General features: G+C 49.2%; 3 protein-coding genes across 16 annotated transcripts; 2 read left to right on the top strand and 1 right to left on the bottom strand.

The window, feature by feature from the left end:
• Nucleotides 1–1,988: 1,988 nt before the first annotated feature.
• Nucleotides 1,989–164,883, top strand: CACNA1G (calcium voltage-gated channel subunit alpha1 G). 13 transcript variants are annotated; one of them, XM_068913526.1, is made up of 39 exons: nt 1,990–2,300; nt 51,374–51,485; nt 52,066–52,199; nt 64,090–64,187; nt 66,476–66,635; nt 68,439–68,730; nt 69,252–69,344; nt 71,443–72,247; nt 72,342–72,386; nt 74,021–74,385; nt 91,742–91,893; nt 92,487–92,672; nt 93,873–93,987; nt 94,833–94,988; nt 99,485–99,553; nt 102,405–102,498; nt 103,351–103,535; nt 103,734–104,180; nt 110,658–110,758; nt 111,993–112,116; nt 115,734–115,802; nt 116,658–116,842; nt 123,412–123,538; nt 126,941–127,066; nt 127,663–127,752; nt 128,328–128,520; nt 131,057–131,107; nt 137,235–137,386; nt 139,654–139,763; nt 140,886–141,019; nt 142,482–142,552; nt 142,830–142,908; nt 143,016–143,137; nt 144,098–144,409; nt 146,788–146,928; nt 150,034–150,168; nt 153,179–153,368; nt 155,897–156,066; nt 160,231–164,883. In XM_068913526.1, exons 1-39 carry the CDS (start codon nt 2,065–2,067, stop codon nt 161,083–161,085), a joined length of 7,281 nt encoding a protein of 2,426 aa, XP_068769627.1. In that variant the 5' UTR covers nt 1,990–2,064; the 3' UTR covers nt 161,086–164,883. The 13 variants fall into 13 exon arrangements, with proteins under 13 accessions (XP_068769620.1, XP_068769621.1, XP_068769627.1 ...); XM_068913522.1 differs by having other exon boundaries at nt 144,098–144,442; XM_068913523.1 differs by having other exon boundaries at nt 128,328–128,541.
• Nucleotides 164,884–173,321: 8,438 nt separating this feature from the next.
• On the top strand, nt 173,322–221,118 carry ABCC3 (ATP binding cassette subfamily C member 3). Of its 2 annotated transcripts, XM_068913235.1 has the most exons (31): nt 173,322–173,448; nt 187,311–187,487; nt 189,234–189,359; nt 190,101–190,238; nt 191,958–192,083; nt 192,899–192,960; nt 194,129–194,260; nt 198,392–198,610; nt 199,802–199,979; nt 200,526–200,687; nt 201,812–201,904; nt 203,335–203,538; nt 204,780–204,926; nt 205,342–205,429; nt 206,508–206,574; nt 207,502–207,628; nt 207,971–208,147; nt 208,974–209,141; nt 209,918–210,101; nt 211,134–211,236; nt 211,946–212,099; nt 212,762–212,969; nt 213,539–213,849; nt 214,587–214,786; nt 214,897–215,023; nt 215,822–215,923; nt 216,941–217,087; nt 218,037–218,195; nt 218,583–218,749; nt 219,895–220,089; nt 220,703–221,118. In XM_068913235.1, the coding sequence occupies exons 1-31, from the start codon at nt 173,419–173,421 to the stop codon at nt 220,809–220,811; spliced, it is 4,587 nt and encodes a 1,528-aa protein (XP_068769336.1). In that variant the 5' UTR covers nt 173,322–173,418; the 3' UTR covers nt 220,812–221,118. The 2 variants fall into 2 exon arrangements, with proteins under 2 accessions (XP_068769336.1, XP_068769337.1); XM_068913236.1 differs by lacking the exon at nt 204,780–204,926.
• A 723-nt stretch (nt 221,119–221,841) lies between these two features.
• ANKRD40 (ankyrin repeat domain 40) lies at nt 221,842–232,393 on the bottom strand. The gene is made up of 5 exons (XM_068913237.1): nt 231,922–232,393; nt 228,587–228,735; nt 227,067–227,540; nt 225,963–226,144; nt 221,842–224,330 (listed from the first exon to the last, which is right to left on the bottom strand). Exons 1-5 carry the CDS (start codon nt 232,053–232,055, stop codon nt 224,190–224,192), a joined length of 1,080 nt encoding a protein of 359 aa, XP_068769338.1. The 5' UTR covers nt 232,056–232,393; the 3' UTR covers nt 221,842–224,189.
• Nucleotides 232,394–234,207: the final 1,814 nt, after the last annotated feature.

Here is a 234,207-nt window from a genome sequence, read left to right as displayed (position 1 = left end):
GTTTTGGGTCAGCCAGAGCATCTCCCTGTTGCTCTCTGGGGTGGTTTCTTGAAGTTAAAGAGGGGTCTTGTGTGTGTATGTGCGCTTCTATAAATATGACGTGGGAGAAGTGGCCATGGGAAGAGAGAGAAGGCTGCTTCTAAAGTTGCAAGAAGTCCTAAACAATAAGAAATGAGGCCTTGACTCGGGCTGCGGGGATGTTTGCGCTTGGAATTAGCGGTGCTTGCAGAAAATCCTTTACTCCGGCCCTCCTGAAAGAACAGTGCATCTCCAGATAGGACTGCTCCTAGAGGTGTCCTGGGGGAGCCCCACAGTGGTTTTGGGGATCCTTCTAGGGCTCTGTTGCGCCAGAAGCACCCAGCACGGCTGGGTTGCCCCTGGGGCTGCAGGGTGCCGGGGGAGGGCGTGTTTCTGCGCTCTGCTTTTGGGTGCGCCGGTCCTGGGGCAGGAGGCGGCAGGGATCTGCCCCGTCGCTGGCCGTGTGTCCCCGGAGCCCGTCCCGGCCGCTGGCCGTGTCCCCCCGCGTCGGCCGCCGGCGCGCAGCCCCCGGGGGCGCTCGCTGCCGTCGGGGCCGGCTGCCGCGGCGGCGGGACTCGCGCCGGCAGAGGGAGCTCCGGCCGCGTCCTGCGAGCAGGGGGGAGCGGGGCCGCGCCGGGGTGGTCGGGTCCCCGGCTCCGGGGCCGGTGGGCTGCGGGCTGTCGCGGGGCATGTGTGGCCCCTGGGGCTGGGGTGCAGGGGGACGGCCTGCCTGTGCGGAGCCCAGCAGCACCGGCCCTGCTTGGGGAGCCGGGGGGAGGTGAACGATGGGGGGAGCTGCTGGAAGCCCAGCCTGGGGCTTTGCAGCAGGGAGAGGGTCTTAGGCAGGACTCGCTGGGGCCTTCAGAGCAGGAAAGGAGCTGAGCGGAGGCACTAGGGAGTGCGGTGGGCCCTCAGCTAAGCGCGGCTGGAGTTTCGCCTATGCCTTGCACCCGGGGCAAAGAGCAGCTCCCAGCCCCCTTCGGCAGTTTGGTCTCTGCAGGCCTCGGTCCCTCGGGGCTCCTGCCCTCCTGCACGGAGGGGCTAACCCCGTAGGGTGCCCCCCCACCTGCACTGGGGCTTGGCCCCATCTCCTCCCCTTGCAGCTTACCGGCTTCCCCCCCACCGCCCCGGCTTGCTGTATCTGCTGCAGCGGGCCTGCCTTCATCTAACAAATCTCGGGGCTCTGCCCCCCTCTTCCTCCTCCTGCGCTCGGCGCTGCAGGTTCCTCCCTCCCTCCAAAATGCAGGGGTGCGGGGAGCGGCGCGGTGCCGGGCCCGGCCCCGGAGAGCCGGGGAGGGGCGGCGGGCCGGGGTCGCATCCCCGCGCCGGGCCGGCTCCCGCGGGGTGCGCCCCGTCCAGCCCCGCCGCGCCGCGCCGGGGGACCCGGCCCCCCCTTCCAGCTGTGCTCCCCCCCCCCGCCTGACTGACACCCGCTGCGGCCAATGGGCAGGCGCGGAGGGGCCGGGGACGAGCCCCCATTGGCGGCTGGGGGAGGGAGGAGCCGGGACTTGAAGTTGGAGTGAGGGATCCAGCTGTGCGGTGCGCTCGGCGCGGCGCGGCTCGGCGCGGCTCGCCCGCCCCGGAGCATCCTCCGCCGCCTCCCGCCGCGCTCCCGGGCAGCCCCCTCCCGGGGGGCCGGCAGCCCCCTTCCTCCCTCCCCCCCCCCAACCTCCGTGGGCAGATGTTGGGGCGCGGAGGGGGTAGGCAGAGCCTCTAGGGCGGCCCTTGCCCGACGGGAGCGGGGGCCGCTCCGCGGCTCGCCGGGCTCGGGCCCCCGGAGGCACGGCGAGGAGGAGCTACGGAGCCCGGAGCCGGGCGGCAGGGAGGGGGCGGCAGGAGCAGCCCCGGGGCGGCCGGCTGGCGGCTCGGCTCCGCATGCCGGCGGGGGGCTAGGCGGCGGCTCGCCCGCCCGGCGCGGCCCCATGCAGCCCCGGCGCTGAAGCCGCCGCAGCCGCCTGCCGCCCCCCGGCATGGCCGTGCCCCTCTAGTCGCCCCCCGGCTCGCCCCGCCTTGCCCCGGTTCGCCCCCGGGGCTGCCGGCCGGAGGATGGACGAGGATGGACCGCGAGCGGCCGAGGAGGAGCCGGGCAGAGCCAAGACTTTCATCCGCCTTAATGACCTGTCCGGGGCCGGGGGCCGCCCGGGGCCGGGGGACCGGGACGTGGGCAGCGGCGACTCGGAGGCGGAGGCGCTCCCCTACCCGGCGCTGGCCCCCGTCGTCTTCTTCTACCTGAGCCAGGAGAGCCGGCCGCGGAGCTGGTGCCTGCGGCTGGTGTGTAACCCATATCCTTTGCAGGTGCCGGCGGCCAGGTAAGCCCCTCGGGCCCCTTGTCCCCCCCCCCCCAAAGTCCTGGGGCCCGGCGGGGGGCACCTCCGGCGCCTGGCTGCTCCGCTGTTGGGGCCTGCCCGGGGCTGCGGTGGGGGGAAGGAGCCGGGATTTGGGGGGTTCCCCCCCCACCGACGGTGGGGGGGCCAGGGCTGTGCTCGCCCCCTCCCCACTGCCCCGGTGGCTCCAGCCGGGAAGTTTTCTGGGCTGCTGCGAGGGGTCTGTCGAGGAGGGGGGCAAAACGCCCCGACCGGCGAGGTGTGGGGTGATACCCCCCGCGGGCCCTTCCTTGCTCCCCCGGGGGCACCCCAGGTTTCCCTCCTCCCTTGGACACGCCGAGGGACCCCAACCCTTCCTCGCGGCCCTATTTCTCACCCATTCTGGTTTTTCAGGCTGCCCAGTCCCTCCCTGGGGGTTTTAAGGAGGGCACAGTTTGGGGGGGGGGGAGGCAGCAGCATGGCGGGGGGGTTGCTATGCTGCCTGGCTCCAGGATCCCTAAATAACACACAGCGGGCGAGGGTGGGGGAAGGCCCCGCTCCCCGCTGCGGCCCGGGGATGCTCTGTGCTGAGGGGTCTGGGCAATGCATGGGGATCGCGCGAGGCTGAGGGTCCTCGGTGGTCACTGCGCCCACGGGCTGCGGCTTGACCGGTCCCCCCCCCCAGGTGTCGGGGTGCGTGGGTCTCCTCCCGGACTGCTCTCTGCGCCGGCACGGGGGCTGCCTCTGAGCTGCCTTAGTCAAGTTTAAGCTCCCCAAAAGAAGACAATAGAAAATCACTTCTTGCCGCGGTCTCGGTGCCTTTAAAGCCTCCCCTGGAGTTGAGTTACCACCAGCGCTCGGTTCGCGGCACCGCAAGCGTTTTGCCGTGCCCAAACTCCGCTTACATTCGCGATTGGCAAAAACAAATACCTAAATGAAATCAAACGAAGCTCGGTGGCTTCCAGCAGGGGATGGTGCGCGAAAGGCCGCCTCCGCCGGGATGCATAGGAAGTTATCGGATCCATGCGGCTCTGCTTGTGCAAAAGCCAGTCGACTACATATGGGCAGAAACCCCACATCTGGAGCGGCAGAGGCTCGGTGGGAACGGGGAGGACATGTTACGTGGTGCAGAGGGCCAGAAGAGACTGTGCATCCTCCTCCTGCTCCTGGGTTGGGTGGGCAGTTAAGAACTGCGCCTGGGCTGAGGCTGGTGTGTCAGAGAAGAGCGGCAAGGGTCTGCTGGAGTTGTGAACGTTGTTTTACTTTAGCTTCAGCAATAATTTATCAGATAAGCAGTCTGCCTTCTTTCCTAAAATGTCCCCTAGGAGGGAAAAACAAGATTTCGCTTCCCAGGCCTGAATGCTGCCAGCAGTTTCCCCACCTCTCTTGCACACTAGCTCAGCAGTTCAAAGCTGCATTTATTTAAGCATCTTAGGAAACCTTGAAACTTTCTGAAGCGTTCTGTTCTGGGAAGAAATATTAATGACAGGCTGCAAGTCAGTGTGTTCTTATTACCTGCTATGACTAATATTATATATGATTGCTGATTTAAATGTTTTCAAGTCTTTTTTTCCTCCTAATGACGATGTTTCGAAGCAGGTGTTAACACCTGCACCTTCTTAGCTGTTTTCAGTAGACTCCCCCCCCCCCCCCCCAAATAATGGCTTGAAATGCATCTTTTTTGTGGCTGCCGATACCAGCAGGTTAACTTCTGTCCTTGGAAAATTAGTGTTATTTTAGAAGTGTCTCCTGGGCACCTGCGACACGGCTTCAAATAGGGAACAAGCATTAGGGTGCAGCCCTGGAAGCTCGAATTTTCCTTGTCACTACTTTTCGACTTACTTCCGATGGAGAAATGAGATTGCGAAGAGCCATAAGCCCTGGCGGGGCCCCGGGGGATGCTGCTGTGGGCCTCCGGGCTGCGTGTCTGTGCACGACTGCTTGTTTTCAGGGTCACTGACCCAGAATCGGGAGAGCTTATTTAATGATAATTAAAAAAAAAAAAAGAAGTGATTCAGCCTGCAGATGAGAAAGGAGTACGCTGGCCGGCTTGGCATCCGCGCTGCCTGCCGTCGCTCGCTGAGCGCTCGCGGTGCCGTTGAGCGCCCTGCCGCCCGCGCGCCGGAGCCGAGCCGCCGGCTCGTCTGCCCTTTCCCGTGGTGTTAGGGCGGTGGGCCGGCAAAGCGACTCTTAGCACGCGGTAATCTCCTGGGCGTCGTGACCCCGCGCCAGAAAACCCCTGTGTAATCGCGTTGTTGGAAAGGCTTTGTTGCCGCCGGCCGCTTTGGGTAGGAGGGATGAGGGTGCCGGTCACGCTCCTGCTCCGCGGGTTCCCGGCGCCCTGCGCGGTCGCTCGGCGCCGCTGGAGCTCTGCCTCTCGGCCGGGGACGGACGCGTTCCTGCCCGGCCGGGCACCGGCGCGCTGCGGGTTTGGCTGCGTGCTGCCCGCGCGCTTTGCCGGTGCCCAGGGCGCCGCAGCGTTGTGCCCGCGCCGGTCCCGCTCCGGGGCATCCTTGCGCCCGCGGGCCGCTGCGCTCGGTCCCTCTCCGGGCAGCTCGTGCGACCTTGGTAGCAGAGGCCGTGAGGAAGATTTGGGGGACAGCAGGAGACGCGCAGTGTCCAGCAAGGATGCAAAGCTCCCATCAAAGTGATTTGTCAGGCTTTTCTGTGACATTTGAATTCAGAGCATCTCCTGGCAGGGCCGCGGAGGTTCCTCTCCCGCCGTTTGGAGCGGAGATGGACAGGGAAAGTCGCTGAACCCTCGTTCCTCTGCTCCCTCAGCGCTAAAAAAAAGCCATGAACTTTGTCCTGATCCAGCAACTGAATGCTCCAGCGCCTGAGATCTTGGTTTTTTAACCCTAAAACTATATCCATCCTGCAAAACTGTCTCTGCTGTCTACACCATACGGGTCTTTCTAGTGAAAGCGTGGCCGGGGCCGGGCGCTGCGCGACGCCGTGCTCCTCGGCGAGCGCCGCCAGCCCCGCGAGGACCCCCGGGCCGATCCCGGTGGGATGCGCTTCCCAGCCCGCCTCTTCCCGATGGCTCGGCTCCGTGCAGGCGCGAGGGGTCCGCGTTGCCCGCGGCCCCGGCACAGCTCCGCGGCGGGCACGCGCCCGCAGGGCCGGGCGGCTGCGGCGGGGGAAGACAAGGGAGGCTGGTTGCTTGACTTTCGCTTATAAAATAAAAGGCTTGGGGGATGAAAGGCTCTCACAGGGTCTGTGCCAGACTGCCCCTCTGATCAGAGACCAAAAACAAGGCTCTTTTTCTGCGAGTTGTGGAGTGATTGAAGAGCAGGGATGGAGAAAGTACCAAGGATGCTACGGCGTGGTGTTAAGAGCTCCAAATAGGGAAATAACAGTGTAGCTGCAAGGGACCTGTGATCTCTATTGTAGTACTAAAATCTCTGCCTCTTCCCCCCGCGCGGATGCTGCCTGTCTGCAGAGAGCTGCAGCCTGGAGAGCAGCAGGCGGGAAGGGGGATTTGTTGCCAAGAGGTGGCGAAAAGCGGCATCCTGGGGAGAGGGCCCAGACTCGTTAAAACTCCCTCTTTTCTACCCCCGTGCGGAGGGGCAAAGCCAGGGCGTTCGGGGAAGGGCAAGGTTGGGCCTGTCGCTGGGAGGAGCGTTCCCTTCTCGTGTGAACCCCAGCAGCTTGGGTGGGGGATGCGGATGGTCCCTGGCTTCTCAATTGTATTTAAATATTTATTTATTGAGGCTGGATTGACCCAGGGCCCAGGCGTGGCATTCGTGCGCGGCCTTTGGGTCGCAGTAAACCCGGGTGGCCCGCGAGCGAGCGGTGCGCGGTGCAGCCTCGTCCCGGCGAGCGCCGGGGCTCGCGGGAAGCCGGCGCGGCTGCACCCGGCCGGCCTCTTGCCGCCGCGGGGCTGCGCTGCCGCAGCCGTCCGGCCATCAGCGTGGGCCTGCGGACCCGCGCCGAGCGCGCCCGCCTCCGAAGTGCCCCGTGCCGCTGCTCCCTGCTCGCCCCGTCCCCGCTGCCGGTTCACGGCAGGAGCTGGGCTCTGCTCCCTTTGTTCAAGAGCTAAAAATAGGGTTTTTCCATCAAAAAGGTGTTTTAAGGGAAGAGCTTTATGTGCTGGTGTTGGATGCTCAGATACATCTGTTTCCGCATTGCTTTTTGGGTTTGAAAACCGGAATGCTTCATTTTGAGAGGCTGGGACCGAAATGGATCAAGTTGATTTAAAAACAAACAAACAAACAAAAAAAAACCCTAAAAGAACCCCAGACCCCGAAAGGAGTAGGAATTGCTCTGTTTCCCGGGGCGGGCACGCGCGCGCGGTTCCAGGACCCCTCAACCTGCCTCGTTTCGGGGAGCGAGCCGCTCGCCTGGGAGCGTCCCGGCCGCCTCGTAGCTGCGGCGCGCGGAGCGAGAGCCGCGCGCGCCGATCGCCCTCTCCCTTGAGCCCGCGTAGGAAACTAGGACCGAGGTTTCGTGCCGCTGCCGCTCGTGCACGCGGCGCCGGGCCGGGATGCTCGGGGCGCCGCGGCGCTCCCTTCCCGCGGCAGGTGCCGACGGTCCCTTTGGCTGGCGCGGGCGTCAAGGCGGCGATGCCGGGGAGCAGAGACTGCGTCGCCTTTTCTTTTTTTTTTTTTTTTAAATTCTTTCCCTCCTTTCTTTTTTTTAAGCCAGTGTAACTGCCAAGCGCCTTGCCCGCTCTTAGGAAATCCTTAGGGCAAAAGCGAGGGCAGGAGGGGGCTGGTGTTTGCCCCCGGGAGCCAGCTGAGCCCTAATTACTCCTTTCCCGAGCAAAGGCAGGAGTGGGTCGATGCTAATCTAAGCAGCGCGCCGCACATCAGCAGGGATCTCTGGATGCATCCGCCGCCCGTCCGTGCCGCGCGGGCGAGCGCGCTTTGTTTGCTCCGTGTGCGTGTTTTTTTTCTTTTTCTTTTTTTAAGGAGATTCTTCTGTGAATTCCCTCTTCCAGGCGGTTGTGTCACATCTGGAAGTTTGTGTAGGAGTTTATCCAAGCGCTGGAGTACAGTACAGCTTTTTCTCATTTAAAAATCACAGGCTGGCATTTTGAATCGGGCGCGGGGGGAGGAGGGAAGGGGAGCGGGGAGCTGTCTGCCAAGAAGGAGGCTGGAGCAGAGGAACCGTAATGACTTCCAGAAGTTTTTCTTTCTTTCTTTCTTCCTCTCTTTCTCTCTCTCTCCCTCGCTCTCGGCACGCGGACAAAAGGCTCGGCTCCGTGCCGTTAATGGTTATGTCATCCCGACTCGTCCCCGGCTGCTGATCAAGGCGCTGCCGGCGGCGCGGGAGCCCCCGGCTCGGCACAGGGGCGCGGGGCGGCCCGGTCCTGCCCGGGACGGGTCTGCTCGGCTTGCTCGCCTCCGTGTAGGAAATCCGGAACAAGGATTCCTACAAGACGCCACCGAGGCCATCTCCGGAGGCCTGCTTTTAATTTCGGGGAGGAATTGTTGGATGGGGATCGCTCGCCTGTTCCTCGCTTCCCCCCCCCCCCCCGCTGCTGCCGCCCCGGCTGGGTCTTCCTGGCCCTGCCGCCCTGGCATCGGTGGAGGCGGGTCTCCTCGGGGTGGGGGCAATTCCCGCTTCCCTTCGGACCTGGGATAAGGGGTCCGGCTGCCTCTTCCCGCCTTGCTCCGGCGGTCTGGAGCCGTCCTCGCGGCCGGCGCCTGGCGACCTGCTCGAGGACCGGTCGGCTCTGTTTTCTCCCCGCTTCGGCAGCACCGGCCGTTGGAGCGGCTCTAGAAATGCCTGGGATTTTATGATGCTTAGAAAATTTTCTTCTTTGTTTCTGCCCCCACCCCCTGCAGATGTTTTGGCGTTACGCTGGAAAACAGCGCTCTCCCGTTTTTGCTTTAAATGCAGGTCCGCTCTCTTGCTGCTCTCCTGGAACAGACGGAGTTGGCGGTTGCGCCGAGCTCCCTGCCCCAGACTCTCGCAGCTCCCCGCCGTTTTGCTGCAAGGGAGAGAAACCCTTGGCCAAAACCAGAAGGTGTCTTGATGGCTTGTTTGTTTGGATAGTAAAATCGTTCTCCTCGGAGCAGAAGCGTTCGCCCAGCCCAGGGCTCGGGAGCGCGCCGGGCGCTGCAGCCGACCTGGCGGCTGGAGCTCGGGACCCCGGCAGCCCCCCGAGCCCCCGCTGCCTCCAAAGTCGCCCGTTTGGTTACCAACACCTGGGAGAGGCCGTGTCCCGGCTCGCCGCCTGAGCGGGGGTCCCGTGCTGTAGCGGGGAGACCCGTTTCAGCTGTGGTGGTTTTTTTCCTTAGCGGGTCAAGAATAACCGACAGCAGCGAAGAGCGGCGAGCTGGAGGCAGGTCGGGGAGGCTTTGAAGCTTCGCTGTGGTTTGGAGGGGGTTGAATATCCCGGTTAATTAGGAGCCCGAAGTGTTTGTCGGTTTGCTCCGAGGCCAGACCGTGGCTTTCCCTGCCTTGGCCGGGGCCGCGGAGCGCCTCGGCTCGCCGCCGAGAGCCCTAGATGTGAAATTTTCCCTTTAGCGGCAGCGATGCGCCCGGAGGTTTCCCCAACCTGGGTTCGCTTGGCTCTTGCGAGCAGCAGCCTTGGCCTCGCACCCGCGGAGCTGGCCTCGCGCTGGCGGCGGCGAAGAGGAAATTCTCATGGTTTTATATAACCGAGTGACTAACAATTGATCATGCTTTGGGACGCGTTCACATCTGCTTCCTACCAAAGCTCGCGCAAACAGTCTTTGAGCAGATGGAAAAAGCACATTTTTTCGGCTTGGGTGTTTGCTGAGGGAAAGTTGCAGGCCTGAGCTTTGCTTGTAACGCTTGATGACTTACCCAGCGCTGCTTAGCGCCTTACCGTAAATCGGCCAGCGGGGAGCCAGGAGCAGCCTCGCGCGCCCGAGCGGAGGCAGCGACGTGGCGCGGGACTTTGCAGCCCGGCAGCTCCCGGTGGGAACGCCCGGGCCGTGGCACACGCGCCCCCGCGCGGGGGGGGGGGGACGGAGCCGGCCAGCGCCTGTGCCTAAACCTTCACGGTTTAGTCACGAGTGGATGGCAGTTGTCTCTTGGCTCGGCTCCGGCGTTGGAAACGCGCTTTGGGTCTGAGCGTGCAGCGTGCCTCCTCGGCGCCGGGTGGTTGGGGCTTTCTGCTGTGGTCCTGGTCCTCTCCGCTTTGCGCTCCTCGGCCGGGGCGCGGAGGGGAGGCTGCAGGACGTGGGGCAGGTGATGGCAGATGGGGGCAGCGGAGGTTAGACTGGTACCAAGCGTCTAAAGAAAAGAAGACTTATTTACTGTAATCCAAATGCCAGCCCTTGCAAGGCTCGTGTAGCAAAGCACCCTTGCGTCCACCTCCAGTTTGGGTCTGTTCCAAGCAGTTTCCCCTGCTGCCTCCGCCGAACAAGAGGCTCCCAAGGCTGGTGGCTGGGAGCCAGGGCTCGGGCAAGGCCTTCGCCAGCCCTGGCCGCCCCTGGAGAGGAGCTCGGGGAGGGGGTTTCGCCCACCTCTGCACCCCAACAGTCCCTGGGCTTTGGTGCCTTTAGGATTTCCTGCGATTGAGAACTGAATCAGGTCAGGTTTAACACTCCTCCTCCAGAGTTACCGACTGCCTCTGCTCGCTTCGGAGGTGCCGGTGGCCGCATCAGCCCTCGAGCGCGGCGAAGCAGACCCGGCCCCTGGCCAGATGGTGAGCGGGACTTGTTTAATGACTTGTTAATTTAATTAGGAACCAATCATTAACCCATTCTGAGGATGAGGCTCCCTTCTGGAGGGCAGGGCTCACCCTCTGCCTCTAACTCTATGTGCCAAAACATTTATTTTGTGTTAAGCTGACAGCCACGCTATGCAAATATAGATGTTAATCATGAATAAGGTTCATTTTTAGCTCTTGATTGAGACTAGACTCGGGAGGAGCTGGGCTACTTCGGGCTGGCGGTGGGCGAGCTCAGCCTGCGGGGCGCACGCGGCCGCCTCCGAGGATGCGCCCGACCCCTTGCTCCGCGCCTGCAGCTGGGGCAGCCCGGCTCGTGCTCTAAAGGACGCTAAATCCTGGGGCAGGATCCGGCAGCGTGGCTGCCCCGCCAGCCCCCAGCTCTGTAGGAAGCTTGAGAACGTTTCCTTTGCTGAGGGTCGACCGCGGCTTTCAAATGCATTTGATGCGCTGCGCTTTAGCCAGCCTCCGCTTCAATGTTAGCCGCTAATAACATGAAAAAAAATTCCCGTCTAGGTTGTAGCTACCCATGCTTGCGTTAGGTGCGTGGTGTTTTTCATTCAGCCACCTTCCTGTCTAGATAGCTGCGATGCAGTAATTCTACCTTAACCGGAGAAAATGGAAACCCCGGTAAGAATGATAAATAATCGGGCCCCAGTGCTCCAGTGAATTAATGCTTATTTGGGCAGATAGGGAGGGGAGGAATTAAATTAATATCTGACTTGTAACTGCTACTGTATGTGGTTATTGACTTATCTTTCTTTGGAGGAACGTAAATATGTCCCGGGATATACCCCTGAGACCATGTGCTGCGCGGGGTCACAGTGCAGGTCTGTCTCGGATGCTCCTTTGGAGAGTCATCACGAATTCTGGGGTCAAAACCTTAATTCCTTTGACAGACGATCCAGCCATGTGCAGATGTGACTGTGTTTGCACTCCACCGCGAGCGTACGGCATAAATCCTGAAGGCTGCTCCCTCACATAAATCGCTTTACCGTTTGTAATCCCGCGGACGGCTCGTTCCTGAAGGAAGCGGAGACGGTTAGACTGCAGGGATGGGTGCACGGTGGACGGGTGAAGCTCCTTGACTCGGGCTCCGCTGGAGCTGCAGTGGATCACAGCTGGAGCCTGTTACTGCTCACCGGACGCTTCCTGGTTGTTGCCTTTTCCCTGTGCCTGGGTTTTTCCCTATTAGACTGCCGCTTGTGCAGTCTAGGTGAGGGTTGTAGGTAGCTCGATAGCCCTAGTGGAGGGACCGTGCACCAGCAGACCCAGGGTGAAGACCTCCGTCTTCCCTTGAAGCCGATGCTGGGTTGATGCTCTGGGTTGTGCGCTTGGTGTGCGCGGAGCAAGGATGTCCAAAAAGAGACCTGTGACACCTCTATGGCCGGGTTAGCTGGAGCCTGGGATGTGCTGGCTGAGAACGGTATCGGCGCCCGCGCGGGACCCAGGGGCTGCTCTCCCCTGGGTGGGGGGGGACCGTTTTCCTGGGGCTGCCCAGGCTTTTGTGGGGCGCGGGGGGCTGCGGCCAGGCCCTTGCGCCCGGCGCAGCCCGCCGGCTCTCTTCTCCTCTTTGCAGAGCTGCTGCCTAGCAGCGGGGGGAGCCCAAGCCAAGGGACCTCGGGGCCCGTCTGCAGGGTCTCGCTGCAGCCGCTCCGTCCGCAGGGGCACGGCCAGGCTCTCGGTCCCCTCCATGCGTTTCAGGAGCTGGACGTTTCTATTCTGCTCGGTGTGTTCGGTCTGAAACGGTGCCGGCTGCTAAATAAAACGCAAGCTGAGTGTGCATCGCCAGGAGGTGGTGAGCCCCGAGCCCGCCTTTCCCGGGGGATGGATGCTGCATGGTGGCCGGGCGTCCATCCTCCCTGCGCTCTCCCTCCCCCTGCCAGCGCGCCGCTGTGCTCGCGGAGGCCCTTCCTCCGGGAAATCCCCGGCCGCTGGCGTCCCTGCCTTTCCCAGGATTTGCCATCTGCTAACATCTGTCTCCCTGCCCGGCGCTTTCTACCCCCTGCAGCGCTCCCGCGCCTCGCTGGCTCCCGGCCCGTCCCGTCCCGTCCCCTCTGCGGGAAGGCCCCACGGCGGCTGGCGCGGGGAGGGTTCGCCTGGTTTTGCTCCGCGTCCTGCTGACGACGCCGCGGGAGCTGCGGATGGTCCCCGGCCATGGGGCGGGCAGGGCGGCCGCGCTCTCGCCTTTGCCTGGGAGAAAACGCAGTTTCTCGAAATAAAAGACGGGGAAAGAGGCGAAGGGAAGGTGTTTCCTCTTCTGATCGCTTCCTGGCCGATGGGCTCGCTCTCTCGCCCTGCAGTAAGCCGTCCCGTGGGAAATCACCGTGCGTGTCCCCTGCCCTTTGAGTCTCATCCTGCTTGGAGCTGAGCGCCCAGCCTTGCCCGTCGGGGAGCGGGAGCTCTTCCTCAGAGCTGTTCCCAGCTCGGCGTCGGGCGCGAGGTGCTCGCCCCTCCGGCAGCGGCTCCTTTGGGTGCAGGTCAGCCGCGGTCCAGGCGTCGCCGGGTTCCCGCGCGAGCCCCGGGGGCTCCTTGAGCTTGACGCCAGCCTTTCGGTCGACGTCGAACGCGGGACGGGAGCTGCCGTTGGCTGGACGTGCCTTGGGCTCAGCCCCTCTGGCTGCATCTGCTGCTGAAAGCCGGGCGCGAGCCGGCGTCCTTGTCCCAGCCCCGTCCTGCCCAAGCAGGGAGATGCCCGGGAGGTGGCTCCAGCCCGGCTCGCCGTGCCGGCTGGGACAAGGCGCTGGGCTCTGACGCGTGCGCGGAGGGACGCTTCCCGCTGGGACCAGCAGGTTTTGCAAAGCTGCTGATTTGAGGACAGCGCGGCAAGCGAGGAGCCTGCATGCGGCCTCCTGCCCGGCGAGGCCGGTGCCGGTGCCGGGCCGTGCCCAGGTGCGCGAGCCCGTCTCCAGCTGAGCTGGGTGTTTTTGCTGCGCTCTGAGGCGCCGTTTGGTGCGGGACGGCGCTCCTCGCATGCGTGCCTCTCCCTACGGCAGCCCGCAAAGTCCCCCGGCGCCCGCTCGGGCCACCTGCCCGCCTCTCATCCGCCTGTCCCGTTAACCCAGCGCGCGCGGTACCCGCGGTACCCTCGCTAGGCGTTGCTATGGCGACAGCGCTTGCGAGGATGCTTTTGTTTCATGCTGCCTCCTCTTCCCCGAGGGCGGAACGTGCCTCGTCCCCCCGGCCCGGGGTCGGCCCGGCGCCTCCCGCCATCGAAGCCCCTTCTGCTGCAGCGACGGCTCTTGGCAGCTGTAGCGGGGAAGCCCATCTTCTTCCAGCCTGGAAAGGCGCAGCGGCGCGCGGAGCCTGCCCGGCGGCGAGCCGGGAGCCGCCGTCTCCTGCAGCTCCGTGCCCGGGCTTGGTGTCGCCCCGCCGCGGGTGCCCCCGTCTCGCGCTCGGCTCGTCGCCGTGCTGCGCTTTCTCGTAGCCCCGCGGCGCGGGGCCGTCTCCTCGCTGCGACCGCAAGGTCGCGCTTGCCAAGGGCCGGGCAAACCGTGGCCGAGCCGCAAACCCCGCGGGGAGCCGCAGACCCCTTTGCTGCAAAAGGAGGGTGCATTGAGCGCCCTTTTCTGTTCCCCACCCTGATTCAGCCCCTTCTACCTTTCGGATACCTTGGGTTCGGCACCCCTGTGTTGTACCCTCGCCTCGGGCTTGCACCGGGGGCAGCACGGAGGTTGGGGCGCGCGAGGAAGCTATTCGAGGCGCTGCGGTCTCTGCGTTTCCTTCTGCAGGTCGGCTGGAAAGCTCTCACTTCCCGTCGCCCCCCTGCACGGGCGCAGCGCGGGAGCAGGAGAGAGATGGTGGTGGTGGAGGTGGTGGTGGAGATGCTCCGGGGGGGACGGGGCGGGAAGGCAGGGACGGCAGAGGGGTGCGCGCGCGGGCCTCCGAGCGAGCAGGGCGATTCGGAGGCCGAGCACCGAGGCGGGGTTTGCCCGACCCTTCCCCGGCGGGCGAGGGCTCGGCCAGCGGGGTGCCGGCAAGGAGCACCCTTCAAAATCCCGTCTGTTTAGCAGAAGGGTTGTTGGTAGGGTTTCGTTTGCAGCCGTCCCTAGCTGTTATTTGGGGACAGGAGGAGGGCACCCTGTAAACGGCTGCGCGCCCGCCGTCTCTCTCCGACGCCTCCCCTGCCGCCTCCCCATCCCCGTTCAGAGAGGACCTGGCGGTGGGGACGTCCTGCCCTGGCGCCCGGGCTGCAGCCAGCTCGCCCTGAGAGCGGGGAGCTCGGAGGGCTGCCCAGGGCGCCGGGGCTGCCGTCCTGCTCCGGCACTGGGCGGGAGGATGAGCCCCGTGTCCCCCGTGCCGCGGCCGGGGCGTACAACGATGTTCCCTAGGCCGATCCTTCCCCTCGCTGAAGCTCCTCGTTTTGCTCTTCTTCTATATCCCCGGGCGTGAAACACGACCCGGGGCCCTGGGACGGAAAACTGTCCCGTAACCGAGCGGCTCTGGCTCTTCCCTCGCCCCGAGCCCCCCAGCCCTTGGCGGACGTGGCAGCACCCCGGCTCGCCGCGGCAGACGAGTCCATCCCGCCTTGTTTTGAGCTGCGGTCAAAGCGGGAGCCGGGGCACGTGGTTTTTTCCCCGTCCTCCCCGCTGCTGGCTGAGAGGTGAAGTTTACGGGCGAAGCAGCGGAGGTTCCGGGAAATATTTTGCCTAGCTCGCGTTGTTGAGTTTTGTTTTATTTTTTTGGCAGCGGATAAAGGAAGCGGGAGCACGAGCAGCTTGGCTGGTAGGTGGTTGCTGCAGCGAGGCGGGGAAGGCCAGCGCGAGAAAGCGGATGGCGAGCGCGGCGGAGAAGCCGCTGCGAAAAGCTTCGACGTCCGCGCGGCGGGAGCGGCCGGGGCCTCGGTCCGCGGCGGCGGCGGCGGGGGGACGTCCCGTTGGCCGGGTTGCAGCGAGGCCTGGGCAGCCGAGGATCGCGGCGGCAGGTCCCGCGGCTTCGGGACGTCGGTCCCAGCGTGGACCCGTGCGTCCCGCAAAAGCGCCTGGGTGGCTCTTCAGCACCGCGTGCCGCAGCCGGTTTCTCCCGTTGCCTCATCTTCCTCCTCCTCCTTCTCCAAAAAAAGGGGGAAAAAAAAAATCCCTCTTTTGGCCTCTCGAAAAAGCGCTGATTTCTTTTACGCCCACCCTTGTCACTTCTTCATCTTTGGTTCCCTTCCGGGCACCTCTTCGCCGCCCCGACGGGCTTGGGAGGTTCCCCGCTGCCCCCCCCTCCTCTTTTTTTCCCCCCTTTTCCCCAAAATCTGCAGAGCGGGACGTTGAAAGGTGGGGGAGAGCCCCCACGGCCCGCGTTGCCTCGGCCGCTCTCTCTGCGTCCCCCGCCGGCCGGGCGCCGGGGCGCGAGCGCGTCCCGCGGCGGCGGCCCGGACCGGAGCGGAGGCCCCCGCCTCGCCTGCGCTCTGCCCCGCTGCAGTCTTACGTCCTTCCTTTTCGACGAGATTTGGGTTTTCTGTGCCGAGTCTCTATGGCAACAGCTGAAGGCAACTTTTTGACTAACCCCCCCCCCCTTTTTTTTTTTTTTTTAAGTTTTTTGCGGAGGGGGAAGAGGCCGGGGGCGGGCGGGCGGGCGCCGCGAGCTGTGGCGTGCCCGCGAGCTGCCCCCGGCCTCGCGGTAGCGAGCGCTGCGAGAGCGGGAGACGAGCGGGACCCCTTTGCCCTGGCGTCTGCGAGCCCCCGTTGGTCCGGCTCTCGCCTGCCTCGCTCGTCGCCCCGCTCTTTTCCGAGCGCAGCGAGGTGTTAGCGCGGCCGCGGCGTGCCTGCGCCTCCACCCTTAGAAAAAGAAATCAAAACTGGCATTTGGGCTATGGAGCCGAGGGAAGGGAGCCGGCTTGCCCTTGGCTGGTCGGCCTTCCCGTTCCGCCGATAAAGGTATTTTTTTGGACCGCGGGAAAGAGCAAGGTTGGGTCCGTCCCTGTCCTGGGGAGGCCGGTGGCGTTTTCCGTCGGCTCGGAGGAGCCCCCGCGTCCTCCCGTCTGTCCTGCGCCCGGAGGAGCCGCCCTTGCCTGGAAGGGTGGGAAACGGGACGTTTCCAGCCAAAGCACCCGGATCGCGGCTGCCGGCAGCCTCCGAGCCGCTCGGCCGCAGCGGGAGCGGGAGCGAGGTTGCGGCAGTGTTTGGAGATGCAATTAAAACTCTAACCTTTCAGGAAAGAGTCTCACATAATTTAATAGAAAGGAAACCAGCTGAGCTATATTGAAACATAATAGGTTTTCAGAGTAATTTTTAGAATCCTACAGTGTAGGTCTTTCAAGAAAGATACTATACAATTTAATAATGTGTTATATTCCTATATATTATATTTGTCATCCTATAGTATTGTGTAGGAGGAATCTAATTTTTTCCTAGGGGATAATATAACTTTCTATAGGTTTTCAGTTGTGGTTTTATTTTATTTTATTTAGGTCCACTGGAGTTAAGTGAAAAATTATATCCTTCCTGGAAAATCTATCAAAATGAGTAGAAAATACTACCTTTACCTTATGTTTTAAAGTGCATAGGTGTTTTACGCGTGGGTCTACGTGGCCTGCGTGAAGCGGCGCCCGCTGCTCGCGCCGCCAGCCGAGGCCGAGGGTCCGCGTGGGAAGCAGCTGCCCAGCCCCGCGTGGAGCCGGATCCCCCGGAAAACCCTCGGGAACCAGCACAGGCGAAAGAGGCGCTGGCCTCGGCTCCAGCGATGTTGCCTTGCCGCCAGGAGGGCCGTTCTGGCGTAGCTCGTCCCGGAAAGCGAAGTTTTCATGGACTCGTGAGTGCTGCGGGCTCTCGCTGGCGTGCAGGCAAGTCTCAGGCCCGTGAAACTCGTGACGTGCGCTTTGCTGGGAAGCTCGCGCTGGGGCTGGAGTTCGGCCGCAGCGTGAGGACGGGAGCGTGGGGACCCGAGGGGCGGCCGATGCCGGAGAGGAGCTTTGGGAGAGGGGTGCGACGGTCCTGGAGGCGCTGCAGCCGGCGCCGCTCCGTTATTGCCGAGTTTAGGCCTGGCTTTTTTTTTTTTCAATTCTGCAAAGGCAGAGCGGTGGTGATTTTCTGCCTGGCAACGCGCGGTTTTGGCTGTTGGGTCATCTTCAGAGCGGTACAAAGATTTATCTCCCGTGCTGGGGCGATGGATGCTGTAACGCAGCTCGGCAGATGAATTGCAGCCGTGCCCTCCCGTTTACGCACCTCGCTTTCGGGTCTCTCTGTAAACTAACTTCATAAATACCCGCCCGTGGCTGGGATGCCCTGCTCAGACGGGGAGGAAGCGGCCGACGCTTCCCCTCGCCTCCCGGCGCAGAGGCGTGCTGGCGGGCGCCTTCGTGCTGAGCCGAGCGCTAAGCGGATGGTACGTGCACCCATAAAGCCGATTCGGAGTTTAACGACTTGCGAGTTGTACGAGGGGACCTGCCCCGTGCCCGGCGGCGGAGGCTGGGAGGGCGATGCCACCCCGTCCCGCGGCCGTCCCTCCAGGGAGACCGCGGGTTGGAGCTCCCTCTCGATGTAGCGGTGCCCATCGCCAGGGATGTCACCCCGAAACCCACTAGGCCTCTTGCGCCCAGCTGCCACGGGCTCGGAGCCAACGCTGCGGGGACATCCGGTGGCCCTTGCTGTCCCTTGAGGTCCCTGGAGGATGGGAGCCTTTTAATAGCCATGGCAACTAATAAGCCCTGCGTGGTGACATACCTACGGTATCCGTGGCAACCTGGAGACCATCGCGTAGCAACGTGTGCCTCCCGTACCCATGGCAACTGCCTGGTTAGTGTTTGAGTATCGTCGCCGCGTTAAATCTTCCTTGCCGGCGGTGGTGGCTGTCCTGAGGTGACCCTGCAGATGTGGCAGCAGGGAAGGGGCTCGTGGCACCTCCGGCTGGACCGACCCCACGGGACGGGGCCTCGGGAGTGCCGGCAGGAGCCTCCCGTAGGGGCTCCGCCAGGATGGGGCTGATGCCGGAGCCGCTTGCTGCGGGGAGGTGGTGCGGGAAAGCAGCAATTTTCCACTTTCCCGCGCCCCGGCCCCCGTGGGCAGGACGGCGGTGCCCCCGGGAGGCTTGTTGCAAGGGTGTCCCGGGAAAAATCTGCTTCGATTAATGCTCAGAAACATCTGCTTGCTGGACAGGAGACGGGATAGAGGTGCTGAGGGGTGGAGGGCTGGACACCACCCCACTGCAGGCAAAGCAGCTTCCTCAGAGGGTACTTGCCGGCGCCCCTGTCGCCTGCGTCCCTTCCCGCAGCCGGGCTCACCCGGCTCCCCAAACCAGGCCCACGTGTTGGTGAATTCGGATTTGTAGCCGTCGGGTGTAGCCTCTGCAGGCAGGTTGGCCAGGACAGGTCTGGGCCGGCTTTGTGCACGCTGGGCTGGGCTGTCAAGCAGGGGACAGAGCCGCGGGGCGCTGTTCAGTGCAGAGCACCGTCACCCTCAAGCGGTGCCCACGCGTGCACCGGGTGCGCTGCTAGCGCTGGATGATTCCAGCAAATCTAGCGGCTTTTCTTTTCCCAAGCTTGCCCGCCAACAGGCTGCAAATTTTAAGATTTCATTCATTTGTAGCTATTGAAGCATTTCTTGCAAATGCATTTCAGCGTTTCTTTCCTGTTGTTGCAAACCTACCATTAAAAACACATTGCGCAGATACTTAGGAGTATCTCTGGTTCCTGTACACATTCCTGCAAATCATTTCTTCAAATATGTGTAATTGCTTTGGGAAGGTTTGCAGTGGTTTTTTTTTTTTTTTTTTTAAGGCTGAGAACTGAATTGGTTAACATATGCATGTATTTGTCAGCTTTCAGGCTAACCTTTTTTTCTTTTTCTCCGGGTGGTGTTCAGTCTGCTCTGGGTTAGGGGCTCCAGTTAGGTAACGCTTTCAAAACTCTCCAAGTCTCCCTGGCTTCATATAGGACTTAAGCTCTGACTTCACTCAAGAGCTTGTAAAACAGGACTGTAAGGCTTCAAAATGTTAGATGCTTTTAAAAGTTTTGCTGGTGGCTTATCCGTTTCCTGGTAGGAGCCGGCGTCTGCAGCCCAGAGCGGGGCTCGCATTGTGCGAGGCCCCAAGCGTGCACCGGAAAGATGGTTCCTGCCCAGACAGTTGGGGCTGTCAGAGCAAATTCATGGGTCCTTCCCAGTCAAATCTGAAATTGGTGCAGTGGTTGGTAGTGCTTTAAATATGCTGGAAATCTGCGTGCCCAGAGCTCCTCTGGCTCGTGCCTGAGTTCTGCCCGGTTCTGCGGCGAAGCCGGGTGCGCAGCAGGAGACCCGGACAAGTTGTGTGCACTGGCCCCTATTTTTGTCTTTGCTGGGCCCTCGCCTGGGGTTCACGTGTCGCTCCTGGAGGTCCCGCACTGGCGCCCCGGGCTCCTGGCGCCGACGATGCTGTTGAGGCTGGCAGCAAGGAGCCGCCTCTGCGGGACGTTTGAGATGCACCCGTTTTCTCCGTGGCCCAGCTGGTTGCGGCATGGGAGCTTTTGGGACAGCCCCCTGCCTGCTAGGCCGGGGCTGGCGAGTTTTTGCCCCTTTTGGAGGCCGTTTGTGGCTCCTCGGTCCCACGCCGTGGGTGGGTGCCCGTCGCTCTCGGCAGCGAGCTTCCAAGCTTTCCTCCCGCAGCAGGAGCTCGCGGAGGTTTTACAGGAAAGCTGAGGCTGGGCGGGCGGGCTGCCTGGCCACGGCCACCGAGGGCGTTTCGGGGCAGAGCTGTGCCTTTCCCCTGGGGAAGGCTGCAGTTTTCGTATTGCTCCTCTACCCAGCAGGCAATTTTTGCGCGGGCTGTAGGGATTTCATTCGGAGACCTTTTTTTTTCCACTCGTCTTTGAAGGCAAAGCGCAAGCGACTCGCTTTCGTGGCGGGATTAAAGGACTCGTGCTTGCTTTTCTGCACCCTGCTTGCAAAGGGGAGAGGGGGGGAAATGCCCACCACGACGCCGCGGCTGTCACGCCTGCCTCCCCGCTCGGCCCCCCGAGGCAGGACGGAGGCCACGGCCTCGCTGCCTGGCAAGCTGCAGCCCGTCCAAGCCGCGGCTCCGCTGCGCCCGCTTCACGAGGAAGGCCCGATGCCTTTCCCAAGGTCCCGGTGGGGTTCCCTCTGATCAGAGGAAGGGACAACCGGCCTGTCTTCCGACGGCTGCGGGGGCCAGGAGTCTGTCCCCCTCTTCCCTCTGGCCTGGGTGCCAGTGCGGGTCCGGGGGGCAGCGATAGGAGCGGCGGTGCCTCCGGGCTGCCTAAGCTGCAGCTCTTCCCTCCGGGCAGCCCTGGCTCGGAGTTGGTCCCCGCTGGCCCCGAGCTGGACCCCCCCGGCGGCAAGGGGGGTCTTTTTTTCTCTTTTTTTCTTTTTTCTTTTTTTGAGGCACGTTCATTAAGGCTATAAAGAGCCTCGCTATAACCTGGATGCAAACGTGCAGTTAACGCCGAGTGCCCAAGGGCAGTGTCGGTATTCCGGGATTTAAACTAACGGAGCCGAGGGCGAGGACCCAGCAGCAAGGAGGGCGGGGGCGGGGGGGGGGAAATAAAGAGCGGCTCTAACTGAGGTCGGTAGTTGAACAACAAAGACTAATTAGCGCTCCCTAATGACTAGGGCTGCCGGCGGGGGCCGTTGCTCGCCGTCTCCGCCTCCCGGCCGGCGGTTTCGGCTGCGCCAGCCGCGCTCGGCCGCTGCCGTCGCACACGGCCCGCTCCAGCCCTCTCCGGCTTTTGGCTTTTCTCGTCGGTCGCTGCGCCCGGCGGGCGCGGGGCGAGAGGCGGTGGCCGCGCTAGCGTTAGCCACCCCCGGGGAGGACGGTGGGGGCCGGGCGGCGGCTGCCCCGAGGGGTCGGCAGCCTAAGCGGACGGCAGAGGCGAAGCCCTTCTCGTCTCTCCGCCCTTTAGGAAGGGGGGGGGGGGACGAGGCTGCTTCTGTTCGCACCGTCTCGGTGCGTTTCCAGGTTAGAAATCCAGGGCGCTCCCGAACTTGCGGAAGGAGGCGGCGGCGGGGGGAGCAGGGCTGCCAAACCTGAGCGCGCTCCGGGGATTATTTATGGACCGGTTTCATCCCGCGTTTGATACCTTCCGCCGCCTAGTTCCCACCCTCCCACGGCCTGGCGTCGCAGCTGGCGCGGAGGAGCGGCGGCGATGGGGGCGAAGGAGAAGGCGCTGCCGGCGGCTCCCGGGGCGCTGGGCGCCGCCTGGGCGCTGGGGACCCCGACGTGCCGGGCGGCCCGGCGAGACGGGGAGGATGAATGGACGGCGCTTTCGGAGGTGTCAGCGGCACGCGTTAACGAGCGTGGCTTTAGATATCTCGCTGCTGCTGAAGACCCGTGTTTTGTTTTGTTGGAAAAAGCGGGGGGGGGGGGGGAAGCTCGTTAGCTGGCCAGGAGCGTCCCTGGTAGCTTCCTCCTCCTTCGCCTCTGTCTGGCTAGTCCCTGTTTCAGCGCTCGCTGCAAAAGCCTCCGTGTTGGTACATCTCAAACTGCTCTCGCCTTCCCTGGTTGAAACGGCCCTGGTGTGCGTGGCGGTGTGCACACGGGGTGCAGCGCGATGTGCACGCGGGATGCAGCATGGCATGCACTCGGTGCAAGGCGGTATGTGCAGGGGTGCGGCGTGCAAGGCGGTGTGCGCGGGGGTATGGTGCAGCGCGTATGCGGTGTGTGCACGTGGTGCAGCGTGCATACAGTGCAACGCAGCACACGTGCGATTCAGTAGGGCCCATGGCCGCGTTGCATCTGATCGCTGTGGCCGGCTGTGGTCCTGCAGCGTGCTGGCTGTCGGGGTGCACGTCCGTAGTGCTCACAGCCTTGCCACTCAGGGTCTCACCTTGCACCGGTCGAAGAAAGGAGAGTCGCTTCTGTAGAGCATGCAGTGCACAGGGGAGGCCAGAGGCTTTTTGCAGGCCGGTGCTGGCGCTGCTGCGGGTGGTTTGCAGAGGGGGTACAGCGTTAGGATGAGCGCTTGGAGGAGGTTTCCTTTTCAAAAGCCCTTGGAGGTAGTCCAGGTATGAATGTGGTGCAGGAATAAAGCCCTGCCCAGGCAGCGCTGGCCTCGGAGGAAGGGCGGCGGGAGGTCCCAGTGCTGTCGCAGGGAGCGTGGACCGCTGCTGTGCCCTTGAGCAATCCCAGGGGATGCCGGCACGCGGAGACGTTTGAAGACCCCGTTCCTGCCACTGTCCCCAGGGATGGGCAGCTCCGGGCTCACAGTGGCATCCTGCGTTCTTTGAGCTTTTCGCGGGACTTCTGGTGCGTTCCCGTGACTCCGGCTGCCGGGACAGGCTGGGGAGCAGCTGGCTTTTAAGCCGAGCTGGTGGTGCTCAGCTTCCTTGCCCAGCCCCGGCGAAGGATGTAGCTCGTGGGCGCCCACCGGAGGTGCGCGGGGTGCTTTAGCAAACCAGCCTTTTCTAAGATGAGCAAGGCCGATTGCCCGCAGGAGGCGTGGGTGCTCCCATCGAGCCGGCTGGGGTTGGCCGCATCGTGCAGCCCCGTCCTCTTTGCTGCCGGGAAGCGAGAGCAGCCCCCACGCAGAGGGGCTCGGCACAGCCCGGCCGGCCCTCGGGCGACCCTGCGGCGTCACGGGTTTGCGGAGAGGAAACGTTGTCACTTTGCATCGCGCCCCGGGCGCTGGCAGGTGCGAGGCTGCATCTGCCCCCCGAGCCCGGTGGCCGCGACGGCAGGGTGGCGAGCGTCACCCCTCTTGCTGCCGTGCAGGGGCTGGCGGTGCCCTCGGGGACCCGCTGAAGAGGACCCCCCCGAGTGTCTCTGTCACAGCCTGTGATCTCCGATCCCCACCGAGACGGTCCCGGGCCTCCAAAAGATGTGCAGAGTTAGCGAGAACGGCTGCCTGGGAGGAAGCAAAAGCCAAAATATTTCTCTTGGAGGGACGAGCAAGGCGAGGAAGGGGGAGCCCGGGTGGGGAAGGATCGCGGCCGCACGAGGCGACGGCTCGTTTTTCTTTTCTCTGAAACGCGGTAACCCAAAAAGACAGGCAGGTTCCCTTTGGCCCAGACCCCCTCTCATTAACGTATAGCGCTTGGCCGGGCTGGCTCGGCTGCGGCGCGGAGGAGCTGCCGGGAAACCGGAGAGGCTTTGGCCGCGTTCGAGGTGAAACCGGAGAGGGAGCGAGCCCTCGCCTCTCCCCAGCCCGGGGGCTTTTTTTTTTTTTTTTGGTCTCCAGCAAGGAGGGTACGCGGCAGCTCCGGCTTCGCGTGCGTTCGAGAGAGCGATCCCGCTGCCGGTCCATCCGTCAGCCCTGCCTCAGTCTCCCAGTCCGCGACGCGGGGATCGCGGGAGAGCGGGTCAGCCCCGAGCGGTGATGTGAAATGAGTCTCAGTAACTTTCTGTCTTCTTTCCCACCGGTCGTGACCTTCCTGTTGCTCACACGGACAATTTTTGTAGTTTATTTCTTAAAATACATATATGCATATAAATATTATATCTTGGCAGTCGCTGTTCCTCAACACCTGCTGTTTACCCAGGCGGCCAGGGATTTAGTAGCGTAACAGCCACTCCGGTCTCCGGGGCCTCGTAAATCCGTGCGGAGTTTATGGAAATATGCAAAAATGTTCCCGGGCTGCCCTAGCTCTCAGGCTCTTTTCCGCCGCAGAGGAGGGGGTTCGGGCGCATGTCTCTGCAGACCCGAGCTGCCGGGGGACGGGGCTCCTCTGCAAGCCTCTGCCCCTAAAACCAGCATTGCAGCAGAGCCGCCGGCAGGCGGGATGCAGCAGGTGTCTGATGCGGATCGGTCGCCCTTAGCTCTCGCGTGCTGCTAGGGGCCTGGCCGAGGCCTTGCGCCCACGGCCGTGCCGGCGGAGGGGAGGGCGCCGGGGGTCTCGGTGCGAGCGGCCGCCTCCCGCCAGCCTGGCACCGGCTGGCCGTGCCCCACTGGCGTGTCCCGCTGCCTCCTGGGGTGCTTCCCCAAGCACGGTGCCACCGTTTTGGTTTCTTCTTTTAACATCTCACTCGCTTCTAATAATAACCGGGGGAGTGGGTTTGTGTCCTGCCAGGGTGCCGGGAAAGGGCACGGCTCCATTTGCTACGTAATGGCCAAGGTCGAAGACTGCGGGGCCGTGAAGCCGGCTTGTGCCCGCTCGCCGTGGCCCCAGGTACCGCCAGGGTCTTGCTGGGATGGGACGGGACGGTCCGGCTCGCCGCTGCCCTCCAAAAATTGCTTCACTTTCCACTCGCCGCGGTCAAGCCGAGGAGCGGAGTGATGTAGTGCCTGGATTGATTTCCCCTGAACGATGGGGAGCTTTTAATTGAGGGCCGGACACTAGCCTGGGTTATTTGGATCTCCCTCTCTGGCCTCCCCATCCTAAACTCGTGTGTGCACCAAGCCTGCCCCAGCGCCCGGGTCTGGACGGGGCTGCACCGGCGCTTGCCGGGTCCGTAGAGCTGCCTTTCCCCGAGGAATGGCAAAAGCGTAATACGAGCAAAGGGCACGTTGTGCCTGTCCCCATCGGGGTCTCTCGTGCCGGCGGTGCCTGGCACGGGGAGCTCTTCGCCTCCTTCCTCTTCCTCTTGGCCACTGACGCAGTGAAAAGCCGGAGGCAGCCGACGAATCCCAGATCAGGGAGCTGCTGCCCTTGGTCCCGGAGAAGGAAAACGCTCGGTTGCAGCAGGCCACTGGGTTTTATAACCCTGAGAATGAATCACGGAGATATCCGTCCCTCCCGGGGGAGGCGAGGTGGCGCCGATGCAAGGGAAACCTCTGCGACAGGGAAGGGAACAGCAACTGCTGTTTGCAATGGGAAAGCAAGCCTAGCGCGCCGCGTTGGCGTTGGGCGCGGAGCGGAGCCGGGGCTCGGCGCCCGCGGGGATCGGGGCGAGAGGCCCCGCCGGAGCGGCCCGGGCAGCGGAGCCGAAGAGCTTCTGCGTGAGGCCGAAGGCTCGACGAGCAGGCGAGCTGCTGCCCGCACCCATAGTGCCTTCCCGGCCGGTCCCCTTCGCCTGCCGGCCTCTCGGCGCCAGCCGGGCTTCGCTGGGACTTTGCGCTCGGCTGCGGGCCGACCCCCTCGCTGGCCGCCTCTGTGTCACATCTGCCCAACGCGCGCGTGAGCTTTTTGTTTGTCTTCCTCTCTCGCAAGCTCAGACGCAGCGTTTTGCTGGAGGTTTTATTGCAAGCGGAGTTGCCTGGGAAACAAAAATCCCGCTTTTGGGGTGGCGCGGTGCCAGGCTCGTGGCTCCCGCGTGGAGCCCCCCGGTTTTGGTGAGGGAAGCAGAGAGCCCTGGAGAGACGGGCGGCTCGGGGCTGCCCTCGGCACGCTGCAGACCCGGCAGGACGGAGGGGCCATCCCTGGGCACGGGCTCCTGCAAACCTCACTGCCGTTCTTTCAAACGTTGGTGATTCGGCGTTTGCTGATGAAAGAGGAGAAATACAGCTTTAGCGGGGTGGTGGGTGGCCCCCGTTTAGCTCCCGTGGCAGGTTTTGCTCGGGGAGCGGAGAGAGGAATCGTTTGTGTTTTTTCCTTCAGATCCTGAACTCCGTATGAGATTTTTCTGCTTCATTTTGACTTCTTCCTTCTTCACTTCCAGCCCCTGGAGTTGCAAAGGAAAGCTTGAAAACGTGAAGCTGATAGGCTTGACCCAAGGGTTGACTCCTATTTGAAGACTCATTCTCTTAAGCCAGCTCTGTGAAACGCAGAGGTGCGGGGCAGCCCCGACGCGGCGCTGGGCAGTGCACCTTGCCTGCGGCGTTATCCTCCTACCCTGGCTGTGGGGAGCCGGGGCCGGAGGAGCAGCTCTGCTGCCCCTGTCCCAGGGCCAGGGTCTTGCATGGTTTTGCGAGTCTGATAGCTTCTACCAGAGCCACTTGTTTTGTTCCCTAGAAATGCTCCTTCCGGACGCGTGGGATCAGCCAGCTTTGGGGCTGTGCAGGAAGGTTAGCGTCGCGTCCGCGGGGTTTAGTGTTTGCTTTTCGCTGAGATTGCCGAGAGCTGCGAGCCGGCGCGTCCTGCTTGCTCCATGCCCGCCTGTCATCTGGCACCTTGCTAACTGGGGAATCGGCAGACTGCGGCGCAACGGTAGCGAGGTGCTGGCAGTCCCGCGAGCCAGAGGCTCATCGCCCAGCTGGCTTGGTGTGGCGAAGAGGAAGCTGCAAAGTGAGAAATTCGTGGGGATCCCAGGGCCCAATGTTCGAGGTGAACGTCAGGACTGCATGGGAGAAAGGGGGTAAGGGAGACCCTGAAGACCTCCTCTCCTCCACATGAACAAGAAGGGATGGAGATGCCACCACTGCACCTCCTGAGGCCGGGGAGCTGCCGCACGTGTGGCAGTCGGCGGTGCCAGAGCCGTGGGAGAGCCCCTTGCTGCAGGAAGGAAGGGTGTGCGTGCCTGTGCGCGAGCCCGTGCTCAGCGTAACAGGATCCGAGCGGCGGGCCGGGAGCCAGGACCTCCCGCGGGCTGATGCTGGCAGAGGAGCTCGCTCCAGCTGAGACTGGGAGCAGATCCTCTGACCCCTTTTTGCTCCCGTTCCGCTCTCAGTGAAGCGTCTCCTCCAACGGGCTGGGATTGGTGTTTGCAAAGCGCTCGGGGAAGGAAGGCCGCAGTGCGTCGCCGGCGTGTCGCGCAGGTGGCCTCCAGGAGATGTCCTCTCCTGCCACCAGGCTGTGGGACACACGTCCGTCTCTGCATTTTGGAGTGAAAATGAGCATGAGATGGCAAGCGAGATCCCCCCTGGGCTGGGGAGAACAGAAGCAGGATGTGTCCCTGGCTCTGGGAAGCCTCGGGTCTGATGATAAAACGAGGGTGAGGCAAACGAGCTCTGCTTTCTGCGAAGCTCAGCAAGGGGTGGGAAAACCATCGCCTATCGTGGGAACACGTGTGTGGGCTCCAGTACTTAGCACGTTTCCCTGCAAGGCGTCCTCAGCCTCCATTGTTCCTCTGGTTGCTCCAGCTCCGGGATTAAAAGTGACCAAACCCATAATTACTGTGACAAACTGAACTCTTCTTGGAACCATCTAAATCAAATGCTTCATCGGTTTCTGGTTCCCCAGCTGCTAGCCAGGCCCTTGCTCGGCTCCTGCAGGAGTTCTTGGTATGCTTTGCTGCTTTCTCAATTTCTCTCATGGATGTGGAGCCGGGTGAAAAATTCATCATGAATAATTTATCTCGCTAATTTATTAGCTTGACAAACGTCACTGCATTCTTTCCTCAGACTGCCCACAAGCAGATCACAACCTTCTTAAACCTAAGAGAATTCCTTCCCCAGATCACTTCCGCTGGTGATACTTGGCTTGCTCTGTTTATTTGCAAATAGGCTGTTTGCATGTATTATTTGGATAGCTCTGATTGTGACTGCCTTTGATTCGGACACGTAGCTCACTCAGCGGGTCCCTGACCCCCGGAGGGGTGAGACGTCACTCTGAGAACCAGGTTTCTGCCATGAGCAGCTGCGGTTTTTAATTCGTAACTTGTTGTCTGCGGCTATTTCTTGATTTTCTAGCCCCTGCCATTCCTGCAGCAAAGAGGACCCCAGGGGGGAAGCAAATGGAGAGTAGGTGGATAGGGACAAAGGGAACCTGGCTGACAAAAACTTGCTTTAAAAAGTGATAGGAATTTTGGCAAGTCCTTTTAGGCTGCCGTTTGCCCAGCTCAGCAGGAGTGGCCGTGTCCGGCTGAGCCGCGCTAGTCGGCCGGCGTGCTGGCGTGGGAACGTGCTCGGGCAGCGATGGGGACTTGACAAAACGACTGGCCCGGAGAGGAGAGGAGCAACCCCGTTTTCCAGGGATATTTTCCTCCGTTTCTGAGGAGGAGGCTGGGAGGGTTTGGTTCTTAATTCAGTGGGTATGCGATTCCTTTAGCTCCTTTTGAACACGCTGGTGTCTCCTCCCTCCCTTCCTTCCAGAGGGCCTTGGTTGCTTTCGTGGCCCGGACCACGCGCCCCTCGTGGCCGCCCTGCCCTCCCCTCCTGCGGGCCGCTTTGTGCGCTGCCGTGGTGCATGCCCCTCACGGGGCTGCCTCTTGCTCCGGGGCGTCCGCGGGAGTGACGGTGGTGGGGAAACCACCCTGGCGTAGCGGGGAGGAGCAGTGGGTCCGTGCGTGTCTCCCAGAGTGATTTCGCTGGGGATTCCCCCGTCCCCAGCGCAGTGGGACATGGTGGACATCAGAAGGGCGATGTCAGTTTGATCTGGAGCTGCTCCCCTCTGGATGAACGTCTCCAGGCGAGGCCCTGGCAGCAGCGAGCGCTCCATGAACTTGCTACGAGGCCTCTCGGTTCAACTCTGCAAACCGCCCCCGAGCCCCCTGCGCTTGATGCCTTTCCTAGTGCTGGGCTTGGGTCTGGGTCCCTCCTCCCCAGTGCCTGCGGGATTTCTTTGCTCATGCACCTTCCTGGAGCAAGGACTGAGGCTAATGACCCTGCTTGACCCTGCTTGAGCAGGGAGGTTGGACTAGATGATCTCCAGAGGTCCCTTCCAACCTAACCAACCTAAACCATTCTGTGATTAGGGCCTGTTTCGACGTGGTCCAGCTCGGTGCCAGCCGGTGGGGTGTGAAGTCAGGGCAGCGCAGGAGGTCTCGCTCCTTCAGGAGGTACTTCAGGCTGCGTTACGGGGCAGCGTCCCCTCTGCAAGGCTGGAGGCTGCCAGGGGCCTGCGCACTGGACAGGGATCCGGCAGGACCACAAAACTCTTAAAAGAGGATGTTGCCTTGTGAGCCTTGGTCTGTGGTTTGCCCTTTAAAATACATGCCGAAAATGCAGGTTTCCATGGAGAAGAACAGTCGCTTCAGTCCTGCCGGCAGCACCGAGTTGTCCCCTCTGAAGCCTTGCCCGGGCTGGGGAGGCAGGAGGGGAGGGGAAAAGCCCTGCGCAAGGGGGTGGCAGAGAGACGGCTGGTCTATCTGCCGATTTGTTTGCCCTGAAGTGAGGGGCTCGCTGCGTTTTGCACCCAGCTTCGTCGCAGGGTAATTAAATATTAAGGTTTTTGCCCCCTCCTTTCTTCCGATCTGTTTCCACTTATTCTTTAGAGACGGTTAATCGGAGACAGGGGCGCTCGGGGCTGACGGCCTTCAAAGACGTGTCTGAGCGCTTTGCGGGCCCGCGATGGAGGCGGGACGGGCTGGGGAGAATGGGTGTTTGTCGCTATTGTTCGAGAGCAGTTTTTATGGGCCAAATCTTCCCGCCGTGAGGAAGGGCACAGAGGGCGAGGATATTGCTCCTTGTGCACCGTCCGCGCCGCCGGCTCCGGAGAACCGTGTCTCCTGGCGTCGCGGCCGGGAGCCCTGCGGCGCGATGCTGCGGAGCGCAGGTGGGGAGCCCTTCTCCCCGCTCCGATCCTTCCTTTCCTAGGTTTGTCTCTGCCCGGGTGTTTTGGCAGGTGGTTCCCGCGGGCCGGGGTCCGGAAGCAGGCCCCGGCGTATCCGTGCTGCCGGCGCGTGGCTCCGGTGGGGTGAGTGGTGGCGGCTATAATTGTGTCCGGATTGCACCGCACCGCAAGTGAAATCTGCAGAAATATGGAGGGTAAACAGCTCGGGGCAGAAATCCCCTGCGCTTTGGGGACCCTTCCACTAGGAAGAGTTTCCCAGCTGCTACTGAAAAGTGCTTTGTCTCTCGTTGCTGTGCCCCGCGCGCAGGCGCTGGCAGGAGAGCGCTCGGAGCTGCCGGATGCGGATGGGGAAGCTCCTCGGTGGGAGAGCTGGAGGGATCAGGCCTCAGTTCACACCTTGGAGCATCTGCCATTAAAGATCTTCTTGGGGCTTTTTTCTGCAGCTCCCATCTGCAAAACTGGCAGGTTTTAATCTCTTTTGCACAGGTGGAGGGAACAATTGCACTGGACGGTGCAGTGACCTGCACAAATAAATGACGGGAAAGCAGCGGCAGGACCCCGGGGCTCTGATCGCGCCGTGCCCTGCTGCAGCCCGGCGGGACGCGGGTCTGCCCTCTCGCCGCTCTGCTGGCGAAGGCAAGGCAGAGCAGGGCAGGAGAGCGTCTGCGCCCCAGCCTGCGGCGTGGAGGGCGGCAGAGGCCGTTGCAAAGGGCCGAGCGTGCCCCCGCTGCCCGTCTCCTCCGCGCTCCCCCGGCCGTGGGTGCCAGGGATGATGCTGTCTCCTGGTGCGTCTGCGACTGTCCCCAGCGCCTGTCCCCTGTGTTTTCGCCCATGCTGCGCTAACCTCCAGGTGCGCTGCGTTAGAAACCGTTGGAGTAAAATGCAAGGGAGCTAGAGGAGATGCCGACTACCCTTTTTTCTCCTTTGCCTTCCACCGGCTCCGCGGGCCTCTGGTGCGGCTGGTGCCCTGCGGGCGTTGCAGCCCCAGGTCTCCTTGCTGCCCAGCCCCTGGCCCTCCAGCAGCGGGGTCTGGATGGTGCCCCTTATAATTAAGAAGAGTTGAGCTGCATCAAAGCGGCTCCTGGGGTGGCAGCTGGAGCTCGTGTGGGCTGCAGCGGGATACGGGCTGGTGGTTAATGCCTTCCCGGGGCCCCCATGAAACGGGCTGGGGATGCTGAGCTGCACCGCGGGTCCCTGCACGTGCTGCAGGGTGGGAAGGGTCCGTGTTTTGTCCCCAGGGCGTTTTTTGGATGCAAACGCAAGGAGAAGCTGGGCTTTCTTGGGAAACATCCTGCCACTGCTCTGCCCTTACCCAGTCCCACCCACTCGCGGCTGAGTTCCCAGCAAACCCTTTTCCTCTTGCTGCAGACGATCCTGTCGCCTCCTGGCCCTGTGAACGGTCCCGGAGCCATGTGGTACGTATTTAATTCTCTCGGCCTTTCCTCGCGGGTCAGGCCTTTCTCTGGATCCTCTCCAAGTTTTCCGATTGTCTCTTGGAAAAGTAAAGCAACAAAGTTTGCCCCGGATGGAGCGTGAACCCGTAAGGGCTGGCTTGAGAGGCAAGCATCTTACCCGGTAGATATTTATAATGCAGCAGGAACATTAAAAATAACAGTAACTTATGTGCAGGAAGTTGCTTCTGAGGATAAGAAACAGCGAGAGCGCCTGGCGCGGGGGTCCCCCAGTCCGCGGCTCCGGCTCGCCCGCCGGCGGAGCGGGCTGCGGGAAGGGAGGAGCGCTCCCTCGCAGCTCCCTTCCATCCCACCCAGCTGCTTTTATTGTTGCCGTGGCCCTTTGTTCCGCTGCCAGGGGTTAGCGGGATTCCCACAACCCCCCCGCTCCAGCCGGCCCGGCCCGGCTACCCCGGCCGCGCACGTCCCCGCCGCCGCGCTGCTGCCGAGAGGCAACGGCTGGAGCCGCTCGCCGCGGCGCTCCCGGCGCGCTCGGCCCCTGCCAAGCGGTGCAGGGGGGAGCTGCTCCCGCGCAGGGCGCCCCGCGCCGCGCGCGGGAACCGGCCCGGCGGGAAAGCTGGGAAGCACGGAGGTGTCCGCACGTGCGCGGGGCCACGAGCGTCCCCAGGCGTCTCCCTGCGCTGTCAGGGCCGGGGAGGTTTGCGGGTCTATAGGGAGGAGGGCGGACGTGCCCCCTCGGTCCTGGCGGGGCCAAGCTGGTGCAAATCACTGCCAATTTTGCTTCCTTTGAAGTCCTCCTCTTGCAAAGCTGCCAACGGCACGGCCGACCCTCGCCGCGCTCCTCCTGCCCGAGCCTCCCTGGCACCCGCTGCCCCATTGATCAGGCACGCGGCTCGCCTATAGGGCCCTATGGGGAGCCTGCTGGGGCCCCTCTGAGCGCTTGCTCCCGTCGTGCCGGGGACCGTGTTGTGCTGGCACGCGCGCGTGACCATCGGTCCTCCAGGGATGGCTGGAGGGGTTTGCTTTACCGTCTGAAAGCTCTCAGCTGCCTGGAGACTTGCTAACCTGAATGACCTCCTGCTCCAGCCCGATGTGGTCGTGGCATGAAACCTTCACAAAGGCTTGCGCGGACACGTTTTCCAGCGTCTACGTCTTATTTTGGTTCAGCTTGAACCTTTTCCCTGTTGACACAGCGCTGGCTTTGCTTTAGCTTTCTGGACCTGAACGCCGGTGACCTTTTCGGTGTTTGCTGTGTGCTCGCGATGCCGCTGCGGGCCGCGGTCGTGCAGCTCGCCGCTGCATACCAAAGGCACCAGCCCGGACCTTGGCGATGGTGAGCTGCAGCATGTGCGATTCTCGCCCCCGGGAAAAACGCTTCCCTCTTCACCCTTCCGCGCTTGAACCGTCTCTGTTGAAACCTGGCGCCTTGCAGGTCTGGTGATGGCTCCCACTTTTTCTTTCCTCCTGGCTGCTTTGGCCCATTTCCTAGGACCCAACTGGAATTTATTTCCCTCGTGGGGCCCTCAACCCCGGAGCCTGCTGGCACGTGGTTCAGCAGAGGGCAAGCGAGCGGCGCGGGCAGAGGAGGAGGAGGGAGGCCTTTCTCCCAGGACCTTGCGGCGTGATCCTGGTTGTCTGGGCTATCCATAGCGCTTAACCTAGATGTGCGGCTGTTTCCTCCTGCCTCGGGGCAGCGTGTTGTGTTTTCCAGGGAGGCGGGAGAGAGGCTGGTGATTGCGCAGCTACTTTGGCAGGGTTTCTAGCCTGGCAAAATCGAGAAAGAACGGAAATCAGAGACTCCATCTCTGACTCTCTCATGGAGAATCCATCTATGACACTGGTTCCTATGGGGATTTATGTGGACACTGCCTTGTCTGGAGAGCCGAATGGTGTATAAACCCTCTGGGGACTATCCCAGAGTGTCCCACGTCCTTTTTGTTTCCAACAAGTCCAACTACAGCATGAGCCCAAACTTTGCCCTATATTAGCCACAGTGAAGTGAACTTGCTGATGTTACTTTTTGGCTAAGTCTTCCTCGGAAGAACTCGAGGGCGAAATGAAACGGGGTCACGGAAGGGTTTAATTCAGTACAGTGTCCTTCAAGGGAAAGAAAAGTCAGACGAGAAGTTTTAAACATTTTATAAAAATATCCACATGTGCTCAGTGCAAAACTCACCGTCTTTACCTAATTTAGAAAATGACTTTATATGGAGAAATATTTAACACTGCTGTATGGAGGGGAAGAATAATGAATACGTCTGTACCAAATCGTGCTGTCATCTGAAGATCTCCAAGTGCTTTTGAAAGGGTTGGAGAGAAATAATTGTTCTTCCTTTCACTGGTTTTAGAAACTGAGGCATGGGATGAGAAAGCCATAAGAGTGCAACTTTCATGGCTAATTTTAGCCATTTGAAATCCATATCCAAGCACCTAAATAAATGGCCCAATTTTAATAGACTCCTGGTCAAGTCTCTGGGGTAAAACCTGGATTAAGTCTGGCTCCATCGGTTTGCAAAGGTGGCCTGGGTCTCCAGAGGGAACTAGCTCCCTTGCCTTAATTTGGACCACTACTGTAAGTCTTGATAGGACCTAAGAACAGAGACACCAGAAGATGAAGCTATTGAGAAGGAATTTACTTGAATTGCTTTGAACTGAAGGTGTGGAAACCAGAAGTTGAGCCAGGCTTTTAAGCACTGTTATCGCTCCCCAACCCTGGAAATGCATTTAGCAATTAAAGAGGCAGATGGTAAAACAGAAGAGGAAAAATAGGTAACTAAGGTACCTGCGTTCATCTGAATAGCTCCCCTCGTGCCCGTCCGCTGGCTAAACAGCAGCTGGATGGTTTTAGCAGCATGTGGCCAGTCTTCTTCAATCTTAAGGGCTCTGCGGAGGCTTAAGGTGCTGCTCTTTGCTCCCTATCTAGCTGGTGCCACAGGCTGCGTGCGCTGCCGATATGTAAAGCAAAATCTCTTTAAAGGGAAACTGCATCCCGCTCGCTCAGCTGAGCGGTCCAAAAGGCCCCCAGGGTCAATCTTGCCAGGAATAAACTGTGAAATGCGTGCAAAAGTCAAGCTTTGAGTGAGTTGGTCTGAGCTGGAGTCCCAAAACTGAACAATTTTGGCCTTGGGACCGAGCCTGGCTAGGCCGGCCGGCTGAGCCCGGAGGTGGGAACCGGTTTCCAAAACGCCCGCGGAGGTGGGAAGCTGCTTTGCTTCTCTGGGTCTCGGCGCCGCTGGTCTGCGCGGCAGGAGCACGGAGACCCCTCCCATGGGGCACAACAAGCATCTCCGTGTTTTGCAAGCCTTGGACTTGCAAATTATAGCCCTAACGATCTGGATGTGACACGGGTTCCTCCTTTACGGTTAGGGCCCGCTCGGCTTCTGCTGCCCACGGTCTTCTCGCCCCCAGCGCGACTTTGCTGCCGCCTTCCCGGGCCGGGAGGCCAGCGGCGGCCGCTTGCTGCAGCAGCGCCAGTTTGGCGGCCTCCTAGGAGCCGGTTTACCGAGGCCGCGTTTCGCCGTGACTTAAGTTAGAGCCTTTGCGTCGAGGGGGGTCTCCTTGCCCTTGGTTGCAGCGGCCGTCGCAGGGGCGGGGGAGCCGCGTCCGAGGCCCTGGCCGGCCGCTGAGCGCAGTCCAGAGCGGACGAGGCCCGCCAGGCTCGGTGGTCCCGAGTCCGCGGCTCTGACTTGGCAGCGCGCGCCGCCCCCGGAGCTCCTCCGGCCCCGTCTCCCCGCCAGCCCTGCCGCCGCCGCCCGTCCCGGCCTCCGCCTCGCCCGTCCCCCCGCCGCGGACGGCGCCGGCGGCCATTTCGGGAAGACGCTGCCCGCCAGAGGCGGCATCGGGGGAAAATCCGTTAGGCCGGACAGAAGTACCCTGGATCGGGGCAGGAACCTTTAATCCGGCTCCGGCCTCTTTATTTACAGTCGCAGAGGACGAGCAGCAGCCTGGCGGGACGCGTAAAGCCGCTCTCCTTCCGCTCCAGCGGCGACGCGCTCGCCGACGCCATTGCTGGCGGCGCTCGCGCTCCCCGGCCGAAGGCAGGAGCGGGGAAGGAGGCGCGCGGCCGGCCGCGGCAGGAGGCGAGGTGGGGAACGAGGTGCTTCTCCCTTCCCCGGCGGCGAGCCGCGCGGCCCAAGATAAGCCTGTTGTCCTTTATAGGCTGAGCCCGGGGGGCCCCGAGCGGGGCTTGCCGCGAAAGCAAGCGGGCTCGGGCGCCCGCCTCGCTCTGCCCTGAGCCCCTGGGCGCAGAGGCCGAGAGAGGGAGCCCGCGTCGCCGCTCGACGCTCCCCCCGTCGCGCGGCTGCCCCGGGGAGGCCGCGCCGGTCCCCGCGGCGCGCTGGGCCTTTGGCGCGAGGTGTTTCGGTCCCTCGCGGTAGCCGCCCTGTCCCCGCTGCTGAGGCCGAGCCGTGAGGAGCTCGCGGCGACTTGGGTCGCCTCCTGCCTGCAGCCGGCGGGGAGGAGGTCCATCCCGCACCCCAAAAGCTCCCTTTGGACTGGTTGCGTAAAGCCGGGCGCGTTAGGCGTCCGCAAGCGAGCGCCCGTCGCGTCCGGGACGCGCCGGCACCGGGCAGCGGCGTTTGAGCCTGTCGCTGCAGAATATTGTAATATTTTTAATAAGGGTCGGTGCGGTCACTGCACTTGTTCCAGGTGAAAGCAATGAGTATTTTACGAGGTGTAAATGGATGGTGAGTGCTTTAAAAGGGCTGCGTCTCCCCCGCCGCTCCGTGCGCGCGCACCCGTCCTTGCCCCTCCGCTCCTTGGCCGAAGCGTGCTGCCTCCTTGCAGGCTTTGCGAAAAGATAAATATTAGCGCTGTGAGATGCTCCAATCCTAGTTTCTGTCTGAGTTGCTGTTGTTGCGGTTAAAAAACATTCTTCTGGCTGCCGGATTCATTAGGGCCCGGTCTCCGGGGTTCGGAGGGAAACCGGAGCAGCTGTTAATGACGGCGCAGTAATATCGAGACCTCATTTCAAAGCAGTAATGGAATTAGGGAGAAGACAAACACAGATCAGTCCCGTGCCTGATGGCTTTATTTTCTGCTTCCTTCTTGCTTTTCACTTTATTAGTTAGACCTAGAACATACATTGTGCATTAGAGGGCGGATGATTAAATCACGCGGGACTGGGGAGCGTTACCCACGATGGACTGAAAAAGGGAAGTTTGCGCTTTCTCGGCCGTTTCTAAGAGCTTCAGCCGCAGGTAGCGGCGAAGTGAGAAGCGCATGGGGAGCAGGAGGGAAAGGGGAGGTTGTGACGGAGAGCGAAGGGCAGGAGCTGGAGCCTGCAGCCTTTTCAGCAAGGCTTGTACTATGCTATTAATGGAAAAGAAACGGCAATTTTTATTTTGTGGAAATTCTTTTGTTCCACGTTAATTTTTAAGGCACGCTTTGCTCCCGCTACAGCCTCCTGCTGGAGCCGCGGCGCTCGGAGGCTCCTGGCTAGAAGCTGCCCTTCGCACGGCTTTGCGGGGCTCAGGTTTCTCCTTCCTATCTTGGCATCAAGGTGGAGGAGGGAGGCGCTTTCCTGGGAAGGGGTTTTGCATTCCCGCTTCTGCCTTCGTTTCTGCCAGACGTCGTCCGGGCCCTTTTTGGGGGATTGCGGTGGGGGACTGGGAAGGGGCCGGGGTGCAGGGGGAGCGCGGGATGCGAGCCGCTATTAGGTGGTGTGGCTTTATTAGGACTTGTCTACACATGGAGCCCCTCCTAATGAACTCCATGTGCGGAGACGCTTGTATCCTGGAACAGGAACAAGGCACCCTTATTCCACCATCCGCCTGTCCGCACATGGAGTAAATCAATAGCAGTTCATCAGGAGCAGCTCCGTGTTGCGAGCCGCGCTCGGGATGGAGATGTCATTTCAGGATGAGTCACATCCAGGGAGTGAGGTCAAAAAAGGGGAGGGAGGGGGAAATCTGAAATTTGAGTCCTGAGCTGGATCTTACCAGTGCATTTCTAATGCCCCAAACCAAAGGCCTGGGTTTGTACAATGTGCTCTCCCCTGCCTGTTGAACCTTGCAGACGGTTGGACCTGAATTTTGCAGCTTGAACCCAGGATTAAGTGCCAGGGGGAGTGACTTAATGCCAGGACTCTCTGCACCTCTTAAACTGGTTATGGGTTTTGTGCATGTGCGCTGAGCTCTGCAGCAAGCGCCGTGCGGCCGGCGAGCGCTCGCCCCGAGCTTATCTTTCATCCCGACGCCTTGCGCCCCAGCGCTGCGGTCCTCGGCCGCGGCAGCTCTCTGCTCTCCGGCTTGCCGTTGCTCACCGGCAAGCGCTGCGGGATTTTCACCGTACCCCTTGGGCTTTCCTGCGAGGAGGCGATGGAGTAGGCTGGCGCCGAGCAACTGCCATGGGATTTTTCGCTTGCCCCAGGTTGTTGTTTTTTTCCGACGCAAAGCAAGCGAGGGTTGGGGGACGTGCAGCGGAGCTGAAGGCTGTGCGGGCCGTTGAGATGCTGCAGAGGTCGGCGCTGAGGGCTGAGCAGGGTGGACTGGCCAGAGGGCAGAGGCTGCTGGAGGTGGGGGGGGAAGGAAGGAGGGTCTGCTTGCTGTTAGGTGGACCCTGGTATAATCTGCTGTCTGCCTGTCCTGCAAGGCTCCTCCTGTGCTTTTCTTGGTGCTAACTGACTACGGGGAGGTGCGAGCATTGCAGGGAGAGGAGGACAAAGCGAATCCCTTCCCCGGTCTCCTGCCTCTCCTCTGGCAGGAACGAACCTGCTTTCCTCCTCCTTTATATTTCCCTTGCACTATTTGCTCTGTGTTTCGCCATCTCCTCGTTCCCGTGTTGCTCCCTGCTGCCCCGCAGCAGGACGCTGCGGCAGGGAGAGCTCAGTCGCACATGGCGCAGCTCAGCCAGGCTTTATGACCCTTGTCACTAAACCCGATCAAGTCCTTTGGTTTCAAACTGGTCCAAAGCTTGGCTCCATCAACAGCCTGTTCACTTCAGCCATAAACTTCGACCCAGGTGGTCCACAGCCAAATTCTCCTTGGTTCAGGGTTTATTTGAACGCTGTCCTCAAAGCCATCAGGATGCCCAGACCTTCCATGCAAAAACCGGGGAGAGCATTGCCCTGTGACCTGTCACAGCAGGTCCAGCTGGAGAGGGATCCCAGAGCTGAAACCTCCAAGCGGAGAGGCCGGGGATGGCAAAGCCTGCTCGGGTATGTAGGTCAGCTTGCCGACAGGCCGAGCTGCATCCCTGAACATACAGCTGGGGAGCCGGTGTGCAGCATCTTCAGCTGCCATCCGGCGCCTCGCCTGCTGCTACACGCTTTTGCAAAATTAAGAAACCTGGGGGCTTTGGTGCATTTTTCATGAAGCTTTTGGGGAGATCAGAAGCATTATAAATTAGTTGATTTAAGCCTCTAAATGTGGTAGCCAAATACTCCGAGTTGGGAGTTTTTCTATGCGCTTCATGCTCTGGGGCTGTGGTCAGGATGCCCCAGCGCGCTCTCTGGGTGCCGTGGGGCTGAAGCAGCCCTGTTTGCTGGCGGGTTCGTATTTGCGCACGTGGGATTGAAGCTCCACAGGCCAACGAAGGCTCTTCCATCTATGCAAGTAGTTGTCCGTATAGTGCGGATGCAGCTGCTGCGTCTGCTTGAAAACGTGGCGCCTCTGACTTTTGCCTAATAAACGTTTCCGAAAGGGAAGAGATGGGGCGCTGGATTACTCGGGGATTAGCGATGGACTGCGGAGTATATCGCGTATTAGTCCCAAGCCAGAGGAGGTCAGCAAGAGCTGCCAGTTGTCAGTGAGTCGGGTTATCTGTATGAACCGTGTGCAATCAGTTTGCAGAGGTCACTGCATGCGGCAGATCCCGAAAGCTATAATTTCCACCCAAATTGGCTCGAGCTGACCTCGCTGCCAGCAATCTCGGCGAACTCACGGAGATTTGGAAGGGCTGTGAAAAACGAAGCCTTCCCAGGCTGCTCGGAGGCGTCGGGCCGGCTCCCAGGGAAAGGCAGGGATCTGGGGTAACCTCCGGGGATTATTCTGGAGGAACGAATGGACAGAATAAATCCATTTTCGATGCTGGGTTGTGACACGTGGGGGTCGGGAGGCAGCCGCTGCCGGCGCTCTGTGCGTTGGCGTTTTGCTGCGGCCGGCGCAGCGCTGCCGACCTGGCTGGTGTCTCCAGGGGGGCCCGGCCGCTGCTCCGCCGTCTCCCTGCGAGGCGTTAAGGATGGCGTGCCATCCGCTCTTTGAATTTCCTGGCTTTTATCAGCCGCTGTCAGAGCCGGACGTTAATTAAACGGGCTGGTTTGTGCTTAACAGGTTCCCACTCGAGTCCCGTGCCGGGGAGGCGCCTGCCGGCCTCTGCCTGCCTGGGTCCCCCGCGCGCCCGTCGCCGTCAGCGCCCTGGCTAGCTTTCCCGCCCGGTCGTTGAGAAGAGAAAAGCACCACCGCGGGCTGAGCCGCGCTTCGTCCCCGCGGGCTCCGCGGACGGGGCGGCACGCGGGGTGCTGGCGCTCGCCGCCCGGCGGTGCAGCAGGTGCCGCGTCCCACCCCGTCGCCTTCGCTGCCGCCCTGACGCGCGCGCCTCTGCTCTGCTGCTGCTCTCCGTGGCGGTAAGGAAAGGCTAACGCGCTGTCGCTTGAGTTTAGAGCAACGAAGCGATCTGACGCGTCTGCTCCCCGCGGGCCGGGAAGGCAGGGCGGCCGCCCGCGCCGCCCCTCGCCTCCTCCCTCTGCTCCCCGGCTTCCCTCTCCCCCGGGGGAGGCAGGACCCCCGCGCGCAGGCAGGTTTTTTCCCCCCGGAAACAATGGGAATGCAGAAAACGCAAACGTGTCCGGCAGCCACTTATATAACAGGCCGTAATTTAGCTGTAAGCAAGAAGGGAAGAGGGGGAAAAAAAAGAAGAAGAAGAAGAAAAAAAATCCCCTGGTTATGTAATGCCTTTGGAGGGCTTGCGCAGGCAGACAGCAGCACAAAAGCTAATAACGCGGCGCTAACGAGCGCTCTCGGCGCGGCGGCTGGCACGGGCTCTGGGCACGTCCGCCTCCCGCACCTTTTGCAACGGACCGAGTTAATCTGACAGCTGCCACCGTGGAGAGAGGCCCTTTGCGCAGCGGGCGTTGGATTAGCGCTGCCAGCGCTGGGGACGCGGCGGGGCCGGGGTGGTGGGGCTGGCAGCGGGGTGAGCCGGGGGGCCGCGCGCCCGGTGGGGAGCAGCAGGGTGCCCGGAGGGTTGTGCTGTGGGTGTTTTGTCTGAGCCCGTGTAGGTTGGCTGTCCTGGTTTTGGGCTCTTCTTGCTCCCTGTTTTAGGCTGTGCTCTGGCTGCAAGGAGGTGAGGGGCTAGGAGGTGTTTTGGGGGAGGTTCACCCAACGTGGTTGTGTCCGTGCCTTGATAGCATCCTGGTCTGCGAGCAGGGTGCTGAGCTGCTCTCACGGTGCAAATAATAAAGTGGCTTTTTTAGAAAGGGCCTGCTGAGCGTCATCCCTGCCATCTCCTCTGCTCCTCACCGTCGTCATCTTGTTTCGTCCTCTCTCTGTCATTGCCATCTCTCCTCCCCGTTGCCCTTCCTTGTCCTCTGGTCATCGCAACAGACCTGCTTGCAAGGGCCGTGCTCTGGGTGGTCCGGAAACGGCTGCGTGCCTGCACAAGTTATGGATATAGCCTGGGAAATCCCATACCTGCATCGGGCTGCCCCTTCATTGAGGTTGCTCCCCAGATTTGGGTGCGCTCTGAGCTCCTTGCTCGCTCTGCAGGCTAGATGAGAATTAATGAATTCCTTGCCACGCATTTGTGCGGAGAGCGATTCAATGCCCGACCAAGAGCATGGAAAGGAGCTGGAGAGCAAGCCTTGCCCGAGACCGCCAGCCAGCTCTTGTTTAGATGTTGCCAGCGCTGCGCACGTTTTGCCCTCGGGACGTAGGCTTTCTGTGCCAAGTCGTTCCACAGAAGCCACGAGACCGTAAAGGCTTTTAGTCACGTTTAGTCACTGTCGTATTTTGACGTGGCATCAAGATGTTTCAGTTCATGCACATGAATGTCACTTGTAGACACCTGACGAAGTGACTCAGGCCGACGAAGGCAGCCCCAGCTGGTTGCGCAGCTCCTGGAGAGACGCGTGCAGCTAAGCCGAGTTCTCCTGCCCGAGCGGCCCAAGGGCGTCTGCCAGGCCGTCTGCAAGAGCGCTGTCATCCACGCGCGGGCATCCAGTGGGTCTGCCCTGGACAGCAAATGACTTACGGGAGATGTCCGCCTTGCCTGCGGCCCCTTGAAAACGCAACGCTTGAGTTTCTGTCTCTGCTGCCTCTCTGGGTGCTGGGGGGCCGGAGGAAGCACGTCAGGCTGAGCTGGTCTTGCAGCCTCTTGCGTAAAGGGAGAGCAGCAGGTTGCAGCCTCTGGCAGGACGGACGGACTTGTCCATCTGGGCCTGGTGGGTGTTAGGTGCCACTGCTCTTTCCTCTGATCCTTCTGGCAGACGCTTTGCAGCCTGGGACGTACCCTGTTCGGTGGCATTATAAATGCAATGAGGAGCCTGCAGCTGCGAGGAGCTGCAGGCTTAAATAGAGATAAGGAAGTGTTTTTAAATAAATACAACAGTGGAAAACGAAAGTGGAGAAGGGCTATTTTGACTTGTGGTCTGAGAGCTAGAAATCTGGTGCGGATCTCTTTGGGTGCAAGTTGTTATGAATGACTAACGTCATGTGTTGCAAACTCATTATCCAGGAGATTTGTGCTGGGAGTGGTGGCTCAGGAACCAGCAGCTGGGGAATTCGTGTGCTGGGTTTGACACTGATCCCAGCCTCTCCGCGTGTCATAGTCACTCCTGGTGGTTGAGGTGACCTCAGCCTCCATTTCCCTGCTTGCAGAATGAGGTTTTTAACATTCTTCCCATTTCGGAAAGCTCTACGTTGCTTATACTGAAAAATACTAACTTTTCTTTTTGGTCTTAGACTTTAAAATCTGAAGCATGTGAGATAGTTTCAGTCAATTTAAGTACTTACCTTGTAACAAAACATTGCATTTTATGCATTGCGTGTTTATGTTATGTTCAGGAGCTCTGCTTTTTTTCTTTTTTTTTTTTTCAGAAAGGAGAAGTTGGCTCCATTTCTAAGAGAAACACTGAAGCAGTCCTTTTGGAAAATCATCATCATTTTCAGACTTTGTAAACACCATTTTTTTTTTCTTTTTCCTAACTGAAGCCAGGTCAGAAAACATAGCCAAAAATTTGTGGGTAGTTTGAGTTGACCCAAAGCTATATTTCTTCAGCAAACCTTTGCGTGGAAAGTTATACCCAGCATTAATTAAATGTAAACCATTAAGAGGAAAGGGCTTGAGCCTCTGGTGGTTTGGTACCGTTCCCATTGATGCTTGTAGAAGTGTTTATCCCAAAGGAGAATATCACCTTGGATATCGTTTTTGTTTTAGCAGTTCCCGTGAGCCTCGGGGCTCGCTCCTGGGGAAGCAGCCCTGTCCCGCCGGGTCGCTGGTCCGAGGAGGGTGCCCGAGGCCGCGTGGCGAAGGGAGGGAGCTGCGGGGACGGCGTCCGTGTGCCCCGGCTGCTATGAGCCTTTTGCTTCCCTCGGCAGCAGCGTTGCAGTTTCCCACCGCCCTTCTGCCCTGTCTTGGTCCGCGGGGTTAAAACGATGCCAGGTTTGTGCATGGATTTGTGCTGAGCTTTTTGCAAAACTTGGCTGGCTTTCCTTAGGGGCTTTGAGCTCGTACCTTTCTGTGGTTAAAATACCAAGATGGGAAGAAAGGAGAACGTTACACTGGGGTGCCTGGGAAGCTGGGCTCTTTCAGAGCATCCTGCACCCGCTTATCAGTGGGTGAAATAGGGAATTGTTCTGCATCTGCCCTGCCGCCATCTCATCCCTTAGTAATGCTTTTCCTCAGTGGATTCACAGGTTGCTTTTTTCCCCCCAATTTGTGGAGTAGAAATGGACAAAACCCAAGGTCTGAGCTTCATCCTTTCTGCAAAGGAAAGTGTGCTGCATGGAGTGCGTGTCTTTTAAAGGCACCAGGAGAGGGTGCTTTCCTCAGCGATGCGGGTGCGTTTCTCTGGTTTGGTGGAGGGCAGGTGGCAGAGCGAGAGGCAGGTCTGAGGAGCACCATCGCTTTGTGGAAGGGGTGAAAAGAAATGCCCCCCAGCTCGCTTGTATTTCTGCAGATCTTGCTCATGACTTTGGACACCTGGCCCTGATGTCCCTAATGTCCCCAGTGTCCCCATTACCTACAGGTCTGGTATCCAATGAGTCCACTGGAGGAGTGGAAAGGTCTTTCGCACGTAGCGGCACAGGGACGGCCTTGGCTTCCCGGCTGTGCCGCTGCAGAAGGTTTAGCCCTGGCACGTCCCATGCGCCCAGTGCCTTGACTTCCCCGTTTCCCCAGTACCACCCGAAGCATCCTTGGCTCGGAGATCTGCACAGGGATGATGCCTCGGGAATAAGCTGCGGGAGCGGCAGGGTAGAAGCTGGTCATGCGTCTCTGATGGAAATGGAGATGATTTGTTTAGTTTCGTTGAATACGAGCTCCCTTCCTAACAGCTTTTCTCTGCGCGGTTTTTCTCTGGCCCTCAGTCAGGCGCAGGAATTCCCTCTCCCCTGCCCGAGCCGCCTTCCCCGCTCCAGCTGCGGCGAGCCTTGTGAGTGGCCACAATTGCAACTTCTTCCTGGGTTTCCTCTCCTCCGGTCAGGCGTTGTGGTCCTCACTCGGTTACCGTGTCTTATTGACTTCCTGCCACCCACTTGTTATGGCGATTAGGGAATGGCCAAATTAATCGGCGGCCGCTGTTGACCCTGCAGAGCCGTAACTTCTCGCGCGCTGCCGGCTGCAGCTGCTGACGTTCCCTGCCCCGGATGAATCTTCCACGGACCTGCCTCACGTGTTTCTCGTAGCCTGGGATGCGGTTAGCGCTCGTGCCGGCAGGGCTCGAGAGGCGCCGGGGGAAGCGTGGGATCATAACCTGCCGCGGGAGGGTCTGGGGGAGCGCGGAGCGGCGGGACGCGGCGGCGAAGGGGGCAGAAAGCGGGACGCGTCCCTGACCCGTGCCGTGCCTGGCTGCCGCGCTCTCAGGAAACGTTCCCAGCGCGGCTCCCTGGGGCGCAGCGGGGCTGTAATCGGCCTGGCGCTTCCCCGGCTTTATGAATTCATTGATTTTCTTTTTTTGGGGAGGGGGGTTGTGGCTCACTGCGCGCATCCTCTGCAGGCAGCAGGGGTGTTTTCTAGGTGGCACGGCAACGGCTCGGTTTAGAAGCGGCTCGGGCTCCTTCCTCGAGGGACCGAGGGAGGCGGAGGAGAGACGTCCCCTCCGTCTGCGCGCTGCCCCGCGAAGGCGTTGAAAGCGCAGGCTTGCAAAAAAAGGGCAACGTGCCTGCCTTTCCCAGGCTCGGGAGCCTCCGGGGGCCCCCTGGCCGCCCGGAGCCGCTCTCCCGGCCCGCTTCCCGCTCTGGGAAGGTGCCGAAGGGAGACGGGCCGGGGGGATGCGCTGTCCGCGGCGCCGCTCCGGGCGTGAGCCTGCCTGGCGCCCGCGCGGAGCCCTCGCTTGAATTCCTTCGTTGCACACACTGTTACATAAATCCGCTTTTGCGCCGAACTTGTGGACGTCACAGGAGCTCTGTCTGTACCCATAAACCTCCCCGTTCCCATGGAAACCAGCGTACTTCCAAGGGGAGGGGGGGGGGAAGTAGAAGGAGACTAAAAAAAGGATGAAGAAGGAACAAAATAAGACAAATATGTGACATATCCCCACTACGTGTCGGTGTAGGAAGCTAGAAAGATTTCAGTGCGGCTTGGTTAGGGAGCCTTGCATAACGCTTTCGCCTCGCGCCGCGGCGAAGGGCGCCCGCTCGCTGGGCCGGCCGGGGCGTCCCGCGGGCCGTGCCCTGCTGCGGGCCGCGTCCCTCGCGCCGCTCGAACGCCCGGGGGCTTTTAAGGGGCAGCCCGCAATTTAGCAATGTGTATTTGGGTTTAAGCGCCTCTCCGTGACGCGCTCTAGAAGGGCTGGTGGGGGAACAGGCCTTCAGCGTGTTATGGGGCCGAGGCAGCGGCTCGGGCACCCGTAGCGTGGTCACGGGCGGTGCCTCCTGCGGCGGAGGTGCCGGGGAGAGCTCGCGGTTCGGCTCTCCGGCGTGGGATGGATGGCGAGGTTTCGGGGCTGCCCCGCCGCCGCCCGGGCTTTTCCTTTCGCTCTGGGACGGCTCGAACCGCGACGGCGGACGGCAGGGTCAAACCCGGGAAGGCTGCGGCGGGAGGGGTCGGGGCGGGAGGGCAGAGCGGCGGCGGCCGGGCGCCCGGGACCCGCGCTGTAGCCGTGATTTTCCCCAACTTGGCAAAGAAGCCTGCGCTGCACCGCGGGGGCAGGTGCCAGAAGGGCTGAGAGGCAGGAAGGAGAAGCCGGGATAAATTCGGGTGCTTGGGCTTGCGAGTTTTTAGGGAGTCGGCCATCTGCGCGGGTGCCGCTCTCGAGGCCGTGGGAGCCCTCTCGGGTCCCCCCTCGCGAGCTAAGTGCCAGCGATACGTCGGGTTTTTCTCAGAAGCTCCAGCTCCTGAAGCTTGGGGATCATGCAAGATGCTCAGCTTTCAGGATTTTTATTTATTTATTTATTTTTTGCTTTTTAAGCAATAAGATTTTAAACCTGCTTGGTTGCTGGAGAAAGCTCGAAGCGTCAATCTAGGTGGCAAAGCAGCAGCAATTCCAAACGCTACGGCGAGCAACGACCTTGTCAGGATTTTTTTTTTTTTTTGGACAAAACCCTCTTTTTCCCCAAGCTTCACCCCCTCTAAATGCAGCGCCGCTCTTTGCCGCCTCACCTGAACGGCTCCCCGGCGCCGCGCGGCGAGCCCTGCGGCAGCCTGGCGGGGGGACTGCCTTCCCGAACCCGAGGAAAGCGTCCCCCCGGGGTACTTGGCAGCACAGGTTTTAAATCTTCGGGAGAAAACGAAAAGATGATTAAGGTGATTACACTCCAAAATGCCCGTTTTCTTCTATTTAAAAAAAAAAAAAAAACAACATCCAACACTGCTTTGGTGTTCAAAAGGGATGAAAGCCCCGCGGGCCGCCGGGGGCCGACCTCGCGGCGCCTCCCGGGACTGCCGCGTGCTCGGGGACGGCCGCGGCGGCCGCCGAGGACCCGTCGCCCTGAGCGTCTGCAAGCAAATCGGAGGTGACGTTTCGGGAAGGCTGGCGCGCCGAGTCGCCCCTCTTTCGGTTTCCCAGGTCTTTCCGGGAGCAGCGCGGCGTGCTCCGGCGGCCCGAAGGCAGCGGGTTCAGCCGGGCGAGGATGCCGCTTCGCGGCAGCCTCCGATGGGGCAGGTGGCTCGGCGAGACGGCCGCGGCAGAACCGTGCCTGGTTTTGCTTTTCAAGGAACGCCATTTAAAAAACAAAAAAACACCAAAAAAGCCCACACTTAAACGGGCGGGATTCGGATGGGAATCGCCGCGCCTGTCCCCCGGGCGCGCGGCGAAGAGCCTTTCCCGGCGGGCGACCGGTGCGGCCAGAAGCAAGGCTGGCGAGGCGGTTGTTATTTCCATCCATGAGGCAGATTAATTCTGAAGGACTTTTAACTTTCCGTGCAAACGGCCTGAATTAATGTTTTAGGATTTTAGTCATTCCTCTCCCCCAAAGGCCAAACCCTGGAAGTCCCATTATGCTCTTGTCAAAGGGGCTATTTCTGGAATTGATGATATGAATGAAGCCTCAAACTCCGTTCTCATTAGCGTCTGTGGCTTATCCTAGCGTCGCTCCTAAGCTGGGGGGACTTGGTGGCACTGCAGGGGAAGGCTGTCGCTTCAACCCAATTTGCGCTTCGTGTTTGCACAAAAAAAAAATCCCGGGGCTTCAGCAGTGCTTTCTGCGCCGTTGTCGGTCCCGGGGAGCGGGAGAGCGGCTCGGAGTGCCGGGCACGGCCAACGTCGCGAGAAGAGCCGGCTCGACCCGGGAGCCCCGTCCTCCGGGGGCGGCCGCGGGCCCGAGCGGGGCTGTGGGATGCGTTTCTGGGGCCCCGGGAGCCGCAGGCGGCTGTTGCAGACTCGGCTTTCGTGCCAGAACAAGAGCGAGGGTGCCCGCTGGCTCGCGCCGCGTCGGGCGGCCTCGCTGAGCCTGCAGGAAGGCGCGCGTGCACGCGGCCCTTGGCTCGCTCTGCCGTTTCGGTGGCCCCTTAACTACCTCCGTCTCCTGTCCTCCGGTGGGCTCGGCGCTGCTCGGCGCCTGGCCGTTACGGAGCCGGCGGTGGTGCCCCCCTCGGCTCTGTCGCTGTTGCCCCAGAGCAGGAGCTCGCCATTTAATTCAGCCGGCGGGTGAATTTGATCCAAACTTCTGCAACCGAATCAGAGTAAACATAATGCAATATCTTTCTCTTTTGATTCTATTAAGCCGGGGAGCGCTGGCTAATTGAATCTCGGGCTCTTGCCTCTTAATTACGAAAGGTCAGGCTGTGCCGTCGACGGGCACGTAGCGCCCCGGCTCCGAGCCGGGGCCGGCTGGGATTTCTCCTGGTGAGAAAGGTGGGTTTTGAGGGCTTTTCTTCTGCGTAAAGACTCATTTTGCTCGTGAGCGATTGACTTTTGGATGTTTTCATTTTTCATGATTTATGTCTTATAACGTTACAGAAAAAAATGTAATGGCCAGGTTATATCAGAAGTCTTACTGGATGTTTCCGTGCAGCAGAACAGGAGTTTTTTCCAATGGAAAAGCATCTGTAAACGTTTCAGTTATCTGTCTTGGCGAAGTTGATGGTAAAACTGTGGATTATTGAAAGTAACTTGGGGTAAACGGCCCTGAAAAACAGGGACTCTGTTTTAGCACCCTGCGGCATGGAGCGGACTTTGATTTTTCTTGTCGTGCGTGTGTAAATCGATTATTCATTTTCTTTAAAAAATCAATTCCACGCTTCTGGCTTGCACCGCGCCGGGGGGAGAGAGTCGCACCCGGCGTCCGCATAGCTCAGCGCTCGCAGGGCCAGCTCGCCGTGAGCGGGCCATTAGGGGAAGCTCAAATCTCCGCGAACGTTTATTTCGCGCGGCGTGAACTGCGGGCTTAGCGCTGCCTAAAGCGCGCCCGCCGTCCCAGCCCGCTTCCCGCGGGAGACCGCGGCGCCGGGGCCGCCGGGGGACGCTCGCCGGGCCCCTCGGAGGTGCGACGCTGCCGTAACCAGCCTGCTGAAGCCGGTCTGCGGCTGCTTTGCAGCACCGGGGCAGGACGGAGGAGCGGGCAGACGATACCGATGCGTCTGGCCCGAAGGGCTTACCTCCTCCGTGCTTTAGCTGCTGGCTGAGGACCAGCGCGGTCTTTCCCGTGCACCTTCAGCTTTTGCTAATTGAAGGGTTTTCCTTTGTCAGCCGCTCGGCTCCGCCGACGGTGGGTACAAAGCAGTAGCCATCAGCGCTTTGTGCCTCTCTGAAAATCCCGTTAGCAGAAGAAAGAGCCTGAAGTTTCATTGTGCTGGGGTGGGGGGGGGCCACAAAAAATAAAGTAACATCCCCCCAACCGTCTGATCCATCAGCGGCACGTTAACATCTCACGCTGAGCACCGCCAGGGTCCTTGGCTGGCCCCCCGCCGCAGGAATATTTAACCAGCGTGAGGTGTTATATCCCACTGCAATGTATTCGCCCGAGGGAGCGACACGCCGGTAAGCGGGTCTGCAGTTAAAGCCCAGGCTTTTTTTTTCCAGGATGGAAAAAAAAAAGCCGTCGGTAAATAAAATCCCATCCCGCTCTCTGGGTGCCCCCCAGCCCGTCTGCTTTTCTGCCCGAGGGATGTTAGTTCCCACGAAATGGGGCAGGACGCAGCGCGGTGGCCGGCAGGCTCCTGGGCACGCGCTCACCTGCGCGGGCTTCCCAGGAGCTGGCCAGGCGCCGAGGAGCTTGCCAGGATAAGGGCGTTTCGTCGCCAGAGCTCAGCGATGCGCGAGTGCGTTTGGGCTTGCTCCGGGGGAGGCTGCAGCTCCTCTGGCCGGTCGTCTTGCAGGAGGATGCTCAAGCTTCGGGCTGGATCCTGCAAACTCAGATGGCTGCGTGCGGCCTGGGGATTCAGCTGTCATAGGGTGCAGGAGTGTTTTCGGCTCGGGCCTCGGTAGCTCTGCTTTCCCTTTGGACTTTCCCTCTCTAATTTCTTTAATGCACTTCTCCAGCTTAAGTCTGATTTTTACTTTTTAACTGGAGCTGCACGTCATCCGGCCCTCCGTCTCCAGCTGTGCCTCGGCGATGCTGGCGGGGGGAGCGCGGCTGGGTGAGGGGCGCCGCGGCTGCGCCCGGGGGCGTCTGTCCAGGGCCCCCGCGTGTCCCGGTAGGGAGGCCGGGAGCTGCTGCGCGCCGTGCTCCGTTGGGTTTGCGGTGGGGGGTCTTAGGAGAAGACGAAACCCCACAGCCTGGGCGCAACTGCACCCAGTGCCGCTGCGCGTGAAGTCAATACCGAAGGGACAGCAGGGACTGCCTGCCCGGGTCGCCCCGCCGCCACGGAGGAGCCCGCACGCAGCGCTGGCCGTCCGTCTGTCTCAGCTTCCATCTGCCCCTCTGTCTCGTCAGGCTTCTCCCCGGCGAGGCGGGCTCCTCCGAAGCGTTCCCGCTTCCGCCTTGAACGTTTTACGCAGCCCTTGCCAGACACGGCGCTTGTCCTGTCACCGATTTGTGATCTTGCCGTTTTGTTTTGGCTTTTTTTTTTTTTTTGCATTCTTTATTTTCTTAAGGGCTTTGCAGCTCCTCACTGGCAGAGCTGTGGATGCTGCTGGCTCCGCAGATGGACACTTTCCAACCCCGTGAAACGCCGGCGGCACCCGGCTGCTGCTGGGAGCGTCCTGCCCCCTCCTTGAGCGTGCCCTCCGCGCGTGCCCCGCAGGACTATATTTGGGATAAACATTCCCGGCCGTAGCCACAACCTGACAGTCGGAATTTCTGCTCTGATATCGTGTAAACACTGCTCCAGATTAAACGGTCCGCATTGCCAGCTACCAGTGACTCAGCCCCGTGTGATTTCGCAGGAATTTCTGCGGGAACGTCCTCAGGAGCCGCGTGCTCCGGCACCCCGCTCCGCCGCCCGCGAGGCACCTCCTGGTTCATCCTCACCTTTCGCTTGTCCGAGCACGTAACGCTCCAGCGCGGGCTCCAGCGCAGCACCTGGCTCTGCGTCGTGCTGAACGCTTTGGCGTTCCCCCACTTATTTCCTGTACCCCAGAAGAGCTGGAAGGCGCTGGCCGCTCCCAGGCAGGAGCGCGGTCCAGACTGACCACACGCCCCAGCAGCCGATGGGCTCTTTTCCCCTTGTTGGAGGGGAGATCATGCGTGCTGGGACCTGCAGCCTCCGCGCAAGCAGCTCCAGCATCCCCAACGTGCTGCAGAGCTGCGTCTGCACCCCAGGGTGAGGCCCCCCTGGGCCACAGCATCCTCGCTGTCCAGCCCCAAGAGGGACTGGAAGCCTGTAAGTAATTAAAAGAGCTGCTAGGTGACGCATCGGAAAGTTGCGTCTGGTGATGGCTGAGCTCCATCCGGAGCCCCGTCCCTGGAAAAGACCTGGCAGAGCAGAGGTGGCGCCAGCCCCGCCAGCAAGGTGGGTTTGTTGTTTGGGGCGGTAGCCTTGCGCTCGCGAGCGGACGCACTTGCACGCCGTGGGAGTGTGCTCAAGTTGGACAAAACCCATCCCAGCTGCCAGAGTGCAGCAAAAAAACCCCAGCAAAATCCCCAAATCCCTTTAGCGTCTTGCTCGAGATGCTCTGCGCTATCCCTTGCTGCTGGAGGTCAAGGCTTAGAAGACCTTTGCACGCGCCCAAACCCCAGGCCGCTTGCTGCGAAGCTGGGAAAGCCTTGTGCGAGGCCGGCGCGTAACCCCGGGGCCACGTCGAAATGGCTCCTTGTTTTCGTACCCTTGTGCCCCGGCAGTCGTGAGCTCGTGGAAGCACCCGCTAGAGGGACGCACAAAATCCTGGTGTTCGGCACCGGGTTGGAAACTTCCCCGGGAGGATTTGCTGCAGCAGCGCGGTTTATTCTGTCTGAGAAAGTAACAGGAGTCAAAGCCTGTCCCAGCAGCTCGGCTCCTCCAAACTGCTCGGAGAGGGAACGATCCGGGTAGGGGACATGCTCTGCGGGGCCTCGCAGAGTCTTGAGCCTTTTAGGCAGTTGGTTAATGGTTTTGACAGTCTTGATGTGGACTGGGAATGAAAAGTTCAATCCCCGACTTCGGGGAAACGCCCTTGGGATAAGCTGTGGCATGGCTAATAGAGAGCTGTAATGTTGTTGAAGTGCTTTTCCGTAAAATGCCAGGAAAGGAAATTAACTTTTTTTTCCCCCTTAAAAGTTTGTGTCGTCGTTTTAATTTAATTTTTTAATCCATCATATCAGCACTCAGCAGTCCTGCCATGCAACTTTAATTTTATAGCTTTTTTTTCACATTAGCTGTAGCTACTGATGTCACCGTGGGGAAAATATGCCATCGGTTTGCCGTTCAGGTATCTAAACAGCGCACAGGATTTCCGCAAGGAACCAGATAGCATCTAACCTCCAGGGCAGCAAATCTTGCCATGGGCCTGGCTTTAAAGGCAGGAGTAATCTTTTGGATCCACTGGGGATTGCTTGCATCCGTTCCTCTGGGCTCTTTTTTAGGCACGACACCAAACGAGCGCCAGGGAAGAAGGTTTAAAACAGGTGTATTTAAGGGGCTCTGTTTCAGAGGTCCCACTTGCAGCCGGGTTGCGAAGCAACCTCGCAAAGCATTGCGAGGTGAGAAGTCCTGGGCGAGAACTTGGGTTATTAGTCCTGCTTTGTTGCTCTGCTCCTCGGCTTTTCATCTGTACGATGGCGGGGAGCCAGCGCCGGTCCCGCTCCCTGCCCCGCTCCCGTTTTCCTGGGACTGTTGGGTTCCTTGACCGAGCTGCACGTGGTTCGAGCGGGTGAGCATGCTGGTGATCCTCCTCAACTGCGTCACGCTGGGCATGTTCCACCCCTGCGAAGACATCGCCTGCGACTCGCCACGCTGCAGGATCCTCCAGGTACGCCCGCGTGCTCGGCTCTGGCCCTCCCCGAAACGGCGGAGGGAGGAGATGGGGTGAACGAGCTGTGGCAGGATTCGTTCCCGGCCACGGTCGGAGATGCCCTAGTGCCTGTGGGATGTTGGGGTCTTGCCTTCGCTCCGGCCGTCAGAGTAAAAGCCCTAATTTAAGTACTCTGATGCAACCACGTAGTATCAACCCTGCCAGCCACAGCGGCCCCGTCGCAGCCAAGCTCCGCTTGAAGTGCTTGGGGGTTTTAGCCATCTAGCTGATAGTGAGAGCAGAACCCCAAATGCACTCTTCTGTTCTGTTCCCCCCAAGAGCTGTTCCCTTCGTTGGGAACAGCTGGGTTCGCTGCTCTCAGCGTTGAATCTGCTCAATGATTTTAGCCCTCGGTACTGCAAAATGAGGCCTTGTGCAATGGTTTTTGACTTGGGTCTTTAATTCCTTACCCCGGTGTGAGAATGGACCCGATGCCAGCGATGCCTCCCAGCAGAGCGAGGGTGCTGGGGCGCTCCCCGGCTCCACGCAGCCGGAGGAGTGCTTTTCCCTGACCTTCTTCTGTCCCTCTCTTTTCCAGAGCTTTGACGATTTCATCTTTGCCTTCTTTGCTGTGGAAATGATAGTCAAGATGATTGCACTGGGGATATTTGGAAAGAAATGCTACCTGGGAGACACGTGGAACCGCCTGGATTTCTTCATCGTCATAGCAGGGTAAGCCTGGCGTGCCGGGGGCTGCGGGTTTTCCCATCTCCCTTTGCCTCTCCTAGCTCGTGGCACCGTATGGGAAGCATCGGTTTTGGAGGAGAGGATGACCCGTGATGGGGAGCACTAAGGTCCTGCTGGCTCTAGCTGTGCACCAGGGTCATCAGCATTATCCATCCTCTCCCTGCAGAGACGATGACAGCCCAGGCTGCAGCTACAAGGCAGACCCTTAGGGTAGCATCTGTAGCTCATGGTATAGGCGTGCTATATCCCCCCCAGATTTCTCAATGCTTGGTAGCACAGATAATCATGTCTTCCTGCAGCGGCGCTAGTATTAAGTTTACAGGCACCAGCAACAAAAGGGAGAGCGGGGGACACTGCATAAATGGTTTGCCGTTGCTCTCCGCCAGCCCGTGTGCGTCCTATACCATCGGATCTCGCGCGGCAGCTCGGGGCCGGCTCGCCTGGCACGCAGCTAAATGCTTTTTCTGGCTCCAGCAGCTTTGGTAGTTTCAGTTTCATGCAGACTGCCCAATGGATGAGGTTTCAGCAGATCGTTTAGAGCAAGGAGCTGGGTTCCAAGAGGAATATTTCAGTGAAATGTGCGTGATTGCCCGCTTTATTTTTTTTTGAGGGAAACCGACCAAGTTTGCCTTTTTGAGTGTTTTCCTTTCAGAGGCACCTGGTTTGAATTAAAGGCTCTTCTAGCACCCGAGAATCTCCTGGCTGTGGCTGGAAATCCACATGAAAAGTTCCTGGCTGCTGGCCAAAGAGCCGAGTTTCTTTGACACATTAAGCGCTCACCGGCCCTTGCTTCCCCTCCCTACTCAGAGAGCCCAAGGACCTTTGGGAAAATGGTGCTTTTTCCCCTTTCGATACAGATACAGATCAGATTAACTGGATTTTCCTGGAATGGACCAGAGGACCCTCCCAGCTGGGCCATTTCCCAGGCGAGACTGTCAGCAGGATGTGTGATGTCTACCAAGATGGGGTGATACGTTTGCGTGCTTTGCTGGTAGTCGGCCCCTGGCCTTGTAGGGCAGTGGCGCACAACTTGCAGGTGAGCCAGGAGGCCAGTAAAAACAGCAAAGTGGCCAGATAAGAACGAGCAAGGAAATGCCAGGTCTTCCAGTCCACCATAAGACTGAGAAACTTGCTACCACAGGATGCTGCAGAGGCCAAAAGATTTAGTGAGGCTCAAAAACCATTGGCCGCAGAGATGGAGAACAGAAAGGCCAGGAGCTGTAACAGTAGATATAAACCAACCTTCTGCAGAAGGCACAAAATGTCACGCTTTATGGTTGAGCCAGCCTCTAACTGCTCGGGTTAGGAGAGGGCTTACGTTTCCTCTTGAAGCATCTGGACAATGTTACTGGCCACAGTGACAGGATGTTGGATGAGATGGGACCACAGGTCTGAGCCACTCTGGCAGGACTGTAAACACGGGGCTGGGCTGACAGCGCTTCCCTAGGCCAGGGGATTTTATGGCCTTTCTGTGCATGCCTTCTTGCCTGCACAGCGCTGCTGTAGCCCTCTTCCTGCAAGGGGAGATGGCTGCCAACAGAAATTGCTCTACAAAAGCAGAATACTGGCTTTAGGGGCTACCGAAGGGGGCTTTAGGGGTAGTACCATGTTGGCGAATACCTGCCGTGATGCACGGAGCTGCAGGTGAGCATGTTCTGCAGTAGCTGCTTACCAGAAGGAACAGGAACACCTTGACGTGTGTGGTAGGGAGCAATGCAGCCGCCCATGTCCTGCAGAGAAGCCGGGCACGGCGCTATGCCGAGGAGCTTTCCTGCTGGGAGACACCACTTGGAGATGCGGTGTAAGCCCTCATATTAGGTTTCAGTCATGGTTAGGCTTCCATAGGGAAAGGTCAGGTCTTTGTGCTACCCTGGGCTGGTTTCTGGCATCGTTCGCTGCCTGCAGACTCCACAGGGGAGCCTGTGGGAGCGAGAGAGAGGCAGAAGCTCCCCAAGCCCCTCCTGCCTCTTTGCTTTATCACGTCACATACTGTTTACTGGGAAAAGTAAAGGTGAAGTGCAAAATGTCCTTTTGTCTTTGCACACAATGAATCTCCTCAAAGCATCTTATTATTTGTGTTACCTTTCCTAATTCTGTGAAAGCATTACAAGATCAGGGCTTGATCTAGATCCCGTTGCCGTCGTTAGCAGTCTTCCCACAGTTGCAGCAGACTCGGGCTCATGTTGGTCTGTGCCACTGGAGGGGGCGTTTCCCCAAGGATGAGGGGCCTGGAAGGAGTAAAGCAGAGTGTTAAAACCGCCCTCTCTTTTCCAAGTTCTTCTTTATTTCTTTTTATTTGTTATTTCTCATACTAGAATTAAGTGCAATAAGCAACCAAACCAGAAGCATGGCTTGGAGCCCCAGCTGGGGAGGTTCAGCAAGGCTCAGTGCTGGGCAGATGGCAGGATGGGCTTGGGGGCAGCGCGGTGGCAGGGCTGCGCACTGAGACACGTGAGTGCAGGGCTGCTTCCAGCTCCGTCGCGTGGCAAGTAACCACACCGGGGTGTTGCTGCGTCCTGCTTCCCAACCCTTTCCTTGCCTTGGCTGTTTGGACTGCAAATACTTTGGAGCTGGAGTTATCTTTGATGCACTTCTGCAGAGACCCTGTCGTGGTGAGACCTTGGTCTCCACTGATGGCCCTCTTGCGTGACTGTCACTCCTACTCCTGTCCTAATTCCTACTGCTAAAGCATAATGCCACTTTGCTTAAGCACCCAAATCATCTGCCCACCTACTGCACTTGGGCACCTGTATGGGCATTTTGGTGTGTCGGAGCCTCCTCCGTGTTCGTGCCCGCCGAGTGCCATGCCCGGAGCTGTGCCGGCTGCCCCACCGCGCGGCCCCTGCCCCGCGCCCACAGCTGAACCACGGCATTTGCTCCGGAGGCTTTGCAGCCTCACGGCTTGGCCGGCTTTCGTTGCTCCTGCCAGGTCAGCTTTGTCTCTCGCTAAATGATCACTCTTTTCTTTGTGTGCATGAACTGCTCCCATCTGGGCCCTGTCAAAACCAATTCAGCTGACAAAGGATCGAACTGGCTTTAAATCCAAAGCAGGCTCTCTCCTTCCCCGGTGTGTTTGGTTTCTCTGCTGCTCGTTATCCGGGCGCTCTCCTTCACGCCCTTACCGCTCTCCCCCAGAATTTGTCCATCTGTTCCTGGCAGCAATCGCCGTCTCGATAAAATACCAACCCTTTCCTCTGAGGTCCTTTGGCTCTGCAGTATCTGTGGTTAAGGAAAACTGAAGGTGCTGCAGGAACATGTCACTACCATAACAGAGGAAAACGAAGGGACCATAGCAAAACCTCTCTGTTACTCAAATCAAGACATAGGTGAAGAACAGATTAAGAATAGGACAAAAAAAGCACTCTGGGGTCAAATTCCTCCAGTTCCCCTTGCGTGCAGCAAGACAGCTCTGCAGTTCCCACATAGGATGAATTACTTGGATGAGCATCCAGGCCGCAGCACTGGCGGCAAAGCCTGGGAGCGAGGAAGGAGCCGAGCTTGATGCGGAGACATCTTGCTGCTTCGGCTTCTCTCCCTTCTGCAGCCCAGCAGCTGCTTTTGAGGAACCGCAAACCTGAACTGTCACCAAGTGCTCCAGAGGATGTTACGTGGAGGCGGCCTTGCAAATGATGTCCTTAAAATGTCCTGGGGTGCTCAGAGCAGGGAGGCTTTGAGAAAAATTGGAGAACGGACTTGAGCTGAGCTGCTCCAAGGCAGGCCTTGGAAAAATCCCGTCAGCGGTCAGAGAGGAGCTGAGCAAAAGGCCTTTTGGAAAATCCCAGGGCTTCCTTCAGCAGTGGTACAAATGCAGCCTTGTTGGTAGGGCACAATATGTGCAAAGGGGCTTTGCTGATGCAGCCTGTAGATAAAGCCGCCCAATAAAACCAGCCAGATGCTTTTATTTAGGTTTTACTTGAAGGCTTCAGCCAGGTTCCCTGCTCTCACTCAAACCAGAACCCTTTTGTTGCAAGCCAGCATAATAAGCCCTCCACTTGGCCCTTTCCACCAAACATTTTCTTCGCCGGAGCCCACTGCTGTCCGAACCTCCCCTGCCTGCCCCGGTTTCAGGTTGTCCCTGGGCTTGGAGAGAGGCGATGGGGAAGCAGTGGGGGGAGCGTGACCGGGGCAGATGGGTTGCGCTCGGAGCCTTAATCACAGCCAGGCGCAGCAGGACCAGCCTTCCCGAAGCTGCCGGGTCCGGGGACCCTTGTGCAGGCAGGCAGAGGCAGGCGCTTCCCATCTCTGCCCCGACGGCAGTGACAAACCCTGTCCCTGCTGCTCCTTTCCTCCTTCCTCCTCTCCTCCGTGTTTGCAAGGAAGGCTTGCAAAAAGAGGGGAGAAAGCAAAGCGTGTGCGCGCCGACGGGCTGGCGGAAACCCCGTGCTGCCTTTCTCGTGTTTTCCCTGTTGTTTCGCCCACGGCGCCTGCTGAAAATGTTACAGCTGATGGTTTGGGGTGAGGACAACCTGCAAGCGGGATCTGCGGTGCGTTGGGTTGTCGGCTCTGCCACCGAGGAGGGGTCGTGTTGGCGACGGCACATGGCACATGCAGTAATTTAAGGCCGGGCTTGGGAGCATCCTCTGTGTTTTGCTGCAGTCAAACCTTCGAAACTGTTAATAATCAGGGCTGGTCTAGGAGAGGCTCGCTTTAAAAAAAAATAAAATGTGTGTTGCACTTCATCCTCCTGGTTCCTTGAGAAGCTGCTGGACTGGCCAGGGGTTGCTGTTGCAGGGAAGCCTCTTGTTTTTGCTTGTTTGCTCAAAATCCTCAAAATCCAGACGCTGCGAGCACCGTGCTGCTAGCAGCACCTGCAAGCTGCTGCTGGGGCTGGCTCAGGTGCTGAGAGCGCTCCCCGCCGCGTTGCAGCCCCGTGCTGTTGGCCACTGTTGCGGCATGCCGTTAAGTGCTTTTTGGCTCTATTAAACTGCCCGGACCAATCTCATGAGCTCGTGGAGAATAAATGAGTTCTTTGTGACAATGTAATGCAATTAGCACTAATTGTAGAGAGTGTAATGTCTGCAACACATCTCTGTAATTACAGTAAAACTTGCTGGAGATGAGAACGGCACTATATTATCAAAACTCGGCTTACTGAAACATGGCTTTGGCTGTAGGTTACAGAGTTACATGGGCAAAAGAAAAAAAACATGATGAATCCCATAATTATGTTCCATTATTTTAAAGGAGAGGATTTGGGGAGCAAGCTTTTGGAAGGACACTTGAAGGTTAACAGGCATTACAAGCAAGCTCGCACCCTCTAAAGATGATTTAGTATGATTTCCACCTCTCCCAGGGTAAGACACCGAAGCACTGGGGATGAGAGTGTGTTTACACCCAAAAATATGCAGCATCATTTACAGTTTGGTTCTCTCTGAGGCTGGGGCTGGTGAACCACGGCCGTGGGAGGAAGATGTGCTCTGACGTGCTGTCTCGTTGGACGCCCCAGCTGGCTCTGAGGGATCCTGCAGCAGCGCTCAGCCTCCCTGGCCGTCCGTCCTCGGCTCACCATGCTCAGCATGTCTTGCTGCACCGCTCTCCTACAGCGCAGAGCAGCAGAAGCTTTACTCAGATTAGTTTGTGAAAAGAAAATATCCACCAGCGGAGAACTGGCTGGATTGTTGCCATCACCGACTGCGTTGCTGGGGTCTCACAAGCTTCCAGGACACCAGCTTGCTTTGATTTTGGTCAGATAAGAACTTTCCTGAACCTCTGAACCTCTGTACGATGATGCTTTAAACCATCCTCCTCTTAAAAAACCCCCAGGATATGATGGTTAATCGATGTAGATCCACTGAGATCCCAGTAGAGAGGCTTTATATAATAATTTGGTGCTGTTAGGGCCTGCAGGCACCCTCTTTACCTTCTCTAGACACAGGATGGAGCAGGGCTCCTTACGGCTCTGGATCAGCCTCTGCGTTTCTACTCTGCTTTCAGTCAGGTTGTGCATCATCCTGTGTTTGAATTTTGCAGGTCTGCTCTTAATCTGGGCTCAGTCATTTCTTTGGCCAAGTATTTGGAGGCCTGTTTGTGCTTTGCTCATCATAATGGTAACGGCCTCTTAAAAGACTTCATGTGAAAGTTAAACACTTCTGCAATATTTTGCTTATGGTTCAAAAGGAGCTGGAGTTGGAGGTGGTTTGCAATCAGCTTTCTTCAGAAACACACAATTTTTTTTTCTCTTTGCCTCCTGAATGCTTTTTCTAATGTTATTTGTCTGTCCCTGTGCTGATGACTGTAGTCAAGAGTTAGCTCTGTTGAAGTTGTCATAAACAACCCTTAAGGAAGCCTTGCTCCCTCCTGTTTTTGTCTTGAGTGCTGAATTTCAGGGATGAAATATGTTGCAGGAAGCCTTGGTGTGTTCATAGGTGTCTGGGAGAGAAAGGGATGTTATAACCCCTGCACTACCCCAGCTTCATCTCAAACAAAAGCACCTGATGGTTTCTGAAAAGCTCTTTAGCTTAGAAGATGGGTATAAGGGCAATTCTGCCACATCAGTCAGTATGGAGAGCAATGCTCATATAGGTGCAATAGCCAAAACAGCGTTCCTGCTGGGTGCTTTGGGTAAAGTTGCCAATGCCTGGCCTTCATTTTGCAGTGCTGGTTCACTTCGGAAAGAGGCAGGGCTCCTTCGAACTGCACTTTCAGGTGTGCAAAGCTGATGGAGGAGCTGTTTCAGCTCCCCGGTTCAGAGGCAGAGAAGAAAGTGCTGGCGTGGGGTGGGCTGGAGCTTCTGCAGGACTCCCTGCCGGGGGCTCCTAGTGCGACTCTGAGCAAAGCCGCCTTCTCTCTCTGGTTATGAGCTCCTTCATCCCTTAAAAGAGACAGACAGACAGTGAGGAGTGTTGCTTTCTCCTCCCCTTTGCTCCTACAGCTTGCAATGCCCTGGGGCGGGCGCCAGGTCCCGCTCACACCTACGAATAGCACCTTGAAGACGTTGACATCTGCAGCGGCTGAGCGCGGCTGGAGCAATTGGGTAATCGGCCATGGAAGTGGCCATTCTGCACACGCAATTACCCAATGTGCAGTCAGAGCAGCAGCCCCTTGGCGTGGGCGCCGGCCGCTCCGGCAGAGCAGCTCGCGTCGTGGTGTACGGCAGTGGGGCCGGCGGGACGTCCCGGCCCCAAGCGCCCAGGCGCAGCCTCAGCAGCAGTGTCATGCTTCCAGACATCCCGATTCACCTCCCACGGGATGTGCACGGGGCACCCCATCCCTTGCCGGGGCCTTTCCCATGCTCTCATTTCTGGAAGCTGAGATTTGTGCCTGCGAGAAGCCACAACTTTTCAGCTTGAGCCAACACCTCATCTGAATCCCTTTACAAGGGTAAAGAGTGGCTGATCCCCAGGAATGGGGAAGCCCCTGGTGCCTCCCGCTGCGGACACACTCCCTGCTTCGTGCCAGCCTTGCCACAGAGTTTGCAGCCTCTGAGATGGAGCAACTCAAGCAGACAGCATTCTTGACTCAGAGGAACCTGCTGTTTAAGAGAGACCTCTCAGTAGCCTCCCTCGCAGCCAAGCTCTGACTCAAACCCACCTGTGAAAAGAAATTTTTAGAAGTTTTTGGATTTTTTTTTCAAGAGAAACCTTCAGTTTCTCTCAGTGCTTCAGCTGAACTTGCTGTTGCTTCAAAAGCCTCATTTGTCAAGCGTCCCAGCTGGGACACATGGTGCCTCTAAGCGGCTTGGATCCAGCAGGCAGCAGGGTGCTGGGTTCACTCTCCCGCCAGTGCTATTATTTTTATTCCATGCAACTTGATTAAAATGAGTATTTTTTAAATTAAACAACACCCACAAATGCAGTGAGACCTGCGAGGCTGGAAAAGCAGCGCTAGAGCAAAAGCAGAGCACAGCAAAGTCTGCGAGGGCTAGGAGGAAATTTCATTCCAGCTTTCTGAAGATATGACACAATCTAAATAATTTCCCCTTGTCTTTTCAAACACTAATGGCTTAATATTATCCCCTGATTGCTGCACTTTGTAGATAAAGGGTGCCTATATGCCCAGATTTGGAAACCTTTTAACGTTGAATAAATCTAAGTCTATCTCTTTCTCGCAGCGAGTGGTGGCTCTGTATCGCTGCAGGCAGAAGGGCGGTCAGCTCCCTGCGACGCTGGCCATGCGTTCCAGGGACTGGTTTGCTTTTGCTGCTTTGCTACAGATTCGTTAGTGATTCCAGTCAAATCCCACCGGTTTCGATGGGCCGGCTGTGCCGTGCACCCGCGGAGCTGCTGCAGCAAGAGGCGCCGACCGCAGCACGGCTGCCCAGGCGCTGGCCTGGCAGAGACCTGTTTGGAGCAAAGCTCAGCCTGCGAAAAGCCAGAGGCTTTATTTCGGCAGTGACCAAAAGCCCCCCAGCACACGAGGTTGTTGCTCGCCTTGCCGCAGATGGGACGAGAGCCGGGAGGGTGCTGGTGCCAGCACCTTGTCTGCCGAGGGCGCAGCGCAGGGCTCCCAAGGGAGCACCCACCTTCTTGGTAAACTGCTCGGTTAACAATTTTGTGCACGTGGCTTTCCTCGCTGCTGCTTTTCATCTCTTCCCCTGCAGCGGTAATGCATATGCACGAGTTTTTCTCGGAAACTGCAGTCAGCACAAACTCTGATGTGTTTTTTTTAACGGGCACGTTTAATATTTTAGAACAGGGCATGTGACTTAGTTGGTCGCCTCCCAGTTTTATTTTGTGCTCTTTTGAAGTCATTTGTGCTAGCTTTCTGCTTTCGGAGCAGTAGCGACGCGGAGAATAGGAACAGAGCCAGGACTAAGAGCAGGATGGGTAAGAAAGGAGATCATGAACAGTTGTGGAGAGGAGGTTTGCTGGCGTTTCTGTATCTTGCCTAGAGGCTAATGGGGTGAGGAGAGTCCTTTTTATTCCTCCAGAGCTTGTGCTCCTTATTCAAGTCTTTTGTAAAGATTTTGCTTAAGGCTTGCTCTCCTGTTGGACAATGCACTTACAAGATCCTTCCTGACGTTTTGGTGGTTACATGAAAGAAACTCCACCATGATGGGCCTCTCCGTGTCTGTCTCCAGGCAGAACATGAATGGATTTCGTCTGCCCCGTCTATCCCAAACCACCTGGTCTACCTGGTCCCAGGTTTCCCTCCCTGAAGAGCCTTTGCCACAGGTTTGCATCAGCCCTTTTTTTGTGTCCCACCAGCAGCGTGTTGTACCTCTGGCTTTTTAGATCTTATTCTTAGAAAATCCTAAATGCTTTCTTGCTGAATACCTCCAGCGATCAGGAGTTGCCGGTGACTCTGAGGAATCTCAACATTTGTTATGAATCCGTTCTGTTTAATGCCTAGTATTTTTCTAAACCTTTAACTTCACTATGCAGTTGGGTCCATGGCAGAGCCTTTGACAGGCATCATGCTTTTGCATTTGAATAGAAATGACATCTGAGTTGAAGCTTCAAAGTGAATTTTTTACACTGCAGATTTTCAAGGCGGAAATCTTATATATGCTGGTAAATGCACCTGTCACATCGCCAGTTCATGACATCCTGACACTAGCTCTCTCTGGGTATCTTTGCTTGCCAGGGACGTGGTCTGAGCCCTCCCATGCGTCCCTTTGCGTTGGTAAACGGTCTTTGAACGGGGAGTTGTTGGGATTCTCATTAGAGCTGTTCTTTAGTGACTGATTTTTACCCACTTTTTTTTTCCCCCAATACTGCTCTCAAGGCTCTTGCAGGTTGCTTGAGCTGTTAGGTCTCCAAGCGACGTCTGGATGTTGCAGTCGAGCTCTGCAGCTGAGCTGTGCAGTGCGGTCACGTCCGCGCCGCTGGCCATGTCCGGCAGCAGAGGTGGGAGAACGCCTGCGAGGCTTCAGTCTTCACGTTGAAGTTTGCTCAAGCTAGTTTTTTTTGGTTTAACTTGGCATTATAATTGTTCTTTCATACGTGGAATCAAAACGCATTTTGAAGACAGCCCTTTGCAGATTACAAGCACGAGCATCTCTAGAAGCGAGCCTAGATCTGTCGTTAACCAGAAAATGGTTTATGTTGGTGAAAATAATGACATGCTGTTCTGAATTTTGCTGTTAGCCTCTGCTTTAATAATGGGTCAAGGAAAAGCTGTATGTTTGACACAGGCTGTTTACCTGAGTCCTGCAAACCATGTGAAAGTCTTAACTTCCCACAGTGAGTGAAATTTTAGACCCATTGAAATCCAAGGAAATTTTTGCCGCTGTCCCTATCGTACCAATATGGTTAGTCCTGCAAACAGAGAGTGAGGCCTGCTTCTGTCTTGGAGGCCAGACATGCTTTCGATGACACGCTGCATTTCCCTCAGGTCAGAGGATGAAAACAAACCCCCAGAGTCAACACCAGGCTGTTGGACACTTGCGTTCTGGAACTGTCCGTAGGACTGTAAATATTGCTCCCTGGCTGAATGAAAAAGAATGTGTTGAGATTATTCTGATCTTAGGTACCGTTTGATAATAACCATCATCAGAACCTATTAAGAGAAATGGGATAAAATATATCTGTCACAAGTGTGGCTTCATGTGTTTAAGGGCTACAAACCAGAAAGTCTTCTCCAGACGGGATGCTCATCCCCTGGAGACAGCAGAGAGGAAGGAGATTGTGTTTGGTTGATCACAGAGTGAGCAGAAGTCATTGGTGTGATGCAGCCGTGAAAACGGCTAACATGGTCTTGACGAATCCAGCAAGATTTCCAGCAGGGAGAGAGGGGGCAGCATTAACGCTGTGACACAAGGCACTGGCAGAGCCTCCTCCAGTTCGATGTCTATTCAAGGGTGATGGTGATTAATTCAGGCTGGAGCAGGTGTGGAGAAAGGCTGTGGAGATAATTGGGAAAGCAGAGCGCCTGTCTTGCAAGAGGAGACTGGAAGAGCTTGGTTTGTTTAGCTGTGCAGAAGCAAGGCTGAGAGGGGATGTGGTTTGTCCTCTGTAAACATACCAGGTAGGTAAATACCAGGGACAAAGAATAGCTATATAAGCTACTTAAAAGACAATGTTGGCGTAAGAACAAATGGATATAAGCTTATCCTGAATAAATTTAGGCTGGAAATTAGGTTTTGAACCGTCAAAGTTGGAGGGAGGGAACCACCCAACTGGCTTTAAGATGGAACTTGGTAATTTTCGGAAGAGATTAATATCCTGTGGTTGTCCGTGGCAGCAGGAGCCTAGCTGTGCGGAGAGCCTCCTAGTCCTGCTCACTGTGTTTGCCTGACTCTGTCTCTTCAAAAGTACTTGTGGGCAGAGCCCTTCCATGTTTTCCCACACCTAGGGAGCGAAGTCCTGGTAGTGCCGTGAAGGATGGTCCTGCTGTGCTTGAGCAAAGCTACTGTGAGCAGGGGGAGATGGAGGTTCCTTGGTCCACGTTTGCCCCAAATATCTACAGGTGTCACCTGTTGTGATTTGTGTGCTTGCCTGTCCACCTAACGTCCACCTGTGAGTGATCTCCTGCTCTCGGCTGGGTAGAGCTGGAATAGCTCAGCTGGCTCCTGGCCCTTGCTGCCCTCCCCCAGCTCAGGGAAGAGAGGGGCTGCAGTGGGGTGCTCCTCCTTGCTCTGTGGTGTCACAGTGGCGTCCTGTTAAACCAAGGCTGTCTCTGGAAATTCTCTTCCTGGACTGTGCAATGATTTTCAGGAAGCTTCTGCCCTGGACCCTCTGCAAGAACAGTAACCAAAGCAGGTGAGAGGAACTATGGGCGTCTGAGCTGCTGTATGAGGTTCTGTCTCGTGGACTTTATTCTGATATGCAAATAACCCTTAATTAATTCTTCTGGCAAACTTTCCTGACGGGAGAGAGGCAGTTAAAAGGTTTCTCTGTGGGCACTTGGTGTATAATGTTTATAAAGTTTGATAACCTTACCTGAATCTCTCCTGAAGATCTTTGACAATCCTTTGTGTTTGTGTTTTTTGCAGCATGCTGGAATACTCCCTGGACCTGCAGAACGTCAGCTTCTCAGCAGTGCGCACTGTCCGGGTCCTTCGGCCACTCAGAGCCATTAACAGAGTTCCCAGTAAGTTGGATCCTAATTCCTTGATACCAGTTCTTTATATCTGTGCTCCATAGATGGGAGAGCAAATTCAGACACTTCCCATCTTACTTTACAGCTCAGATGTTCACCCATCGCACCCTAGTAGTGCGATGTCCTACCACTGCTCTTTGGTTTCTAGGGCCTGACACTCTCCTACTCTAAATAATATTCCTTCTGACGCCTTTGGGATCAGAGATAAGCAACCAGTCAAAAAGATATCTAGGGCTGTAGTCAGGCTCCTTTTTTGTCACCTGAAGAAGGTCTTAGGGGGCCACTTAAGTTGAAGAGATGCAGGTGACAGAGATGCCTGAGTCGACAGCGTTCACCAGGCAGCACGGGCGGTGGGTCTGAGCCCCATCACTCCCGCTGTCCTGCACTGCCATCCCCTCCCAGAGGACAAAGTTCTCCCTGCCGAAGGAGTGGTGACCCAAGATGTCATGCCTGATGCTGCATGCGATGGGGTGGAAGAAATGGGGGTGAGGAAAGCTTGTCATGCCTTACCTGTGCTAAGGATCCAGGTTCTGTTGTTTTTAATGTAACACATCGTCCAAGCTGTTTCCTTCCTGGGAAGTCAAGATGTGTGTCCTGCCAGCCTCGTGTGACCTCATGTCCGTCACTGAGTGCAGTGATGCTCTGAAATTCATGGAGTACCTTAAGGGGTGTTAGGAAGCATTGCAAGGTCTTCCTCTTTGCGAGAGTTTTTTCATGAGTAAATGCTTCTTGTGAGTAAAGCTACTTATTTCCCAAACCTCAGTGGGACAAACATGCCTACCTTACCCCAAAACCTCCGAAACAAGTCTGGATGGGATGAGAGGTGGTCATTCAGTGCTGGTTTAGTGGGTTATGCTTGAGGATAGCAGACCCAGCTTTAACACTGGCCAGTGGTGTGGCCTGCTCCTGCATCTGGGCAGGCAGCAGTGGCCCAGCCCGTTGCTCAGAAAGGTGCCGATGCCATTGCAAACCCTCCCAAACTTCCCGGGGAGCCACTTGTATTGTACAGTGCTGAGTGAAGCACAAAGATCTAGGAGCGAGAGACAATAAACTCAATCTCCTTAAGGACTGAGTGTGTTAAGTGTAAGGACAGCTGCGTTAGAAATGTGTGCCTGGACCTACAGTGCTGGGTATCGAATTCAGCATTGTTATTAGCCAAATTAAATCCAAGTCTGAACACCTACTTGTCTGAACTAGCTGATGCCCTGATGAGAACTAATCAGCTTCTATTCTGTCTGTCAGTGCTGGGGGTGCCTGGGCTCTATTTATTTTTCTGATCCTCACTGTTAAACTTAATCTGGTTTGCTGCTGATGCTGTTGTTTCAATCATTACGGTAGTGTCAGAATCCTGTTTGCAACTTTTTTTTTTCTGCTGCTAAACTGATGGATGGCTGAATTTATCTGCCACTGTCTAACTGGGGATGTAATTCACTTAATGTATTTTCAAATCCTGGGTAATTTATCTTGGCTCCTGCGCAACGTAGTTACAATAGGAAAGATATGTAACGTGGTGGTGGTGGGGGGGAGTGGACAGAGTTTTGTATGATGATAAATGCAGTAACCACAGAAAGTCATTTCAGTTAATTAGGAGTTGATGCATGGTGGTTATTCCCTGGTAGAGGAGTAGGAAAAAGGCCTGATGGAGGAGGTGACAGCATCAGGTAACAGAGAAAAACAGTCATCTTGAAGTGTCAGAGTAAAGGGTGCAACAGGGAAGGTTTATTTAAATGAAAATCAATGTAAGCAAGCAAGAGAATGCAGAAGATGGGTAAAGAAGGAGAGAGAGAGAGACAGATGAGCAGAATATTACAGAGACGTCAGATGAAATCAGGGGGTTTTTTGTGTGTGTGTAAATGTCAAGTTGAAGTCGCCATCAATTTGTCTTTGTTACAGAACTGGCTGTTCCTGAACTTGTGAGAATTAACTGCTAGAGAAAGTCCTGTATTCTAAGGCAGAAAGGGGATTTAGGGTAGATGGGAGGAATTAGGAATGGAAGGGGATTTTAATATATTGGGAGTGGGGAAAGGAATATGACAGCAAGGGCAGTGGCAGAGGTCAGTCTCTGGGAAGACAGGAGCAGCTGGAGAGGTATAGCTGGAGAAGACTTTGGGAGGAAAAGAAGAATTGAGTTGGGGAGTGAAGGAAGGGATATTGGATGAGAGGGCAGCTAGATGTCAGGGAATGGAAAAGTATGAAGCGTGGATGGAAAGGAAAGGGGTAGGAGGACATAGCTGGAATGTGAAAAATTCTCTTTAATGATTGCTTCTTCTTTGCCTCAGGTATGCGCATCCTGGTGACACTTCTTTTGGACACGCTGCCCATGCTGGGGAACGTCCTTCTCCTCTGTTTCTTTGTCTTCTTCATCTTTGGCATTGTAGGAGTCCAGCTGTGGGCGGGTTTGCTCAGGAACCGCTGCTTCCTACCTGAGAACTTCAGCATGTGAGTCTGCAGCAGGGTCCCCCATGCAGGGTGGGCAGCACAAATGTCTCCAGGTCGGGCAAATCCACATCCTGACAGTGCTGGAGGAAACCTTGCCAGGGTTTCACCAGGCTGTGAGCTCAGCACGAGGGAAGTGACAGCGGCTCCAGTACTGAATTACGTGGAGTTTTGTGCGAGGAGCGCAGCAGACTTGGGGACGGGCTGTCTGCAGGACAGTGGTCCTGTGCCCATGGGACAGCTGCCAACGACAGGCACTCCACTTGGGAAGTTGCCTGCTGTGGCTTACTGTGACTGTGTGCCCGTCAGGAGGCAAACAGCTCTGGGAACCGGGTTCAAGGGAGAAGAGGTCACACCAACACATGGCAGAGCAGCGTCCAGCCCCAAGCTGATGCTCTGTTATCTAGCAGTAGTCACACACGGCAACAGCACTGCAAATAGTGTGGTGAACCTGGAAAAGCCATAAGGACAATAACAACCTACCAGGCCTCTTGGTTGTTATTAGAGGTGCTAGTCCTGCTTGCAAAAAAAATAAGCTCCAAAACTCTGTCTCCTCTTAGTGGATCACTTCCAGATGCAGACTCCCAAGCATTGATCCAGTTAGATGCACACGAGGATGCGATAGTCCTGCAACCCTGACGTCTCTCTGTCTTGCACACGCGCAGGATCATGGAGAGGTCGCTGTAGCCAGACGCCTCTCAGGCCTGGAGCTCGCTCACTGGAGCGATGCAGCTTTTATCCTCTCCCACGCATCTCCTAATCAACTGCCACCCCTCTCGTAGGTTGTGTCCTCAGAGGGGAGTAGGAGACTCATTAACAGGGCAAGGTCCTTTTAAGTAAGATGGCAACAGAGCAAAGGGACTGATTGACTACTGAGGGAAGCCAGTAGAGCTACAGGTTTGGGTGCTCTTTAATTGAACCAGAATTCCAGGGGCTTAGATAAGCTTTGAAGGGTATTAAAGGCAATTCTGCAGGAATTAACTGGGCTGAACTAGGCTTAAAAATATCTTTGCAAGCTTTAGTGGGAGTCCTGGCAGCATTAAGGGGATAGCTGTTTGCTGAGCAAGGAGCCAGTCTCTTACTTGCCATAGGTTGTTTCATCTCCCCGAAGATGTTTTTGCCTGGCTCGCTGTTGTCAGGCCACCCTCAGAGGGAATTTATAGCCTATCTAGTGCTGAACAGTCACCGTGAAACGCAGAGGGAAGGCCCTGACTCTGGTTCAACAAGCTTGGGAGATCCCTGTACGTAGAGTCTCCTCAGGCAGCTCTTAGATATCCAGGACAGGAGATACATGAGCATAAATTGACTGATTTCCATCTTATTGCAGCAAAGGCACTTCACAGAAGCCCTGCTGGGTGAAATCCTACTCTTAGTCCCCTAAAGTCAAAGCTGGAGCAGTTCTTGAAGTGGCTCTTACTAATGTTATCGGAGCGATTGCTCCAAAATCACAACGTTGGACATAGCAGCACTTTGACGTTGTCTAACCAACCTCATTCACTTTTTTCTTCCTCATATTTCTTTTTCTATTCCTCTGTTTCATTCTCGTTCCTTTCCTTCCAGTAGCAAAGAGTTTACATGTGGCAGGAGTGAGGGGTCCCAGCTCTGGGTGGCCGAGGGCAGTGCCTCAGTTTCCCGAAACCCAGTTAGGGACGTGATCTCCCCTGAAGGAGCTGCAGAAGGGCTGAGGGGATCCCTTTTAAAAGAGCTTTAGCATCCAGAATGAAAGATGTCAGACTTCCTTGCTGTTACAGTTGGTGGATTGTCTGTAATCATGTGCAAGACACAGCTGTGTCTGCCCTCTTTCAGCCCCTACACGGTCGATTTGGAGCGATACTACCAGACAGAGAATGAAGATGAGAATCCCTTCATCTGCTCCCAGCCCCGTGAGAACGGGATGCGTTACTGCCGAAGCATCCCAACGCGGAGGGAAGAAGGCCTCGAGTGCACCCTGGATTATTATTCCTACAACGACACCACCAACACGTCCTGTGTCAATTGGAACCAGTATTACACAAACTGTTCTGCCGGTGAGCACAACCCCTTCAAAGGAGCCATCAACTTCGATAACATCGGTTACGCCTGGATTGCGATATTTCAGGTGAGCCCTGTGGGCAAACTGTGACCGGGGAAGGAAACAGCTGGGTGGGTCTACCCATGTGTTCCCAGGGGTGGTATAATCAAATTCCCAGAGGCTATTCTGCACCCAGAACGCACCTGTATAGTAGTGCAAGAGCACTCAAAATGCCAGGGAAGCAATTTGATATCTGCTTTGAAGATGTCTCCATCTCACATCCACAGACAGATCCCTGGTGTCCAAATGCTTTGTGTACGTAGGAAGAGTATCCTGGTGTGGAGCAGAGCCTAGAGCCTGCTGCTCCCTCCACAAAACGCAGCCATGGGCCTTAGATCCAACTGGGAAGGAAGGAAGGGCCGGAATGGGCCCGCATTGTGGGCAGTGTGGCTCTTGGCCTTAATAGGAGTAGGATTTGGCTCCTTAGGGTCTTGCGCTGCATCGAGACAAGGTGTTAGACATGACCCAGCCATGAGAAGTGTGGCCTATGTACTCGGTGTTACCACCGAGCCTTGATGAGTCTGTATTCCCTCCCTTGTCTCTGCCAGGTCATCACGCTGGAGGGCTGGGTGGACATCATGTACTTCGTCATGGATGCGCACTCCTTCTACAACTTCATCTACTTCATCCTCCTGATCATTGTGAGTTGCCTGATCCTGTGAATGTGTGTTTTCTCCTACCCTATTGGAAAGGGCAGAGTGGTGTGACCCAGCACAGCAGGGCAGATAATACATTGAATATCTCTACCTAGGAGATGCAGAGACTGCCTGCTGGAAGACACACAGCTTTAATACAGCATTGCTCCCACCTGGCTGCTGTATTTACTCATACAGCTGCATTTTGCTGCAAACGTGAAGGAAGGCTGTGGCAGATATACTCCTATTGCTGCTGCTTCTATTGCTTCTCTCCTTGTCCTCCAACTTCCCCTCCTTTAGTTGCCTCCTTGAATTTGAGCTTAAAAAATAGGCAGGTTTTCTGATCAGCTTCTGAACTCTGGAGGGGGAGGAGGCTGCTCTGAAACTCCCCCTTATCAAGGAGCCCAGCTGGCTGGAGTCCTTGGTGGAGAATGGGCATTTCAGGAAAACAGTCCCACATGTCAGAGAGCACATTAAGAAAGGAGGGAGCAGATCAGTCCCTGCAGCCCACCCACACTTCGCAGCCTCATCTGAGACCACCCACAAAGGAGCCAGCAAAGTGTTTCTGTGGGGTGGACCCCACGATGAGGTTCATCTTTGCAAGCAGAAAGGTCTACAAGTGACTAGCTGGCCTCGTTGTCTAGACTGTCTTTGTTGTCAAGGGAGAAAAATAGGTGCTTTAAGGGGTGATTCATCTCATCCTAAGGTAGATATCTAAAATAAATTAGATGCATTGCAGACTTGATGTGCCTATTTCTTCTCTCTTGACTCCAAAGGATCATTAGGTGCCTCACTCAGATGTAGCTGAGATAAGTGAGATGAGTCCCATTCTTCCTGTCTAACTGGACTAAGTCCAGCAAAATAGCTGCACATCATCCATTAGATCGTTGCAGGGATTTCTGATCCTCAGCAAATCAGGACTCGAACCCTGATGAGAAGGTAGGAATCTGTTTAGTCCATGTTGCTTTTTCTGGTTCATCTATTAGCTGCCGAAAAAAGAAACAGTCCCTTGTTCTCTGCATCTCTGGAACAGCAGAGAGGAAGGGCAAACAGTGCTTTCCCGGATGCCATGCAAGTACCGTTAGCAGTTTGTGATAGCCGGTTAGCAGGGGCTGGGGACATTAGTTATTCTTTGTGATCCAAGCTGGAATCTACAGGAAGCAGAACCTCGTGAAACTCTGGTTTGAAATAAAATCTCAAAGCTGTGGATACAGATTGTTGATGCCCTTGCGTAACAGTTACCCGCAAATCCCGTTAGCAGAGGAAAGGGGATCTGCTCACAAGCTACCCACACACTGCCAGAAAAAAACACTCCTATCAGTAAGGCTCAGTGCATTCATCGTAATGCCACTAATTGTGATAATTACAACTGCTGTCTGCAGAGACAGAAAAACATCTTAAAAGAGCAAAAGCTTTTTGTCAAAATAATCTCCTCTCGTCTTTGATCTCTGACGTCCTCAGCAGAGCCCTGGCGTGGGAGTCCCCGGGGCGGGGGCTCGGGAAGGCTGTATCCGGGGATGAGTCAGCCGCTCTGTGTGCCCCCCGCTGCCGTGCTCTCATCTCCGCGTGTGTGCGCTCCCGCTGCTGTTTGCGCCCTTGCTGGCTTTGCACTGTCCTCCTTCCTCTCCAGCTCAAACCGGTGCTTTTTTTTCTTCCCCTCCTGGTCCTGTGTTACTGTCCAAGGGCGACTTCTCCCATGACTTCTTGTGGCCGTCTTGCTAAGCCCAGGCACCTGCTCACACGCTTTCCCACAGCACGCTCGCGCTGTCCGGGTTCAGAAAGTCACATCCGAGTCCTCTCTCAGCTCTGCTCTTACGACCTCCCCCTTCTGCAAAACCTGCTAGCTCCTACCGTCCAGTGGGCTAAGCCCAGGGCACTTTTTCAAGAAAGTCACATGCACATGGGGGAGCCCCTCGTTTGTTCCCAGCAGGGCAGAGGAGGGAACCGGGGCTCACCGGTGCTTGTTCGCTTGCCCCCCCCCCCCGGTCAGGCCATGGGAAGGGAATACCCCGGAGCAGGGAAGGGGCTATGGGAGGGGAATACCTGGCAGCAGGGGTGCCCAGCCTGCCCTCTCCCCCGATGGCTGATGCCTTCCCTCCCTTAGGTGGGCTCCTTCTTCATGATCAACCTCTGCCTAGTGGTTATAGCGACGCAGTTCTCTGAGACGAAGCAGCGCGAGAGCCAGCTGATGAAGGAGCAGCGGGTGCGGTACCTGTCCAACGCCAGCACCCTTGCCAGCTTTTCAGAGCCGGGCAGCTGCTATGACGAACTCCTCAAGTATCTGGTGTACGTTGCCCGTAAAGGCAGCAAACAGCTCATCGAGGTGTACCGGGTGGCAGTGGTGAGGATGGGCTTCCTCCCCAGTCCTGCGAGCAAGGCAGCAGCTGACAGGCAGGCTGGGAAGCAGCGGAGCAGGAAAAGATCCTCCGTGCACCACCTCATTCACCACCACCACCACCACCATCACCACTACCACCTGGGCAATGGGAACCTGCGGGCACCCCGTGCCAGTCCCGAGATCAGCGATGTGGAAACCAGCTCACTTCACAACGGGACCAACCGGCTCATGCTCCCGCCCTCGGCACCAAACCCCCACGCTGCCCCTGGTGCTGCTCCCAGCAACACAGAGTCTGTCCACAGCATCTACCATGCTGACTGCCATTTTGAGCCAGTCCTCTGCAGGTCATCCCTCGCCCAGCCGGGTCTAAGCTTGCCAAGCCCAGAAGGGATCCCCAAGAACATAGTTGGCAGCAAGGTCTATCCTACTGTGCACCCAAGTACCTCCCACGAGAGAGAGAAAAGCCTAGGAGAGGCTGCAGTCAACGCTGGGGCCAGCACCCTAACAAACCTTAACATACCTCCTGGGCCGTACAGCACCATGCACAAGCTACTGGAGACACAGAGTACGGGTGAGTGCTGGGGCTGGAGATCAGCCTCTGCTTGCATTTCAGAAATGAGAGAGAGAGATCCTAATTTCTTTTTCTTTCCACTGAATCTTTCCAGGGTTCTTTTCAGTCCACGTTACAGATAAAGGCGATGGCTTTCCAGGTAAGGCCAACAGGAATCTTCCAACCCACGAAATGCCTCTTACAGTCAAAGCCAGGAAAGTTTTCAACCTCCCAGGCTTCATACTTGCAAAAATCCAAGGGAAATTAATGTGTCTAATGAACTGATTTTCTTTTTCTCCCTTCCCCCCCACCCTCACAGTTTATTCTGCAATTACAGGGAGCACTTCCAGAAATGGCTGCACTCACAAAATAGGCTGGAATGGGCTCAGTGATGCAGACCAGACCTGGAGCTAAGCTTAGCCCATTCAGAATGTCCAGATCCCTTCCTAGAAAAAACGTGGGGGTTGGCAATGTCTGCGTTGCCTGCTGCTTGCTGCTGAGTTCGGATGTGGATGCTTTCCAGATCTAAATGACCCGAGTCTCTCAGCACACCCTTGAGTACTGCTTAGCTCCACTCTCCAAGGGACCTAAGGCTCAGAGAGATCAAATGTCTGCTCTTCAGAAGTTCTCAATGGCAATTGCAGATGCTGAGTATTAAAAATCTACCCTAAGTGATTTGTTCAGGAAGTCTGTAACAGAGCCAGAAACTGAACACAGCTTTCCTAAATTGGGGGTTTCATACCTTCACCACAAGATGCTCTTTTCCCCTCCACATCCTGAGGTTTGGAAGCTGGGGCCAGTCTAGTGCAAACACTCTCAGCCTCCAAGAGGCATTTCTAGGCCAAGCTTTCCGATGTTATGTCCACCCGCTGTCCCTGCGGCCTTTTTCACCGCAGGTTTTAACCTTTCCAGCCAAGATGTGTGCAGAGAAGAGACGAAGTTCTCCAGCCGTTCCAGAGCCTCACTAGAGAATAACTAAAAGAGCTGGGCTCTGAGATGATTTTGTGCTGGGTTTTTACTCAAACCAAGTTTACTGCTGTGAATGTGTCAGGAATGCACTTGGTCAATAGCCTCTCCCTTCCCTTGTAGCCAGCCAGTGTTTTTAAGAGAATATCCCGCTTTTATTGTCAACTGGGGGAGCCATCTGGCAGCTGGGAGCTGCCATTGTGCGGAGCAAGCTGCAAGTTGCATGTTTAAGGGGAAGCTGGCAATTTTGAAGTATCAGCAAACAGTGGGAGGAGGAGAGCAGACTGCTGGCTGCGACGCTCCCGCTAATTGCAACGCGGAGCACACCGGGTGCCAACGGAGCCCATTGATTGCTTCCCTTTAGCCTCAGTGGCCAAATGAGATGGGCTAGAGCCCCTCGGCTGGTGGCAGCACACAGCAAGGAGGGCTTTGTCGTTGGGAGAAGGCACTTGGGGAGTGAAGATTTTGTCTAGGCCCCTCTAACCCTTTGGAGAGGGCAGCACAAGGTGGGAGGAGGCAGAGGGCTGGACCTGGAGGGAGTCAGTGTCTGCTGTGCATTGACCCCGCTGGTGGGACGTCCTCCAGCCAGGCTGGTCTCCATGATCTGCTCTGCATGCAAGTCTTTCTGACAGCAGCAGAGCTGCTGCTGCTGCTTCACCTGGCCCAGCAACAGCAGAGCCAGCAGGCTCCCTCCTCCCCTTAGGAAATATCTGTCAGGCCACGAGCAACAATTTGGCACTAGAAGGGCCAGGAGATTCTTCCCATTGAGGCTTGAGCTCCCCAGGCTGGCTGATGGGCTCCCCTGAACATGCCTTGCTGGTGTTTCAGGTACCTGCCAAAGCACCTGCAAGCTTTCCAGCCCCTGTGCCAAGCTGGATGGCAGCTCTGGCAACGCTGACAGCTGTCCCTACTGCCTCAAGACGCTGGCCAATGATGCGGAGCTCACGGACAACGAGACGGCAGACTCGGACAGCGACGGAGTGTACGAGTTCACACAGGACGCCCACTACAGCGACCAGAGGGACCCTCAGCGAGGGAAAGCCCGGGTGAAGAGAGTGAGCCGAGTCATGGCCTTCTGGCACGTGGTGTGTGAAACCTTCAGGAAGATCGTGGACAGCAAATACTTTGGCCGTGGGATCATGGTGGCCATTCTCATCAACACACTCAGCATGGGCATCGAGTACCACGAGCAGGTAAGCACAGCCGTGTGGCACTGCGCCGCTGTAGCTCGGCTCTCAGGAGTTGCTTCATTGCGGGAATGCGGCCTGTCTTGGTGCCGGAGCCTCAGTTTGACCAGGCAGCCCTGGCACCTTCAGCTTCCCTGCGATGGAGGTGATAGCTACTGGGGTCTGATATGAAGGGACCTGATGGCCCAGGGTCTGGCACGTCATGAGCAGGAGGAGAACAGGGCTGGCTTTTCTCGTCTGAGCATATTTCTAGCTTGTAAATAGCGTCAGACAGTGCTTGGCCTCGTTACAGCCTCACGTTCTGGCCCTGCCAAGGATGCTCTGCTCCGTGAGGAGACCACTGTCATGCAGAAAGCACATGTATTTTTGGTCCCTCTAGTGAGGAGGCCAACCAGAGGAGCCAACGATTTGCCACAGCTTTTGTTTCTGCCCGGTGATCCTAGCAGAGCTGCTTGTGGCAGCGGACTCTGGGGTCAGTGCAGCTGCAGGCATGAAAGTCTATTGAATTTCCAGTCCCTGGAGAGGACGTAACAAATGCCTTTGCCTCCCCAATGAACGCTTCAGCAACAGTGTGCTGAATCCAAAATAGACTCATTGCAGGCTAGTCCTCTGCTGTGTTATCAGAGTCCTTGCAGGCACGAGGCTGCTCTGCTCCAGGCTCTCATGCGCTTGTCACCCAGCAGATCCTTCCCCTATATATAGCTATTAAGAAAAGAAGTTGCCATGTTCCTCTTGAAATGTCTCTCTAAGAGCTGCAGAAGCTTTGCTTTTCAAGAGGCCTTCGTGCAGCCTAATCCTTCACCTAATGTTTCATGGCTGCAGACAGCGATGTGCCTGACGTGGGTGCGCTCAGTCTGGCTGCCTGTTGGTGGTCCTCCGAAACCCACACCCGCACGTGGAGGGGATGGATCTCTTCCTGATGGCATGCGCTTTATTTGGATTTTGTGGGGGGGAAGAGTTTATTTGCCTGGATGCTTAGATCTTGCAAAACCCCCTTATGCAGCTCTCCCAAGCGCAATGCTCGAGGCCACCGAGGGGGATCTGGGAGGGGATGCGTTCCCTGCGCCGGGCGTCTCCACTTGGTGCTTTGTGTGACACCTCTCAGGAAGCTCCTGAACACGGCAGCTCTTCCTCCCCTTGATCCCTGCCCCACCGCCAGCATCTTCTGGGAACTCCCTTGTGTTTGAAGACGTTTACTTTTTGCCCTTTCTGGCACGTTTCGTGTTTGTGCAGTCATTCCCAATTGCATGCAGAGGCATTTCTTGCGCTGTGTATAGCTCCTGTAGTCGGCAGGGTGGCTGCAGACAGAGCCATGCCGAAATGGCAACAAATCCCCACGTCCTCCTGTGGCATTAACGCATCAATGCCTAAACACTCAGGAGGCTCCGACCTCCTCAGTGTGCTAAATGTGTCCCTTCAGGCCAGCACATTCCCCCTGACGTCCTAATACGGTCTGGCTGGCTAACCTTTGTTTTCAGTACACATTAAACAGAGATGCATGCTGAAGTCCTGCAGGTAGGATCAGTCGATGCTGTTTCACCTTCACACGGCGACCTTTCTGGGAAACGCTTGCCTGTGCGCGAGAGGAAGCTTTAGTGATTCCTCATTTGTTTAATAATATCAGGGAGATCATCTCTTAAGAACCTGAGGCGAGGTGGATCACAGAAACAGATCAAAATTTCTATTCCTCCTTTGGCTAGATGAAAGGTGAGCTTGGATATGCTGTATTTGGAGCTGTGCTATCTCTGCCGTGTTTCACTGGATTTGTCCAAGGGGCACATCTTCAGGGGTTGGTGTTCATTGCAAGAAGCCCCTGGAGGATCTGCCTGTCCATGCATGGACCCAGGGAGGCGGCGCGCAGCTGGCATCACTCACCTGTCAGGGACCAAAGGGCCAGATGGTAGCTCTGGGCTCCTGAGAAAAGGCGGCTTGGGAAAGCCCTTGCTGGCAGATCCATGCACGTTGAGCTCGTGCGAGGTCTGTCCTCGCTCAAATAGTGTTGGCTTAGAAACAGCACGGGGATGGCAGGTGCCTTCATGCTGTATCAGCATGAGGCCGTCACGGGCCCTACCTATTTTAAGTGGAGGTGTCAGATTCATCCAGGGCATTGGTTTCTCAGCCTTCTCCCACTGCCAGGCGCTGCTGTCATCAAGATTTTAAGTAAAAAACACCCTAAAGACAACACAGTGCTCTCGATCCTGTGCTTTGGCTCAGAGGAAATGCGGCAGGAGGCTCCTGGCCTCTGCCTTGGCCAGCAGTGAAAACCCGACAGGCAGGTAGATGGGAACAGGCAGATTTCTGTGGTGGCTTTTGGGTAACAAGGTGAAGGGAGCTGATAAGCGTGTGGGGGGATTCCAGACACTGTGGGTGGTTGCTTTCTTTGACGGCATTTTGAAACTACTACTCCTCCAGATTCCTTTCTTCCAGGCATTTGGAGTGAATAGCGGAGCTTGTTTTTATTAGTTCATCCGCTTAAAGTGGCAGCAGAGAGCAGAGAGGTGTTTTTCTGTAAACTCGAGAGGCTTATAGTCTGCAGTTTCCTAATCTGACAGTTATGAGAGCAGGAATTAGAGTGGAGAAATGCTGGACCAGGCCTTTCTGCAGAGATTATAAATGCTGAAACATGTGATTTTTATTTTACGAGAGCCCTTCCTGAAAGTGCAAGCGATCAACCTCACCAAATTTATCTTCATTCGCTGATTGTTTGTGAAGAAGTGAGGGGGCTTGCGGAGTATTTGACTCCATGAATTTCTGTATTGAGCTCTCTGCTTATTTAATGAATATTTACCTCTTGGGCTTTTCACACCAGGCTGCCCTGGGCACACGGAGCTATATTAGGATAAATACCTTCAGGATACATTTTATGGTGGTGTGTCAAAAGCTTTGCATTGGTTACCAGCATCTTGCAAGAGGGGAGAGGACACACTAGCAGCTAGTGTGGGTGAGGGATGATGGGAGGAGGAGGAGGAGGAAGAGGAAAGCTGGTGCCCACCCATGGTTCCTCGGTAGTGTTGAGGGGGATTCACCTGCTCTGAGACCTCCAGAGCATCCTGGACTTCAAAGTGTGAGCTAGGCAGCTGAGCTCCCCTTCACAGCCCGATGGAAGTGTGCTCCTCCAAAGACTGCGTCTTGCCTAGGGGCAGGTGTCCTGGAGGGACCTGTTCTTCTCCATGGAGGATGCCTAGAAGATTAAAAAGTGTACACAGTCAGTTGCTTAACAGACTCATTAACCAGTGAAGGCCAGGTCTGGGATATTTAGGAAGAGTGTGGCGATCTGAAGGCATATTGAAATGAGTGGAAATTGGAAGTGCGTTGGAACACTACCCATCCACCTTTGGCTGTTCATTTGCATTCACCCATGAGTATTTCTGGCTGCGCTGAGCACCCATCACTTTGAGTGCTGAATTGGACATAGCAAAAGGCAGCTTTGTCCTCAGGAGCCTCTCTACTTACCTCAGGACCTCATCTCACACCTCCTATCTGCAGAGCACGCTCCCCAATAAAGTCATTGACAGCAAATATTTTGCCATTAGATGGCTTGGAGCTTGGGACCTGGGGTTTCTCTAAGCTCCTTCTGAAATGACCAACCAAAGTATTTTTTGACTTTCTCACTCAGCATCGGGTTGCTTCCATGTGGTTCATGCCTTTGCATGAGGGGTAGGTACACCTGAATGTGTTGAACTGTGCATTTTCTCCTTTCAGAAGGCTCTGCATCCTCCCCACCATAGCTGTGATTCTTGCTTTTCTCATGGCAGCTGGACTGAGTAGGAGGAAATCAGAGCAGCTTTAGGTGCATGTAACACTCACCATGTCACTGCTGCTGGGCAGCAGTGTGAAATTTTCCATCAGGGAAATGACAACTAGATTGCTGTGGATTATTAATGTGAATGTGACTGCTGAATAGCTTGTTTTTCTACAGAGATGAAGCAAAACGCAGGTAGAAACTATTAGCTTTGGAGAGAGAAATATAAAGGTGATTTAAAGGTAGACTCCGGGGGATTTTAAATACACCGTTGAACCAATTGACTGATTTTGCCTTAGGGAAGCTGGGACTCTGCAGTGATATGGGTTCAAATGGCTAGGGCTTTGCAGAAGCAGAGCAGGAGTAAAACGTGCTGCTAAACCAGAGGGTTTCTCTGTTGCTTTTCCCCCCAGTCCTGGCTGTAGGCCAGACTATGTTCCGTAACGTGCTGCTTTTTTTAAAGTCCTTCCTTGGAGGGGATGCGGAGGCTTAGTGCAAGGCGTGATGTTGGACTTCTCCATAGGGGCAGGAATTCAGCAAGAGCTTCCTTAAGGAAGGGCTTGGGGTTTTGTTTTTGTTTTTAAAATCTGGTTTGCATTGAGCTGCCTGGCTGTTCCGATTTTCCTTGTCTGAACTCGCATTGTATGAACTATACCCTACATATTCATTTGTTTAAATAGTGCTTGAATTTCAGCCGCCGTCCCTGCAGTGTTTCACCACTGTTAACATAACAAGAGAGAGGCACGATCCAGACTCAGGGGTCCTGCACTGGCCTCTCTGCAGCTGCACGGCTGAAGCTTATGGATCTAGGCTTGGATCTAGATTGGTCGGTGCCTTTAAAGGAGGGAGGAGGAAATTGCTTTAGACCTGTAAAAAAAAAAAAAAAAAAAAAAAAAAAAAAACTTTTGTTAGTTTTTTAAAAGCAAATTGGACTGATTACAGGGGTAAATGACTCTGGGACAGCACCCAAGGAGAAAGCACATAATCTGTGGGAGGCAATTCTTCAAAGAAGTGAGAAGAGGAAATATCTGACATCAACCTAACAGGAAAATCACAAGTGGGGATCACCAGCTAAAGCAATGCAACGTATGAATCCACAAAGCAGCAGTGGCACGAACATGAGCGGATGCACAAACTCCCTCTGCAGAAGGCAGGAGTAACCTTTTCAAGAACAGCCTAAACTCACATTAGTATCTAAAGCTTAATTTGTAGTGCATGAAGCTGCAGGGGCCCAGAGTGCATAGCTGTACAAATGATGTAAAGTTGTCCCTGGTAACATTACGATCTAATAACCACTGCAGCATGAAAATATCAACCATCTGTGCCAAAGCATCTAAGGAAAGCTATCTGGCAAAATGGATTAAAGTGCCTGTTTATGTAAGCAGTAGAGACTGGAGAGCATGGAAGCCTCCCTAATCGGAATTAGAGGGTGTCAAATTTTCAGGTATCCAGGGTGATGGAGAGAGGTTAAGGGTCGGTAACTGCAGCAATATTACAAAACTTACTGGCTTGGAGGAGCCCAGGCTACGGGTTCAAGCATTTACACCAGGGACCCAAATAGTATTTACATACTTCTGCTTCTGCCATGAAGATAGTGTGCAGGGAAGAAGGCAGGTGAAAGTTATTTGAGTCCTAAGCCAAATTCTCAGTTAAAAGAACGTATAAAGTGTGTGTAGGTGGGAAGAGAGAGGAGAGGGTGCGCAGAGGGTGGCCGTGCTGGGACATGCTCAGCCCTGCAGCACAGGGCACATCTCCAACCTCCCCCTGCAACGGGACAACCTAAGCGAGACTCCAGCCTGGATGGCTTTAAATATCGGCGCGTGCAGGTGCAGCCAGTGTGGAGTGTGGATCGCGCAGCAGCTGCGCGTGTCCCGGCTGCGGTGCTGCACTACCTGGGCTTAGCCCCTACCTGCGACTGATTTACTGCTGTGCCAGATAATGAGGCCGAGGCCAGGGATCAGTCAGGCCGAGTGACTTGCTGGGTAGATTTAGCTATCTTGACACTTGCTGATTGATTTCTCCGTCTGATAGAAAAATTTGATTGCTCAGTGGGTAAGTGGCGTAACGGAGCAGGGCAGCGTGTTGAGTGGGTAGGGCTGGGCAGACTGGCGTGCTCGTGCTCGAGGATGCCCCAAAGGAGCTGCTGGCTTAAATGAGTCCACGTTAGCGTCCGCAGCCTGGGCAGGTTGGAGGGGACGGAGCAGCAGGTCTGGGATCCAGCTGGGAGTGCTGCCTCGAGAAACCACTGAACCACTTTAGTTGTAGCCCTTTGAAGTCAAGATCATCATTGCCTCTACCAATTTGGAGCCAAGAGGAATACTTTGCTGCTGGGCACATGTGTGATGAAAGTCCTCTGCAGGTTTGTGGGGCATATCGAAGCTGGTCCTTTAACATCCATGCGTGCCAAAATGAGACCTTTTGAACAGATTTTTAGCCTCCCAAAGGGAAGGTTGCTTCGCAGCTCTCATGGGACGCAGCTGGCCCGGTCTTCCTCACGCTGATTAGCATCGAGTCCTCTCTGACCACGGTGGCACCATGTCAGGTCCGTCGGGGAAGCCTGAACAGCAGTTTCTCCTGTGTGCATGGATCTGTGTCAGGCCAATGGATTGCGAAGGTCAGGGATCCATTTTATAGGTATTTTTGATCTCTCTTGCACCTCTCTCTGGCTCTTCTCCCGTGAGCACAGGGGAATCGAACCTGGGTGCCAGCCACGCTCCTGGGAGGGCAATGCCTGCTCCTGCAACTGGAGCTCCCTGTTTATCCCGTGCTGGTGTGAGCTGGCGCTGCACCTCAGGCCCTGCTGCTTCATGCCAACCGTGGGCTTGATAGGAGAGCCCTGCTTCCCTCTGTGGCAGAGTTTCTAATGTGATGAATCTAATTCATATGAATCTAATTCATTAGGCCTGGATCCAGGAACGTGCTTAAGCATGTGCATAAATCCACATAAATCAGCAAGACTGCCTTTCCAGGGGTGACCTCTGCCAGCTCCAGGGCTCTTCCCGCGAGCCTGCAGGGACACGCACCTGGGAGGTCCTGCATCCGAGCACCGCCTTTGCTTCCTAGAGGTATCTACACTTCTACTTTGGTGCATATCCCTTTTCTCTATTTAACTTCATTACACATCTCCTCAGCCCGGTGCCAGCTCCTCTTAGCCAAGTGATCAGTGCTTTGGCAGCACTGCAAGGCTTTCCCTCCCTCGGAGGCTGTTGTCTTTGCCCAATGCAGTGCTTGTATCTAGCTGCAACTTAATTTCTCAGCGCTGCAGCTGCATAGGGTGCTCAGGCTGTAGGACGAGAAGGTGCCCTATAGATTTGCACATGCTATATTCAATTAGCTCCTGCTTAACCAGAAACTACTCTTATTAACAGTTTGTTGTTAGAGACTAAGGGAGTCAAATCGATGCTAATAGAGCCTAGCAGAGCTGTTAATCACTGGGATCACTGACTTCAAAACTTGTTCTCTGACTGTTATTGGGGGTAATTCTGTTTATTGACCCCAGGGGTTATTCAGCCTTCCTAGTGTTTTGAAGATCTATGACATTTTGTAAGAATGTGTGTGTTTTAATTGACTAGATCACAAAGCTCTTCTAGAATAACATGCAAAAATACAGCGGTGCCAGGGCCCTCATGTGTATTAAAAAATAGGCCCTAACCGTAAAGTAGACTTTATCCTCGATATGGAGATTAAATCCTGTGAAATTTAAGGGAGATTTCACACAACAGGAAAATGTACGGGGTTTCTATCAGATAATTCAGTTCTCTGGATGCTTTAGGAGTGAACCTATGTGGATTTCTTGACGTGTGTCTTCTACTAAAGTTTTCTTCAGTTCCCTGGATGGGAAGCTGTAAGTGTCAATCCTTTCCTGTTAATTTGGTTCAGAGCCTAGAAATACTCAGGCTGCCTTAGATCATATCGTCGCAGTGGATGTTTCAACTGCCATCAGCACCCTCATGTTATCTCTGCTCAGACAGCCCTGAGAAGAGAATGAGGCTCAGTGAAATGGCAAAATGATGTGCACTCTCCAAACTTGCTTCATCCTGGTGAGGATGAGAAATCACCGTTCTCTGCAGATATAGGCGCTTCTCGGTGTTACTACTTTGATTATTGCAGGTGTTCTCCCCAAGGTGTGAGCTGGCAAACATAGCTAAAGCTTGTGTAGCTTCCCCAATTTACACCAGCAAATGCTTTTATCTGCAAGCGTTTTGTGTGTGATTTGCCAGTGATCAGTCCTCTCTGCCTTTTCCAGCTCCTCTGCTGGAGCTTGGTCCCAGCACTGAGGCTCCCCAGCTGCCGCTCTGTCCTGGCAGAGCCTCCTTCTCACCCTGCTCAGTCCCAAAGCAAGGCAGGATCTGACCTAACCACTGAGCGCTCCTGCTGTCAGGTTGCTTCGGTGTCTGCCAGTTTTCTAGCTCTTTGTTATAATTGTTCTTTTGCTGATGTCGGGAAACTAGCAGCTTTTTCCCCGTGGAAGTCAGTCAGCATTAGAGATAGTGTTACCAGTATAAGAAAACCAGTTTCAGCAGAACTGTGCAGGAGCAGCACAGGGACAGCCTTATTCTTTCCTTTTTTTTTTTTTTTTCCCTCCTCCTTCCCCTTGGTACCTTCTCAAGTACTAATGGGGAGATAAGTGTGAAACTTGGTTTAGATTAACTAGAAATAGAGGGCTTTAAATCTCAAGTACTTACAAGGTGTGACCAAGTGGAAATGCAGCTTTTGTTCGGCTTAAGCTCCTTCAAAACCTGGGCAGAGAGATGAGCCAGTTCATGTTTTTCTTACATTTTCTGGGATAATATTCATCCTGAAATCTCAAGCTGAGAGAGATAAGGATAGGCAAGGCAAGAATATCTGCGGTGCCTCCTGAGAGCAGTAAAGAAAGCACAGCCCAAGGGCTTGGAGGAGAGCATGGTTTACTGGTGATATTTATGGCTCCTGGACAAGGATAATTCATGGTGGATCCCTTCAGGCCTGGCCAGGGGCCGGTCGGCCACTGCAGGTCCCTGGAGTGCTCCTCGCTGCAATTTTCCCTGGATCTGCACCCCGTCTTAGGCCTTTTGGGTGGAAGGGAGGCAGGAGGAGCTGGAGCGTGAGCACCCTATGACACCGCAGCATGGGCAAGCTTGGCCATCAGCCACGGTCCCACAGCAAGTGTGCGGTGGAGAAGAAAGTCTTGGTCCCCTGCAGCCAGAATAGCACCACGTCCATGGGCTCAGACCCCTTCCCCACAAAGGGGCGAGATCAGAAAGAAAAGTATGTTAATTATAACAGGGAGGAATAAGGGGAAGTTGGAAGAGATTAGAGGACAGGGTGGAAGGGGAGTTCCTCTTGAGTAGATAGCTCCAATTTCTGTGAAATGAAAGCTACTTTCCACTCTTTCTTACAGTATTACTTGCTGTGGCATCAAACATTCAGACTCTATTCAGTCTGTAACAAAATCTTCCTTTCCCATGCCGTGCTGGGATGAAACCGGACTTGTTCAGTTGTCTGTCAAAGTCATTTTCTTTGTATAAATGGCTATAAATCCTGAACTTCACAGCAGTGCTTTTTATCCAGCCTTCAGAGCAATGAACATGCTGCCCTTTCTGTCTATAACCACGCTGGGATGGGGAGGTGGAGCCAGCAGGAATGTGGGATTAATGAGAGATGCAGTCCAGACTCCTCTGGAAGTGCGTGCTTGAGGTCTATGCGGTGATATCCTTCACCCTGGTGTCAGGATGGGTGAAGAGCACAAGGACTGAGGCAATTCAGGAAGAGAAGAACAAGAGCTGCTGCAATCCTGCGACTTTCTGAATTGTTTTCCAGCGGGAGAACTTTTTCCTTTTAACCAATTTGGCAAAGGATCAGTAGAGAAAGCCTATCACTGTATCAGGCTCTGATTAAGTGGAGCTCAGGTTAGAGCTGCCAGACCCAAGACAATAGCTAAAGCTCAGTTCCTTTTAAGGAGCCTCAAAGACAATGAATGTCATTGCTGAAAATATGTGTGGATTGAATTTCTATTTATAAAAGAGCAAGTGGTTCTGTAGCTAAGAGGAGTTATATTTACTGAAGGGGATTGAAGTGGTTTTTTGGATAGCCATAGCTCAACGGAGCTTCTGAAGTCTACCTAATCTTGCCGGGCCCAGCAGGAGCTCTGCAGAGCAGAGCCTGCAAGCTGCAGTCAACCTCCTGAAGCTGCTCAGGAGCTCAGCGGACACCCAGGCCCAGGGGAAATAACGAACTGTGTGTCTGCAGCAAGGGAAAGGCATTTAGAAGACTTGTTGGCCAACTGGAGGACAAAGCAATGAAATTGAAAGCAAAGCTTGGCAGGTCCAGGTGGTTTCTGGTGCAAAAAGCCCCATTGGTGGCCAAAGGGTAGAGGGTTGTGGTCTGCCTGGAGTAGGTAGGGCTGGCTCCTGGGCCAGGCGGGTCAGGAGAGGAATAGGAGGGTGCAGGTGATGATTCCCTGCCCTTGAAAGCTGGTGAACAGGCTCTGAAGCTGCAACTAGCTTTAATGAGATGTTTGCTTAGCATGAGCACGTGGCAGGAGGACTACTTAGCTGTAACCCAATGCTGGCCGTGTCTCCTCATCTCTGTTTCACGGAGTGATTGAGTTGGGAGAACTGTTGATTAAACACTCGGAGCAGACCAAGAGGCACGTCAGTTTGAGGAGCAAGGCAAATCTCGTGTTTGTGGGTCTTATTTGATTTCTCTTATATATGTATATTTAAAAAAAATCTACAAGTGATGAGTCAGTAAAATGTTGTTGGTGTTTCCTGGGAAATAGCTGAGGTGGTTATTTTCCTCCTGTGGTATTTTTCCTTAGTTGCCATGGTAATGATTTCAGAAGGTTTTCTTCTGCCGTTGTCTGAAGGGGTGAGAAGTTTTCATGGTCTTCTGGATGTGCTCTCAGAAGTGGAGCCCTTGGGATCAGAGGGGATCTGCCTTCTGGCCAGTTGCCCCCTCCAGACTTTTGCACTATGGCAAGACAGAAGGCTTTTAATGTTATATTTTGTTGTTAGCAAGATAGAGAGGAGATCTTTACGGCACCTCTGTGCTTTTGTTCAGCTGTCCTGGGGCAAAGGGCAAGGCAGGACCAGAATTCACCATGGCCTGAAGCTCATTCTCAGGGGCAAGAAGAGAGAAGGGATCCTTGCTGGACATGCCTGCCTGCACAGGGCTGGATGAAGATCTGAGGAAGATGAAGTGTCTGTGCTGTAGCATAGTCTTTTTCCTTTTATGGGTCATGGCTGGAATGAGGCAGGAATAGAGGCCAGCAAGGTCCCATCTCATCATACGCCCCCAAAACTCCCTTGATGTTAACCAGTGCGCTTTCACGCCAGCAAACAAAAGTACTTGGATATTTAATATGTCCTTAAAGTTCCTCTCCAAGTTTTCTTCTCTCTGCCACCTTCAATGTGCCGTCAGCCATGACGGACTAGGGATAGCAGCTGATCTCGGGCTAATGGGGTGAAGGCACTGGAGCTGTTCTTTCTGTTCCAGGAGCCCTCACCAGTTTGTCACCCTTCATCAGTGCTCCTGGGCGGAGGCTGTGGCTGGCCCACCCTGGGAGTGAACAGGGAGCGAAGCAGCTCCCTGAGATGTGTGCCAGGATGTTAGGCTATGTTTCGTCATCCAGCAGGGCTTACCTTTCACCTGTGATCTACCTCACCTTGTGCTTTTAATGATTTTGGCCTCAGTCTTCCTCTCTTTGAGTTACGATTTCCCCACTCCTTGCCTTCAGCCTTGCCTGCTCAGAAGCCACTTTGGAGCCCCATACACACACACCTGAGAGAAGGGAGTATCACACTCCACCATCTCATACCTGCATGTAAATACAGCACCTCACTTCTGCCAGCTGCGACCTCGCTCAAGAACTTCTCCTAAGTTTAAAATAAATAAATGAAATGCCCTACAGCATATTTCTGAATGCTGAAAAAGGGCAAGGTGCTGGTCTAGCTCTACAGAACAACTTGAGGCAACATTTAGCAGTTGAAGGCATTCTTCCCTTGCCCGCTCTTTGCTCAGAGGTGTGTCCCTGGACCATACTGGTGACAAGAGCCTGGGCTCCCAGGGGGGCTGCCTAAGGTGACCCAGGTGGGACTAGTCTCCTCCTGGACCCCCAGTGTTTCTAGAGCTCTTTCCAGAAAATGAGAGAGAAAGAAATGACCTCATACAGCACCCTGTGGTCCAGCGAGGGACACCCTGCTGCCACAGTGTACAAGTGCTGTCAGGCTTGACTCTGCCCAAAAGAAACAAGAGAAGAATTTAGAAAAGAATCAGATGCCATTTTGACATACGTGCAGAATAGAAATGCAGTTGGCTCTGAGCAGTGGTGGTGAGTTGTTAAAGGCTCCCAACTCCTGGAGCACAGGAGAGCCTCGCTCGAGGGGGAGAGCCACTGCTGCTGCCACTTCACGTGTGAGCGCGTGGCAAGAAGGGGCCAAGAAAGGATTTCTGGGTGCTCTCGACTGGCCCTTCCAGAGAAACGCTTAGTTTCGTGCAGTGTAGACCTCCAGGTCGTCCTTTACCGGCTCTGAGCTCTCGCAGTTTGGGACCTCCTTCTGCTGCCGTCCGTGCTGGGCAGCCCCATCTGAGTTCCCCCGGCAAAGTGCAGGAGGCAGCAGCGCTTCGCATCCTGCCGCGCAGGACTGCCTCCCGGGGAGCCCGCCGGGTCCGCTTGCCGCGCAGTGTTTGTGAGCAGTGCCGCGCTATCTTTTCATATTTTATGTGCTGCCAGCGCTTGTCAACGTACTGTTTGGTACGTCAACAAATGGACACTACCCAAATGCAGAGCTAACAGGGAATGATTTGTCCAGGACACTACATCTGCGTGTCCAGATATCCTGGAAACAAAATTCAGTGTTTACCAAAGACTCGCTGGAAGAGCTGGTATTTCATGCTGCAGCTGAATCATGCTTTTATCTCGCTTGTTCTGGGTGTTACTCGTTTAATCATAGCAAGCTTTCCTTTTAATTAGTTGCTGCTGCTGAGAGAATTAGCAGAAGCTCCTGTTAATGGAGAATCGTAATCTATGGCAGATGCCCTCAAATCAAACTGATGGGCAGGGAGCGTTGTGCTGCAAATAAACCCTCTGTTTTGCACCTTGTTCCTGCCTGTGGACCTGCATAAAGAGTGTCCTTCCTGCAGCTCATGGGTCCTAGCAGAGCTTCTTTACCGGGTACATAAGCAAAACCAAAGCTGATTTGCTTTTCTAGCTATATCACTTGGCCAAAAGAAGGATATTACTTCCCCTGAGTGCCTGGTTGTGGCACTTGGTGGGGAAAGTGCTTGCTCATGTGCGTGCTGCTTCCCCCCGCGCTTGGCAGCAGAGCCGTGGAGCTGGGGCTGGGCCAGGAATCTTTGACTCTCCCAGGTACGTTCTGTTGAGAGTTGGTCAATGGTGTTTTGATTAGGTTGTTATTGTCAGAAAAAAGCAATTTATCAAACCTGAAGCCATTCCTAGGAGGAGAATGGTTTCAGTGAACTCCATGCGTCCAAAAAAAAAAAAAATCCACCAAACCAAAACACTATTGAAATACACTATCTGAAATATTTGAAACATCCATTTGAACATTTTGGGAACAGAAAGTTCCATGTTCTTCTTCAAGCTGACTTTTATTTATATTTTTTAATTTTGGTTGATTTATAGAAAAGAACAAACGGATAAGGGAATACAGGCTGAAGTGGAGAGGAGGGCTTTCAAGATTTCAGAGACAAAGTGCTTCAGTTAAATGCGTCTGAAACTTTTCATTCTTGTTGGGGATGGGATGACAATTTGAATTCCCACGGGACGGAAAACCCACGTTCCTGCTGTATTTTAATGATATATAAGGAGAGATGTCTCAGAGACGTTTGTGATCTCTCTAAGGCAGAAGTATCTTCTAAACAGTCTTTTTTATATATATATATATGTCTAAAAATCTTGGAAATCTTGTAGCTGAGATTATCAGAGCTGCCTCTGGGTATTTGAACCCCCATTTCCCAGCTGGGGATGCCTGTCCCCTTAGGCAGGTTTGCAATCTCAGCCCACCTCAATTTTTATAAATAATTTCCGAGCGTGTGAATGCGGCGCTCCTGGAAGGGAGGCTCAGCTGAGAGCTCTGCCAGCCGAACGTGGGCATCATTCCTTGAAAGGGCTCTGGAGCCGTCCCCGGGGAGCTTGCAGCTTGGAGGAGAGCGTGCCGCACTGCCGACCGCAGGGATCCTCTGAGTAATTCGCATCACGCCGTCCCAGTTGTTTAGAGCTGCGTTGCTCCCAGAGCAAAATAAATCCTCAGTTTCAGCTGGGTCTGGTTGCAGCGTGCTCTGACCTGGTGTGACATCGAGCAGCTGGGCTCTCCTTCCCCTGCTAAAGCCACCTGGGCTGCGGGTGCCATTTTTGTTCTTCGTGGTGGAGGCAGCAGGTTATTTTTCTAGTATCCCCACTTCTAATGGCTGCCAGGGCTCTGTGAGAGCTGCTGCCTTCCCAGCTTGTCTTGCTGGCACTTCTGCAGCCTTGAGGCTGTGCCAGAGCCCTGACACCGATTACAGCTGGTGGCTACCACGGGACCTGGCTTCTCTGAGATGATTTACAGCAGTATCTGTCAGGTGAAGCCCTTTGGAGATAGGGGTGATCATTAACAGTGCACTCCAGCCCCGGCTGGCACGAAGTGACGAGCCAAGCTGATTCCCACCGACGAGTTCCCTGAATTTGTCTCTTCTTACCAGGGTTAGACCTAAAGAAAGGCCAGTGTCGCGAGTGCAGTGGGATTAGGTCCTGCCTGAATAGGTGCCCTTAATGGCTTGCTCCATGTACTTCTTTAGCGTGGATTGGGAGCTCTCTGTGCTTTTCCTTTGTGCAAAGCAGTTGTCAGTAATAAGGAGGTTGGTTGTGAGCCCAAAATGCCCCCGGGAGGCAGTCTCAGCCCACTGCTGGTTTCCAGCCAGGCGTGCTTTGGGGAATCGCAGGTACAAGTCCTGTTCTGTGCGGAGCTTCCCTGACCCAGGGCCCATCTATGCCATGACAACCGTTTCCATCCAAATTTACAAGGCCCAATGAAATCTTCAAGCAGAAGGTGCTTAGTAAGTGCAAAGTTCCATTAATCCAGTTTGTTAATGCAAAATCATCACCTTGACTGGTGGTTTATCCCGCTGGGACGGGCTGCTCTGGATGCAGAGAGCAAGCCGCGCTGTTTTGCTGGTGCATCGAGAGCTGCAAGCGCGTTGTGCCTTCTGAGCTGGGTATGCTTGGCCCCGTTGGCCGGCAGACTGGGGCTGTCGCAGGGCACCGCCATCACCGAGGTACAGCAGAGCGGGAATCAGCCTCTGCGCCCCATTTATCTGTGGTGATGGATGAGGAGGAAAGCTTCCAAGAACGCATGTCTTTTCCTGACTATACTGTCGTAACGATAACAGCTCTACTCTACCTTGGTGCTTTTGCAGTTACAAATGAGTTGGCGTTTTTGGTGACTAATGTAGACTTTTAGCTATTTGAAATTGGCCTGAGGTGCAACTTGACTTGTTCATGGCCTATTTGTTGCTTTGTCTCTGAGTGCTCCCGTACATATATAATTTTAAGCCAGGGCTATGTTTAACATCCTGAGCTAGAGCATTTGTACTTTAACTCTAGATGGGCAAGGAAGCAACGTGGACTGTATGTCAAGTGTGTGTCTGTCAACCTCTAGCCAAGGGATCTGCTCCTTGGTGGGAGTTATGGGTGTAAACCCCCACGTGCTGAGGCATGAATCGATATAACCTTTTATTTTCTTCCCCTCTGGTTTGTCTATCTCTCCTCCTTTCCCTTCATTTGTAAAACTCACTGGTTTTTGCGAGCTAGCCTCTTTCATGGTTTCAGCTCCCTTATTTTGCCAGGAAGGGAAAAAACATCGGAAACGTTTGAGACGTAGGAAGTGTTTGAACCACTTTCTGTCTGTAGCTTTTTCTTTTCGGTGCTGCCATTTTCCCCTTTGCTAGCTTAGGACTGTCATTTTGTCACACCAAAACCCCACCAATATCAGTGCCAGTCCCCAGGGGTCACTCTACAGCGTCAAGATAACATCAAAAGAGTTTGGGTCCCTGTCTGTGGAGTAACCCTTACACGAGGCTGGAGGAACTTGAGCTAGCAGGGCCTGGAAGGCTCTGCCTGGAGGCTTTGACGCTAAGAAACAAAGAAAAAGAATTAAATGCCCGTGTGGATTTCTCTATTTGTCCAGCGTATATTTGTGAAGCCTTTGGTTACTATGGTTTCTTGGTGCTCTGCAACGCAATCGATGAGGCACTGAGCGAGGTGGTGATGATATCTTTGCATCGCCCTTCTCCCTGGGTAGTGGGTTGGAATTGGGACGCCTCACATCACACAAGCTGTAGTTTCCGCTACAGCGGAACTAGGTTGTCATGTCAGGTCCTGACAGGTTTTAGGAAGTTCTTGTTCCTGCTGTTGGCCAGCCATAAAGTCATTTTAGTACTCTTAGTTGGTGGGAGCAGTCAGGAGCTAGCCTGTGAGCGTCCCGTGTTGGCTTGGGTTTGTTGCTTAGCTGCCACGTATGCACTTGTAAATCGGGCCGTAAGCCACCGTAGTGTCCAGGCATCTAAAGATGCAGTTGGTTACCTGTGGGAATTTAGAAAAGTATGTACACGAACTAAGAACCAAGCTACCGCTAAAAAGAATACTCAAGTACCTGATGTGTTTCAGGTGTTTTGCAGAGTATGCTAGCCCACAGCATCTTGGGGCGCTTCAATATTGCCAGTTTGACTCCGTGGCCATCTCTCAGCAGGATGTTCTTGATTTTAATGAAACTTTTGAGTAGGCACGTGAAGTTGCATATACGTTTGGGGTTTAAATTGGGAGAGTGACTCTGGTATTACAAATTCTGTTCCTATCTTTACCACTGACTGAGAGTATGATCCTAAACAGGCTATGCCACCGTTTTTTGTCTTCTGCCATATGTTTTCCAATAATGCACGCCCACCCGCCGTGGAAAGCGCAGCGCTCGATGTCTGTAGGCATTGTTGGGAATCCTCTGTGAAATATGCTAGAAAAACATGAAAGGTATTAATTTAGGTCTAAGATTACTGGAAGTCTGTTTGTGCTTCTTTCATTCCTCTATTTTTAGTTTGCTAGTCTGAAATACTAGGATGGGGTCCTTTTCTCAGTAGCAGTGTTCAGGGCTTCCTGATTATCAGGTTTTCTGAGGCATTTCAGTCAAAGTACCTAAAATCACTAACTGCTTTTGAAAATCTCATCTGAAGTCTTTTGATAAGAGACTAAATAAAAAAAGCAGGCTCAAATTGTCAGAGAAAACATTTCAACTTTCCCTTGTGTATAAGGAACATTGGTACGGAGGCTATGAAAACGTTAAGACTCTGCACATGACACTTCTACATAAGCCTCCTGTGGTGGTGCTAAAGCTATGATTAACACGAAGTCCATGTCTGGATTTCCCTCATCAATTTGTAATGGGTATATAAACCTTAGGCAGTCTTTTTCTTCCTTCTCTCTCCTGGGGTTGAAGTTTGCTATTGCCACTTTCCTGTTACACCATTTGCATCAATGTTTCTGCACTTATATTGTTTGGTCTTGCTCTGATTCTGGGTGTACGTTTGCATGTGCCTAACAAGTAGAGCTATTTTGCTTACGTTGTCCCTTTCCTCTCGTTCTTTCCCCAGCCGGAGGAGCTTACCAATGCCCTGGAGATCAGCAACATAGTCTTTACAAGTCTCTTTGCCCTGGAGATGCTGTTGAAAGTCCTCGTTTATGGTCCTTTTGGCTACATTAAGAATCCATACAACATCTTTGATGGGATCATTGTGGTGATTAGGTACAGACTCAGAGCTTTCTTTACGTGTGTTTCCCCTCATTTGACTGTTTAATTAAAATGCACAGTATTGGAGAGTGGGCATAAATATCTTCTTATGACACTTTATACTTACCTGCTGTAAATTAGTCCATGTAGACACACACACAAACTCTAAAATATATCCTTGGGGTAGTTTTGTGGTCGTTTTAGAGAGCAGAAAGCTACCGGTTCAAATGAACTGGGGAAGTCTAGGATCTGAAATGCAGGGAAAAGGATAAGTCTAGGAAAAGCCTGGGAAAGTCTAGGATCCAAAACAATCAGTGTCCAATTAAGTAGCTGTCTGGTTTCTTGGCATGGGTAAAGACTGTAACTGCACCTGCAGCTGCCGTCACTGATTTGCAGTGTGTTTTTGACACTCTAGTGGGACTCTGCTCTTGGCAGATCTGGAAGCTTGTTCAGCTTCCAGGAGGCGCTGGCAGCATGTCTCTGCCCGGACCGCTTCCTGCTTTCCAGCCTCTTCTCTCTGAATTTCACCTTCTCCTTGGCTTCCTCTCTCCTGCGGCTTTGCGTTAGGCACTGCCTTCTCATTCTGCAATGCCCTTTTTTCCCCTCAGCGTCTGGGAGATAGTGGGCCAGCAAGGTGGAGGGCTCTCGGTCCTGCGGACATTTCGGCTCATGCGGGTTTTGAAGCTGGTCCGCTTCATGCCAGCTCTCCAGCGCCAACTCGTCGTCCTCATGAAGACCATGGACAACGTAGCCACGTTCTGCATGTTGTTGATGCTCTTCATCTTCATCTTCAGGTGAGTGCTTGGGGGTGCTTCTCCAATCCTGAAGAAGGACTGAGCAGCAGGCAAGAGGGACATATCTGAGCTGAACTGTCCCAGAAATGGCCTTGCTGGCCAGCACTGCTGATGGACTTGCTGCCCTAACTAAGTTCTTTTAACTCTGGCCAAATGAGACATTGGTGAGGAAACTCTGAGACTATTTGCCAGTGGAAATTGCAAGGAAATCTTTGCAGTGGAATTTGCAAGGAAAATCTTTCAGCTGGATGATTCCTTGATATTACCCCAAGACAGCAGTTCCAATACTTATGGACTAGCAGAAAGTCTTGTGATAAAAATACGGCCAGGGAGAGGGTAATGTTCCTAAAAATGAAGTCGGCTTTTCTCTGTCCCCTGTTCTATGCTGATGGTTCTGCTCTTACATGGCCTCTTCTTTTGATAAGAGTAGTTCTGCAGTGGAAATATTAGAAATAGGCTTGGGCTAGCCCCAAATGTTTGGATTTTGGTCTAGATATTGAAAAGAGCCTATCTCTTTATAATAGCCAACTCTGTTGCTGTTCCAACCATTGAGACGATGAGTAGGCTGAAGAAAGCCAGTCTCTTTGGTGGAATAATGTTCGTTTCCCCAGTGAGACTTTTCACTCCAAAACACTGTTTGCTGCCGTGATGCTGAGTGGAGCTGTGAATAATTTGATTATTCAGGTTACTGGCCAAAAGCAAAGGAAAACAAATTATTCTTTTAGCATCAGTCTAAAATGAAAGGTATTCTGTTTTCTTGTCAAAATGGAAAGAGTTATTTCAGGTCACCTGATGTGTTTCGTTCAGGCATTTCACAGAACCCCTTTTTGTCTTTCTAATTCAATTTAGACATATTTTGCTGAAAATGTGTCATTGCAAAACAGAAAGTCAAAACATTTTGTTTAGAAAATATTGAAACAAAATGTTTTGACTTAAAAAACAAAGAAGAAGAAGAAGGAGGAACAGGCATACTTTTTGGCTGAAACCATTTGACAGATTTGACCCAAATTCACAACTGGTTTGCGTGATCTCGTCGTGCATTTTTCAGCAAACAAATGATTCATCTTAAAAAACAAAGCAAAAAAAAAAAAAGCCTAGCTGAAATCCGGAGACATATTCAGCTCTGCTGTATGATTTTTGTTTTGTTTGTTTTTGTTTACTGTCATCTTCTGTTCAGCCCTTGCTTTTTCTCATATGCAGCATCCTGGGGATGCACCTCTTTGGCTGTAAGTTTGCTTCGGAGAGAGACGGCGACACTCTGCCGGACAGAAAGAACTTTGATTCCTTGCTGTGGGCTATCGTCACCGTTTTCCAGGTACAAAATGGAAAACACCGCTACCAACATGCATTTGGAGGTGGCAAGGGTGTGGGGTTGCTTTCCAAAGCATCATGAAGAGCTTAGTGAAACTCCTTGCATGGAAAGGGAAGGAATCAAAGCAGCAGGAAAGGGAACACAAGGGGTTTTAGATAATATTAGAAAATAAAACAGAAAGCAGATGAGGGGGGAGCTGCAGAGGTACGAGGCTTTGCATTTGCAGGGAGCTCTGGAGAGGTTACAGGCTGGCTGGGAGGAGGTGCAGAGGATGGAGGCTCAGTGGAGGAGAGCAAGACCACTTGCAGTGATATTTCAGCAGTGAACAAAACCTGTTTTCAGCCCATAACTTATATGTGTAGTTTTTGCTCTAGCAACTCTGAGCTCTGTATTTGCTGAGTCTTTGGAGGATTTTTATCTGTTCTGGCCAACCATAGGAAATGTCAGATCCATGTGACGTTGCAGCCACCTACGGTGTCCCTTGGTGCTGGTTGGTGTCGGGACGCTTTGGGCAGGGTCGGTACCCTGAGCCAGCGTGGAAGGTGGTTGCTTTGGTCACTGCCCCAACTCCCCTCTGACTTAGGTGATGACCTGGGCCAGATTTGCCCTCCAGAGCCTCTTTCTGACCTATTTTTTAGGTGAGCAGGAGGGTGAACCCTTTCTGATGAGGTACCATGCCGCATTCAAGTGCTTAGTTATAGTGGATACCCTGTGATGGATACCCTGAAGGAAGGGCGCTTGTCTGTGTGCAGCTGCTGACCGGCACCTCTACCTGTCCAGAGCCCAGATACCTGGCTGAGCCCGCTTTCCTCAGATATCTTTATTTTCCTGATGCCCTCTCTCTGCAGATTTTGACCCAGGAAGACTGGAACAAGGTCCTCTACAACGGCATGGCGTCCACCTCTTCCTGGGCTGCTCTCTACTTCATTGCTCTCATGACGTTTGGCAATTACGTTCTCTTTAACCTGCTGGTGGCCATCCTGGTAGAGGGTTTCCAAACTGAGGTAAAGTCCTGATACTCATGCCTTTGTTTTCTTCTAAAGTTTCAGGGCCTCCATATCCTGGAATATGATGTATGAAACGTTTATAAAAGTGGCACATGAAAAGAGCTGGGGAAAAATATTAGGTCTTCTCTTCTTTTTATTTTTTTTATTTTTTTCCTTCTTCTTAGCCAAGGCACAATTTAATGCACCAAGCCTTTTAGCTGAGCTTAAATGAAAAGCATTGTGAGCATTAATACAGCACTGAAATTCAGCGGTGAGTCAGTCCCTGCTGATGGAATAACTGCCATGACAGTGTCTTTGAAACAGCTTTTGCTGTGTTTGTGAGCCAGATTAAAAGCCCCTCCTGAAAAGTTATGCAGGCTGCTAAGAGATTAGTGCCGTGATTATCTTTTTGATGGTACGCATTCATGGAGCTCTTCCCCTTTCCAGCACTGCAATGCTCTGCACATTTTAAACTACTTTATTTCTAGTCTCTGCCTGCTGCTTCTTCAGGCTGGGAACCTCCATGAAACAGCCGGGACTCCCGTAAGCTTTCTTGGGGTGACTTTGGTCTGACCCCAACCTTTCTTTTCATCATGCTGTTGTCCTAAGGGAATTAATAAGCCTGTCACTGAGTGCCCAAAGTGGGTGCCTGTGATGGCTACCGCTCAGTTCTCTGCAAAAATTGTCCAGCTGAGCAAAACAGTCAGTGAGGTGGGAAGGGGGGGACCTTTATACCCTGCCCAGGGGTTTAGAGAGGTAAAGATAACCTAACACTGCTCACGGGCATCTGGGTAGGTAGGCTGTGTTTTTACACAGTATGTCTGATTCTTTTTGTTTTGTTTTGTTTTAAGTGTGCTGGGGTGACTGAATATTATTTAAGATTTGTCACTTGTCTATCATAATATTCTACCACCCTGTGAATCATTATGCATGAAACCTTTCTTAAGATTAATGTTTCTGAGTGCAGCTCAGGGTTGAATCTTATGGAGCTGTACCAGGAGATGGCAAGAAGGAATTCTTTTTGTATCGTTTCTCTCCATGTTGGTGCTTTTATTTTCAATTGTTCCTGTTGTGGCTGTTTCTCTCTGTAAATCACCTCCCCTGTCCTCTTGGCAGAAGAGAAAGGTCACTGTCAGGCTCGCCTGAATAGCACAATGTTCCCTTGCCTGAGTGAGAAGAGCTAAAAAGCTCCTTGTCTGCTTGCGATGACCAAGCCCGTTGATGCAGCAGCTCCCTGTGCTCGCTGCCGAGCAGCACCTCCTGGCCAGCGTTCACCAGGGAAGGCCATTGCTGCCCGTCCTCGTCCTCAGCCCGGCTGTACGGCCCCGGCCCTGGGCTGGCGCATCCCAGCGTTTGCCCTCCCGCAGGTGCCGCCGTTTCACTGGGCTGTGACTCTTCTCTCACTCGCTTTGCAGCCAGCAAAAATGCCAGTATTGCGGCATTACTCACTATAAACTCATATCTTGGCTTAGCACGCAAGCAGTTTTATTCAAATAACCGTGTCCTTCAGGGTGCCATCCTCCCTGGCCTCAGGGAGGACTTGTGTCAACCCAAATTTGCTTTCAGCTTGGTCTTGCAGCTGGGCAGGGGGGCTGGCACAGCGGTCGGGGTGGGCAGCCCCCAGCGGCTGACCCCGCTCCCGGAGCAGGATTGGCACCTTGTATCACGATCTGGGCTACCCCAGCTGCTCTTTCGCCGAAATATTGCTTAGGTGGCTTAAGCCAGCTCCAGTATTTCCATGTAAGCTGCAATCGTGTTTTAACTGCAGCATAAACAGACGTTAACAGTGTAAATCGCGGAGTCACTTCTGATTCAGGAAAGCACTGATACAGCATGCTCAACGTGAAGTCAGCGGCACTTACGCCTGTATTTAAAGGCAGGCGCGGGTCACCGAGACCAGAATCCCGGGCAGTTTTCAAGGTCCAAATTCCTCTCTGGTTGTGGGGGCGTACTTCTGCCTAACCACGGCAATTTCAGTGAACTTGCACCAGATGTATGTAAGTTGTGACCCTGATTACAGCGTGATTGCAGTGCTATTTTATATCGCAGGCTTTTATAATGGCATTTTAATAATATTCTTCCCACCGTGCCCTTGTTATTCTGAGTTCTCAACGCTCCTCCAGTAAAGTGAAATATGATGAAGAGATACCTGGGCTCGACCCAAGTTTTCCGCAGCAGACGGAGAGCAAACGTCTGTTGGAGGTCACGAGCCCGATCTCCGCGAGGTGTAAGTCAGCAATACTGCCCTGCCTTCAGCAGAGACAGACTTTCACCCGCCAGACCCGGCCTCACTCTTTTATGTTTATTCAGCTTTGCTGGTGTGTAGCTTTTTAAACATACCTCATCTTCATTTCTGCTAACAGGCGTGCAAAGAATCCTCTCCTAAGCAAAATTAATAGAGAGATCATCTCTCGTTGTAAACAAACCCCAGCTTCCCTCTCCAGCGATTGCACTTGACCCTTTCTGCACTAGGTTTTTTCGTTCTCCTTCAGGTTTCTGGGCTGAAACACAATCTCAGGGCTGCTGTCTTTATCTCCCCGCTCCTTGACTGCCGTTCCTCAATCTGCAAGCACCTCGTTAATTTTAGTGCACAGCTTTGCAGGCCTGCAGTTGCTAGGCAGCAGATGTATATAAGCAGTTAAGAAACAAAAAGAACCTGTTCCAAACTTTAAATCCAGAGCAATATATTTTGCAGGGTTTTATGTGACGTGGTTATTTTTGAATGTGCATTCTTTGAATTAGCTCGGGTTTGGCATTTGTGCACGAATCCCCGGTAGCTGGACGGCGGGGAAGGTGAGCAGAGCGCCTCCATTTGATAGAGCTGCGAATTCGAAATTGCTGCTTGCGCTATCAGGTCCCTGCCCTGGGGATTTAACTCCGAAGCGAACACTGACTCCTGGTAAGAGAGCTTTTTGTTAGACATAAAGCTCCTCTCCTGGGGGACTCCTGGATAATGTTATCTCCAAAGCATATTCTTCCATTGGTAATCCTCCCGGTTTCATGTTCCCTTGTCCCTGGCAGCCCTCGCTCATGGGTTTGTTTCTTTTCCTTCCTTGTGCCCCTCTCGCAGCCTGAGGCCGGATGGGTTGGCGTTCCTTGAGCCCTTCCACGCTTTCTGTAGGAAAGGCATAACCCACTCCCGGGATGTAGCATCAGACCGTGGCTACGTAGTCAGGGAAAACAGAACTTGGACTTCTTCTGGGCTCCTTCTGCAGAGGGAACAGGCCATTTTCCCTTGTTAGAGCCTTTGGATTGCATTTATGTTGCATCCCTTACCTTTTACATTCCTATCAATTTCATTGGGATTATCCTTGGGAAGGAAATGTGTTTCCGTGTTTTCTCTTTTGATGGCTTTTCCGTGTCTCGCTCTCTCTGTTACAACCAAAGACTTTAAATTAAGTGTCCTTTACATGGCTAGCAAGACGCCATTGTCCTGTTTAGGTTCAAAAGTTAATCGGTTTTTCTTAACCTTTTCATCCCAGTCTACTGCGGGATGAGTTTTGCATCCCACACAGCAACTGGAGGAAAAAATCTAATGCCATATAGACAAGAAATTAGGTTAGCTGGACACCCTGCACCTTGCTGCTGTTGTACATAACCCTCACGTAGGTCCCGGACCCAAGAGAGGGGCCCACACACTGGTCCCATGCGCAATCTGCAGACCCTTCCTGCTGGCCCTCAGCAAGCAGCTGGGTAGAAAATCCTGCTCTTGGACCTGCCCGTGTGTTCCCCGATGTGTTCGGAGAACCCCTGAACCCCATGAGGGAAGGGAAGGCCCAAAGAGGAGCTTAAAAACATGTGCTTTCCAACTGCGTAGGGAAAAACAGATTTCTGGTGCTGTGAGCGGACACTGGAACCACGCTTTAAACAAACCCGGCAGTGGGATCGTGGACCCGCTGTCTGCAGCCTCTGACTGATTTCGGGGAGATCCGAATTGCATCCCCAAATGAATGTTTCCCCCAAAGAGGTCCTAGGTAGGGCAAGGAAGGAGCTGAACTGGCACAGTTTATGATGGCTTTTCTTAAATGAGGTATTTCACCTGGCTGTAAGAGGACTGATATTGTGTTAATCAAACATTCATTAAAAGCCTGCATTGCTGCTTAATGACAGCATAATAAATAAAGATCCCATTATGCAGCTGCCAAAAAAAAAAAGAAATCATGTTTTCAATAATTAGCTGGTGTTTCATTAGCACAATTATCACTTAGGAGCTGAATCTCCTTTTGAAACACTTAATTTAAAGGTAAGGCTGGTCCCTTCAAAGGGCTTTGCTCCATCTCAAATCTTGCTCCCCGTGCCCTGAGCGGTTGGCAGCTCCCGTGGGCTGTGCGACCCCATCCTCACCGTACCGTTGCCCTGACGGCTGCGCGCTGCCCCCTTCTCTGCCCCTATCCTGCTCCATCTTTCCTTTTCTCTCTCTCGGTTTTGACCTGCGCTCAGATCTCATGTTGAAACTGTGAAACTTGAACCCCCTCCCCTTCCCCTCCCTTCCCCCCTCCCCGTTTTCACTTCAGGAAATCACCAAGCGAGAAGACGCGAGTGGGCAGTTAAGCTGTATTCAGCTGCCTGTCGACTCGTCGGTGGTACGTACGCGCTGAGCATGAGCACACCCCAACACCGTCCCATAGTTGTCTCTGTAGTGACTGGTTGCACACCGTGATGCTGTTCTCATTGTAGTAGCTGTTGTTCCTTTTGGGGTTTTTTTTTGGTTTTTCTTTCTTTCTTTCCTTTTTGTCACCATTATTGAGTCAGCCTTGATTTCAAGTCCTCCCCTTCTTTGGGGGAGCCAGATAAATTAAGGCCGGCACTTCGATGCTGCCTGGAGCAGCTCCAGCCTCCTGGTCCTATAAGTCTTGGACTCTTCCAGCCGGGAAAGCGCGCCAGTGGTGCTTTCAGCAGCTTGTCCCGAACGGCATGTTTTCATCCTGCCAAACGCCTCCACTTGGCCGTGCCTAGCAGAGCACAGAAAACCACCAAAGACGGCAGGGACCTGGAATCAAGGCTGTTTGTGGACACATGTGTGTGCGAGCCCCGTGCTCTGGAGGTGGTGGTAGGCACAGGTGGAAGGAACGCTGTAGCGCAACCCGACAGGCTCGCCTCAATGCTGAGATCGCGGGGAGAAAGCCGGTCGCCAGGATGGTGGAGCAGGTCAGGATAAGAGATCAGGAAAAGGTCCATTCTGGTCTGAAAACCCTAGGGATTTCTGAAGTACAGCACCCCCTCCCCCCACCTTATTCTTCTCCCTACCTCATGTATCTTCTCCTTATTACTCCCTTTTCTGTCCTTTCCTAGAAGTTTGGCTTTTGCTTCAGTGCAAAGGCCCTTTCATATTGTACTTGAGTATATTCTCTCACCTTCTGTACATGCCAGTTAATCCGCTGTACCGGATGGTCCATCTTGACCTACTCTAATTTTCCCACGAGGATTTTAACTCCATCTTCTCTCATAACCCCTTTTTCTATCCAGAAAGGCAAACTGGGAGTGCAAAAACAGGTAACGGCCCCCAGCCCCTGCCACAAGATGCTTGCCTGCACCCGCACTTAGCTCTGCTATATTAGAGGGGATGCTTTCCATCCTAAAGATGTGGGGTTTGGTGCTGTGGGGAGGGGGCGCGAGAAACCCCCCATGGTCCTGCTTTCCCACATCCACGCCCATCTCGTAGCATGCCCGGGAACTTCCCTCTGGGCAGTGGAAGAGCATTCCAGGAATACAAATTAAGTAAATCTGCCTGTTATTTATTCATTTTTAATAGCCCCTTAGGGAGAGGTGAGTAATTTCTGGCAAGCCTACTGATCTGCTGAGCTGGGGGCCTGTGGAGGGAGGCTACCTGAAGCCAGCTGGAGCCCGTGTTCACAGAAGAGACAAAATTTTTGAATCCCGCAAAGTTCAAGCCAGTCTGACTTCGCTATTCCCTCTTCAAAGGTGCATTCCTGACCTTTCCCGGTCTGTGCATCCTGCAGAACGAACTTCCCTGAGTAACACAGAGGTCCTGAATAGCCAGGAAGGGAAGTTAAGAGTCAGGACTTTACATCACGCTCTCTTTTGCCTTAAAAATACATATCTGAGAGCATCCAGTCTTTCTGGAACAGACCCCCTATCTGTTCTTTGAACTCAGGAGGGGAGAATTCGGGCTTGTTCCTCTGGGGCTTTGCCTGAAAACGTGTGCAGTGCTTGCGTTGTATTGATGGGCCTTGCGTTGTGCGCCATCTACTCCTCCAGCCCACTGCTGCAGTGCATCCCTTCAAATTGGGGCCCATTTGGGTTTTTTTTAACCAAACAGGTACCACCAAGCACCAAACTTCATCAGCCTCAGCCAGGGCTTCTGGGGGTGCAGCTTGGCCTTGGTGCAGGTGTCGGATTTGCCAGGACACCTTGGTTGCCCCAGCTGGAGCGAGGTCCTGCTTGGCTTCTCCCATCTCGGCATCCTCTCTTCCTTCCCACCTCCCTTCCCTCCCTGACATATGTCCTGACGGGGCTTGATGCTCTTTGCCGGAATAGCGCTTTCAGCAGCAAATCATCCTCTCTTGGATGGGTGCAAATCTGGCAAGCGCCGTTCCCCGTGTTGGGTGTATGCTGGATATACCACACCCTAAGTGCCTTTCTGCAGTGCCAATGGACAGAATCAGTGGGGCGTGCAGGGAAGTCGCTCACCAGGGCTGTGCCGCAAGACTGAGCGAGTGCCCGGGTACCACACTGGGAGCAATGGTAAATCTCTTCACCCTCCTTCTCAAGGGCGCATGGACGCAGTCCCGAGGATGGGCCCGTGTCAAAACGGGCAGTTCTCATGCAAACCCAGGTGTCTGAAATAGCACAGTGGAGCTTCTGTAATTTCCCTAAACTTAAACTCGTTGTGTGTTGCAGCTCTAAGGTAAATGGCCACCCAGGGGCCGTTGTTATCAGGTTCTGCCACTTGGATCTTCCCTACTCTGGTTGGGCTTTCACTGACGTGTGCCCATCAGCTGAACGGGAAAGTCAGGGGTTTACGTCCCTTGCTGAACCCTGGATGTTTCATGGAAGCATCACTAGAAAGAGCCACGTGAGTGCCTGGAAACACTGTTTTTTAGATCACAGTGTGTAAATTAAAAGACATGAATAGGGTCAGTTTTTGTCCCAGTACTGCTCATCAGATATATATCTTTCCCGAATGTTTGCCCAGTGTGCAAATCCAGCAGCAAAAGTTAAGCAGTGTTTCTCCTGATCCCTTTCTGGGACTACGTTCAGATTCAGAGGCAGTCTGTCTTCCTGGTAGGAGGTTAATTAGTCTGTGGTATAAATATGTGCATGCGTCATTTTGTGAAAGGTGATGTTGCATCGTGGTACAAATTTCCGTGGATCCGTAGGTGTGGTGTTGGCAATGGGAATCCGTTTTTCAGAGAGGTATCCATGCAACGCAGCCATTCACCCTCATTACTAAAGTACTCTGCTTTGCTCTAGGGTGATGCTTCGAAATCTGATTCTGAGGGAGATCTTTTCCCTCACAGCCTGGAAGAAGAGGGTGGACTTAAGAAAAACTTGTCGAATCCAGCCTGTAAGTAACAACCCTGGGACAGTCCCTGCTGCAGAAACCTCGCTTTGCTGCGAAAACAATGTGTCCCAGATGGGAAGCACCCTCCTAGAGGGAATATCTTAGTCCAAGCCGCTGCGAGCATTGCCGAAGCCAGCAGACTTGCTGTGTGGGTTTGGGCCGGGAATGCAGACAAAAAGAGCCCAGATGGTATTAGGGCCCATCGTCTTGCAATCAAGGCTGAAGACGCTTCGAGATAGCGTCTCTGCAGAGTGTTGGGATGAGGGAGTGCTGGCTATGTGGCACCCTCCCTCTGCCTGCAGCTGGCAGAGGAGATGCTGCAAGTGACTCTGGTGGGCATGGGGGCGATGGTGCCCGGGGAGGAGACTCTGGGACAGACAGGAGGGGAAAGCCAGTGATGGAGCTGGAGCACATGGGAAAGAGGGAGCCTGGGGGGCAGAGACAGCCCTTGGGCAGAAAGGGATTGGAAGTGAAAGCTCAGAGGGAGGCGTGCTGCAAAGCAGCAAACTGGTGAACAGAAAACAGAGAGGAGGGAAGAGGCAAAAATTCCTAGAGGAAGGAGCTGGAGAGTACTTGTTGGACAGTTGAGGGGCAGCAGATGGCAACCTGTGTCTTTTCTCCTTTCTCGTTGGTGCCTGATCCATTCCTGGTTTACACCCCCCTGCACGCCCCTGTGCCTCTGCTATATTGAAGGAGGAGCACTTTCCTCTCTAAAATGACCTCCTAGTCCCCATCCTCATGATGTTTGGAGAATAACCATCTCCTTGAGAGCTGCTACCTGCTTTACCTCCCCAAGTGCAGGTTGTGTGTGTGCTCCTTGAGTGGTGACTTCTAAAAGCCACTTGTACTTTCCAGTGCTGGCCCTGAGTGACCACCTGGAGCTGAAGAAGAGCCTCACCCCACCACTCATCATCCACACTGCTGCCACGCCAATGCCCATGCCCAAGAGCGCCATGTTCGGAGACGCTGCTCAGGGCTATGAGTCCCGCCGGGCTAGCGGTGTCTCCGTGGACCCCAACACTTATGAGCTCAAGTCACCGGTACGTGCCTCGCCTTCCTCTCTTGATGCTCGCTGTGCTCCCCTTGGGTTCACAGGACCACTTTGTGCCATGTCTGTCTGTCCGTCCGTCCGCGCTGCGCTCGCTCGTCCCTCAGTCATGTTGGTGCTGCCTGGTGAGACCTGGATGGGGGCGGCAGCAACTGGGGCTGACGCTCGCTTCTTGGTGTCCTTTCCACAGTCCAGCGTACGGAGCTCTCCCCACAGCCCCTGGAGCGCCAGCAGCAGCTGGAACAGCCGCCGCTCAAGCTGGAACAGCATTGGCCGTGCGCCCAGCCTCAAGCGCCGGGGCCAGAGCGGAGAGCGCAAGTCCCTCCTTTCCGGAGAGGAGAAGGAGAGCTCGGAAGAAGGGGACAGCTCAGATGAGGAGCGCTCCAGTCGGGCCGGCAGTTTCAATGGCTCTTTACCTCATCGCATGGAGTCTCTGGAAACAAAAGGTTCCTTCGACCTCCAGGATACCTTGCAGGTGCCTTCGCTCTACCGAAGCGGCAGCGTGCACAGCAGCCGCACCTCCACCTCGGAGCATCATGACTGCAATGGGAAAACCGCCCCGGACCTCCTGCTCCATCAGCTCCACTTAAATGACCCCCAGCAGGACTGTGACGACTGCGATGACGAAGGCAACATGGTAAGGAAAGGTCAAGCACTTGTTCTGACTTTTCTGCTCACCAGAGCGATGCCTACGCCTCTGTCTGGACAGCACTGGGGAGTGCAAAGTGACAGTCCACAGCAGGGGCTGGGTTGCACCTTCATGTGCTAGCCCATACTGTAAATCGCTCAGCAGAGTGTCTGGAGGGCTCCCGGCTGTGGAAGCCCCCCAGGGTCGGTTATGTATTTCAGTGCTGTATCAGGCAGTTTACGATGGAGAAATCAGGGCAAAACTCCACAGGTAGCAGGAGAAGGTGCAGAGCAAAGGCTTGCCGTGCTTTGGTTATCTTGGCAATATGTGTTGTTTTAACAAGTAACTTTCCCTGATCTCCAGCTATTACTCGGAGTTCTTCCCCCCACGCACAGCGGCAGGCAATTTCTGTTGACATCAACAGGCAATGAAAGGGCAAGGTTTGGCCCGCAAGGCCTCTGGAGGCATTAGTCCCATGGAGACAGTGGTAATTTCAAAGGCTTTGCATTAATTTCAATATGAAGAGGCATTAGTCCAATAAGTATCTCCCTTTCACAGGCCTGAAAAGTGCCATTTAGAAATTGTTAGCTAAAAGCATGGCAGCAGGAGGAGAAGAATCAGCTGTAATTTTGAGCTGATTAGGGCACAAGACAGCAAAGAGGCATCTCCAGTTTGCATGTTCCCTGGATTTGCTCTTTCAAATCAATGCATGTAATTTGCTAGGTGCTGCCGCTGCCCAAATTATGTAAATGCTGCAGGGACTTAGGAGTTGAAGAAACTTCAGCAGGGTGAGGGATGCATCGAAACACAAAACCGCGTTTTGAGCTGGTACGTGCCTTGCCTGGCCCCAACCAAGCGCAAAATGTTGCGAATGGGGCCAGCAGTCAGTAAAGGGGTGTTCAGCACTGCGTAGCAAATGGCAGGCTGCTTGCCTGCGGTGGCCACAGCTAGGGATGGGTGCGCTCAAGGGCTTTTAGCAATCCATTTCTTGGTGTAATGCTAAACGTACATATGACACGAACATCTCATTTTACCAAATGTTCTCTCTGTGCTTGTCCCTGAGCTTTTCTGTTAGGTTAGCAGCAGCTGGGGGGGCATTGCAAAGGCTGAGGGCACCTTGAGAGGCTCCTCCTGCAGCTGGCTAGGGCAGGAGGAGTCCTCTGCCTCTCTGGAGGCTGCAAGCAGCGCAGGAGGATGACAGAGAGAGGTTTCCAAGCACCCTGCCTAATGTGGCGTTGCTGGGGATGGCCGGTTCTGCCAACTTTGGTTGCTTTTCTATTTTAGTTTGCCTTTTTCTTAGGCTTAAGAAGGCCAGTGGCCTGATACACCATCCCCAGGCACTAACTCTGTCAGTCTTGCAAAGGTGATGTTTTTTCAGTAGAGCCACGCGGTTACTACTTCAGAGGTAACTGGGGCAGTACTGAGAACATGAAAGCTGTAGCTTGTGGACGTGATTTTACTGTATTCTGCTGAGTTTGTTGAATGAAAATGGGACGTGGAGGATGTGCAGGGATGCAAAAGGCCACAGTAAGTGAATGCACAGGAGGAGAAAGAGTTTCCGCTGGCAGAATAGAGTCACTCAGCCATGAGCTGCCTTGAAAAAGCCATTATCCCATTGCCTCTCCAGCACTGCTCCTCAGCCTGGGATTTTACTGATTGTCTTAACCTGGTTCTTAGCCTCCATAAAATAAATTGAGTTTTAAAGAAAGGGAGCAGTAATTATTTTTGGAAAAAGCACTATTAAAATGATCAAGAGGCCGTGCTCTCTATAGCTAGCTGGGGATTTTTTTTTTTTTTTTATTCTGCTTGTGCTGCATTTTCCAGCTTGCCTGACCCGAACATGCTGGTGGGCCCAGAGCATCTGCAGGTTTCTTTCTTTGCCTTGTCCAGATAATAAGCTTGCTGGCAGCCCCCCCCCCCCTTCACATTAGACGTGTTGCGACGTGGTACATGGAGGCTGCATGGTCCCTTCTCTCCCTTCCCGTCCACCCTTGCAGTTCCAGCCAGCTCTGACTACATACTCTTGAATAAGATGCATGTTTTAAATCTTTACTATGATGCTGCTTGTAGTGTAAATGATGAGTCTTCTCCCTTTTCCGCATGCTGAGGCCTGGCCAAGCAGGGCTGGACCAAAGGTCCCTGAATCCTCTCTCCCACAGAGCACTCGGTTGCAAATGCTTAGGCAAAGAATGGACAAAGCAGGATTAAAAAGAAGCATGCCTGTGCCTGGGGTGCTTGCCACAGCAAGCAGCTGGGACATCCTCAGCTGGCAGTTGCCTTTCCCCTCGCTCTGAAATATGTATTTGCTGCAAATCACTAAAGCAGAGGGATTGGAATATATTGCTTAGATTAGTGGAATCAGTCTCTCGGGTTGCTGAGCTTCCTTTTGTGATTTCCTCCTGACATTTTGGGGAGATTCTTTGCCCCTAAATTAACCTTGACAAAGTCAGAAAAAAGTCATTATTTTTTTAAATTGAAAAAAAAAAAATCCCAAACTCCCCCACCAACAAAAAAAGAAAAGAACTCAACTGTTATTCAGATCAAAGTAATCCTAAATATGCCCTTCCGCAACAAAGCTTAACAAGCTCTCCTTGCTGGATGGTTTTGATTGCCTCTGCACAGAAATAAAAGAAAGTGTGAGGATTTCATTTGGATCTCACAGACTCCGGTATATTAGTGCCACTCCACTGCCCTCAATGAGTTTATGCTCAGAGGGGCCTGAATCAGGCCCCTAATATCTCTTCTCCCCAAAAATATAAAATCAAGGGACCAAACTCTGCTGTTCATTGCATGAATGTAGAGGAGGAGGAGCTTCCCTGAAACAGCAGTCTGCTGCATATCTGGGTTCACATGGGTGTAACCAAGCCCAGGGATCTGCATGGCATCTTTGGTGTTCGGTTCTGCTGCTCCAGGTTTTGTTACAGGTCACTGCATGCACCAGATGCAAAATTTGTGTACTCTGGAAAAGGGAAAAAAAGCCACTGCCATGTAAAACCCGACTACTGAGTGCTCAGAGTGGAAAATGAGGGAACTACTTAATCTGACGCCAAAGGTGTCTTCAAATGTACCCCCTCCTCTCCAGTCCCCCTCAAAGTGAACTGGGCAGAATTTGAGTTGCAAGTGAATGTTGCATGTCTTAATTGCAGCTCCTTTCATCTCTGGCCATTTCACTTTATTCTGTGCTGTGAAGTCCAAACATGCCCTGAACCATCTCATCCTGCCCCACTGAACATCTAGAATTAAGTAATGAGGTTCTAAGCGCTTCTAGGCAGGTTCTAGCTTGCCTGGAGGTCAATTGTGGCTCATGGAGAATTTTTCAGCCGTTTCCCCTCAATCCTTATAATAAATCTTTTATAGATTTAACTCTCACTCTTACTCCAAGAAGTGCATCAGTCATCCTTTAATGCAAGCTGCCTTTCATCCTGCCACACTATTTATCGGTAGCACTCCTTAATGTGGGATTCAAGGGTGCTATTCGCACTGTGGCGGATGAAGGCAGCACCACCGCTTATTAGCGAGAGCCGTGCATGCGCTTTGTCCCCACAGGCCCCTCCGGGTCTGTGTCGGCTGGGAGGGGGGACAATTTGGGTGAGATCACGCCAGGACGTTATGTCTAAGTCACTAGCAACTGAATTAAAGAATAGTTCTCTCTCCTCCGCCCCCATCTCTATTCATCATGTCCAGGTGTGTTTTATGAACAAATAGATATGATTTAAACAACATAATTGATATATCACTTTGAGCATAATACAGGCTTAAGCAGCAATCAGCCTGATTGTAAGCAGTTGATGGGTGTCTGGACCTTGCAGAGAAAGCGTTTGATGGGACTGAAGCTGGCAATGCTCACTTTTATTTTGTAAATATCTTACATTTGGCTCAAATTACTGAACTGTGCTGTTCCACTGGTGGAAAGCTGGAGTAATTCCCTTGACTTTCGAGTGCTGCGGCTCTATTGGAGGGCAGTGCTCAGCCCCACATAAAGCGCCAAGCTGTTCCCGCCCCAGCTGAGCTGCGGTCCCTGCCCTTACTATACCGCACTGAATAGAGAGACATGATGGAAGATCACTTTTTGCTTTTGTTATCTGATTTAGACTGTGAACTGCAAGCTGCAACAATTAAACAAACCCCCAAATATCTTTGGCATTAAAATTGGACAAAAGGAATATAAAGAAGCATTCTGTGCTGCTGACGCATTACCATTCACTACAAATCCCCATGATAAATACCAGAACTGCTTTGAATGTGAGCTTTTGGAATCCTTCCAGCTCACAAAACGAACCGGACCAAGTCACAGCTACTGCTCTGTGTCCAGAGGCTGGGGTAGCAATCACTGTTCTCACTGTAACTTTGAGTAGACACCTAATTTTATCCGTTTATTTATCTTTGTTAAATCTAAGGATAACTAAGCTAACTAGGATGCTAGAAGGGATAACGCAACCCCAAGGATGCATGCTCTATTAAGTACAGTTTAGAGAGATGGGAACACTTCTGGCTCCTTGCCTGGAGTTGGAAAACGAACATGAAAACAGCCAAGATGTGACCAAAACCTATGGGTGTGCAGTGGTATGGTATGTGTTTGCACAGGAGGGGAAAGAAGGATGGACAACCGAAGGATGGACAACCTTTTTCGTTATTCAGACTTTTCTTATTATTTTCACAAGGTGGTTTTCATTTTGTAAAGGGTTCAGGTTGTCACCAGGTGCTTTCATTAAAGTGGACACTGTACTAGCTATTACCCATCGCTAATGAGACCCCTGGCTGAGTGCATATAGCAACACAAAGCATTTCCTGCATTTGACTCAATTACCCTAACAAATCCTATTTTTACAGTCCAGAATACCTCGAGTTGCTCATAGTTTGCCTCCCAAGGAACACAGAATCCCTCCTCCCTGTTTCTAAGCTTAAATAAATAAAAGCACCTCAGCCCCGCGTGCTCCTCGGGCAAGAACAGTGGTTCCTTTCTGTGCTCCACGCACCTCCGCTCCTTTGTGGATCTGTTTCTGAAAACCTGCAAAACAAAAAAAATTTCAAAGAGCCCATGCAGCCACGTTCACAGGTGTGCGCACATCCAAGCCAGCGGGATGGAGGGAAATAAGAGTAACGGAGGAGCATGAATTCATTCTTATTTATCTGTAAATGCAAAGAGTTGCGGTGACGTTGCATAAACTGGTCTGTGGATTTATCTTCTGGTGCTTCAATTTGAAAGGGCTGAGAAAGCCCTGGTGTGGGGGTAAGGTGTTGATCTGGGTAGCTGTGTGCTGGGTGGCTTCTGCTGGTCGCTCGTGGGCTAGTTCACAGCAGTGTAATGTAAATCAGATTAAAGATGCTGACCTCTCTTTGGAGACTTGTGGAGGAGAAGGCGACAAGCCCTAATCCAGTGGCAGGTGCAGCTAGGGCAAGGCTTCCTCTTGACATCTGCTTCCTCGTGTCTTCAGCTGACTTGTTGACTAAGGCCTTAAAATCTGTCTTCCTGGCCTAAAACAACCTTGCAGACAATATGAAATATGTCTGGCTGAGGATGCGTTCCAGTTCAAGTAGGAATTATTTTGGGGGAGTGGGATAGCTTGCGTTCATCCAGGAGGTCAGACAGGCTGGCCACGATTTTCCCTTCTGGCTTTATAAATCTCCCCATCTAATCTATCCATGCCAAATAAGAGGCAGATGCTTGCCTTTGGTGTTCATGGACCAAAACGCAGGTCCCCAATGACTCCTTCAGCTTCACGGTGGTGCACAGACGTAGGACTTGGCCCAGCAAGCAGCAGGATTCCCTCTGCTCCTGTTATGGCCTCTAACGTAAGCCTTGTATGTTCCTTAAAAAAAAAAAAAAAAAAAAAACAACCCCACTCGGAAGATTCAGGCAAGCATCTGCTAAGCATCTAGAGTGACTGAGGCTGCTCCATATGAGTTATCAGTCCTGCGGGACAAGGGTTTTATTTACCATATTTGCCCTGTTAGCTGACTGTGTGCCAAATGCAGTTACCGAGTGGCAATGCAGACCCAGGGCTTGGGAACAGCCCACACTCGTGACGGCAGGAGCTCTTTCGCTCTCGCCGGGGCCACCAGAGCCCTGCCCAGCAGGGTCTTTCTTGGGGAGACAATTTTCCTTCAGCTTTACAGAGTATGTGGGGGTTTTCATTCTTCTCTGAAAAACTGCCCTGATGCCTTTTCTTGAAAGTTTTTTGAGTTTATTGCATTAACAGGTCTCCCTACTTTTTCCTTCTGTAACACTTGCAATGCAGTCTCCACACTCAAGTGGGGATTGCAGCTGATTTTGCTAAGGCCAGTGCAGCTCAGGCAGTAGATTTCTTTGCAGCTTTCTCCCCCTGTCCCCATCCTGCCCCGTGCATCAGGGTGCCTGAAGCAATCCTGCAAGCAGAGCAGCTCACCAGTGCTTCTCAGCAACAGCAATGCCCAGCTGAGGACTCTGGGGGCCCTGCTGATAGGCAGGAATAACTGACTGCAACTCACTGTATGTTTTTCTCCTAGAGCAAAAGGGACCGCGTGAAGGCTTGGGTCCGGGCACATCTCCCCACCTGGTGCAAAGAGAGAGATTCCTGGTCCATCTACATCTTTGCTCCTCACTCAAGGTAAGGCAGCTGCACTCCGGGCAGTAACAGTGTGCTTGCTGCGGATGTCATCGTTGTGATGGCTCACGCTGCCCATGCAGCCCAGCATGGGTCTCGATATGTCAGTCCACCTGTTTCCCAGATACAACATCCGCAGCCCTTCCCTTGCTCTGATACTACAGCACAGTCACGCTGCAAAGAACTGCTCCGGGGCGGGCATGGCCCTGGCAGGGGAGCGCTGCGCAAAGGCCCATAGCTTAGCACATGGATAGAGCTTTATCACGTTCCTTATTTGCTTCGTTAGTGATGCCAGCCCTCAGCATGAGTGCAAGTTTCTCTCTTGATGGAGTGTGTGGAGTTTGAAGCAGGGGAAAAGCTGCTGTATTAAGGAGACCTAAAGAAATATAAATTTTCACTAGGTGCATACTTACGACATAGTGGAGGACTCTCTCTGGCCTTACTAAAACTGCCTTTCACCTTGGACTTCTCTGTCCTCTCCCTTCCCTTCCTCCCTCTTCTAACAACCCCTGGAAAACTGCCCTCCCCTTACCTGGGGAACCTGAGCTCCTTTGTGCCTCCCCAAGCCCAGCCGTCCTGGGGCCTTCTGGCCTCTGTGCCCTCATAGGTGTTTGTGTGGGCTTTAACCCACACTTAATGAGAGTTTCCCGTGTTTGAGCTGGTGAGCCCTGGACAGCTCTCGAGTTCATTCATACGAAGATTAGAGAGATTTTCAGAAACAGACTTTGGGAAATGTAATACGGTATTATAAATCCTGGGTCAGTGTACAGCCATCTGTCACAATAAATAGCTTCTGTCCTTTTGTTCCATGTGGTGTGCTCAACCCTTACATGCTTGGTGGGGGTATTGCTTTCATTATTTAAGCTAAACCTGAGCATTATGGTCGAGAAGGGGGCTCAGATCCAAACCTGGCCTCATGTCTGAGTTGCAGAAACAGCTGCTCCATTTCAAGCGAGCCTAAGTCCTCTATGAACATTACCAGGGCTTGAAATATGTGGCTCAGTTCTGTAGCTCGGGTCCTTTTCTATTCATAAACAGATCTACCTAATCTGCCTGCAACATACAGCTATCTCAGAGAGGGAACTGGGAGGTTGCAGCTCATCTACTTTGCAAACGGAGCACTGAATTCTCCTGTCGTGCTTAAAGCTGCTGCGTTGACGAGAGCATGTTCATCTCCAACCGCTCAAGCATTAATAGCTAGTATGTGTGTCTTCTTTTTTTTCTCCTTTCTGGGCAGATTCCGTCTGATGTGCAATAAAATCATCACGCACAAGATGTTTGATCATATCGTCTTGGTCATCATTTTCCTGAACTGCATTACCATTGCCATGGAACGACCCAAAATTGAGCCTCACAGCGCTGTGAGTTTCTGAGGTTAACGTTTTGCTGTACTCCAGGGGGGCCGTGTTGCTTGTGGAGCCAACACACCTGGCTTGGACCCTGCTGTCACAAACTTGGTCTCACTTTCTTTTTCTTTCTTAAATGGGAAGCTGTGTCCGGTGCCAATCCTGGGGTCATGCTGAGATGTCCCCGGTTGCACTACCTGGGGTTGGCTCCTGAGCGCTCGCTCAGCGATCTGGTTAAGGAAGGCCACACAGCTGCTCTCTGCCGCACTGCCTTGTGCTAAGGGGTGTTTAACAGGCTCCAGGGAGATGCCTGTGCCTGGGCAAGCCTGTGCACCCACCCATGCGAACGCCCCAGTACTCCAGGCTGCTGGGAGAGGAAGAGGTTCAGGACGAAGGAGCGCTTGGGTGCCAGTGCCTCCTCCTTTTGCGTTGACAAGCAGGCGTTAGGACAGGAGAGCTGCAGAATGGCCTGGACAGCATTTCACCAGGACAGTGCTCGGGAAAGCTTCCAGGCATCTCCTGCTCCATGCGCTGGGGATGCTCCTCACTGTCTCAGCCCTGCAGCTTGTGACTTGTTGTTAGGGGTTACTGAAAAGCAAATACTGCCTTTATGTTATTTAATTTCAGCAATAAATTCACCTTTATGGTGGATGCTGGAATGTTTTCCATGACAAGGAAAGACAGAGGGGTTCTTCCACAAACTCAGGTCTCTTAGTCCCTATCCAGACTCCTTTCAATGTACAGAGCAGCACCCATGGTTTGCAATACATTGAGGCTCCCCCCTAATAATATCTCACTGCTGTAAGTATGATTGGTTTTTTAATGCTGACATAACTATGGCATCTGTCTCAGTTTCCCTCTCTGGTGAACATTCAAACACTTTCCCTCTCTCAGCACAATGTTCGTTTCTTCCATCTGTTCTTCATGGGCACGTAGGTAAGGTGTGAAGGGAAAGGGAGAAACTGTTCATTTCATACTTTTCTCTCCCCTTTGTCTGTCATTTTTGTTGTGACACAAGCAAAATGGAATTAGTACATGTACTGTAATTCCATTTCCCTGAACAATTTTGTTTTAATAGATTATGGGTTTTTTTTTTTTTTCCAAACCAGACCCTCATAACATCAACTTCCATCAATCAGATGGGCAGAATCATCGGATTGCTCTTTTGCTTTAGCATAGATCGTGGCTGGTACGCATGCCGGGCTCTGGCTGACATATTGCGAAAGACTACTCATATTGCAATCATACAGAACCCTGTTCTGTCCACGTAGGTGTGTCAGGTTGTTTATTGCCATGGATCTTCAATATAAGACCTTAAAACTGGAGTCCTGGCTGCTCTGTGCCTATTTCAAACTTTCCCCAGTAGTCTTCCTTACAGAATTAGTTTGTCTGGAGGTCCCTCCCCTAAATTCATTTTTTATTTTGATTGTTGTGCAATCGCTGTGCACCAGCTGGCTACCACGGTCCATCCTGTGGTGGCTGTTTCTGGCACAAAGCTGGAGTTTGTGTCTGGCTGGTAAAGCGCTGTGGGGTATGTTTGTAGCTAGCAAAGTGCTTTGGAGATTTCAAGGATACAGAGGGTAGAAAGGAAAGAAAAGAAGGATAGGTGAGTCATCCAAGAAGAAAGCTGGACTCTCTGCTAGCTGATATAGCACGGGGAAATCACCCTGCTGTTTCCCAGATGAGAAACCCCCACAGTGGTGTGCTTGCAGGATCTGGTGGAACAGAGGCATTTGGATATTGGGCTCCCATTAAGACGAGCAGCTGAGATTGTCCCTTCCGATCATATATGCCTCTGTGGAGCCCCTTGCTGTGTCCTCTGAGAGTCGAGTCCTCATTTGCCAAGGCTGGCTGCAGAAGGAGCCACATTTGTGCAGAGCTGAATGATATCCCATGCAGAAGAAGCTGAAGAGGAGCCCGCAGCAGAGAGCCAGATAGCCCAAAATGATGGTACTGCCTGCACAAGAGGTGGAGGATGAGGCACATTTTCCAGGGCTTTGGAAGAGGGGAGAGAAGAAAGAAGAGAGGGAGCAGGGTGAGGCTCATCAGCATCAGGTGGAAACCATGGGGACACAAACAGGGTCCAGGGACGGAGTTGAGCTGGACCACGGTCCAGGAGCAGCAGAGGAGGAGGCAGCAGACGCTGATGGAGCAGGGGAGCCAGGAGGAGTGCACAGGCCGTGCTTGTGGTGACGAGGCTCTCATCTGGAAACCAAGAGAGTTAGTTTAGCTTGAGTTGTTTAAAATAATTATACTTTGCTTCTCCGAGCTGTGGATTTCCTAGCTGCTTCAAGCGAGTTCTCTTTCCCTGCCCCAGTTTCAGCTGGCTTATCAGAACAGGGGATGCTGTTGCTAGCCAACGTGCACTCCCCGTTTCAGAGTGCAGTACATGGGCCCGTGGAGATTATCCTTGAAAATAACCACGTGCTTGCCAGAGAGAAATGTAGTATCCTCAGTCTTTCCTCCATGCTCTTGCTGTTTTATCTCCAGCCCCAGAAGCACCTTCCTGCAGCATGCTGCTCCTTCTTCCTGTACACTTGCTAACCTTGTACAGCGATCTTGTGTGTGGCAGTCAGCTAAAGGCCGGAGGTGTTTCCTGTCACAGCTATCATAGTACAGGTCTAGGACCTAATTAATTATGGACCCAGTATGGAAACAAGCTACTCTGTGGTTCCTGAGTCACTTTCGGTAAATCATGATCTGGCAAGCAAGCGAGTTGCCAAGGTGTTTTGTCTTGTTTAAATTGCATCTCATTTTGAACTAGAGATCTGCATCTCTTAGAGGACTGCTCTGTAGGGAGCAGCAGAAATAAATCTAAGATTTTTATTAGCAGAAATGGGGTTGGTTCAATTGTCAGCGTACATGCGTACATGCACACGTACCATCTTTCCTCTACCCTGTTTCTTCTACTGTCCATTTCTCAGTACAAGCAATAAGAGATTGCTCAGGGATTAGGGAAAAGTGTAATTTATTTAATGATCATCATTAAAAAGAAAAGTTTCTGCTAGCTATGGATAGGGAACCAGTCCATGATCTCATCTGTAATCACTAGCTACTATTGCAGAACAGTGGCAGTGAGGAGTACATGGTTGGGTGGGTAGCGCAGAGGCCTGGGAGATGAGACTATTGGGCTTCATTCCCAGGTCTAGCCTGTGGCTCTGGGCAAGTGAATTAACCTTTTAGGGGACAAATCGCAGCTGGTGTAAACCCCTAGAGCTTTGCTGGCTTTGGTGGATCTGTGACAGCTCATGCCGGCTGAGCTCCTGTCTCCCCTGGCCTTGCAGCACAGCCAGGCTAACATTGACTTAATTTTTAGGAGACCGGAGGCCCGGCGATAGTTTGGCCATGGGGCAGATGGGGGCGGATGAGGCAGGGGGCTCCGGTGGCCCGGCGCGCCCGGGAGGGCTGGCTGCTGTCCATGGTGCTGACACCAGCCCCAGCCACTTGCAGCTGATGGGTGGTTGTTGAAATATTTGAATTTTTCCTTCTTTGCGAGCCAACAGTTCGAGGCTTGTTTCAGCCCAGGCCCTGGGGAACAGTTAGCAACCCTGCAAACATACCCAAAGAGGTCTATGGCTACAGAGAGCTGGCTATAGAAAATGTTGTCGCTTGTTTTGTTTTTTTTTCCATAGGAACGAATTTTCCTAACGCTCTCCAACTATATCTTCACAGTTATCTTCCTGACTGAGATGACAGTTAAGGTAAATGAAGCTGGGAGATGTGTGTGACTGTACTGTATTGGTGATGTTTTATTACAGTGGACTTGTAAAACCTCTAGGCCCACCAGCTACGAGTGAGGTGCATATTTTCCTCTTCTGAATCATATTCAGGTACCCACCACATGCCTTATTCTAAGCACATTTCACACAGAACGATTTCACTGAAGTTGCTCTTGATTTACACCATTATATGAGCAATGGGATGCTTCAATTCAGCAGTCTTTTTTATTCAGTAAAGCTCTTGAGCACATGCTTAACTTCAGCCATGCATGTAAGTCCCATTGTCTTCAACAACCTAAGCAGTGATGTGCTTTCCTGAGGAAGAAGAGACTTAAGCACATTGAAATACTTTGCCGGATTTGAGGCAGGAGGTTCAAAGACTGTCAAAAACACATTGCTGTAAATCTCTCTTGTGTAATTCATAATCATTTCACAGAAAAATTGCTCTTTCTTTAGGAAGTTTCTCTATTTTCATTATTTGCAAAGCTTGTAAATGGCTGCCTTGGGTCAGCTGCTCTAAACCTTTACTACAGGAGAAATAAAACATGATCTTTTTATGCTAGAGCTAAATGTGTTAGAAATACTTCTGTGCAGCTAGGTTTAGATGTATTAAAAATACATCAGCTGTAAGGGACAGTCTGGTATTTTTTTCAGAGTTATCCTTACGTTCCTTGCAGTAAAACACTTTGCTGATTTGTCTGGTTAGGCTTTTATACTGAGAAGCAAATGGGCTTATAGATTTGTATCTGTAAATCATGCATTCTCGATAGGTTGTTAACTGGAAGAAATATATTGGATGCCACAGTCATAACTTGTTGCAACTTGGTGTCTGCACAGGTGGTGGCACTAGGCTTGTGTTTTGGGGAGAAAGCCTACTTGAAAAGCAGCTGGAATGTGCTGGATGGGGTGCTGGTTCTCATCTCTGTCATCGACATCCTGGTCTCAATGGTGTCAGACAGTGGCACGAAGATCCTGGGGATGCTAAGGGTTTTGAGGCTGCTAAGGACACTGCGGCCATTAAGGTAAGCAGGGAATGAGGAAGACCTAAAACGATGTAAGGTGTTCATGCCAAAGGGGAAGCTGAGCCTCTCTGGGGAAGCAGCAGCATGGATTCAAGGAGAGCAAGGGAAGGGGCATGGCGTTGTTGCCAGCGTTGTGCCCAGCCTCACATTGCTCTGCAGACAATGAGCATTCGCAGGTCCTGCCGAGTCACGAGGAACTCCGGGCGCTCGCTGTGTGTTGGGACCAGGCCCAAGTGCAGTAGTAAACTGATCAATGCCTCTTTTGCTCATTAAAACACACATCCCCTGCTATTTGTGCTCTCATTTGCTCTGTGTAAAGTGCAGCTTAACAGCTTCTTCTCCCCCTTTCCTTCAGGCAGTCGATGACTTTAGTAACAAAGAAGGAAATTAGTAGCAGGTGGCAGATCATTTTTAAGGAAGCAGAGACTAAACTGTTGCTTAACCTAGAATGCAAAGAACTTTTTTCTTCATTTCCCATTAATTTTACAGAGACACTTATTGTGAGACTTGCCAAAACGAGATCAGAACAGTCATCCTTCTAAGCCGATCCACCATCTCTGGCAGCAGGCAGTTATCAGATACTCCAGGGACAGGACCCCTCTGCAAAAACCTGCCCAAGGACTAGCCTCTTCCAAGCAGGCATCTGTTTTGTCCTGCACCCCAAGGCATGAAGGTTTCTCACCATGCTTAATGCAGTCCCCTCTCTAATACTATTGTTGCTGCTCTTGTTAGGCAGCAACTAATAAACCTTCCAGCTCAAGGCACCTTTGTGTGCCTATCATATCTTACAGCTGCTTCTTTCATAAAAGATTTGCTTTGAGTCAGGATTTTCTCTTTCAGGGCAGAGAAATAGGACCCTGCTTCTGACAGATGTTGTTTTACTACCCTTGTGTGAACAATAAGTCTAAATAACAATGGCCATGCCCATACGTATATCTTTCAAATATTCTCAATAGCTATGAAAGAGATTCTGTTAAATTGGGCTGTATATGTTGTGCCTGGTGAGTTTTAGGACATAAGCTACTTTAATCGTTTTGATCTGGAGAGACAGAGCCCTTGAGTGTGTGGTTCAGCTCCCTGAGCATATGACTAGATGCGTCCTCCAATGTGAATCCAAGTCAGAATTTTCTTTCTTCCTGTGTCCCTCAGCGTCTCCATGTCAACTGTTGTTTCTGGGGGGAGTTTTTGCTGGATTGCTGGTTTGTTGGAGCTGCTCTATTCTTCCATTCTGGCTGATTTTTGATCCACATTATGAAAACCTACAGAATAGTCCGGATAGCTCTGGGTAAAAGAAGGATGGATTCCCCCTCTCTCTGAATGCAAGTTTCTCTCCTAAGGCTGCATGGTTAAATCAGATGTAGAAGATGATGTTAGGGCTGTACTGATCCCTACTAGAGTTACCTGTGCAAGCCCTTATCCTGCCACCCATAAGCTTCTTTGTGGATCTAAAGGTCTGCCTGGTCAGGACCTGGGGGTCTTCATTTACTAGAGTCTTTCTATGCAGTCACCTTTGTACGTAAGTAGTCTGCAGTTATGGGAAATAATCCAGTGAGTATCCCCAGGAAGGAGGAAGATCTTCCATCTGGAGTGTGTGCAGGATTAGGCCCTTCCATTGCTATTTCTTTCCTGTTGGCATTTGATATATTTTCTCATGAGAGCGTGTGAATGTTTTCAGTCAACATACTGCTTTATATTACAAAGGAAATGTAAAAAGACAGCAACAAGCGCATTCCCTAAATATGTTCACAATCAGTTCTATTCCCCTGTAATTAGATTTGTAGGAAATGAAAAAGCAACGATTAAACTGGGGGCTTTTCAGTAAGTCATAAATCTGCACATGTGGAAACCCATCTGCCTCCGCAATGCACATCTGGGCTCCCCTGAGCTTGTCTCTGCCCACAGCTGCCCTCTCCCATTGCTGCCCAGCCACGGCACATGTCTCTCGCACCCCAGACTCAGCTCTGGGAGCAGCTGTGCATATGCAAGCCTGGCCATGCACATGCAGTGTTGTCTCAGGGAGCACGTCATCACTGTTTGGGAAACTTGGCTCCAGTGACATGGGGGTGACAGCTGGGACGGGCTCTCTGAGGTCTTTACACACTGCGGGTCCAATCCCTGCGTCATGGGGAGCTCTTCCATGGAGACTGACCTGCCTGCCTTTCCAGGAAAAGTGTGCAACCGAGACGAAAGTGACTGCTCAGTCACAGAAGAACTAAACCCAGCTGCCTTTTGGTCCTCTCTTTTTGTGGGCACATGGGGGCAGGACTGCAAGAGGCAGTGAGAGGGAAGGACGGGGAGGACGCTGTTGGTGAGAAGCCATGGCTGTGTACCACTAGGCCGTATGCGTCATGCTGAGCTCCCGGGCAGCGACAGTCCTCATCACCTCCACGCTGGCTTATGACAGCTTGTCAGACTGATAGTTTGAACGGGTTCTTCTTGCAAAAGACGTCCCTCATTCTGTCTCTTATTTTCTCCTGTGAAAACAACTCCATTGCTTTATTCAGCACACAAAACCACACACGCTTGTGCCATTTGCAAAGGCATATAAGAAAACTGGCTTACGTGCCAATCACAGGCTTTTGATTGCATGATTGATTATCAGACTCCAAATTGAATCCATGAGGATTCAAGTCCAGCTTTATGCCCAGAATCCCAAAAATATGTTCACAAAGGAGTGACATTTAAAGATGTTTCCATGACCCTCTGATGTTTCAGCCAGTAGAAGGATTGCTTATACAAGAACATTCCTTCCTAATGCATTCAACCTGCTGTTGTTGGGATCAAGTGCTGTAGCTTAAGATACAAGAGAAATCAAAATTAAAAATATATTCAGACTTAATTTGGATGGACTTCAGTGCTATTTTACTCGATACAGAGCTTGTGCTTTGGCTTCCAAAGCAGATGGATAAATTACTCACTCTTAATACTGTTGCAGTATGAAATAGTCATTTCGTAGACTCTCTTCTCTCTATCATATTATCATCTTTGCTATCTCTTCTAAATCTGTGGTGGAAGGTCTGCATTAACATTGATCTGCTGCTGCTTCATCTGAGTGCTCTGATCAGACTAGCAGGCTTGACGTTAGTAAATGTGTTCCAGCTGGGGCAAGACTGACAGTGGTTTTGGAGTGTCTGCACATGAGGAGTTTAACAACGTTGTGAATGCTGAAACCAGCAGAAGCAGGAGGAACTCGAGGGATTAGCATTTCTTCACACTGAAAAAAAGAATAGTTAAACTTCAATTTCCCCATTTATCATATGTCTAATGCAGACTGGAAACGTCCTGAATGCAACCTCGGCGAGGCTACAGCTCTGACATGTCCAGAGGGCTCCTCCACTTGAGCGATAAATTGCAGGAGTGGTGGGTCAGATAATATGAGCTTGCAAGCATGGTATCAGCAGGATTTTGGACATTATTGATGAGGTGCAGGGATGCTGTACGTTGATGTGTTGGAGCTGACGCTAATAATCTGGAAGTGCTGAGGGTGCTTTCATTGGCACTTCTGAGGGAGTTACCACAGTCCCAAGAGAGCCAGCAGGAGTCTTTGCACTGACTTGCCTAGATGTTTGATCAGGCCTTTAGTTTGAGGCAGCTCCAAGGTCTGAAAGTTTTTATTAGGAAGAATTATCATTTTCTGTTTCAAAGTCTTCTCGCTCTATTATTGTAGGGCTGGAAACAGCATTGATGTGGAGCTAGACTGGCGGCAGCCTTTTACCCTCATGCATTCTAGTTTGAGGAATTCCCTGGTTGATCAAGACTGAAAGTAGCCAAATGCTGTTCAGTTTCTCAGCCCTTTCTTGTCAAAACACATGACTTGGATAAGTCAGATGAGTTACCTCCTATTTTCTGACTCTGTTGGATCCCAAGTGGTATCTCACAAAGAAAATCACTTTATTACATCTAGAATTGGTTTCCTTAATAAGTATTGGTGAAAATTATCAATTTAAGACTTTGGAGACTTAATTTCTTCTTTGTTCCCCAAAATTAAGGATGCTGCAGCAGTTAGGGCCCAGGCCTGCAATTTAGAAGACCTGGCTTCAGTTCCCTGCTCAGTGTGTGTTCCCGCATCTGTGACCGTGGGCAAAATACCTAAGCCAAGACCCTAAAGACCCCTAGGCACCTGACTTGCAGTCCTGCCATGCCTCAGTTACCCACTTGTAGCTTGGCACTAGTAGTATTTCACCCAGGACAGTGCCAGGATAATGTGTGAGGGATAGCAAGGTCTTCAGGCCATCTGAGGATCCAGGAGAGAGGCTCAGTCTCAGACTACCTGGCCCAGACAGTACTTGCTTTGCATGCTGAGATGGACTGGGAGTTCTTCCCTTGTGGACACTGCCTGTTAGGAGGTAGCCTGGCATTAACCAGCTCGTTAGGCTCAGGCACGCTAACATCTAACGTCCTCTGCTAGCCTGGCTTGGCCCAACTCTTGCCCTCGGCACAGGTATAATGCGTCAGCAGCAGCAAAGCTGCACCAGTTAGGATCTCAGCCCAGGTTAATTTACGTGGGCAGTTTTTGCAGCCTGCACTGACCGACCTCCACGCTGCCATGGCTGCATGGTGGCCCTGCTCACCAGGTCGAAGCTGGCTCTGGTGGGTCTACACTATCACCTGGGGCATCAAAGCCTTGAACTCCCAAGCCTGAGCCATCTTATACCCCCAGCTCATCTCCTAAAATAACCCCAATCTGAGCAAAAGGAGAGCCAAGGTGTCCAAAACAGGGAACCACAGCAGCTACTTGGAAGAGATGCCTAGGCTGAGGAATAGAAGCATCTGCCTTTTGTGTTTCACTGGTAAGAGAGTGGATAAAAATATCACCATCTGTTTCTTCTTAAAAGTATAATTGATGAGTTACCCTTGACATTTGGAGTAAATATTTAACCAGAAAGATGGAAATATTTTTTAGCTTTTCAGGATACTGTTTAAAGCCAGCAGTTTTTGAAAGAACCGAAGCCTGTGCCTTGAGCACTGCAGTTTGCTAAACCTGTGGGCACTGGGGCAGAGGAGGATTCCTGCAGGCTTGGCCTGGGTCCTGTTGGTTTGGCACACACATGTTAAGGTCATGCATGTCTGCTATGTGGATGTGTCCATGGTGACCCCTGCTGGGAGCATCATAGCCCAGCAAAGGTGGAGAGAGGAGGAGAAATTGGATTTTCTCCAGACATCAAAACTCGGAGCTGTTCTTTGGGTAGTGCAGCTGGGTTGGGGCCAAATGGGAGAGTCAGTGAGGGCATTCCATGGCAAGAGTGCCAGGCAGAAAGGAGAAATGTGGTGCACTTCGGAGTACCAGTTGTTCAAAGGTCATCAGCCTGTACCCAGAAGCAGAGGTGCTTCCCTCCTCCCTCTTGCCATTTCTGCCATGGCAACGCACAGCCTCTGTGGCATCAGTGCGCACTGATTTACAGAGCTAGTCAAATTCTGACCTCCAGTAGGGATCAGGAGGATCTTCTTCAGATGTGTTTGTCAGTCCCTCAGCTCTCCACCACCATGTTTGTGAGCCTGAATACCTTGTTCATCTTTCCCAGCATGATGGGATGGCTTCTCTAATACAAGCAAGCCGTGTCCTTTTACTGCGGTGGTGTCCTTGAGAGTACCATACAGCTTCTCTTTTATTTTTCTACCTGCATCTGTCATGATATTGTCCACGTTAGTCTCCCCTATCTCTGGGTATAATCTAATCCCCTGTTATGAAATCCTGTGCAGTACCAGACAGAGAGGTGCTACAGAAATGAGATTAGATGATTATGGTCCTGCTGGTGAAACTGTCACCTGGATGACAATGCTGGTTCTGTATCTGATGTCGTAGAGTGGGTATATAGCTGAGACCGTGACGGTACAGAGGGGTAGCTCAGGACCCTCTGCACAATAGCACTGTGAGTACACATACAAATCTTGGTTTATCGCAACAGATCTGTGGTGATTGTATGAAAGTGGCTGCTCCGTTTTACAAACCGAGACAGGCAAATCAAGAGCCTTGCCTAAGACTGCGCAAGGATGCCCTCTGGGAGGCCCTTTCTTTGCAGTCCTGGACACACTACAGACGTGAGGTGTGTGTTTCTGGATGACCCAAAACAGCAGGCTGGATCCCAGGGAAGGTATGATTGAGGCAGGAACCCTAGAGAGCTCTTTGGACTGAATGTTGGTAAAAGGAAAACACCAGTGTCTTGAATATATTATAATGAACTGTAATTAGAAGATGATGATCAGGAAAGGGATCATAGAGAGTGGGTTAGATTAAAACCATCGTTCCAGATTTGTAAAATTATAGGGCTAGCCTATATATCTTCCTTTCCTAGGAGCTTTGAAGCACTCTCTGGGGACCTTGCTCCTTACACATGGTCTCCTCCTTCTCTTTCAATCAAGGCTGCAAAACCCCCTTTCCCTCAAACAGCCCAATAATCTCTAAGGTCAGTCTTCCAGAACTGCTTCTCCCGTCATGGTTTTTGAGTCATTTGCTAGTCTAAAAAGCTTTTTCTCTGGTGCTATCTTCTCTGCATGCCTTCTATGTTGGAAGGATGCAGAACTGGGCAAGAGCAAGACTAACACGGATTTTGTGCTTACTTGCCCCACAGAGTCATTAGTCGAGCCCAAGGACTGAAACTGGTGGTGGAGACTCTCATGTCATCCCTGAAGCCCATCGGGAACATTGTGGTCATCTGCTGTGCCTTTTTCATTATCTTTGGGATCCTGGGAGTTCAGGTGAGTCCTCTGTAAGCCTCAGCACCAGACCAGAGAGAATAGCAAGCCCCAAATGACTCCACGGCTGGGTAGCTGTAGCAATTGGTATGTTATATGTCTTTCTCAAACCAAACCAATGGACTGTCTGATCATCTTGGGGAATGCTTCCTTCTGCCAAGGAAAGAAACAGATTTCCCATTATCGGTCAGCCCTTAAATCTCAGGAACGATTATAACCTAACAGCAGTGACCCTACTGCATACATCCCTAGCTGTAGCTGAAGTACCAATGGTTTGAGTCAGTTAATGGGGTGGTTTTTTGCCTCTTTCTTCTTCCATCAAGGTCCTCTGTCCAGCTGTAGAAATGGTTTTGAAGCTGTGATTTTCCCATAGTTAACAGCCCAGAATGGATCAAGTCAGAGTGAGTGACTCAGACCCAAGCGTTTGTGTCTTTCCCCATCTAAGCAGCATAGCATGGCTTTTCTAGTGCTCTCAAAACGCATTTATTCCTGACTTCCCTATGTTGGCTATGTGTCACTTGATGTGTTGAACTGTCATGAAGCTTCACAATTGCACCCAGTGATACAAAAACCAGCATGCTGACCCCCTCAGAGGCACAGGACGGTCCTTAATCTTTTTCCTATCACAAGGACTTTTGCTCTGCCTGATGATTGCCTTCAGTGGGACATGAATCAAACTATTTCCCACTTTGTTCCCCCTGGCCACACCACAGTAGGGTTAGGCCTCTTACCACCGGAAAAACTCCGTTAAGGGAAACTGGGAAATCTCACTCCTGTTCAGTGTGTGAGATAACATCGGGACACCTCCCTCCACCTTTCTTCTAGGTTTAAACCAGCGGGGAAATAAAAACTCTCAAAGCTGAAACTGTTGGTCTCTAAACTCTAGAGAAAACCTGACCTGGAGATTCATTCAGGAGCCCGACAGTTCGCATAGCTGACAGCTTGCAGAAATAGAGATTTCTGAGTCTGCTTATCACCAGCACTGCTAGCAACATCCTCAGTCCCAGGAGTGCAGGAACTCAGGGAAAAAAAGTGGTAGTTTCCAATGCGATTGGTTTCTCATTATCTGAAAAGGAGAGATTGCGTCATATGAATATTCTGACACAAAGCTCATTTCTTTCTGAAGTTTATCTGATCTGTCACAGCTGGCTTTGGAAAGCAGCTCTGTTTTGCTTTGTTTTGGAAAGGTGTCTTATGTAACATTTTATACTAATATACTGTTTAAATAATAAATACAGCATTGAAAATAAACAGAGAAAAAAATCATGCCATCCATAACTGTCTCAGCAGCTAGATTGGCTTAGTAGTATAGCACAGTAACATCCATCCATTATACTAAACAGGTTCATAAAACTAAGCATATTCCATAAAACAGTATAAACCAAAGAAAAGGGAAAATTTATGCTAAACAGCAAAACTTGTAATATGCTCTTTGAATTTCCCTCCTGCTAATTGTGATTATTTTCCCTAGTGACTTGCAGTCTTAAGTTAAATTGTCATGACCATTGGTGTGCTGAAGCGGTAGATACAAGCAAGACTGATCCTGTTTTCAGGATGTAAAAATCTCAGTTAATATTTATGTCTAATTAGGTACAAGATAAAGGCCATAACTATTTCTATAAAAAGAAAATGATCTCTCAAAATGACAGTAGGTTTTCCCCTGTAAATATAAACGGGAGATCAAACTGCAGTTTATAGTTTTTATGTCATTAAAATCTAGACTTCCAGGTTTCTAATGATGTATCCTTTAAGCAAGACCTTTTATGGTAGAGTATGGCCACACATGAATCGTCATTAATTAGACATAAGAAAGAAATTAATAAAGCAACAACACTAGGAAACATCGTGTCTTTCCCTTTCAGAAGTGCTGAAAAAGTGCTGTAGCTCCAGTTGAAGAGCAGCCAGTGAGCAGCATTCTTGCAAATTGAGCTTTGTTTTTCCAAACCCATTTAATAGCTGTGTTACTGCTCCCATCTGACTGGCATTACAGTCCAGCTCCCAGAGAAATTGTATTTATAGACAATATATTAAAATCAGTTGTTTACCTTCCTGCTTAATTAAAACTTTTAGGTCTGTGAAGGCTATATCTCCCCAGCCTGCCTTACACACACTTAGTGTTTCTCTGTGGAAAGATCAAGGGATACGTCTCTTCTTACATGCAGAAGTTTTATGATTGTGTGGAGGAGTGATTAACTTTGCGTGCCTGGAGAACATCCTTCTGTTGCTGTTCATTCCTGAAGGAAACCTGTGGAGTAATATGTGGGTTTGCCATGTTCACTTTATTATTTGTACTGATATTTGTCTTGAGCAACTGATCAAAAAACATCAGCATCTTTTCTTCATATACCTGGGTGGTATTTAAGGAGCCTGAAGAGCAGGTTGCCGTTTCCCCCCACGAACAGCGATAGCTAATGTCAGTAGCTTCTGTCAGCAAATAAAACCGGATTTGTTAGATGTCTCTCAGGGTCTGATACCATCCGTTCTGCTAGCATCAATCACGCTGTCTCAAGCAGTAATCATCCCCTGCCACATGCTCTCCTGTGTGCAGGAAGTGCCAGCTCTAGAATTAAGTACATGGAGGCTTATGTTTTTCTTGCAGGTGTAAATTAGGAGTTAATTCCCCAGGAGCTACATCTCTCCTGGTTTACACTAGGCAATGAGGTCAGGATCAGGCACCCAGCATCAGTCAGGCCTGACTCCTTAAGCTCTACGTGAGGAATGTTTTCACAGCCCCCCCCCACTGACTGCTCCATCTGCAGAGCCTAATGACCGGTGGAGAGCAGCATTCAAGATCAGAGACTGAGTGCAACCAACAGCTACTAGAGTGACAGTCCTGGCAACAGCAGCCTTGACTCACCAAGCAGCCCAACATCAGTAGCAGAAAGGCGGCTTCTCTCGAACATGTCCCCTTTTGACCTGGAAGAAAAAGAGCTTAGTTCTAGCACCGTGGCTCGTTAGTGCTGCCTTTTCTCTGGTAGCAGAGGGCCCCCATTACGCTTAATTTGTCAGTGACTCTTGAAAGTAGCATCGTTAACTGGGCTCAGAGTCACCAGAGTCATTCCACATGTCATAAGAAGCCATTAAATGGTCTCAGCTATTAGCCTGGGCTAGACTTGAACAGGCGACCTAGAAGCAAAGGCCTGTAGGCCAGTCTCAGACCGCTGAACCAGACAATCTAATGCTCTAGGTGGTTGTCCTAAATGATGTGAAATCATGCATTTGCTCATTAGGTACATACTGTACAGGCTGCTTGCCCTTAATAACCCACACAAATGAGGCTATTTCCCGTAACTTATCTGGTCTGTGTGGGCTGTGCAGAATATCCCATGAGAAATGTCCATCCTCTGCAGAGAAATCCTGGAGAATGAACTCTCACGTTTCTGCTCTTCTTTGTGTGTTTTGCAGCTTTTCAAAGGGAAGTTTTTTATCTGCCAGGGGGAGGACACCAGAAACATCACAAATAAATCGGATTGTGCAGAAGCAAGCTACAAATGGGTCCGGCACAAGTATAATTTTGATAATCTCGGCCAGGTATTAATAGAATGGTAATCTGCTTCTTTGCTCCTTTACCTCCTTGACTTAAAACCTGTGCATTATTATCCCAAGGGATTTTCTTTCAGGGCGCTACCAGTCACAGTAAATATTCAGTTCACATACACAACACTGTCTCTATAAATCCCAAATGTAGTGTTTCTAAGCTGGCATACACTTCTTTTCAGAACAGAACAAGCACCTGTGGCTTCGTGGAGTACTTAATTGCTTCACTGCTACATAACAAACCAAATATACCTGGCAGAAGGGCTTGTCTAATAGAGCCGGACACTTTGAAACATCTCTGCAACGCAGCCTTATTTTAGCAGCATGGCAGGGACTAATTAGTAGGGAGCAGTAGAGACCTGGAGGGTAAAAATGAAGCTGCCTTTGTGTTTGGCTTTGTGGTTTCTGAATTAGAACTCATTGCTGAACCAGGCGCTGACATTGATAGGTTTTTGCTGCCAGGACAAAGTTTCCCATCATCAGCCAGGTAATGATAAGCCCTGGATAGAAAAGGGTAAAGAAGAGTAAAATATTACAGGTAAAAGAGCTTTAGTGCAACTATGTGTAACTCTTTTTCCATGTATATCTAGGCCCTGATGTCTCTGTTTGTTCTGGCCTCCAAGGACGGATGGGTGGATATCATGTACGATGGCTTGGATGCTGTGGGAGTTGATCAGCAGGTACGTGCTTTAACAGAGCTCTAAGCACTGAGTTAACAAAGGTGGCATGCTTTGGCTTTTGTTTTGCAAAATACTGTCAGCCTCTACAACCAGAGCCGTTCTGGGCTTGTGGCTGAGGCTACTGTTTAATCCAAGTCCTGGGACATGACAAAGAGTCAAATGAAAGGTCTGAATTTGGACCTAGCCCTTTCCCCTATCCCGCCTAGTGTAGCTGCACCTGTTGAAAAATGAAGGTTCTGACTTGTTAAGCTCTTTGGGCGTTTCAGGAGAAAAGAACTGCCTGGTAGAGGTACAGGTTTTCAGTGAGGGGCTTACGATAGCTGCAAAGGGTGCTGCTGTCCTGCTTTGGACACCACCTGACATGGTTCTTCTCTATTCCAGGTGCCTTGCATTTCGGGAGAGTTCAGTTAAAATGTCCCAGAGAGTTCTCATTTTCTGGTGGAGCAGAGCACACTGAAGTACCCCAAAGGGGATACCCACAGGTCCCACTTTAAAGACTGTTGATCTTGCAGCTGTATCAATTTGCTTCCCTTTTTCTGAGATTCAGTTGACATTTGCCATCCTCCACTTTGCAGCCAGTCATGAACTACAACCCGTGGATGCTCCTTTACTTCATCTCCTTCCTGCTGATTGTGGCCTTCTTTGTCCTCAACATGTTCGTGGGGGTCGTGGTGGAGAATTTTCACAAGTGTCGGCAGCACCAGGAGGAGGAAGAAGCCAAGAGGCGGGAGGAGAAGAGGCTTCGCCGGCTGGAGAAAAAGAGAAGGAGTAAGGAGAAACAGATGGCTGGTCGGTAGTCTTTCCACATCTTTCTGAGTCCTGCTTGACCTTCCACGCAATCCCCTTCTCCCTCCCCTCCCTGCCTAGCGTCTGGTGATCATTCTTCTCCCAAAAGCATGTCCAGCTATGAAATTTGCATGAAGGAAATAGTGCCATTTTAGGCTGAGCAAGGAGCCATGGAAGCCTTTTTAATGGCTGCATGATTTGCAACGACCTTTCCATTGGAGGTTATTTAAATTAAAACAAAAAAAAAAATCAGATCTGGGGCTTCTTGGATAGCAGAGCTCAGTGTTACGCAAACAGTGACAACTGCAAAGATCAGCAGTGCCGGATGGCACCATAAATCTTCTCAGTCATGAGCACTGTTGCTGATAACTGAATTCACTATTTGGTTTATTACAGCCTTGTAATGCCACAGTGATGTTACCTGTCCCATTTATCAAGCAGGTTTATTTATTGGCACAGTAGCACCACTGCTATTCAAGTATGTAATAAAATAATGGAGCCGTCTCATTCTAGTAATGCTTAAAAACCCCTTAGAGACACATATCGATGCATTTGCTTGAGAAATACAGATTAGAAAAAACAGTCGAGGAGAGTAACTAATTAAACGAAATGGCATTGATGCAAATGGAGCCAAACTCCAAAACTTAACATGCAAGTTTACAGCCCTGCCTGGAGGAGGCTTTAAAGGTGAAAGGATGATAGACCTCCACTCTGTCAAAAATCTCAGATTTGACATTTGTCTTCTACTCTTCTTTCTTTTTTTTTAATTTGGTTGAAAAAGTAAGAAGTAAGTCAGCCAGAGGTCTCAGGGCAGAGGTATTGTTCATCTTGCATGCTTTCTCTTCTGACTGACCTTCCTCCAGCCCTTTGTGTCCATTGTCGCACTTTCCCTCCCTGTTCAGTCTGCCTCCTGTTTTCTCCATTTCCCCTTTCACACCGCTTCTCTATCTTTGACAGACTTCAGTACTGTTTAAGAGGCTGTCTGATCAGGTGCTTGTTCTGAATGCTGGTAATATTAAGTCTGTTTTATTTTCTGGATGATCTGAAAGGTGTTAATTGTGCAACAGGCTTAATTGTGCAACCACATAATGCAAATGTGTCTCAACCTCTCTCAGTGTAGCACTTAAGCAGCACTTTCCCTTGGTCATATGCTTAAGTCCCATTGGCCTCACAGGTTTTATAATAAGGTATATTCACACCAACCTCTGGATGTCAAATTTGGGTTTATGCCATGAGTCTGGCTTGCTCGATACTCAGTGGAAAGACGGAGGCTTCCCTCAAGAGTGATACAGGACACTTAAGAGTTTTCTCTGTTAAGTGGGATACACATGGAAGGAATTTCTTTATTTTTCACTTCAAGGCAATGTCTAGAAAGCTCTTTTGGTCAGTCCAAGTTCCCCAACACAGTTTCAGGGTGATGATTTAGAAAATGCTCTGAAAAGCTGGATAGAAAGATCCCTGTTCAAAGTTGCAGTTTTGGAAAGCAGACGTTTCCTTAGAAGAAAAATAGACATTTAGTTATTATTAATGACCTCAGTTATAATGCTAGAGGAACTGGATGAAGAAAAGACATGAAGCTGGGCAATTTCCCAATGGGAAGGAGTCACAAGCCATCCTTGGAGATGTAGTTATTCATTCAGTTCTATGAAATGTCTAATTAAAGAGGCAATAAACAGCTATTTTATTGAGGATCAAATATTGCTGACTACTCAGTCTCTATAAAAACCTTTCAAGAGCAAAGCATGAAGCCCTCCAAATCACTTCAGAACAGTTTTTCCTAATTCGCGTTCAGTAAAATGTTGGTTTTAATTGACCGTGTCCAGTTTTGCCCTGGGAGACAGCAGATGTTGTTGCTTGGCTTCGTTCTGTGTGGTGGTAACTTCCGTCTGAGACCACAGTCAGGACTTTGATCATGCCAGCAAACTGTGCGGGGACTCCCTTCCAGCCAGCAGGGTTTCCTGAGTATATCCAAATGCCCAGAACAACCTGTGGAGGTCTATTTTCGTGCAGAAGCCTAACTGGTTGCATGGTGCTTTTGCTCGTAGACTCTTCACAACCAATTACCCAATGGGACATCTAAAAAAGAGAAGAACAGGTGGGGTCCCAATGCAGTGAGGTCTGGGCCAATGCAAGACCTGTCATTGTAAAGCGTGCTGGCCCAGCAGGGCGCTTTGCTCTACCTCAGGTACAAAGTCCATCCTTGAGAAACCAGTATCTCCTCCTCCGTTATCATCAAACCAGGGCGTTCTCCAGGATCTCTTGGGTCCACGTGTGTATGTGGGAAAAGCACAGGAGCCCTTCGCTGTACACCAGAGATTCCCGACAAGCCTACCTGAGTCCGTACCTGAGTCCACCCGCCAGGAGATGCAAGGAGAGGAGGCTGCAAGGAGATATTGGTGGTAGAGGCAGTGCAGAACTGTGAGCTGAGGAGAAAGCGAGAGACTTAGCAACCACTGAAGGGGAAGGGAAGTCTTGCTGTGTGTCCTGCCGGATGATTAATGCCATTTCGTTCTTTTAGATCTAATGCTGGATGATGTATTAATGGAGAGCTCAGCCAGTGCAGTGCAAGGTACTGGGAAGTCATCACGTCTCGTCCCCCGTGAATGGCAGTGCTGTGTAACTAACGGCTGGCCACCGCTGCTGTCGGGTGTCCCACTAAACCCTGTGTGTGGTGCAAAGCTCGTTTGCTTCCCTCATGGCACACGCATACCATTTTGAACTGCAGGGCTGCAGACCTGACTCAGGACTGACACTTGCAGATCCTTAACTTCCACCTTGATCATATGTTGTTTTTTTCAGTCATTTTTTTCTGGTTTTCGTTAAAACGCTATCAGACCTTTTTTTTTTCTTTTCTTTTTTTTTTATTATTTAGAGAATAATGACTGGAATATGAAATGGGTCCTGTACTGCTCACTCTAGCTTTTGGACCACAAACCTTAGGAGTCTCTGAATGGCCTGCAGGAACGTCCCTGGGAGGCAGGCAGTCTTGCTGAGGGAGATGATTTCTCCAGCCCTTGCTCATTACTCCATGAATTCTGCGCTTCAGGGTGGCGCAGGATTTTCCAGCAGGGTAAAATTCAGTATAGAGCAGAGCCTTTGTGCTTTAACGGAGAGATCAACCCGATGCTGACCCTCAACACAGACACAGGTTTTATCCTTAGTGCTGCCAAAGTGGTAAATTCCTCATATTGATTGAAAGCTAGTTGGAATTTTTCAGGTTTCTATTAAATATTCTACCAAAATTTCATGCCAAAGATATGCGACACTGGTATTTGCCCTGCTTCCCACTAGCTCTGTTCGTTTCCCCAGCCTTGTCTTCGCACAGAATCATGAAGTTTCTCTTGTATTATCCATGAGGTGTCTTGTAAATCAGAAGTAAGGATGTCCCTTCGCTTGCTTTCCAAGTCCTGGAGAGGCTGGACCAGCTGTGCCAAAAATTGCCAGGAGTTTAACGTGGGCGCCCCGGCCTGTCTGCGCACTCACCTCTCCCTTTGCACGCCTTCCCTGCCCGGATGGTGCTTAGGGCTGCAGATCTGTCCCTTGCTCTTTTTATTTTTCGAAGAAGCTTTGATCTGGCAAGCATTTTGTTTAATTCATAACTTAAGAATATTAGCCTGAATAATTAAAGAGGTGCCGAGTTAGGAACAAATATAACTGTAATTTTCAACAAAAAAAAAAATATGCTAGGAAAATGGTGCCATTAAAACTCTCTCACCTATGAGGAAGCTCCCACTCCATGAGATGGGGAGCAGGGCTCCATCCATCTGTCAGATATCAAAGGGAGTTTGAGTAAATAAAAATTGCAAGATGAGGGCTATCATCTTTCTCTGCAGAGGATAACTCAGGGAGACAAAGGTTCCTGTTTTGTACTTTTAAGGCCTCACTGGAAGTTGTCACAACATGCTTTAATAAATCCTGAGTCTCCTTCCCATTGCCATTCCTGTCTTCCTCCTCTCTTTGCCTTCCTTCTCGCTGTTCTTGGTAGACCTCCTGTCCTCTGCTGCGACCCTGGGTGTCAGTCTGTGGGACAGCACTGAGGGGTTGGTTCTTACTGGGTTTTGGTGGTGGGGGGGGTCCTTTCTTTTTTCTTTTTTTGATTTGGCTTCGAGTCCTCTTCTGGTCATACACAGTTACATCAAGCTTGGTTTATTTTATTGTATTTTTAATGCGTCGAACTCATTCCAAACCCGTCCATTATCCAAAGCAGACTCAGAAAGAACCTTACAGTTTGCCTTTAAAAAGCGTGCGATTGTCAGGTCTGTGCTTTGTGCTTCCTTTTGTTGTCTTTTCTTTGGATGCGGTATTAGTGAATATGCCACGCTGCTCTTCAGTCACCAGAGCGAGAGAATAGAAAGACTTCTTTCTCAGTCTGGCTGTTTGTGATATTAGGGAATCGATACTGGGTGCTGTAGACAAACCTCCCGTAGCTCAGTGAGAAAGCTGAAGTTGCGAACCCGAAACTTCCACACATCTCTGCGCTTACAAAGGGCTTCTTTTCTCTTTATGTGAAGATGAGATGGGGTATTGTGTGTCTGTGCTGTGGCCTGGTGCTTAGTGAGATATTATAATTTTATTTTTTCTTTTACTTTTTTTTTTTTTGGCTCTACATTCTGTCACAACTGGAAGCTTCTCAGTGGAAATAATTTATCATTTTCCATTTTGCATTTTTTTTTTTTTTAACAAATCCATTCAGTACAATAAAAGCCAAGTAAAACACCATGTTTAACTGTAAAAGTTCCTTCAGTGCAAACTACTTTTTAACCTAATAATATTCTTGGTACCGTTTGTAAATCCAGCTGCGTCATGGACCCATTGCTCGCTGGGTTGCTGCTGTCCTCCAGATACGCTCTGATCTACAAAGCAGTTAATTCCCTTATTATCGAAGAAAGAAAAAGATGGGGGAGACCGTAATGGAATTGTCCCACTCTTACAAATCCCAATTTCCCATTTCCTCACGGCTCTGGCTGAAAAGTGACGCTGGGGAAAGTGGCAATTTCTTTCTTGACAGAGCTATATTCAGCACCAGCCGGGCTCCTTGAGCGACAGAACCCATTTCGGAGCCGCGCGCTCACCCCAGCCCTGCCGAGCAAACGCGCTCGATGGAAAGAAGTGGCTTCTCCCACAAGCTCTGTGCTGGCACTGGAGAGACCGCCGAGCCCTGGCCGGGGCCCCGGGCTGCCGTGCTCCGCTTTGGCATCCCGCTGAGCCCTCCTGGCCCCTAGGAATGCCAAAAACCGTGGAAGTCTCCCGTGCCGTTTTGCGTGAAACAAGGAGAAACGGCCGGTCACAGGCTGAACCGCGGCGCTGTCCGGCGGAGGTTGGTGGAGAGGCACGCAGAGCGGGCTTAGAAACGCCAAGCGTTCGTTATGCAACAGCGATGATCACTTCCTCTCCAAATTGGCATACGAGGAGTGTAATTAGCCAGGTGTTTCGCAGGGGAGCTGGGAAGCTAGGAGAAGAGGACGGTGAGCCTTTGGCTACCCACGGGAACAGCCCGTGGCGGGCGCTGCCTAGCGCTGCCCGCTTCCTGGTTTTGTCAAGGGAGTCATTTGCAATTATAACCCTGCTGAATGATGCGGACAGCAGAAGGGAAGAGTCTGCTCAGGAAATTGCCGGAGCTGAGGGCCTTTGACAACGATAAAGTAAAAGCAAGTGCCCCACCGTTAGGCATCCCCTGCCACAGCAGCAACCTCCGACCAGCCTTTCCCGGGACTAAGCAGCAACCTCCGACCAGCCTTTCCCGGGACTAACGGGCAAATGGGCCTCTGCAGCAAGCTCTCAGCAGGCTGCAAAAGCTTGTCCCTACCTGGGTGAGGAGTAAATTGCCCAGGATCCATTGTCTGAGATAATTTTCTCTAGTGTAACTACATCTGACTTGGAGAAACCTCTCCCTCCCACTCTTGGCCTCCAGCCATGGTGAAGCAGCTTGATTTACATCCTGTTTACCAGCCTGATGTTTTGTAGTGGGCTTTTGCTGTATTTCCCCATCTTCTCACATTCTCATTCTGCCAGTTCTTCTTTCTTTTGTTTGTTTGCTTTCCTGCTCTTTTCTTTAACCCCGTGTGTGCCGGGAAGCCAGTTAACCTTGCCAGTAATAACCAAGACTAATCTGGAGCTCTTGTTGTTCTTGACACAGTGCATTGTAACAGTACAGTAATGTGGTGTTGTGTTAGTTGTGAAGTTCACCACTTGGAGCTTAACAGATGTCTGTATTTCCCAAGATGTTGGTATTGTTGAGATCTTTATTGCAATAACTATGAATGCTACTGTGTGATAGGGGGCATGGACTTTGCACCTGGGTAATTATACATGAGTAATACCCAACTCATATGCAGAACCGCACAGGTCATCTTAATAAGCTGTATTTATATAATAGCCAGAAAAGCAGTTCATCTGTTCAGAAAGTTCCCTGCCTACCTAGATACAGTGGCTAATTATTTGTGGTCCTCGAACAGCATGCTATTTTTGTTTGTGGCTCATCTCAAGGTAATATCTATATTGCACTAATACGCATGGCCGGCATGCAGGGAATGGTGAAGCTAGTGGTGGTATGATTCATAAACAGGGTTGACAAATCCCCTCTTAATAAAGTTAATGGTGAAGGATGACACGTTTGCTGATGCTAATTTACTGAGGCTGCAAGTGTGTCCAGCTCCAGTCAGGGGAAATGTTTGGCTTTTGAAACCTGAGGGCACGTCCTGCGAAAGGCTGAAAGCAGCCTTGGCGTTTGGGAGAGGGGGATGCGGGAAGGGAAAAAGCCTTTGCAGATATATGAGCAATTAACAACCCTGCTTATAAAGTCATGCACTAACTAATCCAGGTGCAGGTTCTCTGCACAGGAGACTTTTTACAACCTCTCTCTAAATCCTCTCTGTGTTCTAACAGCGTCAGTGCTATTCTGTAGGATTTGGAATTACCTGTCAATCAAAGCTAAGAAAAATTTGAATTCCAGTGTAATTATTCATAAGTAAATCCACTGCAAGAAAAGGCAGAAACATTGACATTTTTCTTTTGGAATGTGAATTATGCATAAATGTAGAAGAAGTAAGTGATCCAATTATGATGGTGTTTCTTTCTGAGATGATAAGTTGCTTCATAAAAATAGGTCCTATTCCTAACTTAATTGTATTCAAACATTTAAGTTAATTTGTTACTCATAATTTAGCATAATGTGATCGAGATATCTTGACTTTATGGAGATTTATGCAGACTCTGAGATATCTGACAAAGTCTTATGAGTGAGTCAGCAAGCTACCAGTCTGCTTTTTTTTCTGTAAGCACTCAATAGATTCAGCATTAAAATGCGTTTTATAGACGTTTTCATCGATATTGTGCTTTAGCGCTCTGGTACAGATCACCTAAAGCACATTGCAGATCAGAAAGTGAATATTAATACGGCCTTTTATCGTATGATGCTGAAGCAGAATTTTGGAAGTTCCAAAGCCCTCCAGAATAGAGCTGCTAAATGATTTGTCTCTTGATTCCTGGGCTGTAGGGGAAAAGTCTGTCTCTGTGGAAAAAACAAAACTTCTCCAATTGTCCAGATCCTGTTATGAAGCTGGGAGCACCTGATACCATTAAATCTATGGGTCTGATTGCAATGTCATTGGCTATTGACAAAGTGAATTCTGTTTCCAAGCAAGATTTAATCTTCCAAAGTTAGTTTTCCCTCAGGGCAACCAGAACCTGTGCTTTGTGGCTTTGTTGTGCCCAACTTTTTTGCTTGGATATCAAACTGTACATTAGCTCAGCAGCACTAAATATCAAGCCATGTAATTCTTACAGCTCGATAATTTTCATAACCAGTTGATCATCTAATTATGAGAGTAATATTATACTCTGACATATTCAAGACAGTCCTTTCCACTTCAATCTGCATTATAATACCTCCTTGAAAATTGTACTGAATTATATACTCAGCCTTGGCATTTCCTCATTAGAGATTAGGTGAGTAAATGAGTTTATCTCTAGGAGCATTCAGGGTCTAAAGAGCATGTGTCATCCCCGATGCAGCTGAACACGGGAATGAGTTGAACGGCGAAATCTATACTTTGATAATTGCATATAAAAGGAGAATCATTATTTTCTAATCGCAAAGGCTGACTGAGCAGTTTTCCTTGGTATTTTTACGGGCTGTTTCTCTGTGTTCTGACAGCCGAAATGTGGAATTTTGTTCTCTCTGCTGTTTACGGCAAAGAGCATAATATGAATGTATTACTTCTACTTCAAAGAAGAGCACTAACTGAATACCCTGAGTTTTTAAAACCATTCTTAGTAAAATCTTTCCTCAGTATCTGACCATTAATTGGCCTTTCAGACACTTTGGGGACTTTTTAAGATCAGCACCAACAAAAATTGTTGTTTTAATTTGAGTTAAATTAAATTGAGATTGCTCTACAGTAAAAGCACTTCTTAGCACCACAGTAAACACAGCTCACCTCATCCCTGATGCCGTAAGGCTGAGTATAGTGCATGTCCCACTGAAGATGTTTAATGGCTATAAGATGATGGGAGCCCAGCCGTGTATTAACTGGTAATGTGCCAGCCAGAAAGAAAAAAAAAAAAAGGCAGAGTTTTGCTGTAATGAGTCTAGAGTTTATCATCTTTGGCATCTGGAAAGTGAGGGTGAATTGAGTGTAGCCAGATGCAGAGAAATGACTTGATGTGCCTCTCCGCTCTTGTCCTCCCGGCTCTAGAAGCGCAGTGTAAGCCCTACTACTCCGATTACTCCCGCTTCCGGCTCCTGATCCACCAGATGTGCACGAGCCATTATCTGGATCTGTTCATCACAGGCGTGATCGGCCTCAACGTTATCACCATGGCCATGGAGCACTACCAGCAGCCGAAGGTATGGGGGGAGAGAGAGGGAAACATACTCAGCAGCAGTAGGATGCGGTTAAAGAGCAGAGCTAAGGCCATTTCTGCCATCTGGCCTCGAGCTGAAGCTGTGGCTTTTGGTGCTTGGGTCCTGTCACACCTCTCCCTTCTAGATAAATACAACCCTACTGCTTTGGAAATGAGGATGGGAGCATGTTTATTTGGGTGGCTGGAAGAGAGCATCGCTGAAATCTTCCATTTGACCTAGTCTTCCCACAAAAAGGGAAAAAGTAAAAAGAAGAATAGAAGAATTTGTGAAATCTTTCTTATTGTACAGATCCTTCTGTTTTCCCAGTGTCCTGTTGGGGCTAATTTTCACAAGCGCTGGATTACATGCCTTAGTTGGGCCTTAAAATATATTTCAGAATATTAGTGGATGAGGTTCCTGGGTCTTGGTCATTTCTGAAAATAAAAACAGCCTGTCCTGGGATGTCAAGCCTCTTGTGCGTAAGAATGAGATGGAAATAGCTGCCTTTGCCGTATAGCTTGTACTTATTTTTATTAGCCACTTTCAGAATGAATAAATATAAGACACAATAGGAGGAAATATTCTTTAAGACTGGACCGGACTTGAATACTTAATGTAAAAAAGAAACCAAAGCAAGGGGAAAAATACCCTCCAGCCTATCATAAAGAAGCCAGAAAGTGAAAGGGCACAGGCCCAATTTATTTTTTTCTGTTTAGGTCACCTTTAAATACCCTGGAAGGCTCATTGCATGATTCAGTCATTTGGTGATGAAAAAGGTTGTTGGCTAAGGAGCTGGTATTGGAATTGCTCTAGGGCGTGCGTCTTACCACAGTCGTTTCGCAGCTACATTTTCTCTTGTGTTGTAAAAACGTTGGGCAGGCTTTTGTTTTTAATTTTCTTGAGGAAAATAACATTTTGTCTCTAAGCCTCTGGTATGCAGCATCTGGGTAATAACTCCAAGCTTGGGCTGTGCTGAGATGACATTATGGTTCCTCTGCTGAGACTTGGGCACATATTTGAGTGCCTGGATGAATCAGGGCCCCAGAATCCCTCCAGCATGTTGGTGCTGCAAGGGATTGGTAGGGGGATACATGGGGTCACCTTGCAAGTGAGCTCCCTGCCTGGGATCTGCTGCTGTCCTAGAGAGGAAGAGCCACCAGGGCTGCAGCGTGCCAAGAGGGGGCCAAAGCAAACAGCTACTGGGCAAATTTTGCTTTTGCCAAATGCTCCATGGTCTTCTGCTGGCAGAGGTCAGGTCCCCTGCAGTGTAGCAGCAGCCTCTTCCAGAGCCACAGCTTCCTTCACCAGCTGTGCTTGCACTTTTCAGGCAGGTGAAGCGATTTTTCTCCATGGATGCTTGAAGCTAAATTGTAGCATGAAGCCAGAGGGTCCACGCTGGCATTTAAATCCACTGTACTGTGATTTCTCCATGCTCAGTAACCCTGTATTGCCATCTCACATAGTCCCTAACAGTGCCCCTGTCCCAGTTATTACCATCCCATCTTCCAGCAGTGGGAAACTTGATGCATGTTACTTAATGCAGGATACTGGTATCACAGCACTCCTTCACCAGCATGACTTTTGGGATGAAATCGCCTCTGATGTGACATAGTGCCTGACAGTGCACGAGTTGTCCTAGCCAGGAAACACCTGTATTTAAGCAAGGCTGTGACACCTGCAAAGGGAAGGGTGGGCAGGGGAACACGCAGGGAGTTCAGTCCTGCCTGCCATGCTATCCAACCGCCTTGCTCCTTGCCAAAAGCCCAGCGTAAGGAGTAAATGACAAGCTGTGACAAAGAAAACCACGGGGACAGGGCTTGTGCGGACCCTGACCAGCCCACAGCTCTCGCAGCAGTGCGTGAATGAGGGAATGGACTGAAAAATCAGCTTGCTGCAGAGAGCATGAGAGTTTTGCACTGCTGACACCTGCAAATGCAGCAGTTGCTATCACTCACCTAAGCGATAGCAGCTAGGGCTGCGTCATTGCCAGCAGCAGCAAGGACCACGTGGGGCTTCGGGTTTATGTTACCCCCTGCTGTGAATTGTATCGGCTGGGCCAGGGCCAGGCAGAAATGCCAGCTTTGCGCTTTCTGAGGAACTGGGACTTTTCCCTGGGACATTAGTCATCCCAAGAGAAGCCACAGTTGGAGCCTTTTGTCTGTTATTACAAAATGAGTAATTCTGGTGAAACGAGACGAGGGCAGGTTTGCTGGCAGCAAAGTCCCTCAGCTGAGCTAGTAACTCATCTTGGTCCTGTGTCCGTGTTGCAGGTTCTTGATGAAGCTCTGAAGATCTGCAATTACATCTTCACTGTTATTTTTGTCCTGGAGTCTGTTTTCAAGCTGATCGCCTTTGGGTTTCGTCGCTTCTTTCAGGACAGGTAACAAAGGCTAAATCTGGGTTGTGTGAGGCAGCAGCTGGGTCTCTGGAGACAGCTGGCCAAATTCAGTGGTGGTGAAGTTGTGTTTTGGACCCCCGCAGCTCTTCTCAGTGCTATCAGTTAATGTCTGTGAACCCTTTGTGGTACGACTGATTGAACCTGGGGTAGGTGGACAATTGGGCCCCAAGGGAGGTGAGCTGGGGAGAAGATGATGCATGTGAAGGAGCGTGACTTGCACCAATTTGGCCCTTGGTGGATGGACAAAGTAAGAGCAGGTCACACGGCGAGTAGCTGATTCTCTTCTCACACCAATTTCATGTCCATATAACCGCAAGGAGCTAGTGAAGTGACAAAATTTGTGCCACGAGAGAGAACCTGGTCCTGAGCGGGCAATGGGTTTTCTCAGTAGAAGAGCAGCTAATGAGAAAATTAAAATGACAGAAATGAAAGAAAAAGGAACCTATTTTTATGCAGATGCTGAGCAGCAGATGAAATTACTTCTTTCTGCACAGTTTCACTCTCTTACCTCACAAATACAAATTTTATGTCATTGGTAAATCTTTCTTCTCCCATTTTCACCTCCTTCAAGGTTAACAGCAAGAGCCCAGGCACTGAGCAGGACTAATCATGAATTATTCAGCCTGCCGGGGAAATGGTCCCACTCATCCCCCCACAATTTGGATTCTGGCATGAACCCTTTGCGTCTTTCCCTCGCCCAGTGTGATTTTTGCTACAATGATTGGGCATGGGGTCTGGTTCTTTCTAAGGCAAATCTCACGCTGAGGTCCATGAGCGTCGTGTCTAGAATTGGCCAAACAGCTAACACACGACCCCCCCCAAGGTCTGCAGCCTCTGGATAGAAAAATCTGCCCGGCATTTGTTTTTATTTCCCCCCAGTCAAGAATATCTTTGGAATTAGCTGATTTTGTACCACATTATAATGTGCTGTATTACTTATAATGATTTCATAACACAACTGCTTTTGTATAATACCCTCAGAAAAATGCTGCAGATTCATTTGAGTGTTAGCACTATTGAAATGCCTGGAATTCATGTGAAACAAGCTACCTCCTGTTGCCAACTTCTTAGTAGATGTTAAACTTCACTTTGTGTCGTCTCCAGATGGAACCAATTAGATCTGGCAATTGTGCTGCTGTCTATCATGGGTATCACTTTGGAAGAGATTGAGGTGAATGCTTCGCTACCAATTAACCCCACTATTATCCGAATCATGAGGGTTCTCAGGATCGCTCGAGGTGAGACAAATAAAGCAGAAGTGGCTTGTGTTTGAGGTGTGCCGGATTCCCACCAGGAGCGAGTTAACTGTCGGGAAACAGTTCTGTGGCACATCCCCATCACAAAGTGCATAGTTCTGGCATCAACAATCTGTAGAAAAATAAAAGAACAATGGGGGAAAATACTGGGGAGGATCCAAAAAGCTGAGCCAGCTGACCATGTGTTTCTATCTTGAGGGAGCTTGAAGACCAAGAGTGCAGGAAAAAAAAGGAGAAATAGCTGTGGATGTATCTCCCAGAAATGAACCTGGAAAAGTATGCTGGTCAAGTCAAATTTGTCTTAAGCAGGGATTGCAGAACACAAGCTAGGCTACACTGGCTTTAAAAGACAAGGATCTAATAACTTATATTTCCTGTGGGACTTCACGTCTCGCCACTTTGTGACAAAACGTGCCTCGTCACTCTGCATCCATCTGTCCCCTCAGAATTGTAATAACACCCACCAGAGCTGTGCAGCCAGCTGCCTTAGGGCCTGTTTTTCCACAACGGAGCACTCTCAGGCCCAAATGACGTAGATGCAAAACGTGAGTGCTTGGGCCCTTAATAAAGGGCTTCCAGGCCTTCCTGAAGAGCAGTGCTGTGCTCTGAGGCATTACTGCTATGATTACAATCCTCACCTAAGCAAAGAAGGAATTAAAGAAGAAATGAGAAATGGTTGCTGTGTCTCAGGGGAAAAAAAAATGTTTTTCCTGTGCGCTGGATCCTTTTCAGAACTAAAAATATATGCAGTTTCCAATTGGAAATGCAACCTTCTGGAAGGAATGTGTAAATCAGTTCTTCAGTGAATCATATATGCAAGTGAGTAGCCTATGGAAGTGGGAAAGTAACCCTAGAGCTGGGAAAGGAACTAGCCAGAAGCAAGAAGAGGAAAAAGAGATGAGTCCAGCACAGGTTAAGTGGGGAAAGGACATTCCCTGGCATGTGTTTTGGCACTGGACTCAAGACCCAAGCTGGAAATAAACATAATAGGCAAACTGCAAACCTGGTATAGAAGGCCACCAACAGATACAGCTCCTCATAACTGCTAGCTTCAAAGCAGACTGGGAAGGGAATATGCCCATACCTTTTTAAACCTCCTTATTCCCCTTGGTAGCTGTAGCCAGTGCCAGGTGAAATGGCTGTTCTTCTGTTCCGAGTTAGGTGTCAAATTGTCCATCTCAGCAAGAGAGAAAGAAAAAGCCAGACAGAATGATAGCCCATTCTCAAAGTCTCAGGGTAGGTGATGCTGTTATTCGCAGGATGTTAATAGTATCCAAGCAACCAAGAGCAATGTAAAAAGGCCTGGAACTATAGCAGCTAATGGAGAACACTTGACATGATTTCACATTTCTGTTCCTATAATCTGCGGCTCCTGTGAGAGGGACTGAGTTTGTGCCTCTGTGCTAATGCTGCAGTTACCATATTACGAACGTGTTTTCTGCAGTGCTGAAGTTGCTGAAGATGGCTGTAGGGATGAGAGCCTTGCTGGACACCGTGATGCAAGCACTGCCCCAGGTAACCTACTGCTGTATCAAAACCTATCTCGTCTGGCCCAGAGCTAATTTCTTATTGCAGAGGAATGCTAATCATTTTATCTTTACTGTCATTAGAGAATCCCATTTCCCTTCAGAAGCTCAGTCTGAGATACAGTCCTCGCATTGAGGTCATTTTTCCCCTCAAGCGATTTAGGCTTTGGATTAAAGAATACAGCAAGAAACAGGTCTGGAACAAAAAAATCAACAAATGTTCTTTTTTGTGTGTTTTTTTTCCCCATGTCTTTTTCTCTTTCCAGGTGGGGAATCTGGGTCTTCTCTTCATGTTGTTGTTTTTCATATTTGCAGCTCTTGGAGTGGAGCTGTTCGGAGACCTTGGTGAGTCTTCCTCTTCCTCTGCCTCGAGGCATTGCAAGGGGGTGGTTGGGTGACGGGGAGCTGCGTGACGGCATGCGTCTAACGGGCTCTTCCACTTGGTCTCGCAGAGTGTGATGACACTCACCCCTGTGAGGGGTTGGGAAGGCACGCCACCTTTAGAAACTTTGGGATGGCTTTCCTGACTCTCTTCCGAGTATCAACAGGAGACAACTGGAATGGGATAATGAAGGTAAGAGACCCACGAAATATGAGTTTTGTGTATAATTACTTAAATGAGAAGCCATCCACTCTGCTCCAAACCAGTAACAGAGAGCAGCTAGGACATTCATGCCCTGCAGCCAGCCACTTCATTCATGTCTCTAACGCAGAGTCTCTAACATTTCTTCTCCCTCCTGCCCAGCAATGCAGGGCCTATGTTTGTAGGCTTCTGGCGTACTCCGTATATTCCTGTTGTTTCACCGAGAAAGCAGCTTGAAGCAAAGGAGAACAATAAAGGAATTCATCTCTACAGTAACATCAGTTCAGTAACATGCATTTGGTCTTTTTTCCTTAAAAGTCTCCAGCTACTGTTGCTATTGCTGTTGATATTTGTGTTTTTGCCCTGGGAGAACCTGTGTTTCTGAAAGAGAGTCTTACAGGATATAGCCACAAGGCACACACATTATTGTGAAGATATCTGCTCTAGGAATACATGGGATGTGGGCTACTCTGAAGGAATTGTTTTTCTGTCCGTTTGTAGCCCATGGTAAATGTAAGGTAGCTAAACTCTTAATGAAAGAGTGTTAACTTGTTGAAAGAGTGTCTGCAAGGCCAACCACTGTGGAATAGCTAATGGGTTGTAACTGCTCCCTGCTGTGCCCAGATCTGTCTGCCATACTCTGATGGATTTGGTCTCTAACCTGGTAAATTGATCGTTCCAACCTGAGGCGCTGGAATGAGCTGGGTCTTTGGGAGTACAAACGCGTGGAAGTCTATGGTCACACGTCCCCGTGAACAGTTTCCTCCGAGCCTGCATGCCGTGACTAACACAGAAATTTTGCCATTCTGGACATGAAATTTGCCTAATCTTCTCTGTTTTCTGCATGAGAGGAGAATCCATTTGAGCCAAAAGACCAGAAGGCAGAACTAGGTTGGTGTTGGCTAACTGGCACCTTTTCATGTTCCTCCATTGTTCTCTCCCTGTTGCCAGGACACACTGCGAGATTGTGACCAAGAGTCCACCTGTTACAACACTGTCATTTCACCCATCTACTTCGTCTCCTTTGTGTTGACGGCCCAGTTTGTCCTGGTTAATGTGGTGATTGCAGTACTTATGAAGCACTTGGAGGAGAGCAACAAGGAGGCTAAAGAGGAGGCAGAGCTTGAAGCAGAACTGGAGATGGAAATGAAGACTATCACTCCAGGCCAGCACAGCCCCTCAGACATCTTTGCTTGGACTGGCAGCAGTGGTGGAGAGAGACCTGAGAGCCCCCGAGGATGTGCCAGTCCCCTGCAAATCAAGGTGGATTCTCAGCTCTCGTTAGTTTACCCTATGGTGAGACTCTTGGTTGGAGGGTGAAGAGGGGTTGACCTGCATATTTGCTAGGGGAAGACATGCACGAGTCAGTAATGAGGGAGTGGGTGTACAGTGCGTCAAGGGGTTGTATTCCTCACTGTCTGTTGATTAATTGCTGCGTGGTGTGGGAACTGATACTCCAAGGAAGAGACCCTAGTCAGGTCTCCATACCACCATGACACATCTATTCAGGGGTGAAGAGCATTGGATTTGTTCTGGACATGTGCCCAAGCCACCAAGTCCAGTTCTAGCTCCAAATTTGCTGTAATCCAGAGTTTGGAATAGGCCCTTTGTGAATGCAAAATCATGACTGCGATGTTTGCTTTTCTAATGCAGACCATTAACCACAACATAAAAGAGGAATAAAGCTTGGCTAATCTTTGCTTAAGTATTAAATTTGTTTTATGCAACCTCAGTTCAAAATATATCCCCACAGTCAAGCTTGTAAGAAAAGATTATTTTAACAATAGGATAATCCAGAGGGGCCTCAAAGCTGGGCTCACCAGAACTGATGGCAAAGCTCCTATCAGCAGGAACAGTGCAGGATCAGGGCTGTAATGTGGTTGTTGCAATGAGTTGTGACAAGTCTCTCCAAAACACAGTTTCTAGGTGAAGACTCAGTTTGAGGAGTAAGAGGTGAGGTCAAGACCCAGACAGGTCCTTTGGGAGGGGACTGAGCTGGAATTATACAAGAAGAATGGTCCAGCCTTTTTTTATTCTTAGCTGACTGCAAATTGGGTTAAATTCTACACAGACCTCATTAGCTTTTATTACATCATGATTTCACAACAGCATATCTTGGCCTCTGCCTGGGGTGGACTAATGAGTCTTCTAATGCATGAAAAACTCATTTATGATCTTTAGTCCAAGGGTGAGACAGAGTAAATCCCTATTTAAGCTTTCTTTCAATTCCTAAGCTACTGGAAATTTCTGGTGCCGTTAGGAGTCACTGATGTCTGAGATGGAGTCCAAGGCTGTTCTTTGGCACAGGAAAAGAGAGTTCAGGGCAATGTGGGGAAATCCAGACTCATTACATCCTCTAAGAAGAAACAATCTGTCCCTACTGTTGTTATATATGTTAAGCAGAGTACTGGCAAACTGTGCTCGGCACTGTTGCCTTACATCAGTACTCACACTGGGCAAAAATAAAAAAAAAAAGAGGAGTTCTAAAACAAACCAGTGAAAAGGACGAAGTCAGCTCTTCAGTCTGTAAACCAGTCCTCACTGAAGATGGCATTGGAAAGGACTTATTCTAGTCACAATTTCCAGAGCCTGTTTCTTGCTCTGTCACCCAAACAGAGTCCTTGAAAACCTGATTTTATTCCAATTATTTCTTCTCCTAGCCAAAATCTTCGTGATGAACCTGATGTTTTAACATGATGGTAGAGGAATACAATTCCCAGAATGCGATCCTGCAAGGTCGTGTGGTCAGCATGCTCTTTTGCTTGCCTGTACCCCAGGGTTTTTGCACTGTGTGCTGTCTGACTGTAACTACGGTCCTCATTTCATTGTACGTATTAGGCACTCCCGACATGAAAGGTGCAACTCTTAAATTGCTACCCTGATGTTTGTGAAAGTTAGACCCTGCTCTAAGTGATCTTTCATTGTATGTGCTAAGGCTCACTGGTTTGAAGTTGGCCATGAGAACTTAGGAACCCCAACTTGTGGCTGGCATGCAAATTAGCAGCTCGATGTGTGTCAGTTCTGGGCACCTGCGGCTTTCATGGACAGGATGCTCAGCTTCTCTTCAAGACAGGTTATTTTAATTTATGTGCTTCCTAAGTATGGATTTAGGTGTCGCATTCTAGGTCCTCTTGCTCAAAAATGCAGATGTGCGTATAGAAATCTTAGTAGTGTCCTTTAGCAGGAGTGTCCTGTCCTGTAGACACTCACAGCACCAAGAATCACAACGCTGCTAGAATGGCCCTACGATACAGTCCAGATACCAGGAATGATGGGTTGTATTCAGTCAGAGGGAGAATTATGTCCAAAGAGAGGCCTGAAGGGGGAACATCGTGTGGTTCCCGGGGCAGTCAGCTTCGGTCCTGTCTCTGCTAATGTCTGAGAAAGCTTTCACTTCTGACTGTGATATTACTGCACTGTTCTCTCTCCTCTCCCGCCTTACCTTTCCCTCCCTCTTGTTTCTGTTACTGCTATTCTCCCTGAATGTTTCCGTCTTTCTTTTCCCTTCTATTCTGTTTTTTTTTTCCCTTCTGTTTGGGTTTTCTATGCTGTCCTTTTTTCTCTCTGTCTCTGTCCCTCGCTTTCTCTCTCTCTTTCTCTTTTTGGCCTGCTTTCTGCATGCTATACACCACCCCTCCTAGGAAAGGCACTTGTTTGATACCATATCACTGCTGATCCAGGAATCTCTGGAAGGAGAGCTGAAGCTGATGGACAACCTGTCAGGCTCTGTGTGCCATCATTATGCCCTCCCCGCTCCCGAATATTCCAACTCTGAGAACCAGGTTAATATTCCTCATTTCCTGCAAAGTCTCCATCCAAACTCAGTGTAACTGAGACCTTTAGTAGAGAGTTATTCTTTGCATTTGTAAGATAGTCAGAGGGATTTTGAAGCATAAGTCATTTTGGCTTTTTCTGTGGGAATCAAGTTAATATCTCATTGTTTTATGATGTTGTATATTTGTGCAAGAGGGAAAGTACAGGCAATGAGTTTTCCTCTTCAACACAGTAAATTTAACGAGAAATTTCTTACTGTTGTTCATAAGTACTGTTCAGAAAAGGTATGAAACCTGTTCTTTATCCTTCAGTGGGATTCTTTTGAACTTCTTGCCCTTAACCAGGGCTCCCATAGCAATGCAGAGACATAGCTGCAGAGCCTGGCGTACAAAGTGAGTTTTTTCCAGGGTAGAGCCTGAGCGGATAAGGATCATAAAATGATCTCTATGTTTTATGCTTACTTATACTGCCTGAGAATCCAGTTGCACATGATTTTACTGATGAAGCTTCTTGCAAGGAGGTGATTGAAAACTAGATCCTTATCCCTGATCTAAACTGAATTCAGGAAAATGAGGCAGTCCCTAATGAAATACTTCAACTAATTGTGTGCTCCAGTGCTTTCCTGAATAGGGACTGTAATACCCTTATTTAAAATTAGTCCACTTACTCCTTAGAATAAAATTCCTATATTCTCGTGTTATTTTTTTGATCACATATTTTCCCTAAATCACAGCAGTGACCATAGTAATAATTCAAACATACTAACTTTTCCTGCAGTCAGAATTGAGCAAGCTCCGTATTTCTTGATTTTTTTTTTTTCCTGGCTGAAAATAGCAGAAGTTTTCATGTTAAATGAGGGTGCTTATTTACAGGTTCATTGACACTTTGAATTATCCACCTCTGTGGTTCATTAGAGAAAAGGAACAAGCTTAGGTAAAATGAAATCCTACCGCAGATCTTTATATAGCAGGATAGCATGTCTCCCTCTGATTGCTGTGTATCACTTATCAGATTGAGGTCTCTTGAGCTGCAGCAAGTGGTTGTCTTTAAGAATTGTCAGGGGAATAGAGACGGGAGCTATGGTGGCTGGGGACAGTGTTAACCTCGGCGAGAGCTGGTTGGAAATTTTTTGACACAACATTTTTCACCACAAAGTGCTGTTGCAGTAGAAATGTTTTGTTTTGACATTTTCATAATGAAAAAATATAGCATTCAAGTTTGCAATGATTTTTTCTTCTAAAAATTAGGCTAAACCTTTTTTTTTTAATAATTAAAATACTGCATAAATCACAGAATCCATTTCCAACAAAATGTTTTGATTGACTCAAACTTAATTTTTAGAGAAGGGTGGGATGACGGGGGGGGGGGTTGTTTACATTTTGGCTTTTTGGTTCTCAACATTTGTCGTGTTTTCAGGCAAGTCAGGAATTTAGAGCAGCCTTGGGACTCGCTCAGAGCAACCTGATCAGTAGTAACAGCTCCCAGCGGAGCAATTCCGCTGGGCCGGAGTTGCTGGTGTCCTCCAGGCTCTACAACAGCCATTCCCTTAGCATCCGGTGGCTCTGGACAGTCAGTCCTTGTTGAGGATCACCCTCCTCATGCTGGCAGACTCCTCAGCTCTGCTCCCAGGTGCCCCTTTGGGGAGCCTGCGGGAAGCCAGGAGAAGTCCCTCCAGAGCGTCTCACTTCACTGTCAGTGGACAACCACATGAAACGAGGTATCAAACCTAAGGTGATGAGAGGGGTCCAGCCCTCTAATTTGTTGCAGCTGAAGTTTTGAGCCTTTCAGAGTTCACTTATCACCAGGTTCATTGGGCCCCACTGAGGTCATTTCTAAGAGTGAGGAAATCCAACTCTTTGACAACTTACATACCAGAGATCTGGGCCTCTGTGGTTTTCCTGGGAAGACACATTGCTGTTGAAAGACTTTTCAAGCATATAAGATAGAAGTACTACTTTTTCTAGTAGTAGTAAGAAATGGAAAACTAAAAGGAAACGCCTAGGACGTGTCCAGACCAGGAGACTACTGCAAGCATGAACTGCATCTATATGTTACCTTATAAAATGTTCTCTTGAATGCTGCTCTCTGAGGGCACACCGGTCTCCCAGACAGATACATGGAGTGGGTTTTAGGAAAACTGATCCTTTGCTTCAGAGTCAACATCCACCTCTGAGGTGCTTGAGAGCAGTGATTCTGCTTTGAAGGGGACATTGCATTCTCTTTTTCCCCTTTTCTCCAAAGCCTGCAGTCATGCATCGTATCTCCTATGAGGAGAGCTCTGTGCCTATGGAGAGATCTTTATCGATGTTTTACTTGAATGCATTTAGCGAGGAAGCAACAATGCAAGAACCACGTGGACCAGATTTGTGGTGGCATTTGGGTGCTGGAAGACATGGATGGTATTTTGAGTAGGACAATTTATCGGTGCTTACATAGGCTAGGCACTGAGGTCTCTTTAGCAGGCCTAAACCCACTGAAATCATCAGGAAGGTGCTGGCTGACCTTTCCAGACTTTGAATCAAGTTTTAAGTTCCCCACTGTCACCATTTATCCCCCAGGAAGTGAATTACAGTCATACCTGCCTCGTGGTGAGGGTGGAGGCCCTGTAAGCTCCCCAGAGCACCGAGAAAGGCACCCTCCATACACTACCTCCATAGACCATCTTAGAAACTATGCTGGTAGCTTAGAAGCCAAGAAAACAGCACGGCCACTGGGATAGGAGCAACTAGGGAAGAGCTTGAATATCTTGAAGCCTCTTTTATTTGATCACAGCTAGAAGGATAAATATCTCTAGTTTGACAGTGATAAAACTTTTGCTTCCTCACCTAGACAGGATGAAAACAAAACACAATCCTAGCATTAGTGTGTGGTTTTAAACTCCCTTACAACTCATCAATAAGCATTTAAATATGCCTATTCCACTCTTTATCATGTCTTTGTTATACTCAGTTTCCTTAAGGTTCTGTCCCCCCTACCAGTGTGCATGATGCAGCTACTTGCAGTGTAGGGATATTGCTTTGGTGTCTAGAGGTATTTAGATAATGATACTTTTTTTTCTCTCTCTCTAAAGATGTGTGTCCTGGTTTCTTATGCTTAATCATCTCTCCCTTTAGATCCCTCTAGCTGAGATGGAGGCTCTATCTCTGACGTCAGATATTCTCTCTGAAAAGTCCTGGTCCTTAGCTCTGACGGATGACTCTTTTCCTGATGATACTAACACACACTTACTTAATGCTCTGGAAAGCAATGTACATACACTGGTCGCTGTATAGTCTGATGTTTACAGGGTTCGAAATACTGCTTTCACCTCTCTGCACCTGCCTAATGGCATTTTCAGTTCAAGCACATTTCCAAGTAGCACCAACCTTTTCTCTGAACAGGACGTTGTCCTTAATGCCATTAGGTCTTGGGCTGTTACTGCTCGTGTCCACAAAGTTGGCTCAGTGAGAGGAACAAGTATTTTTATTTTTCCTCTGGCTTCTTATGTAAAAACAATGTGTTTTCTACAAGTGAAATAAATAACAAAAAAATGCTTTGGAAAGCGTCGAGGTTGAAATTTCCTCGGCATCTGAAACAAATCAGTGATCCTGCATGGAAGAGACACCCATGAGCTAGTGACTCATGTGTCCTCTGCAGAGGGGTCATTGGCGAACCTGGGGTTTGCACTGGATTTTTTTCTTTAGGAGAGTAGGTACCACAAGGCTTTTTGCATGACTGGTGCCAGACTGTTTATTAAAAAATATCAGATTGGGATCTCTTTGAGATGCTGCTGCCTTTGTGAATTCTTCTTAACAGTCACCTCGCCAAACAAACAAACAAAAAGTTTAGATTATCTTTTTGAATGAAATGACCAGTATTTTGAACCCTGCCTTGACCATCTCCTCTTGGAAACATTAGACATTTTTAGCTGTGTAGCAGTCAAGTGCTTTTTTTTCTGCTGTACACAGACATAACTCTTCTTCCAACGTTTTTGGACCCATTCCCGTTTTCTTTGTTGTTGTCCATGTACCTTCCGTTAGATGTTTGTGGTGTTGATAAATTTTCTGCCATTCTAGTTGATTGTCATCCTAATTAGTACGTGTTTGGGAAACATCTCTTTTAAACCGTGACAATATTTCCCATCATGCTTCATGGCATCATGTGCAAAAGATTTTGTAAACTGCATTTAACATTTTGTATGGGGCATTTTGTTTCAAAATTAGTTATTCTGGAGAGAGGGACTGAGGAGAGAACTGCTCTAGTTTTGAATCAGATTAGACAAAACTGTTTGACAATATAATAAAGTTTCAAGAGTGTAGCCAAGAGAGATGTTTAACTTAATGTTTTTCTTTCCTCCAGAAAAAATGCAAAACCAGGTTGAACAAAACATTTTGTGAATTTGTGTCCATACCGACAAAGTGTTTTGGTCAAAACAATTTCCCAAACTCCTGAAAAACTGCAAACGTTCATTAAGATATTTTCTAAAAGCAATGCTTTGATACAGCAATGCTTTAGACACAGTTTTAGCTGAAAAATACCTCAAACAGAATGTTTTAGTTGACTCAAAATAGTTTTGGTTTGGGATTTTCTTTCCTTTTTTTTTTTTTTTTTGGTTCACAGAAAACTCAGATTTGATTTTCATTCAAGCCAAAACAATTTGCTTTTCAGAACTGCCAGTGAACCAAAAAGTCATGTGTTCACACGGCTCTGTTTGGGAGCTGGATTCAGGAGATCATTTTGCAGCCATTTTAACTGATTTTCATGAAGTTCACTCACGGGATTTCTCCCAAGATGAGCAGAAACTAGAACCTTCTGTGGTATCAGATCCTGCCAATGAACCTGAAGTATTAAAGGTTGGGTTTGGAGAGGATCTTGACTCCAAATTCTCATGTTCAAATCCAAATGGTTTTGAATTTGAAACCTTTGGTTTCAGGCCATTGTTAGTGTTTCAAGCTAAATAATATGAACGTACAGCCCCAAAGGGGAGGGCAGGGAGGGGAGGAAGAGAGAGGCTCTCAAAACCCAAGTCTCCGCGTTGCCAGCACAGGTCTCACTCTCCTTTCCTGAGTGATATCCGGAGACCGTCACCCCTGTTATCTAGCTGTAACCAGGCTGTCTAAATCCGCCTGTTCTCAAGGACTGAAAGTAATGCTGCATGACAGTGAAGGTGCATTTCCTTCCTTAAATTTACAATAGTGATCTTTTTTTCCCCCTCCTTCTTTTTTTTCTTTTTTGTAAAATCTGTTCAATCTTGTCATGTTTTACTGTGTATGCAGAACACCCCAGTGAAATTTTGTTTTTATGACTGAAGGACAAAACTGGAAAAATCTCGGGACAGAAAAACAGTGGTGCACTGAACGAATGGAAGATTTGTCAGAAATAAGGGTTAAAGTTTTGCAGAAGCAGTGATCAGCTATGTACTGCATTGAACGACAGTGTCACATCTGATTTCAGTGATTTTCAGTGGAGACCTTTTAAAGATGGAGTAACTCTTTTCTTAGAAATATACAGGGAAGTTGACTTTACTTCCATTTTTGGCAATACCGTCAAACACAAGAACACCCAAGAGCTTTTCTGGGATAGAAACATTTCCTTATGAAATCGGGCCTGAATCTACCTCATTGAATATTGCGTCTGGTGCTGCCCATTCCAAGAGACACTTTGGCTGCAAAAACTCCACAGTCAACACATATACGATAACCCGCTCTTGCATTAGCTCCCTTCTAATTAGAGAATGGCTTTAACCCTGAAGCAGTAGCTTTGAATATCCCTTTCAATAAAATGGGTTTAGTTATTCATTATGTGAGATGAAAACCAATAAAATTGTGCTGGGAGCCAGAGTAAGAGGGCATTTTCTGTAAACTAGATATTTTTTTTTTTGTTAGAAGAAAACTGTAGTCACCTTTGCAAAAGTCTGACTTGCTGATGAGGGCACTGAGCTTTATTGCTACTGTCAAGGATCAAAGTTATGCAAAGCATGTGACCGTTGCTGGGCCTTGAGGCATGATGCCTTCTTTACATCTCCCTGAAATAGTCATGGTTTTTTATTGCCGTGTTGCTTCCTCTGTTGCTGTGGTTCATCCTGTGTGATAGTTAGTGACAGTACCAAAGGAGGGGTGTATCTTCCTGGTAGATCCATTTGTGCAACCTGTACGTATTGGTGGTGTGCATGCCCATTGTGCCATCCTGATTGCAGTGGCTGTCGCTAGGGTTTCTGGGCACTTCTCCTTGTCCAGCTCCGTGATTTCTTTTTTCCTCACTTTTTTTCCCCCTCCGCAGGCGGATCTCCGCTCCAGAGACGACACGCTCACCCTGTCTCCCAGCAAGGACTTGCTAAGTGTGAGGAAGCCCTCGGTCGGGCGCACCCACTCCCTGCCCAACGACAGCTACATGTTCCAGCCGCCGGGTGCTGGCCCCCGCGCCGCCTCCCTGGGGGACCGCAGTCCCACGCGCCACAAAGCGCGCTCAGGTACGGCCCCTGCAGCTTTAACACGATCAGGCTGGGATTTTTCCCAGCTATTCAGTTGGAAGCATCAAGTTGCCTTCCACTTCCAGCCAGATGTTGATGTCCTGACCTGTCAAATAGCTTTGAAAAGCCCCTCCACCACCCAGAGGGAGCAGCCCGAGCAGATAACTACTGTGCCCTGAGCTTTCTGGTAGTGTTACAGTGAGAAGTTGGCCTGGCCCAACATTGGGTCTCCCCTGCCTGGCTCCCCCAGGGTTATGGTCCATAAGGGCTTGGCAGCTCCATCTGTCTTACCTGAAGTAGCTATGGCCCACAGGCAAAAATCCCAGCTGAAAAGTATTTCCTCATGTCTGTTACTTTGCAGCAGGACCTGTTCTAGCAGGTTTTGGAAGCTCCGCATGGGAACAGGTGTGAAAGAGGGGGAAAGGATGTCTCTAATGTCTCCAAAATGAGCATAAATGTGCCAAATTTGAGAGAGACGGTGTGAGATGAATGGAAAAATGCGTGTGTGGAGAGTTGTCCTTCTCAGTGTATGTGGTTGGGATATATGCCTTGGGGCTAAATTCGGAGATATTCTTAGTTTCAGTGTGCTGCAGATGGCAAGGGGTCTTTAAACGTGCACCTATGTACCTGCACTTGCAGCTGGCTCCCAGCCCTTATCAACGTGCTTTCATTTGCACTGTGTGCTGGGGGTTACCTGCTGCTGGTTAGTGAACGTAGCTGTCTTTAATTCTCGCTTGTAGCAGGCCATCATTTTTAGACATTTGTCACAGATAAGACAGAGAGGTTTTTATGAGCATTGTCATTTGAACGCTTCTAAGCAGAACATAATTTCAGCGCTGCTCAGAATGGCTGGAGATTTGAACAGATTAGAAATAAGATGTTGAAATTTGCATAGTAATAAGACTTTGGATGAATAGCGGCTGTTGAACAGGAAAAAGAAAATGTGGACACAATGGAGGAAGATGAATCTGGAGTTGTGAGAAGTCCCTGCTGTAACACGAAATTTTCAAGGTCGAGTGTGGTCCCTCGAAGAGCCTGTTTGTACATAATGCAAAAGGTGTGGATAAAATCCTGGTCAAATTCTGCTAAGGTCAATAGCAAAACTTCCATTAGCTTCAGTGGAGCCAGAATTTATGGCTTTTCTGTAACAGCCAACAAATTCCCTGGAGTCATAATCCCTGACCTTAGAGAAGAAGCCCATTTGCTACAGGGGGAAGTTTCCAGTGTTGTGCTTTTGACCCTTAATCTGGATGCACTTGTCCTGTCTTGAACAAAAACTACTTCATAAACAAAAGGTGGGTAATTTCTAAGTTCCTCTTTTCTCCAAGGTTGCGCTTTCCAGTTCCCTGCTTGGAGAACTGAGCAGCCCTGTCTGACCGCACAGGCTTGCGGCGGGCAGGCATTGAACCCTGGTGAATTCATAGGAAAAATTGTTCTGCTGAAACATAGAACAAGTGTTTTGGAAAGGTAAAGTGTCTTATTCATAGCCACATGAAGGAATTAAACCTCTTGTCTTTTTCTCCTCCTGGTGCAATTCCAGTTGACTTAACTGTGCCAAAGTGCTCCAAGGTGGCTAAGGTGCCCAAAACGTTGGCATGTGTACCGCTGTCCTGTTCCTCCTCCAATGTCACCGCTTTGCCAGGGGGAAGTCACCCCTACCTGTTTACAGTTGGTAATATTGTAAAGTGCTGCAAAGAGAGCAAAAGGTGCCAGGCGTCTCTAATAAATCACAACAACTGAGCCACAATATTTCAAGCTGCGAAAGGTTTTGTTGTCAGAAATACTGGCACTTGCAGGAGGTATTTGTTTGAATACTCCTTCGTAATGGGGCTGTTGTTCTGGGAAGGATTCCAGGACAAATGAGATTCTCTGGGATGCAGTCCAGGTTAAATGAATTGTTTTGAAAAATGTTGGGCCAGGGGTGGGGGAAGGGAGGCATGCAGCGTTTCAAACCTTTTAGAAGAAGTCGCCAGCAACCACGAAAGGTCAGAAGGAGGCTGTAGAGTATGTATTGCCTTCTCCTGGGATGCTTTGTAAAACTAGCCTTGAAAGCTGCCAGGCGCGGTTCACTTTGATTTTATTTCCAGTGTGCATGCTGGAATTGAGAGCTTTGTAGTTGATCTCTGGACACACTCAGGTACGGAGACATCCATTTCTAGCATCTTTCAAAATCAGATCCTTTCAGTGTTAAGGTATGTGGTTGCCTGCAAAGTTATTGGCTCTAAAACAGGGATGTAGAAACTGTCAGCCTAGGTGAACTTTGAGTTCATAATCTTCCATTCTTAACAGGAGCTAGTCCCAGATATATCAGGAGAAAATGCCAAGAAAAATGAAATAATGGACGGTTTTGGAATAATTTATTAGTAGGTGGGTGGGTTTTTTTCCCCATCATGGTGAGCTGGTTGTTGAATTCAGTGTTTTCACCTTGCCAGGGTACAAAGCAGTAGTTTTCTTTGGAAGGTCTCTGAGACAGGGAAGTGACCACCAGATGGACATGTCACATTCCTGCTTCTTCTCCCTCTTGCAAGGTTCAAAGGCATCAGTGCAGTCCCAGCCGGCGGACACCAGCTCTCTCCTGCAAATACCAAAAGACCATTTTCACCATATAAGAGCTCACGATCATTGGGTCAGGGAGAGCAAGCCGCAGGTTTCCCGGCCTGTGCACTCTCCTTCTGCTGAGAGGCTGCTCCGCAGACAGGTAAGCAGACTTATGAACCTGCTGAGGTTTTATATTGCCACATTACCAGCTTAACCATACTTTAAATTCAAGGAGGGATTCACAGAGAAACCTCAGGAGCACTGTAGTTCCCCTACAGAAATAACAAAAAGGTTGACGCATTTGCACCTGAAAGTCATCCAAAAGGCTCAACGGGTGTGTGTAATGGGTATCATCTCCTTTGGTAACATGCCTAAATGTTCTCCTCGTTGTTAGCACTTTATTCTTTCTGTCCACTTCATAAATGCTGCCAAATGCTCCCCAGGGGCTCCTTGGGGTTCAGGGAACTAATTTTTAACTGCTGTGATTTTCTCGGTGCTTGAAAGCACACAGTGTCTGCAGACTGCATTCTGGCCACCCTTCCCCTGGCTCCTCTGATTTCTTGAAAGGGGAAAACTGTCATTGCTGTTTTAAAGGAAGCTGGATATCTTATCGTATGCAAAACCTTCACCGAAAGCATACCATTTTTAGAGCGAGTACTGAAAATTAAGATCTTTCAGTTTTTCGAGAGCCTTGACTTTGTCAGAGTGAAGGGACTAGCTAAAAACATGCCCTGCTGATTTTGAGCCCAGGGTCACAATGAAAATCAGTGAATGAAGTTAGATTCCCAAAGGCCAAAGGTGTCATTGTAAATGGGACTTAGGCTTTTGAATCTCCTATGTGCGTTTAAAAAGCTAAACCTGACTTTATACAGAAAAGAACGTATTTCATTTTCTAACTGGTTTTATCTCCATTTTTTGCCTCTCATTGATTTAAATCCTGATTCTACTCAAGATCTAAGAGATCTAATCAAGCATTCCAATCTACTTGATTGGAAACATAAGTTCAAATTTATCCTTTTTAGTAAAATACTTACACTTGTGCTTCGCTCTCATGTGCTTAAACGTACTTTGTTGTGTTGCTGGTTCAGAACCAGAGGCATGTCCGATTCCCGAACTCCGCTTTCTTCAGTAGTTTCCGATGTCTGGTTTTATATACACAGCCTAGATCATTCTTCTTTTTTTTTTTTTCAGAAAAATAATTTATTTCCCAAATGAAAATATTTCCCTTTCTTTCATCTTTTAATCAACATTGACAAATTAGACAGTTGATTCATTAAGCTCTAAAAATGAATGTGAAGTACCAAGGTTAACAATTACATTAGTCTGTAATACTAAACTGACAAGAGAAATTCCTAGCATGTATTCGCGTGCACAGGGCTTGCCTGCTCTCCCAATCACCACTAATGGGGAAACTAATTGATGTCATGATTCCAGTTCATAACCACCCTCCTTTGCCTTCTAATGAATAACAGATCCATCCTTTTGAACCGATCTGTCTAGAATAAATCAGCATGTTAGCCATCTTCCCCAACCTAATTTTGTTCATATTTTGGGAGGCTTCCTTTTCTTAAGGCCTTTCATATGTTTAAATTAATTCATTCCCCTGCCTCCTTTGTCTGCTCACGCCATGCACCTGGAGTGATTTTTAGAAAAGAAAAAGGCTTTGGGACAGGGAGCAGCTCTGGTCCACGGGCCAGTTACATCTCTCTGAAAGTTAGTGATGCCGTAGCAGGGACCTCAGCAGGACCTCACTCCACACCAGCGTGTCACCAGCCACTTTGGGGCTGTTAGCATCTAATTTGGGATTTCTGGAAAACTCTTGGCTGGACTGTGTAACACTGAGCATGAAGGTTTGGAAGCGCTGGCCCTAGCTCCTACTTATGCCGACCTGACCCCTCCAGGCATTCATCTTTATGGCCTGAATTTGACAGAATTTGAGCAACACTCAGAAAGGTGCATGGCTTTGGGTGCCTGTCACTAGCCCATGTTTATGGGGATTATAACATCCATGGCGGGAGAGAAGTTTGTGTCCTTTCTGCAAGCATTTTGTGCCTGGCAGTGGCAAAGAGATGGCCAAACACTTTGAAACTTAGTCCTAAAAGAGGCCAAATTCCCTTTACCTTCTTGGCAGTGCTGCTTGCTCAAGTACTCCCTGCTTTTTTCCTCCTGTCACCATCACTAATACGCTACTAGCTTATTACGTAGCCCACACTACCAAAACATTTTGATTTGCAGTACCCATTTTTCTTTATTGTTACCTATATTGCATGTAATTCTGATTTGGTTTTTTTTCTTCTTTTCTTTCTTTCCTTTCCCTTCCCCCTTATCCTGCCCCCTATCCTTAATTTGTGCATAGATAAATCTTGTCCAGCACATTCCTGGTCCACGCACTTTCCTCCATCACTAAAACCCGTGTGTTTAACCTCCTTCCCTTCAGAGTGCTGTAGCATGGACACGGTCCCCACGGTAACATGCACTTTAGACTCCGGAAAACTTGACACTTAGCTCACAGACGAAGATTAGCAAATCAGATGCTTGCAGAGAACTTTTAAAGCCAAGCTCCCCGTCAGAGGCCATGCTCCTTGGCAGTGCATTTCACAAGGGCTTTTCTGCAGGAGAATTAAGACCACGTTGATTTTTTGGTTCTGGTTCCAGGACTGCGTATTAAAGGTGTAGACCACACTGAGTTGTGGCTACTACAGGTGTCTACACCAATGTAATGGCAGACGGTCATACCAGAGGAGGGGAGTCTGTCTTTTTATTTTGAAATGAGTCAGTGAAACATTTATCCAAGCAGTTACTGCTAACATATGCTCAAGATGTCTGTATCATTGGGAAAGAAAGAACTGGTGGTGGCTAATATCGCATTCGTATACAACACAGGTTTGTGTACAAGCAAAAGCAATGACAACAAGAATTGTTTTTTGCTTCTGTCTTCTACTCTTTTGTGGTCTGTGCTTCAGGGTATGTACGTGATTTTTTTCTCCCCAAACACTCACTAAGGCTATTGGCATGGAGAAACCCAGAATTAGCTCCGCTCTTGACTGTGGTTGGTTACCGGTATGTCACCGTACAATTTTAACTAGAAAGGAGTCACTAGTATTGGACAAAAATGTCTGCCATATTAAATATTCTCCCAGCTGTCACAGACAACAAAGGGAGCCCAATGCACAGATACAACAATAGTTGCTTGTGTTTGTGCGTGCACATATATGCATACCGCAGCTGATGGCAGCTTGGCCTTAACAGAGATCGTTTGGCTCAAACGATCCTTTTGGGACTGTTTTTATAAAAATTCTAAGATCATTTTGGGGAGATTTGTCACAAAAGCATTCCTTGGTATGAGGAATTTCATGTCCTTAGACTTCTTTTAAGGACTGAGACTGGCTGCATGCATTTCCTCCAATCGTCTTCAAGAAGTTTTTAATTTTTAAGATTATTTAATAGTCTTCTCAAACTTAAGACGCTGGTTTTCAGGGCCAGTTAATATGGCAGATTTAGAAACCCTCTGACAAGGGATGCAGTGCAGTGAAAAGATGAAGCCTTCAAACCATGCCATGGTCACTCCTGGCCAGCAGGCGCTAATGCTGCATGTGACTCAAAACAGCCAAGGCAAAATGTGCCTTAGGAAGCCTGGACTCATGCATCATAATAGATGGAAATGGTTACAGATGCTGAGGTCCGACTTTGGTGTCTCCATCATTTCTAGCTCTCCTGCTGTCTGCTGGTGCAGAGCCCTGGCTCCAGCCTAGGGCAGCGATGCTGTCCCAAAGCCAGGAACAGGCTGTCACCCTGATGCTGGCACAGACCATGGTTGCTGTGGTGTGGGTGGCCCTGGGGATCCTGCTGCAGGTCCTCAGCATTCTCTGACCTGAAGGGAAGGGAATATACAGAACTCGCTTGCGCTTCTTCCCTGTCCCGCTCATACTTGGGCTGGTAAAATTATAAAGGCGTGTGCAGTAGGCCCTCATGGTTTGCATAACAAGAATATGTCTATGTTGGGGTGAGGGTACTTGGTTTTTGTGATCCTCCACAGTTCAGAGGAGAAAGCTGAGAGTCAACCATTTATGATGAAGGAAGGGCCAAATTCTGCTGTAACTTTCGTGAGGATAAACCCACAGATCATTGAAGCCCAGGAACTGCTATCACCGGTAGCGTAGGCTGAGCTATAGGAGTTGGTGTTGTCTGTGGCTCTGGGCTGAGGTGTCTTGGCAGAGTTTGGTGCCCTGTTAACGTTGTGCCTTGCTCCTACTAACCTCCATTTGGTCTGTCTCTCTTATCTGGCAACTCCCCTCCTTCCCAATCCCTTTGCACTCTGATACAGATGGCGATAAGGAACGACTCTTTGGACAGCAAGGAGAATCTGCACGCGGAGGTGAGTGAACCCGCGGACCCAACTGTCCCTGCTGTGCCCAAGGAGGAGTCGCCTGGTGCTCTGATGCCCGCGGGAGCGAGTGACTTGGCTGCGTGGAACCGGGCGAGCGTTCGTACGCAGCGGCATTCCCACAACCAGTATAATATTTCAAAGCAGGCACCAGCATCGTGTGCTTGTGCAGACTCATATCAAGAGACACCTGGAGACTCAGTGGACCAAGAAGTATCTGAAATAAACAGCTCCTCGGAGCCTTTCACTTCAGAAACTTGTACAGCCTCGAGTGCCTGTTCAGAGGTTTGGCCTCTCTCTCCTAAGAGGAACATAGGCAATGCCGGCAATGTTACGCTGAAGGACCTGAAGAAATACCACAGTGTAGACACCCAGGGTCTTCTAAAAAAACCGCCCTCTTGGTTAGATGATCAAAGGAGACATTCAATAGAAATTTGTTCCATGGAAAACAGCCCTCAGCACCATTCCACATCTAGCTCTTCTGGCTTCATAAGTCAGGTGGTAAGTGAAATGGAAGGCTTGCAAGGAACACGGCAGAAGAAAAAACTGAGCCCCCCATGTATATCTATAGATCCACCTGATGGACAGAGTTTGCTACCTAGAGGACCTCACAGCATCTCACCTGCCGGTGCAGACAGTTGCCTGAGACGGCGTGCACCATCCTGTGAGTCCAAGGATTCGATGGATATAGGGGAGTCGTTGCTTCCAGACAGTATGTCAACATCTCCGACCCCAAAGAAAGACTTGTTGACACTTCCTAGCTTTTCCTTTGATCAAACGGAAATGGACCCCTGAGTTACTTTTCTGTTGGTGCCAAATGGTTTCTTCCTTTCACGTAATAGAGGGAAAAAAAAAACCTAAAAAACTCTGTATTCCCAAATGGCACTGGGTAATATATTTCCAAAGAAAGATTAAAGAACCAGCTGGTTAAAAGAGTGGTTAACCTATATCACGCTTACTTAAGCATATGTTCTGCTTAGGTAAAAGCAATACAATGTGCAGAATCTATATGTATATTATATTTTATTAAATTAATTGAATCTAGTATTGCGGGATGTAGTACATTTTGTGACTAAAGACTCGTTTAATTTTCTTCTATTTTATGTATCTCAGAATATTTCTGAGATAAAGTTGATTTTTATGAATATTTTAACCTAAAAATATATATTTAATCCCTTCTCTTTTTGTTTTGTTTGGGTTTCATTTTGTTTTGCAAAGCACAAAATGTAGCCAATTAGTGCATTACAGAGGAAATGTATCCCACAGTCAACAGTGAATAAGAATTATTTAATGTAATTTATTTTTTTCCCCTTGGACTTCAGTCGTCTTCTGGAAAAAGATCATTTGCATAGTCTAGAAATGCAGTGGCATTTTTTTTTAACCAAATAATATTCCAATCTTACGTAAAAGTGACATCTAGAGTAAAAGCAGGTGCACAAAACCAGGAATGTACAAAACGCTGATGTCTGAAGGTTGTGAACGTAGAGCCAATTTAACTATACGCTGGTGCTACACGTTGTAGATTTATAAATAGGTATTCTATATTGTCCACTGGTGAGTCACAAAAACATGTCGATGGATCTCTTTTCAAATGTGCCTAGGAAACAGGCAACAAAAGCCTACGGTCGCTTCTGAAATGTTTTTCCAGTGTCTCAGATAAAGACTGTTTCTTTCGGTCAGTTTTACACATGGGTAAGTCCGCTGTTTTCCCTGGAGTTACTCCTTTTTGCACCAGTGTGAAAAGGAGGATAAGGCCATATTTAAGATTTGCACCAAGAGGACTCAGCGCAGATATGACTCAGCAGTACGCTTAAGCACATGCTTAAATTTAAGCTCCCACTTAAACTGCATTGAGGTTGATGATGTTTAAGTAATTCTTTAAAATTAAAACCATATGCTTATGTGCTTAACTGAATCAAGGCCTATTAAAATTTGCAAAGTTATTCTGCAGAATACCTGTAAGAAGGTCTACAGCTACTGAAAGGACTGTTGATTTTAAGTAAAACAGGCAGGTTTTTTTGCTGTCACTACTGGAGTTAATGTACATGACCCTGATTGAAATTTATTTCCAGTCTAGTAAAAGCCTTTAAGTAACAACATCATGATACAAAAAAAAAAAAAAAAAAGGAATTTATGTCCTTACTTTATAACCTGTCCTTAATGTCAGTCATCTCAGAAATTAAATGTTTACTTCTGTGCTAATGCCCTCTGCAAAAGCAATCTGTAGCAGTGGAGCGAGCAGGACGACACAGCATGAAGCTCAGTGCAGGGTTTGGCCCGGTGGGATGCATCCTGTTCTTCCCAATGCTGATGGAAACCAGACATTAACTTCACTGAACCTCCATGAAATCAAATTAAGATGTAGGCTCAACAAGACTTTGGAAGCCTAGTTGTAAGTGTGTGAGTAGTCACAGGTTTAAAATTGCACACATGTATAAAGCTTTGCTGGATCACGGCTTTAAACCAGCACAAGCAAGAGAGGGATTTGTGCTAATTCAATCAGTCAGGAGTTTGTAACTTCTTGAGAACTACTGATCTTCTCAAATCACTGAAACATGTTGGTGTACCACCGCTTATCCTTTCAGAGATTAGATGATTGTGACTACATGTATCTGCATTTGCTTCGGGTATATATGCAAGAAGAAGATGCTGTTAATACGCAATAGGCCTAAGTGAGGTCTTAAGCGCCTTTAGTTTCATTTGAGGAAGTCTACTCCGTAAACAATCCCTATTGACTGTACATGTCCTATAAAAATGCAGGGATTTCAACAGGAAGTCGGGCAGTCAGTGCATTTGAAGAACGAAGATTAATGTTCTCTACCAGTTACTGCAATTAGATTAATTCTGGGCTGGGACCTTTTCCCTCTCTTCAGCAGCTACAATACGGGCCCATACGGAGAGCACTCGCTTTGAAATGCCAGTCCAAATCCAGAGTTAAGCCCATTTCAAGCAACTATTTCAAACAAACCTTTCATCAGTTCTTCCCCAGGATCATATTTAAGGGAATAATAAAATTACAGTGCATTAAGACTGAAAAATATTCTTAATCCCTTTTTCATTTTACACTCGTAATAAGCCTTAGCTTTTCCTTTCACATTTACTAAATAATTTGGCAGAATAGCTAGGCCACTAAAATTGCTGTAGCCTGGTTCACTTAGTGATTAGCAGTGTGTATATGTAGCTGGAATGATACTACTTGTACAGTTCCTTCCCCAGAAAATAACATGCAACATTTTTAGCTTAAAATCATGGCACAAAAAGGTGATATGATGTTAATCCAAAAGCTCAACTCCAAGTGTAACAGAAAGCCTAAAGGCTGCTCTGTTTTTAGTACTTGGGGGTTTTGCCCACTGACAGGGTTTGTGTGAGTAACAAAAAGTTTATGTCGTACATTAATATTCAATAAAGACTAGCCAATAAAAAATATTGTATGATGTTGCATTCAGGAAAAAAAAAATCATGTATAATAGTTTGTTTTCTAAACCGGATAAGTTTTTTCTAGCTGCCCTTTTGAAAAACAAATACAAATGTACTGCAATGTGTGCAATAATCTTAACGTAATTTTAAATACCTTTTGGGGGGTTTTATAGAATTTGACTTTTTTTAAACAAAATGTACAAAAATCCACCGGAATCCTGTAGAATGGTTATGTTGATAGAATTTTTTATATTTTTGTAGCAATCTGTAGAGAAATTGTTAAAAAGTCTGCGTAGCGACTTGGGAACAGAAGCAGCTCTATCGAAAATTTTCTTTTCACAAACCTGGAGCCAGACCTACTGGATTACAATACCCCTAACCTACTTCCTGCGCCTGCATCCAGGTCGTGTTTCAAAGTAAGCAGCTAAGCTAAAGGTCTACGATACTGCAGTGCTATTGCTGTGCAAGACCTAAACTGATATAAATCATCTGCCCCGAGAACTCAGCCCGTATTGACGGTAAAGTAGTTACATTGCTAGCCAGTTCATCCAAGCACACCAGCACTTTAATACTGTGGATTTACTGTATACAGATGGGAAGAGAATATTCTGCTGTCGCCAGTGGGACAGGTGAGGAAGGAGAGATTGCAGACGTGTCTGGAAGAATGTAAAGTCCATTTTGCAGCCCCTTGCACATCGAACTAACTTTTCATAGCTAGGTTACCGGCTGTTTATACTGCAGATTCTTTGGAGGAGGGCAAAGAAAAATAATGTTTTTGACTTCTGTGGATTGCACTCAGCACAAGGTGTGTTCAAGGGAAAAAAGAAAAAGCAAACAAAAGAGTTACGTTGTAAATTAGGCTATGCCCCAGTCTCCCCTTTTCTGCCCCTTTGGCTATAATAACCCATGTACACTATTACACAAGGTGACTAGAGTAGGCACAGTACCTTGCAATGTCTGTAACAACCTAGTATATATTATAGAACTTTGTATTTAATAGTTAATATATTGTTATACTGTATCAGATATATAGGCCAAAACCCAGGTCTTTTGGTCAGGGCAACAAAAGGTGGTATTCATGGGGAAAATTGGGTTAAAATGTTCCTTTTTAAAAAAAGAAAAAAGACAAAAAATGAGTGTAAATCTTTACAAATGACAAAAACAAATGTGTCCTATTAAAAGCTTTTGAAAAGAAAACAAATGTGCACTTCCCTTTCTTCTTGTTGATAACCTGAATCATTCAGATTGGTCAAACCTTTGGTTATCTTTTAATTGTGAACAGTTGCAGTAGGTAGTGTATAGCAGGTGCAGCAGACGGGACGTTTAAAGAAAGACTGCAAAATGTCAGTCTTTGTGAAGCAATTTGGTTTAACACCACAGATGACTTTGGCCCGGCACGTTGTCCAGGGTGTGCTGTCTTGCTGACTACAGAGACGGGCAACTCTGCTTGTGCAATGGCGCTACCCTGGCAGATGACCGCTGGGCAAGTCACTCAGTGGTGAGCAGGCGGCTGGGACTGCAATGAAGAGAGCTGCAGCCAACGCGGAGATGGGAGCCCATCTGAGCTGTGCAGGCAAATGTTGCTGTGAAGAGACACTGGACTTTTCCATGCATCCACAATTTCCAGTCTGAACTACAGCAGTCTTCCTCTCCATCACAACGTCTCTCCTCGTTTTTTCCCCTTGCAGGTCTGGTGTTAGCAGGGACAGGCACAGCAGCCTGTGGGGCAGGATGGGGAGGACCTCAGGCGTTGCTTAAGCACCGCCAGAGACACCTGCACCTAAACTCTTCAGGGGTCTTTAGTGATGAGTTGTGGTAGCCCCTAGGGTGAAGATCCTCTCCTCTCCTCTCCTCTCCTCTCCTCTCCTCTGAGAAGCAGCCGCTAGAGGGAGGAACCAGGCATTTAATTGTGCTGCAGCACCTACCTCCACCTCTTATTTCGCACTTTGGCTTGAAGGACTTGATGGCTCACCAGTCAGCTACATGGGAGCTCCAGCACAGTCACCTTATCTACAGGATGTTTTGCTAAAGGCCCTTTCATCTCTGTGTAGAAAACAAGAAGAAAGTTACCTCTTGAACAGAGAGGAAACGTGGATCTGAGCAAAATGCCACCAAACCCCCAAGGAGCAGGACTTTGGAGGTGGCCTCCATTGTGCGGCTGCAGTGCTCAAGGTCCAAGCTTCTGCACAGCGAGGGCTCCCAGCCCAAGCCTGGATGCACAGAAGGGCCTCCAATGGCAGGAGCAGACGAGCCTGCGGTGGTAGGCTGAGCTGTACTGGGCCAGGAGTGCAAAGCAGCTGGAGAGCCTGCACTTTGTACCTCATGGCAAACAGGTGAGATCACCCAGCAGTTAATTCCTGGTGGGAAAGTGAAGCCCTGTATTTCCAGAACTGGGTTTCAGAGGAACTTGGAGGGTGGAGGTATTTTTTTACTGAGTATTCCTGTGTGAACTTCTTTTCCTGAGTTTTGCTTTTGGTTTTTAGAGGGCTCCCACCCAGGCTGGCCGTTTGTGGCTACGCTCTCTGCTTGCCAGAGCTTGGGCACGGTGCTTCCTTATTCTGTTTGGTAATTTGGATGCCACACAAAACAAGATCGTTTTGTTTTAACGGTAGCTGCATCCGGGGGGGCTGTGTTTCAGACCCAATTAGTTTCTGGCTTAGTCCAGACGGGTAAGCGAACGTGGCTAATTGTCCCACTCTTCCAAGGGCAACTCTCCCCTGGAAGAGCTGTGCACAGTGTGTCCCCAGGCCACAGCTCAGCGATATTCCTCAGCATGAGGAATATGAAACGCCTTTTCACGTATTCTGTGTTTCATGTGTCCTACAGATGCACACCAATGCGGCTTAGATATGGCCTGTACTAGAACCCTGCAGAAAATCAAGTAGGAAAAAGCAATTTAAAGAAAAATATCTGGCTCCCTTTATTGCCGACAGCACCACATAAAGAACCAGCTGTGACCAGCTGCCGGGAGGGGTGAGGGCTGCACAGTTTAAAGGGTTGGGAGCACTCAAGTTTGGGGAGACAGAGCCATGAAGTGAACTGCCCAGAGCCGGGTAAGGGTTAGAGCTGACCCCGCACGCCCGGAGCCCCCGGTGCGCCGGGTGCCTTCTCCCGCACAGCGTTTTGCTACCATCTAGCGGGCTCGAGATAACGGGAGGTTTGGGGAGCTGCCTCCCGAGTCACATCGAGCCTAAGGCTCTTTTTGGCTACCGGGAAAAAAAAATCACGTTTGTAAGAAAGACCCTGCTGTTCAGCTCCCCTCGTTCATGAATCGTGCTGGTTCCTAGTGCAGAGCCATAGCAGCAGCCCAGTAAAAATCTGGGGGGGGGTTCTACTCCTGCGGGGATTTTCCAGCACTGAATTTATAACCAGATTCCCTCCCTGCAGTAGGAAGAGAGGCAGGCTGTCTCCCTTGCGTGGGAGCACCATGCCAGCCAGCGGCACGACGCAGCCGAACCGCGCGCCGCTCGGCCCCTGCGGCGCTGCCCGAAGGCAGGCTCCAGCGCGCCGCAGGCTGGGACCACGGGCGTCTCCCCATCCCCGCAGCGCAGCCTGGGGGGGGGCTTCGCTTCAGCCACGGTCCCAGGGCTGCCTGGCAGCACCCAAAAGGCTTATTTGCCTCTGCACATACTCGCGCCTCCTTTTTAAACGTATCAGAAGCATACTGCCCTAAACACTCCTCGCTGTGCATCCTACGCATCCATCCGTGGGGGCTGTGCGCTTGCGTGCAATGGCCAAGAGACCTCACAGCCCGCCAGCTGCCCACGACGCTTTGGCCCAGCGGTGGTGCGGGTAATCACCAAGGCCTCACCGCGGTGTTGCATGGCTCGGACCGAGGTGCTGCGAGGTCTCTGCGTGAGAGAAGCAGCACGGGAGATGGCCCCGCTAGCTCCGGCGCTGACTTGAGTGTGTGTCGCTAGGTGGCAATGCCATGAAACGGCTTTGCTGGGATATTTCTGTGCTTTATTTTCTGCTGCACCTGAGGTCTGTCACAGCCTGGTATTTCTGTTTGGTTTGGTTTGTTCTTCAGTGTCAGCAGTGAATGCCACTAACTGGCATTTTAGCATTTGAGGGTGATTGGAGTTTAAGTTTGTTACGGGTTGTATTCTGTGCTTCAGCTCTGTTTACAGCACGCTATCTAATCCTGCAACATCCTCTGACATTTTTTATTATTGCTTGAGTCACTGGATGCTATAATTGGCAAGCTTTCAAAGGTCCTGAATAGATTATCTTTCCATATCTATTTAATACTTTAAATAATGCAGCCAAAGTCCCCTGCAGCTCCAGCTGGAAAATGAAAAGGCTGGTTAAACCACTTAATTACTTACTGTGCTAACAATTACTTTATAGAAACATAAAGCAGATTCCAGCTGTTCCAGGCAAAGTCAGGAAGGAGTTAAAGTAGGAGTCGTTACACAAAGGAAAAACACTGCAGCGGGCAGTGTGCGACGCTGGCGACGGCAGTGCAGAATCGCACAGCTCTGGGTCGTGGCCTCGGAGCGGCCGAGGGCTGGTGGTGACTCCCCCTCATTCAAATGAAGCCGGACCCTGATTTTTTTGGAGCAGGATTCCTGCTGCCACCATAAGCTCCATGTGCCTGTTTTGTGATGAAGTCCTGAGGTAGAACAGTTTGGGGCTTTAGCCCCCGGCCAGTCCAAGAGCCACGTGCTGCTTGACTGCAGCTGTTGGTTCATCACTCTAAGCTCCTTCTGCAGCTCAACCGCCTACAAGCCAAGGTGTGTTAGACCTGCCATAGGCTTAATTAGCCTCTTGCGGCACTTTCAAACATGTTTGTGGCAATATCAAACAGGCAACAGAGAAATGCTCAGGGCTTTCTGAGTTTTACTGCCTGCCTCAATTGTTCTTGCAGCTGGAGCAGCTCCCAGGATCAGTTTGGGGTGATCTGGGCAGCTCTCGCATGTCTCTGTTCTTCTCCTGCTCACTGCTCTCAGGATGAAATGTAGGAACGTGCTCCTGGAGCAGAGGAAGGTGATATTACACAGAGTGTCCTCGAGGAGTCACACACATACCATTTTCTCTTCTTGCAGAGCCTTGATGCGTTAGCCCCATCCCAGCACTAACAGAGGGACTGTACCATGCAGCTTGAGGCCAAGCTCTGTGCGCTCCCCACCTCTGGGCTGGCTTTCCGGGGAACTGCCACCTCTGTAATTCCAGACAGGGAGAAGTTCTTGCCTTCCCCACCTTCCCTGTAAGGCCACGTGGCTCATATATGCCAAAAGCAAAGAGCAGGGCTGCAAGTAAAAATTGGGGGCTGCAAATTCCCAGGCCACTCCGTCATCTGTTTTATCATGGCGCTTCTAAACTGCTCAACATGCTTGCTAGAATGGAGGAAATTAAAGTCGAATCCTTTACTGCTAGAAAAGGGTTGCATGCTATATGAAACACCTTAGACCTTGTGAGACGGTGAAACCCAATGTGCCACTAGTCATATGATACTGACTTAAAGCAGAGTTTGTTACAAGTCCAAAACTTGCATATGTCAAAGTGAGGCGCATCCCCTTTCTTGTAAGTGTACAGCGTCTTGCTGTAAATGTTATTTAGTGGCTTATTTTCCTTACCATCTGTAAACTGTGACACCTCTGCTGGCTTCAGAAAGGAATCTGAGCCCCTGCTGTTTCAAGGGTGACATTTAGATTCAGCTAACAGTAAAAGTGTAGCTTCCAGAGCTGTACCTGTTCAAGCCCTCCCCAACCCTCATCTCTAAGTGTTCTTCTTCATGCTGCTTTCTTAGGGTGTAGGTCACACTTCATTTTGCTTTTACTGCCCACATATCAGCACAAGGTGAGATCTGGAGAGAAGCCTGCCTCATACCTGACACTGGCCTTAGACAAGAAACTTCATTCTCAGGTTTCTTCCTCTCCTGCCCCAGCCCATCACTATATTTTATAGCTAACTTTCTGCTGATGGCCCTGGGTGTGCCTGTTAGGTGCCTCATGATTGTACTGACTTTGAACACTTGTCCTAGAAGTTAGCAGGTGAAAAGTCTTTTTGCTGTGCTGCTGCCATGGAAAGGAGGACTCAAACACGTTAATGAATGAACTCAGATCAAATCCCATCACTCCTGAAACAAATGAACAGTGAGAAAAAGCTGTCTCCCAGGTTCATGACTTCCCTGACGTTCACACAAAAGGTGCCATTTCATTTTCCTGCATTGCCAGCCTGCATTTTTGGGATCACAGGAGTAATGACATGTTCTAGGTATGGATCTGGCTCATCTGTCTTCCCTCCCACCATCAAAGGGAAACAGGACCACACTGCAGCTGCCTGAGATAGTGCTTCAGGATCTGCTTTGCACTGGTGGCAGCAGACTGCCTTCCCAGCAGCTTTCAAGCTTTCCCCGCATCGTGTCTGCCTGAGAATGTAATCTCTCTTTTATTCCTGCCTTTGATTTTTTTTCCCCTCTGCTAGACTGGTTTTCCAGACAGCACCTGGAAGTCAGTAATTATACTGCAAAGTCAGTCCCAAGTGTGCAGTGAGGTCCAGACTCCGGACCAGCTGCCTGGTGACCCTCCTCTAACCCGTTTCGGGGGAGCAGAGGGCATGCCGGATGGACGGGCAGACTGGCAACCCAGTGGGCACCTGCTCATCAGTACTGTCACTGTCTGATGCTGTGAACTGCCCCTGAGGGCAGAAGCTGCCTACCGTGAATTAGGAATATGAAGCAACCGGCAGACACAGGAACTAATTTCAGGCCCTGTGAGAGCCAGGGAAGTACGATAGCCCAGGACCTTTCTCCACAGATTAGCTGGAGCAATTCCATTGAAGTCAATAGTTTAATCGGGGATTAATGCACATGGCATACATGAATGGAAGTATGCAGCACACTGATAAAATAAACCTCTCCCCTCCTGTACACACAGCCTAAGGCAGCTGCTCCCGAGGTGCATTTGTAACCTCGTAGTGTCAGCCAGTCTTCATTTAGGGCAGGTTTTCAAACTGCACCAAGTTCTGGCCCTCAGTGAAAGAAGCCAGAGATACATGTTTATGTGTCAAGAGATTTCAGGGTCTCAGCACTTCTTTTCAATGTAAGGTCTAAGTGGACAAGCCCTCTTGCAAAGAGATCCTGCAATGTCCTTGGAAGATCTCACTTGCCCAGCTGGACGTGGCTCCTCTCATATTCATTGAGAGGGCTGTACTGTGATTGCACTGGTTGGCCTAGATCAATCGGAGATTTCCGGTCTTGTAGGCAACCACCAAGAATTTTATCTTGGGCAAGTGCTTATCTTCCTGCAGTAACAAGAACTGCATGCCATTAACTAGGCATGACTAAAACAAATTCTCAGTATTGTTCATCGAGAGCATGTGGCTTCCTCTGATAGTACTCCATGTGGGCGTTACACCTAGCATCTTCCATGGTCTAGTCATAAAAGGTCAGCAGAACTTTTTTTTTCTTTATGGGTGAAAGTGCTTCTCATTTCTTTTCCTCTCTGGTGAACATTTTTGACAACAGCCATCTGCTTGATGGTTCTTCATGTTCCAGTGAGAAAGGAGACTGGAACTCTTAGATTTGTGACAATAGAGTGCCTCAGACAATGGACCAGGTGTTGGACCAGGTGTTACAGCAAGCAGGTGGCCAAATAGCAGGTTCTGGAAGGTAAATAACATGATGGGAGTACCCTGCCCAAGAGAGAAGCAAACAGTGCAGCTGCATCATGTGGTAGTGAAATTCAGGTTGTGTCCAAAGTACCACACTACAAAATATGTCAGTTAGACATTTATGTGAAATTTATTCACTGGAAGCTTTTGAAGTAGGTCCATGCCACTGGTTTAACCAAATGTCCACAGAGGAAGCAATTAGCATGAAGAGGCTGCAGGTGGATGGGTAAGAAATGAGGTGCTAATTTACATCATGGCTGAAGCAGCCAGGTTTAGGTGCAACTTAGAGAACTCTTAAAATCCTGTTTGCAGGATGCCAGAGAGGCTAGGCTACATCCAGGTAGGGGCTGGAGGAAGAGAGGAATATGGCCATTTTCCTGAGATTCCAGGCATCCATGACTCAATATATGTTAGGCTCACTGTTTAGGAACAGACTGTGTTTCTCCCACTCAGTGGCTCTGTGCATCCCAGCATGTGGGTTTCAGGGAGCCATGTGTCAGGACCACAGAGAAACAGCCTTGGAGCAAAGCCGTGGACCTGCAGCAGCACCAGGGTCTTTGGATCCCAAGGAGTGAGGCAGGATGCCTGGGGCAGGGAGCGGTACCCTGCAGCACGGCCCCACAGCCCAGGCTCGGCCCCTGCTGTCCGGTCGAGGCTTCGAGGGGCTGGGGGAGCTTTGCCGTGGGTCCTGCTGTAGGTGGGGAGGCCATCGGCCAGGCCTGGCAGGCGCCTGGGGCTGAGGGGGCTCTCAGCCAGGCTTGGGGGCTGATGGGGGGGCTCCAGGCTGGGCTTGGGGACAATGAGGGGCCTGGGGGAGCTCCTGGCTGGGCTTGGGGGTGCCCCAGAGGCTGAGGGGGGCTCTGGGCTGGGCTCAGGGGTGATGTGGGGCCTGGGGGGGGGCTCTGGGCTGGGCTCAGGAGTGCCCCAGGGGCCTGAGGGGGGCTCTGAGCTGGGCTCAGGGGTGCCTTAGGGGCCAGGGGGGCTCCTGGTCAGGCTTGGGGGTGACATGGGGCCAGGGGGGCTCCAGGCTGGGCTTGAGGGTGCCCCAGGGGGCTGCAGGCTGGGCTCAGGGGTGAGGTGGGGCCTGGGGGGGGGCTCTGGGCTGGGCTTAGGGGTGTGCTGGGGGGGGTTCCTGGTCAGGTTTGGGGGTGCCTCAGGGGACTGGGGGGGCTCCAGGCTGGGGCTCAGAGGTGATGTGGGGCCTGGGAGGGGCTCCTGGTTGGGCTCAGGGGTGCCCCAGGGGGCTCCAGGCTGGGCTTGGGGGTGATGTGGGGCCTGGGAGGGGCTCCTGGTTGGGCTCAGGAGTGCCCCAGGGGGCTCCAGGCTGGGCTTGGGGGTGATGTGGGGCCTGGGAGGGGCTCCTGGTTGGGCTCAGGGGGCTCCAGGCTGGGCTCAGGGGGTGATGTGGGGCCTGGGGGGGCTTCTGGTTGGGCCCAGGGGGCTCCAGGCTGGGCTCAGGGGTGAGGTGGGGCCTGGGGGAGGCTCCTGGTCGGGCTCAACGGTGCCCCAGGGGCCTGGGTGGACTCCAGGCTGGGCTCGGGGGTGATGTGGGGCCTGGGAGGGGCTCCTGGGAGGGCTCAGGAGTGCCCCAGGGGGCTCCAGGCTGGGCTTGGGGGTGATGTGGGGCCTGGGGAGGCTCCTGGTTGGGCCCAGGGGGCTCCAGGCTGGGCTCGGGGGTGATGTGGGGCCTGGGGGGGCTCCAGGCTGGGCTCGGGGGTGATGTGGGGCCTGGGGGGGCTCCAGGCTGGGCTCGGGAGTGATGTGGGGCCTGGGGGGGCTCCTGGTCGGGCTCAGGGGTGCCCCAGGGGCCTGGGTGGACTCCAGGCCGGGCTCGGGGGGGTCGCGGGTCCTGGGAGGGGAGGGGGCCCGGCCTGGTCCGGCCGACGCCTCCCGGCCTGAGGGGCCGAGAGCGAGGGCGGCGGCGGCGCCAGGGCCTCCCGCCGTCCACGGGGAAGGCGGGCCGGGCCGGGGCCAGGCCGGGGCAGGGTCGGGTGGGGTGTCCCGGCGCTTCCCCGCCCCCGGGCCCGCCCAGGAGGGAAGGAGCCGGCTTCGCCCGGCGCGGGGCTGCGGGAGGCTGCGCGCCGGGCCGCGGCCATGGAGGCTTTCTGCGGCTCCCGCTTCTGGGTAGGTGCCGCCTGCCCGCCCGGCGGGCTCATCCCGGGCCGGGCCGGTTCGGGCTCGGGTTGGGCTGCGCTGGAGCCTCGGTGCCGCGCCGGGGAGCGAAACTTCCTCACAGCGGAGCGGGGAGGCGGCGGCGGCGGCGGGGGGGGGTTTGGGCAGCGGCGGGGGCCCCGCGCCTTCCCCCGCCTGCAGCCGCCGTGCTCGGCGCCTCTCCCCGGCAGCGCGACCAGGCGCCGCGGCGGCTTCGTCTTTCGGGGCTCCCCCTCCTCCGGCCCCGGCGTTTCCCGCGGAGTCGGGGCACTGCGCGCTGCTCTCCTGGCCCCTCCTCGGGCTTCGTAGCGATGGTCCTAGAACCGGAGCGTTGCTGCCGCTCCTCGGGCTGCGTCTGATGCCTGCCCGCCCCTACCGCTAACGGGCACGGGGCTTGCGGCAGCGAAGGGCGGTCACGAGCGTCGGAGGATTGCCGTGGCTTAGGCTAGTGTTTGGAGCCGCCAGCCCCCTGGGAAGGTGGGCTGCAGCAGGCGCTGGGATGGCCACCGGGGAAGTCTGGGGATTGCTCGCTCCGATGGCCAAGCGTGTAAACGCCGACTGGTGCAGTCCGTGGACTTGGTGCGGGATTTTCCCAAAGTATATAGTCCCGGCATGCTGTTATTCCCCTCTGTTCCATGTAGGCAGACACTTTACAGCGTATGAAGTCATGGGGATTTGAGCGTGTATGGTGGGTTTGGGACTGCCCGCTAATAAATCACAATTTTTTTTTTTTTGCATGCTGACTTGATGTCTGGGTTGTGTTCTCTTAGAATATACCGGTTTTGCTCCCAAGAGAGTTGTCCAAGGAAAGACTAGCAGGAATGAAAAGGAATGCGCGAAGATAAACCACTTCTCAGGGAATGCTAGAAAGCTATTAAAGTACAACACAAGCAGTTGGCTGTGAGGACTTAGCTGAGCTCCATCTTTAGATAACTAATTCTCTCTCAAAATCTGTCTCTACATCACTTTTAAAACAAGGCTTAGGCACCTAAGCCCCTTGGTTACGTTTCTTTGCTCAGGCTCGGTTTTCGTTTCCAAGCGCTCTGCGTGCTCTGTTACAACTGGTGGAGAAGCCTGCTCAAACAAGTATTTTTCACTTCTTATGGCTACTATAAACACTTACAGAACAGCAACAAGCACAAACAGATCAACGCTGCCTACTAGTTATTGAGTGCCCACGTCTTTTTGCTGTGCTGTATCTATTGTACGCTGTCCTCAGATGCTTCTTATTAATACTGCTGTGGCTTTTCAAAACAGGATTTGTAGAGAGTAACAAAAAGGTAATTCAGGGAATGTTTTTTGATTAATAAAAGTTGACTTCCAGCCTACGTGATGCTGAGTTCTGATTGTATTTAACAAAACATATAGAATAATAAAAATATGCTTTCGGCCTTGCAAGGAATAAGAGTGCAAATGTTAACTCCAGCTGTTGGCTGAAACGTGGTAGTCTGGTTAGTTGATGAATGCTTTTTTTTTTTTTTTTTTTTAATCCAAGTCTGTGAAGGAAGATGTCATGCATATGTTACCGGGCTCTCCAGAATATTTTTTAATTTGTGTACATATTACATCCTTACACCTCAACATAAAGTATTGATAAAGAATAAAAAGAAATTGACTGAAGAGAGCAAAGCAATGTTCTTTAAACGAGCAAACCAAAGAGCCTTCCCCCGTCTTTGAGGAATGCCATTCGGCGGAAGGCAGAAGCTGTCCCTTTATCACTTACTGTAGGAGCAGGGCTGTGAATTATTAGGTCACAGGCAGCGTTGGGCTTTTCCTTTAGATCTCAAGGCTGGATGGGATCGTTCTGGATAAGTCCACGTAACGATTCCTGCCTCAAGCCCAGTAGTGCGAGGTGTGTTGTGTTCTTGTGATAAGATACGCTGCTGGCTGATTTACCAGCACCGCTGTGCAACTCGCTGTGGTTTCACACAGCACGGTGGAGACATGGTCCTTTGTGTCTGGTGAGCCTCCAGTGACTGCAGTAATACGAACGTGTTTGTCAGAACCTCTCTTTGGGTTCCTGTTCATCTTATTCCATGTACCTTTTTGGATGGGGGGGAGAGTTTTCGTGGAAAGAGTCTTTTTTCTTGTTGTTATCCTGCACCAATATTAAGTATGAGATGGTAAGCCAGGGATGAATAATGGGCAAACTAAATGCTTAATAAATTTAGACCAGTTCTGTTTATTTGGAATAACCCAGGCTTGTTTACTTTCAGAACAACTTTCCATCTGCTTAATAATTTTAAAAATGGTACTTGGTAATTTGATGGAGTGGAGTATGGGACCTAGTGGCCAGCAGGGTGGACCTGGTGACCCAGGAGTCCTATAGCTCGTTTTCAGTAGCCAGTGGTACTTTCTATGTCAACAGGAGTGTATACAGTGATCAGGTTTTATGAGAGGGATTTGACGTGATGACCGTGACCGGTGCTGTCACCTTGGAGTGATTTGTTTGGCAAATGTGCTGTTCTATAAGAAAACGTGGGTAGAGGTTTCTTTCTGAAATATGTTCCCAAACGCTGGGGTTCCTCTCTCTCTCTCTGCTGTTTCTAATGCTGAAGTGTTAAGCCTGAAGAGGGGAGGGGAACAAGGTGAAAGGCAGTTAAAGTGGTGTATGCATGCAGGCTAATGCTGTTCAGCCTTGCAGTTCAGATCAAGAACCTGCTAAAACGTGAACTAGTATTAATATTTTTCTTCTCATAGCTGATGAACTTAGACTCTTTCCTTGTATTTTGTCAAAAAAAAAAATCTGAATATTTTTGGAAGCTGAATAATATGCCAGTGTCAGTTTTAAAATTGTTTAGAGGAAAAATAACGTTCATTTCAAAAGGGAAAATGATGTTCCAATTTAAACAATTCTTTGCTTTAGCATTTAAATCAACTACAGCACTTTTCTGTAAAAAGAAGCTCAGAGTCAAAACAAAACATTTCAGAATTACCGCATGAAAATGTTTTGATTTAGCTAAATCAACCTTAAAAAATGATTGCTTTAGCTTGGATTTTTTTTTTTTTGGTTTATCAAAAGTTTTAAGGTTTCAACTCTTCACCCTAATGCAGGATGGGGAATTTTGCTGGAAATGTCAAAGGGTTGGGTTTTCTGTGTTTGTGCAGAGGCAAGATCATTTCCTGCTCAGCCCGTTTTAGAAGTAAGAAACTAAAGGAAACGCTGTAGATCACTTGGGAAATTTATAAGGCAGGAGCTGGAAGCCAGATGCTTTTATCTGTTGCACATGCAGTCAGCAAATCACTAGCACAAATCTTAGAGGTTTCTCTGCATATATACATATATATGTGAGTGTGTACAGTATATATTTTATTTATATATTTATATGTATGTGTGTGTATTTACAAAGAGGAACAACTGGAACGTTATTTCTCAAGATATAGTGTGAGTAAGGTAAAAAATCTCATTATTTAGGAACGCACAGTTGACTTGCGAATTAGGAGCTAATTATTAACATCTTCTGATGGCATACCAGTGATGAGTGTCTTCTGGGGAAAAGTGAACGCTGATAGCGCTTCTCTGTACAATGCAGTCCCTGGATATGTTATTTGGTATTGCCCACAGTTACCTACTGTTTTATCACGTCACATATCTAGTACTAGAAGAGTGTGCCAGGTAACATGGCCCACAGGCAGTATGCTTAAGGAGTGGAGACCATTGAATCATTATGTTGTTTGTGTCTTCCGCTGTAGTAAAACGCCGGTGGCTCCCCCAAAGGTGAATAAGACCCTCTGCTAGGAAGAGTTTTGCTGCGACAGCGTTCTGGCCAAGCAACTAAACAGCGTGAGCCTGAAAGCCCCAATTGTGCTTGTCTTTCTGTGGCTGGGTTTCTCTGGGCGAGAAGAGGCTGTAGTGAGGATAAAACATGAAGTAGTCGGCAGTACTCGAGTACTGTGATGGTGGGTCGTATAAACACCTTAGCCTACAGAAGGACTGTAAGAGTCTCCAGAGGCTTAAGCAGCAACTTGTTTTATCAGGATAACTAAGAAGTGGGAGAACAAGCGAGATGGTGCTTCGAATGAGAGGCCATGGCTTCTCGTCATCTATAGATGAGATCCAGGCTTGTTCCTTTTGAACTTGTGTAGCCCACAGTGCTTGTGTCTCAGGTTGCTGACAAATGTCTCGGTTTTCCATTGCATGTGGAGTGCTGAATCATTTTTCATCCAGAGGCTCTTGAGTAATTCAACAGGAAGTTGCAGCAACTTGCAGAAGTAAATAATACCTCTGTCTTGTCTTTGGCGTGGCCTCTTCTATAAGAACACCCACAAGCAACCTTTCAGCCTTTAGGTCTGTTGATAGTTCCTCACTTGGAGTTGTTCTGTGAAGTTTTGGTAGAGTTGGACTAAAGGTCGTACTGCTCTCCAGAAATGCAGCTTTCTGCTTTATTGGCCCCAAGGGCCACCCTTCTCCCCTCTAATTTCCCATCTTGGTTTGTCATGTATCATGCTTGAATCTTACTTGCAATTCAAGATGACTTAGGTAGCTGTGGGAAGGAAGAAAAGCTTATGTCAAGAAAGGTGACAGTGTACTATTTGTAACGCATCTACAAGCTTAACTTTTTTTTTTTTTTTAGGATAAGTGATTTGGCTTTAAATTAATAATAAAGCATAGAATTTCAATTATTTTTTACATTTTGAGCTAAACTAGTTCCAGCAGAGGAAGAACGAAGAGCAAGGTGGGAGCAGGTCATTTTAAAGGAGACATTCAGCAGCTGGGCGGCGTTGTCCAGACTGGCCATTCTTTATATGTTAGCTTCCCCTTCTGCTGCAGAATGCTCTGTGTTTATAGATACTTAAAGATAATACAGATTTCCACATAATCTCTGTCAGCTGTGTCCACTTTCAGATAACCAAGTCCCACTTCTATAAATCTCTTCACAATCACGTTGGCCATCAGTGTCCTGTTTTGCATTAGGTGGGAGATCAAAATAGGTAACTATGATGGTCTCTTCAGACATCAGGTCTACAAAGCTGTGCTCTCTTAAAGGGTAGCTGTGTTGGTGACATCCTGGTCTTAAAAGCAATAAGTACTTAAGCGCAAATCCTCAAAGGACATTAAGACTCTTACATTGATTTGAGTGGAAGCTACTACTAAAGGATCTGGGCCTCAGATCCTGCGATGTCGAGAGCAATGCAAATATTTATCATTAGATTTGGAGTAATGAGGACCTATTTCATTCATCTGTGTATAAACAACACAGACTCTGTATTTTCTGTCTGGGAAAAACAAAGTCTGGATTTGAGACTTGTGAGCAAAACTTATCTCAGTGGAAGCTGCTCGTATCAAGGACTTGCAAAGTCCTTCCGTGACAGTGTGGATTAATGAACCTCGTGAAAATGACGTTCATTTTGGGAGAGTACGTGGATCCTTACCACCAGCATCTGACTACAGTGTGGTTATGTTCCTCTTGAAATTTCAGGTAGCACAAAAAAGGATTTGTAGAAAAAGCAGGCCAAGAGGAGGAGAAGAATTGTTTTTTCTTTTTTTCGCAGCCCCACTACTGCTTTGTGGGAGATGCTTCACAGAGGGCTTTGCCGCAGAGGCCGTTTTGGTGAACGCAGACACAAAAGTCTGCTTGTCCCTCCCTTCCATGTGCTTCTTGGGGGAAGAGATAGTAACCCTGAGGTTGCCTTGAGATGGCGCAGATGGTATGGGGCCTGTTGTAAGGAGGCAAGGTCTGACGCCTACCTTGCCTTAGCTGAGGTTTAAAACCCCCCAGGGAGACTTCTTCCGTAGCAAAACTCAAGGTCAAACATGTTCTTCAGCTTTCAACACAACTGTTTCTCCCTGGTCACAGTACTGACTTTTCAGCTTAAGTGGCAGAGCTAGCAAGTGTAAAAGCTGAAGTAGCTGAGATTGAGGAAGTCTATCAGTGTTGCATTGCGTAATGAAAAATCTGAAAGCAAATGGCAGCCATTTGAGGAGCTCCTTAAGATGGAGCTTGTTTAATCACTGTGGGTAAGAATATGAAGCATTTCAAGGTGGGGCTGAACTACATTGTAGGCAACTGTTATAGCACTGGGGAAATAGCTGTTTCCTTTTCACATGCTTTAACTTGTAATATATTAAAATGAAGAGATTCTTACTGGTTAAAATATAATTTAAGAAAAAATTCCTTTGTGAAACATATTAAATAGGATCTCTAACTTTTTCCAGTGAACTGAAGTTCTGTCTGTCTCCTGATAACTGCTGTGGCTCTGAGGGACCTTTACGTGGTCGCGTGTCCTTTGGCTGAGCTAAAGGACGACCCAGCAGGCACGCAGCCAGAGACCTTCCAAGGAACGTATTTGTGCTGTTGTACAACCGATAAAGCCCTGATTCTGTTGGGCCTGCGCTGGCTGCCACCTGTCCCCGTACTGATCTCACGGCAGCATGCGGGCCAAAGTCGACATAATAAAACTTGTTTCCTTTACAGTAATGTCACATGCTGGTGTAATAAAGCTTTAGAACAGAATAAAAGGCAGCGGAGGGGTGGAAGAAGAAAGATTATTTCATAAGAGATCGTTCAAATGTAAAAGTCATTTTGTTTCAGAAGTAATGCTTTCTTTTTCTCTTCCAAATTTTCTGAGAATGCAAAAATACATTTGACGTGTGCAATTTTAAAAAAAGCATACTTCTCATTTCTTGCTTACTGTCTCTCTGTTCCCCCCCAACTGAATGAGTTGTATCCTAGAATCTGGCCCACCTCTTGCACACGCCATTTTTTTCCCTCTTTTATTTCCCTTTGCTATTATGTTTGTTTACTACTGGAAGAAGTATAAAATGGGAAATAGCGGCCAGCAGTAATCTTCATATGTCTGGTTTTTCTCCCCTTTTTCTCCTACCATGGTATAGAACTGGTCCCTCTTGCCTATATGCTGGTGAGCTGCAAAATTCACTTTCCACAGCTAAGCCTCTCTTTGGTGAAGTGTGGAAGTGCTGCCTTATTTGGATATTTCAAGCATCGTTATTTGAAGCTTTTTGCAACTGGGCCATTGCTTTCTCATAGAAATTCAGTAGCGATGGCACTGCGCGCTGTATACCAGCACGAGCTGAGCAGATTCAGTTGCAGGATGTGTGTACAGCTCATGGTGAAATGTGATTCTTTAAGAAATGTGGGGTTTGCGGGTGTTGAAAATCAAGTTTTCAGCTTTATGTTCACATTGCCCAGTTGATGTTATGAGCTGTGCATGCAGTTTGCTTAGGGTGAAACAATGTGCCTGCGCTTCCAGAAGTGTTCTGCCTTTGCTCTGTTTTCTGAGATAAGCATATTGCTTTCACAGTCACCCGATCCCAGCTGGTTTTTTTTAATCTCTGAAGTTTTTTGGCTTCCCAACATTGCAGGCAAACCTTTGCTTTAGAAGAGGGGAAGGGAAGAGAGAACAGTAGAAAGGGTAGGGGAGGGCATAGGAGCCGATATTCCCTTATTATGATACATGTAGTGGTTCTTTGCAAGCCTTTCTTCTCTCTGAAACTACTGTCAGGGGTTAGACCAGCTTGTGGAGTTTCTTCTTCTTTCTGAACAAAAAAAAGTGACTGAAATGAGTAGGTCTGTCTGCAGGCTGAGAGATGAGTGAGGTTTGAACAAATGAGCCCCAAGAGTACAGCTAGAGCGTATTGCTCGGCAGTGTTGGGTGAGCTTAGGGCAACTCTGCGAGTGATAATTGGTATTAACGGCTGTTGCCACCCCGAGCCTGTCCTCTCCCCCTAACCTGCTGCTGGATTTGACAGCTCACAAGACTCAGCACTCCTCGAATCAGTGTCACTGATCCTGTTCCGTTTTTCTCTTGACCCTGCTTTTGATCTGTGAGCGTTCTTACCTCCTTAGTTTTGCTATGCCCTCCTCTCCGCAAGTCAATAAATGTCCTTCTATCCCGACGAGAAGACTGGCTGCTAGTCAGACAGCTGAAGTAGCTGGACTTTGCTTTTCCTTTAGGTATGCGTTGTCTTAGATGCAGATGTTTTGTTTTGTCAGTTCCTACTTCACTATATGTTTTTAAATTATTGCTGCTTTTCTGATAGCCCGAGTTCCCGGGATTGTGTGATTCTGGCAGAATGAGAACTTGTTTTTTTTTTTTGTCCTGCATCCTTCTTGCTCATGATGGCAGGGAGGCTCTGAGCTTGTAATCGTAAAACTCAAGAACTAAAAGGAAAGGAAAGAAAAACTTTCTGTGTTATGTAATACCAGTCACTAAGCTCGTACCTTGATTTTTGGTTGTCTGGGCCATAGTTGTCAAGTGCATTGCGTCGTCAGCACCGTTTGTACCATGAAAATTCAACTCAAGCAAAAACCTATGACTGATTACTCCAAAACCATAAGCTATCTCCTATAGGCCATGAACTTGCACAAGTTTTTTTTTTTGATCCATTAAAATAAACTACTAAAGATGCTTTTAGTGTTGGAGAAGAAAGTTCAATGCCCTGCACGGTGTCCTTCACTGATGCAGATAATTATTGCAGTGGATTTTGTAAACAGAAAAATATGTTTTCTTTTCATCATTTGTGTGGGTCATGCAGTAATATGAACACTCGTGTCCTTTCAACCCCACCTTTTTCCAAGCAATATTGCTATGACATTGCAGTAAAGAGTGCAATTACCTCCTGCCCTCCTTTAAAAAAAAAAAAAAAAAAAAATTGTGAACGTGGGTGAAGGAACTGAGTTGTGCAACAGTTGCTGTGGATTAATGAAGCGTCTTATTCCTTCTGTGCCTAAGGGTGAAATCGTTCTTCCGGAAACGCAAATAAAAGATCTTGCTCTGAAAGGGCTACTAGAAATTAGCAGCCTTCTGAAGAATTTGAGCAGAGCTTAATTTTTTTGTTAACTTTAAAAAGGATTGCTAGAGTTTGTGCGGAGGAGTTTACAGGCAGGGACTAAGCAGAGGAGACGGACAACGGCTAGAGGTGGCAGGTGAGATGTGGAGAGGCAGAGATGAAGCCTGTGCTGTAGCTGAGACTGATCCCTGGTAATTTTTGGTGTTGCAAATCAGAGCTACCGCTGCAGGGCAACCCTTCTGCTCAGGAGGAGGTCCTGCAAAAGAACTGAGAGAAAACCATCATCGTTTTGTTGCCAGGCTGTGCAGTGCAATTTATTGGCAGGATATCTGCCATCTCCAGGAAGAGAAGAAGGGCAGGAAGACTTCCCCTCTGCACTTAAATTCTCCCTGTCAAATTCTTCTGCAAGAGATACCGTTTTCCTGTGTATTTACTGCAGGGAGGAGTTATTACTCTCATTTATTCACCTCCCCGGCTTTTCTTCTTCCTGTGCACCTCCTCTGTCTGCTTTCCAATTTCTTTTAATCTTTAATAACCTGTCAACTAGTGATAACGGACAGAGAATCAATGATATGGCATATATTAACCTTGGGTATTGTGTGAACGGCACTTGCACAGTGGCTTTCACATTCCTAGCAGATGAATGAATTTGTATTTCCTGTGACTTTCATAGTTCTTACACTACAGTATTCTTGGAGGGAAACATGTATTAAAGCAACTATTTGATGAAGACATTACCCAAGATTACAGAAGATATTATTAGCCCTCCCCGGGGTTTGGAAGCCCCCTTCGTAGCCCGTACGAGGGAGCAGTATTGCAGCATCGGCTGTATGCCAAGTGAGACCAGTGTGAGGCACTTTTATTTTAAACTTCTGGGGATGGGGGTTTGGTTAAGACTTAAAACTGAAACCAGGACCACAGCTGGTCTTTCCCCGCAGGCTCTCTTGATATCACCTGGGAGTATGGGAAAGGATAGACAGGAATTTCCCTGCTCCTCTTCTTCAGCCTAGCTTTGAGCTTTCTGTTTGTTCCTGTTTCTTTGAAAGCTGTAAGGGATGATGTGCAAGAAACTCGAGGTACATTCTGTTGTCCTCTTGTTTCCTTTATGGGCATCATCACTTTTAAGGATGGCCTTTTCAGTAGCAATTTTCTTTTCCAGAGGGGAAAGTGTGACAGAAAGTACTACGTATTAGAGCTGGTTTAATGTGGCTCAGAGCTTCCCATGTTGAATACCTTCCCTTAAACCAAGCTCACACATTTAAATCTGGTCACCTAAGTGTAAGTCCTACTGCACGCAGTGGGTCCTTGCTAGGAGGGTTGTGTTTATCCAAACACTGTGACTAGAAAGATGGGATGATTCAAAGCTGCTGCAAGGGGCTTTCTCAATGATGCGCTGAACGAGTCGGCAGAAAACCCCGCTAATCCGTAAGCTGCAGCCTCCAGGGGATCCCTGCTCTGCTATGAAGCTGTAACTATACACTTCTAGTCTCTTTTCCCATGGAGGTTTTCACTGCATTTAGGTACTATTCTGGGACTGAGTAAATCCTGTGGCCGGGGTGTTCAGTACAGCGAGTTGGTTTTCTGGCGATGCTGCATCTTGGCGGCAGCAGCCCCCCCTGTTGCCTGTGGCACTGCACCCAAAGAGATGCCGCTGCTCACGGATGATTGCCCCAAGTTCTCCTAGCAGTTAGGAGGTGCCATGGAGCACAGCAGATGTGTGAACTGGGGAGAGGGCACAGGACTTTCTAATGGGCTCTTGGAGCACCTCTGCAAAAGGCAGCTATTAATTACTGTCCTGTAGACTTTGTTTCTTATGGGGAAGCAAGCTGACAGTGATGTAGCGAGCCCAAAGAAAATCCTCGAAGCCAGACCGCCCGAGGTACATATGTGTTCCTCCTCGGTCAGAATGGGATGCAGGAAGCATTTAAACTTGTTCTGCCTAGCAGGACCAAATCTGGTGCATGGGAAGGCAAAGCCAGATCAAGCAGGAGCTTTAAAGACATGAATCAAAGAGCTGGGTCACCCCTGACCATCGCTTCTTGCATGTCTTCTCAGGGATGGAGTTTCATCACTTTCGTACTGAATTAAAGACGATTTAGTAGCACTTAACAATGTTGCCTTGGTCCGGATGGATTGTATTGAGACTTAGTGACATATCCTGACTCAAAATGAGTTATTTAGAGTGTTGGAATATATGTTGTTAATGTGGTGAGCTGTAGTACAGCCATGAAATGGAACTGCCAAATCCCTGAATATTAATCCAGTTTGGTTTAAAAAAAAAAAAAAGTGATAAGAAACAATCTTCAGGTTCGCAGAGGCAAATTGTGTAGTATAGTCCCAGATACATGATGAATGGCACGGCAGCACTGTTTGATGTGGTGTCGTAGAGAGGTTTTGGGAGGAGCAGTAATTTGTATGGAATTACATTGCTAAACGCTTTAGGCACTTTGTCTTCCAACAGGAACCCCTCTCTTCGTGTTTGAGAACGGAAAGAGCCTGCTCCCAGAAAACACTGCTTCATTGAAAAGGGACCTTTTTGCAGAAACGGATCTGTTCCAGGAAAGCTTGTTTATCTGGTCCAGGATGGAAATGGACCTGGGAAGACATTACCAAAATAGCCCATAGTTGGGTCTGTTGCCTTAGATGTGAGATCTGAGTGCAAGTGTCTGCTTCAGTCTGGACCCTGTTTCCCATATGCCATGCAAAGGCTGAAGTAGTAGGCTGTTGTTAGTTGTCGAGTGGGTGCTGATTCTTGTACTTTTACATGATTTTGGAAACGTTCCACTTTCATTCTCAGGGATAATTCAACCACATTTCAAAATCTTTTTGTGCTTCTTGGGACAGAATTTTTGTTTTCTGGCCAGCTGTATTTATAAGTTCAGAAATGCAAGTCCTTTGCCTTGTTTAAATAAGAGTTAATGAAAACCTTTAAATGGCTTGGCAGCCGTACAGTCTGTGTCTTGGATACAATAGTCAGCTTGTGTTCGGTCTGAAGTGAATGGCCGTCTGGGGCAGTTTCTAGGTGGCTGTCAGACAGAAAGCAATTTCTGGACATTTTGGTCTTACAGTTATAGGAGTGCTTTTTTCCATAAGTTCTCCCCTAAGTTAAACAGAATGCTGGTTTTATTTTGTGCCTGGTTTTCGCTATTCTTCCTCACCTTTCCTTTTGCTAGTGTTTTCTCCAGCAAGCAACAGAGCAGGGGTGTAAACAGGCTCAAGGCATTGCTAAAGCACATGTAATGTAAAGAGGAAATGAGCATTTTGGTGAATAAATGGCAGTAGATAAGTTCCTGCTTCAGAGCTAAGGGACTCCACGGCTCCAAAGGTCTAGAGAGCATCTCCTGCCCCTGGCAGGGTGGTTGCTGAGGAAGCTGATCAAGTTGGAGAGGCTGAAATGTTTTGATGACCAGCTGAAAGTGGGTGCTCTTTAAATGTTATCCTCCTTTCAGCTGCCAGAGATATCCTCATTGGAAGAAAACACAGAAATAGTTTGAAAATGAGGTTGGTTTAATCTTGAGCTTGTATTCAACTTGCAGTGTATTTGCCTCTATGCTGTGGGTTTATGACTGAAGTTGCCCCTAGGTGTGGACAAACGAATTTGAATAAATGGGAAAGTCTTTATCCCTTTATCCCACACTGGTTGCTAATGTCCTACCTTAAGTGGAGGGATCCATTTCTCAGCTGGCCAGGTGTGAACTCTGTGGCATTAAAGGATGCAGCACAGATGCAGCTAACGGGTTGGTACCACCCCTCACCACTTCCAAAGGTCTCTGCCAGCTGCATGCCATTTGTGCCAGAGCCGGGTGACAGAATTGTCACAGTTCAGCCAAACCAGATCGCAACCTGCCAAGTCTTGTAGTTTCATTATGCTTCAGAGCACTGTTGTGTGTTACCTGGGCTAGTCTTGTGAAGTTTGTCCTTTCTGACAGGTCATGGCTGAGATCAAAAGACTATAAGTGGACTGTGGCTCTTTGGTTCTCTTAAAATCAGCTGTCGCATGCAGCATCCAGGCTTTTTTGCATTGGTAAAAATGTGGCTAGAAATACTTCTGAAGAATTTCACGTTTAGATGGGGAGAAGTGATTTGGCGTAACTGAAACATACTTCTATTGAGAGCTCGTATCCAAAAATAATTAAATACAAGTAAATGATTCTAGCACAGAGATAAGGTATCTGTGGTTCAGCTCATGCCTTAGGTTTATCATGTTTGCTAATAGTTATACGAGATAATTTTACGTTTCCTGTCAGTCAGTACTTATCTGCCACATTTGAGATGACACATCAGATGGCGACATGTAAGTTGCGAATTTCCAGTAGGTTTGATAAAAGAAGGTCCCTTTAACTATGATGAAATTTCTATTTTAGTCTGAACTTGTGTAACCATATGTTTGCACATGGTGCAGTCGAGTCCTTAGGTACAAGTTGCACATCAGAGCCCTGGTATCCAGGGTCGCAGATGGAAAGCATTGCTTGGAACGTTTGCAAGAAGACCCGTATTCCTCCGTGTGTGTAAAATACATTCCTTTTACCTTTGTTAAGAATAAGGAAGTAATTACAGTTGGAGGCAAGTGAGTACGAAGGTCAAGATCTTAGTCATGAATGCAGTGTTTTTTTCCAGGTCAACAGATGGTTGATCTAAATCTGATTGTTTTCTCCAATGTTTGACATGGTTGCTGGAGGAGTGCTCAAGTCTAGGATTTTGCCTCAAGAGCTTTGTTTAGCAGTTGTTCTCCAGGCTGGGAATGCCTGAGAAATGCTGAGTATCATTAGCTGCAACTCAGCCCTAGCAGAGACTCAGAAACAGAATGGGTTCGTCTGCTACAATATGTAGGTCCGGTTCTGAGATATGGGAGGGCAGAAGTCTGTTTTAGGTTTTGCCAAGGATTTTTAACTATTCTTAGACCTTTTACTTTAGCAGGTTAGCCACAAGTGGTCAGGATAGGTATTTTCAGGAAGCCTTTGCTAAGGCCAGGTGATATTTGCTAACGCCAGCAGAATCCGGTTGTAACTTCTTCAAGCAGATGTTCCAATTGGCAGAGCTGCTGCCTCTCTAGTAATAAATACATGTCTCATCTCTTTTCCAGGATCCTAATATTTCGATACACACTGATAATCCAGACCTGACGCCGTGTTTCCAGAATACCATCCTAGCATGGATCCCAAGCATTTATTTATGGACTGCCTTACCCTTTTATCTTCTCTATCTAAAGCACTATAAAAGAGGATACATCATACTTTCCATGCTGAGTAGGTTCAAGACGGTAAGACCTCTCTGCAATTCTCCGTAAATAATGTGTAGTTTTGAGTTTGTGGATGCTAGTTCATTAGCAAAGCAAGTGCTGCACTAGGGCTTAAACAAATTTCCCTCTAATTTCTGGGAGAACTTGCTAAAAAGAAAAAAAAAAAAAGGAAAGAACAAAAATACATACAGATTTTTGAGGTATCAAAGGGTAGCTCATGTCTCAGGAAATCCATGGGCCTCTTGAACATGCTGTTTTTCTATGGCAACAGGTATAGGTAATGGTGGAAACTGCAGCTCAGAGGATATGGCAGTATAATTTCCCTACAATTTTTCAAAACAGTCCTCTCCCCCTTAGTTTGTAATTCTGGAAACAAAAGCTGCCGTTAGGAATTTGAAGGCTAATGGCTAAATCAAGCAATGTTAGAAAACTCTCATTTAACATGAAATATGATAATGGGCTAGTTAAGTAGCTTTTAATAAACACTTAGCATACAGATCAGGAACTGCCTTCTGAGATTCATTAAGCCCAATAAGCTCCATCTATCATTTTTCCTCTCCTTCTTGTGTTAAATGTAGGTATTGCCAGCTGTTACTTTCCCTCCTCTTTCCTGTCCCAAAGCACACACGTGGAGTTTGCATTATGATTTGATAGGCAAGAGGAGGAAAGGAAAGTAAGAAACAGCTGGTGGAGAGAGATTAAGGCTTGTGGAAAGCCAGTGCAATGTCAGTGATGCTGCTATTTGAGTGAGATTGACGCTGTTTTGCAATTGAGATTGGCAATGTGCAAAAGACCATACAGCTGCTCCTCTGCCCCTCAAAGAGCGTAGGACTGGCTTGAAAAATGGTCAGGCTTTGATTTTTAATTGTAACAGTTTTCTGATTCTTTTTACCCGTCTCCTTGTTCCCAAGATAACAGAAGGTCATACTTCTCAAGTTTTTCTTCCGCAACCACAAGGACTGGGAACATTAAAAGGAATTTTAAAACTGCTGGAATTCTCATGTATTTGGGAATTCATGAAAATGACTTGTGATGCAAAGAAAACCACATGATGTCAGGAAACTTGCAGTAAATTTTTCTTGATCTGTGAGCACACCTTTCTGGGTCGAGAGAGGAGTTTATTGTTCTGCGGAAGGAATTCAGTCCTTTGAGCCAACACCATGCTGCTTCACCCTTACTTAAGCTTTGAACCGCTTAAATTTGCAAAACACAGACCTTAAGCTAGCTCTAGCGGGATTTTCATCTTATTGTGAAAGTAAGCACAGGAAGGTATTTTTTCCAAACCATTCTACCCACCTAATAGCTGTGAAGTTTTATTCCCATCTTGTCCCTAAGAGGTGGTTGGCTCTGCTTATAAAAGGATACATCTGAAGAAAGCAAACAAGTCGTTTGCTACAGGCCATGAGAGAACTGGGGTTATCCTGGAGTAAAATTCCAGGCTTCTGCTTCAGAGCCCGTCTGTCTTTAATCTAGATGCTGTCTGTGTTTCCAATTAAAACCAAACAGTGTTGTAAAAATGGTGAATAGACTGGTCTATCTCATGGTTCTGTTTGCAGCTCCCTTGCAAAACAGTCAAGACTGGACCGTTGGTTTGAGTGCAGTGGGATAGTTCCGCTAGCCTAAGTTCAGCTGATCAATATACAGCAGTGTTGTTTTTTTACAACTTTGTCTTGCTGGAAATCTGTGAATTATAACCATTTTGCTAGCCCTCTGGTTGTCCTGGAGATGAGTTTACCAAATGCTCTTTCTGTTTGACTCTATTTTCAGGTGTTGGGTGTCCTGCTGTGGGGTGTGAGCTGGGCAGATCTCTTCTACTCTTTCCATGAGGTCCTGCAAAGCAGAACTGTGCCACCAGTTTACTTTGTAACTCCCCTGGTTGTTGGCATCACAGTGGTTAGTAGCTGTTTCTGTTTATTATGACTAATAGGAATAGCTCTTACTTACATGGATAAAGGGGTAGAACAGTTCTTTTGTATTCATTGCCTTATCCTGCACTCTTTTAACTGAGTGGTTAGTACTTGCTGCTATCTGTTTCTCCAGGCTTGTGACCCAGGTGTGGAGAGAATTTGGGTATGACTTTGCCTAAACTGGGAGATAGCATAGAGCACAGCTTGTGCGTTGTTTGGTGTTGCGCTGGACTTTGTCAAACTGTCTCTCTCATCTAGTGGTTGTTCCTCTGTAAAGCAGAAACAAATTTGCTTTGCCCAAGATGCCAAACAGGCTCAGCGCTGTTGTGTGAAAAATGATTCATTAACGCTTGCCCATTGAGCTTTCAGTTCTCTATGTAAGAGATTTTTTTTTTTATGCTGTTTTCTAGACAAGTTGTGACTGTCTGTTGGAACAGGTGAAACATCATGTCCTGAAGTTCTTTAAAATGCTTGTAGCTAATATGTCCTGTGCACAAAGTTTGGTTTAAAAATCAGTTTCCAGTGCAGAGGCTCTTGGTAAAGCTGTTCCCTGCTTCCCTTAGATAGAGGAAGTTTCGCCGTTGACTTTTGTGAAGTTATGATGGGGCCTTATATCAAAGTGCTGCTGTTACCAACGATGACTGCAGCAGCTGCCAATGGAAAGCGCAAATAAGGGGGGCAGTGAGGTGGGATTGTGTTCACGTGTTCCTGTATTTACTCTCCACAGCTCTTAGCTACGTTACTTATTCAGTATGAGAGGCTGAGAGGAGTGCAGTCCTCTGGTGTACTCATTATCTTCTGGTTTTTGTCTGTGCTCTGCGCCGTGGGGCCTTTCCGGTCCAAGATCATGACTACCACAGCACAGGTAACCTCCCATTCTTGTTAGCGCTTGGAGAACAGGAAACGTAGCATTAACATGTCTTTGAAGGGAATAAATCACATAGTTTGGAGTTGGATCTGAGCCTGTCTTTTGCCAGAGAGAAGGTCAAGTGTGGTTACGTTGCCTTGACTCAGACTTACTTAACTTGAAAGAAGCTAGGATTTCTCATGCAGTGTATAAAAACAGATTTTGCTTAGCTCAAGGCTATACTGAAAACCTGATGGATATCTGAAGGGTTGTAGCAAGACTGTATGTTAGAATGGACTCTTCAGCCCCCCTGGCTTTGGCTGCTCCCTTCCCCTACCATGCTTAAATAAAGATGGGGAGACAACGTGATTTGGTACCTAATGTCCTTTTCTAGCTCAGGCACCTTGGCCACGTTGTGCCACTCCACAGACTCTCCTTAGTCAGTGCCTGATGTGGTGAGGACAATATTTTGACTCCTTCTGTGGCTGTAAATAGAGGGGGAAAAAAGGGTTAGAGGGAGAGGAAAGAAACCTGGGTGTTATGATTCCTGTTTGAGAACACAGCAGGATCTCCTACAGTAAGAAAGTTGCTCTGTTTTTCACAGAAAGAAGCTTTGCTGTTACAAAGTAGGGCAAAGCAGGTTGCTTCACTGATTAGTTCATCAAAGGCTGGCAGTGAAAAGCAGTTATTTGAAAGACATTAAGGTGATAGCTTCGCATCAGTGAAATCAGTGTTGATTCTGTTTGGTGCTTTTTTTTATTTTTATTTTTTATAACTGTTAGCTGCATTATCCTTTAACCATGGATCTCGCTATGCCAGGCTGTTTAAAAACGTTCCAGCAGAGACTGAATTAAACCCTAAATGACGGTTTCCTTCAGAAAATAGCTGCACTCATAGTCAGACCGTCTCATACGCTACTTGATGTCAATTTAAAAGTACATTACCAATGAATAGTACAAATGTTAGACTATCAGCGATTGATTCCTAAAGCAACTTAAAATTACGGGCACAGAGCCTTAGAATGGGTGTGGGCGATGCTTCTTTTGCTCTTCCAACTTCCAAGGACCAAATACTCCCTTTCTCTTGGTCTTAAGGAGTAAACACTTCATGTCACCAATGAGAGCATTCACGAATACATTAGGGTGTAAAAGAACCGTATAAGGGACATACTCTTAACAGCGAGAAGTTTTAAGTCAACCACAGACCTGTATGATCAGGAAAGGAAATCTCTAAAACAGAGATTATAGAATTATACAATACGATGTTTTCTTGCAGCTTCTTCAGGAAGCATTTCACACTGACTGCTGTCAGTGACAAAGATACTAAACCAAATGGTTGTTCTCTGATCTGAGTTGACAATTCCTGTGCTAAAGACATGATCTTGCAAGAACCCCTGGAGGTAGTTTGAAAGGATGTCATGTAGCCCGGGTTCCAGAGAGTATCTGCGTGCAGCAAAGATGTATAAGCGCTTTGATGTCAACAGAATTTAATCAGAAGCTTGGAGATGAGCGTGTTCTTGGGCACTTTACTGAGCGTGTGCCTACATTTGTAAGGTAATTCCTGCTAGCAGCGACTTTGCAGTATTGAACCATAAAGGAAGAAGAGAGTTGCCAAAAGGAAGCTGAAAACGTCAGGGTGTAGAGGAAAGAGAAAAAAGTGTAGTTAAAAGCAACCATAAAAGCAACCATTTACTGTGTGTGTGTGTGTTTTGTTTTTTTTTTCTCTCCCCATCCCCAGGGCCATGTAAATGACAGGTTCAGGTTTACCACGTTTTACATCTACTTTGCTTTGATAATCATTGAGTTGATCCTTTCATGTTTTAAAGAAAAGCCTCCATTTTTTTCTCCTGTTAATACAGATCCTGTAAGTATTTTTTCTTTACTTTATTTGCATTTCACAGGCTTGTCACATTTTGAGAGTTCCACTGAGAATACTCGCCAGCGAAAATAGCTTTGGATTGTCACTGAGACTGCAGCTGTGGCAGTGACTCCATTAAGAAAAACAGGGGTGTGGGGGGGGATTAATATTTGGATTTGGAGCTTTTTTCCGTTATACCTGCCATCGGTAATGACTGAAAGCTGCATAGTGAAAGCAGCTCTCCTACTTGCTGCTTCACAGCAATTTAATTTTCATAAATGCAATTTAAAGTGTAATATTAATTATTCCAAGAGTGATTTTTGGAGGAGGTGGCCTTCTGCTTGCTTAACATTCGCTTAGAGCTCGCTAACGTCTGTCAGGTTGACTCAGTAAACCAGTTCTATGTGTATTGAGAATAGGTATGGAAAAACAACAATAATAGAAGATATCAGTGGTGCCACAGTTTAAACTTCCTCTCCGGTTCATCAGATGATCTCTATAATTGGATTTATGTTTGAACTGAGTTGAGAGAGAAGTTGAGTTTTTTTCTTAAATGAACATTTCAGAAATTTTAGAATGACATTTCACTTGATGTAAGTATGATTTAAAGGCAATATGTGAAGCAATTGTTAACAAATAAAAGGAGTTCCGTATGAGATAGGAAATGAAGGAAAGAAGTCTTACATCCTCTTAGGACATAGGTGCATACATCACTCTCAATAATATACCGATACTGATCAAAGTAGACTGTGTTCTTATTAAAGTAATAGTAAATGTCTTGCTCTAAATAATACTTTTTTTTTTTTCTATCTTTACCATAGAATCCATGTCCAGAGTTTACCTCAGGCTTTCTCTCAAGATTGACCTTTTGGTGGTTTACAAGGTGAGCTTCCCTTTTCAAGCTGTTGGGCAACCTTGAACTCTACTTGTGGTATGTGTTATGCAGGATTACCAAGACACGGAGTCTTTTTCCTGCAAGTAGTCGATGTTGGATGCTCTTTCACCCACAGAGGTGTCAGCATTTTTAGCAGTTGCATTTTTGCAGTTCACTTTCAGAGCGCTCATACCATCCAGCCTACCTCTCAGAAAATCAATGGCAACAATTCTGGCAAGACTAACAGGATATGCAGTCTGGTTGTGCTTACCACATGCTGGAATCTAATCTAAAAGGGGATGTAAGAGAGTGTTGCACAACACGATTAATAGTGGCAACCTTTCACCCACCTGAGGATGCATATTGTGGTTTTGGGGTAAATGCTTTTTATGAAGAGCTTTGCTGTGCAAGAGGGAAAGTAAATTGGATCATTTGTGGTGACAACTGACACTGCTGTTGTACTGCTGTTGTACAGTATGTGTATTAGATTGGGTTTTCTTTCACTCCATGCTAAAGAAGTGGGACAGCTGTGAAAGGTCATGTTTAGACCCAGTTTTTTCCGTAATTGTTGAGGGTTTTGAGGTCTTTGTTCTTTCATCCATGTAACTTTATTACCAAGATGATAACCCCATAAAGCTCTTTGCGGTGAGAGAGTGAGATCTTTCTAATCTCTAAGGGTTTTAAACGTTCAGTTTCTCCATAGAGATTAATGGCAACTAGGAATTTGTGTCCCTTACCAAAATTTCATTTCAAGTTGAGGAATGATAGCTTTGATTTATCTGGGGAGAGAAATCTGATTTTTCCTTTAACTTCTCTGAGCTTTACTTTCGTATTTCATTCAGCTCTAACGGATAGGCTTAGTTATTTTCACTTCTAAACACTCACTGTTTTCATGCAACAGCACGGTTTCATTCAAACGCTTCTGGAAATTGTTTTTATTGTCCTTTTTTCTTAAGTGATGTTTTCAGTAAAATGCATGGAATCTAAACTACATGGCGTCCTTTCCTGAATTCTAAAATTGAAGATAAGGAGGAAAGAGAACTGGAGGTGTAATTATCGCTCTTTGTGTAGAGATGTATTTTCTTGCTTTTGTTAGCTAAGTAGTCTCAGAGTTACTAGTAGTGCCATAAGTGCTATTAGCCAAACTGAGTTGTGCTATTTTTCTCCATACGTACAGCATGGCAATTCTTGGTTACAAGAGGCCCCTTGAAGATAAAGATTTATGGTCGCTGAATGAAGATGATACTTCAAAAATTATTGTACAGCAACTGAGTAAGGAGTGGGACAGAGAAAAAGCAGAGTGGAAACAGTAAGTGTGTGAACAATTCGGCAAATGGTGCTTGATCTCTGAGTCATTTCAACGCTAATGAGCTGTTCTTCCCTGAAAATAAGCCAGCTAAAAATGGCATCTACCTCTTTAAACCGTCTGTTTTTCTTTAATATTAACGGTCAAATTTGCTTACTTTAATATGTCTAGGCATAGGCAAGCAGGAGCCCTCTGGGGCTTGTGTACCACCTACCTGCTCTTCAGCTAGGTGCTAAAGGCTTGTCTGCATGGGCAGCTGGTGCCGCTTGCCACGTGGAGAAGGGCTAAAGATGTGTAAGCAGAAGGGAATGAGTTGCTTGGATTGGGGAAGACGAACAGCTTTCATCGCTGAGCTGGTAAACGTCTAACGCCGTAATCGCATCCCTCCTGGGCATGTTAGATAGAACACAACTTGTAGGCACATAAGAAACGAGAAGGAATTCCTGATCATCCCCATCATGAGGTTTTGGCCTGACACTAATTTTAGCCGTAAGGCTCTTAGTGTTGAGCAACTCTTCACTTCCTTGCAATAAGGATATGAAGCTTACCACCAGCTTGTGGAGAGGGGAAAAAAAAATCGTAACGTCATCCAAGTTTAAGAGCTGAGATCCTGCTCCTGTTGCCTGGGAAGGTAGCAGCAAAATTCCCGTAGTCTCCGATGGGATCTGGGATCAGGGTCAGGATTAGCATATAGTTAGCATGCTGGAGAGGATGTCCTTTTGATTGCGTGTTCTGTGCTAATCTAATCTTAAAAAGTATCTATTGTGCAAATACATTTCCTCCTCCCACTGGGGAGTGTCCAAAACGTTTCCAAACAAATAGATGCACTAATGGTGTGTTTCAAGTGAGAAATGTCAATAAGGAGGAGGCCTGCGCTTCCATTTCCTTTCATTGTGGAGAAATTTGTTCTCCATGTGGAGGCTTGCCTCTGTTCTTCTCTGTGCGTTTCCTTGCCAAATTGGAAAGACCCTATTATTTGATAGTACTAGGAGAGAGCTGTAATGTTTTGGCAAGGCTCAATGTGATGTGGAGCGAGTTCCGCTTTGCAGCTAAAATTTGAAAGTCTTCCAGCGCTAACACGAGCAGCTTGTCCACTAGTTGTGTGTGTGTGTGTGTGTGTGTTGTGGTTTTGCTTTGTGGGTTTTTTTTTTGTGTTTTCATAATGTCTCTATTTTTGTGAGGTGGAATAACATGCATTGTCTGGGTTCTGGTCTTTTGGTGCACAGACATAAATCGTACTCCCTTGGCATTTATAGAATAAGAGCACAGCCGTTGTACAGAAGTGTCTGGGGTCCAGGAAAACTTTCGCTAGGAAACCAGAAACGGAGCCTGGGGTTTTGTCATGGGGTTCATTGCAATTTGGAAATCATTCATACGGACTGGGGCCTGTTGGCCATGAATTTAACCATGAATCCTGGCTTGTATCAGGCTCAGGTGAAACTCTGTGGTGACGGTATTCATGCTTCGGTGGAGGGGGGAGGGAAGCAAAAACAAAGCAAATGGCTGTACTCCAAATTGCTGGGTTTCGTGTAACTAAAAGCAGTTAATGCTGGGAGGTTCTGCTTATTCTTCCATTATTAGTAGGTACTTTCAATTACTTTGTGTCAGAAACACCAGTGGTAGTTGCTTGGGAGCCACTGTACGTGCCTTTTATTTTTATTTTCCCCTCTGCTGATCTGATATGCTCTGAGCAAGCTTTAATGACCTTATCGTAAAAACCCTATGTCAAGCTGTGCATGTGTTAAAAGTGACACAGAAAACGTCCCCGGTGCACACAGCGCTAACTGATTTAAAAACTACGGATTTGCAATTCTGGCCTTGCTAAAGCTTCAGACGTGTTTCTTTGTAATGAATAACACGTTCTTGTTCCTAAACGTACAGAACTTTTGTGTTTTGCCTCACAGCTCTCGCTTAAAGCATCCTTGTGAATTACTGTTAAATAATCGCTAAGCATCCATTAGCTACTCAGGAATTACAGGAGGAGCAGTGTGGATTTAAGGCAGAGCACTGAAAAAAAAAAAAATAAACAGCATGCAAATCATATTTTCTCCTTTGCGTCTGCTCTCTTTGACCGTGTGGGTGAAGTCCGTGCTCACTCGCTTTACTGATGGAAGCGCGTTGCTGCTTCTCTGAAAGGCAGAACGGTGCTGGCTGGATGAGAGAGAGCTGGCATCTATTTCATCCTATTTTTAGCTAGCTTCTGATTTTTAGACCTTTGCTAATGAAAACGAATTAAAGGCGCGGGGCCTTGTCGTCACCAATGAGGACGCTGTATGTTTTCCCCTGGGAAAATCAGTGTGCGTGTTATCTGCCTTGCCATAAATAATGGAAACGGGCGCTTGCTTTTTGCTGGGAGAGAGGTCTAGGTGTGACCAGTCCCACACGCTGCCGGAGTCCTGGCCTCACCCAGCAACCTATAGTGAACATTAGAAATGTATTTTCTCCCTTTGGGGTTTCGCTGCGAGAGCGCTATTGTGCTGCTATTAGCTCAGTAATAACTGTTTTTAATAGCACAAAGCCAGGGGCAAGTTTTCTTGTTGCTTCAAATCCTTCACTGAGTTTAAGAGCGTGAAACTAGCCAGAAAATAAAGCTTTGCTCATAAACTGTCCGGGTGTGATCTAGAAGGACAAAGGCAACGTTGTTTGTTCTGGTCTGAAACAATTTTTGTCTGGTTTAGGTTTTTTCCCCTGCCCCCAATCTTTGCTGCAAAGAAACTGAGATTTTCACATGCCTTCCTGGGAAAGGATGTGAACAAGTTTCTACCTGTGGACAGTTTGCCACAGCGATCATTTTGAATACCCACAGGCTGTCGGAATTATTGGCCTCCGCAGCCAGCCAGCTCCAAAGAGTCTGCCCGGTCTTTATGAAGAATCATAAATCCAACCCTACTTGGTATGACTTCCAAAAAGGCACTGGAAAAATAACTTGCAAGTCTTCACTGTTCCTAGGGTCTCTTTTCCATCTGTCCTTTCTTATAAGGCTTATGCGTCCCAGACTCCAATTTCCTTCTCCCTGCCCCCTCTCTGTACTTTGCCTTCCTGGCTGACGGTCAGGGGATTATTCTATAGGTCCCATAGCCCCAAAGAATCAATAGTGAATCAGTGCTTGCTGATAGAAAAGCTGCCGGGCTGCTCTTCTAGAGGGATTCATGGAGGAAATAATTTCTCAGAGCATCCTCTCTTTGTTGAAAGGCGACAGAAGTCGGACACCTAAACCCAAGAGGTGCTTCTAGAAAACCCACCTAGAGTCCTGGAGAGCAGCACCTACCTGCTGGGTGCATTTCTCATCAGTTAGTCTCAAAGAGCTTTACAGAAGATGTCATTTTCATTGGCTGCTTTTGCAGATGGAGAAGCAGAAGCATAAAGTAAGGAGGGCTGCAGTCAGACAGGATTTAGCTGCCTAAAATGTAATCTGAGTAAAATTTACGCACCTGGGCCCAAAGTTGCTACCTTGGCAGAACCTCGGTCAGCTGTTGCCCACATGTCAGAGAGGGCTCAGCTTTGGAGGTGTTATGGTTTTTCAAGTCCTCAGGAATGCAAAGTGCTAGCTTTTGAGGGCTGTGCCTACCTCCTATCTTAGCCCAGTCAGGAGCCGGAAGGTAGGTGTTTCAGTGCCTGTTTCCCCTGAGGGACTCAGACTTCTGCTCTGAAAGCAGCTATGCTGTCAGATGAGGCTGAAGCTGTAGCACAGCTACTAACTGAACAACGAATACAGTTTCAGAAGGACTAGGTGAGGGCGTCTTCTGTGGTATGTGAATAGCAAGTGGTAAAGGATTCCTTTTGAGGAAATTGGAGATTCAAGTTCAAGTCTGTCCTCTGCTAAAAGCAGTCACGCCTTCATCTCCTTCCCCTTTGGGCCATGCACTCATCCCCAGGCTATTTGTTTTCTGGGCTATGGGAATGCACTTCATCGTTTTGAGTGAAGCACTCCACAAGAATAAAAGGAAACGAGACTTATCACATAAGAGTGACCTATCCCTGAGTCCATCTAGATCTTGTCCCAAAGTCTTGCTGTTGGTCAATGGCAGAGCAAAGAGAAGAGGTGGGCTTTTGGGTGTTATTGCGGTGCCCTGCACGTAAGGCAATGACATTCTCATTGTCAGTTGTATCTGATTGCTTGGTTTGTTCTCCTAGGAAAGAAGATGTGACATATATGAAGAAATCTAACCATATGCTGAACCATGTTGGTAATGGCCCAGAGGAGGCAGAAGTTCTAATTAGAGACAAGAAGCACAGTAGAAAGCCCTCCTTTCTCAAAGCATTGTTGAGGACCTTTGGGCCGTACTTCTTAATTGGCTCCTTCTTCAAGCTGATACAAGACCTACTTTCTTTCGTCAACCCTCAGCTGTTAAGGTTGGTTTACAGTGTGAGTAGTCTCTATGTGTGATCCCTATGGAGGCTTGGCTTTGGCAAGGAGTGGTTTTTTTTTTTTTTTTAAATGTATAACTAGTTTCCCTCACAATGCTGCATGTGTAAGTCCCTCTGCCTTCCACTGAAATGCCATAAGACAGGCATTCTTTATTGTGGAGTAAGCTGTAAATTGAGCAGGCTTCATTTAAATGAAAGACTCATAAATCGCCCATCACCAACGGACAGCTTTGGATTGCAAATTACCTGTTGCTCCTCGTAGCAGTCCAAAGCAATTTTTCCCAAGTTGTAAAGGATCATTTATGAAATCGGAGCAGAGCGCTGCTTGCTGGATTCGGTTGTCTCTGTACATCTGATGCCCACCTGTGTGGGTGATGGCAGCTGTAGCGTGACTCGGTATACAAATGAAGTGTGATGTTTGTGGTGCTTTGGCCGTGCAGCTATCATCTGGGATAGATTTTGGAGGCTGTAGCTGAGTTGATGGATTCTCAGTGGTGCATAGTGATGCGAATGTGTGTGGCATGGTTGTAATAAACCTCCATCTGAAAGAAGATAATGGTTATAAATAAAAGCAAGATCTTGACAAAAAGTGCTATGTCCTCAAATTCTCCCTACATGAGGAAAACCTTTGGTACCTGCCATCTCCAGGAGGACCAGTTGTTCGGCCTGATCCATAAAAGAGTCCGCACGATCCCCACACTCTTGTGCCTTTTAGGACTTTTAGTCCTGCTTCTTTGTGGGAAGGCACCCCAGACAGAAGCCCTTGGGCAGCTTGAGGAGGATTTGGGTAGGGAGCTGGTTTCACCTGCTTTACCGCACCTAGTATGTCCCATCACTCACCTCTTGCTCTGGGGGGCTCCCTGACTTAGCCCAGACGGTGAGCCATGCGTTTAAAGGCTCATCTCGGGGGAAACAGAGTTTCTCGTCGTATTTCATTTTCTGCGAGCTCATTTGCAAATAGACTTTTTTGCTGGCAAAGCCTAAGATGTATCTTTGCAATGTTGTTTGACTAAAGTCATAGCTCAGCTTGCATCCTGGAGAGCTGTTTGCTTTTTGTGGTTAGAGAGAGGATGTAGCACAATGCCGTGGCTGAGGGAAGCTGCGTTATGTCCCATTAAACTTGCTGCACGGTTTTTTATTTTTGTTTCTTTTTCCCTTTCCTAATCTGAAAAACAGTGTATTAATCAACTTCATTAAGAACAAAGATGCCCCAGCCTGGTGGGGATTTTTGATTGCGGCTTTGATGTTTACCTGTGCTGTGCTGCAGACTCTCATACTTCACCAGCATTTCCAGTACTGTTTTGTCACTGGAATGAGGCTGAGAACTGGGATCATTGGAATGATATACAGAAAGGTAAGACGGGAAGCATTTCATGGGCCAGAACACGAGCCTACAGCCAAGCAAGCAGCCTTAGTCCTTGGATAGTCTCTTAGATAGAGAAGAGCAGGCGTGTTGGAGAAGACTAGCCTCCTGAAAAACGAAAGATGAATTTTTAGTGAGTCTTCGTACTTTACAGAATTTTCTAGAAATCAGGGACTTAATGTGGGTGTACTGGTTGGTCACTGGACGCATCACAGGCAAATATTGGTTTAATTTAAATATTCAAAATAAAGGGATCCAGGTGAATACAGAAGAATTGACTAGAGACAAGTGGGTTTTCTTCAGAAACAAATGCTGCATCCTGCTCAAGGGAGAGGTGCTCAGAAGCAAACCATTTCATAAGGTCTTGTTCTTCGGGGATTAAGGATTGCTAGAGATGTGAGTTATTCTGCTCTCATGGGTGAAGCACGTTCTTGGAGTATCTTGTTTTTCTAGTACTTGGGGATTTCTTCTTTGCGTTTCTCCGTATGTGTCAAGATTGTGACTCTCCAGACGCCTTTTTTTTTTTTTTTTTTAAAGTCCTTAGTCATCACGAACTCAGCAAAACGCTTGTCTACTGTTGGAGAAATTGTCAACTTGATGTCAGTGGATGCCCAGCGTTTCATGGATCTGGTGACCTTCCTGAACATGTTGTGGTCTGCACCACTCCAGATATTTCTAGCTTTGTACTTCCTCTGGCAGGTACAGACATTATCACATTTTCCCAGAGTTTGTCTAAGTGATGTGCAAGCTTGTTACTCTTTTGTCTATTTGACCCACCACTTCTTTCTAAGAAACTTACTGTTCTGTCTTATGGTAAAACAACTTGTAGCATTGTACAAGATCAATTAATTTCTTAATTATTTTGTTCAGCTGGCAGTCAAGAGATGACATTTGAAGGAGAAAATAGCATTATGCCTCCTTTGTCCCTACCATACTTCGACAGGCACAGTCTTGGACTCATGACAGCATTCCCAGTTGTCGATACAAATGAGAGCTTGAAAGAAATTGTAAAAAATAACAACCTAGATAAAGGAAATATTAGCCTTTTTTAAAGATTACATTATGTCATGTAAAGAAATTTTGTGCAAGTCAGAATGGAGCAAGTCTCACGTGGAATAAACATATCCTTTCCTTTGCTTCAGTGAAGTTGTTTCCGGTTTATTCCGGGTTCAGTGTGAGCACTGACATTCATCTTTAAAATGTTTCTATGCAGCTAATCTGTTTTACCGTGTCATTCGGTAGCACCAAGCATAACACTCGAGCCGTTAAGTTACAGCCGCTTTATGAGTTACTGCTGTACTGATAAGCTGAACTCTGGTAGCTAGCTGGTCTTTTTTGCTTTTACCCACATTGAGGGTGCTGGGTTAGTTGAGTAATTGCAGTTCCTTGGGTCAGAGAGAAGTCAATGGAAAATCCCTCTCTGCAACTAATTTGTTCCCTTTCTGCAGCTGCTCAATAGCTCTATATCTGCATTAGTTCAAGCTTACTTTCCCCTCCCACTGGGAATCACTTAACAGCTGAATCACAAAGCTCTTTGCCATCACCGATACTAGTACAATAATTCGGAATGGATGCCATCACATTTTTCTGTCTGCTTATTGTATAGCAGTTCTGTAGGCTTGCAATACTTCACTTGGGAAAGTTCAGCTTGTCTATGTAAAGTACTTGTCTATGTAAAGTACTCATTAGTGAGCCAGTGAGTTTCTGTTTCTATAGCCTACTGTGGTTTTAGTGCTCACTGCAGGAGAACTGCAGCATTCAGACAACAACTTACCTTCCCCCCACACCTTCCCCCATACCTTCTCTTTCCTCTTCCATTCAAGACTTTAGGGCCTTCGGTGTTGGCAGGAGTTGCTGTGATGGTTTTACTTATCCCGTGCAACGCTGCAATAGCAATGAAAACCAGGGCATTCCAGGTAAGGTGCCAGCTGGTAAGGTGGTGTTATCTGAATTGCTGATTGTGTAATGAAAAATGAAGACACTATGGTTTTCTTGGCGAGAGGGAGATATTTATATATATATTTTTTATATATATAATTTGCACCTTTGCACCTTATATTTAAGGTGCAATATGCACTGATGTATTTATGATTGTGATTAAGATTGCACTAACATCTTTAATAACTGCATCCTCTCAAACGGTTGTTCCCTAGTGAATTGAACACTCCTAAGGGGAAGGTGTGGTGTAGAGTCGGTGGCTCCTCGTACTGCTGGAACAGCTTCTGGGATTAGCAAGAAGTTTCTTTGTCTCCATAGTCCTTTCCCTGGTAGCTTCTTCCAGGAGTGTCTAGAAAAAGTGCAGATGTTCCGTTCCTTGAGCTGCGAATGCCTGTCTTCATAGATGGGAACTTAAACCTGGCAGCTTGTTTCTTACGTTAATGACCAATGGAATACGTTGACTTTTGCTGCTACCAACCTGCCCTAAATCTGAATTATTATCTTAAGATCCTTAACTCCTTTTTTTCTTTTTTTTTCAGTCTTAGTCATCCCTAGTCAAGGAAGGTTGAAGAGCCAATATAATAGTGCCCTCTGGCTTTGTGCTAGAAAAATCTAATAAGTGGCTTGAGCTGTGTAACAGGATATTGATGCAAAGCATCAGTGACTGTTTGGGAGGTTTAAAATAATCAAGCCACTGATATAAAAAGGATGAGAGTTGGAAAGCAAGTAAAAATGACGACACTTGAGCCCTGCCTTAGTAACAGAATGGTATTATTACATGCCTTGAAGAGTTGTGACAGAAAGACTTCCCATTAAATTAATTGGATGCTGGCATGTTAATATTAACATTGCTTTCCTCCCTTGCCCATTATAAGATGGATGCAGCTGCACGACTTGGTGTGCCTGTGTGTGTGAATGCAATTTTTCGTTTTCTCTATACCACTGAACAGGGATTTGATTTTTGAAGTAACTAAATGAGACACTGTATTATAGTGTATAGAAGAAAAATAAACTGAAAGTAACCACACCTTTCAAAGGATGCCATAAAAGACAGCTATACAAATCAGGGAAAAAAATCTGAAGAAATCAAAGGAGGAAGTAGGGTAGTATTTTCCTGAAGTGCCTGAATCTTTCTTAAAGGTGGTTTTGAAAATGTAAGCCCTAACAGTGAAGCTGAGTAAGAAAGCTTTTCTGTACTGCTCTTCAGCCATCTGCTTTGTTTTCTGTTTTCTTTGGAGGTACAGACTTGCATGGTAACTTATTGATTATAGGCTAGCTTTCCTTAATTACCTTTTATATCCTCTTTAGAAATAGCCCAAGGACCATCACAGCTGTGAGACAACCTGTTTAAAGCTCTGTTCTCGTCATCCGTGTGACACACTGTCTCCTGTGTTTACTACTAATGTAGGTGGAACAAATGCGGCATAAAGACTCTCGCATTAAGTTAATGAATGAAATTCTGAGTGGCATAAAGGTACTGAAGCTGTATGCTTGGGAACCATCGTTTTCAGCCAAAGTGTTGGAGATACGAAAGAACGAGCTCCGTGTTCTGAAAAAATCTGCCTATCTCAATTCGTTGTCCACCTTTGCGTGGGTCAGCGCGCCGTTCCTGGTAAATTGATTTTGCATTGCTTTCTAAGCTCTGCAAGTACATTTGTGCAGGATAAGAGTGAAGTTCTTAAATAGACTTTCTACTTGCCAAATGTACGTAGGAATAAAATGTAAATACTTTAAAAATAAAAATAAAAAAAAAATTATATTCATACACTGTGAAGCAATGTTTGCTATTCCCTAGAGCCCTTTTGTTAACCAGTATCAAAGTATTTCTTGATAAAGCCTGCCAGTGGAAGCTGGGTATAGCTGTCCCAGGAGAATTTCCAACTACTTCAAAGTATTTCCCATAACAAATTGAGATTAGAATTTTAAACCTCAGGGATATTTGTGAATAGCAGTCCTCTCTGAAAAATTTGGATTGAGTCAGTCAAAACAGTGTCTGTCTTAAGTCCTCATTTCTACCATTCTTATTACAGCACTTTGTTTGCTCTAGCAGGTAAAGGGGAGTTGTTAAATTGCTCTACAATCTAAAAAAATATATATTTTTTTGATATCAAAAATAAAGCCCAAATGACACATTGACAATTCTGACACGATTTTTCGTCAATTTTCTCTTTCCTTCTATGTCCCACTTTACTGAACTGTGCTGCCTTTTGCATGGAGAGTTCTGGTTTGGGTCAAAAATATTCCCAGCCAACTCTGCTTGAAATATAAGGCCAAATCCTGCAAAAATGTTCCAAACCCCCTCAAGATTTGGCTTCTTTCCTGTTTCCTTTAAATTTAGCTTAAATGCACGTTCCGTGCCTGCTCCCCAGTAATGCACTACATAGGAGAGTATCTCCATCGTGTCTCTGTCAGACAATGAATCAGCAAATAACTTGGGTTTTACTCCCTTTCTTACTGTTCAGTGAGTTTTGTTTGCTTAGCCTGCCGTTTACAATGGGGACATTTGGTTGGGTGGAGTTGGAAACGCAGCCAAACCCCAGCTAGATAACTGCTTCTCATTTTTATTTACCAGAGTTCTCTAATTCACCATGTTAATCTCCTAGTTCAACTACATGTAGCCATTAGTAATCAGAAAATTATGCTACTCTGCGTGCCTCTTTTTGTGTGAACTTGTTCATCCATTCTTAAAGTGTGTTGAAAAGGTCGGAAAGAGCAGTGAATTTGCCGGGTTCTTGATACCACACTGCCCAATTGCTGATACTTTTATTTTAAATATACCCATCAGACTAGACTGCTTTTAAAATGTCAAAGTATTACATACATCTCGCAGTAAACCCGCTCTCTGGCTCTCAGGTAGCATTGACGACGTTTGCTGTATATGTCTCAGTGGATGAGAAGAACGTCCTGGACGCAGAAAAGGCTTTTGTCTCCCTCTCCTTGTTTAATATCTTAAGGTTTCCCCTCAGCATGCTTCCACAAGTCATTAGCAACCTTGCACAGGTAAGGAAGGCTCGAAGCATAAGTTGCTTTGAACACAGAAGAACCCCACATGACTCTCCGATTTGTATAACGCAGAGATCCCATGCATCTGCCCGTTAGCTGGTTTTCTCTCTGACATCCTTTCGGTAATGCTGCGCTGTGTTAGAGAGCCAGACGTCTTCTGAGAAGGTCTGTTTGTGTGGCATTTCACACGTATGAATTTTGCTTCACTTAGACAAACTTACCTTGATCTAATAAATTTCCCAGCTGAAGCTTGAATTTCAGCATAAGACTGATTGCAGGGAAAGAATGAGTCACTGTTCAGGAAGCCCATGGGGTGAAAGCTTAAGCCATCCTGCCTGCTTTCCTTTTCAGTAGTAAGAGCATTAAGTCCCTATTAAGAGAATGACAGAATAATGCCGCATTCTTTTTCTAGACAAGCGTTTCCCTAAAGAGAATTCAGCAGTTCCTGAATCATGATGAGCTTGATCCAGATTGTGTGGAAACAAAAGCGATTGCACCAGGTAAAGAGATTGGTATTTTTCTAAACTGTGCTACTGTGACGAATATCTTACATTTATTTTGAACTGGTTGGGTTACTAAAAAACAAGAATAAGCAAAAAAAGAAATGACAACAATAATCTTCAAAAAAAACAAAATTGGAAAGGGTAGTTCCTTTCCAAAAAAGTGCGTGTCTGTCATTCAGACCACGTGGAAATGACAGAAGTTTCTGGTTGTGTTTTTGAGCTTTGCACTGAGTTATTTGGTCTGTGTTTGCTTTGCAGTGTACTGGATGCTAACAGCACTGGATGCTGCAGTGCATCCACTGACTCTCGCTGGGGTCAGGGAGACCTTCTCATGCCTTTTATGCTGCACAAATGCTTAGGGACAAATTATAAAGAAAATTTTGATTTTTGTTTTTATTGTTGCTTTGGAAACACAGTATCTCAAAATGGGTGAGCAAACCAGATAATCTTAAAAAACTCACTGTGTTTTCTCATATAACGCACTTTGGAGATAACGTGGTTCAAAAGCTGTCTTGTACGTGATGCCATAGACGGATGAGGAGTAGGGAGGCAGGGAGGGCCGTGGTGCGATCACTGTTACACACCGCTTCACCAGGAGCTGAAGAAAGCCTGGGGACCTGTAACTTGTTGGTGTGGCAAGCAAAAAGCTGTGCAGAGGCAGATCGAATCTGATACAGCAGAGCCAGCGGCATGCTGGTGGTCGCCTACTGACTCGAAAGTGGTTTCTCAAGTGCAATTATGTGGACTGTTGCCTGGGGATTCTGAGACCTGCCCTGAGCTGTCAGGGTCCCGGCTGGGCACGGTGAAGCAGGACGGCTTTTCTGGCCTTCTGCAAGCTCACTGTTTATAGTTCGAGTTGCAACCAGTTATTTTCACAGTGAAAGATCCCTGTCTTATGACCCCCTGTGGTCACAAGACCATGCTTCCCATGGCAGGCGAAAAGGGAACTGCAGTGCACGTGAAACACCCGTAGCCTCATCTGAGTAAACGCTCCTCTAGCTGCCCGGCCTCTGACTCCTGCCGCTCTGTGTAATGCTTTTCCTACCTTCTCTCCTGTTGCATTTTTGTCATACAGGCTATGCCATCACGGTAACAAATGGGATGTTCAGCTGGGGAAAGGAGCTCAAGCCATCTTTGAAAGAGTAAGATTTCTGTGTGCAATTGCAATAGAGCATCTACCTGTTTGCTGGCTCCTGGGGGGGGGCTGTTTGAAAGATATCTAGTAATATCTGCAGACACGCTTTAGAAAAGCTTGTAGTTCCACATCCCATGTGTGCATCTCTTCTATATTTAAAGCATCCAGCTAATCCTCAGGCCTCATAGTATTTAGGCATTACAGAACAGTGCTGTAAATCCTCAACTACACAGCGACTGGCATAACATAAAATTCTTAAATAGATGAACTAAAGCTGCAGACAAATCCGATTGATCTGTTGGGTGGTTAAGATGTAGAGATGCCTGGACTTGAGCTTGGTAATTTTAGCACGTAGACATGCAAGCAGTGGTCTGCTCTTTAAGAGTCTCGTGGCTGGCTCATCCCTGTGGCTGTGAATGGACCATTTCCAGAGTACGGAGGTGTATGTTTTGCTCATATATTAGCAAGATGGTTTGAAAGTTTTTTAGATGGGATGTATTCACTCTCTTCTTCAGTATGGTTGCTCTGGGTTTTAAAATTAAAAACCAGGACAAAAACTTCTGGAACCTTGTTTGCTTCCAAAATGTTTGTTAACCCCGTTTGACTCACTGACTGGGCTGACACGGCACGGAAGAGGGTTTTACAAGGGTTGCTAGTGATCTTACTGATTTAACAACTAACAGAATAGATTAATGCTGGGAACATTGCTCTGGGTTTCCGTGTACTCCTACAGCTGTGGTTGTGGTTGATTGTGCAGAAGAAAGTAGGGAGGAGGAAACCAGTGACCAAGCTGTACTTACTGAATCCCTCTGCAGCGGCTGTTCTGGTTGAGGTCAGGCTGATTTGTCACTGTGTAGGTCAGCCCTGGTTTAAAGACCCATCATGTTTTTAGTAAACTAATGTTTTATTAATTTCCAGCTTGTTTCCTCCACAGTATAAATCTGTTGGTCCCCAGTGGTTCTTTGGTTGCTGTTGTTGGCCATGTTGGCTGTGGGAAGTCTTCTCTGGTGTCTGCTCTCCTGGGTGAAATGGAAAAGCTGGAAGGAGAAGTGGCAGTGAAGGTCGGTTTTGTTTATGGTGCCACTTCAAAACGTTGTGGGAACGTGCCTCCCCTGCTTGCGTTGCTTGTAAGGCACCTGAGGCTGGAGAGGCAGTGCTGTTTCTTCCTTTGCCAGCTTGTCTGCATGTTTATTTGGGTTTTGCCCACACCTGTTTAATCATGTTTCACATGAAATGGCTTTCCTGATTCTATCAACTATACATCAGCAGTTAGCACATACATACGTGTAATGTGCCTGTATATGGAACAGGAGCGATATAGGTGTTGCAGCTTTTAATCTTAGTTGTGAGTGTGAATTGCTGCTTATTACAAGTCGGAGGTTTCCTTTTCCATCCTTTTCCAGGGTTCTGTTGCTTATGTGCCTCAGCAAGCCTGGATCCAGAATGCCACGCTGAAAGACAACATTTTGTTTGGCCACGCTCCTAATGAACAAAAATACCAAAATGTCCTGGAGGCTTGTGCTTTAAAAACTGACCTGGAAGTGCTGCCAGGAGGAGATCAGACTGAAATAGGAGAGAAGGTAATATAAGAATATTTTAAAGTCAGACATGCTCGTTGATTCCTGTTCTGTCTGGCTAAAGAGAAGACGCTCTAGCATCGGGCCTTGATTCAGTTTGGTCTTTGAAATGGCACGCCTGTCACAATCAACATGGAAACACACGGGGCAGTTTTGTGGGAGACTGCTGGACTTGAACCTGGTCCTAACTTTAAGCATGTGTTTGTACGGGGATGCATAATTGCACATCTAGCTCTGGAAGATGAGAGCATCCTCCCTCCCGATTGTAAGCCTTAATCTGTCCGGACAACTTAGAGGCCTTCCTTTTCCTGTAGGGTTACGAAGGGAGGGAACATATGGTGTGCTTCGTGTGGAAAAAGTAATATGATCATCCCTTAACACCTCGTTTTAATGAGAAATGTTTACGTCTGTGATTACCCACAAAGACTTTTTTTGGAGGCCAGTGAATTTGAGAAGCGTTGCACGAAGTTGGGTGGGCAGGTGGATTTGTGTGAAAGATGAGAGATGGGGAAGATGTTCCAGGTGCAGCAAACCTGCTTTGAATATTTGCATTTTATATCCTCGTTGAGAGCCTTCCCTTGTTTGTGTTTTGCATTTTAACGGCTCCCTTCAGGAGCTTATTGAGCAAGAGGCTTATTCCGTCTCCAGATTGCTGGGCGAGTGGAAGCTTGGCAGGGAACAAACAACGTTTAGAGGTGTCGTGTTCCTGTCTCCAGCTCCGACCGGGTTATTCTAGCCAGGGGCTCATATTGCATTTAGCATCCGTGTGTTTGGCTGTTGTTTGTGCTGAATCGTGTGATATGTTTTGTTCTGCCCTCCTTCCCTTCAGGGCATCAACCTCTCAGGAGGCCAGAGGCAGCGAGTGAGCCTTGCTCGTGCAGTGTTCAGTAACTCCGACGTTTACCTATTAGACGATCCTCTTTCTGCTGTGGACTCCCATGTGGCAAAGCACATCTTTGACCAAGTTATTGGGCCAGATGGGGTACTTAAAGGAAAAGTAAGCTGGCATTTAGATCATCTTTCTACAAATGTACACATGCAAAAGCACTAATGGGAACAGGGAAGCTATTTTGCCACCGAGGCTCGAGTGTTGAATCATTGCTGCATTTGCATTTAACTGGCAACGCGGACACCTCTCCCCCGCAGCAGACTCTGGGGTGAGCTGCTATATCTGTGAGCTTCACATCCAAAGTGATGTGATCCAGTTAGAACATGCAGAGACAGAAACCTGTTCTGTCTTTTTAAAAAACTGCTATTTATCATCTCCAAAAATAAGCCGTTTGCCGGAATTTGTAGAGGTTGTCAGCTTAGTATTGCTTGTTACTTGGAGGCAGCACACTGAGGAAGTTGTAACAACTTACTAATTTTGCAGAGGTCTTTGGCAGTCTGCAAGCAAATTACAAGCTCTTTTCGTCTCCTTCTACTCCTGCGGTGATCTTCTCAGACTGTCTCAGAGCTCAAAAGAGAGAGACCACAAAGAAAGTCATCACGTAGGAAGAGGGGATGATGATTCAGCAGTTGTTTTACTTCCCTCTGTGATTGTATCTGCCTGCAGTAAGAAGCATAGCTAAGTTCATGTTGGTATTTCCAATCTGGCTTGGCTACCAAAAGCAGCGTAGTTCTTCTGGCGTTTCATGTTGACGTGATAGTTCACTCTTTATCCCAAAAATGTGGTATTATTTGGCCTGTCAGGTAATGTTAGTGCATGGCAGCATTTAGTACCCACAGTGACAACTGAGGGAGAGATGTGGGCTTTTCTTTTTGTCTATCCAGACTCGAATTCTGGTGACCCATGGCATCAGCTTCCTCCCTCAAGTGGACCATATAGTTGTCCTGGTGGATGGCAAAGTCTCTGAGATGGGATCTTACCAAGACCTTCTGAAACAAAACAAGGCCTTTTCAGAATTCCTGCGAAATTATGCGCTTGACGAGGACATTGAAGAAGATGAGCCAACAAGTACAGTACTTCTTTTTCTTTAATCATGCCTTTCTCTCTCAACCAGACCACGGACGTTCCCTCTGTATAAATTGTCACCTACTTTTGCACGACAGCCTAGCCTTTGCCTTCCCTTTCTGTGCTGCCATCGAAAATATTGTGTATTGCCAGTCCTATGTTATTGACAGATGTTTTCCCAAACAAATGTCTTTCAGAATTTTACATCATGAGTCTTTGGTTTATCCTGGAAAAAACAATTCCATTGCTAGAAGATATTTTTGATTTGAGAATTTCTTTTACAATTGGCAAGGTCTAGCTTGGCAGGAAAATGGAGTAGCAAGGAACAAACTAGGTTCTGCTGTTGTAACGGGTTACCCGCAGTCTGGTATTTTTCTTTGTTTATATATCTTTTTTTTCCTATAGCAAAGTTAAAATGTCATTTTAATCTGGGTTATTTTTAAGCTCGATCTGACTATGACAAAACGTTAGAAGATTAAATCATTTTGGTGAATGTTTGCTTTTGAGAAAGCGTTCCCACACTCTTCAGTTGCAGCGCTGTTTGCCCCCACCAGTCAGGCAGGGAGCGAGGTGCATGACATCTTCAAGCAGTAGCAGAGGCTTGCAGTGGTTCCTAACATGGATCCCCCATCCCAGTGTCATGCCTAGGGTGTGCTCTATATGTGAATTTACTTAGAACTGTAATGCTGTTTAGCATTTCTGATGCACTAGAGAAACAACGTAAATGCATTTAGTAGCCAACTTGCCCCACAAGATCTCTGCAATTTAGTTAGGAAAAGTGATGCGTAGAGGAGATGTCACCAAAGCCGCAGTGGGGTGGGGGCGTTAAGCATCATAGTAATCACTAGGCCATAAGCTCCCGTGACTGACAGCGACTTTGGCTGAGAGAGCCTTACCTCCTTGTGATTAAACAGTACTGCTTTTCCTGCTGTTGGTATTGTTCTGCATGACTCTCTTGCTCCGTTTGGCAGTCTATTTCTGTGCTTTGTGCTTTAATCAGGAGAAAATCTGAGCTGTGATCTTGTCTTGCTGTAGTGGAGGAAGAGGAGGTCCTTCTAGCTGAAGACACCGTCAGCATCCACACTGATCTGGCAGATAACGAACCGGTGTCTAACGAGGTCCGCAAACAGTTCCTTAGGTAAACAGGAAGCCCTGCGTGTTTATAGTTTGTCTAGGGTGAAACATATCCGAAAGATATTTGCAAACAGCATTGCGGTCCGTTACCGCGTACTGCGCCTCTCATTCTGGGCTTTAGTTTCCCCTTGAAAATAAATTGTTTTAGTGCTGTCTTGAAAGTAAATGTAAAACAGCAGGCAGAGAAGATAAAACACCTATTTCTGCAATCCTCCTCTTAATCCAAAGTGAACCAATTCTTAAAGCACCTTTGTGGTTCTTGGGTAACACTGCTGTATTAATTCACGCGCACAGCACGACTGCTACTGGTTAGGTGATGAATAACCCTTTGCGCTGTACATTGCCGCGGAGAATCTTGGAAGCGTTTAAAAGTTTTCGTAACGATACCTTCAGACCTTCCCCAGCTACGGGTGGTGGGAGAGCAAAGAAGCTCAGGGATCAGTTTTGAAATGTCTGTCTTGTTGTGAGGCCTGCAACACTCAGCATCGAAGTGCCCAGGCCCTGCCCTGGCCTTTGTTAGAAATGGTATTTGTGGCCTCCCTGAGCATCACTTTGCGTCCCCGGGGCTGGTGCCGGCACCCGTATCCGAGTGCGATTGGCGTGGGAAGTGAGCAGAAGAGCTGGGAATGAATCCAATCTGCTGCACCTCAGTCTTGCCTTAGCGCTGCCACAGGATGCCCTCTTTCTCCTAATAACTCAATTGTTTTGACTAGGCAACTTAGCGTAATATCTTCGGAGGGAGGAGAATGTCCCAACAAAATGTCAACGAGACGAAGAGTCTGTGAAAAGAAGCCAGCAGAGCCTCCTCTGCCAAGAAAAAATCATAATGAGAAACTTACTCAGGCAGAAAGCTCTGAAACAGGAACGGTATGGTTTGATTCTCCCCTCTCGCTTCTATATTTTTTCCAGCTTGAAAAAATCATTTTTATTTTTACATTTAATTCAGTTCTGTTAAATGCATTATTTAAAGTATGACTGTGGTTTTTAGGCATTAATCTGGTGGCCGTTGATCCTTCAAATCTGGGCTTTTGGCAGGGGTTTCTGCACTTGGCAAAGGCTATATACTTAAGGGGAGGGGGAAAAAAAAAATCCCTTCCTGCTCCTGCCAGTCACCTGATACTCTGAAGCGCTGTACTCCATCAATCCTGTCCTTGCTGTGCAGAGCTTTCAGCGCTATTGGTCTTTAAATTGTGTGGCTGCTTTGTGAGTCCAGCTGCAGAGCTGGGTGCTTGATGACCTGCAGCGGTGGATTCGAGAAGCCAGCGCTGTCCGCTGCGTGCAAGCGGGGCTGTTCTGTCTAAATGATTCCTTCCACCCCGTCTTCGAGAGCGTTATATGCTCATAGGTACAAAGCATGGCGCTGCGTGTGCTTTGTCAGGCTGTACTCCGCCGGAGCAGGGCAAGGCAGGGAAACGGGTAGTTTTGAGCTTAGCAGTTCTTCTGCTGGAGATTTGTTCTTTTTTTCCCTCCTCTTCTCTCTGAACTCATGATCAAGTTGTACAAACCAGCTCTGGTGTATGATTTTGCAGGTAAAGTTAACAGTGTTCTGGCAATACGTGAAGGCTGTGAGCCCTATCATTTCTTTAGTTATATGTTTCCTATATTGCTGTCAAAATGCTGCTGCTATCGGGGCCAACGTGTGGCTCAGTGACTGGACCAACGAGCCAGTGATAAATGGCACTCAGCACAACACAACCATGCGGATCGGAGTCTATGCTGCCTTGGGCCTCTTGCAAGGTAAGACCAGATGAAATAATGAAGTCTTAATGTTTAGCAGGAGGAACTAGGTGGGAAAACCATGGCAGTAGTTGCTGGTGGCTCCAAATGACCTCAAAAGTCCTATTTCTAAGCAAGGAAGCAGAGTAGCAGAGCTGGAAAACCTGGACTGGGCCAGCCCTCTTCTACTTTTGCCACAAAGCCTTTGGATGGAGTTGGATGGCAGTAGGTGTGAAGGAAGCTTGAGAGATGCATGTTGGAGTGAAAACATGAAAACCTGGGTGCAGAAAAGACAGCAGGGTTGGGGTAAAGTTGCAGTAGTAGGTCTTCATGGAGACTTGCAGGAAACAGGGAAGACGTTGTGCATCAGTCTTGTGGACAGTGTGGTGAAATCCTATAGGAATTATTCCTGTACGTTAGGCAGCAGTGACCACAGTGCTGTGGTACTAATGGCCGTGGTAGTGGAGGGGTGGACAGGGGTATGATAAAGGAAAAAAAGCCTTGAGCACGTTGGAAACTGCTCAAAGTCAAACAGCTGCAAGTCAGGAACATCACGCTGCTGGTTAACACATCTCCTCTTCTCTCGGTAGGCACGTTAGTACTCATCTCCTCTTTCACCCTGGCGATGGGAGGCATTAACGCAGCCCGGACGCTCCATGCTGGCCTCCTGGAGAACAAATTTCACACCCCGCAGTCCTTCTATGACACCACTCCAACTGGCCGCATCATCAACCGCTTTTCAAAGGACATCTATGTGATCGATGAAGTAATCCCACCGACCATCTTGATGTTCCTTGGAACGTTCTTCACCTCCTTATCAACGATGATTGTAATTATAGCGAGTACTCCGCTCTTCGCCGTGGTTATAGTTCCCCTTGCAATCCTGTACTTCTTTGTTCAGGTAACTGGAAAAACTCATGATTACCATTGCGATGACCATTATGCCATTGTTCATGTTACTTTTCAGAGGAAAAAAATTAAAAAAAAAAAAAATTTGAGGGAAATTTGAAATATCTGAAGTAATTACCTGTTTATTTAAACAAAGTATTGTCTTCCCTCAGAGAAATGTCCTGTGAGATGTAGTCATGAAATAAATAAGCGTAATTTTTTTTGCCTTTAAGTAATAACAAATAAGCCTACTACTAGAGATAGAACTGTAGTGCATTTTAATATATTGAAGCATTCATATATTTGACATATTGACAAGTTTTTAAGATGGAGAGGGCTTAACATGTTGAAAATAAAAAACATCACTTTTATTGACTTCAAGCAAAAAAAACTTATGCAAATTGGGAGCTGTTAATGGAGATGCGGACTCATATTTCGTTTTCTTGGAAAATGAACTTGAGGTTCTTACAAAATGAATGCATTGTGTTAGACTGTGTTAACTAAATTTAAAGGGCTATAGATTAATTCCGTTTGCAGTCTATAGAAATTGCAGTTGCTTAATATTCTATTTTGAAAAGAAATAAAGGTAACTTCACTTGAAATACTTCTTAACTCTACAGACTATTTTGAAGGGTTGAAGTGCCTTGGTGACAATCTCCTTTGAACCCTTAATCTAAAAATTACTTCACTGTTAATTGAAAGAAGAAAATATTTCATGTGCCTCATCTGTTTTCTCTCAAAAAATGGCAGCGCTTCTATGTAGCTACCTCCCGCCAGCTGAAGCGCCTGGAATCTGTGAGCAGATCTCCCATCTACTCACACTTCTCAGAAACGATCACAGGGGCCAGTGTCATCAGAGCCTACAGAAGAGAGAAGTCTTTCGTAGACATCAGTGATCTAAAAGTGGATGAAAATCAGAAGAGTTACTATCCTGGCATTGTATCAAACAGGTAAAAAGGCATATAACTTTTTGTTTCCACTCTAGGTAAGCTTTGGACTTACCCAACTCGTAAGCAAGCAACGATTTACGACTATGCTTATGTCTGCCTTTTTTAACCAGGTGGCTGGGCATTCGGGTTGAATTTGTGGGGAACTGTGTTGTCCTTTTTGCTGCCCTCTTTGCTGTGATTGGTAAAAACAGCCTGAATGCTGGCCTAGTAGGACTTTCAGTATCGTATGCATTACAGGTATGTATTATAGCTGTCTGCTCATTGCTGTTTTAGAGATGGCATGGGTGTATCAGATGCTTGTCAAAGCCAGAATCAATAAGCAAATAGTGAATTATGAGACATCTGGAAACCATAAAAGAAGTCCACCGAATATTGACAAATTGTCAGCGTTGCTCACGTACAGTAGGCCTTCAGGACATAGCCCCAGCCCCAGTGCTCCCAAAATGCCCCACCCCAGTAGGTTGCCAGGGTGCTTGTAATCTGCAAGAAGCTTGGGAGGTGTTTGGTACACAAACCAAGAATGGGTCGCTTGAGCAGCATGGGCTCAACATGTCCCGCATGATGCATGCTACATAGCGCATCTGCATGTACATCTGTCAATGCACAGGCAAGTCAATAGGATTCATAAATAATGCGAAATGAACTGTGCTCATCCGAGCTGGACAACTTAGCAGATTTAATAGCCTCACGCTTGCCAGTGGCTTTTTAGAGACCGTGAATGTGCAGAACTGGTGTTAGCAATGTTCCAGTGAGACTCATGACTTATGGGAGTGACTCCAAACCTGCTTTATAGAAAGGATCATTAAATCACCATGGGAAGCGTATGCTCCCTTACATGAGCACCTCACAATCCATAGACTTCTTGTCCCAGCATCCTTATCAGCGTCAATACAAAGATAATTACTCCAACTGTAGTTTCAATATGAATTCTTTGTCTTAACATACTACAGCAGTCCCTTTAATTGCCTTTTTTTTTTTTTTTAATTTAATCTATGGTTTCTCTGTGGGCAATATTTTGTTCTGTATCTTCTCCAGGTGACCATGTCTCTGAACTGGATGGTCCGTATGACTTCTGATCTTGAAACCAACATTGTGGCTGTTGAAAGAATAAAAGAGTATTCAGAAACTGAAACAGAGGTCAGCTACCAAGCATCAAGCTTGGTCACCAACATGCATGGCATAATTTTAACATGCATGTTTGCATGATCTTTCTTTAGACACGTGAGAGGCAGTTCGTGCTCTGAGAATGTTACCACCTAGCCTAAACAAGTGTCACACCCTAAACTGTAATTTATGCCATCAGAGCTCCAAAATATTACTGCTGTCATGCAGTCTGAGCTTAGCATCTCATTTTCTGCTAGTGTGAGTGCCTGTAGGATGACAGAGATGATTTTCATCACCATGATATTGCCCTCAATGTGTATGAAGTATGTTTGATGCATAGTCCTAGCTGCATGGATGGTGCTGTGATCCTGCTGGTGAGCACAGCTGCAGTTCAGTTATCAGGCTGTGCACATGCCTTCGATAGTATTTCTATTTAATCAGCTTAGTCCTTGGCTCCCGTGAGAGAAGAACATCTCCAGGAACACTGCACTATCTCATCCAGAAAAATCATACAGTTGTCTTCCTTTGCTGCCAAATACATTTCAATGTGGCAGATAGAGCTATGCTGGAAAATCTGCTACTCTGTGGACGCGTTGGCTTTTGCTAGTCCTGTTACACAGGAGACTAAGAATTAGGAAATGGGGGATCCAAGGAGACCTGCAGAGTACAGTTCTGGAGATCAAATGTTTGATCTGGAAGCAAAAGAAAAGCAGACAAGATGTGCAATACATGTTACAAGCCAGAGCTTGAGCTGGCATGGAACAGGCACTGTTCTGTTAACTTTAATGAAAAAATGCTGATATATAACAGTTGAGGATTTGGCCCTATATGCTGAGATTTTTTTCTGTAAACTTCACAAAAGAAAACCAAAATGGGTTATGTTTAGGAACCTGCATTTTCCTCCTCTTATTATGAATTTGTTCAATAACAGAGATTTGATTGATCAGATGTGTTTCTAGTAATCCCCAAATGTGAATGTTTGTATCTTAAGTTTGAATTTTTTTTTTTTTCAAACCTCTATGCAGCATTTCTGACTACTTTTTTCTGCAGGCTCCCTGGATAATAGAGGACAGGCGTCCCCCAGAAGACTGGCCATCCAAGGGCGAGCTGGAGTTTGTGAATTACTCGGTGAGGTACAGGAAGGGCCTGGACCTAGTGCTGCAAGATCTAAACCTCCAAGTGCACGGTGGAGAAAAGGTGGGTTACCAGCCGAATGTCAGTTGTGGCTTTGTTCTGGGTCTCCAGTGACAACCATGGAGCAGAGGACAGGGACTACAGGCGTACCTGCCTCAGTGGTGCAGACCTGCTCGAGCTGGTGCCTCTAGAGCCAGCAATACTGAGGAGAGCAGTACAGATACAGCCACGCTGTCCGTGTGCTGGTGTCCTCCAGACCGGAAGCGGTAGAACCAGTTGCTTGATGCCATCTGGGCTTTGCAAGTTGGCGTCAGGCTCCCCTACACAGTTTAGGAGGCAGCAGCAATTGCAGTGGTGCTTTTCTGAGGTTACGTGTAGAGGGCAGAAGGGATTCCAGCTTTTCCCTTTCTCTGGTTTCCCTGTGCAACTTTTGGCAGAGAAGGAAATGTTATTCTTTGCTTCCTTAATCAGGGAATTGTCTTTGTGAGAGATTCCCTTCTTCATGCCTCAATTGCATATACTGGGTTGTGTGTGCTGTTAACAGAACAATTAGCCTGTGAAAGTCCTCCAGTTAAGAGGCTGTTATTAAAAGGGAAGATAATTATCCTTGTGCTAAGCATACAGGATGGGAACTGCCTTCTGGAGCAGAGATAGGCGTGCTTACCATAAAGTCTGAATTGCCCTCTAAAAAGCCTTATCTCTTGTTGTTGAGTGATTGGTCTGCTATCGTGGGTATGTCAGCTAATCACTCAAAGTTATGTAGGATGGCTCTGGGCCTATATACATATTTATACGTAATATCATTCAAATTACAGCAATGGCAACAACTCTGTATTGTAATGTGTGACACAAGTTTCTAGGGAAGGATGGTTACATTCTTTCTTAGATTCAGATCTTGCATGAAACCTCTCAGAGAAATCCTGGGGTTTGCTTTGGGGTTTTCGTTGGGGTTGGTTGGTTTGTTTGTTTTTTAACTATATGCTTTGTTCTTAATTCTGTAATTTGTTTGCAGATTGGAATTGTTGGCAGAACTGGAGCAGGGAAGTCCTCCATGACACTCTGTCTCTTTCGGATCCTGGAAGCTGTAAAAGGGGAAATTAAAATTGATGGTGTGAAAATTGCAGACATTGGCCTCCATGACCTTCGATCGAAGCTGACAATTATTCCTCAGGTACACCACCTGTGTACCACAATGAATGAAGCTAATAGCTTAGCAAACAGTAAATAAATATGGGTTTTCCACAGAGGAAGATGCTTAGTTATATTCACAAAATCGATTCACAAAAACAAGTTGTGCCTTTTCTTTAAGTGGCCCTGTCCTGTCACCTTATGAGCTGATGCTGGGTGAGAAAAGAGGGTTTAGGATAAAACATCTTTAGAGTAGGAACTTGAGGTTTTACCACATATAATGTATATGTAACATATTTTCAGAGTGGATAAGACTGGGAGGTGGCCTACCTTCCGTACAGCGGACCCGTCAGAGCAATAACTCTTATTTTAATATCTGTACTTAAAACAACGAAAGCACTTGTCTAACAAAAGTTAGTTTTCTGTCCAGGATCCTGTTCTCTTTTCTGGAACGCTGAGGATGAACCTGGATCCATTCAATAAGTATTCAGATGAAGAAATATGGAAAGCTCTTGAACTGTCTCACCTGAAGCGGTTTGTCAGCAGTCAGCCCTCCATGTTGGACTATGAATGTTCAGAAGGAGGAGAAAATCTGAGGTAAGGAGTGTTTGGATTAGAAATACACACTGAGCTTTCCTTCAGCCCTAAGAGCGAGCCACGCTTGAATACAGGCGTACACTGCAGTCTGTTGTGCCTGAAAGGGTTTAGCCACCTACTCCTAGTTCAAGGACACCTCTGATGCTTGAACGTTTGCCTGCACTCCTGCCTCTGCCAAGGATGGTCTGATTCTTCTTTGCTGCTGGGAAGGATTTCTCCCAAACCAAAATCCTATCGTATCAGTAAAGAAACAAGTTTCAGGATGACAGGGTGTTAGGAATAGGTGGTCCTTTAAACATGGTTTGGTAGGAAGAGAAACACCGTGGTAACATATGAAAATGCAGGTAACATATGAAAATGCAGTGCTGAATAAGCATCCTCTACCTAAACTGGGACTTCAGCAATGGTTATTTGCCTGCACTGGGTATAGAAGACCCAGGAAGACATGAACCCGAGGATAAAATGTCATGCTTCAGTATGCTCTGTCGGCTTCTGAGAGCGCGGTGTAACCAGACCGCACGTGTGACAAATGTTGAGCTCCTTCCTCATCCTGCAGAGACGCTCAGATAAAGCTTGTGTCCGAGGTGCTGAAGGCAGAAGGGGGAGCACGGGCTGCTCAGTTATTTTTTTAACAGTCAGAAGGACTTAAAGCTTCAACTTTTTTTTTTTTTTTAAAGCTTCAACTTTTTTTTTTTTAAAGCTTCAACTTTTTTTTTTTTTTTAAAGCATATATGACAACTTTTTGTTTTCCCTTGACCTGCCAACCCTTGTGAACTGACATGATAAACAAAAGCAAACCTGGGAGCAAATGCTCGGTGTTGAGTGTGCTTTGAAAACTTGGGCAGAAGCTCTGTAATCATAAGCTTCCCTGGTTCCCGTCACCGTGACGGGCAGGGTGCGTTTGGTGGCTCTGTCAGTACTGGATCAGGCAGTAAGCGAACGCATACGCTAAAGCTCACTGAGTAGTGCTGCAGTGCTTATTGTATTAGGTCTAGGGCTGACAGACTGGGCTGTTTGCTAAATACCATTTTTGGTTCAGTAACTTTATCTGATCAGTGATCTGCTCTAGCACGAGTGGTTCTGAGCAGGGGAGAGCTCAAGGGCCGTGGGGCCTCTGCTTGTGAAAGCCCTGTCTCTGCTTGCAGCGTTGGCCAAAGGCAACTCGTCTGCCTGGCAAGAGCGCTGCTTCGCAAGACGAGAGTCTTGGTCCTGGATGAAGCGACAGCAGCTATCGATCTGGAAACGGATGATCTTATCCAGATGACAATTAGGACTCAGTTTGAAGACTGCACGGTGCTGACGATAGCGCACAGGCTGAACACAATTATGGATTACACCAGGTAAAAACCGCTCAATGGTGCGTGTGTATGGGCTCACTGGTGTGCTGGGCACGTGAAGTGGCACATGTCAGCGGCATGTAAGCAGTGATGTTAAGGCTGTATAATCCTAGAATATCCAGACCTGATTTTGCTTTTGTTGCCTTAAGAAAAAGGTTCTATGTTCATTAACCAGGGCTGCACAGGAGATGCTACCCATTGGCATTAATATCACTGTCGCCAAGCTTACGGAGCTATTTTTAACCAGTAGCTGCTATAACCTGGTCACTAACATTGTGTCATGTTAATTGTTTTAAAACACATTAGTATACTTTGCAAGCTCTTTTCTCCTTGGCTTTGTAGTGTTGTGTTGTCAATTCCAGAGCTAGCAGTCTCACCAATTTAACTTTTCTTTTCTGGGAGTTTGAGAGTGTTCTGCACCTTTGTAAATCAAACAGCGCTTCAGGGATAGCGTCTCTCTTCTCTTGTGCTTCAGCAGGTGAAAATAATTGAGCAAAACAAAGGCAAGGGATAGTTTAGGAACAGTACTTGCTTTGTGATTGGAAAAGGACATCACGTTTCCTGCAAGGAGTTCTGACATCTCTTTCTTCCCGCCACTACCTTTTGTTTTGCACAGGGTTCTTGTTCTAGACAAAGGAACCATAGCTGAATTTGATACGCCTGCGAGCCTTATAGCGTCAAAGGGTATTTTCTACAGTATGGCCAAAGATGCCGGACTAGCATGAAAAGGCGACCCCTTGGTTTTTTTATTTTACTGACTCGACACAGAAGTGACTGGTGAATGTACTGTAATTTACAGAACAGTCTTTGTAGTAGACTAAACTTTTGATATGTGAACAAAGTATTTACAACCATACGGACCAGAAAGTGAATTTTATATTTTTGAAATATTTTCTATATACATAAAGTATTTTATTAAGCGTTTTTTTCCCGAAGAATGCCAAACATTCTGCTGAGAACACGTATGTATCACAAGCACTCTGTACTGTATTCTGGTTTATAATTAGTAAATTATAGCAATGATACAAAATACACCTGTTTTGCGTGTCTTCTGTATAAGGATTCCTTAGTTTTGAAGTGGGAAGACAGGCATGGTTAAGGAGCAACTCAGCTGAGAAGTACAGAAATAAGGTGTCATCTCTGAGTGTTTCCAACCTGTTCCTTGCAGTATTTCCCCCCAGGGCAAGAGAGTTGAAGGCTACAGTTCTAGGCTGGGAGCTATCCCAGCACCTTTGGTATCCCAGCCTTAGAGCAAATTCAGGTTCATAAAATTCCTCTTCAGTATAGGATTTGTGCATAACTTTTATTTAAAACTAAACCTAGGGGTATAGCCTAATCTAAATCATTAACTAGGCAATTGCTGCCAACTTAGTAGACTCCACGTAAGACTGTACGGACGCAGCTGACGCAAAAATGTTACCCTTTTGCTCTACCTCTCTTCTGTATGAAGTCACCTTGAACAAGTTGCTACTTGAGCCGAACATGCACGCTGAGCGGACGACGCTATTATCATCTCATTCAACGCTTAACCACCTGAAATCATGTGCGATTTGTTTTAGAGAAATAAATATCTACCTTGCCATTATTGTTAACCAAGCCCCCTCAGATAAAGGGAGTACTGTGTTTAGCAGTTTTTTCTGCTAGAATCTGATAGGATGTCCTTTGCTTTAGTCATTCACTTCCTACACCAGCCCCTTTGGAAAGCTACCTGGCAAGAAAATGTTTCTATGTTTTTCTGTAAGCAAAGTTCTGAAAAACTTTGAGAAGACAAAAATAATCATTTATTAATTTTTACAAATGACACTTCTTAAATAGAAACAAGAATCTGCAGCCAAGCATTCATTTGACACTAACGTTTCAGATAGCAACGCACAAAGTAATGAATTATTGATCATACACAGTAATGTAGTGATTATACACTTATCAGATTAATTCAAGTTAGCAAGGTTAATAGTATCTTCTGTTTATAAACTGCATAATATATAAAAATATTTGTGTGAATGCATAGGTAGCTATCAGCATCTGTGCACAACAGTCAGTTAACAATGAAGTCAATCAACCCAACAGCTGAGCTTTTCTCTGGTAGGTCTGACTGGTTAATCCATAGCAGTTTGCATGGATTAAGCTGGCATTTAGCCAGATGAAGCCTAAACCGTGTCCGTTCTGTATACCAGGAACAATGCAATGGAAATCTTCTTATTCCATTATCCAGAAGTTAATAGACCACCACCGGTTTGGTATAAGAAATAGATAATGCTGCTGCCTCAGACTGCATTTGCCCTCTAACACTTCAGCGAAGGATATTTGGTTGTGACAAAAGGTTTTACTAATGTTATCGTTGGGAGATAGCAATTCAGTCTAGTTAACTGACACATAAGAAACCTGGATGTTTGCGTGGATCTGTGCTTCCAGGTGCCCGCTGGCGTGCCAGACTAAGGCGGTTTGGGAGAGGGCTCCCTCTTGTGTCCTCAGACACTCCTGCTGAAGCTGCTTCCCTTTGCATATTGCGTTATTCACTGGATGAGAAAGCGAGAGGATGGGTAAACTTGGGTACCAGTTCCTCTTAGGTTAGCTATAATACAGGTGACAGCCCTGACTGCAGGGGGAGAGGGACTTCTTTCTCCTGGAGTGGTCTCCGGGAAAGGAGAAAAGACTGTGGTGGACACCCAAAACCAGTCAGAGACGGTCATCATTTTCTGCTGAGAAGAGGGATGAGAGTTTAAGATGCAGTTCTCTCCTCAGCGCTTCCTCCCTGCTCAGCGTGCTGCAAATCCCGTTTGCAAGCCCACGTACAACGTACAGCTAACCTGGGCTGTAAATACCATTAGAAGATAAAAGTCCTTTGGTTACTGTAGTTTCCGAAGAAACTAGAGGGGAGGAAGGGGGAAGATACAGAAACAGAGGGAAACTCAGTCCAGGTTGATTATGTTCCGTCTGTCTGTTACATCTAGTACTGTACGTCATCTGATGCATAGTACGTACTTGTACAGCGCTTCTCAAACGCAGACGACTGTGTAAATACTGACGTCCTGAAATGTTAGATAAAATCCAGCTCGCTGTTGTCTTAAATACCTTTTACTTTATTTATTCCAGGATTTCATAGTGAAGTAGTTTAATTCTGAATTTTAAGTAACAGGAAAAGTGACTTTTCAGTAAGCAACAAGTCACAGGGTGGGGTGGGGGGGGGGGGAAGGAAATACACTGCATAGAAATGTCAAGATTTTAATATCAGCCCAGAAAACCCTAGATTCCTTTTACATAGGAAACTTGAAAGTTTCAAGACTGGATCTTTCTCAGGAATGTAGGGAGTAAAAGGACAACAATTTTACAATATTTGTGCTTTAAAGGGGGAAAATTAAAGCAGCATTGGAGAAATATGTTTTCAATACAGTAACAAATAAAAATAGTATTTTAAATTGCACATGTCAATACTGTATATTGACAGACAACAATAAAAGGGATCTATGATTTTGGTTGAGAGCATACTTATGATTTGGATAATTAATGTAATTTTTTTGTTTTCAACCTGAGAAATAGGGAAATGTGTAAATAGGGATTAAGAAATCACAGGCAATAAGTCACTTAGGAGTATTTAAACTAGACAGTTTTGTGCTTCTTCCACAGATTGAAACCCTTCTGTTTTTTTTCCTTCTAAATCAGAGATGATGTAAAATACATGATCTGAAAGGTGAATATGTCAATGGTAACGGACTCGATATAAATATTAAATGGGTTTCATGGCAGGTTCTTTAGCATGAGTGCCTCTGCTATTTTGTAGCAAACAAATTATTAGAACAGTTAAAGATAAGCCTTTCCCTGAGAGCGTCTGTAACTCCACAATATTTCAAGACTAACTTCTTGTAAGGAAAAGAGTGCTGCATTAATAGATAGTTCTACCAGTACTTTTTGCATAAGCTACTTTCATATCAGACTAGTTACTCTTAGACTAAATACAGGCTGTAACTGTGCCTAACATCTTTAGTTTATTTCAAGGTTAACAAAATAGATTTTTTTTCCCGCGTCATTAGCCCTTATAGATAATATACTTCAAACATGTAATTTTAAAATGAGATACAAATTTTTTTTTATTCTTCTTTAAACAATTAGTACGTCAGTTCTGATGCTTTCTTGTTATAACCACTCCGTTCAGAAAGCGTTGGTACTCTGAAAAGTAAGTTTCTGTCGCTTACTGTTAGAACAAGCTCCAGTTCTTGGAAATCCTGTAGCCTTGCAACATCTTTGTCCTTTAAATAAATACAGTAAGTCGTTAGGTGATGAAACATATGTTCAATTTTGCAGAGGTAAATTGAAGTAATAGGCTGACACTAACATAAGGTATTTCTGCATAAATAGGACAATTCTTTACAGTAAAATGGAAAGCAGACATCCTGTTGTTACGTTATATTTATTCTGGGATCCTATTCAGCTACTCACTTAAGTCTATTTTTAGAAGGAATGCAGTGCTTGACAGCGAGTGCAAGCGATTAGTGGAGTTACGTTTGTAAAGATCTACTGCATGCTATTTAGAAAATCCATGAGTATACTCTTCTGAGGATCCTCTCCCCCCCTTTTTTTTCCCCTCTGTTGGTAATTTTTAAAAGCGCGTGAATTGATTCTTGGCATCTACTCAAGAAGGTCCTGCATACAGCTTCCTCTGGAGCAGCCCAGCAACACCAGCCTTGAGCTGGCTTAGGCAGGGTCTTTAGAGAGCAATGGAAGAAACCTTCCCACAGTAGGGGCTTTGCTGCTAGGCAGCATTAAGTAGAATAAATTTTATATCATCTCAGGGAACAATAAAGTGTCATGGAGTCCTACCAAGAGAATCTGAAATAAGAGCTGGAGATAAAAAGAATGCTTTGAACAACTGCAAGGTAAGTTGGCAAGTTACAAAAATGCTTTTTTTCCCCCGCTTCTTGATTAACAAAGAATAAGGCTTCATATATTCAGTGAAGATGCAGTACACAGAAGTCTATTAATCTAGCACTAATCAGATTAGCGCTACCGTTTGACGCCAACAATGCTCTAGAGGGATTTGAGAGTGAAAGAGAGGTCAATGGTGAATCAGTAAAACAGGTCAGCAGGTCCCAGGTTTCTGTATGCTGCACAGGTAGATGTCAGTGAAGTGAAAAGACAGTTACCTTCGCAGACCTTCACTGAGAATATTTTTGAAACTGTTTCCCATAGTCAAGCTGCTTTTAAAAGAACTGCATATAGTCCTTACTAAACTAGTATCGCTCGCTTGAGTACTGTAAGCCTATTAAACATTGATGACAGGTCACAATGGTATGGTACTGCATTGAATTGCAGAATGTAATACAGAAGCAGATATAAATTGGCCTCAATGCCAAACGCTTACGAAAGGAAATGATCAAGAAACTTCAGAACTTTTTTATATGGAAGAAAAAACCTACTAAGTGTTAGAAGCTGAAGGAGTTCCTTAGGGACTGTTCAGCTGCCCAGTTCCCAGTGACTAATCATGGAACAGTTAGAATATGAATAATGATTAAAAAAAAAAAAAAATCAATGACTGGTTAACACACGATTTCTGTAAACATTGCAGTTGAGTGTTAGAGAAGTGTGGCCAGAACATTACCTCTGCTGAAGGAATCTGAAACACTATAAAAACAATACATTACTGACTGCATGGGTCACGCATAGCTCAACCTCAAAATGAAAAACTTGCTAGTGGGCACGACTACCTGCCTGGCTCCTCCTCTTCAGTGCTTCTCTAAGACAGTGAGCACTATTAGAAAACTAATATTGTCACTTTTTTGTGACACGAGAACATTGCAGGTGACCACCAAATTATTCCTTTTGAATGGTAAGCTACAATTCTTCTTTACAAGTTACTGGACTTAAAAATGATGAGTTCTTACCTTTCTTAGCACTGTATTTGGCAATTTCCTGATCTTCTCTACGTGTTCGGGGTTAACGCCCAGCTCACAGCAACTCACTCGCAGCAGTTCCTTATAGGTCAGTTCTTGTCTGTCCAGTTCAATCTCAATGAAGTCATTTTCTCTAAGGCTAGGGTTCTGTATTCTAACTTTAAGCACCAGTTCTATTAGAAATAAAAAAAAAATTGTACATTAATATGCAAATATACTAAAGAATTGGAAAAGATATCTTTAAACTAATTTCAAAGTATTTCTACTTCCTATTAATGCTGTTTGTATCTTTTGTAACAAGAATCCTCAGAAAGCAATGCAACCTGGACTCTCATGACTGAGTTTTTCATTAGATTGACTTTTATCAACCTACATGGAAAAAAAATCCTCGCTAATCTAATTCAATATGTGTGTATGTACGTATGAATCTTTGGAAGAGTACTCATCTTACTGGATTTAAACCAACCTTGAAGCAAATCACATTTGTTATCCATGTCCTTAGCAATCCACTATTACTTTTACTGGGTTGTTTTTTTTTTGTTGTTTGGGTGATCACCCAATACAATTCAAATGGAGTCTCTTAACCTCTCTGTGCTAAATAATGGCGTCAGAACAGCTTTTATGTCAAGGATAAAATCCTGAACTAAAACGGAAATTCCATTTTTCCCTATTTGAGCAGGCAGAATATTTACCAGAAGAAATGGCAGATCATAATAATAATAGTTTGCCTCGGCATTCAGGTCTTTCTGCAGAGCGAGCCCTCTGCGATTGTCCCTTGAGCCCACTGCTGACTTACTCACGTTCCGCATTTGAAAGCTGGAGTACGCTGTTTAGAGGATTTTATCACCCTGGTGTCTGTCTGGTTTTACAGCATTTGAGACAAATAGAAAAATGTTTTCATCAATATTTTAATAACAGGTCCAGCAGAAACAGGATATCTGTCTCTCTTTAATTGCTTTCAAATGTTTCCTGAATGCCTAATACATGAGAACCTGAAAGTCTCTAGAAGTATGATTAACATGCATAACACTGATTAGTCTATTTTCGCTGTCCAAGACGACAGGAGTTTTTAGAATAGGTGAGTTTTACCGTTACCTTGCATATTAAGCGGAAAAGCTCCTGTGAAGAAGACCGGCTGAAACGTTGGCACGGGCCCCGCACAGGAGCCGTTCTGCTGCTGAGGTACAGCCGGTTTCGATCCGACCGGAGAAGGGGAACTTCTGCTCCAAGACACGGACGTCTGGTAAACCGGACCGTTCTGACCGACGGGTTTTGGGCATCGCGGTAGGGTGCAGGCGCCGGGCAGCGACGGCCTGTCTCCGTGATCAGCCACCTCCGAGGCAGCGTTTTCCCGCGGGAACGATGCACGCGCGCCCCTTTCCCCGCGAGGGCAGGAAGCCGAGTCGGCATCTTGCGACTCGACGCGCGAGACGCTTCCGTTCACTGAGGCGTCGGGAATACTGTTGCTCATGGTGTTATAAACGTACGGGAAAGGTGGGTTAGCCAGGTAATTAGGGATGATTGGCAAATCTGAATCTTTCTTTAAGTCTGGGAGTTCATCATCTTCCACTGCAAAACAGAACAAAACAAAAAAACCCACAATATTCTCCAAGACCGGTTTCAGGGGGAAAAAAATATGGCTATTACATTGTGGGGCTTCTTTTATGTTCTTTTTTTGGGCGGGGGGTTGGGGATGTTAAAAGCATCACAGGGTAAAAGATGACTCAAGAAGCTCTACACCTTTTGTCTGCAGTGAACAGCTGTGCTCGGGTGTTGCAAGACAGTAAGCAGAAGCAGAGTCTAACTCAAATAATTCTGGGGATGTCGCTAAACACTGTAATGCCAGTTTTCTTAAATCTGTAGCCAGCGTTTTGTGCCACGGTCTCTGGCGGTGTAATGCTATCATCTTCATAACGTATAAAGCAATGAAAAACAAATGATAACATGTTTGTCGATATTAAGGCCAGGGATAAAGGGAAAAAAACACAGTACAAGGAGAACTGAAACATCACCAATTCAACAGCAGGGAGACAATAATGGCCACGAAGACAGGCAAGGGAATAAGGAAGGAAAGAGGCTGTTAACTGACCATATTTCAAACTACTCACCTCCAGCAGCAACGCCTACTCCGCTCCAACGGTTACAACACATGATAAAAATGCTCTAGCAAGGTACTTTATTGAGCTGCTTCTCTAGGATGCTAATTTTCCATTTACTCAACACAGCATCTAAACTCCATAAAACACCAGGAACGTTAGGTATTGGTCATCTACTGCAAGAGCTTCAGACAACTTTGAGAGATTTTTCCTCTATTTGCTTCTTCTGAAAACATCAAGCTGCATCTACCTGCAATCGATTTACTAATACGGTTTTTCAAAATACAATTTTTTCAGGTTTTTTTTTTCCCCCGTGTTTAGAAAAAAGCTGGGTTACCTGCGTATGGAGTTTTTTGGTAGCCCTCTTTCTCTAAATTGTGATTTCTCGCTAAGTAAACGCTCACTCACAAAAACTTTCACAGTATCGTCACACGTAAAATAACCCAGGAGCGTAATTGCTCTCAACAGCCTTTTACTGTCGTCTTCAGAGATGGTATATGATATAACCAGTAGCTTTACCTCCCAGCATCTTCCGAATCTCCCTCCTGGAAGTCAACTGGACGGGCCGTTCTCCTTTCCTTGTGCGAATCTCCTTGTCGGCCCCGGATCGCAGCAGGTAGGACACCACTTGCGCGTGGTTCCTTTTACACGCCCAGTGCAAACAAGTCCTGCACACGGAAAACGGCAACGCTCTTTGAAATACTCGATTACAGCACATACGTTTCATGCATTCCTGCTGCATATAGGAAGCACAAGACCCAATGCATGTCTAGCATAAAAAAAGCTTTTAATAGCTACGGTCCTTGCAGATTCACACCGTTTCTGGAGCCTGCAGTGACACCTGCTGATCTGGTTTTTTTCCCTCGCGATAATGCTCTTGATATCAAGTTACTATAGCAATAGTTTTCAAGATCTTTTTAGGTTTTCATGTATGAGGCTATTAACTTTTATTGAAAATAAATATAAAAAGAAGGCTTATTTATTTGTTTAATCTTTGAAAGAATAAGTTATTCTTCAAATACTTTTGTGTGTATGTGAGCTAACATGCAGCTTCTCGAGGGTGCTTTTTTTTTTCCACTTTAATCAATGCAGTCAGTACGGCGATGTGCACCTTTCTGAAAGTAAATTACTTGGAAAATATTCTAGTTCTTTGCCTAGTTGCTATTCACCGCACCAGCAGACTCCAAGCTTTATGCTGCAGACAACTAGCGCTCTGCAGTGAGCTTGTGGTTGGCAACCTGTAACTGATGCACTGAACTGATCGCTTTTCTGGTTTTTTTAATTATTATTGGCAGTCACTGACCTGGAAAGACATAGTAAAGAAACATCCTCAACGCTACTTAGCTTATTTAGTGCTTAGTATTAGTATTAAGGACTTAATAGTCTTCTATATTAAAACTTGTTGTACAGCCTTACCGTTCCTCCCTATCTGGGGGTCTAGCGGTGTTTGAGCTTTCTCTAGCTCTTACTTTAATACTCTAGCTCCAGCCAAGGAAAAGTCTTTGGATAAATTAAAACTCTTTTATCTTTCTTCAGTTTTTTAAAGGACTAAATAAAATAAAACAGAGATTAGAAAACAAACTTATAAGGATAAAAAAGTTTCAATTGAAAGTCCAGCTTCAAAAGCTTTTTTTTTGGGGGGGTAAGGAAGAGACGCAGTCGTCACACAACAAAGCTGTCTCTTGATCAGTAACTCCCAACTTTGTATGGGCGTAAAGGAGAAAAGAAAGAATCTGATCTGTAGGGGTACAAATTAGGTTAAACCAAGAGAAGACAAAGTAATTTGTAAAGCCCTGTTCATTGGTATATGTTCCAACTTAATTAAACCCATCTTAGCAGAAGCAAAAGGCATCATTCTACATTTCTTATTACTAGAATTAATGCGTCTCGATGGCAGAAAGTCTCTCTGAATTAAAGGTAATGGGACTAGTCACTGCAGCAAGCAACATTGCCTAGAATTAGATCTGACTGAAGAAACATGGTAAGTGTATGTATGCATATATATTTTTTCTTTATAGCCTATCATAGGACATGGGTTATAAATTTTATGTTTTAAAGGGGGGATACAGCTAATAATACTGTAAAATCCTGTATTTTCGCTCCACGATTGGGCTGTGCATTTCAGCCAAAAAGTGCCATTTTTAAAATGGCATAACATAATTTTGTCAGCAGAACGTAGTCCTGAATTTTTGACACCAAAGATCCCTCAGTATCTGAGACAAGCTTCCTGAAACTCGGACCGAGTTTGTTTAGTTTTGCTGTGTCATGCTTTTTGGACTTTTCACAAATCTCTCCTTGTTTCGCGTGTGAATAGTTTGCATGGATTCAGAAGCAGCGCACTGCCAAGTCGTAGCTAGTTTAGACCAAAGCAGCGAGAGAACACGCAGGCAGCGCGGGGATGTTTGCTTTCCCTGCTTAAACGAGGATGCTCCATTGAGAATTACACACTATTTCCTCTATACTGAACGCCAGAGACTTCAGCGGGACCCTGCACGCGTGTAAAACTCGAGGGTTTAGTTTGCTCAGAAGATACGCGAGCCTCAGCGGCGCTGCCTCATTTTGGAATTCGTTCTGACCATCGCACGTGGCTTTAGCAAGGTCTCATGCGGAGAGGTACCAGCTACCCCCCCAGATCCAACACACACCAAAACGCACGTATCCAGCACCCCCGAGCATCAGACTCATGGAAAAGGTCATTCCAGCGATTTAAATTCTACAAGCAAACCTAAATAACAGTGAAGATCCATTTACTGTCATAGTCAAAAATGACCAGATCGTTATTTCTGAAAATAATTCTTTTTTTTTTTTTTAATTTATTGTTTCTTCCATCAATGCCAGTTTTAGATAGAAACTCATTTGGATGGCCAGCAACTACTTCTCTTGCACATGAATATAATTTATGCTCTTAGGAATCACTTTGCAGAAGTTATTACAAGCTCTGATTTTAATCACAATTTGAACCGCAAGTTGCAAGCGTTCCATGCTGCTGACGACTACTACTGGCGCTCTAATCTTTAGAATAGCAGCTTCTTTCCTAATTTTGTTCTTCCTATTTTTAATTAAAACCTCAAGCGCAGTACAGCATGGTAAATACACACTGAATTCAACTTGAGGAAAACAGCCTTCAAAAACGCCTGAGCGTTCCCTGCAGCTCCCGCTTCAAATGGTACCGTGTGCGTGTTCATTCACGTATATAGTCCCGCCTGCACAAACGCGTATTATTACCAAAAGGACTTCGTTTTAGTGTCACTAGGTGGTATTTGAATGAGATGTCAGAACTAAAAGTATTTTAGGGACATCACCGAAACAGCCTGCAAGTTTGCTGATGAAAGTGCAGTCACTTTAGAGCCTGATTTGGAAGTTAGCACGAATTAAGTCCGGTTATAAATTAATATATCTTGGCAAGCTGAGGTTTATTTTTTGATAGCTATGTTACGGTGCTGTCTTAGGCTGCCAGCATTCCCTTTCCAAAAAAATAAACAATATAAAGTAACAACGACCTGAAGAAGGATCAAACACCAAAGGAACAAAAATAGCGGGTGGGACGAGAGTGCAAATTTATAAAGCAATTATCAGCTCCAGCAGTATTTTTTTTCCTTTTTGGCGTAGTGAGAGGTAGCTATAGGGAAGAGCATTTGGCAAGGCGTTGAAGAAGCACATTTTTAATTTCATCCCAAATTCACACCGGTCATGATGCGCGTATTTCAGCTGAAAGAGAAAAAAATCCGCAGTAGCGTATGCCTAGTCAAAAACAAAACAAAAAGGGTAAACAAACTCATCTCTACAGCCTCAGGAGCCCTCGGTTCCACTCGTCCTGGAGACGACCCGCTCCGGCTCCCGCTCGGCAGCCTTACCAGCCGTTGATGTCATTCTGGGAGTTCAGGTTCACCCCCAGTTCCACCAGCCGCTGAACTTCCTCCGCGTCCCCCAGCGCCGCCGCCTCTCTCAGTCTCTCCTGCAGCTCCTTCTCCTCTACCAGGGCTGTCATCTTGCTGGAGCCTCGGACCAGACGCGGGTCTGGTGGAGGAGCGCTCTAACCGGGGCGATCTCTCATGCTGCCAACCTCGCAGACCGGGCAGCTCCGCAAGCACAAAGTGTCTCGTGCCCTTTGTCGGTTTTAAATTTGGATGCAGAGTGACTTTCTGTGTGCTAGCCTTAAATCAAGCCCAGGGACCTACTGCCAAAGGACATTATAACAAACACGCTTGCAGGGTGTCCGGAGCATCCCCCTTTCCTAAACTCTTCCAGGGGGACTCTATTATCTGTGACAACTCTGACCTAGATATTTAGTTCCTACGAACAGCCTTGCGTGCGAGTCATGGCTGCTGCGATTTTACAGTCGGGATGATTTATTAGCCACATACGGGTACGTGGCAATTTTAAAGTACCAAACTATTATTTAATGTACAGGCAGCTGTATAACGCACAGCATCTCCTGCTCTGTTGCTTGTGCTTACAGGCTCCAGAATCGCACGACTGCTCTGTCTAGGAAATTCTCATCATCGCTGAGAATTCGCGTTGCAATTAATTAAGCCCTTAATAACTCCAAGGCTACCTGCAAAGCATTTGCAAAGATTACAGGCAGTTCCTGTAATTCACCGTATTTGCTTTAAAAAGTTGATTTTGATCACTGTTGATTTGTCCTAAGCTAAGTTACGGAAGAGCGAAGAGCTAGTAAAAATTTCACAATTATAAAAACTCAAAAGAATCATTTCTGTCTCCAGCCAGACATCTAACGAAACTACACCATTTCTAGTCTAGTATGCTCTAGGAGCGCACTCTGGGGAAATTTGCAATGGTTAGGCTGATCCCAGTTCAGCAGCCAGGGTACCTGGCTGGTGTTTTGATGCTATGGGAGCAATATAAAGCCGAAACGCAGAACAACTCTGGCCCCCTTTTCTAAAGCAAACATCCACCTTCCATCCCCCTCAAAACCCCAAACTGTAGAATTTTTAAGATTTAAGATACGTGTAAGTGGGGTCGCACTGATTTCAGCTACACTCTTACTTACAACAATTCAAATGGGTAATTAAATCACTATGAAATTGCAAAGATTAAAAAAAAAAAATGTAGTGCCTTACAGTGCTGGATATGGAAGTTTTATGGACAGAGTTCTGAACAGAAACTCTATGGACAACCCGTGAGTTTGCGTGAAGCCTTCAGTGATTGCAGCAGAGGTCTGAGCAAGACCAGCCATGAATTCTGTGTTTTTTTACAAGGTCAGCGCTAATACAGACTTCAAACTCTTAAAAAAAAAAAAAAAGCAACCAAGTTCAAGATTTTTAAACTAACATTCATACTACTTAATTATTCCTTGTCTTTTTTACTTCTTCCAGTATAAATGATGGAAATATAGACTAGTAGCACAGAGGAAATTTAAATCCAAACAAACACAAAATGTTAACGTACTAGATTTTTCGGGTACCTGAAAACGTCCATTATCTGCGAAACTATACCAAACCTCTGAAAGCACCAAGATGCCCAGCGTGAGCGCGCTCACCCGTGGCCAAGCCCTTCCCAGGCCACTAGAACCCTCTTTTTATTACAAGATAAAGCAGCATGATATTGGTTCTAAAATGAGCCCAACAGGAAATGACAAAGTAAGGGAGAGAAACATAGATGTTTCTCTTATACTGTGAATAGAGGGGAATATCTCTGATTAAAAACTTGATTAAAAACCCAGTCCTTGTTAGGTCCGTTTCGCTACGCTTCAGGAGTATCAGTATGGTCACGGTTCATAATTTTTACATGTGGAAAAATGCTGGGAATGAATGACTAAATGATCTATAAGCAGGTAGAGGATAATAGTTATAGGGGAAAAAAATGGATTTGTCAAGGGTAGGCAGACTGAGCTACTATAATTTTCTTACTTGGCAGGAAAATTGGTATAGAGGATAAGAGCAAAGCTGCAGGAGTGCCAATGGTAGATGTTCGGCCATAGTCCACAGCACTAATATTCTCATTAGCAAGTTAACGACTGACAGTACAAAAGAAATTTCTACAAAACCGACTAGCAGGCATTCGAAAAAAGCATATTCAAGAGAGGAGTTGGCAGGGATTGCATTAACTGAGGTACGAAAGGGGACTGTCCTCGTCTGGCGGTACTAAATAATTTGGCATACTTTGGGCAGTCAGAATGA

This window comes from Struthio camelus, chromosome 19 (assembly GCF_040807025.1).
Source record: "Struthio camelus isolate bStrCam1 chromosome 19, bStrCam1.hap1, whole genome shotgun sequence".
NCBI classification, from domain to species: Eukaryota; Metazoa; Chordata; class Aves; order Struthioniformes; family Struthionidae; genus Struthio; species Struthio camelus.
The sequence above is the reverse complement of the archived record's forward strand: the minus strand, read 5'-3'. Positions and strand labels throughout refer to the sequence as shown.

Coding starts and splice junctions, on each gene's coding strand:
- CACNA1G (XM_068913519.1), top strand. CDS start 2,065: ATGGACGAGGATGGACCGCGAGCGGCCGAGGAGGAGCCGGGCAGAGCC. Junction 94,989..99,484: donor TAGAGGGTTTCCAAACTGAG/GTAAAGTCCTGA, acceptor TTTTCACTTCAG/GAAATCACCAAGCGAGAAGA. Junction 99,554..102,404: donor TGCCTGTCGACTCGTCGGTG/GTACGTACGCGC, acceptor GCTTTGCTCTAG/GGTGATGCTTCGAAATCTGA.
- ABCC3 (XM_068913235.1), top strand. CDS start 173,419: ATGGAGGCTTTCTGCGGCTCCCGCTTCTGG. Junction 194,261..198,391: donor GAAAAAGCAGAGTGGAAACA/GTAAGTGTGTGA, acceptor TTGTTCTCCTAG/GAAAGAAGATGTGACATATA. Junction 214,787..214,896: donor CCTGGCATTGTATCAAACAG/GTAAAAAGGCAT, acceptor TTTTTTAACCAG/GTGGCTGGGCATTCGGGTTG.
- ANKRD40 (XM_068913237.1), bottom strand. CDS start 232,055: ATGACAGCCCTGGTAGAGGAGAAGGAGCTGCAGGAGAGACTGAGAGAG. Junction 227,541..228,586: donor GATTCGGAAGATGCTGGGAG/GTAAAGCTACTG, acceptor TCTGTTTTGCAG/TGGAAGATGATGAACTCCCA. Junction 224,331..225,962: donor CAAATACAGTGCTAAGAAAG/GTAAGAACTCAT, acceptor ATTTATTTAAAG/GACAAAGATGTTGCAAGGCT.